Source organism: Opisthocomus hoazin, chromosome 4 (assembly GCF_030867145.1).
Source record: "Opisthocomus hoazin isolate bOpiHoa1 chromosome 4, bOpiHoa1.hap1, whole genome shotgun sequence".
NCBI lineage: Eukaryota > Metazoa > Chordata > Aves > Opisthocomiformes > Opisthocomidae > Opisthocomus > Opisthocomus hoazin.
The window spans coordinates 65,197,480-65,455,983 of record NC_134417.1 but is presented as its reverse complement, the minus strand read 5'-3'; the positions used below and the strand labels follow the sequence as shown (position 1 = coordinate 65,455,983).

The 258,504-nt window shown below is 39.8% G+C and overlaps 1 protein-coding gene across 4 annotated transcripts; it reads left to right on the top strand.

Annotated features, from left to right (window-relative positions):
- Positions 1-64,792: 64,792 nt before the first annotated feature.
- Positions 64,793-215,845, top strand: NXPH1 (neurexophilin 1). 4 transcript variants are annotated; one of them, XM_075419268.1, is made up of 3 exons: positions 64,793-65,030; positions 66,609-66,770; positions 211,932-215,845. In XM_075419268.1, the coding sequence occupies exons 2-3, from the start codon at positions 66,717-66,719 to the stop codon at positions 212,691-212,693; spliced, it is 816 nt and encodes a 271-aa protein (XP_075275383.1). In that variant the 5' UTR covers positions 64,793-65,030; positions 66,609-66,716; the 3' UTR covers positions 212,694-215,845. The 4 variants fall into 4 exon arrangements, with proteins under 4 accessions (XP_075275383.1, XP_075275380.1, XP_075275382.1 ...); XM_075419265.1 differs by lacking the exon at positions 64,793-65,030 and adding an exon at positions 65,436-65,710; XM_075419267.1 differs by lacking the exon at positions 64,793-65,030 and adding an exon at positions 65,721-65,938.
- The last annotated feature ends 42,659 nt before the right edge of the window (positions 215,846-258,504 follow it).

The window sequence follows — 258,504 nt, the reverse complement described above, 5'->3', positions numbered from 1 at the left end:
TGCTGGAAGTCACCCATCTAGGGGTGAAAATGCAAAGTGTTTACAGCAACAGGGACTCTAAGGTGACAGCTGTGTAAAAACGTGGGATCCTAATGAGTAGGTAGGTAGCTAAACATATGCCCCCAGGCCCCTAAAGAAGTCAAAAGGGATAATTTAATTAACGGCTGTATAACCTGAGGAATTTCAGGGGAGAGCTGGGAGGTTGTATGGTTCCCCCAGTTGACACTGGTGTGACCACTAACAGCAGGTCATACCTGAGCGTGGTGTACATAGTGCAGACAGTGTGCTGACAAATTAGAATGGGTTTATGGCAAGAAATACAGGATTGCTTTCCAGACCTGCAGAACCCTAATATGGTAGTCTTTGTGTTTAAACACAGGAACAGCAGATATTTTCATGGAAGACAGATCTCTTAACTGAGTCCTCAATCTTGCAGAAAAAGGTATAACACGTTTTAGCAGCTGGAAGTTTGGCGCACAGGAAACGTGATTTTAGATATTTATCTTTAGATGTTATACTGTAGACACTGTTAAGTTGTGCAGTTCACCTAGAGCTCTTTTTTAGAGCAAATAGAAAAAGGCGTGTTGTACAGTGTGGTTTATCTGATTTATTTTAGTTTTTGATAAGATTAATCACTCCCTGGACATGAGTTCCCTTAACTATGAAAGAGTAACAGACCCAGGTGTAAGTACTTTGCATCACAGGTATTACTGTTTTTGAGTTAAAAAATGTTGATGGAGTTACTTCTTATCTCTCCAAAGGGAAGCGATATTTAAGTGACAGAGGTCTCCCTGTAGTGGATGAAGATCTGAGATCCCTTGAGCGAGGTCTGACACTGGTATTTGGTAGTTTTCCTTCATAAGCAAAGCTGAAGAACTCATTGTGTCTTTTAATGAGATTTATGCGTGCAGATATTCTAGAGGAAGGTGAAAAAAGAAAATCTCACAGCATGTGATGGAAGTACTTTAACCATTGCAGGAAAAGAACCAAGACACAAAGGGAGACTTTATTTGGTAAAGTTAAAAATACTCTTTCTTAGTTGCACCAGGGTAAGACTGGAGGGCAAATAGTCCTGAATAAATCTTGATTCTGAAAAACATATATTTGTAGTAATTGAATTATTTTTCTGCCAACAGTTATGTATGTGTGTGAATATACCTAGAATCAGGGCTAGCTCGTTTCTGGTTTACATGAGGCCAGCGTTCTTCAGGTTACAGACAACTGCTACAACTGTCTAGTTTAATGCCTTAAAGTGTTAGCTGGGATTAGTATATAACCTCAAAAAATAAGTTTTAAGTCTTTATTCTTTATTCTTTACTATGGTGCAGGCATTTCTTAGTCTTTCATCCTGTTTCATATAGTTTATCACCAGACATGAATATTATAAATATAAGCAGGTGCCATCTGGTTGTTCTAGCACCTCTTATCTCCTACGGAGATATTTTTAGTGCAGCAGAAATACAGAAATGTAACTACAGAAAAGAGTAATTGCAAGTGATGCATGAAATAAGACATACTTACTACTTTTCACAAGCTTAGTTGTTTGACAAAGCTATCTGCATGCATGAAACACCCTGAAACATGGTGTTACATTCATGCTGTTACTAACATTTTTTCACCCCCAGGGCAAAGTACTCTGGTTGCTTATATCAGCTAAGTAGTTGATCCACTGACCTTAAGAAAGTCCATTTTTGCCATTTTATAGAACTCCACGTCCTCTTGCAAACTGCAATTCTTTGGATGACATCATCAAAATTGCTGTAAGATTCAAGTAAAGATAAAGTACAGCCCTCTGAGGTGTAACTATTAACCACACCACAGCTGGAAATGTCACATTTTACGGGCAGAGAACTGACTTTCCCAGCCCTCAATCACAAAAACCTAGAGCATTTAAGAGAGTGAGCTAGCAAGAAATATTAGCCCTCTGCTTGTAAGATCTTTTCTGCATCTGAGCCTTGTGTTACACTTTGTCCCAGCTGCATTTAATTTATAAAAGGACAAATAAAGACTGGAATCACATGTTGACTCTGTGAGACACCTTCCAGTCATGTTTACCGTATCACATTGCTACTACAGCATACTATGGGACATGCTTCTCTTGTTGCTTAGTTTGGTACATTCTCCTGCATTCTGTGCCAGCTGTAGAATATAATCTTAACAAATGTGTGGAGCCTTTGTTTTTTTTACCCCCAAACCTAGGTTATTATATTTCTTGAAGTAATAAGACAGAAATTCAAAGAAGAAAATGGAAAACCATCAGGATGGAGAGAGAGTAAACTAGAAATACAAATATTTTGGAAGCCCAGTGGTAATTTGCTGTTTGTCAGTTGAAGCAATAGGAATGATAATTTTCCCTTTTGTAAATTATTTCCTTAAGATTTCTGAAGATTTGCATATGCTGTATTTCTGTCCCCCGTTTAGATGTATCTGTGAATTAGTTGCTTTGGAAATTTGCGTGATAAAAGATATCTCAGAAATGACATTGCAGGTTTCTCATCTTCCCTGGAGGGTAACGTTATCATTATTAATTGATGGTTGAACTTTCACAAGTTAAGATTTTTTTAGTCTTCCTATAACACTTTACTCACCCTCTGTTTCTTGTGCACGTAAGAAAGTATAAACATTTCATGCTGGATTTTATCAACCTGGTCACTGCCTGTTTGAGTTTCTGCTCAAAATTTGGAAATCGGGGGGAGGGAAATGATGCTTCCCCTTAAACTTCATCCAGTCCATTATATGAATATTTTCAGTCTTTTGTCTCCTCTCTGACCCATCTGCTGGTCTTTTATTTCCCCATGGCTCCCAGTGTCTGGAACACCATTACAGTTTATAAATGGCTTTTGTAATGGGTTTTCAAATTTCTTAGCAAAATTATCTCTTTTAATGGTGTTTAATTCTTTAGTTTATGTTGTGCTGTTTTGTATTTATTTCTATAGTTAGGTAATTAAGCTCTATAAGGCATTTAGTTTGTATTGTTTTTGTGACAGACCTGTAGATGAAAAGCCAATAGAAAGTAGTGCATATTCTTTTGGGCATTAACATTATGAACCAAAGGAGCCAATCCATACAGAATGGAAGAGACTCTAGAGAGTGTTATATTCCTACAAGGATATCAGTGAGGGGCTAATGTAGACCAATTCTAGTCATCAGCTGAGGAAATTATGTTAATGTATGGACTGCTTGGCCAGTTGTGTCTGTGGTAAGCGTGATTCCAGCTTAGTGAACTGCTGAACACCCTTAGTTTATTACCAGCTTCAGAGATTTCTTTAATTAATAATTTGTTTCTGCTTTCATAAACTGGAAAATACGTACTAGGATAGTGAAACTGCTGAAGTGACAGCCAGGTTTAGAATTAGAGGGCTCCAGGTTGGAGTGGTGCCAGCATCTCTGAACATCAAGTAGGGCTAAAACTTTGCCAGGAGTCAGCCTGTAATAGTGGCTTTCATGATGTTTAATCAGCATTACTTTGCTATACTTCTGCAGACTTAAAATGAAACAGTTGTGAGCCAAGGGCTTGCCTGGATTTTTCTGGATGCAGGATTGTTTTCACTCTAGATATTGTCCAAAGTCCTAAAGTTGCTGTCCAATGTTGCTGTCCAAGTGGAGGTTAATGTACTCTTATTGGCATTTCATGATAAGTGAGCTGTGGAATACTTCTCTTTCCTCTTGTCTGGTTGACACTGAACATTGTTGTTAATGTTCTTTCTTCCACTATCCTACACTATTTGTCTCCCTTATTGTCATTATCAAACTCCTTGGATACTTTTGCAAACAGCACGTGACATACTCTTTCCTGTCAAATACTTTTCATTTGAATGGCAGGGATGGAGCATGTGGAGGGACCATCTATTTTTCATACCTGACAGCTGGAATCAAATGAGCTGTGTTAGTTAATCTGTTGTTTAGATGGAGCTGGTGTTTGTGGAAATTCACCAGAAATTAACGATGCGTTCAAGAACCAGGTTTATCCTTAATAAAGACAAGTAGACATTAGGAAGCTGAGAAGTGACATGGTGGTAATTTGCATTGATTTCCACCTGAGAACAATAAAAAAAGTATTTTTCAGGATTTACTTGGAAATTTTAATTTAAACACACACACAACTTGCAGTCATCAGTTGTATTCTGAAATGCAGATGGGCTTGAATTGAGGTTATCGTCATGTACTGTGGATTTGGGTAAGCAGTCCAGCCCCTGCAGTATGCTATGAATTTATTTTATTATAGTCTGCAACAGTGTTATTGAACAATCCCAGCACAAACCAATACCTAGTAGTTTTGGCCACAATACATACATGCTGCAAATAGTAATTTCTTTCCCAAAGAGGTTTACAGTCTGAAAGAAAATGCAAAATGGGAGACAGACAACAAGGATCATTGTTTCCACTTTGTAAATGAGAAATTGAGACACAAACAGATACAATGATTTGTCAAAAATAGCCTATGGCAGAGGTAGTCAAGGGTTCTTGCATTGATTTACCACTGCCTTTAACCATCCCATCTTCCTTCCAACGTTTTCAGAGGCCAGAAATTCATAGTATGTGCTTGCCTTTTCCACAAGGCTGGGGATGAGAAGGGAGCAGGGTACTAACAGAAACTATGTTTAATAAATAAAACTTCTTGGGAGGATGTTGTATCAACAAATTAGTTCTTCAGTGAACAGATTTGCATGGTAGTAATATGAACCGAATGGCACATTTTCTGTTAAGTACAATTCTTTAGAAGACAATTTTATAGTAAATACAGGATGAAGCTCCCAGATGTTACTGTGTTCTCTTTGACGTATTCATGAGAGTTGTTCCATCTAAAAAAAAAAATCTTGAAACAATTATATTATTAAAATATTCTTGCCCATTAAGAATATGAGTCACCTCATTTTTAAAGCTCTCCTGGAGACGATTCATATGTTAGGAGAATATAAGTCTATTAAAAAAATGCCTAACAGCTGTTATGCTGTGAACTGTAGATACTGCTTATTCTCAGAAGTGTGAGAATAATTCTACTATGTCAAAAAATAAATCTTGTAGCACATTATTGTAAGAAACTACAGAGATTGATTTACTTTCAACCACTCATGTATCGTATGAACACTTCTATATTATAATGTATACATACTGAATTTTCTGAAGGTATGATCCTTAATAGATATTTCTTACCAAGTAATACTATAGCTTGGTATCTCAGATTCCTACTGAGCACCCTCAACAATCCAAACTACAGATAATTGAAACGATTTTATTGTTTTGCAAAACATGTTAGTGTTCAATTTTGTGAAGTATTCTGATATTTGCTTGAAAAGAAACTAAAATGAAGTCATTGCGCTTCATAAACCTTTGTCATATGTGTCAAAGAATTCTTAGTGATAAAATGGAAGTAAAACCAAGCATCATGACTTAAATAATCTCTGAGATTTTTACAAGTTGAATCAGTGCTGTCTGATCTCTTTGCCCTCCAAGGCAATCTGATCTTGTTCTCCCAAGATAACCACATTGAGACCAAAGATATTTTTCAGTTCCTTATGACAGAAGGACTTCATGTTATTTTTACAGGCTGACAGAAAAAATGTGGCACTGCTTGAAAGAGAGGAAAAGAACATTGGTGAAGTTTCATCTTCTAATATCCTGAGATCTCCTGTCTGAGGGAAATATCTTTACCAATCATTTTCTTTTTTTTTTCTTTTAGTTGCCCCAACAGCAGTTGTGGAGGCTGTTATTCTGAAAATACTGCTTAGTCCAGCTTTAGTACATCTTTGCATTTTAAAAATAAACCACTTAATTTTCTAAAGTGTAAGGCAGATTTTTTTTTAAGTGATGAGAGATACCAATTATTATTGAAAATTCTATTTTCCAATGCTTTTCATATTATGCTTTTGAAAAGCACTTCAGCTAAGGAATATTATTGAGCTGAACTGAGAAAAAATGTTGAAGTGGTCTTTTAAATAGAGAAAGTATTTGTTCTTTAAAATACTGCTGCCTCTCTCGTTCAACAATGATTGTTTTCCCCTCCTCTTTTGGGAACAGCATGGATCATTTGTCCCAGGAGACAAGCTGTACTCTCACAGAAATTCGATATTTTCTGTTTGTACTATTTCTTTTTTCTGTGTCACATGTACGTATATTCCACATAAAGATGAATAGGTTTCCTGCATGTTGCTAATGAGGTTATCTTCAGTCTGATTCTATGAGAAGTGTTTTGATGTCCTCAGAACATTAAACAAAGGTGAAAATGTTGTGGGTGATTAAACCATTTTGCTCACTAAGTTGTTGTGCTGTGGCTCAGCTCATTCCTGATGAAGAGAGATCAACATTTACTTGGAATATACATTAAAAAAAAATCCTGAGATTGGGCTTCTCTCCTAATGCAGGGTTTGAAAGAGGCTCTTAAACTCCACAGACACTGTTAGTAAAAAGGCTTAAAATATCCATATAATTTTGGAGAAATCGTATTATTTTGTTTATTGAGAAAGTGCACTAGGTTAGATTGATTGTTTGTCTTTTTGAGTTATCAAAAATTGGGTCATCTTAATACTTTTAGAGGTAAGGCCTGCTAAAATTTGCTGTTTTCTCATGATCAGCTCAGTGATATGTACTACAATAGTTTACTGTGCTGAGCTGCTGCAGTGAAAGATCTGTCAACTTTTCCATTGTCACATCCTTTTTGGAGAGGATCCTAATTCATTCATTTCAATTCCCATCAGGATAAAACTTGGCTTATAATTAATATTATTGGTAGTTTTATATTCGTTGCATTTGGAAATGCAAAATATGTCATATTCTGACAGCTCTATTTCTAATCTGTTGACTCTACAGCAAAAGAATTCATTAGGCTAAATTCTGGAAAATAAAATTTTCAGGGCTAGACTGTTCCTTTCAGCACAGCCTTGATCCATGAATGATGTACAATCTGTGCAGCTCGAAGACGTCATGCCTTTGAGACACTCTCTTCTGGTATGTTACGGTCTTGCTTCCCTCCGTTCTACACCAACAGCTCATTTTAACTTCCCCTGTAAGAGGTGGCTCCTGTGCAATGTAAGGAAGAGAGAGCTCTATTTGGTCTCCTTCTCAATGAATCTGAGTGAAAAATGTGGTATTTACGATTTCTGCATACTAGAATACAAAATCTCTGTAGCCTGCTCATTGGTACAAAGGCAAACCTTTTACACACCTAGCTGCTCTGTCGGAGGAACAGCATTATCTTTCCTGTTTGAAAATGCAATTAAAAATTTTTCAGTTAGCTATATATTTTTTGTATTTGATGTTATAATAGGGATCAGCAAGGAACAACACAGTGCAAAATTTCACTGAATGGATTAATTATTGCCTTTGCATAGCAGAAGTGTACAGCTTCCCCCCGGGCCCCAATAGGGAGGGGAGTCTGTCCTCTCTGGTGGTTGCCTTGGGGTTGCTCTGAACTGGATCTGCTTGTACTGTGCTCCTCACTAAAGGCTGAAGCATGTTCTTTAGAAGGTGGCATTGATCTGCTCCATTTTTCTAATTATTATGCTGTAAAACACTAACGTGTTTAGTCTTGCCAGCTCAGTTGGTTCTGCAGGCCATTTGCAAGAAGAGACAGACCTTGGCCAGATGAAATTATTAACTCTGCTGTTTCCAAGGTAGTTTTAATCTTCCATCTTTGGGAAATCAGTGGTCAGTCAGCTTACAATTCTGGAGTGAGTCCAGAGGAGGGCCACAAAAATAATCAGGGGGCTGGAACACCTCTTGTATGAGAAAAGGCTGAGAGAGTTGGTATTGTTCAGGCTGGAGAAGAAAAGGCTGTGGGGAGACCTCATAGCAGCCTTCCAGTACTTAAACGGGGCCTACAAGAAAGCTGGAGAGGGACTTTTTACAAGGGCATATGACAAGGAGTAATGGCTTTACACTAAAAGAGGGTAGGTTTAGTTTGGATACAAGGAAGAAATTCCTTACTATGAGGGTGGTGAGGCACTGAAACAGGTTGCCCAGAGAAGCTGTGGATGCCCCCTCCCTGGAAGTGTTGAAGGCCAGGTTGGATGGGGCTTTGAGCAACCTAGTCTAGTGGAAGGTGTCCCCTGCCCATGGCAGGGGGGATGGAACTAGATGATCTTTAAGGTCCCTTCCGACCCAAACCATTCTATGATTCTGTGATAAGTAAAAATTGAGAGTTTGAACCCCTTAAATATTGTTTTCAGGAACTACAGGTCCAATTCAAAGTCTTGGTGTCTTGCAAGGTCCTATAGTCCTTCTGTTTATGTAATTACAGAATCTCAGGCCCAGTGAGCTCAGTTCAGTCCCTTAGCAATGTTTTCTTCACAAGTTCCTTAAAACCGAAATGAATGCAATCTAAATCATCTAAACCAAACATTAACACTGCTACTCAGGCAAAACCAAGATACATTTGTGATGCCTATAGCCTCATTTCGCAGGTTAACATTTCTCTTTTGAACTAGGAAAAACAAGGCAGAACCAAATACTGAATTTGAGTAATGTTGAAGACATTGAGCTATTTAGCCATAACAAACATGCACTAAAAGATATGGCCAATGAAAAAAAAAAATCCATTAAAACCCTCCTCCCTTCCTATTGATTTTATACCTACCTTTAGAAAGCTTTGTTTGAGAGCTACAGAAGAATGTGTATGATCATAAGTATCTTCATTGGTATTTGTTGGCAAGATGTGCTTGCAGGTCTCTCAAGTACCTGTGCCTTGTGGCAGAATTGTGGGGAGGGAGGTATGGCCCATGGCAGAGAAAGGCAGGGTTAGGACCACTTAGGAATGCTCAATGTACGCAAGTTCATTGGACAGGATAGGATGCTGCCTGAAGTCTTGGAGAGAATCATAGAATCATAGAATCATAGAAAGTTTTGGGTTGGAAGGGACCCTTAGAGGTCATCTAGTCCAACCCCCCTGCAGCAATCAGGGACACCGCTAACTAGATCAGGTTGCTCAGAGCCCTGTCCAACCTGGTCTTGAATGTTTCCAGGGATGGGGCCTCCACTACCTCTCTGGGAAACCTGTTCCAGTGTTTCACCACCCTCATTGTAAAGAATTTCTTCCTTATATCCAGACTAAGAGAGCGATACCTATCACTGTGGAGAGGCTGTGATGACTAGGGGAGATTTCTGATGACTGGAAACAGGCAAACATCACAGCTGTGTTTAAGAAGGGCCGTAGTGGGGATCAGGGAGATGCAACCTGCTCAGCCTGGCCTCAGTTTCTAGAAAGATTGTGGAGCAAATCCTTCTGCAGGCAGTTCCAAGCTACTTGAAGGAAAATAATGTACTAAGGAACAACCAGCATGGATTTGCCAGGGATAAATCATCCCTGAGCAATTTGATAGCTTTTTGTGGTGAAAGAACAGGCCCTGTTAGTAACTGGGAGAGAACAATGGATGTTATATACCTTTACTTTAGTAAGCTTTGGTCAAAGTCTACCATAACATCCTTACAGCCAAACTAGCGAGACGGATAAACAGGCTTAATCACTAGGCTCAAAGAGACACTGGTTTAAAGTGGTTTAAACTTCATGTAGCCTCCAGTGTACCTCTTCTGAGGTTGATTCTGGGGTAACATTCTTTGATGTCTTCATTAATAGCCTGGATGATGGGGTGGAACACCCTCAGCAAGTTCATGGCTGCTACTACCAAATTGGAGGAAACAGCTGATCCACTTGCGGGCAAAGCTGCAAGGGGCATCCTGAAAGATGGAGAATGGGGCTGGTTTGCTGCTTAACACGCAAGTGTCTTAACTAGAATATGCGTATACATAGACTGACCTCAGGACAGATATTATACAGGAAATGTCTATTATCTATTCTGCAGTATGATTTAATTATGATTAAGTGCTTTAAGTGTAGGAACATTATTCCTGTTAAATAGAATTATTAATCAGTGATATGGTTCAAATCTCTGAATACCACTATGCCCTGCCTGGCATATAAGATATGAAGCAGAACACCTACCACATAATGAGTCCTAAAATGGCTGTGCTGCACCCAGGTATAATCAGCTTTGATAGACAGGTTTGCAAAGAGCAGTAATGTAGATGTCTTGCCACCAACTTCAGTCAAGCCAGGATTTTACTTGCAATGGTACAATCATGTCAACTGGGTACAGCATTTGGAGAAAATAGCACAAACTTACCTTATATCATGTTGCTCAAAAGCACAGAACAAACTTTGTAATAAAAAATACATATATTTCAGTGTTCAAGGAATCTGTAAACACTGCTAATTTCTCCCGCTCTCATCACATCAAAGCCAAATTCTTCAATTACGTTGCTGTAAATGTGAAATGAATGGGCTTAAATTTTGGGTATATGTTTCTAACTGAAGGCAGAATTTGAGCCATGAAACTAGAGTAATCAAACAACAAAACAGTCAAAAGACATTCAGTGATCCTTAATGTGTCAAGCAACTGTGGCTATTATGTGGAGAATCACAGAGGGCAGTAGGTCTTTCTTTTATAAAGCTTATACTCAAGTTCAGTAGGAATGGGTTGAAAGAAGTCCTGATACTTGGCATAGATAGAAGGCAAGATTAGGTGCTCTGTTGTGGCCTTACAGCCGGCATATCCCTGTAACGTAAATTTTAATTTGTTCCAAATTAACTTCTGTGACTGAGGAAGGAAACTCCATGAGGCCCTTGTTGCCGAGAAGAAATAATACTGTTTCATGGTGAGGAAATAATTGCTTTGCATGACTAGTTCTCTCCACCTCTACTGGAAAAAAATGGCTTATTTAATTACAACATATGAAAGTGCTTCTTTCCATTTCAGCATACAAATGTGGACTTACTATTCTGGCCTTGTTTAAACTTGTCTTGTATACTTTTCCAGAAAGATATCATTCTCTAACCCTATCACTAGAAAATGGTAGTATATCAATGTGAAATAATTATTCAATTTTCTGCATATTGGCTCTTTTAACAAAAGTAGGCTGTGAGTATTTTGCATGAACATAGACTTACATTCTAATAAACCTTTATCTATAATGACAAGCATCTCATCTTTGGTGTTTTCAACTAAGATTTAATCAATTATAGCGATTTTTTCCTGTGGTTGGTATTCATTAGTGGAGCTCATAATTTCTAAACTCCAGTCTGCTGAAAATAATGAAATTAGATCGATATAGTTGTGTTTAATGGCTTGTGCTATGCAGCTCATCTGAAAGAGCTCTAAACGTACATTTTCATAAGGTCTGCATTACTCTACTCATTGACCAGAGTGTAGTGATGAGCTAATACTGTTATTTTTAGTTCCTATGGGTTTTATCCAAGGCATTTTGGAGATAAAGAGCTAGAGGGAATGACTGCACTGAATGGGGAAGCAGGATGCATTATGAATGACTTTTCAGTTCTGTTTTTCAGGAACGAAAGTTAGTCAGACCTGAGTAGTGTTGTAATTGCAGTTTCCTCATTTTAACGACTCTAGTTCATAGCCTTGGGAATATGCCCATTTTCACGTTTTCATAGGCTGCGTCCATCGGCCAAAGGAGTAAAGAAATTGCACTGCCAGGGGAGACCTGTATGCTGTCCTGTGTCTAACCACGGCCAGCACTAGAGGAAGGTGCAAAAAGCTGTACAGGAGCTCGTTGCAAGTCACATAGAGATAGCAGCCTGATCCCCAATTCCTCAATTTAAGACAGTAACCATTAAGTTTTCTTACTTCTACCTGTTTGTTACTTGCATTGACCATTATAACCCTGATATCTCTAGTATCTTGACATGTTTAGGATTACTAGAAGGTGGAATTGAAATGCCTTTACTGTAACTCTTGGTCACATCCTTGCTAAGAAAAGCAGTATCAGTATTTTCAGTCTCCCTTTGTAAAACTCCTTCTCTCCTGTATTTCTTTTGTTCTTCTCTGAATGCACTATAATTCTGCAGTGGTCTTCTTGAGACACTGTGCGTGATCGGATGCACACCCAACACAGAGAGAGGGCTATTTCTGTGGCTTATCTAACAGCCTTCTGATATGTTTGGTGATTTTCTCTAGCCCTGTCCTCACACCACCTGCCAGTTTGTTTTTGTGAGAAGACGTGCACATAAAATGGAAAAATGCCTTTTTTCCCCGTGCTGTAGAAGTCACTTTTACCTTTGTTACCTTTATTAAGATTGTGATGTAAGAGTACCCATTCATCTACTTTAGTCAGAATTCCTTAAACTTCTGCATCACCTTCTCTATACTTCATTAATTGTAATTGTGTTTCCAAAATGTAAAAACCATATAATTTTTAAAACGACGGCGGAGTTGTAGAGGAATACCAAGTTTTAGTACAGTGCTTTGGATTCTCATATGCAAGGTACCACACAGAGAAGATGGAAAATGATGATGTCATAAAAATAATTAGCTGTGTTCCATTTCTGGTTGGGGTTGGAATTTTTTAATTCAGAGGGGATTGTGACTGGTCCAAGGGAAACCTGGTCTCCTAACATTCTTTGCTCTTGCTAGCCTGCTCTTCATAAAGACATTTGAAATTTACATGAAGAACCTGGCTGAGTGCCTCCTAATGAACCTTGTTGGCTCAGGTCCAAACTGTTTTAAATAATGAGAAAAGTAAGTATGGGGCCCTGCAGGGTATTTTCAAAGGCACAAAGGACAGTTAGGTAACCAGCTCCCAGGACAAATCTAAGGCTCTCTGCAATTTCAGCCATTAAAAAAGCCTGGTACCTGCATAACTTTATGCAAGCTGAAAAACGTGGTCCATGGATACCGGCATATTTCTGCAAACTAAATCTTGAAAAACATCTAATTTAAAAAAAAAAAAGAGTGAAGAAAGAGCTGGAACAGTAAATTGTGTCAAGATGTAAGATTCATAATTACAGCACAGGAAATGGCAGCAGATTATGAAAGATCTTTGGCCTGAAGTGATGTAGCAAATATCTCCAAGCAGCTGGTTAAAGAGGCCTATTAGCAAATGCCTTGTGTTATCTTGTGTCAAGCATTTTCAGCTGATGAAAACAAGAGAGTGTAAAACATGGACTTTGATTTTTCTCTTGACAAAGAGTGGGAAGTGCTAGTAATTGTCAGTTTGTATTTGTTAAGCTGGTACTCCATAGCATCAGCCCAGCAAAACCTGTTTCTTTGGGTACATCTAGAAAGCAGAGTGGAGCTGACTAGAAATGCCCGGTCTTGTACTGGCCTGTGCTTGTGTGCAAACTCTATATAGTGCACCAAGCTGAGAAATATTTGGTGATGTCTGACTGTGCTGTCATCCTGTAAGCATGTCCTTGGTTCCAAGCTGTTAAAAGAAGACAAGTTAACACAGAGGCAACGTTTTGATAGCATCTTGATACTGCTTTGGTTCACTTGCTACTTAGCTATGCTGCTGCCTCTGTGTTCACAGTCTTCAGACTGCATGGTGTAAATATGCCCAAAGAGTAGTTAGAATTTATAGTTAGCCTCTTCTTCGTTAGTATGGTTGCCAACACGATAAAAAATTATTTTATCTTCACAGGAATTGCTTATTTGATTCAACTTTCTTCTATTCTGGTCTTATATCGTGTACAAATCCAAATCAAATTACATGTATTCATAATAACCTGCATAATAAGAAACCCACATGAGTTTTAATGTCATTGAAATCAACGTCTTTCTTTTCTGAGGCCTATAATTTTAGACGTGGTGATACTGATTTGACATTAAAATATGATAATTATTTAACTCCTTTATTGCATTCTAACATACAAACAGCCATGCCCTGCATGAAATCTCCATATGACTAGATTTTGAAATTATTTATTTAAAATTAAACATATTTTTACCTGATTCTTTCATTACATAAAGGGAACTGAAAAGGAAACTTGGACAAAAATTGTCCGATTTCAGGAAATGTTTCATGTAACATTGTAAAAAAACCCCAAAAACAAACAATAGAGCACAAAATAGATGGCCTTGCTTATATGACCAAAACTGTAAAGCTATTTTCAGTGAGGTGACATTTGCCATGGTATCTATGGCTTATTAATAAAGTTGTTATAATTGTTAGCAGAATACCTGCATTGCTGGAGCACTCAGACATCATGACAATACACGGTCTCTTCTGTGTAAACGCGGTGTAAATAAAATGGAAGGCAATCTCTGTCTCTAAATAAGCTAACAGGCAAGACAGAAAAAGGATAGCATAAAAAATCCAGAGTTATAGTGAGAGGAAGTGACTTATCTGTGGTCCCATCATACATAAGTGAGAAGGCTGAAAATAGGCAAGTCTCTCAAGCCTCGGCCAGCTAAGTCTCAGTCCAGTGGCTTGTTTGTTAGTATAATCCGTCTCTCACATACTTCTTGAACTGCAATATCCACCGATCAAAATTTAACAGATCAGTTTTAAAGGCTATTTTTAGTACTTGTGGTTGCACAGAAAGTCTTGTGTTGGGTGTGTATTACTACAATTACTTCTGTTTTATTCAAAATGAGGAAGCCATTGAATTTCCCTCTTTTTAATGATAAATAAAGCAGCTGAAACTAGTGTTAGGCTGGACACAGCCCAAGTACATTTTTAGCTGGGCAGCCAAAGGGACTTTCCTCAAAATTGACCACAAATTCAGGGATTGATGCATCAATTTGGTACAGTTGTCTGCCTAAGGATAAATAGGAATGGAAAATAAAAATAACTAGAGAACAAGGGAAACTGTGAATGTGGTCCTGAGTGGAAGTCCTATGAGAGAAAGGGAAGCTTATTTTGAGCAGACGATGAGATAAAAATCCAGACTTGAAAATTTATAAGTGGGAAACCCTTCTAATATATATTCATACTGGCTTCTGAGAAATTTGTGTATTTTTTGGTATGATTTTGTTAAAAAAAATTATCAGACTGTGGAAATAATCTGAGTCATGTATTACATGTCTTATTCAAATGGAAAGAAGATGGCTTGGGTATTGACTAACATTTGAAGGTTTTTGTAGCTGAAGCAGATTAAAGGGTTTTAAATTGTGGGACTCAATGGACACTTTCATAGGAGGATAGGCCAAGAAATGATTTGGGGATCTTGGAAAAAATGACTACAAGTCCCTACGTCAAATTACGCCATGACTTAAAGCAGAGAAGAGAATGAAGTCATGAGTCTTCCATAGACACATTTTTCCTCTGTTTAGTCTGTACTGGGGAGCTGGGGGAGTGGGTTTAAAATATTGTCAGAAAATAACATCAGAAATAAACAGGGCTGGGTGCTGCACTCCCATCAGAGTGACTGACAGCATCCCTGGGAATTCAGAATGCTGTGGAAATCTCAGCATAGCAGGAGATAAGGAGCCTTTCAGAAACTAAATTGCACCAGGACTGGGCTTTTTTCACCCTTAGCATATAAAGTGTGTTTTTAAAGTTTGTATTTATGAAGCTGCATCTTAGAAGTTATATTCCATGCATTTTTAATAAAGGAAACACTGTATTTTGTTTGCATGTTGTGGCACAGCAGTGATCACTGGCATTGCAAAACACTGCCTGTGTGATGCGGATATGCTGAATGAAAGCCTACATATCATTTCCCTGGTTAGAATTTGGTTTGAGGAAAATGTGTTTCTCAAGTGAATGCCTTGAAAACAGGCATACATATAAACATGAAGGAAGCATAAAGGTATTATGGCCACCATTTCCCTTTTGGAGAAAAATGTCACATGTAAAATGTGAGTGCCCACTCAGAGGAATTGCTATGTACCTTTTGCCTACAAATACTGACAAGCTAATTGAATTTCTCAAGTTGTTGCAGTCTCCTCATTCACCTAGTTATAATCCATCTGATGCAGCAGTTGCTATGGTAACGGCTATTTCAACGTTTTAACCTATATAAATATTACTGGATGTAGACTTCTTTGATAACACAGTTAACTTGTGTAACTGTTACCCCTCAGAAGAAAATCACTGTCAATATTAATAATCAGATCAAACAAATTTGCAAGAATTTGCTTGCGAGCGAGGGAGAGCTGGTTATATAAAGCAAGGCTGACACCTGCCGGCTCTTTCTCTCAGACACAAACGTGTTTTCTGCATGCGGGACACGTCCAGCTTTATTTAAAATAGTCTTTTTATTTCTCTCTTCATCAGGAGAGTTTTGGTGTTCTAGCATGATCCCCTGTTTCTTATTTTATCCTTTTTTTCCACGGGTTGTGAACATAGTGCGTGTTACAAAACATATGTGTATCCTTAGTAAAAACATGCTCAGAATTGGGGCTTCCAATTCCAACTTCGCAGATTGCTCATTCATAAAGTTTGACGTTTAGGATGTCAGTGGCGCAAATTGGCTAGTTAGGCATGCTGATGGACTCTTTTAGGGTGAATAAGGCTTTTTGTATTCCTTTTAAATACTCCGTATTCCTTTTAAAATAGCCTTTGCGATTTTTTTGAGGCAGAGAACGAATGAATATGTAACAAATAATCTCTTCCAGGCAGAGCTTATTTCTTATTAAGCATCATGCATATGGCCAGTGCTTAAAAATACCATAAATAAATCCAGCAATAGGACATGCATAAATCCTGTATGGTGCCTATTCTCCCGACACTAGCAAAGGCGCAGGAAAATCGTGGGGGAACTGCAGGTGCACTGCAGCACTGATAATTCCTGAAAGTGTTGTGCCTGTCAGCTCTCAAGGGCAGATGGGAAGTCTCAGTGTCGTGGAAAGGATTTCTCCAATGACAAGTAGTTTGTACATCTCCTTTGTGGGGGTACAGCATAAATTCCCTCTGTTTAGCTGGATAGCTAATGTGAGAGAAAGAGAGCAGAGCTTTAACTGCCCTCCCTTCTGCTCCACTTTCCTTTGAAAAGTGTTCTGCTGCTGGCATTATTAACTCTGAAACTCCCTGTACAGCTGTGGTCTGCAAGGACTGGCTCTCCTATGCAACCATGGAAGAGGCACAAAGGTTTCCTTGTGACCACTCGTTCTTTTTGTGTCCCCACAAAAGGCCAGTCACAATGTAGTATGCTGTTAATAGCTGAAGCACAAGATGTGGTAATGTAAATGAAGCCTGAGCAGATGAAGCTAAGGCTTGGGGGAAACTTGGGCCTAAATGACTGTGCTTTATCTTTCTTATTGAGTCACTGCCACATGACTCGTTTGGCTTAATCTCTTCATAGCATTTTATGCAGAGGCACTCCATTCAGATGTTTAAACACACATCCATTATATGCCATGTATGCTCAGATGTCCTTGCATGTGAATATGACTTTGTTATTCCTCTGTCCTCGAGTATGTATTTCACCTGCGTATGTGAATACCAAGGTATTTTGGCAAAGTGCTTCATCGTGGGGCCGTAGCTTCCACTCCTTGAGCTAACATTATGCTCTTCTCATTAGCATCTATGAAACTGCACTTTTTGGTTTAATGGTGGGTTATTAAGAATCTGAAAAATATCAATGCGGAAGCGAAGAAACTGAGCATCGCTGAAGCTGTGCATGCGGTAGAGATGCAAAGAGCTCTGACTTTTCAAAGAGAGGAGAATAGAGAGGGGGACGCTGAGAAGTGTGTGCATGCCATGAATATCCCTTTTGTTTGTTAGCTCTGCAGTGGTGTCAAAGAATCTCCTATCTGTGACAGGCAGACCTGACAGACAGCATTGTTTTTGCTGTTTTTATTCCTGCCTCATCTTCCGTATGAAGTTCATAGATCGTAGTGTCAGGATAAAGTAGGACTAAGTAAGTGGTCTCATGGGTCCCACTCTTCTAGGGCTCAGGAGTCCAGGAAGTGAGTACTAAATGTCATTCACATTTTGCTGGCAGGGACTCTGAAAGGAAAGTGAAAGGTGAGATATTTTTGTTAGGATGGAGGCAAGCCACTGTGAAAATTTGAACCTATTTCTAGATACAAGATAACGTGGCCCTCCTTAGAATTCCTGATTTGTGTACTTTTCTGTGACAGCTTGCCCAGGTGAGGGAACAGTAGTGGTACAGGCTGATGCTGTAGAGGCTGTGAAAAAAAGAAGGTAAGAAGAAAGTCAGTCTTGTTGGTTCTGTGCAAAAATCCTGGTAAGTTCATCATCTGCCATTGCAGAACTGTACTCTTTTAGGAAACCTGACAGCCTCACCATGTTGGTTATTATTTTCTGGCAAAGAATTTCTGTTCCTTACTTGATACATGCAGTGCCTGGATGTCTGTGACTCCTGAAGTGGAGAGCTACTGCAAATAAGCATCTGGGCTGATGAGAACTACAGTAGATTATTATAGTTACAGGAGTGAGGCATGATCTTACCTTACTGAAATTGGAGATCACATTGCAAGGAAACATACACATAAGGAATAAACCTGATAGGAAGCATTTTCATCACCAACCAAAGAAAAGAATGTCCCAGTTCTCAATTTCTAATGTAAATTGATTTCCTAAATCCCTCAGATGCCCTTGAAAACCCCACCCCACAAGCTGTACCCCCCCGCTCCTCCCCAAGAAGAACGTCTCTTGAGAGTAATTTCCTGAGAAAGCTTGTATATAACTAAGCACAAAGGTGGAAGATTGCTGAAGACACACAGAAACGTGTGGGTGTTCTCTATATCCAAGTTTCGTCTGCCCTTCTACCACTCAGGGACCCTTGAGAATTGGGCTAGAGCAAGCAGAAATACTAACTTTGAAGAAATTCATCCAGCACTGTGTTCTTTGTTAACATTTCATAATTAATAGTTCTGAATTACTTCATCCCAGAGCAGCTCATAGTTGCATTTTCCTGTTTGCACCTCCATGTCAGCATATCCTCTGTTCCTTCAAAGAAGCATATATTTTGAAGCAAGCGTTCCAGATGCTGATACTTTTCAGTTACAGTAAAGTAGCCATCAAGTTATTGTCTAGAAGGGTTCCTGAACTCACAGCGTCAGAGTGGCTGAGGTTGGGAGGCATCTTTGGAGACTGTCTCTCCAAGACACTGCTCAAAGCAGGGTCAGCTGGAGCAGGTTACTCAGGCCATGTCCAGTCAGGTTTTGAATATCTCGAAGCATGAGGACTTCACGACCTGTTCCAGTGTTTGGCAGCCTTCACTATAAAAAAAGGTTTTCCTTGTGATAAAAATAAAATTTCTTGTATTTCAGTTTGTGCCCCGTTGCCTCTTGTTCTGCCACTGGGCACCAGTGAGAAGAATCTGACTCTGTCTTCTTTCCTTACCCCCATCAGGTATTTACGCATGTTGATATAGGATCCCAGTGAGCCAGCTCTTCTCCAGGCTGAGCAGCCCCAGCTCTTACAGTGTAAAGCAGGCAGACTCAGGACATCTGAAATCAGTTCTGGAACTGACAACTTTGAGCAAATCAGAATGAAATTCTGTGTCCTGTCTCTAGAGTAGAAGTGCAGAAGTTATGACCCAGAAGGAAGGTAGGTTAAAGTAACTTCAGGATACTTTTGTGTTCCTTTAACCTTGGATTGCCCTGCGGTCTGGTGAAAGCTCTGGCATAATCTGTTCAGCTCAAACTGTTGTTCCTTTGCAGTGTCCTTTGGGGATGTGAAATAGGATTGCATGAAATAGAAATGTCATGGCTGAAATAACCATAATGATGTTCTTGTCCCCGCTCCAAACTGTAGCATGCTCCTTACATAAGACCTTGAGAAAGGATGATAGGAACAAGGCTTATTGCGTCCTTTCATAGTGTCTCTCCTAAAGAAACCTTATTGGGTGTGAGGGAATTTCAGGGCCCCTTTAGGCCTCTACATTGCTTTTGCATGGAGAAGAGTGAAGATGACGCTTTTTGGTTTAATCCCTCCAAGTCTCAGGTAGAAGATGCCTGAGGCGCGCCCCTAAATTGTAAGCTTTTTGGACGGGGTTTAGATTTTGGGTTGGGTTTGACTTTATTCCATGTGTTTGGCCTAGCAGAGAGAAGCCCATTTTTTTTCTGGGGATTGCTGCCAGTGCTGGAGAGTAAATAATTAGGGAAAATAATTCAAAATCACAACACCTGACTTTGTATGAGGTCATTTTACTTTGTGGGAGTGGAAAGAGGAGGGGGCCAGCAAATGATTCATTTTCTCTATGGTGACTTCTGGTTGTGAGGACAGCTTCAAGAAGTGTCACCGCAGTGGCAATATAAGTCCAGACTTCTGGAAGCTTTCCCTTAAGAGCTCTCTGCTCAGAGGCTGCTGTGGCAGGCTGGTAACCCTTTCCTCTCTACGCTCGTCGTGCCAAGCTGGAGTTGCACCTCATCATCCTGGTAATTTAGATACAAGTTGTCTTGGCAGCTGCTGCGGTAAAGGAGTGGTAAGAGAGTTAGTTACACAGTCTTTTAGCTGCTTCTCATTGGGATACCTTTTGGTCTTTTTGTCAAATGGCTATTCCTTATGTCGGTTTACTTTAAACAGAACAGCACAATACCAGAGGCCTTTAAAACTTTTGTAAAGTGGTATACTTGAGCACCTGGAGTTTTCTTGTATGAGAACTAATTAAAGATCAGTATAAAGGTAGTGAGCAAATCGGGATTTGTCCTTGACCAGTGACATGTCTGTTCCCCTGTACATTTCAACAATAATACAGCTACCATATTAAATGTTGCACTTTCACACAGTTATTCAATATTTGTCAATAGCCCCATTGTTATTCAAATCATATGTCCTACTCATGTATTCATGCAGCAGTTAAAATTGCGATTGCTGGATTATAGCAGCCTTTATCATCATAACTGAATTTTTTACCTTGATATAACTCAAAAACTTTAATGCTCCATTAATGTACGGTACATTGGATATAAGACAGATGATGAGATTTGAATGAGCTCGTATCTCTTGGTCTTTTCATCTCTATGCATATGCATGGGATAGAACTATGGTCTGGAGGGCAACAGAAGTTGGAAAGATAATAGAGAGTAAAAGAGTATTTGGAACTATTGATTTAAATATTGGGCAGGGAAAATACTAATGAATTAAAGTATTCTTGAAATTCAACGGTGTCAAAAAGACAACACTGACAGCAGAAGAGAAATAATTGGCAACATGACAATTGTGGTGTTGAGATTGTGGTCTCACAACAAATAATTTCATTCATTTCCAGTTTAATCAGAAGAAATAATTTTCTTAAGTGACACTGGAGACAAGTCTCGGTTCTCCATCTATAAAGGAATTCTCTGTCTTCCCTGAGGATGGAGGAAAAATTCAAAGGGTAAGTTAGTATCTATGTGACCTAAGACCACTTTTGATTTTTTTTTTAAGCCTAAGAAATCCTGGACAGAGCAGGAGAATCTGTAAAGACTGGTAAAAATACTTCAGCTCTGCAAATCAGAGATGACAAGTGCTGTCTCATCTCTCCATGATGATGATGACCTACGCTAAAAATGATCAAACTGCAATTATATTACCTGTCTGAAAAATTGTCAGAATTCTCATGCAGGAAAACAAGATTATTTTGCATCTTTCCTTGGCAAGATTTTTCACTAGCCTGTAACAACTTGGAAGGCCAACTTTACTCGTATTCTTTCTCCTTTCTCAGATTTCACATTTTGGCTTTTGTACCTTTAACTCTTGGGATGAAATCAAGTCACCCTCCTGCACTTTGACTAAGTCCTCATCTCCAGTGGACAGTGACTAGACTGAGTTTAGCAACTAGATCACTTCTACTCCAAGTTGGCAGTAAGAATACAGCAGTTAGAGAAAAAGGTTTTAAAACATGTTGCTTAGTCTCCCTGAAATAATATTTCATTTTCCTCAAGGCAGACAGACCTAGCTTCTTCAACCCCCACCAGCCAATATCTGCTTAAACATGCCTAAATATTTCTAGCTGCCTTTTCCTGGCAAAGAGATAGCAACTTTTTATGCATTCAGCATTGCTTTATCTCCTGGGTTCACGGAGGACAATATGTGGGCTCACTGGCGGCTGAGACAGTCCTAGTGAACCTCCTGTCATCCAAGTGTTTAAGAAGAGGTGCCTTGTCCTCTCATTGACTGTTCACCTTACTTGTTGTCCAAACACCATATTGTTTCAACCTCCCATAATTACAGTGGAAGTGTCTTATGTTTAATGCTCTTATTAAATGCATATGAATCAGGGCAGTATTAACAGTTTATCACAGTGCATTGTCAATTTTGTCAATACAAGTCACTGGGGTAAACCAGATTTTTCTAAAAGATCAGGCTTTTCCACCCCTGAAATATACTGATTTTTTTTCAAGACATGCCATAGGAGTCTGTTTTAAAATTCAAGGAGTGAAGATGACTCCCCACTGGATTTGTCCTCTCCCAGTGAGCTGGTGTGTAGTACACAGCTGGCAGACCTATGAGCTATTGCTTCAGTGCTCTCGTTCTGATTTTTTTAGGCCTTACTCTGTCATATTAGGACAGTCTTGGTTTCCAGTTTATTCTTGTGGGGTTCTGTACTGAGCTCATGACCAAAGCACCAGAGTGACATGCAGCAGAGCACAGAGCAGCATGAGGAACAGCTGGCATATGTTTGTTCTCTCACCCTCTCCTCAGGGGGACGACTGTGTGCAGCCAAATGTTTTCCTTTGGAATTATTTTTAATACTGTGCTAATAAGGGAGAAGCGAGGGTAAAAGCAATGTGCCTGGTGTTCAGAGTATGAGCAGGGAGACTGGGTATGTCGTTATTTTCTTGCTTACCCCAAGCATTGAACAAGCCTCCAGGAAATACCTGTCTACTTCACAGACAGGCTTTACTCTTTGTGGAGGATACGTTATGGATATTATCTCTTTTCTGCTCTAGGGAGAAAAAGCTGTTGTTTGTTTGGGCTTTTTTAGTAGAATAATCTGAAGGAAAGCTCAAAAAAAATGGATTTCTCTGTCTCCAGATCCATAGATGGCTATTTTTCCAAGGAACGTGGGTGCTTCTAAATACAAAGAAATAGCACTGCTATTTCAGCGAAGCCACTGACAATTAGGCTTATCTATAGTACAATCTCTGTGTCTGGAACAAGATGAAAATTGGACAGAAAGCAGCAGTGAGGATTGTTCTTTTGGAAATGAACTTTGGAGCCATTACATATTGTCCATGGCATCCTGTTTGGAGCACTAGAAATGAACCAGAATGAGATTACTGTCATTTTATTCTCAGATACTTCTTTCTGTCAAAGGATATTTTCTAAGCTAAACCTTGTCTTTAATCAGGCAAAATTTGATTCCATTGTCCTTATATTGTATCACTATGGCAACACAGCATGAAATGGCGTTTTGGGCTGGCTATTGCCAACTGCTTCCCTTTTCATGTCCCGTGACCAGCCTCTGTTACGGACTCTGCAGTCCCCTGAGGGCAGGGTCAGTGCCTTCTGTTGCCTCTAGCAATGCTAGCTTAGCTCTGTGAAGGAGTTTGTGATGAGTCAGAATAATATCCTGGGCATTTTGACATGTTTATACTTCCACAGGTACTGTGGCGCATCAAAGGACCTGTTAGTCTACAGTAACAGTATGCAACACAGAGCAAATGATCTCCAGGAGCTCTGTCACTCCTCACACCGTGAAGACTCCTGGCTCACAGGGACCGAGGCATTACACTAGCTGGCTCGAGTGTGAGGAACAATCCCTCTGCAGCAGCTGAGGCTTCACAGTTCAGCACTTACCCACAGTTTTAGGCAAGACAGTGCAGTCTGAGAGAAGCTGCGCCGCTGCAGACGTGCTGCTGTCACTGCCAGTGATGGGCAGGTCATGCCTCCCTGAGCGGTAGCTGTGCCACCGTGTTGACTTACTCCTCAAGGCTTCAGTTTTCCCCATGTCCCCTCTCACCAGAGGAGGCTTGTGTGCAATTCTGCACAGAGCAGAGCCAGCACAGCCTAGCCTAATTTTGCTTACTCCTAAATGAATATGCTAGTAAACTAATGTTTCTATTCTAGAAGGGTAATAATGATTCTTTCTGGAGTGAAACTTTATCTGCGACAGAATAATTACAGTGAATTAGGTGGGGGTACCATTCCAAGGCAGCAGTTCCCAGGGACTTGCCTTGAAGAATGTACCTCTCTGCAAATGCGAGAAAGACAATTTCTGACAATCTGCTATCGATTACAGAAAATTGTTGAGTTCTAGTTTCACCCTCAAACATTTGTCTCTCTGCTGCCTTGTTTTGGAAGATGGAGCTTCACAGAAACCAAACAGTAGTTCTTACTGATATCGACTGTTTTACCTAAGAGCTCTTTTACCTTCTTCCTTTCTGCCTGCCTCCCTCCCTTCCCTTTCCTTGCTGCTGCTGGCAAGGTAATTAGGCTGCTCCCTCAAGAAAAATTCATCCGAGGCCATAATAGCCATATCAGATGGAAGCTAGGATAAAACTCTCCACAGTATAGCCTTATAAGTGCCTCTCAGCTTGTCGTAATGTTTCCCTGCCTGCTTTCTTTTTATTTCTCACTTTGTAGGCAGAATTCGCTCATCCTGTGTTCTATGCAAGTATTAAGTAAGTTAATTAAAAGAAATTATGATGTGTGTTTCCTGAAATATGGTCTTTTATTTCCTTTTTTCCCTCTTATTTATACGTTTTTGATGCTGAATCTCAAGCTTTGTCGAAAAAACCCACAGTGTATATTTCTATATCTTTCCTTTTGTAAATCCTTAACCTTCTGTTAGACTAGTATATTAAAATTCTTCAGACACAGAGTAGCAATGTTCATAATCTCCAGTTCATTATCTTAATTAGATCTGTCTTATATTATCCCACAGTTTATTCTCATTACTTTAAAGGTGATCAGCCTTAGAAGGGAATGTGAGCAGAATTTAGTGAATTCTATTGTGGCAGCATTTCTCTGATCTGGCTTTAGATCTTTCAGGTGCAGTAATGATAATGCTGCTGGTGCAGTTAATTAAAAATTACATTTGAATTGTATGAATATTCATTTTGGGGAATGAACACAGGATTAACTCAGGGGGGTAAAATGTCTGCAATGGCCCAAGGATGTGAAGTGAACCTGGATCCCCATTAAACACAAATGAATCATTAAAAATGTTGGAAATTCGAAATCCTCCCACCCTGCAAACTATTAGCAATGTATTGCCTGGGTCGAGCCTGTCTCCTAAGGTGGCAATAGACGTTAATGTTCATCCTTCAGTAACAAATTATATGACATATACTTGACGTACAGCTCTGCCCAGGAGCTAATACCTAGTGCTAAATCTTCATTAAATAATTAAGAAGGGCTACTGGCTTTTTAAAATTCTCAGGTTAAAGTCTGTATCTGTAAGATCCAGGTTACTTTTAATAGCTTTCTGTGGAAGATCAAAAATGCTTTCCCAGAAAGTGATTGTAACGTCCAGGATGCTGTTGGGGAGGATACAGACAAGAACTGCTGAGACCTTTGATAATGAAGCTCTCTATACCCAAATCATCTCTCTGGCAAAACCCAGGACTTTAATATTCTGGACAAGAATGTTAAAAATTTATCTTTTCTTTGTCTTGTGAATAGCACCACTGAAGATATCAAAGTGGTGTCTGGGTTTTTTTCCCAAATTTATTTGTTGTCATTTTTTTTTCTGAACAAAGGAAACATCAAATAATGAACAGCGTTTTTAAAAGCTTATCTGGTACTGCAGAATGCTTAAAAAAAATGAGACTACAAGCTAGAGATAAAGCCTCTTTGGCATAGGAACGTTATGTGAAGTTTAATGGGCATTTGCCAGAGAATATTTTGCCGGCTGTTAGCTAGTTGCCAAGGGGATTCACACGATGCACGTTCTAGAATAAAATGCTCTGTGAATAAACTGGGGTCAGTTAAGGTAACTTGCACGGTGCTTTTAGTTGGAGAACCAGAGTTCGGGCTTGCTGTGAGTTTAGAGATAAGGGCACTGGTGTGTGTCCTCTCCTTCCGCGCCCTGCATGTAAGTCCTTCTTATGCAAGGCACTTCTAGTTTTATGTCTGCACTAGACATCTATCTGCCTGGGAAAGCCCAAATCTACTCATTACTTATCCCACGCAACACAGAATTTGGCCTTCTTTGTGCAAGAGAGAAACAGATATGTTGTGTCTTTGCAGTCCAAGCTGTATAACTAAAGAAAGGAAAAGGGGGTTTTCAGAGTGAGAATCCCTTCCTCCTGTCTTTCTAAGTGAGGATAGAGAAAAGTAGAAGGATGCTGCTGAATACCGTGTTTTCTTGCTTATGCTGAAGAGGACATATGGTCAGTCTTTCTCTAGGGAGGATGTAGCAGGGACATGGATAGTCTTTGAGTCAGATTCTTTTTATGCTGGGGATCTTCCAGCTAAGCTGCTCCTCTTTGACCCAGTGGGGTAGGAGATGGGAGTTCTGTCCTTGGCCTTGCAGTTGTTTCTATTCAAGAGGGGATCTTTTCGTTACTCTCATGTAGGTCCTTTGGAATTGAGCTATAATTTTAAAATAGTATCATAAGAGTAAATAAAGGAAAGATTAAAAATTAACAAAAAGCTATGCTCAATATTCAATCTGATTTTTATTAGCAATTTTTTTTTTATATCAAGCTCAAGCAATTGGTGAATAACTTGGAGTCATTGTGTCTGGATACAACATACATAAAAGCCAAAAAATCTCTTTGTTTGACTTATGGGCAACATTTAATGTTCCTAATCGTTGGTGTCTAGTGTCATTGAAGATGCTGTAGGGCGTGTGTGCCTGGTAGGTCTGATATGGGGACCACAGGGGATTTATCCCCTCTAGAGCTGCAACAAGTTGATTCACTCTGGGTTGTCTTCGACATCTTAGTCCTTAGTCCTTATACAGAGAAACTGTCTGGGTGTCAGGACACTCAACCCTTTCTGAAATCAGATTCCTTAACATCTAAATGCTAGCACAGAGTCACTTAAGGAAATCTCTACCATAGCACATTAGTGCAAATGTATGCCACATGCAAACTCCACTGAACAGAGTAACATGAGGGCTTAATTTGGCCTTCTAATTAGACGTGAGAAGGAGATTGTGGCCAGACAGCAGCTGTGGGAGGAAAGAATGAACAAACTCAGACTTTTTGTTCATCTGGTCATGCTTTTCATCCTTGTTTAACTATCTGGCAATTATTGCGCTTATGCTTGTGTTGTTCTTTAAAATTTATCCTGTAAGTGAATGTAGACAGTGAGGAACTGCTGTTTCTTTCCTCCCTCATGGTTTCACCCCACTGTGAAGGCCAGGCTTAAGGTAATAGTGTACCTGGCCTTGCATTAGTGCCAACTGTTTTCCTTGGGCTTTCTTTGGGGGAGTAGTCACATTAATTTAATCAAGGAATGTCATAGTGCTCAGTTCTGAGAAGGAGCATGTGCTTTCCTTTTGTACCTTGCTTCTGTTTTCTATATTTTTGTGGAGTCCATGTCTCTACAGCCTGATAGTTAATCCCACTGATAGTGTAATTTAATAAGAGGAAAGAATGATATGGCTGCATCCTGCCCATTATGCCCTTAGGAAGGAGATTTTTATTTGCTGTCAGATGTCACTGATGGAGCATTTGGCTTCCTTTCATCGAGTGACAATTGCAGTTTTAAGAGTACAGTACAGAGTGCCACTTTAAAGCCAAACATCTCAATTCACAAGTGAGGGAAGGATAAAGTTGTGCAGCTGGAGGATGCTATTTCTTTGAGGCAGCTGTCATTGAAAAGGCATATGAATGCTCTAGATGTCAGGTGTCATAAATGTTCCATCCAGGGTTTGTCACATGCCTGGTAATATCATGTGAAGTGCTGGAAAGAAGTTTCTGTACACATTAAAATTCTTCTCTAGACAGCTTGCCCTGGAATTTGCTATACTGAAGTTTTAGGAAATTGAGAAATTAAAGTAAGGGAGATCTGCAGCAAACTCTCCATGTTTTACCAGAGTCACAGAGCTTTTGTATGTCACTCAGATCAAAATGCCTGACTTTGGTAGGAAAAAAGTCCATGACAAGTCCTCTGCCCCTACTTCTACTCACCAAATCTTTGGGGGTACCTACAAGGTGATGCCTGCACCTTCTAAGGACAGATGCATGTATGCAGTGATGGCCATGAATTCAAATGGGGAAAAAACAGTATCCCAATGTAAAAGACAAGACTTTACAGTAGGCAAATGTTACATTGCATGCCCTCTGTATACTCTACTAGCAGTTCTCAAAGTTTTCCTTATACACTTCTTTCCCTTTTCTTCTCCTTCTTCACTGGGAGCAGACTTCATCACTGGGATAGAAGAAAAGATGAACAACTGAAGCCAGGAAGAGCATCCAGGTCTTTTCACTTGATTCCCACTCCTGCCTTCTCCTACCAGGTCCTTGCTTGGAGGACTGCAATGGTTGAGAGAGCTGATGTGTGGAGGCAGCTGGGAGCCCTGGCTATGAGACCCAAGTCTCAGATGTGTAGTTGGCTTATTAGGTACCCCAGATTGCATGTGGAGTAGTTCCCAAGTTTGCACCTGGTTTGGTCTCCAGAAAGTAGATGGGTGCTGAGTTACACTCATTTTGCCCCCTCTTTTTCTAGAATGTATTCAGTGTGATCTGTGCTTGACAGCCACTGCACTATCAACGTATAGGAGCACTACAAGTCAGTGAAGAAAAACATGAACGTAGGAATTGTTTAGGTCTGATGCCTGGTGACAGCAAGGGCCAGGAAAGGGTGAGGTATGAATCTTGTTTAGTGATCTGTTTGGCCTTGGACTCTGGTGTTAACATACAGGTTCTTCAAAAAGTCCTGTTTCTTTTCAGTTGGCACTGGTTGGCTTTCTCTGCATATCAGTTCTGTCAACTGTTGAAATCAGAGTGTCTTTTCCTATTCCAGCTGGCAGTTGCCAAAGCTATCTGAAACAGAACTGGATATAAAGAACACTTGCATTTGTTGTTATGTCAAGTGAACATGTAACACTAGAAACATAAACATGTTTATTGATGCAGGGGCCAGCAGGCACTGAGTGCTGGAATTCTGCTCAGAGGAAGCAAGCCATATGGGAGGAGGAAATAAATCCTCAGCTGTCAAGTGTCACATCATTATAGGTGAGTCTAAAGAATAAGAAGTAGCATCTTCTTCCAGTCCATTAGTGCCTCTGCACAAGGAATCCTTTGATAACACATGCCTGTGGTTCACTTAATTGATTTTTAGACAAAGATTAAGAAAAAGTTACATATATTCTGCCTCCCCGCATCAAGTTTATGTCAGATTTCATGAGGCAGGGAGTATCGGGCCCCTCTACACTGGTGTTCCTTTGGTGCTTCTGACCATAGGAGATTGTTAAAGAGTTTAGATCAAGGCCAGCAAGGAGAGTGAGCTATGGAGGTACCACCAACATCCTACTCATTTTGCATTGCAGATGGTAAGTCCGTGAATATTGTGGATGACTGGAGAAATCATCCGTATGGAAGTCTCCTAAGGAAAACTCCTAATTTCACTTAGTGTCTCAACGGCATACAACAGATTCATGGTGCTGGTGTAGTTGCCTTGGTTTAGGTCAGAGAGGAATTCAGGACTGTAGCTTTTTATATGATAATGATCTTTGTGCTCTAGACAATACAGAAAGACCAATTTGAGTTTTCATCAGAAACACTCAAGCTCTTCGGTTTACCTGAGGTGATACTCATTGTTGGTTCAGAATTAGACTGATGAAAATGGAGGTTGACTGGACAAAACCCCTTTTGAATTCTATGGCTTCAAAATCCAGCTTAACTGAATTTTACAGAAATTTATCAAAATAAATTGGAAAAAAATTACTAGTAACCACATAAATCTTTGCTGTTTCATGTAGTTATGAAGCAATCACAACAATATGCTTCTAAAAAGTTTTGCTTATTGCGTTGGGCATCTTAGATGTTTTGAAGTATTTGTTTATGTACCGTTAAAACAATTGTTGATTTTTCTACCCTTACCCCCATTGACTGTAGTTCATTATTTAGAGGAACAGTATACGGAGTATTTAAAGTGTTTTGGAATCATACAGGAAGAAATTAGTTAACGTGACTTGATCTTTAAGGTCCCTCCAACCCAAATCATTCTATGATTCTATGTTTCTGTGATTTCTAGAGACAGCTGCCTTTACATTGATGTGTTTCCATTAATAGTGGTTGGGGTTTTTCTACAGCTGATCATCATTTTTCAAGATGTTCAACTGTGGAGGTAAAGATTTCAGAACTAGGCTTTGGTTGACGTTGAATCAACTTTGGAATATCTGAGGTGAAAAATGCCTTCTTTATTTTTAAATTAGAGTGTAGTGGAATAACTAAGAACAATTAATTTATTGTACATAAAGAATCTTAATGTTGTGCATGGTACATTTTATGTGATAGCCATTGAAACAGGTAGATCTGTGATAGTTATGGCCTTATTCCCTGAGCAGTTTGTTCTAAGTGTCAGTTCTTCTTTACTGAAATAATAAATTAACCTGGAAAGTATTTTTCTAGCAGAATATATTGGGTTTTGTAGAATTTGAGAAACAGTATCTGCTGACATAGAAAATTATTTTCTTAGTGGTCCAAGAAGAGGTTGCACATAGAGACTTGTTTTGGATATTTCCAAAGGCTGTTCTACACCTTAGAATTAGAAATGTTGATGCTGTTGTAATGAATGATAGATACTGCATTTAGATTTGAGCATAAGATTGGTTTCCCAATTTGTGTGATAGGTAAATAAATATTCTGACCGCTTGACCGTATATCTGGTCTTGAAATTTTTGCGATACCTTTGTATTGTATGTTGAGCAAAATGTGTCTTTGAAGATGAAAGCATAGTTTGATTTTCATACAAGAGTGACAGTGACAGGAAGAAAGTGGTACAGAAATGTCAGTCTCTATAATGAGAACAGGCTACATTTCTATTATTTTCTGTGCTTAAGTTTCATTACAGTAATTTTCCCAATGAATACATTGCATAGTATGCTATTTCCTCTTCTCATTACCATCTTTGTCATGGAGAGGAGGTTAGGGAATCTTAATGATTCAGTTATTTAAACCTTTTTGATAGTCTCTGTATTTTGAATGACCTCTCTGTTTCACCTCTTCCCTAAGGTTATTGAACTTGGGAATAGAGTTGCTTTCAGATCAAATTACTCCACAAGGAAAAGAACAAGGTAGTTCAGCTTGCTATTATCACAATTACAGAGACTGTAGCAACGACAAGGGAAAAAAAAAAAAAAGAAAAAGCACAGTCAGAATCTTCACTAGCTTTCCACGACAAAGCAGAGCAAACAATAGTAATTACTGTATGTGAGTCTGATGCAAAGCTCACTGGAAATCACAGATCCCCACATACCAGTGCTAAGAGATTGCTCAGGCTTCAGACAATGCCAGATCAGGTAGTCCTGGATTTGGGGTCAAAAATCACAGTCCAAAACACTGATAATCACTGACACTGTGATCTCTTCAAGTTTTGCCACCTTGAAAAATGTAGAAATGTGGTTGGTCATGGGCATTTCAAATATTTCTCCTATTTTTTGAGACTTCTGTGTATTCAAATGAGAGGAGAAGAACCAATCTCTCTACATCAGGGTTCAAGGTGCTGGCTAGTGATAGGGACTGAAATGGCTGCAGACTGCTTGGGATCCATAGTCCCCGGGGGAAAATTGGTATGTAAAATGTACTTAGTAAAAAACAAACATTTGTGTCAAGATGCAAAGTATGTTTCCACACAGTGTGCCTGAATGGATTCTACCAGCCAAATAACTCTCACCATTTAAAGGCAGAACTGAGTAGTCGGTGATACTTCATAGACATCTGAGATACTCAACCCAGAACATTAAATGATAAAAGCCAAGATTAAGGATTCAGTACTTTCCAGTATCATGAAGACCCTGAATGTGTTCACTGACCATTCTAAATGGTAAATACATTTCACAGGCATATGCCCTGTGCTTTCTATAAAGCTTGTTTTCCTACAGTGGGCAGGGAGATTGCATGAGAGACTCACGGAAAGTGCATAAAGGACAAATACAGGCAAAGGATTTATCTGAAAAGAATTTTTAGAGTGCGGGGGTGCTGTATTTACTCACATTCTCCAGTCTTCATCTGAATAAATAAAGTGGTGTCATGGGACAAGCTGCAATACTGATAATGAATTTTATACTCATTCACCCTGAGAAGTTTCAACAGATACAGTTTGCCTATCAAATGGATTTAAAATTGTATTGTCACTGCCTTGCTTTCTGCACTGATTACTTTTGTATTGCAGCTCCATGCCTCAATAGACACTTTGATTGCCCGTATCTGCCACATTGTTCGCATGAGTCTCCCTATAATCTGTAATATGAAACCCTTCGTTTTAATACTAAAACTCGACATGTGCTTCTACAATGATTATTAACTAAGGGATATGGCAGCCAAAATGATACTTTGCTTTCTATTCTCTGTTTTTTTCTGTGTATGTTGCATGGTAGTCAACAATCCACTTAGTTCAACAGCTCAGCTTACTGAAGGAAACATTTTGGAAAGGATGTTGTGGGTACGGCTGCAGACTTTTCCACAGATTTGATTACCATGCTGCACACAGCTATAATAATAAACCTTGGCTACCCTTGGCTTAGCTATTATTTCAGTTTCATAAGATCTGAATCCTAACTTCCAGCACAACGTATGACTGCAATTTAACAAGTCTTTTAAGCATGTAGTCCATCTTAAACACATTACCTTAAGAATGAATGATAAATGTTTTGAAGGACTGAGGTTTTTAAGACTTAGTCTAATACAATGTAGTTTAATTTTTATCAGAAGTGAATCCCTACAATTCTGAATGTTTATTCTTCTTTTTATTATACTATGTGATGTTATTTCAAACAGGTTTATCTCAGTTTCCTAAGAAAGGAGGCTAACGAAATCCTTGCTGGATTAATATGTGTGTGGATATACGTGTGATTTACTGTTCACTTCTGTGATCTCCTTATAACCATTAAATTTCTTGGCCTAATCCAGCCAGTCTGGGAGAAAAACAGTAATCTCAAAGATAAATTTCCAACACTTTACGAAATGTGTAGCAAGGTCGAGACAGAAAGAAATGTCTTCCTCTGGCCCAAGGAAAGGCTGTGGTGTGCACATAGTCCCGATACCAGAAAAGATACCAGAGAACCCAATTGTAGGACCCAAATCCTAGGAAATAATCTGCAATGTTGGGTTTTTTTGTTGTTTAATTGATTTCCAGGGATGCCTACAGTTTCTTTCAGAAGGTGTTGGGGTAGTGATGGCAGGAGTTTTCCACTTAGAGCCTCCTAATAAAAACAAGACTATCTGAAGTTATTTCAGTCCAGTATGAAGAAATATGCCAGTGGACTGTGTCTATGATATTCTGATTTCTTGAAATAAATACTTTACTGGGATGAGAAGTGATAGGGACAAGGAATAAAAATAGGCAAAGGTAAAATTGGACTAGGAGATTGAATTCACAGAATGAAGTTTGATTTTTTTTTCTTGCTGTGTGGGTTTATTACTTAGTTCTTTTAATCTTAGAATTTCATAATACTTTATAAAGGTTAATTATACCTCATACCTTATGCCCCAATTCTGACTTCCATCCTGTTTTCCACTCTGTCAACACGAAAACTAAACTAAAGAGAGATTAAGCAGATGACTGAAGGCTCTGCTGCAGGTGTCTAGTGATATCTCCAGAGTGCTCTGAAGAAGCCTGCTTGGGTACCAGAAGCACCAGAGTCATTCTAATAAAATGGACTTTCTAAGATTAAATTACCCTCAGCAAGTGACTTGAAACTGTAGTATATATTTTAGATATATCCTCGGTCAGGATAAGGATAACAACCTGTATTCCACTATTTATACCTTAGGTGACACCCTGGAATTTTGCTATTTCTTTAAAAGAAGACCAAGTTTAACTTTTAATCTGTTAGAATACACTGTTTTATTGTGCTAGCCCCTGGATATAGTCTTTTAAATATGTACAGTATAAGAAACCTAACACAACCCTAACTCTTTCTTTACAGAAAGGTGTTATGTAAAGAAAGAATCCTATACACTGAAATGGAAACATAAAACAACACTCATACATTTCATATTTTAACTCTTTTTGGGGTGTGCTAGAAACACAATAACCTAATACAATTTTTAAAACTAATTAGAGCGTAGTGTTTATTTGTAGGCAGAAGAAGAACTATTCACTTCTCTTTGATGTTGCTGTGTCTTCTGATTTCAAGAAGCTTCTGAGCATCTACTGAAACACCAGAGAATTAAGTTTTGATATCAGGCAAACATATTCGTGTCCAGTTAAGCAAAATTGTGCACGCTGTTCCTCTTCATGGGTTCCTTTAAAGTGGGAGCTTTAAAAATTCCTAACAAGAAGGCTAGAAAACAAGGGCATCAAAGAATCATTTAGAAGAAAGATTTTCTCTTCCGCATTCATGTAATGAAGTGACATTTATAATTTTTAATCCTTTATTTCCCTCTCCTAAGTAAATTTAGTCATCTGTTTAACTCACACTCAGGATTTGCATTTGAGCTTGATGGCAATAATAATCAAGTGAGATAAATTAAATTAATATCCTTGCAGATACAATTAGTTTAATAACTTTGCCGTTTCCATTCCCTTTTTATCTGCATTATCACAATTGGGTAATGTACTGCAGTAAACCAGTGCCTCAATGAACTTCTCCCTGTGCCCAGCACGGAGAGAGTAGGATTTCTTATTTTATTGCTCAGATTGTCGTATCTTGCCTTATATAGCACCTTTTATTGCAAAAGGAAGACAGACATTTTGGTATAAAGAGGAATGACATTTCTCAGAGTTGATATGCGTGTACTTCTGGGGTGGAACAGAGACCTTTTTCACAGCAACCAGCAACATCATATAACCATTAAAGCAGAATGCCCAGAGAAACTGGATTGAGATGTAATAGTTTTGCTGAGATCTTGGGGCTTCCAGGACACACAGGACATACACAAATGCAGGTGCATGAATACTCATGTATATTTTCATGTATATTCGGGGTGGTTTGATACTTAGTACTTATACACCCGCACTGAGAGCTGCTCTGCATTTGCAGCCTGAGTATTTGGGCTTGAAGTGGATGGAATATGGATGGTCTGCACAGGACAAATATGCTTTTTAACCAAAGGCCACTGAGCAGAACTGTGAAGCTCCTGATGCAACCATTGCCAACAAACTGCAGCTTCCATCCATTCTGCATGCTGGAGTTACTGGATTTGAGCAAGGACGAGTCCCACACTCTTCAAGATGATCTTCTGTATTAGGTGTCATGGAGAGCTTTTCTGTGATAGTTTTGATATTTCTCAGTGAGAACCAAACACCAAGTATATGCATATGTATATACAGAAACATTCCCTTATTTTGGGTTTCTTTGTGGTTTTTTTTCCCTGCATAACTGATTTCTGTCTTTCCCATCCAGTGTCTGCAGGATGTGAGGACCCAACTAGGATGTCCTTCTCAGCAGAAAGGACAGCTGTCTGTGGGAGTTGTGCAGCAGTAATTGTGTTGGGTCAGCAATCTATTAACACTGACAGTTTAAGCCACTGTGTCCATAATTGCCCTCTGTATGTTTACAGAAAAGATTAATATATGTACATACAAATCTTTCAAGCCCATGTGTGGGCTGGTTAATAGTTTACCAAGTGTTATCCGCTACCTTAGTCCTCCCACTTGTCCTTGCTCCTGCTGGTGAGTGTGCCTGGAGCAATTTTTAGTGGAAGGGTTATTCATTACATGAATAGCTAGTGCTTCAGTCCTCGGGGCCATTGCAGGTGTAGTAGAAGGGAACAAGCTGTGTGAGGGAGAGAAGTTCAGTCCCTCACTGGATCCCAGATTTCTACATGACCTTGGTCAAATCTTTTATGGCTAGAATTTCAGATATAGCCAGGCTCACATCTGAAACTGGACTGACTCTGGGAGTGGAGTTGACAGATCTGAGTTAGGTGCCTAATGTGTGAGGAATTTAAGCCCCTCAGACAGGGATTCCTTTTGCTTATGCCTCCATGTGAACTCATTAGTTCAGATAGTTAAATCTCTTTCTTATTTGAAGGTACAAAGAAAGGACAGGAAGAGCAATAGTGCTCATCTTTTATATAGTGATTGAGAGGTGAAAGCCTTCCATCACGGAGTAGAAGACCTGGTCAAACAGATTTTGTAGGTGTTTATAACTTGTTGTCTTCATAAAGTGTAGCAAAGACACCAAATAAGTGGGAAAGTAAAATTCATATAGAAGGCTGAAGATACTGTGGTTTTCTTGTGACTAATTTCAATAGTTTTTCCTATGAGCACGATGTCACAATTCATTACTTTTAGTGTAAATAGGCTCTTTTTTTATTCATCAGAAAGGGGAGGGGGGGATACAAAACTTACATACAAAGGCGTTACTTTTTATACTAATATGGTTCTAGGAGCATTTGAATGTTGCTGTGCTCACGTACACTCTGCTGAAATAGTTTCGGTTTCATCAAGGCCCAGAAGAAGAGGTCTCCTGAGGTAGCTCTGACAGGCTATTTAACTCTGCAGAGCTCTGTGACAGCTGAAGCTAAGCACATTCAGCCTTTGCAAAAGAACTTAAGCATACCAGTAATGAAAGAAACAGAAAACAAAGAAGATTTGTAGATCTAAAAAAAAAATTTAAAAAAATCCACCCTTTAGGATGCTTTTAAAGGGTGATTAATATCATGGTTAAGGTTTCTCAGGACTTCTGGGTCTTTCTCTGCCAGACTCTCTTTCCTGTTTTAGAGAGTGTTTTGGTACTTTTGTTAGAGTATTGCTTGTAAAATTCAGTTTTGAATATCTTCTCCTCCTCCTGTCCTTCCTCTGTGTTATTTCCATTCTCCATCCCTTCTTTACCTTGCAGCTTGAAATTATTAAGAGTTAATGGCTCAGGAAGTGGCTTCCATTATTTTGCTGAAGGATAAGCCATACAAGGCCCTGAGGACTCATTTCTGTCTCTTAGGCAGGGTCTCATTTTGCGTAAATTTTTTCCATGTTGAAAATAACAGTCATAAGCAGAGTTCATAAATTAATGAGAATTCGTGATTCTACTGAAAAATATTCTCCAGGCCACCACACAAGACAAAAATTAGAATATGAAAAGTTTTCAAAACTCTCTGTAAATTGGTGATTGACCCTAGAATAAACACCAGAAATCTCTATTCCTGGCTCCCTTCAAGATCAAATACCACACCTATTTGCTAAAATAAGTTCTATGACTACATCTTGACTTTGCATACATTTCTCAAAACTTTAAGAAATACAAAATATTTAAGCTTCAGAGAAAAAAAAACAGCAAACAGAATTACATGGGATATTGAGTTTCTCTTGTCCTAGCAGTGTGTGTCTTAGGCTGTTCCGAAAAGGTAATAATTTAATATGTATCAGTTGCTTCAAAATGTGGTGATGACTCAAGGTAATACAGGTTCACAAAATGAAGAATGGCTTGGTTCATAGCTCAAATTTTTCCTGAGGAGGTTTAAAACCATGCACTGCTTTCGTTTGACCCCATGTGAACCTATTGATCTATATATAGTCTTCTTTGAGCCTCAGTGGCTTGAGAACATCAAGTGAGTCAATATGAAATTTATTTTAATTTAGATGACACTCTTTAGGGACTTAGCTAAATGCAAGTCATATGTATTTGATGTGGCCTAAGAGGAAGGCTATTTGGACACTTCTTGTGGATCAGCTAGTGCAAGGTAAAGACTTACATGTTGTAACTTGACTGTAGATCTGAGCTTTTTGATTTGGAAGCAATCACAGACCTCCCTGAAATTACTGGGCATGACAATCGCTGTTTCTTAAGGTAAATGAGAACAGTTAAGTGATAGTAGGCATTAAGTGGCAACTGACACAATGGGTTTGCCACTATGAATACTGACAGCAGATCCCAGCAGCCCCAGATTTCTGGAAAGCAGTCTCTGAGCCTAAGGATCTAATGAATAGAACAGAGAATCAGCACTCATGAGAAAAACAAGCTGAAAGGACCAGAAAAACAGGAGACAGAGAAATATGTGTGGCATGACTGAAGGAAAGCCAAACAAAAAAAACTAAGCAGCTTTTGGGGAAGAATGATTGCTAAAAAGACAGATTTAGGATGCTGAAAGAAAAAAAGAAAGACATTCTGTTGCTTGTTCCTGCTGTATCAGGGATTTATACTTATTCCTGGTAAAGAAAATGGGTTGTACGAGAGCAATCACAGATTCTCTCATCAATTTATCCTCCTAACAAAACAATTGAGAAAATCCCAAATATCTGGTTAACTACTTGGATAAGAAAAATAAGGATATAAAAGAGAGAACAGTATTTCCAGCTGTGAATTTGCTAGATAGGAAGTGAAATGTGTTGTTCAGCTGAGTTTTGCATAGGAAATACATTTATGTTGAATTTCTAATGCAAATTGCCCATACTTTATATGGGCAGAATGAATCCTTGCTGGCTTGATCTTCAGCTTTTCAAATCAATAGAAAGACTCTAATGTATTTTCAACAGACTTTGGAGCAGGCCCTTCCTCCCATGCACTCAAAATGACTTACAGTTAATTTATGGCAAGAATCCACTTCAGAAACCCTGAAAACTACAAATATGCAGTTTCATGGGGAAGCTAGCATCAGTCGCCTAAAAATAGGCTCAATTTCAATATACTGATCCAGATGCCTGCCTGTGAAGAATTTATTCCCTGTGCATATGCCGTCTAGCTTTTAGTGGTTGGAACAAAAGAGGCAGAAGACTATGTTTAAGTAAGAGATGACAAGTGCCTCTCTTTATCAAGTGTTCTTTGCACCAAAATGGAAATACTCAAGGAGTTCATTTTAATGACATGTTATTTCTTCCCCCCCCAGTCACTTGTCAGACTGATAGCAGAATTGTTATAGAGAAATGGATCATCCACTTACACTCATACAGATGTGTCTGTAAAGAACCTTTTTCTATGGTCTGTTCTAACGCAGTGGGTTTGTTTGTTTTGTTTTTTTTTCTCCTGGCTGTACCTGTACCTTAGGATTTAGGAGTATTTTGCAGGTCCTGGCTCTGGAGGCACACATCAGAAGTGTCCCAGCTCCTTGTTGAGCTAAAACTTAGGAGAAATATCTCCCTCCCTTTGTGCCTCAGTGTCCATGCAAAAAAAAATACTTGCATGCAGTGGCTAGAAGGGGGAACACACTTTACCCCAAGAGGTCTGCCAAACTGCACAATCAGGGGATGAGGAGGGAACATGTTTTGCAGAGTTTGCATCCTCATAACACTAAAATGGGGAATGGAGTGTATATGCTAAAACCCCCAGCATTCCTGGTGCATGTAGAGAGGGGAGGACCTGAAAGAGTCGGTGAGCAGTGTGGACTAACAGAAAAAGATGGGCTAACAAATCCAAAAAGGCACAGAATATTTGGGAGTTCAAAAGCAGGATAAGAAAATATGATTAGGAGAGGAGGTGATGTATTGCTCTGAGGAGGCACATGTAGAGTAGAGAAAGAACAATAGGCAGCTCTGGGTAGAAAACTACCTGGAGCAGTTTGTGAATAAAAGAGGAGAAAAATGGTGAGAATGAAGGATTAGTATTCTGTGTTAGGAGCTGATAACTTGCTGTTGTGCGTCCGACTCCTTGCGATGTGAAATAGAGGACTTCAGGGAGTCCTGACTGGGGTTGAGAGGGGTCATGGGAGTCTCATGTTCCAACAATGCTTTTCTTTGCTGTATCAGTTAAAGCACATCATATCAAATCCATTCTATGAACAACCTGATGGGACAGCAGGAAAATTGGTGGAGATATTTATTAAAAGGTCCCTGCCAGATTTAACTGTTCCATATTTAGCATTGTAAGAAAATTGCAATCAACCCCATCGTGCTCTGCAAAGATCCCAGCTCAGGGACGGGCAGGCAAAGGGACAAAAGTCTTGGTGCACAACTAACAAGCTGTGTCAAGTCACACAGTTAATCCTAAAGTAGTGACAAGAAAGAGCAATGCTCGGAATCCTAATGCTGCGAAAGCAAAAGGCATAACTCTGGAGAGAGTCACCTGCACCGTGACTGTAAGAGAGACCAATGAATTTCATTGTGAAATTCCTGCCACTAGGACTTGGCACCACGGGTTCTTGACCAAATTCCTTCGTATCAGTCATCTAGGAGGCAACTCTGCCCCGCAAGGAGGACATCCAGTGTGAGGATGAGAGACCTGTGAAGATACCATACACTCACTTGAGTACCTGACAATGCAGCCAGCAAGGAAACTGTGCTCTGGAAGCTGATGCAGAGACCGTTTTATCCCTTGCAAACAATAAGCAGAGACTTCTCTCCTCCTTTTGTTTTGTTAATATAAACCCAAGATTTCTTAAAAGTATCAACTCAACAAAAACAAAGCTGAAATACACCCAGTCATTTGTATACCGCTGCAAAAACTGCCAGCATCCTCCTGCTATCGACAGGCATTTCATTGTGTCAGTGGAGAACAGAGCCAGCACCTGGTGCGAATGCACCTGCTAGCAAGGGCTGCCTAGGATGATTTCCTTCCTTTTCTCTCTCTCTGTCTCTGTTTTTGAAACACTCCCCACCATCTCCACCAACTGTTGATGAAGAATTTTCACTCTTTACATCCTCATCGCTCCAGACTGTGAGAGAGGTGCACAACGAGATTGCTCGCAGCCCACAGACTGGGTGCTCCCTGGTGTTTGCAAACACCTGCAAAGGATAGAAAATATTACACCGAGCTGAGGTTTTAGTGGGATTACATCAGGGTGGCAGCTTGGTCTGTGAAAGGAATAGAGACATGTAAAGACAAAATGAAAAGTTGAGGAAATAACTGTGCATTTATACAAAGTGAGGCTTATTCCGAGTATCTTTTCTTTCATCAGAGTAGAATTTTAACAGTGCTGTTTTAAGTCAGCAAGAACATAACTCCTAGAAAAAGAAATACATTGGAAAAGGAGTTTTCTACCCATTATTTTTACATCCCATTTCATCCCTAAATCTGTTGCTTCTAGGCAGTGAATCCTGGCGTATGCTACCCCACAAATGCGTGCTTTGATGTTGATAGTTCAGCTCTGGACTCCTCTTTTCTTCCAGACCAGATGTTCTACTTCTCCCTGGTAATGGTTAACATGGCGGTACCTCATTATACACCTCTCTCTGGAAATTATGCCAATGCTACCTCAGCATCAGCCAAGAGCCACGCTGAATCAATGAGACAGCTGCCGCCCTCCCTGGGGATGGAGCGCTTTACCTTTTGGATTCAGGCAGTCGCTGTAAGCCAAGATCCAGCATGCCATGAATGATTTTTCATAGACAGGTGAGAACAAAAGAGCTTTGAAAAACCTAATTCAATAGAATCTGGAGACATGGGGCTCTATTGATTAAAAAACCCCACACATACACAGTCCAATTGCATTTTCATCTTAATTGATTTTTGTATGAAATGGAGGAGTGAATTCTGTCAAACAAAAGAGTCCATAGAAATCTTTTCTTTACATACCATTAAGTAGATTTTTGCGTGCACAACAGCTGTGCTGTGTTTACAAAAATCAAATAATTCCCTTATAAAGCTCGCAAACTGTAAATTGATCTCTTTGATCTTGTCCACAACATATGCTAATCCTCAAATATCCAGGAAAGAAGAGGATGAGAAAATGCAAATAAAATAAACACCTGGTTAATATAAAACATTGGTAAATTAGGGTTTGAGGCCAACCTGTTGTTAGTATATTTACTTTTGGGGGAAAAACAAAAAGAAAGTTAAGACTTTAAAAGGAGAGTTTAAACAGGAATATTTTTTTTTGTTCTGTGAAGTCTCATTAAACTGCAAGTTGGAAAATTCTCCTCAAAATGAAAGAGAATGGACTGCACTGAATTTTTTCCCTGCAGTGTGTATACCTACTTTCACAGGATGTACTTGACAAAACCCATTAAGAATAAAGCAGTCAGTTTCTACAAATGCTGTATGACTAAAAAAGACTGGAGGATTCTCTGTGTAATCCCTAACCTTACTTATGAGACTGCCTGGCTGATTTACATCCTCTACTTCAGACATCTGAAGGAGCACTCTGTACATTGTACTACTTTCCCTTACCTCTGACGCTGGATTTAGTTTAGGACCGTAAGCTTAGGGACTGGTCTTTGTTACCGCTTGAAAGTCTCTCAGTCATATTGGATGCCGCCACAAACAAGGATTAATAATAGCCATTGTCCTTCTAAGGCAGATGATCCTCCAGTGTAATAACTAGAGATGTTTCTGATGTCTCCCTCTGCCAGGGCTGTGTGGAATAACATCTAACCATGCCCTGCCTTTGCTAAGTTTGTTGAGGTCAAAGTTAACACTCAGCTTTAAGCACATTCCCTTGTTTCACCTCAAGGGGTTAATTTTTCTCAGATGGCAAGTCTCCAGGTCTGCAAAGCTCAAAGAAGTAAGAATGAAAATGCAAGGTACCAATGAAAACCAGACATCTGCCATCATTTTCATCAGGAATTGCACTTGCTGTGTGACTGCTGACAGAGATCTCTCTGTGGGTTTATTTTTTTTCCCCTTTGGTATTCAAAGCGAGCACTAGTTTTGCTGAATAGAAAGAAATACAGCTGAGTCACATGTCTTCAAAGTGGCTGCAGGAAAAGACCTGAAAATGCATTAATAAGACAGCCATCCTTCACAATAGTTTTTATGCATCCCGTAGAGATCCTGCCTGGTAGAAAGAACTATTTCCTTTAAAGAAAAGCACTGTGGTTGGTTTTTCTTTTCTGTCTGAATTGTCTTTCAACTGCTTTTATTTTGCTTAATCAAATCCAACTTCCTCCTCTCAAAAAATGAAAGAAACTGAAATCTCAAAAAATGGTGGTCTTTATTAATTGCATTCAAAATTTGTCAGTTCCTTGTAAACACGCAGGTCATCTGTGTACCCATGGTGCTTTTTATCTCAATCCTCTTAAAAAAAAAAAAAAAAAGGCTTAAACTTCAAACTGTTCCTGTGAGGCAGGTAAATCTTTTCATAAAAGGATTATTTCAACCTTTACTGAGATACAGGCACCTCCGAGGTGAAACACTGTGGTTGTTTAACTGCCTGTAGCCATGCAACACAAGAAGTGAGGGGACAGGAAATGAAAACCATCCTATCCAATTTAATTTTAAGGAGAAAATAGATAGGCAGAATGTAAGGTTCACAGCTGGGATTTCACCAGAGTAGAGGAAATAATACACCTTAGAGTAAATTGGCACAGTATCTTTAGTGACTGCAAGTAGCAGACTCTTGGTTTTACACCTTATCTGTAAGACAGAACCCTCTGCAGGTCATTGCTCCTCACGTCATCCTGCAATATCAACATGAGAATTAGCGTTAGAGGGGAAAATGAAAACTACTGAATTACCATTTTCTCTTCCCGAGGAATCTAGATATTCCGTAGAGGTTTGCTGTGCAAATACCACCTAGGCACCACTGATAAGTTATGACAGTATCACAATGCAAGGTGGCAGGATGCAGCAGATGTTTGAAAGTGCCATTGCAGAAAAACCCCAGAGGAAGGGTTATCCACCAAAAATGTTTATGCCTTTTCCCTAGAGTCTTACAACCCACATCTGCCTGTTTATCTGTAGTTCTGTAGTGACTAGAAACATTTAGATGTCTTAGGATCATGTGGATAATTCTCCCTATCTAGGAAAGGACTTTTGCCCTCAAGGTACAGCCGAAGATGGAGAAATGAGAAGTGACACTTTACAGCCCTGAAGAGGCCCAAAGGTGTAAGCAAAAGAAAAGTGGCAATGATGGGGACAAGAATATATAGTTTGGTCATGTTTTGTTGAAGTGGAAGAAACTGGAAGGAAGACGAGGACAAAGAGTAACACTTGCTGCATTCGGGCTGCACTTGTCTTTTTTGAGAGTTACCATGAAGGTGTGGCTGCAGAGCAATTACTTGGTGCGGCTGAAGAGAGAAATAGCTGCGGCTGTGAGCAGAGCCTGTCTGACGAGGAGGACCCAGCTGGTGGCAACCACGTGGGATGGGCAGGTGAGCAGAAACAACCAGAGAAACCCTGTCCCTATTGCAGCCAGAGGTGTTTGGTTTCGAGAAGACTGGGATTTCACTCAGGATGTATTTGTGTGAGGAGGCAGGATATTTTCTTCTCATTTGTGTCCTTGTATCCTTTTCTTCCACTGGATGTGCATGTGGCTTCTTTAGCTTTGGGTGGTATAGCCCTTCAATAAATCATTAAGGCATTTTGAACACATAAAAAGACAGTGGAAACCTATTTATGGAGACTCTGCTTTGTACCTTTTCTTTATGAATAAGTTTGAAAGGAAATCATGTGTCTTTTTCCGTAAACAATTGTCAGGAGCCACAACAGCTACGTTCAGAGCTTGAACAACCACTTTTTCTGCACACCTCTCCCATAAATCGTGCATTTATTTCTGACTCCCCGGGGTAAACCCAGGCAATCTGCTGTGCTGTTTACAGGTGGCCTTCATGCCTCCCACATCACATTGCAGCTATTTCCAAGCCTCCCCAGGACGTGAACTTCTCAGGTTAGGAGTCTGCTGGGCTGCAGGGGACTGTGGCGAGAAGGTGTGTGTTGTATCACACGTGCGGCTTCTATGCTTTCCCAGCGAGAGGAAATGATTTTAAACAGCGTAGTCTGCCTTGCTTTGTATGGACATAAAGCTGTAAAATGTTCTGCAGTTTAAAGAGGACAACAGCACTGATAACTGTGGAGATTTCAAATAGATATTGATTTCTGAGTTACATAGAGAAGAGCCAGTGTTATTTATTTCCTGATCAAAAGAAGTGGGAACTGAAATACCCATTGGGTGATGAAAACAAAGACTGCTGAGGATGCAGACACAAAGACGTTGACCAAGTCGGTCTCTGCACTGCAGAGGCACACTCGGCTGGCAGCCCCGGCAGCAGCACCTGCTTCAGCACTGTCAGCTTCCCTAACCCAGGGCCAGTCCTGCAGCAAGAGCAAGGCGGCAGGACTAGCTCTGACCCCACGTCAGCGAAGCAAGCAGAGCTGGGAGAAGCAATGGCCAACTTATCTTCCAGTGGTCAGCAGTGAAGGTCTTCACCTTGCCTGTGAAATGAGAAGCAGGTGGAGATGTGCCAGGAGAAAGGGAAGAAAGGGAATGGTTCTGCTAACCTTTGCACAGCAAGGAACAGAGATGCGGCCTTGAAGCACAGAGGATACTGTGTTTAAAATGGTGGAGAGTCCAAGATGTACAGTTTTCACAGGACTGCCAAAAGATGAAAGCTAAAGAAGTGGGAAATGACGTGTGTTATTTGTAATTCGATTTCAGTATTATGTACTGGAAATTAGTCATGATAGAGTAGCCATGGAAAGGTCTCCAGCAACTGGCAGTGTAAAAAAATTAACTTAGCTGTCTTTCCTTTTATTTCATAAACACCAAGGTCTATGACACCATTCGCTAAGGGACAGAATACTTGTGAGTCCATGGTCTAATGCTCAGAGGGGATACTTGAAATCCAGCAGCTGAGACTGTGCGAAAGGAGTCAGTTTGCATGAGAAACCTAAAATTATTTCAACGGAGTTTTACAGAATAGACCAAGCTGGTGTCTCTTAGACAGATTAGCCAAGTGATGCCTGGACCCAGTGAGAATCAAATCTTCTCTCAATTTCTTTGATGTATAGTCCCATCTCCTTCTCTGCTTTCCTACTATGTGAGCTTCTTTATCTTCTACTCTGTCTGGTACTTTGTTTGCCTTCTCTTTAGAGAGAGAGAAAAAGGAAAATGGTCTGAAGACTCATTACTTTATCCCCAGGGCAACGTTGGAATGAAGACAAGGGACATCATCGTTGAAAGACAGTAAAATGATGGGATGTAATGAGAAATACACTCAGGGAATGCCAGCTAGTGCTCACAGCCCTCTCAAGATAGTTGTAGCACTGAGCATCTTGCATTTGTCACAACCAATCATCCTGAAATCATTATGGTACTTAACAAATGGAGAGTTTATGGCAATGCATATTTTATTATATGCTCAATGAAGAATGCAGAAAGAAGTACTGCAAAGGCGAAAGAAATTTCTGGTTAAGATCAATAAAAAATTTAGAAAGTTAAAATAGGCCTGTGGATAACCTGAGATGTCATATCATATGAGTGTCACTCACTTGAGATAACTAAGACTCCCTTCTAAAACAGGTCTTGTGAAGGAGATTGACCAAATACTAGTTTATTTAGGAGTTTTATAGGTCACTTGTTGCTACTTAGTTGTTGCCAAGGAATCACACACCTACTGAGGGAAGCCAAACAAGTGCTGTCATCAGAAGCTGTAATATGGAAGGATGCTGTGCTGTGGTACCCTGGACCCAAGTGAAAAGACTCAGCCAAGGCACACGCAGTGTGTTCAGGACAGAACATCTTACATCTATGTGAAGAGAACCAAGGCATATTTTAGATCATTTCTGAATTGAAAACACTGTGAGAAGCTAGGTAAGGGATGAAATGAGAAGCCCAGAGGATTCAATCCTGTGCAGGACAGAGAGGGTCTCACCACCCTTTCAGCACAGCACAGAAGTAGCTAGCTGACACAATTAATACATTTTCTATAAGGTGCAAATACTAGTGACATTTCTGTGTTTTCTTCCTATTATTATTCAGAGCCACACTACCCAGCAGCTGCAGCTTCCAGAGAGTCCAGCTGAGGCTCAGCACTATGAACTAATCTCACTGTACCTTCAGGCAATGTTTTAGCTCGTATCTCTCATTCATTTAGCTTAGCTAAGAGAAAAGGCTGTCTTCGGAGTCTGGCTCCTCTGTTTTATGTGGGCAGGAACATGCAGGCAAACTTAGACTCATGAAGAGCTACATGGCTAAGTGACAGGATATACATACACTGAAGCCCCTGCTGTTCTAGCCGCCCATCCGCGGGATGAAAAAGGAGAAGGGGTGGTTTTGGTCAGACTTTGCAGCTCTGTGGTATAAGTAGAGCGAGGCAAGAGAAGAGGGTAATCTGCAGGCTCCCCCGTGTATCCTCTCCCCCAGCCAACATTTCGCTTGCTGGCAGTTCCTCTCCCGTGTCCCTTCCCCACTCATCTGCTCACACGGCTGCTTGCCTGAGCTTACCTATCAATGCCTCACATTTTTGCCACTGAGCTATCTAGGAGACAATACTGCCATTTGCACAACTTTACTTGTTCCAAAGATATTTACAGTGGTTTTCTCTTACTACTTACTACTCTTTTTTACTCTTTTACTTTCTTACATTTACGCTCTCACAGCCTACTACTCTTGCTCTTCTCTGAGTAGAACTGAAGTGAAATTCAGGCGGACACCTCAGTAGCAGCCCCTGTAACAAGATTTTGGACTACATCTGAACCCATGCAGTCACCTGCCAGCTCCCTGAGACTTTCTTCAGTAGCCTGGTGTGCCTTCTTTCCATGGTTTCAGAGAATGACTGACTCCAAGCCAAAATCTCTCCTTACTACCAGCGTCACTGGAGACATACTGCACACCCAGCCACATCTTTTGCTAAGCCACAAACACCCTCTCACAGGCTGGGCTACCAGTAGTGGTGGGTTGAATAACTTGTTTTCTTGGGAACATTGAACAAACAAGTGCCCCTTGATTTCTTGCAGCTCTTGATTTCTTGCAGCTCTTGCCTGATGGCTGCTTTTGCAGTGTGCTCTAAGGAACAGGTAACATTTTTATAAGGGCATACAGTGGCAGACTTTTTCCTGCCACTCACTAGTTCTTTAAGCAGTTTGGCAGCAATTCCAGAAATGCTTACTCTTTTCATTCACTCTTTTTTTCCCTGTTTCTCCTTGAGTAATATCACTTTCATACAGTCTTTCACTAGCAGCTCATCCAGCATCAGCTGATACACAGTAGTACAGTATTTCCATTTTCAAGAACCTGTTGCTGTACATAATAGGAATCCTTTCATCACACGGCATTCTCTTTCATCTTTGCCAGTTGCTGATTCCAGTCCAGTGCCCTTTTCACGTCCCTTCACAATGAGCCTGTTTACAATCACAAACCATTTCTTGCTTTCATCTCACTTGCCTCATCCATTTCCAACCTCTTCCCTTGCGAGGACAGTGTCACATCACATCCCATTGCTGCATTGTTACCTCTTTATGTGGAACAAGTCTTGTAGCTCTTTTTTCTTTTCCTTTCACACCTACACAGTGATACCTACAGTAGGATCACTGTGAAATTCAAGAATTTTGGCAATTCTCCTCCCAGTGGAAGAAAGCACAGTCAGGACAAGTGAAGCTCAGCCAACATCAGGCTACTGCTGCAGATTGTTGTTACAGCATTTGATCCAGTGAGATTCTTTCAAATCCTGTTGCAAAGGTCTCTCAAACATGCAAGGTCAATTTTATGTAAGTGCTAAATACAGTTGTGAATTCTTAATTTTCCATTCAGTCATAAGCTGTATGTCACACATTCTTGTGTAACAAAAAAGGAGATTTCTGATTGAAGAGCAGCTCAGCATGTTGTTCCTGTAATTAACTCAGGAGAAATCTCAAACCTTAGTTCAGAAATGCTTGAATGCATTCGACATTGACAGCTGGGTGTCCAGTGGGAGTTTTGGATAAGAAACAGGTATAAATGAAATCATTTTTCTTCAGGCGTTTGCTAATGAGGACAATGGATGAGTGAAGCAGGCAGCATATAACTCAGCCAAATGATACACAGGTCTTTTATTTAGAAGTTTGCTTATTGGCAGCAGTAAAATTTGGAGGGATCATTGCCAGCAGAGCTATACAGTGAATATTAATCTATTAGTCTGTTGATGCTATTACTCCTCTTCTAGAAGAAGCCAAATGCTACATAAATTTGAGTTGCTGCTCCACCACACTGATTTTTGCCATATTCAGACTTTTTGTCATGACATCTGTTTATTTTGATGCCTACTAGGGCATCTCAGTCTAAGAGAGTGATGAAGGAACCAAGACAACCAAGAAGTTGGGGACTTCATACTGGTTTGCTGCACAGTCAAAAGTGGCATCTAGAGTAGGTGTATGACTACACTACTCATCCACTTAAATCTTTGTGTTAAACACTGAAATGGAATTTTTTTTTGCCTGGAATTAAAAAGGCAAAGGTATCCGTGAAGTCTTTGTGTGTGATATTATTCATTTATTTGTAGCTGGGTGGCTGAGGTGGGCTTCTCAGCGGAATAGATCGCTATCCCAGGGAGCTTATAAAAAAGCTGCTTGTTTACATCAAGCAGCATGTGAGGAAATAACTGCTGCTCCCTGACAGTAAATGTTCCTGGTTCATTCCGTATACACATGTGGTGATATTATGTAGATGCCTGTATCTTAGGAAGAGCTTTACATTATCCCTTAGCTGGTGACTGCTTAACATTCATGTTGGAGAAAAAACAAAAGCCTTTAAAGTTTGACCTTAAGTGATTCAAGATTGGTATCTCAGGCCTTTTATTTTTCCTTACAAAACAGCTTCTGATTTTGACCATTAAGTAATCTGGACTTTAAGGTTAGGATGTTAGTGTTTGGATGATTTATCTAGAAGCAAAATCAGGCAAGGGCTTGCCTAGATATCATCATTTGAAATCCACAATTAATGATTCCAGCAAGTTAGAGGACACAAGAAATGGATTTCATTCTCTCTAAATTCAGTTGTCTGAAAAGTAGGATCTAAGCTATGTTGCCTCCCCTTCTTCAGCCAATGGAGAAAGATGGCGTCTCCAAAACGCAATACACTCTCACTGAAGTAGGTGCCTAACTGGTGACAAGAAGTTAAATCAAATGTCAAAGTGCTCTAAAGCTTCATGTCTAAATTAGGCAAGATGAATTGCCCTCTGGAGTTTCCTGCCCTGGTCCTTTGACTGTGAAGCCTAGACAGCTAGGTAAGTCTACAATCCAAATTTTTGATGGTTACACTTAAGTGTGATGAATCCCAATCAGAAATAATATGAAAATACTGCCCAGACTAGACCCATTTTGTAAGTTTGGCTATCTGTACTGATAACACCGTGTAACAGTGAGGGATCAAGTGCACATTTCCTCTGAGAGTAAATGCTCCTGGTTCATGCTCAAGGTGTGCAGTGAAGGATGTGAAGCATTTTGCTTTGTATCACAAGCTCAGCAAAACCTCTGGAAATTTCATCCATAGCAGCGTCTGTTGGCGTAACGATGGACCAGGTTAATTGCTTTCAACAATTACGAACCACAGTTTAACCTTAAGGCTAGAGCTAGTCAGAGCCTTATGTTGAATAAACTAGAGTTTGTTTTTCTATTGAGATAAGAGTAGATTCAAGCCCTGACAGTTTCCAAATTGCAATTCCCTTGCATAACTGAACTTCTCTTCTTTAGTTATTGTGAGAATGAGTTGTTTAATATTTGTAAATCTCTGTATGTACTGAATATTATAACGTATGAACACAGTTGAGAGCGAAGCACTGTGCATTGTATAATTCTGCATTTAAGGTCTGTTAAAGTACTGTCATATTACAGACATAAATATGCTGAAATCTCTGTCAGTTGTGGCTGCAGCTACATCCTGAAGGCTATATTTTTCACCAAATTACTTCTGCAGAGGATTCCATGTTTTCCATGAATAGGCAAATAAATAAAACCCAGATGGCACTATAGTTAATCCAAAGTGTCAAAACAATTTTGCTCATAGCATATTTGCCCAGTCAGCAGGGTTCTAGCAGGATGCCCAGCCAATCCTCAAAACCAAAGTGCTACTATCAGCCTGTTGCTAATTTTAAAACATATTATATTACTTTCCCAGCTCTCCGCAAATGGACTTATACAGTTTTGGTTCTGGGGAGCTGAGCTGTGTGTCAGCTGTGTGCGTTACTGAAGACTAATCACTGCACACAAAATTACAACACACAATTAAACTTTGAACACAGTAGTAAAATGGTTAGGTTGGTTTGTTGTTTTTTTTTTTTTTTTTTGAAAGCTGTTTTATTTTCATAGTGCTCTCCTCTGCCCACATATTACTTCTTTTCTTCTTTGCAACAGTAGCTTTCAGGATGAGGTCTGAATTCTGCTGTAGTGGATCTTCTCTTATACACTTTGCATTAGCAATTTCCTGCTTCACTGCTCCTCCACTATGAGACAAGCTTTAAGATTTAGTGATCGTACAGCGGAGTTGAATAACAGCACTTCCATTTCCTTTTGCAAAAAATGGCATCTCTCATGCCTTCTGAGAGCCTTAGTCACACAGATGCACCTACACAAAAATTGCAACAGAGAAAGGAAAAAGTGTCATCAGACTTTTTAACAGTGGCTTTTAGGCATCTGTATTTTTAGGAATATAAGAATAAACAGATTGATGCATTTGTGTTCAAAGGGGATTTTTACAGCCACAGTAATTCAGCGAAAATCACTGGGGTTTTTTTGGTCTCCTCTGTTGGGCAGGCATTGCCTGCTTTTTGCCATTCTGTTTTATTGGGGGAGGGATGTAGGAGAGTGGTGGTCCCCTTCGTCTCTCCTGTTGTCCTCCAGTATTTGATTGCAGTTGTGTCTTTTTGCCTTTTACTTAGGTTTTAACCATGGGAAAGCTTTATATGGCTCCTGGAGACTGGTCGTTCCACACATCCTTTCTGAGCCATGCAGCTGCTGTTGGAGGCCTGTCCTCCTGAAGACTGGACTTGGTGGTTCCAATGGTTTGTTCTAGTTATGTTTTGTGCACCTGTGCTACTATAATATCATAGAATCATACAATCATAGAATGGTAAGGGTTGGAAGGGACCTTAAAGATCATCTGGTTCCAACCCCCCTGCCACATCTTCCACTAGACCAGGTTTCTCAGAGCTCCATCCAACCTGGCCTTGAACACTTCCAGGGAAGGTGGCAGCCACAGCTTCTCTGGGCAACCTGTTCCAGTGTTTCACTACCCTCATGGTGAAGAATTTCTTCCTAATATCTAACCTAAATCTGCCCTCTTTTAGTTTAAAGCCATTCCCCCTTGTCCTATCACTACACACCCTTGTGAAAAGTCTCTCTCCATCCTTCCTGTAGGCCCCCTTCAGGTACTGGAAGGCTGCTATAAGGTCACCCTGGAGCCTTCTCTTCTCCAGGCTAAACAGCCCCAACTCTCTTAGCCTGTCCCTGTAGGAGAGGCACTCCATGGCAGAACAGGTAAAAGATCTATTTGACCAAAAAATCTGCCTCTGACAGAGAAGTACTGAAGGAAAGTGTGTAAGAACAATGTTTCCTGGCTTCATGTAACCTGCAATTTAAACACTGACTGACCTAGAAAGGTGCAGCTGGACTATTGACACTATTTAATAGCATCTGATGGTTCTATCTTCTGTAAAGTTGTCTCCTTTTCAGTCCTCTCAGATGTGCAATCTCCACATCCTTTTGTCATGAACTTCAGAATTCACTTACATCTTGACCTTCACTTGCCTTTAAAAATACTACCTTTTCAGTTCACTGGGTGAGCATTTCTTCTTATATTGAGAGGAGCGCAAAATCATCGCCTGCTTACCTTTCCACCTCGTTTTGTTCATTTGCCATTGGTTTTACTAGTGGAAGAGTCTGGTTTGTAGAGGCTTTCCTTGTGAGGAAACTGTAACACAGTGGTGATTGCTCTTATCTTTCTCTGCAGCCTTTCTGCTTCTGTTAAGGCCATTTGTAGATAGAGTGATCAGACCTGTGCACAGTCAATGGTGGGGACATAGTAACCATTTGTGAGTGATCTACTCACATTTATTGACTTGTTTGCTCTTTACTTTTTAAAAAATGCTTAAAATCTACTTGTCAGTATAATTTCCACTGACTGTTAAGCTGATAGCTTTGCAGAACTTTCCACACATCTCTTTCCTGAGTGGAAATAGCTAGCTTAGAGCAAATTTTTAAGGAAGAGTCTACCTTTTGATTTAATGACATTGAACATCACTTTACATTTTGTTACCATTTTACAATGGTAAAGGCACCTTGTAAATGAGATCCCTTTGCAACTCTTCACTGCCATCTTCATTTTTTCCTATCCTGAATTATTCTGTATCATTGTGATGTGAAAAGCTTGGCACATCACTATGATGATCCTTCCAGACCATTTGCAAATATGTTGAGCACCCAAAATGCCTGCTCAGATCCCTATGAGCCCTATGGCTAAATCCCTCCATTGTGTAAATTTTTAATTCATAGCAGGACCTTCACCTTCCTCCAGGCAAGCTTAGTGTTTTAAAGCCCTTACAGAGAAAGTTTGACAAAACTTTTTGAGAAATTCGCATATGCCTACTGCAGTGCAGTATCCTTGTTTTCATATTAATAGACTCTTCAAATAAATGTAATAGATTTATGAAGCATGACTTCCCTCCACAAAATTCATACTGGCCCTTCTCCAACGTATCATTGTTTATTTCTTAATCTGTAGATTCTGCTCTTCGTATAATTTCTATCAGTTTGCCTGTGATGGAAAACAGGTTTCCTAGGTTCATGTCAACAACTATTTAAAATAATTGGCATCACACTTAACATCTCTTGTGCTGGGACCAATGTATGTTTTAACTTATGAAATGGAGTTGGCTTTTTAGCAGTTTCGTATATGAATTTCTTGAAGACTCCTGAGTGAATGTTATTTAGCCATGGAACCTGATTTGTTGCAACTTATTTTATAATTTGTTCTGAAATCTTTTCTTCTAACATTTCGGTTTGAGACAAATCATCACATTCTTCCCCCATATAAAGCACTCTGGCACCTGAGCCTCCCTCAGATCCTCCACCATGAACAGCAGTGGAAAAATTCATTAAACATTTTCAACCTTATCTTCCATGAGCACTCCTTTTACATCTTGATCATATATCTGCCTGACTAACTAGCTGGCAGGCTTCCTGTTTCTGAGGTGTTTAAAAAGAGTTTTTTATGAAACATTTTTATGCCTTCAGCAAATTGCTCCTAAAAATATTTTGGGCTTCCTTGTGGTTTTCTTTAAACTTGCCAGTTTTTATGATGTTCTCTTTTCCTTGCTTGGATGAAACTTCCTTTTTTGTTCTTTTTGCTTTTAAAATCTTTCTTCACCCAGTTGTTTGCTATAACTGACTTGTGATTTTGTTCATTTTAAAGTTTTCTGATAGTTATTACTGGCTTAATAAGAGCCTCTAACATGACAACTTAAAACAATTCCCACACCATACAAAAATTTTTACCCTTATGCCTGTTACATTTACATTCCTTTTCCCTAATATTCTCTTTTTAGGTAGTTTCCTTTTTGAAGTCAAACACGGTTCGTGCTATTTTTTTCAACTCTTTTGCTCCTATGGGCACAGTCACCGTGCATGTAATATAATGATATATTACGTCCCTTTTGCAAACTACTTTGAAGCAGGCCACTGCTTGGAGCAGAGTCAATAACGACTTTTTCTCATGGAGCCTCTTCAAGCTGTTATGCTATGCTATAGTAAGCGGGCAATGCCTACGTTGTTTCCTAAGGCAGTTCTGAGGATAGGACACAGCAGGCACCTCTGACACCCTTCTGCAAAGGACCCAAGGGACCTTTGAGCACCTCTAGGAAGTTTCATCTAACACTTAGTAGCTCCTCACCTGGCTTTATCACACACATTATATGATCCCGTCCTGCCACTGTATTGAAAGTGTCCTGCTTGATTTATCCACCAGTGTCTTGTAGCAGAAAGAGGGAATGTCTGAAATGAACGGAAATGCAGGAGCAGAAGTCTTTCCCCAGGATATTTGGTCCAATGAGGAGAGAGTTGTCATCAAAAGCCACACATTTATTCCTTACAAATCCTTTTTTATTTCCCTAGCTATGGGCCATGAGCAAAGAACAGACCCTCCCAGTTAGTCCCTAAGAGCATTGTGCTTTCAGACCTTGTGTTTATCAAGAACACCCCAATGCCTTGAATGCTCCAGATCCCAGCTCATCTCAGGATACTTTGAAACTGGGTACTTTTAGCAGATTGCTCTGAGCTGTCAGTTCTGGAGCTGGGCCTTGCGTCAAGGACAGGCGTGTCTGCTGCCTGGGAAAGGACTGGGAAATTACAGGTACTTTGGATGTTTGAATCACCTTGGCATGTCAGCGTGGAGGTGAGGCAGGTCTGCCTCCAGGCATTGTCATGCATATAGTTCTTTCTTAATGAGAATTTATGAGTCCCCTGAGGGACAGAGGGGAGAGAGCATCCCTTCAAATAACATGGCAGTCAGATACCCATGCAGTGAGAGACAGGTACCTTGCCAGAGCTGTGGACTTGGTGAAGAGGAATGCCATTTGTTTGGATAGAAAAAGAGAGAGCTATAACATTACAGAGGATTGGAAAGAGTATGTGCTTTTTCACAAGCATTGACTTTCCTTGAGTTTTATTTTGTAAGTTCCCCATAACTGTGTAGGTGGATCAATGACTTGGATCTAGTTTGCTTTTGTTTTTCTTCTTATATAGATTTCAGCTATTCCAGAGAAGTCCAGAAATTAACCTTTTTGCCTTTGCTGTTTTGTCAGCCGTACTTTTAAGTGTATCTTTTCCTCTGACGCTAAGCATGGTAGTGGGGGGTATTTCAGAGTACAGTTTAGCCCCCTGCCTATAAGATTACATTTTGTCTCTTTGACTTCTCCCTTTGACATTGATACTGTCATGGTCCACAGCTACCATATCCTCTTTGATGTTGTGTAAGAAACTGTCTCGGAACCTGCACAGGTCCAGCACTGTTACGAGTACAATACAAATCACTGGCCAGTTTTCCATGGCATCAGAAGTGGGATTATCTGTCTGACAGACAGTTGAATCTTTCTGTAGTGTATCTTCTTTGCAATGTTAGTTAGATTCCTTGTCCTGTGACTGATAACGTTGATGCATAAGAATATATAGACATCCTATGATTCAGGGAAACCATTTACTGGAGACGTTCGTGCCTCTTCACATGGATGCTGCCCTGCTGTAAGACTATTTAGCAGCACAGGTGCGGTTAGCCCGCAGCTGAGGTTGTGCTGTGATGTCTCCGTGAGTGTTGGTAGTGCTCTTCTGTTCTTCCCAGGTTCACAGAATCACAGAATCACAGAATGGTGGGGGTTGGAAGGGACCTCTGTGGGTCATCTAGTCCAACCCCCCTGCCAAAGCAGGGTCACCTACAGCAGGCTGCACAGGACCTTGTCCAGGCGGGTCTTGAATATCTCCAGAGAAGGAGACTCCACAACCTCCCTGGGCAGCCTGTTCCAGTGCTCCGTCACCCTCAGAGGGAAGAAATTCTTCCTCATGTTCAGACGGAACTTCCTATGCTTCAATTTATGCCCATTGCCCCTTGTCCTGTTGCTGGGCACCACTGATAAGAATTTGGCCCCATCCTCCTGACACCCACCCTTGAGATATTTATAAGTATTTATTAGGTCCTCTCACAGCCTTCTCTTCTTCGAGCTGAACAAGCCCAGCAAGGGCTTGAAGTTCCTTCAATCTGTCACATTTACCAGGGCCAGGAGCTTGGTTGCTGTGAGCGCACCCCATCTGCTCAGAGGGCAGATAATTGTACAGATGATACCTGTGCATTAAGTGAATCAAGTAGCTTCCGCTCTCCTTCTGGTCTCATTAGATAGTTTGCTCCAAGCTTCTACAAAGGACATAGTTAATTAAGGGTAATTAATCTACCATTGCAGTGCCCAGCGCTCAAATGGAAAACAAACAGCTACCTTTTTATCATTCTCTCAGACCAGCTTTATACTGGATCCAGTTAAACATTGTTAAATCTGTGGATTTAATTCAAACTAGGAGTTTAAAGTGCCATGTTCAAGGATTTACTAAATTTTAGTCAACAAGGGCTTAAACTGAACCAGTTCTAAAACTATAATTTTGTTTTATCTAAGTACACTCTACCATGCTGGCAATGTTTTAAATGTAGCTGAAATTAAAACCTAATTGAACTGAGCAATCCCCACCCTGCCTTAAATTTAAATGTAATGCCCCCTTAAGGCTAGCTGATCTCTAGAATCCAAATTTACTCAATGTGTTTTGCTGCAGTGTTTGAAACCAGGCATCTCGGAAAAGCAGATTTTATTTTAAACAGTCTGTTGTTATTGCCTAGTATATACCATATGCTATATATCTGAACCTGGAGATGCCCAAACTTGAAAAAAATAGTGCATACAAGTTCTGATGTGTATGTAGATGCCTATTTAGTTAGTATGTACTTCGCTTAGAAGAGTATCGTCATTCATCTGGAGAGTGTCCTCCAGGTCTGTAAAGACAGAATGAGATCTGCAAGCCTCAATTTACCTGGGGAGCTGGAGTGATCACGGCCACCTTGCTAGATTTAAACACCATTGCTGTTTAAATCAGACCTCTGTCAGCATCTGATAGTCTCCTTAAATCTATGTGTGGGTATAAAACCATGAACACATCTCATGTCCTCAAGAGGAATATGAATCTTCTGAAAATGTGCTTCTTACAATTATGTTTTATGATCCTATTACCTTATGAGTGGTACACTACATAAGCTCAGCACCTTTGAAAATGGCATAATATATACTATCGACAGATGACATGAAACAACAGATTTGTCAGCACAGGTCTGTAAGGAGTATGGGCTGAAAAATAAAAGATGGATCTGTCAGTAAGGTAAATGGTTGATTCTCCTGAACAGGAATCCAAGTTTAAGGCCTGCTATATAATGCTTGACTGGCACTGCATGATCATCTGAGACATAATTATCCAGGAATGATTTTGATCTTATTAGTCAATTCCATTTTAGCAATCTGGAGATTATTTTCATACAATTTTCATTCGTGAGTTTCATGGATTTTTCAGACTTGGGGTGAACAAGCCACTTGATTCCCCTTGGTTTAATTTTTGATGTCCTCCAAATGTCTTTGCTATCACTGCAAGTCTTGTGTAGCTGTGACTGGCGGTTTCACCGTGGGATGTGGGGTGAGCCAGCCTGAGGAACTGGACTGTCCTATCCATGAATCATAGTTTACAGTACCAGTCTGAGCAGGAGCCGGTCATCAGCTATTGCTGGTATCTCTGCCATTGCCACTGACATCCCTTCGCCTTGCACACTTTTTCTTTTCAAAAATATGCCTTCCCTGTTCAAAAAGGTTGTGTCCTCTGGGATATTTGTGAATGAAATGGATCAGTTTTATTTCTAGAGGATGTATATCTCTTTACTTCCAGATTTAAGAAGTCCACTTATCTGATCGTGGAAAGCGCCTACCACCGTGGTACTGTGTACACATACACAAGGTGTTGTAGCAATGTGGAAGGGTTCTGCTCAGGAACCATGATCCCATTACTGTGAGTGTGATGTGGTAACACAGCCTCAGACTGCAGCAAGGGAAATCCTGGTAGGTTTAGGGAAAAAATCTCCACACTGAGAGTGGTCAAGCGCTGGAATAGGTGCCCGCTTGTGGCGATGCCTGTGTATGGTGCTGTGCTCTGTTACACTGTAAAGTAGGAGCAGTGGATTAAACCAAAAAGTATATCCTACACCTAAAGTACACGGCGTAGGTGCGGAGCAACGCTACTTTGACATGGCCTGTTGCAAAGCCTGCCTGGGAGTCCTGCGTGCTGCTTTGGAGCACATCCTCTGGGTAACACCCAAATATTGGCATCAGGGGTGATGAAGGTGACTCCGTACCAGCAAACGCTGGCATGTTGTTGTGGCAGAGGCAGGAGGTTGTTCAATACATAAGACAAAAATCTCTCTTCCCGCTCTCGGTTTCTTGGCTTTATGGACTGCTGCATGCGTAATCGGCTGCGTGTGCTTGGCGAATGGGAAGTTTCATGTTGGATGTATTTTGCAGTCTTATGCTAAGCCACAAGGTGGCACTGGAAGATTGTAATAATCCAGTGTAATTAAGCACACCTTCCCCCCCCACATCTTTGACAGAGAAAGCATGAATTTTTACAGTAAATGATGTAAACCATGGGAATTGGTTACTTCTCTTTCTTCTGATTTTTGGCTTCACTTGCCAGCAATTTTAAGTAAAGATTTCTCAAGAGTAAAATGGAAATGCATCTGTGCGCAGTATAGCTGTTGCAATGGCACAGCAAAGTAAAGTCGGTGAATTGACATCCCTCTGTTTTTAAACCTGTATTTATTAATACTGGTGATCCTGACAGCTGTCTCTCTTTTTGTAGCCAAGTATTCATACCTCAGGAGCAACTGCATGCGAAAGCAGGAATTTCATTTCCTCTGTAATTTCTTTGATATGTTGCCTGAAGCTTTCTCTTCCCTTGTAAAGTAAAGATGAAAACGTATTTCAGGTTTTCATCAAAGGTGAAAGTTCTTCCAAGATTTGTCCATTTCTAAAAAATATTTCACTATATTCTGGTCCAAAATATCTCACTTTGTTTTAATACCAAATCTATGCTTAGGTAAGGAAAAGCAGTAAATTATTGTATTGCTATTACAGGTGAAATTTGACACATTTTTACACGGTTTTACAATGTATATAGCTCTTTCCTATATTCTCACATTTCTTTTTCAGCCTCTAAATACTGAAAATACGGAAGCTGGTTCATAGTTGAGTAAAGTAACAAGATGCTGTCCATTTGAGTGGGCTGATGTCAGACTGAAGATTGTCTTTTACACTTGTGACTAAGAGAATCCCCTCTAGATAATAAAAAAATCAACCTTGTTGGGGACTTTTTAGCCCTAATCACTGTAGTTGCAATGTAAAATCATGATAATTTGAAATATATTTTAAAGATATTCCTTGCTGACCTTAACACCTGGCCATGCAAAATCATTTACTACAAAAGGGATTTAGACAAAACCTGTCTTTAAAGATTCTTGTCATTGCAAGAGGTATTCAGATAAGACTTCTCACAAAGGCTCAACTCCACCTCATTTTGAAGGAAGTCTCAAAACTTTCACTTATCTGAAGAGGAACAGACTGGCTGCCCATATTTACAGGTCTAAACCGTGAAAGGCAGAGTTGTTTCTGAGTTATGTCATTATGCAAGATAAAATATCCCCCTCACTCAGGTTCTGTGACTCACTGACCTCCCAGCAAAATCAGTGTGGTAGGTAGTTTACGAACCTGCCATGAAGAAAAAGCAAGCTGAAAGGGTACAGAGCTCCACGTATCGCATTGAAAACTGACCCAGGAGCCCGTTTCTTCTTAGCTACAGCCATTGGCAACAATATTTTGGCATGAAGAGGTCAGTGTCTGAGCTCAGCTCTCAGGCTGTTCTAACCGAGATCAACTGCTTCTTTAGAAGAGAGTAAGCTTCTGTTTGGACACCAGCGCTTCCAGTCATCCACCACCTGTACTTCCTTCCTGATGTCAGCAGAGCTCTGAGGCTCCTTACTGCAGTGTGTAAGAGCTGTAGCCTCAGCCTGGCTCCCCATGAGCATGTGAGTGTGTCGCAGAAGACCCAGCACCACTGTCCATCGGCCTTGCTCCAGCGTGTGTGGCACGAAACCCAAGGGATGGAGGGGGGTGTGGAAGGAGCTGGACTGCTCTGGCAGCAGGGAGAGGCCATCCGGTGGTGCAGCCTGCTGTCTGGCCCTGCCCGGCTTCTGCTGCGGCTGCTCCATAGAGCAGCAAGGAAATTCTGTCTGCAGGACTGTCGGCTTTTGCTGTTGAGCTTACGCAACCAATACAGTATGAAAAAGAAAAAATGGCAGAGGGAAACACACTAGGAGATACCCTTTCAGCGACAGTGGTGCTGTGTCAGGGAGTTTATTCCTGCTTACAGTGCAGTGAATGGAGAACAGTTGACTACGCTGCTTCAGAAGGTGCAGCTACATGGTGTTGTTTTGGCACATGTGATGTAGACCCAGGATGTCCTACTCTGCCAGGCTTTCAGGAAGAAGTTTTGCCGTTCTGTGTCGTTCTCCGTGGAGTGGTCTTCTGCCCTCAATACTCACAGTTTGTCCAGCTTTCTGGCCCAAGCCTTGAAGAAAAACGTGCTCCAAGGAGCCCAAGAGCAGCTGCTTCAACAGTGCCCTGGGCTGCGACATCCCTCCTTTCTCTTCCAGGACTTCCCAGGTTTCTTCCTTGCCATCACACAGAAAATGAAGACAACTGGCCCTGCAGATTCTCTCCCATATCAACTTCTACTTCAAGACAATTGAACTCTCTCTATTTAAGCTCTCTTGTACAAAGGCCTTCCCAGATGACATTATATACTTCGTGTTATTTTGCCATTAAAAACCATACACATATACACAGAGATTTTAATGAAACTTTTGTTATCAGGTTTTATTATCTCAACAAGTGTTGCTGTCAGCTAATAATCCCTAGAGTGACCATCATGAAGTATTCCAATAATTGGATTTTAATTAAGAAATTCACTTAGTCCTACACTATTTCTCAAATCTAATTATGTCTTCAGGAAACTCACCCAAGTCATGGTATTTTCTGGACAATGTACAGGCTCAGTATAGACTCCTTCCATTACTTTATTTATTTTTTTTTTCTTTTCTTACAGGTATTAGTAAAACTCTTCTATTTCCTGTATTGCCACTCTAGAAAATCTTAAAGATCTAATGGATGAAATAAATGTGGAATGAAAATACAAATTTCTATTATAAATATTATGTCAGAAAAGAAGCTGCCTGTGCAAAGGAGGTTAGAATGTTTTTTTACTTGTCATATTCATGATTTGAGATTTCTCTTCCCCTTGGATTTAAAGGCATTATTAATGAGGAAATCCTGTAGATAAACTTGGCTGTGAATTTTATTCACACAGAAAATAATTTCTGTCTCAAATAATCTCAAGTATTTTGGGAAAAATCCTGAGCGTATGTGTGCACATGGAGTGTCACCTGGATTAAGTCTAGTGAAGCCTGTAGGCTTGCTCATATTGATATTGCAGAAGCACTGAGCAAGCCAGACGCTGCTGTTTGTACATTACCTTTCAGTCTTCTTTGATGCTGAATGTCACATCTCACTCCAACATTGTGTAGTCCTCCTGACATAGCGACAGGAGACATAATTAAGAACACCGTGAATTCAAGGCATTTCTCTTGAAGTGGTTGGAGTATTCATGTATTTTTCCATATGAAATACAGAGTAACATCACTTTGTGGTATGTCTTTGACTGTAAGTAGGCAGAAATCAATGTAATAAAAATAAAAGTCTCACGGAGATATTTTTATATTTAGAAATATGAATGGTAAGTACAGTCATATTCTGACCTTGAAAGAATGGAAATAAAATGTGACGGGGGACTCTGTTTGTAGTATTTATACTAACCATAAAAATACTCTGTTCAAACATGAAGATTTCCTTGAAACAAAAGAAATCCATTTAAAATGTGAAGAGGGGAAGGGATAAGAAGAGAAGGTCTGATGATTTAATGGTTGGAAATACGAAGAACATCTCAGTAAGATTATTTACATGAGTGATATGAGGCATCTGGCCTGTACACTGTATAGTACAAATATAGAAAAGCTGTGGAGGCCATAATCTGTCACTGTAGTGCGTATGCAACTCCAGTTGAATTCAATAGTACTTCAACATGCATATAGATGAGATGATATTTGCTTATAGCGCAGGCTGATTTTTTATTTCAAGAGAGCCATTGTCAACATTTTAATATATCCTTTCAAGAGATGGGACAAAACTTCAATTGACTGTAACAGAGTCAAAATTCCCAAACGAGGCATTGGCTCTAACCCCGAAACACTGAGAAAAAAATTTATTAAGAGCAGACTGAAATAAGGTGGTTAAACTGGATTGTTTTTTCACCTTCTTAGACTTGATTCCACCCTTAATACTCTGGCCTACATTTGCTTTATTTGCTTTACTTGCTTTTTTGCCAAGCAGTATTTCCAAAATAAGACACATAGTCTGTAGAAATAGTATAATTACGATCTATTTACTGTTTTTATTTTGTATATAACTGTCCATGTTTAGGCAGGTTAGCTACATTGCGCAGTAAGTTTAGCACAGTCATTTGATATTTATCATTACTGCATTGTATGTGCTTCTAGTGCCTCGAGCAATTAAGCCATGTACCCATCTTCTGTTGGAACCTGTAGCAGTAATTAACCACTTGCGGTTGTCTTGGATTTTCTGCTTGTGACCCTTTCAGCTCTGCAAGCCAGGAAGCTATCTTCGCAGTAACAGGGAGGATGTCTAAAGGTTAGAATGTATTTCAAAGCTTTAGAAATAGTCCAATTCCATTTTAAAGTCTATTTAAAAGTCCGTTAGTAAAGCCAGAATTTGTGATTCTTTAAAACCTCTCTAGCTGACACTACCTTACTGGAGACCTTATTGCTAAGATTACAAACAGCATCCGAACGGTTGAAATTAACATTCACTTTAAAAAAAAATTTAATATTCCACTTAAGCTGCTGTACCAACATTACAGAATCAGATAAAAGTCAAAAGACTGTGTCCAAAAATCCTAAATGTCAGATTTTCATAAGCATTGCATTCCCTTTGAAAAAGTATCACATGTTCACAGCTGGAATACTTTGGAGCCTGCTTTTTCTTTTTTTTAATGAAAAAGATCAGTCCAGGCTTCTATATGCTCCTTGCTCCTTTCTTCTGGAGTGACAATGGCAGGAAGGAGCAGTCCAAATGGCATTTCTGAAGGAAAGCTCGGTTCCGCTGTAGTTATAGAGTTTGTCCCAGTGGCCTTTGGCTGAGGAGGTCAGCTGAAGAGCAAAGAAGCCCTCAGTGAAGCCAATGGGACTTTGGATGAGTCCCAACCTGACAGAAAACAGGTTCATCCATCCTTAAGAACTGTGCCTTGAGAGCCTGCTGACAACTCAAGTAGATACCACACAGACTGAGCTGTTCGTAGAAGACTTTGCAAAATTTACAGTAGGACGAAGTTTTAGTGGGCTGAAGTAAAGAGACAGGCCATGCTTGCGATTCCAACGGAGGCGGGAGTTCCTCCACAGTGCTCCCCTAAATGAGATATAAGGATCTGGATGAGAAAGACTGGGAAGACCTTCTTCTACTTGACCAGCGGAAGGAATAATTCTTGTCCAAGGACTACTTCCTTGTTTTCTCCAATGTGAAGGCATTAATGATCAGACCTTGGAGAAGCGGAATCAAGTTACACAGACCACAGAGTTGGATTATTCCTGCTTGAGGAGGGGATCATTCCTTCTTGAAGAAATTTTATCTTCCTCAGGAACAAGACCCACTGAAATCTGCCAGACTTTGAGTTTGCTTGTCCTTCTCCGTATTAACCTGGCAATCTCATATCTAAGGTAAGAATAACCAAGTTGGGTCTAAATATGTAATAGCAGTTTATGGTAAAGATCAGCAGTACGCCCTACCCAGCTTATGGCAAGTTTGTCCTATGCGGAGAGAGCAACATCCATCCATCCATCCATCCATCCATCCATCCATCCATCCATCCATCCATCCATCCATCCATCCATCCATCCGTCCATCCGTCCGTCCGTCCGTCCGTCTGTCTGTCTGTCTACCTACCTACCTACCTACCTACCTACCTACCTACCTACCTACCTATCTCTAGATTGATTACTAAGCGTTGACAAAACTCCTCACTTTTGGGGAAGTAATAGCGGAAGAGACAGGAAGGAGGATGTTGAAAGGGGAAAGTCAGCTGTGATTTTTTGTCTGTTGCCATTTGAAGGAAGCAGTCCCTAGGCAGCTCTTGCCCGTGCTGTAATGCAGAGGCTGTCTGGAGGGGCAGGATGGCAGTGTGATTCCTCGCAGGCTGCACGCTTCCGTGCAAAGCTGTGACGTGAGCATCCCACATGTCAGGTAGAGGGATGGTGCTGGAGACATATGGAGGTGTCTGTCTTCCAGGTGTTTGGAGCAGAAATGGCCGTGGGGGAGGCTCTGGTGCAGCTCTTTCAAAAAGTACTCATTACCTTCCCCCTCCTTTCCCTTCTCCCCTTTTATTACGATGTTCCAAACTCAGACTGACCCCCAAGTTAAAATGGTATTTTATAGCTCGGTACTGAAGCCTCAGATTGCAGACGTTAATTACCAGGATGTGCTCTGAGGGAAGCAAGGATTTGGCCGGACAACTGAAGTCCTCTTTTTGTCTCTGGTTTCCCGCACCGTACAGCATGCTGGCTTGCTTCTTGGTTCCCCTTCGGGAGGTGATAAATCTCAGCTTTGGTGTCCAGGATGGGCATCTGGTGAGGCTACCCTGTGCTGCTGGTACCCTCCTCTTCACCCTGTCCCAATGTCAGACTGGCAATGACACGGTTTGAGGGATGAAGAAGAGAGAACAGTAGGACTCCTCGTAAAGAACAAGGAGACCAAGGTCGAGCATACCTTTGCCTTTGCGCAGCAGCTGGCGGGATTAGCCACAGCGCTGGGCAGGGATGAGCCTTCCAGCCTCCCTCCGAGGGGCTGCCCAGCGGCGGGCTCCTGCCTGCGGGGGAGACGCAGCCCTGTAGTCCCAGGGCTCGGCTCCGGCAGCCGCCACCCGGCTCTGCTCCGAGGTCCCGACACCTGGCTCCGCGGGCCCGGCAGCGCTGTCGCGACACGGGACACCCCCGAGGGAGGCGGAAGAACCGAAATGAAAGGAAAGAAGGAGGAAAGAGGTGCTCTCCCGGGCTCCTTCGGGACGCTGGGCGGACACCCGGCCGAGAGGGGGAAGAGGACGTGCCCCGGGCGGCGGCGCGGGCCGCGGGGCGGGCAGTGCGGGCAGCGCGGGCAGCGCGGGCAGGACACGCAGTCCGGGCAGCGCGGGCAGAGGCAGGCGGCAGCCCGGGCAGGGGGGGCAGGGCGGGCAGCGCGGGTCGCGCAGGCAGCGCGTGCAGGGAAAGCGGCACAGTCGGAGCAGGCGACAAAGCGGGCAGGGCGGGCAGGGCAACGCAGCTCGCGCCGCCCGGGGAGGGCTCTGATTCATCACCCCTTTCAGAGGAGAGGACGGGACGCCGCTAAACTCCCCTTTCTCCCTCCTCCCTTCCCCCCTCGCCCAGCAAGCCCCCCCCTCTCCTCCTCCCCCCCCCCCCCCTCCTCCGCTGCTCTTTCTCCCTCCCCGAGCAGTGAGGCTCGGACAGCGCTCGGCTCCGGCGCTTTGATTTTAAGATGATCGGCCAAGGTCTTTGCAGATAGATTTTATCTGAAGTTAAATAGCGGGCGCTCGCCGCTCCCTCGCCAATAAGTCATTTTTAATAGAGAGAAATCGCCCTGGACGCCCCGGAGCGCCGGTGCCGCCGCTCCCGCCCGCACCCCCCGGCCGAAGGCGAGCGGGCAGCCCCGGCAGCTCCCTCCTCCCGTAAGTGTCCTGCTCGGCGGCCGTGTGCGGAGAAGGGGAGGCGAGGGGGAGGGGGGAGAGCCCGCCGGCCGCCTCGCCGCCCTGGCAGCGCCTGATACTCGGCGGCGGCGGGACACCCCGGCGCGGAGCGCGGCCAGGAGATGCGCAGGGACGGTGGGCTGCGCCGCGGCGCTCGGACCCTCTAGGCTCACCCATGGAGCCCCGGCCGCCGTCGGATCCCCCCACGCCGTACGTATCTCCGCCGCGGCGGCGGGGCTGTCCGCGGGGCGCGGGGGCGGAGGGGGGCCGGGGATGGGGGTCCGCGCCCGTCGGGGTGGCCCCGAGGCGCGGTCCCGGCCCGGGGCGAGGCGCGGAGCGGCGCAGGGAGGCGGGCGCCGGCGGGGCTAGCAGAGCCTGCTCGGGGGTCCCGGAGGCGAAGCTGTTCGTTTCGGCTCTGAGCGCCCGGGAGCCGCGGGAGCCCCGGTCCAGGCGCCTCTCTCCCCCTTCTCCCTGCTCCGCTCTCCAGCGCGCTGCCGGGGCTCCGCGGGCAGCCCGGGCCGGGGGGGCGTGTGCAGGCAGGGCTGGCAGGGCAGGCAGGGCACGGCTGGCGGTGGCACCCCCGGGCCGTCCCAGCCCGCACCGCGGGGCTCCCCCGCCCCGCAAAAGGACCGAGAGCCGGGGAGCGCTGCCTACAGGCGCTCCGCAGCCAGCCCGGACCGTGCGATCACTTTGCTATGACGCCGGATTAACTAGATTTTAATCGGTTTTTTTGTTTCCCCCACCCCCGTCCACACACCCCACCTCCTCCTTCTCTCCCGCCCCCCCCACTCCCCCTTTCCCTACACACCTCTCTTCCCCCCTTGTCTCAAGCCTAACCTTGTCTTGTGGTCATGGGGTCTATAATTTCATTTTTGTCTAGGCTGGTGAGAGCTCTGCTTGTTCTGTAAAGTGGATGTCAGGTGGATCTATGTTCTGGAAGGAACAAAGAGGCAGCGAAGGCAGCGCGGGGGAAGTTTGAGCGGCGAGGATGCAGGCTGTGTACTGGTACGCGGTCCTTCTGCTGCAGCCCACCCTCTACCTGGTGAGTGCCCCCGGCCCCTCGCACGGGGAGCTGGGCGAGGGGGAGGGTACTGGCCCGGCGGAGAACGAACAAACTCACGGCAACTACCGGCGCCCCGCAGACAGCCTGCCCGATCCTGCCGGGGTCGGGCCGGGGCCGGGAGCCGCGGGGGTCGGCCGGGAGGGCTCGGCGGGGCGCGGGGCGGGAGGGGCAGACCCGTAACTTCCCCTTCGCCGGGCGGGAGCGGGGTCGCGGGATCCCGGGCCGGGTCCCCCGGTGCCGCCTCCCCGGCCGGGTCCCCCGGCTCCCGCTCTCGCCCAGCGGAGTTGCTTCGGCTGGAGGCGACTTCTTGCCCCCTGCTCCCTCCCGACGGCGGGGGGGAAGGGGACCCCGGCCCGCGTGCCACGGCGGGCGGCGCGGCGCGGGCGTGCAGGCGCTCGGTGGCGAGCACGGCTGGCGTTCTCCGCCTGAACTGTCGCGGACTTTCGTAGCAGATCTGCTTTGAGATTTACCGGGGCGACACGGGTAAGCAGCGGCGCTACCTGCTTTGACACGCACTTTATTCCCTCTGCGGTCACAAGGAGCAAAAACAAGGCGGGCTGCTGCTCCTTTGCAGCCCGCACCCTCGCTCGCCTGCGACGCGTTAGGCAGGCGGACGCTCGGCGGGAGCTCGACCCCGTGGCGGCGGGGGAAGGAAAAGCCCCTTCTGCAGGAGGGCGGCCCAGGGAAGCACCCCGGCGCCCGGGCCGGGGGAGGCTCCGGCTGCGGCTGCGGTTCGGGCTGCGGCTGCGGTTCGGGATCCGGCTCCGCTGCCGCCGGGCGCTGCGTGCGCGGCCGCTCCCTGCGCTGGCGCTGGCGTGCCGCCTGGGGGCGCTGCGGGGCAGCGCGGCGCGGCGGAGAGCGGAGCAGCCAATCCCGAGCGGATCCGGGCCGGGGGCGGGGGCAGGCCGGGCCGCGCGCTGCTCCCGCGCCCGCGCAGCGCCCAGCGGGGACGCGCAGCGCCCGGAGTCGGGGTCGCGCCCGCCCCGTCCCGTCCCGTCCCGTCCCGTCCCGTCCCGTCCCGTCCCCCGCCGCGGGTCCTGCCTGGAGGCCCCTGCCCTCACCGGGCCGTGCCACGTCTGCCGCGGGCGTCTGTCCTCCCCGCGAGTTTTATAGCTGGAGGGGGGGGGGGGGGGGGGGGGAAGCGGGGAGAACAGCGCGTGGCAAATAATCTATCAAAAAGCCGGAGCGAGATCGATACGTCGTGTTAAATTTTAAATGTGTTTGCTGGCAGTTAAACTGCTCTCGACTCATTACAACAACAGTGCTGGATTTATTCTAATGCGCTGCAGTCTGAACAACAAGCGCATTAATTCTCCTTTAATTGTAAACTGGGAGCATTTGAAAACCATTCAGTGTGCAAATTATGCTGATTCAATTACCGTTTAGTTACAGACTTCATTACCTGAATGCTTTCCCTTTCTTTTTTTTTTTTTTTTCTTTCTTTCCGAGGGCTTGGCATTACAGAGTAAAGGAGACGATTTTCCCGTTTCCCTCGAAACAATGCGAAATGTGCAACAGAAAATAAAAACGGGAGCAAAGGGCAAGCGAGGGGGAGGGGACGCGCTCTTCGGCCGGGCTGTGTCTTCTGCCAAAACACTCGGGGGGGCATGATCCAAAGGATTTCCCCGTCTAACCCCATTCTTCTTTCTGAGTCGACACCTCCAGGTTTACGCCGATCTCTCCCTGCTCTCTGTACACGGGGAGTGACGCTGAAAGTTTGCGTTAGGCCGTCGCGGGATGATAAACAGTTTATTAGCAGCGAGGCGTGAAGTTTTGATTAAAGCCGCAACGCCGTGCCACGAACCAGCGTTGTGCCCCTCCGCCTGTGCGCCGTCGCCATGGGTGGACCAGAGCAGCTTCAATTAGGAATTAAATTTTCAGTACTCAGCCTGTTGGGAAGGGCAAATGAAACGGCAGCACAACCAGCTTCCTATCGACTTTGTTAGAAAGTCCTTTCTGAGAGGGGTCAGTAGTATAGGGGAGCGGGAGAGTCGCCGGTGTCCCCTCCGCCCGAACAAGAGGGGTTCAGCGACAGAGAGCGGCCGCAGCCAGGCTGGGCTGCCGCGAAGTTACTCGTTTACAGACACTCGCTGCCTCGGAATTTCTCCTCACCCGGCAAAACACTGCTTTTTTTTTTTTTTTTTTTTTCCCCTCACTTCCCCCCCCCCCCCGCTGTTAAACCTCTTCCTAATGAAATCTTGGAGGGGAAAAAAAAAAAAAAAAGAGTGCTTCTGCTTTTCTCCTCCTGTTTAATAGAGCCACGTGCCATCCAGCCTTATTGCCTGAAATTTATAGAGGTCACGGCCGACCAGAACGAGCAGGAATTTTGTTGGGGTAGGGATGGTTCGCTGTGTTATGTTTATTGATAAGAACATTAGTTAGCCTCGGAGAGAGATGCTTTTTCTCCTTGTTTCAAGCTGCGCAGTGTGTTGAAAATGTTACATTTGATCTGCAGTGGAAGTGCATTTCCTTTGGCCTAAACGGATAACTTAGTACTTATTTGGTAGAATTAGGACTTAACCTTTAAAAGCTTGCAGTTATTTTGTTTCTTCAGATTTAGAGAGCTGCAGAAAGTGTTGAAACAGCTACACTCGGTCTTATTTACCACAAGACTCCGCCGCTGTTCTTTCGAAAGCATCTGAGTCCTGTTCTAACGGATAATGTTTTCTTAACTAACAGTGCTGTGCCGAGTTCCAAATCGTCATTAAAGAGGCACCTAAGTATTAAGAGAGAAAAAGCCACCCGGAGACGGTAGACTCTCTAAGGACACCAGGGTTTTACACCACTTCCTTACGGGAAACCTTCTCGCTTATTTCCTGCCCAGTTGCCGGTGAATTTCCAGTCCGACACCGCAGGACAAGAAAATGCCGGGCGCTTTCTTTCCATTTCTCTCTTTTTTTTCCCGGGTGAAGGCAGCGTCCTCCAAGAAGCGACCGCAAAACGCGCGGGCGGGCGGCCGGCAGAGGCGGCGAGGATCCTCACCGGTTGTTCCTCGGCGGGACGGGTCAAGCACGGCCCCGGAGGAGGAGGCAGCCCGTTCCCGTGCCGGCTGCGGAGGGGTCCCGCGGGACCGGGGGGCTGCGGCCGGTACCTCCCGGCGGCGGCGGGCGCCTGTCCCGGCCCCGGCAAACCGGGGGCCCCGGGCGGCCCAGCGCCTGGCAGGCTGCGGGGTTTTAACGGGCTCTGCCTCCGCGTGCTCTGAGGGGAACCCCCCCGCACGGCACAGCCGAGGAGCGGTAACACGCACCCGTTCGGCTGGGACCGCCCCGGCTTGGAGAGGCTTCGGCTGGCTCACCGCTTAGGCGCTCCTTACCCGGAGTAGCGGCGACGGAACTGGAACGAGTCGGCGTTTTGCGTTGGGGATCCCTCAGCCACCCCCTCTTCCCCCCCCCCCCCCCCCCGCCCCGGCTTGTCGCCTTTTCCCAGGAAAGCGTTTCTCCACCGCTGGGTTTGTGAGTCGGGATCCTCACCAGAGCGTTTTAACTCCGCGCAGAGTCTGAGCAGCGCCAGGGCGAATGAAGGGGGTGATTTTTCACACACACCCCCCCCCCCCCCCCCGAGGGATGCGAGCAGGTTGTTTCGCGGGGGGAGCTTCTCTGCGGGGCTCCCGGGGCACCCCGTTTTACCGGGCGGCGGCCCTGGCCGAGGGGCTTGGGAACAGGTTGCGAACCCCCACCCCGTGCCGGGCCGGGGTTTTACGGTCCGTTCCACGCCGTTGCTGTAGTTTGGAGGCCTTCCGACAGCCGAGCGGAGCTTTCCTGCGAAAATGTCGTGAATAATAGAGGTTTACAATTGTCCTCGGCGGTGGCACAGTTGGTACGGTGTTTTCCGAGGGGGTGAACAGGGGGTTAGTGGCTCCAGAGATTGTGTACATTTAATTTCTCTCTGTGTCGCACTGTTTGCGGTCATTTCACTGCAGCTAATGACAGCTATGAGGAACAGGAAGAGATATCATGTGCCGGCGGAGATAAGTTGACTTTTTTTTTTTTTAAATTATGCTTTGTTTTTAAAGATAGTTGCTGATTGTGTCCTGCTTTGTCGTGGGAGGAAAAAAAAACAACCCTCTATAGGCAGTGAAGATAAAAGAAAACAAAAAACAAAAGAGAGAAGGCATTGTCCTGTCATAATCACCACCCACAGTGTTTTCTCAGAGGCACTTGATGCTGAAAGCATTCGGGTATTGCTTTTTCCCCCCCCATATAAGCGGTTTCTTGCAATTTTCAATTTGACGTCGAAGGCGGGGAGGGGGGGAGAGCGCTTGGCGAGCAGGGAGAGAAGTGGCTTTTTGTGCAAGAGAGTTACGTAGCCTTGAGACGATCCCGCTCCCACTTTCTAAAGGAGTTTGAGAGACGCTTTCGCGGTGGTGTAGGGGGAATAATTACCTTTCGGGAGGTAAGGCACGGGAACAGCAACCGGACTCGGATCTCGTGTAAGGGAAACAAACTCACCTGCGCTCTAGGTTGGGTTGTTTTTTTTTTTTTTTTTTTAATTGTTTTTTTTTTTTTTTTCTTTTGTTTGAGCGGAGGATGGTGCAATCTTTTCGGGGCTTCCTTCCTTTCTAACCATCAGGGACCTGTGCTGGGAGTTTGAGAAGGGGTTTCCCCGCACTGAAATTTCTTTTTCCTAGTGCTTAGGACACACTATTTTCATTTCTTAAATCGCTGGAGAAAGCAGTCTGGAACCGATTTCACCTTTTAGGAAGGCACCTGAATATAATCCAGTGTCCCTGCCTCTCTTTGCCTAGCCAAATCTTCCAAGTCGATACCTAGAGGTATCCGTTTTAAGCTCTTTAATATTTCCCTGCATCTCTAAACCGCCATTTTAATTAACAAAAAGCCAATTTCCCAGTCGTCTTGGAAAGTGCGGTGAAGCAGGTTAAGAAACCAATTGCTCGGACTAGCCAGCACTTGGAGAAAATGAATGTATGAGCCATCCTTCCCTCCCTAGGATTGGCTTTTGTTCTCCCGACTGGGCTTGGGCGAAGTATGCTGTGATTTATCTGGTAGTTTAACTCCCAACTCACTCTTCTTGTAAGTCAGCATTAAACCACCTCCTGGGTGCTCTGTAAATACAGCTTTAGCATTTTTTTTCATGCAGCAGATTGACATGTTGACGATTCTGCTTTAAGGAACGTGACAATAAAGTGGAAAACCAAAGGCTGGCAAGCACTTCATCAAGGATAAAAAGGTTCTGGTGTAAGGATGTCACTCAATTTATTGTGAAAGTCGAATGAATTACGTTTAATGAAAGTGCTCCCCAGATGAATATTACCAGCAATTTCCTGAGTTGGCTCTGTCAGATTGATATGAGGAAATGCCAACCCATATCAAAAAAGATCTCCAATCTCAATTACTATGCAAGCTTTCGAAGAGCTCCTTTTTATTGATATGATATATATTGGCGGATTGTCAATGCTGTGGAAACTGCTTTCTGTTCATCAGGATAGCATGTTTTCTAGTTTGTTATTTAACCCTACGTTTTTCTGGCCGTTGTTTAAACTTCTGCGAGTGCCCCTCTTTTGGAGGGGAAACAGCCTCTCATCCTCTTTTCCCTTTCCATGACCTAGAGAGACCAAGGTTGTGTGTCTGGCAGAGAGCAGGGACGATGCTCACTGCAGAAAGTTTGTTCAGCCTGGATGGACAAAGCCGAAGGTCAAGAGAAATAACTCGGCTGAGACAATGGCGTTGGATCCCCTCATTTTCAGTGTATTTTTAGGTCATAATCCAGACCACGGCAATATTTGTTACCTAGCAATCCCAATGTTTCCGCCCTTTCTTCCTCAATCCTCTAGGGCTTCTTTGGGCAAATTAGAAATTCACTAAGCCCGAGAAGAGAGAGAAAAGCTCTTATGTCGCCTCATCTACATAAGAATTGACTTTGCGAGAGAGGCTTTTCTGTTCTATTTAAACTACTATGACACCGGTCGCTGCTTAGGAATACAGCTTCTTTTCCCAGAATCCATCTTGCTGGGCTGCTTTGTGATTAAAGGAGGGATTCTTCTACCACTTCTCCCTTCTGTTTCATTTTTGAAATCGAAGAGGAGAGAGAAAGATACGGTATTGAAGCACAACTGCGAGGTGCTCGGAACTCTGCAGCAGGACGGGGACACGGGCACCTTCAAGCGTGGAGCTGCAGTCCTTGCATGCAGCATTAAAGCAGAAGCAGAAGGAGCTTGTCCTTATCTCATGCCGGGTTAGTTTGGGTTCCGATTTTCCTGTTCGTTACTGGATCCGCGTCTAAAACTTTCTTCAGTGCACGATTAGTATAATTTTTTTTTTTTAAGTGTGTTTTTCCCCCTCTGCCGAAGATGCTTCGAGCCGCGGGAGGCCAGCGCAAGCTCTACCGGGAGAGCGGACAAGGATTTGCAGACGGACCGGGACCAGGCCGGCCCCGAGGCTCCCCGCTCCGCCGCCGCCGCCCCGCGCCCCGCCGCCGGCCCCCCCCGACAGCACCTTGGAGAGCTCCCGGGTCGGGCGGGCGGTGGCGCCAGCACCGCGGACAGCGCCCGGCCCCGCCCCGCGGGATGCGCCGCCGGCCGGCCCTCGGGAGCGACTCTGGCACAGGCGCCCTGCCCCAGGCTGCTCAGACCTCACCCGAAACCCGCTGTGGGCTTGGGGTTCGTCTGCCTGCGCTAGTTTTCCTGAAGGAAGGAGCAGATGGGAGAACAAGCAGATCGACGTAATTACCATTGCTGCTGACTGGCTTGCTTTGAATGGCGGAGCAGCCGCTTTGTTTTCTGGGGAAAAGCTGACCAGAAGGGCAATATACGAGTGTGTAGGAGAACATGGATGGGATTTTGGATTTGATCGTCTAAGGTCACTGGCAGGATGACTCTGGGGATCAGGAAGGTTGTTCTGGGATGCTCGGGTTTGTCTCATTCCATGCCAGGACCACAGCGTCCTCTCCTTTAGGAGTGAGATCAGAGACGTCCAAGAGCATCAGAGTCAAAATGGGCTGTGGGACACGGCTGACACTGAGGTGTGAGAACAGGGAGTGACTAATTAATAATGACACTTCCCATCCTGTGTGTCGTGGCAGAAGTGGCTCTCGGATAGCTGATGCCATTTTTGTGGCAGTGGCACTGTAAGACACCTGTGAGGGGCAGTCAGATCTCACTCGCTACGCTTGTTTGTGTCCTGGCAGCCAGTGCTCGGGGTATCTCCCAGCTCCGTCCCTGTTTTCAAGAGGAGATAATCTCAGGAAGTGTCTCCACTCCTCTAAATCCCCACTTGCTATCGACAGAGTTATCCTCTAGAAGTCTACTGCCTGAAAAGCACTTGTCAATGAAACACTGACTTTTGACAAGGCAGATGTAAGTGGATGACTGATGGATAGTCCTTCAATAAAGGAATGTGATGGGAATTGACTGGGCTGAGAGGAAAAACAACCACAATCCCCACCAACCCTCCAGACAAAGAGATAAGCCATTTATTCCTGATCCATATTCTCCCATGAATATCAGTAACAGTTGTGATGCTTTTGCTAGACGTGAACATTTTCCAGACTCTTTTGATTACACCATGTCCCCATGCGTGGTATCTGAAAACTGTATTGTCTGCTTCAGAGACACTGCTTTTATGTTCCAAATGCCACCCTCATTAATGTCAGTGTCTTGCAGTCCAACTAGTGACAAATGTCTCAGGGACGTTCATCTGCCTTGCACGCTGCATCCATCTCTCCAGGTGCTCTGTCTTTTCCTCTCCAAGGAGTGGTTTAGTAATGTTTTCTTCCTTGCCCCCTGAGTTTGCTGTGAAATGATTTCTCCACTAGCTGGTCTCTGTCCTGTCCGTTTATATGTTATTTTTGCCAGCGCCCTCTGGGGTATCACGTCTCCTGTTAATCTGTTTCATCACTTCAATGACAGGTTGACCAATGCATGGAGAGATAATCTGCTCTTTCCACATCCGCAGATTGTTGAAGGAGGAGAAATTAGGCTGTTTTGCTTTCTGGGACCCTAACAAATGATAATGATACTAGTGCCTTATTTTCCTAAAATTTCATTTTCTAATCCAGGCTTGATGCAAAAGCAAAAGCTAAAGAATGAAGAGCCTGATTGTTTCTTTTTGTGCGTAGCCCAGTTGTTTCCAATTGTCTGTGCTTGTTCTGTTTTTTTGTTGAACTTTTGAAAAACTAATAAGGAAAATATGCCTATGTTATTTCTTTGTAGATTTCCTTGAACATTGGTGATAGCTGGACAGGATGCCTAGGCTCAGCAGACTTCTTTTAGCAGCAGAGCTGACAGCCAAAATAATACCAGGAAAGAAGTGATCTAGTAGACTCAGTTCTTGGAACCACTCGTAATTAAATTTTTTTTTTTAATATGTATAAAAGTTATATTAAATTTGTATTATTTATTTAGAAAGAAAATGAAAGAGTCACTTAAAATCTAACTAATACAACATCCTCAGTTGAAAAAAAAGAAGACGCTACGTACCTTCTTAGTTAGAACATCAGATGCTTTGATCCAGAAATCCCTAAACTCAGTGATGATTTCTACCAATTCTAGTAGTTTTGGATCTGGCCCTATGAGTAATGTGCTTCTCCCTGATACTGCGTACCTATGTCAGAAATAACATAAATGACACTAATAGTGATTAGTGACTAGCATGTCTTATGCTTCTGCCCATCTCACCCTCTCACATGTCAGCCCTGCATTATATGGCAGTGAATTTTCACCTGGCATAGTATTTCCTGCATTTGTCTTACAGGTGCATGTAAGCACTAGATAAAAACAAAAAGAAAAAAGAAGACACATTCTAGCCATATATTGAGAGTAGTGTTAAAAAACAAAGGCTCCTATAAGGCTTGATCCTGCAGTGTTATACAAGATAGGATTCCTGTGTAAACCAATGGTTTACTCATGCAAGGAGGACAGATTCTGTCTCCTGCTGAAGACGAAGTAGACCATTTGTATCACTGAGGATTGTGTGTCATTATTCAGATGCCACTTCAATTTGAAAGTGTAATTGGCAGCTCTTAAAAAAACTTAACTAGTGGCGTTTCTGTTATGGATAGTTCAGACCATCTGTACCATAATATTTATCTGCACACTCATTTTTATAAGCCGTTCTTGATTGAACTTTAGAAAAACAATTCTTCTGCTAGGACATTTTGTCAAGAAATGTTGTCATAGCCCTTCAGGTATATAAAACTGTTTGTATAAAATTAATGGACTGTTTTTTATATTTACAATCTCATCCAAAGCTTTTGAGGTCTCGCAAAAGAAGTTAAGGACTTAAAATAGGAATAATATTAAAGCTGTGTCCTCATGGGTGTTGCACAGTCAATAGCAATATTGTAAAATATTGGTCTGTTTAAAATCAGAATCTTAGTCTGTAATTTGACTCTAATTTAGAGTAATTTCTGTTGTTACTTTCTGCAGCTACTCTGTATCGCATACAGAGGTTTTTCTTAATGTTTATGTGGGGAACGCTTTACACTTGAGAAGATTTTGTAAGCAATATTGCTAGGTAAAACACAGCAATAATACTGTACCTTTATGGAGGACAATTGCTGAGTGAATAGATCTTTAAAGAGCAAGGAAATAAGAAGGAGTATAAATAGAGAGACGTGACACAGAAGATGTGCATAATAAATAGTACATCAAAACCTCCACCGTTAAAAAAGACGGGCTCCGTCCTACTGCCTTCAGGTGTAATGGATATTACCTTAACAATGCCTACAATTTTATATTCCCACTTATTTCCTCTCCCTGCTTCCAAAACAATCCCATTTGCTTGAATGGCTTGCTTGTAGTACATGACAGAGTAGTACATGTTGCAAACAGAGATGCAAGAGTATGACCATTTAGAAACATTGCTCTATAATACTTGAATTATAAAACATTGGGATTTTTAGCAGTTACTTGCACAAAGGATATCCTGAACTTCAGTGGAGCCACTTCTGTGAGTAGTCACTTGGAGTCAGTAAGGAACATCATTGTCTGGCCTTGATAAAGGGGCTCTGTGTGAATCGTCTGCTGTATCTTCAGCTTCTTTCTACTGGACTAAAAGATGGTACCGCTTGCTGTGTATCTCCTCACTCTATGGGCAGCTCTGCTGGCTCTGCTAGCACTAGTCATTGGAATAAAACACTACCCCACAAAACTATAAATATATCAGAATGTAGCTTGTGTTTGCATCTTAAGTGCACAGAATGTTTGCTAGCTAGAGGAGAGTGTGAGTCTTCAAAAAGTTACTGGGTAGATTAGCAGACTGTAATATTATGGTTTAGTCTTTCAGTGTAATGCAATCCAAATGAATATGGAAATGTGTGACTAAGTACCTTAGAGGAGGTGCAAGTACTGCTTTTATTCTTCACAATTTATAGAATATTCTCAAAATGTGGGCTTGTAGCAGACGCTTTAGAGTAGATCCCAATTGTAGCTACTTTTTAGCAGCAAAATACAAGCTTAACAAGTCAGGAGACTTGCTGTACACATATGCTTCAGCGCTTTACTGAACTAGGACCATCAGAAAGTGAATCCAGTATGGTTTTTGCATTTCAGTTTTTAGGATATAAAATTTTCTTCTTCTGTGCCAGAAAACATCACACATCTGTATCTTTATAAAAGTTAAGTAGTAATATTTTTGCCAAGAACTTGCTGAATTTACCTCTGTGCTACTTAGGATCTAGTCCAGCATTGTGCTTACAACCAAGCATTACACTACCTGCCATTCCTTACCCTAAACTTGTTTTATTTGTTATTATTGGATAATAATTAATCAAATAATAAAAAATATCCATTAATTATTGGATAATATTTTTGCTTAATCCTGAGTCTTTGGAATCATGATCTGTGACTTATTCTGAATGCTGATTGAGCTTCTGAAGAAATAGTCTGCAAAATATCTTTATCTTTGAAATGAAACCAAAGTTAAGCTTTTCAAATAGATCATTGATTTGTCCTTTTTTTTTTTTTTTGTAAGTATCAGGCATCACTACTTACTGTTTTCTAGAATTACAAAGAGATTCAAATGGTGGCGTATCTGAGAAATCCGTGTGTAGCCTGTACGCAGTATTATATCTGTGGCCTAGGTTTGAAGTCTAACTGCTACTGATGTACATTTTTTTGCAGACTACTGCAGATTTTTTTTTCCTTTCAGAAAAAAATATGTAGTTGAATGACGACCAAGTAAGGCAAAAAATGTACCTTTATTTGTTCTTCAGCAAGAAACTTTTACGTTGATTCAAGACCATTCAGACTCATGAGAACTTTATCATTGATTTCTCTGGGTATAAAATGGTGTCCTTAGCTTGGTAAATATTTCTGTTTTTGTAAGGTAGTTGGGAATGATATTTCACTACATTTTAGCTTGATTTACTTTGTGTGAATTGGCTGTTCATAGCTAGTACAGGAAGGAAGAAGTAAGCATTTCTAATAAATGTGGAAGAATATGTCTATGTGGCTATGTGGTACTCATAGCCTTCGGTCCGAGCAACTTAGTGTCATGTGAAGTTAAAAAGAGCTGCGTGGGCTCTATACACTTGTGTTTCTAGCATTATTTCTGTCATTGTGGTATGTTTTAGTAAATTTACCAAGAAGAATGTTGTCCTGTCTTTGGTCTGCCATGAAATGCCTCCTTTAAATCCAAATCCTTTTGTTCTCTGGCAGAATGGCTCAATGGCTACTGTAGTCCTTCATCTAGAGTAATGACCACATGATTTGTCCCTAAACTTTTATGTTTTGTTTTATCCAAGTGACACAGTGTTAGTGATCTAAGTCCGGCAAAAAAAAAAAAAAAGAATTTGTGCTGCCAGCTGTTACAGGTGGATGATTTGCTTTAGCTCAACAGGTGGAGCTGTGACTTCGCTAACCTGTTGATTCAGGCTAAAATTCAGCTAGCTGGGCAGGTTCCTGACTCAATTATGTTCACGTATTTCACGTTCCCTAAGTTTGCACCTACATTTCCATTGCTCTTGAAAAGTTTTTGACCTCCTGACCTGTGCAACACTTCAGATAACTGAAGGCATGTGTACTCACGTATTTGTCAGGAAATGTTGTTTCACTGGTGGCAATGTGATGGTTCTAGGGGCCCACTATGGAAGTTTTTTCTATATCTCAACAGTGCATATTAACAGAGAAATTAGACAGAGTCTAAAATGGTATTTCCACTTAGTCCCCTTTGACTATGGTCCACTTGCACAATTGATTTAAGATTAGTCCCTGAATGCTAGGAATTTTCTAGGCCCTGCCTTTTTGCTTACCTCAAAGACTGTAGAAATGTTTGGAATCATGATCTCTTTGTCATGTTTAAAAAAGGCTACTTACAGTGGATGTATGTTAATAACTTTTGTAAGAATAGTGAACTCATTGCTTGTACACCCATAATTCTCATTTCATAGACTACTTGCATCTCCTGTGGGCTGTGGTCCATATTGCCCTTTTATCCTTGCTTTAGCTGCAGCTGATCATGTGGTGGTTGGAGTAATGGATGAAGGATCATTCTGTGTTGGGAAAATATATCACAGAAAAACAGGGGAGTGGCTTGAAATGAGTTGGGGTAATAGGACAGGGATCTCCTATAAAAGTTCTTGCTCCTCAGAAACTTTCAGTTCCCCTGTATTCTCATCCTTTTAAATTAATTTTTCAACATACATCTGTATAAACTTGATTTGTCTGATGAATGTTTAGAGGACCATTGTTTCCACATGGATTTGTGCATCCCTTGGTAAGTCATCGATTCAAACACAATACTAGATGTTCACTAATCACATCAGAAGTGTTCCTGATACTACACTTAAAGTGGCAAAGTCAATAAGGGGAGCAAAGACAATACCAACTGAGGATTTCAAGTACCACCATCTCCAGTAAAGAAACAATCATTGTGATTAGACAGAGCAAAGAGCTCCCAAACAAACTCCAGACTAAAATATGCTGAAAGCATTCACTGAATGCTTATTAATAAAAAAAGCAGAAGTCAAAGTGGGAGCAGCTATTTCATGAACAGACCTGTAGGGTAAATGAATCAAATAAATTGTTTGCTATTAATAATGTGACCAGCTAGAGTCAAATTCCAATAAATATGCCCACTGGGGATGGAAAATCTACCCAACTGAAATTACACTGATAAATTTATCCTAGTATCCAATGCCTTCTGAGTATGCATTTAGGAAACAAATGCTGTCACAGAGATAGCCTGACAGAAAATGGACTCAACTATTTTTTTAAATTGAGACAGTTCTCTTTGACAGTGGAAGTAATTTTCAAGTTACTTAGGGATGTTTAGTGTGTCACTGCTTAGGTAGAGAATTCTTAGCAGAAATGCCAGCATAAAAGAGACCTCCAATAGTTCTGAAAAGAAACTTGAGGTTCTGCTCTTTTGTTTGTTTTCATGATAAGTAAACACGATAGGGGAGCTACCTTTTTTAAAAATCACATGGTTTGACCTGCTTAGTACCTAAGTAATGTTTGCTATGGTCACCTCTACTTTTGCTAGAGGGCTTGTTGGGAACGGTAGGGAATGCATGTTATTAGCCCTCATGCCTGAAGAAACAGGAGGTTCATCTTCAATGAAATCCTGTTGGTTCTCAAATATGAATGAGTCACTGAAGCTGCACAGAAATAAGTACAGTAATCAAAAGGCAATCCCAACACAAATTCCTTCTTAGAAAAAAGAAAAAAACTCAAAGAAAACAGAATCTGAATAAAGATTCATCGTGTCCCAATTGCTTAGCTATCACAGTCTTTTCTCCTTTGACGTCTATTTTTACGAGAGTCTGTCTCCTCTATGCCTGGACCTCTATTTCGTAGTTGCCTACTTAGGAACCATTTACACAGTGTCTGGCATTATTAGCGACTAAGCCAGTGTCACCCACAAACCTGAGACTGTGACTTCATTCACAGGCTTGGTTCAAGGCTGAACTCTTCACTTAGGGTTTTTTTGCTCATACAGTATTCCTGCCGTTGAGCACAGTAAAGAAACATTGCAAATCTATGATGAAATGACCATGCAGAAAGTTTTTCTTACATGCAGTACTCTTTATTCTTCATCTTCGTTGGCCTGTATCACAGCTTCTAGTTTTAACGGGTTAACTACTTCATATTCAACTGCTTCACAATTACTTCACATCAACCATGCACTCAAGTTCTGGCTTTATTTACTGTGATGATTTCAGTTCATGACAGTCTGAATATCATCTTTAGACATTTTTCAGTGCTCGTGTCCTCACTGTGCAGTACCTTTTGCATGGCTGATATAAATCAGACCATAGCAATCCTGTTTTGATCATCCTGGGCTCAGCTGTCAGCTTCAGTCACACATTCAAGCATCATATTAGTCAGTTGTAAGAACTAGCAACACGCAGCTAAGCTCTGCTCCCAGATAAATGACTGCACCTCACATTCAGGTAACACAACAGAATTAGTATCAGCTGTGATGGTTAGACTTCTGTGTTCTTTTTGAACTGAAATGCCACCACTGCAGCCTGAAATACCATAACTTCTCTGGTAATCATGCTCTTGACTCACAGAAGCATATGAAAGTGAAAAATAGGGTGGTGCTGGCCATTAGGAAATAGTTCCAGCTGGGTCTGTAACATCCTAGACTTACAAAAGATATGTCAGGGTCATAGGACTTGGAGTTCCTGTTTACCATTTCCTTTGTATTTTTCTCATCAGCCCAGTGGCTTAAGCCATTGTATGGATTTAAGAGATTCAGTTTCTTCCTCTGTTTAAGGAAGTGTGAACCCAAAAAACCTCACAATTCTGAGTAATTGCTTTAACCACTCCCCGGTGGAACAATCTGGGGGATTTTCTTGATTTTGTTTGTTCATTTTATTCTGCTTGGTTTAATACACTCAGGTACTCCTTCACCTACGAAACAAGATCTCCTTGTAGGTAAGTTCTGAGACATTTGTGATATTAAGTCGTTCTCTCTTGCTCTTTGGCCCTATGTGTATGAGTTCATTCATAGTGAAGCACTTTAGATTTTGAGAGCCCTATGTCAGAGAAAAGCTTCAGTCTGGTGTGAAAGAAATTTTTGAACCAGAAAATTGAAATTACATTTCTTTCCAACTCTACCCATTGGATGTATTAGCAACAGTAAAATAAGGTGCCTAATTCTAGGAGCAGTTTATGCCTCAGAAATGCCAGAAAGTGTTTAAGTTAATTGCGTGTCTTCTTTTGGTTGCTTAGTTTGGACTGTTTAGTACCTTCTGTGAATTATGCTTTCAGAAAGCACCTCCCACCAGGAATCTGTGGGTATCTAATTCCAGGTTACGAGCTCTTTCAGGTTGCTGGGACAGGGAGAATGAGCACTTTGTTGTAGTGATTATAGGTATCTTCAGGACCTAGCCTGGAGGACCTTCCAAAACTGCTAATACTAAGCATATACAGTCTTGTTTTTTTCTGTTTTCAGTCTGCTGGACCTGCTTTATCTTTACAGCTACATCCAAGTCCAATTCTTGTCCTTGTATTAAAAAAAAGCCTTGTCATTCTGCCATAGTACAGTTAATTAATTACTTTCAGAAAGCTGTTTCTGTGCCCAAGATCCTGAAGGCTTTTATTTTTTCCTAAGAGCAATACTCGTGGTTAGCCATAGGTATATATTGTTAACTTGAAACAAGTTACCAGTTTGCAAGCCACTACCCTCACTCTCCATCCATTATTTTTAAGCTTGCAATTGGCTTTGTTTAATGATTTATATCTATGACTCCCTATAAAAATCTATCGATGAACTGCTGCATGCTCGCTTTATGTCTGGACGCCTCTTCATCCTCAGTGTGCCAGCAAGCACTGTCAGTAAAAGAATAGGAGGACTTGGCTCCAGCATCTTATTTTATTGGTCTAGGACAATAGGAACAAGGATTGCAGGGATGTTTTAGCTTGGTGCATCTAGCTCTCTGGGCTGAAGAAAGCACTCTCTTTCGCAGAGCTGAAACATGTATAGGTAATTCTACACAAATAGCTCTGAGGGTTGAGGCGTCTAAAGAATATTAGTGATTTTTAGCTGTAAAAGCTGAGGTGCTTCTGGGAAGAAGTAGTTAAGACTTGAAATTAAAAACACCCAAGAAACTAGACTGGCTTTGAATGAGCATTTCAGGAATTGTAAAAATTATATACCTGACAAAAAGGGCATGCCCTACCACAATTCAAAGGTTTTTCTTTCTCCAAAAAAGCAACATTAAGACTTCTCCAAGAAGAACTGTTTTTTTCAAAGCAAGGTATATTTTCCTGTAATCTTGTTCTCTAAACCATTTTGTGTTAAACTTTTCACAAAGACTAAACAAATATTGAGGTAGATACCTTGCAGGGAAAATTTTACTCCAAGTGGTAAAAGTTCAGCAAACTTATAAGCAACTGAGAAAAGGTCTTATTATGGGAAGTTTCAGGCAACCTTAATCATAGCCATTGCTATCAGAATCATCTATAATTTACAGACACATGTACCCTCCTAGGTGCTCTGTGTGACAGTGCTTTCCAACATGGTGTTATCCTATAAATACCTCTTGCTGTTTTTTAACGTTTTATTTTGGAGAAGCTCAAAATGTTAAATAGAATGGTTAGAAGAATGCAGTTATTGTTATTATTTATAATTTCTTTATAGTACTGCCTACTGTATAGTGGTTACAGACCACTTTTAGTAATAATTTTTTCATCATAAGGTGCTTAGAAAGGACAGAGGAGTGCTGGAATGTAGTGGATAGATGATTTTTTTTTTAATATAAGAGTGGCAGATAGCTACATTTGGTATGCATAAACCGAAAAGTGCTGTTCTTGAAACACTGCCGTGCAGATTGCATCAAATTATAAATAGCTTTAATTGTTTTCTAAATATACTGTTCTAGAAGTATAGACATTATAGTGCTGTTGGTCCCGAAGAGTGCAGTATATTTCTTTTCAAATAAGGCTTTTTCACCCTGCCATCTCTTTATGGGTAGACCTTTTAAACCTGTACAGCTGAAACATGTAGCTTGTTATAACAGCTCAAACATAATTAGTGATCAGTTTGTGCAGAAACAGCTGAGGGACAAAAGAAACAGTCTCTTATTATTTCTTATTTGTCTACCTTAACATAATGAGTCTTTTCAGCTCGTAAATGAAAATAGATTACCAGTGCCACCAGATCTGGGTAAATGTACTAGTAGCACGATTAAGAAAGTCTTGCTTCATTTCAGGCTACATGTGACCTTGGGAAAGCTCAGTTATGCCTTGGGACAAAAAAATTTAATGTTTCGTTTTGCAGCAGTACCATCTTTCACCTTTATGTGGATTTAAAAATGTAAATAATATTGCTTTCTGTCAATGGTATATGTGAAGGTCACAGCCGTATTCACCATGAGAATTCAAACTGCCATTTGACCCATCACTGGTTCAGTAGGTAACGATGTGTTCTATTCTCTTCCAGTAATCTAATTTGTAAGCGTTTTATAGCCCAATATTTTATGCCTAGTTGCTAAAAAGTAAGAAATAAACCTTTAAACACTTCATTGCAGATTTATTTACAGAATAACTGTGTATTAAATACAGAAGTTTTTTTGAACACCAGGACATCTTGTATTAGAGTCGTACCTCCAAAAATGGCAAGACTGAGTACTATAAAAAATGGAGTGAATGACTAGCAAAAGAGTTCAAGGGTTCTCATGAGCACATAGAAGTTAAAAGGAAAACTAATCTCACACAGTTCTCTCGCAGATCATCTTTGTGGCAGCTTTGGCATAAGTTGTATCCTTCTAAAACCGAACACAGGCAAAAGCCACTGTGCCTGCTGTGGGTGGGGATGGATAAAAACAGTTTGAATGTAGATGATATGGTATAAAAGGGATTCTTCTAGTTTTGGCAATGCAAGACCTGGGAATACTGTGAGGTTTGTTTGCCACAATGCAGGCTACCCAGGTGCCTGCAGATTTCTCTCTGGATATTTGGAACATTTGCTGGCCAGAGCTTTAGCTGGTATTAAGTCTGGATGGTTCACTTGATCTGGCCATATGTGACGATACATACCTTCTGCTGTTACTTCCTTTCTTGGCTAGCAGACCAATTGTTCTGAAAGTGTGTAAGCTGTCATGCTTTGAGACAGAAGCAAACCCTTAAACGTGAAAAGATAGCATGAGACTTTCCTACATGCAACTGATTCTGCATTTGCTCAGTACGAAGAATAGATACCTCTTTCACTGGAATGTGAACAGTATCTTATTCTTAAATATTTCGCTGCTGCATTTTTTAGAGCTTCCTTAGAAACACCTGATATTTGCCGTAGGTAGAATCAGGACGCTAGATTAGGTGAACTGATTTGGCCATTACTTTCTGTGTCAGGTGGGACACACCGAACAAGTTACCATGGGATTATCTCCACCAATTTGAGAGTAAGCCACTGTTAAACTCTACAAATGCGTTCTGGCAACAGAATTGTAAAGGAAACTACTTCCCAAACTTCCCCTGGATATCCATGGGTCTCTAACAAGATCTGACATGTAGTATTCAATGAAGACACTGGGGACTAAACTTTTACAATAATATTCTGAAGTCTCCTGTGAAGGCTTTCATATAGGTTTTTGCATTAGGAACAGAAGGAGTTATCACTCTGGCTGGTAGTGGGGAACTCGGCATGTATCATAAAGTAGAAGAGATGTCTGTAAGGAGTTAATGTAGAGAACATACTTGTGGCTCTTTCTTAAAGCAAAACTGCATAGCCAGATGCAGATAACTATGTGCTTGGTTATCTGTCATTTGAGCTAGGGGAACGTATTTGAGCAAAGAAGTCCTGTCTCTTAAATGGACTATTAGTATGGGTGTAGCTGTGCAAAAATGTAAATGGTTATAGCCTGGAAATTGCTCACACACAGGCAAAGGAATGCACTGTATTTGACCATATGGATATATTCTTGCCAAGTTCTGTCCTGAACCTCAGTGTAAACGAAGAAGATGAATATTGTATCTGAGACACAGGAGTAAAAGATCCATCTTCCTGAAATTGTCTCATTCTTCCTCTTGTCAAATATTTTTCTTGATCTTTGCTTATAAAGGCATTTCTAGGCTCAATGAGGGATATGAGGGCAGTGTTTATCTGTAGTGTAGTCAGACAGTTAAGTCTCAGCTTGAATGAAAGTATGTGAAAGCAAGCCCATGAGTCTAAAGGAAATGGTTCTTGTGTTTGTTAATAGAGAGGGAATAGTTTTCAGAATGGATTTGTTTAAAAGGAGCCTCCTGATAAGCTCAATGAGATCTAAGAATGCGTGCTGACAAGATTACTACGAGGTCTGGAGAAGTAAAGCTTGTTTTGATTTTTTTTTTTTAATTTAACATTTTTATGTCAGCCCTTTGAGGAAAGCTACAAGCAGAAGAGACCCCTAAGGGTTATAAACTGTACTCTTATCATGTTATAAAAAGCTGTAAATGTAGGAAGAAAAGTATGGTAGTTGCCTGTGCTAGACATAGTCTGATCTAAAGCCCATCAATCTAAAACTGGACATTTTTCCCACAGCCTCCAGACAAATTTAACAAAGTCTTCCATGCAAAGATTTTTGGAGCTTTGTAAAAAGTAAGAAAACACTCTAACAAACAAATGAGAAGTGTAGGGGACTAAATGGTACTACTCATTTTGGTCACCTCTAGTTTTAGAAGTTCAGGTCCAAACAACCACATCACTTGTCTGACTGACTAACCATAAGGGCACTGGTGGCGAAGTTGGAGGTGGATAGCAGTTCTCTGCAAGGCACACTCGAACCACAAGCACTCAACATAATAAGTAATGTTGGCTGCTGAGCAGGACATCATACTACAGCTACAGTGTCTCTGCATGAGGCAGTTGTCCTACCTACCATAAAGAAGGACATTCCTATATAACTAAGAATATTTCACCAGTTCAGAACAATTAATGATATGATAGCTCAACACATAATTTTTAACTGAAGTTGTAGACCTCATGAAAAAACAAAACAGTGAGGCAGAAATAGCAGAAAAATATATTGATTTGTCAGTAACTGATTTTTTTTTTTTAAAAAGAAAAACAAACACCCCATGAATCCTGCTCTCATTATGCCATCTCAGATTGATGTTTTGGGATATTATGTGTTTTTTGCAATTATCTGATTTGTAATAAAAGCCCCAGAGCAGAGAAATATGACTCAGAAAAGGATTTAAAAGCACCAAACAAACCTGAACTCCTTGTGATGCCTTAGAAAGCTAGTCATAGCTCATCATCATTGATAGAGGCCTAGCAGAAGAATGGTGAACAATCCCCCTTCTTGGTATTAGCTGATCTGTGCTGTAATCTTTAGATGCTGTAAGGTTTTTCTGTGTCTGACCTAGCTTGAATAGCTGGGCTGAGCTCTCTGCAAGTCTTTGCACATTATTTATGTGCTTTATGTATTTTTTTTTAAGAGAATAGCAGATAAACCAAAGGCTCTTTGTACATGTGTCCATTGTATCATTGCACATAAATCCAGGCTGAATTTTAAAGTTCATTTTAAAGTTTAAATTGTTCACTACTATGATGAAGAGGAATTGCTTGATGTCACTTTTTTCTGATACAGAAATTCCTGTTCGTGCCAGTCAAGCAAAACGCCAAAGTATGTGCTGAACTCTGAATATGCAACACAAGTTGCAGTGAGACTCTGCATGTGTTTAAACATTTGCTTTCATCCTCTGCTGGGCTGCGGCGTGTATTCTGCAGGAGCATCTCTGAGTACTGTAAAAATGGACTTAAGGCTAAAGTCTTGTACTACCAGTGAATTATTAAAATTAATTAAAATCTTCTATCTAAAAGATTACATTGTAATATATTTATTAGTATAATACCACCTCATTTTTTCTCTACTGCAAATTAAAAGCTAAATACCTGAGCAGTGCCAAAGTTCACACGACAAACCACTGCCTGAATTGTGTACACCTCTTGAGGCAATAACCTGAGGATTTAAACTAGAAAATAAAACTAACAAAGATAACTGTTTATTATTTTATATTGTTTTTTACGTCTTTGTTACACGTCAGTAAGCTAGTTATCTGATTGAGGGATAATGACGATTTTGTACGGTACCGAAGTTGAGGACCTTTGTCTTTTAGCAAGGCTCGCAGAAGGTTTAGGTACTATCCAAAGCAGGGTTTAAGTAGGATAAATGAATGGTAAGGGGTTGACTTTCTAGCTAGTCTTCAGTTATAGCGGATACTGAGAAATAGTTCAGCCCTCAGGTGGTTGGAAGTAAGTACTTTTCTGGTATCAGTAAAACCAGTTGTAATACAGTTTTAATGCTAAGCCTATTTTTTTAAGCTATTGAAATAACAGAGAAAATGGTGGAATGACCTTGTGTTACATGTTGGTGAAAGTAAGAGGTCCATTTCACTTGTTTTTTGGTCAGAATTCTATTTGGCTCTTGTTTTTCTAGTGTAAACTCTGGTGCGTATTACAAAGTAACTCTGCTCAGTGCTGGAGAAAGCTGATTGTCCACTACTTGGTAGGAGATTATGAGGTTACGCCACCCAGAGTCTCATCTGAGACTATCTGCTGCAGCTATAGCCTACCTCATCCCCACAGTTGAACAAGATGTGTCTGGGGTTCTTGGTTTAGAAAGCATGTCTTTCTGCCTTACGTACTTTTGCTGATGATGCTGGCCAAATGATGGGAAAAAAGTAGCCAAGATTTGCCTGCCAGCTCTGTTGCAAACCCTTGATGTCAGACAGTTACAGTGGCTTTTGGGGGTCAGCACAACATGCGTAAGTATGCAAGGCATTGTTTTGGCTTCCCGCAGTTACTGCACAGATTTGTGGTTGCTTCAGCTTTGTTGTGCCTCTGCTTACCTCACGTGTCAACCAGTGGAACCAGTCCTGACATTATTTATGCACGTATCAGTGTCGCCCACTGCCATCTGCACCCACACTTAAGCAAAAATCACTCAGGAGCTTGGCTGCACCTCCCTGCTGTGAAGCCTTCCCAGCTCCCTCCACATGGCTCCTGTTCTCCCTTCCTAGGGCTCTGACGAATACATATACAGGGTGGTTTAATTTGGTACAGTAGAGGACACTTGTGTAGGCAGTGAACACATTCCACATGTGTGTATTTGTACAAATTCCCCTATTAGTCTTTGCTTTAGCATAAATACTTATGCAGAAGACAAAATGTGAGTGACACCTGGAAAGATACATGACCTTGGTCTAGTAGTAATGGCTTCCCTTGTTACACAGAAAGCTGTCATAAATCTACTTCTGTGATTATCCTGGTCTTAGTTACTTTTGCACACTCTGAATCAGCATCGTGGGCTATGGCTATGCATCCGGCAGCTGAAGGGACTAAAAAAATCAAGATTCTAATTTGTGAAAGATTGAGGTATGCACATGTTTGGTTTGGCCTTGCTCCTCCCCTTTTCGGGGTTCTGTTCTCCCACTCTCTACCCCTGCTTCATCTTCTTGGATAACCATCTTTTGCTAGTCTATGTGGCCCTTGCCCGTGCTTTTAGATGCTTTAGATTTATCTTCTCTTCCATTGTTGCGTGGAGGAGGAAGGACCCTGTCCACAACTTGAGCCATCCAGGTGAATCCTACCAAGTCAGGCAATTGCTGTCCTGGGAACAAGCATGAGAGAAAAGGACTGCCTGTGAAGGTGGCTCCAGCGTAGGGTCAGACTTAAAACGGCTCAGGTGTTCAGTGTTGGAAGAACGTGGTAGGTGAGTGCAGAGGCTGGTGAAGAAGGCGGTATAGCTTAAAGAATATGTTTTCATGTGCTGTTTTTTACTGGGGATTTTCTTATTAGAAAGTGGGCTGCCTTGTAGTTTTTTTTTTTAATCCATATTACTGTGCATGATTTCTTGGTCAGATGGTAAACAGCTATGATTCAAAGGTCTGTCAGGAGGTACAGAGAGTAGCCTTCTGTGAGTAAAGATCCGTGTTTCTTTGGGTCAAAATTAAGTGTGAAGAGCACATATGGTCACACACAAGAATACATATATGTATGTGTGTAAGTGACAATTACCTTGGCCTGCTTTTGTGAAAGTGCATACCAGAACATTCTGAGCACGGCCTGTCTTTGACAGAGCCTTCAGGTTAGGACTCAGACAGCTGAGGTGTGGCTCCTCATGAAACTCCATGTTTCAAAATATTACAGGGTGGGCTAAGGACAGAGTCCTTTGTGACAAGTACCATACTTACCTTCCAGATGAACCAAGAACACAGAAAAGCACTCAGGGTGCAGCTCCTCAAGCAGGGCTGTCAGAATTAATTCTCTGAACAGAGCAAAGTGTGGAGTGAGGTGAATGAAGGTCTCATCTTGGACAACAATGAAGATTTTTGGAAGAATGAAAATGGTGTGACTTGTTGACATGTGACTGATCTGCTGCCTGTATGACTTGCGAAAAGAACGTTGTTCTTGGTAGTATCTGTTCTCCTACTGCCTCCCTACCTCTTTGTGTACCCAAGAAAGTTGCATCCAATCTGTTCTTGCATGATCTGTCCTGTATGCTGTTTTTTCAAATCTTGGTGACCTCTGATGACTTGGGATCTTCTCAGAGGGGAAAGATTGCTCCATTCCAGCATGAGTTATACCCAGGAAAATAGTGTAAGCAGGTCATAATGCCTGCTGGAGTGCTCTGGCCTGGGTACTTGCGAAAACAGGTGCTTTTCTGCTACCCAGGCCTCTTGGGCTGCTGGCTACAATGTGCACATATGCCTGAAGCTGATAGCCAAGTCCAGCGCTGGTCTCCTTTTCCTTGGGCTATAAATTAATCGAGTCGTGAGATACAGGCAGGGCCAGTTAAGTTGTGTGGTTGGTCCCATGGTACAGTTGTCAAAGGCATGGAGAACTCTAGACAGGGACTCATGGGACGACAGCTGAAGGCCTGAGGGCATGTCAGGACGTGCGTCGTGTGAGTTAGTACAGGGTGGACAGGGATGTGGATGGCTGCCTACAGGTTTACAGTATGGGTTGCCTTTGGTGGGAGAAACCTGAGTGATGTAAATGGCATCACAATGTTCAGTTCCAAGGCCATGGGCTACAGATTTTAGTGGATTTTGTACTGCACGATAGCCAGAGCGTCACTATGGAATATGAGGGTAGTTACATAAAGGCAATTCATTTGCAGGTGGCCTCACAGGCTGGAGGACCTTAATGCCTGTTGGAGATCACATCTCATTATACTCCTTTTAACAGGAACCACATCAATACACTAACCCTTATCTGTGAAATGTTTCTGTGTTTTTTGCTTAGGATATAGCCTTTGGTCATGGAAGTCCAATTCATTAGGTAACAAATAACAACAACAACAACAACAAATCTCTATTTTTTAGTAATCATCATTTCATAATACCTACACTTTAAGCAGAACATGTTATTTTACATTTCTTCATTGTGGAAGGCTGAAAGGCCCCTTCTCACTCTTTTGAAAATCAAAGGGAGATTGCCACTAGGCAGTAAGCATGATAGATGCATAATTTGCAGTTACTTCCATTTTCTATCTGATCTGTTTTTCTCTGTGCTATTCAAAAAGTAAATGAATGGGGATATCAGAACTACAAAGGAGTTAACACAGCAGTCTGGGGTAAAGCTTTATCTGCCTACCAGGCTACCATGGCTCACAATAAATTGTAGCTTCTCTTCTTATGCAAACAATTTTAACAATTTGGAAGCCCTTTGTAGACCAAGCTGTACAGGGATGCAGGTATTGCCAGGCAGAAATCTTAATTTCAATCATATGCAAGGCCTACAGTGTTAACATTCATAAGGAGTTTATGAACAGGAATCAAGAGGAAATTACCTACTTCTTATCAATAGTTGCTGTTTCCTCTGTCTGCCAAGAGGGTTGGGGGAGAATATTTGGTATCTTTATTATTAAAATGTCAAGTTATTTCTTTCGGAGACTTTTGGAGTGCATGTGTTGTGTTACAGCACAAAGAGTGCATGTCTTCTGTGCACAGGGAACACAAAGTCTATTATATTTTTAATACTACTGTTATGTGGTGTGTGGAACAGAAATAACTAACATTCTTGGCTTTCTGCATATGGAAGGATTGCTCAGCTGTCCCTAGTCCTGTGGAGGAGGATCAGGGAGTGAAGTACAAGGCTTGCAGAGGAAATATTTGTAGGAACCCTATGATTGCCTAGCCATAGACACTGGCTACTCTACAATGGAAAAAGGAGAGGGTGGGCCCTGGACTTCCCTTGTCCCCAGCAGTGATTACTGAGACATGTCGGTATCTAGGCCTGATTTGCCTTTCCATAGTCATTTTAGGAGTATGCAACATGCGTAGAGTAACTCATGACTTTCACCAGTGGAAAGCAAAGGAGGTTTTGGCCCCTTATGCCTACTTCAGATCACGTCTGTTCAGGATTTTTGCATCACTTCTTGTCAAGGCTGATGAATTCAGGACAGAAATGAGCACATTCATGATTATCATGAAATGGATGTAGCTGTTGTTTCTCTGTACCTTAAATTACCTGAGGTGAGACAATGGGTAGTTTTTTGCAGAAAGAGTATGTTGTGGCTGGAGGAGATCTCTGAGCCACAAATGGTTAGAGGCTGGAAGGATATTGTGGTGAAATGTCATTATAGACTTGCCTTGCTCTTACACTCTTCCCTTTAGTACCTTTTGTTTGCCCTTGTTGAAAGAAGACCTTTGGTCTCACCTATCTGCTTGTTCTTGTGTGCTTATGTGAGTAGTAGTGAATTTGCTTCATGTAATGATAGTCTGTTCTGACTGGTGGGGGAAAGAAAATGTTTTTCTGTGCCACATACTGAGACAGCTACAGAGTCTGAGTCTTCTGATATCTGCATCCGTCCCTTGAAGCAGTAACAAGTATCTGAGCTGCTGCAAGTGAAGTATAATCAACTCTTTGCAGACAATTATCTTTTCTGCAGCTAAAATATGCTCATGCAGGTGGATAATCTAATGCAATTTGACTATATTTTCCAACTTAAAGGGAGCAGGTGTCTTATCTAAGAGACATCTGCCTCTACTCCTGAGATTAAATATTCTGGTTCAGCTGACAGAAAATAAAATTGGCAAGCTCTAAAAAATTAACATTTTTCTATGACAAACTTGAGCTTGAGATTGGCCACCTGAAAAATTAGAAGCTCATTGGGACTTAATTTTCATTTACCTTGTTATTTTGCTGTTCAGTCAGCTTCCTTTCCTTAAAAAGATTTTAAAAATGGGTATAGCTGAATATTCACTCACTGTCAAATTAAAATTACCTACTCTAATTTCATGCTGCTTCTAGTTCTGATATGTTGTTCATCTAGCAGATCTGCATGGTATTTACAATGACCGTGGGTTTCGAAAATCACTGTGGGAATTCTGAAATACACAAAGATATTTCATAAGATAGTATCTGTATTTCATAGCTTGAATGGAAGCTTCAATTGACTTTCTTTATAAAGAAGTTCTAGTGTGTAAATACTCATGACTCTCTCCCTGTTTTCATGTTCAGAAGATGACATATCATAGAGCAAATTCAATAAAATAGAAGATATACCTATCTAAAAAAAAATTCAAGTTCATTTTTTCATACAGTGCATTAGACATTTCTTTGAAATGTGTCTTTAATTGCATTAAAATAGATGGATCTGATTTTCTACTCTTTAACACCAATGCAGACTTATCCCTTTGTTGACCAAAACAATGATTAGAAAAACACCGGTATATTGCACTTACTTTGTGTGACCATAAAGGACTATCTGAAGCCCAGAATGATAAATCAAGGTCAGTGCTTATCTTGCAAATAGAAGACTACGGAGCAGCTGGTCACCATGATTGAGCCTAAAATGAGATTCCTCAGTCTGTGTTTAAACTGTTCGTGTTGTAAGAGGTGGTGAGAATCCAGTATTTCCCATTTTCTACAGTAGATACTTATGGGTCTTTAGTGCTTTTGAAATGAAAATCATTTATCTAAGTACCTTTTAAAATCTAGGACTCTCTAGGGATGTGTAACTTTGTACTCTATTTTGGTATTTTAGTACTCCTTGCAAATAAAACATAGCCCTAGAGTCTTTTTTTTTTTTTTAAATTTACTTTAAAAAAGAAACAAAAAGCTTAGTTTTCACAATATGGAATTCAAGTAGTTTCTGTATGCTGTTCTTTTTGAACACATCAGGAACACAAAGAATAGAAACTTCTGATTTCAGGGACGATCTTGTGTATGCTTCTATATGCAGCATGTATTTGCATCTCTGCATCTGGGAAAGATGTTGAAAATAATAAAAACAAGGAACATAACTGCTGTAAAAGTGAACAGAATAAAATCTTTGGACATCATTGTTTTTGCAGTATTCGCAATTTACGAATATAAGTAGCAGTTGCAGTTATTTGATCCATTTTTGCTTGCTTCACTTCTGCTTAGTAAAGGGAACTTTAAAAACATGAACAGTGTATCTGTAAAATGCTGAAGACTTTATATTGGGACATGTTGAGTGATCACAGTATTAATGTGTACAAGAATATAGAGGTGAACTCAGAACTATACTAATGTGTGTGGGGGAAACTGATGCAGTAAATTTACTTCAGGTTGAATAATTTCTGCATTGTCAGTGTTGGGTACCTCAATAAATGTTGCTCACCTTTCCTTGTCCCAGGTGGAGAAACTGAACTGGAAAAACTTCCCCCCCCTCCCCCCCCTTCTCCCACAGTATGTAAATGAAAAGGTATGAGATGTAGAATATAGATTTTTATTATGTGTGCAAATTATATTTTCACAAATTAACGTAAAAACACTTCATGAAAATTATTGAAGAAGTGGCAAACCGATTTATACTCCATTAATTTAACTCTATTGGGGTGAATCACAGATCCTGAGTAGTAAAACACAGAATTAACTAGATTGTTCAATAGTGTAACTATGTCTTTATCACCAGTAACAACAAATCAGTCCTGGTGTTTTCACAAGGTTTTGGAAACAAACCTAGCTATTTCTTTCACAATGAGGAGGAGACCAGTTCTTATCGCAGCAGTGGGAAGGGACAGGGAGAAGAAGGTGTAGTTTCAGGTGATCAGTAGGTTTGAGAGTGGGATTGTTCATAGTGAGGAAGAGCTCTGGAAGGGAAGAGCAAGAGATTTTTACTTGAATGTGTAGCGTACCACTGTACACTCTAGACACCTACTGTGAAAGTGGCCGACTGTTTTGAAGAGTATATTATGGTGGGCATTGCATCAGAGACCATTCACATATCTTTGTGCTGAACTGATTGCTCAGTGAGTTGATAGAAGGATATGTCAAGGAAGAGCAGAAAAGATATACATCAAAGGACAAAACTAGTTGCTGAACAAGGGCAGATGGTCTGAAGTGTTCATGGAAATATGTCATGATTTTCTGCTCGTATAGGCTGCATCAAATCTGTGGAACCTAAGAATTACTCCCCAGCTTCTGGATTTGTGTACATGACTCTGGCCATTTCCTGATTTGTTTCGCACCAGTTTTATTCTTCCTCTCCCTCCCCATTCCTATGCTCTCACTTTCCTAGAAGAAAGGCAACATGAGCTTTAAGGGAACTTTAATCTGCTTTGGGTAGATCTCCAGCTGACTAATTGTGAACAGAGACTATAAGCTGCTTCCTGGAATGCATTCATTGCAGTCTTTGTATAGTCTTTGCATGGAAGCCCTTGTTTTTCAGCTGTGTCACTGGGATGAACAATATAATTTAAGAGGAAAGGTAGGTTGTTTTAAAGAACTTCTAATCTCCCGTAGTTTTGGAGGTTGCTCGTTACCTTGACTTCCTTGACCATCTCTACAAGGTTCTTAAAAGCTGTTGTTTAGTTTAGGGGTGACCTTTTATCCTGGTCTTTATCCCAGTAATTTTCTTTACTCAGGTGATGAGAATATGCTAGATGCTTTCCTTTGTGTTTCTGGAAGTTCCCCATTATGACTAGTTGCCGGAGGAGAAGACTGTGTTGTCTTTAGGCGTGCTTTGCACTGATGGTGTGGCAAATGCTGTTCAAGTACAACTAAGGATCAGGGCCATATGCTAACTGTCAGACATGATTATTTTTCAGAACTATACCCACAGAAGTGAGTCCTTTAATCATATCCCAAAGGCAAGAGCAAGAGGGTCTCTCTGGTCATATTAATGTCATGCTGGTTTTAATTTATTTCTCAACTAAATTTTTTCCTTACTCTGGTGAAAATCCTCATAAATAAATCATGGAGCATGAAACAACTCAGTAAACACTTGCTATTGAAAGTATTTGCCTTTTAATTTTAGAATGCTTTAAAACTTATTTTAGATGACTCTCTGCTGGTATTATATCAAGTGTTCAGTGTTCAACAGCTGTGGCATTTCTGCTGGTTGCTGGTCTCTGCTGAAGAGATGCCTGAAACAACATTTTCCTGGAGAACTACTTTCCATAAAGAAGGCTGCTTACTCATAAATACCTTCTTCTAGGTTGTGGTGTGACTTGTCAGTAGATCAGAGAGGAAGAACTTGTACTTTAGCTGCCTGCAGTGCTATTCACACAAAGATAGATGGAGTCTACTTTTGGGTATTATACTATAAGCCCCTCCATGACTGAGAAGTTTCTTCTTCAGAAGATTCTCTTGTGACAGATACAGAAGGAAAATACTTCTATCAGGCAAAACATGATGCTATATTTAACATTAACACATGTCCTGTGATTGCCTCAAGGTCAATGTCACTAGCAATTTTGGATTAAAATTATGAAGTTGATTAATGTATATGCAGTCAGCGTGCTCTCTTCATGTCAAATCTAGAAATATGGGAGAACTCTCCATCTACTAACATAAAGTCCAAGAGATAACTCTTTGGAAGAGAAAACAAATGTACAATCTGAAGGTATAGCAGCGGCACAGCCGGCATGTGATTGAAGAGAAGGACATGGGGCTTGCTTTCTTTCTTCCAGTTGGAGAGAAAGTGGATGTAGTTTTTATCTGTAATCTTTTCTACGAGATTCCCCGGCAGAAGGTTCTCCACAAATTGCCGCAGGTTTTCTCGAACGACGGCATTGTGGAAGAAAGTGATTTTCCCCTTGATGAGCCCTAGCAGGGACGGTGTGCTGTGGCCACCCAGGTGATGGGTGAGGCGTCTTTCGTACCCAGCGTGAACGACGCCGATTCCCACTCCCAGCGCCTCCAATTCCTGAACGACGTCCTTCCACACGGGCTCGATGTGGATGCAGCTGAAACACCAGTCCGAGGTGATTTTAATGAGGTAAGTTTTCTTGAAGCTGTCTGGCACGATTTCTTTGACATAGTGGGAAAAGTGGAGCAAATACTTCCCGTTGGAGGCGTCTTGCCTCTCCGAATGGAAGGGGAAGTGGAAGAAGGACTCGTCAAAACAGAAGCCTTCGTGGAAGTGGTGGAACTGGCGATGCTGGTGCTGAGAGTAGCCCTGGCTTTCCCCAGCATCTCCGTAGTGATCAAAGTTTGCCCTCTTTTCCTTGTTGGAGAGAATCTCATAGGCCTTGCTGATCTGGATGAATTTGTCTTCGGCTCCCAGGTCCTTGTTTTTGTCGGGGTGCCATTCCCGGGTGAGCCGCTTGTAGGCCTTCTTGATGTCGGCCTGACTGGAGCTCAGGCCTACCCCCAGGACATGGTACGGGTTGAAGTCCGCCGCGGCCTGAGCTCCCAGTGCCGCCAGCAGCAGCGCGGCGGCCCAGGCCAGGCCCACCTGCCCCAGCTCCATGGCTCCGGACAGGCACTGGGGACCGGCGGCGGATGGGCTGCCCTCCCCTGCAAGAGTAAATAACAAACCCATATAGCTGCTGAGCAAAATAAACTCTTGGTGTCTGTATTTTGAAATGGCTGTCAGCGAGTTAGAGCAAGTTCAAAATCTATATGCAGGTGAAGTAGTGTAGTGACTGTCTACCTAGCTTTGGATAAATAGAGCTGAATGTAATGTTTTCCACGTAGTTCAGATGGGCGTGTCACCAAGAGGGCTTCTGGAAGATGGGGAGACTGTAGGGTGGAATGATGGGTGTCACAGCAATGTCAGCTGGATCACAGGTGTTGGGTATTTTGTTTCGTGTGATGGCTAAGAAAGGATTAAAATGATCACATCATCAGAAGCAGTTCTTCCGTGTAAATATGGCCCACAAATACAGAGGGAGATTGAAACTTTAGTATTGCAAATATCTGTATGTACCTGCACATGTGGAAGTGCTACCGAAATCAACAGCATAGCATGTTGAAGGTGTATGCTCATGAATTTCTGTGAAATAAACCAACTGTGATGAGCCTCTTATCTATAAGAAATCGGTAAGACAGCAATGTGTTACTGTTATAGCTTTGTATTTCTCTTCTTTTTTTTTTTTCTTTTGTTTCACCCATTTTCATTTGGAAATTGACTCTTTTTTTCCAAGGACTTTCACCATTGTTTTATATTCTGCTAGGCTAATTTATTGTATTTCTTTCTTCCCTAATCTCATTTTTTTCCTCTAAAATTCTTTCCCAAGGCTTTTCTCCTCATTTTTTCTTTTTTACTACCATTTATCTCTTCAAGGTTTATTTTCACTCTTTTTCCTGGTGTTCCTGTTTCACATCTATGTATTTGTCTTGGTGTTTTGCTACTGTTTAACCCTTTCCAGTCTATTTCTTTTACTCCCACTTTCTCAGTCTTATACCATTCTATTGTCTATGGTTTTTGTCCCAGGTTTCATTACAGAGATATGGGAAATTGCAGGAAAGCAACATATAGCAACCACTGAACAGAATCAAACAATTTTTTTTTGTGAGAGTCCATATATTTCAACTGTACAAGTAATAGATTTCTTATATTGCAGTGATGAGAAAAGCAATACAGATAGACATGCTTTGGAATTTTTATTCTGTTTAACAAAATAATGTTTTCATAATTTATAGCTGAGAGTCCATAGAAAGTGTAGTATATGTTTACCAAAGCATCTAATAAATAGGATTAGCTTGAGCCAGTGGTTTAGGTTTACAAATTGCGTCAACATAAAGAAGAGTGAGATATTTTTCAGGCTGAAGGAAGAATTGCTGATGAAAACCCTTTAATGAGGTTAGAAATATACATTCTTCTGATTTGCTTTACGCTTGCGCATTTTTTTTGCAAGGCTGCTTAGGTGCGAACTACATCATTAGTCTTTAAGAAGTGGTCAGTTACTGGGAACTGCAAATTAGCTCTACCTGTCAGTGTCTCGAAAGGGAAATCTTTGTTCATCTGCAATATGGGAAACGAGGGGAACTGAATGTCATGGGAATCTCTAAATCAGCTGTGACAACAAGCAAATATGCCTTCAAAGAAGACTAAGCCAATAGCCTTTCCTGCCAGAGTGAGGAGCTTAAAAGGAAAAATGAACAAGTTCAGAAATAGCACTGCAGGACAGGACTTTAATATGATTACCAGGCCAAAGAAAAGTAATTTGTAGGAAACAGATGATATAGAAAAACTAGGAAATCAGCCTCCTTCATAAACTTAAGCCAAACCACAGGTTGTATTCCTAAACTTGTTTTGTCTGCCCTTTCACTAGCCGCTCTTCCAAACATTCTTCAAGGATTTGTCACCCTTGTCTTCCCCACATTGTTGCAGAGTGACCCATGCAATACAGTGTGTCTACCTCATGTTTGGTATCATATGGAGGCAGAGACAGAAGGCGCTAGGAAAATCTTGGGTCTTCTCTCATTTTGGCAACCTAAAATATTCTAACAAAAGAATGTACCTATGTGGGGTAGGAAGTGTTAGGGTTTTGTCTTCTAGAGTTTTGGCTAAACCAGCTAGATTAACCCAAATAGTTGGAGGTGTCTGTTTCAGTTTGGGAAGAATTTCCTGAGGTGCCACCGATCTTCTAGGCTAACGCTTCCTCAGCTGCAATGAAACCGGAGACGCTTGGCTCACATGCAGAGACCTACAAGCAGCCATCTAAATTTAGTTCAATATCATCCTCATTCTGAACGATTCTTGTGAACATTTATGTTAGTAAATTTAGCCATTGCTGGTATAGGAGGAATGCTTTTCTTGTTTTGTTACTTGTCAGTGATTTCCTCTAGGCTTTAAGGCAAGGTGAACAACTGGGGAGGTTTGTCTTGGGTGTGACCTCACACCAGAGCAAGTAATGCAATATTTCACGTCCACCTTGCTGTTGCAACAGGTAAAATCAGATAAGGCCAGTTTTCTAGCTGAAGTATACTGATGTAATTAGGTTGACTGAGCAATACCACTTCACACTCGCTGAGGAACTGGCACAGTAAAATATCGAGATTTTCAGGAAGTTTCATTATTGTGATTCCAAAATTTTCAAGAAATGGGACCTGGAGGATGTTCAGCCCTTAGCCTGGAATAAATTTTGTCTTGGGAATCCTGAATTTCCTTGCTGGAAGGGTGCTGGAGTAATAGCAGTTCGTTTCCCCATTGAAACAAAGGCAATTTTTCATGACTGTGTCTAAGGACATGCTGTTACTTTGAAAATCTTCTTTTATTAGTCAAATATTCAGCAAACATTGACGTTCCATACTTGGAAATTATGCAGAGGAGTGTAATGAGTTTGTCTTGTATGACTTATATGTAAGGAGTTTGTCTTACATGCAACAGGATGTGGCTTTTGTAGGGCTGTGGAGAAAGTCATGGATGACTTTAAAAAATAACAAAACCCTACTGTTTGACACAATATGGTACACTAGAAGAACAATAGATTTGCACTCCCCCCAAAAATGGGAATGTTTCATTTCTGTGCTGGATTTGGTTGGGATGGAGTTAATTTTCTTCATAGCAGCTTGTGTGGTGCTGTGTTTTTAGATTTTTGATGAAAACAGTGTTGGTAGCACACCAATGTTTTAGCTAATGCTGAACAGTGCTGGTACAGTCTCAAGGCCATCTGTTTCTCACTCTGCACCTCAGCAAGCAGGCTGGAGGTGGGAAAAAGTTTGGGGGGAGACACAGTTGCGAGAGTGGGCCCTAACTGACGAAAGATATTCCATACTGTGTAAGAGATAGTCCATACCATTAAAAGTAATGTTCAGCAATAAAACTGGAGGGTAGTTTTTAGTTTTTCCAAAGTAGTTGTTGCTCAGAGACCTGCTAGACATCGTTCTGCTGGTAGGAAGTGGCAAGTGATTGCCTTTGCATCACTTATTTATTTTTTTTTCTTCTGCTCTGTTTTTTTTTTTTTTTTTTTTTTTTTTTACTTTTTTAAAATTTTCTTCAGTTAACAAACTGTCATTATTGTGACCCGCAAGGTTTTTCTTCTGTTTGCCCTTCTGATGATTTGCCCTTCTGATGCTGTCTTCCATCCTCTGGAGGAAGAGTGACTGACTGACTGGGTGGGGGCTTAGCTAGCAGACGGAGTCAACCCACCACAGCTTCTCATCTGATCATGAATGCTGATCAGTATTGAATGGGGTGCAAGCACTACAGTCTTTTTTAAAGTTCTGTCTTTTAGCTTGGGTATGTTTCAGCAGATCACTTTCTCAACCATAAGTAATGCTGAAGAGTGGGACTAGGAGCCTCAGATGCTGGAAAAAACAAGATCTATCAACTGTAAGATTTTCATTTGCCTAAGAGAGGTGTTCAGCAGAGCCCCATTGTAGAATGGTCCAGGAGATGATCCACAGCATAAGCGGCAGAGGGGAGACACAGATGAGAAGTATGCATGCTGTGCTCTATGAATAAGATTTCTGTCAAGAGTAAGAAAAAGCAGCAGCTTGTCATCTGGACTTCTTGCTTTTTTATGAAAACGCACCTCTCAATGCAACTGGGATTTAGGGCAAAACTCAAGGGAAAGATATTGAGTAAACTCGGTGTTTCCAGAGAGAAAAAGACAGAACATGTACTCCTACTAGTGTTTACTTTTTACTTACAGCTTTTCATCAATACATCTAAATGGGCTTTAAAAATACAAATTGTTGTCCCTGCCTCACACAGAAGCTGAAGTGCAAGGAGGCAAAAATGGTGTACACAGACCATCCTGCAGGCTGGAGAAACACTGAAGCTGTATGCAGCAAACTCTAAAAATTTAGAGTGTAGCTAATGGTATCTTTTATGAAAAAACACATTTCTGCCTTTCCCTTTAGTATTTTGATCACTGGAATTTGCAGAGATCACTGTTATTATGGTAATGACAGTAGTCACTAATTTGCAGTTGTTTCTAGAAGCTGGTTTTGCACCTCAGTAGGATTGACAAGAGAAGGTACTTGAAGAGATGAATTTTTTTTACTGACAGCTTACAGAGTGAGACTAGGCATGGATTCAACAGGTGCACATAAGTATCTGAAAAAAACCCCAACAAGATAAGACTTAAAAGGTTAGTGTACTTGAGAGTAGTCATTTTTCCTTAGGACAGAGAGGCTGGAAGGCATGTTTTTGTATGGGAAAGTTGGGAAGTTGCCTCTCTATAGTAGCTTGTCATTATGCATTTCTGAAGTGTTGGGTGTCTTTTAGCTCACAGTTTTATAGCACCACACTTACAAGGATCCCATGGCTGCTAACCTACTGTAGGAATGCATGGGCTAGACACCATCTTAGGAACCTTATATTTCCTAAGAGTGAAATTGGCACCACTTTTTTTTTTGTCCTGTGACACCAATAATTTCTGTTGAATAGATATGGAAAACAAGGCTAGAAAGCTAAATGTCATGGCCAAGGTCAAACAGAAAAGAATGGTAGAGCTGGGATTTAAACACATTTCTCTCCCAGGTGTCTTAACCACAGATCTAATCTGCCATTCTTTGTCTTAAAGGTAATTTATTTTGTAAGTCAAATTCTCGGTATATTACTCCTAAGATGTAGCAGGGTAATAAAAATAATTAAGCAGATGTTCGAATCACCAAATGAGTGTCATTTTTTGTTTGAAGGCTATCCTAACATGAACTTGGATTTTAGTCTGTAGTGAAAATGTCTGATATAATGTTGGGTTTTAACATATTACCAGAGAGAAGAATATTTAGCTACCTTCAATGTATTTGATTAATTGAAGGGCTCAGCAGTCAGCGTACATCTCATTAGCCAATTCACGTAGGCATGCTGTGACTGTTTGGGATCACATATCCACAATTCTAATTGACGGTAAAAGTCCAATTAAAAAGTAAATGTATTTTCATACATTGTAGCAGTAGTGTTGTCATGTTGCTTGGGTTTTTCCTTTTCTTTTATTCCCAATTACTCATTTTAATGATGTGCTCCTGAATGTGAGAAACTAATGTTCTTATTTTGAGCTCTGCTTAGAGAAATTCTCAGGCAGCCTTTCCCATACTCTTCTTCTCAGCTGCTGCAAAGTTGCGTACTTTGACTATATGTGCAGAGGTTATTGTGCCAGATGGTGTGGTTGTTTGTGGGATGTGAAGAACCACAGAGAGACCCCTGAAATATATCCCTTATGTCATAAAATATCACTTTAACTGGCTTTTCAGAGATGAGACTTATAGGTAAATTAGGGTGCAGAGAGCCAAATTGTATCTAACACTGAATATCAAAAAGGTCAGCTGGTACATTTCCAAAGGCATTCAATTTATCTCCAGTATTAGACTACTTTTTAACAAAATGGTCTTTACTGACATCAGTTTCTTGCTTTAGTCTATTGTTTAAAAGACAGAATGTTAATTTATCTATAAAAATAATAGATTAAGTCTCTAAATGCTGTATTTTATTACTCATTATTCATGAAGTAAAGATTACAAAATGTGTTTGCTAGGACTTCAAAGTAGGTAGAATTATACAGTTCTACTGAAGTAGTGCAAAACTACTGCAAATGACAGGTTTAGTCGGAATTATATCGGGGCCAAAGCAAAGAATTAGGGAGCTGTGACCAGTTTACTAACTCCTTCCCCTCTCCCTTCCAAGAAAATAAATAAAAAAATTCTTTTCTAATGGCTTAGCTCCTTAAACAGCCCTTGGGTTATATGGAGAAGATGTCAGTGCTGGAACAAAGGAGAGGGTAGTCTTTCAAAAGTAATCATCAGTTCTGTTGACTGAACTCTATGATGAACCTGACAGGCTCCCGCCATTTCCTTCCCACCAGTAAGGGGATGCAGAGGGGGGTACAACATACTCCCATGACCAGTGAAACATGGCTAGCTGGTGTAGGTTGGGGTAATTTTGGTTTCTGCATGTCCGTTTCTGCTTACTCCAAGGGTTGTGTCTGAGCTTGCTCAAGCACCTGCAGGTGAGTTCTTGGTCATCCTGAAAGGCCTTTGTGAGGTACACATGAGATCCCTTTTCTCTATGGTTGTCCGTGTTGCACCACATAGCAGCTGAGCTCCAGGATACCAGTGAATGCAGTTTTGTGTAGGAACCCTGCTTGCTCCAACTGACCAAGAACAATGCCTGTGAATACGCATATTCTACATTTTTTTTTTTTTAATATAATTCCCTTTTCCCAAAGGCTCTTGGAACAGCACATAGCCATGCCTGCTTATTGGGCTCTCAGAATATCCACAACACTTGAGTATCAGGAAGGTGGGTAATGAATCTGAGTCAGCTAAATCACAGCCCTATGTGGCATATACATTCTTTAGATTTCAGTGAATAGCAGCTAACATCTGATGTAAACAGCAATTCACTGAAACTATTGTAGATCTTTATTTAATCTACCTGCTCAGTGTGTGAACTTGCAGCCTTTGTGTTATACGAAGGAAAAAAAAATAGTAACAGTAAAGATTTGTCAGTGACTGTAGATTTACGAGTGTAAGCTTTTTCCAATCTGTTCTGGAAATTAAAGCTTTTTTTCCCATGGCAATTTGTAAGTGTGTGTAATTCAAGATCCTCACGTTTAGTTGTTGGCAACATGGTTGCTACTTCAATATTTTTGATGTTTCATGGTCAGCTTCTTTCATCTTCAGCATACTTCAATTACTGACAAAAATGTCATATAAGTGCTTTGAGTAGTAAAGTTCCATTTGTAAATCCCCACTCAATAAGGAGATGAACACAGGTACTGTGACCAGAGTTTAATGAGGAACAGTAGACTCATCCATTCACATTGATTCAGACTTTTGAAGTTCATCGTTCAGTGTCTAAAACAAGCATTTTACTAACTAACCTGCTGTATAGATTAAACTAAAAGGTTATTTTGATTAACTTTTTGTCATTTGTCATTCTGTCAGGTGAACTAAGAAAATATCATTTAAATTCTACAGATGTTTGTCTTTATTAACATCTCAAAACTTACCAGAGGGTTACTTTATTTTTCTATGCCACATAATAATACCTTGCTGCTTTGAGGTGCACTGACTAGTCAGTCTTTTGTGTCTACTCAGTATTCATTTAAGTATTATTTATTCATTGTTATTAGTAATCAGATCTGGGTAAGGGAGATAAAACAAATGTAAAAATATTTCTCTGTCTGAATTATTTCTTGCTTTAGAGGCAGAGGAAAAGTAAAACAGGTCATCAAGAAATTAAATACATAAAGATCAGAGGTGAGATAATGAGCTCATTTGCATTGCATTCAGGATTTGTTTTGAACTTCAAAACATGAGATCATACACCAGTCAACATTTAAACAGTGCCAGCTATATGAAAGACTAAATCAAAATGGATGCTTTTTTTTCATCCTCTAACACTTATTCTCTTGCTGGATATTTTCAATCTTTCATTTGGTGGTCTCAGAATGTGAAGTTCTGTCTTCTATTCTTTATTCATCTAACCAGAAGCAACCCCCAAAGTCTACTGTAAATAGGAGCTAGTGGAGATTAGAAGAATAGAAGAGATATTAGACAGGAAACAGAATCACAGGTGTTGGATTGTTCAAGAAGCTGCTTTAAAAATGTTTTTCCATTGGTGCAGTTCAGGGCTTGACTTTGGGCAAATGAGACTTGTGCTACATCACAGAAAAACAGAGCTGAGGTACCTGACCCCAAATACAATTTTTGTGTCCACTAGAAGATATTTTATGTGCCTTTCACACTACTGTTGATATCTAGTCATTTTACAGACATAGTATACTATTCAGACTTCTGCGAGGGCTGAAGGAAAAAAACTTTTTTTTTTTTTTTCCCTAGATTGTGGCTTTACAGTCTGCTACAGAATGGTGGAAAATACACAGGAGAGCCGTACTTGCCCTACTCCAAGAAAAGACCTAAGGACACTCTGAGCCTGGGGTTAAGATGGTGGAGTGTGTGTTGGCATGTATGTTAGCGTGTTGCCAGTAAGATTTCCATCTTTGTCCTTTTATTCCTTCCCATTCAATTTCTTTGTAGAGGATAAGATGCTTTACAGTGCTTTACTGAGCACATTATTCCTCGTACCTTGTGGTAAGGCTGGAGATGGATTGTACATCTCTTAATTCCTCTTTCTCAACTGCTTGAATGAAGCTTTCTTCCTCTTCTCATAACAGAGAAATTCATATTCTGAGCAGGGCCAGGCAAGGACCTATGGCTGTGTCGGGACTTCCCTCTCCTCTGTTTCTCTGAACAGTCGACCAAGGCTGTGACAATTTTAGCCTGATGTGATAAATGATAGTTCAGCCGGCTCATGACTGCAGTGGAGGAGGAAAGTTAAAGATATAAAAAGATAATCTTTCAGAGATGCACTAATTTGTTCAAATAAATAAAAGCAGGAAAGGGCACCGTATTTTGCCTTGATTTTTGCAATGGCTGAAACTAACCCATGCCACAGCTACCTTATTACTGTAAAGTCATTTGATTTTCCATTATCTAGGTCATCGGTTCAAATTCCTTCCAAGATGTCACTTGGCCCAGTCTTCTGTAAATTAGACATGGTTGACTTCGGGTACTGTCAGATACTCAGCGACCATAAATGGAGGTGCAAAATTACATCTTTACTTTGCCAGTATAAAAATGGAGACAGAGACAAAATGGTAGAGTCATCTGAGTAAGAAGCAGCTCAGGTGACTTTTTGCAGAAAGCCTAATGGAGTCTCCAGACAGCCCCACTGATAAAACTGCTATTCCTGTTTGCAATCTGTTTTCCACTGAATATAATCAGCCAAACAAACACAAAATAATCTTGTTTGGTGCAGACTGCTGTGTTGGCACCTGAACAGCACCCAATGTGCCAGCTACTGCTTTGTTTTGTTTTGTTTGTTTTCTTCTTGCTGTATTAATGGATTTTACATCACTTTTGTTATCCACTGAAAATATGATAAAGACCATTCAGGATATGTGGATGCCAAGGTGGTTTTGTAGAGAAATTTGGATGCATAACATCTATTTTTGGAATAGGTGATCTTTGTATGTTTTCACTTGATTACACCTGTACAAAACGTGTGGCCTGCTTACTGCTTTGAGTAGGGATCCACTAAGGATCCACTACAGATTTTGTAAGGGTGCCGGTACACTATACACCATTTCAGTTTACAGTAGGCACTCTGCCGAATTGCTGCTGCTACCCTAAAGAATCATTCTATGCCTCTCTTTACCCTCTGTTCCTTTTCCCAATAAAGCCTGATTTCAACCGTGCTAAAATTTTTAGAGATAAAGTGAAAGAAGGAAGGAAGTTTGATTTTTTAATTGCATCAGTATTTTAGATAATTTCTTTTTCACTTTGCTTTCACCTTCTCAATGGGCTGTCTCAGGTATATCAGTATCGTCCATTCCTGGACAGTAAAAATAGTGTGAGATAATAAAATATTATGTTATTTTGACCCATAAGAGACTAATCAGAAAAAAAATACTCATAAATCTGAAAGCCAAGATATTTGGGGTTTTATTAAATTTAGTTGGACAGGCTTGGTTAACAGATCATTTACTTTCCCAGGTGAAATTAGTGCTGTAGTTTTTTGGGACTTGGAATAATTTTGAATAGTGGTGGAGAGAAATATCAGAGAAAAATCTCAGATAGCTAAGCACTAATTATGACCTTTTGTGCTTCAAGTGACTATTACTTATCAAATAATTCTCATAACCATGTATAATAAGCACAGATCTTCACATACCTTTTAACATTTACAATGTCTGTGTGGGTTTTAGAAATCGTAGCATAGTAATTTAGGTGGGAAAATTTGATTTATTTTGATTTTGTGTATTGCCTAGAGACCTTCCCTCAACTAATGATCAATTTCATATTTCTGATAAAATCTTCATGCAAGATTTATGGGCTTTAAAGCATTTTAGACTGGAAGAGTTTATAAAATACTTTGGAAAAATCCTTGTTTAAAAATGTTTGGATAACAGCTGTCCATGAAAACAATGACAGTGTTAAAACAACAGCATAACATTCAGACTATTTTTGTCTGCTAGCCTAAGCCATATGTCTTAACCATAGCTAGCTACCCCAACCCCTCCTTCTTTACCTTTTTTTTTTTTTTTTAGTAAAATACATTTCAGGAATAAAATAAACAAGTGGTTTATGTCATGTTGTTAAACATCATCAGCAATATAAATGTGTACAAAGGACAAAAATATAGACAATGGTGTGTCAACAGAGGCAAACAAACAGGCATTTGAGTGCATACTCATACATGGCTTTTTGATATATCAGGATATGGAGCTTTTAAAATCATCATTACCAGTGTTTACCACTTGCTTGCTTTCCAGTCTGCATGGCTTATTGCATATTGCAATTTGAAAAGATTAGCTTACTAGGGTAATGAACAATAAAAAAAATTGTAATTCATCTTAATAAGCTTGAATGGTAACCCACATGCCTTGGACATTTCTAGCCAGGCATAATTTATCCACATCTTTGGCTGTGAAACAGTGTGGATCTTCTTAACCGAGTCCCTGACAGATGGTTTAAGCTTTTTCAGGACTACATTTCCAATCATTTTGCCCATATTGCAAAATTGGCCTTGAAAAAGGGTAAAGAGTTGTTATGCTGCATTAACATCTCTTCTGAATTGCTTGCTGTGAAGGACATGGAAAAAGAAGGAAATCGGAAGGGGAATGTTTTAAAAATCCACTTTTGAAAGTTACAAATGTTAAACATGATGATGATCTTAATTATATCACTCACCTCAATTTGAATGTGAGTGTGGTCACATTATCTGTGATAATAAAACCACAACTTTTGGCTACGTTGTTTCATAAATGATGCAGATGGCATTTGTGGTACAAGAAGTGTTAAAAGTGCTGCAATTACAAAGACTTCCTATAGTTTTAAACCCTGCTGATGGATAACATAATTGACTGCTATTAGATGAACAGGGATTTCTGTGGTACATTTCAAGGTTTTTGCTACTCTGAATGGAAAGGCTCAAATGTCTGCATTCATTTCCGTGTGAAACATGGATTGATCACATGTACTATGCCAAATTTTCATTTTCTTTTGCAGCTTCTGCTGACTGGCTTCTTCATATAGTGTTGTTCTTTTCTTCTTGACACCTTTTAGTTTATGAGAAGAATCAATGAAAGCTGAAGCCTTCCACAGTCATCTATAAAATGCAATTACTGTATACAACACACAGTAAAACTCCTGTGGTGTATATGTTGAGACATAATTTATGCCACTTACCTCCAGAGAGGTATTGATCCTCTGAATATCTTACAAAAGGGCTGTTGAATGCAAGCTCAAGGAAATATGTGGTTATTGGGTCTGATCTATAATTTGATTAATAATGACCCACTTCTTGAACTCTGCTCCTTACTGCACTGTTTTCTGTGACTGAACCTTTTATCTTTGAACATTGTCCCTGCTGATCTCCTTGAGAGGCCCACCCTGCCATGCTGTCCCTTAGGCTTACTGTGGTCTCTGTGATCCCCACCAAAGGAGCCACAGGAGAAGGCTGAAATGACCTGACAGAGTTGGTTATTATTTTTTAAATGGCTGGCAATCTTTGCTAATCCTGAAAGTGATGGTTTCCCAGCACCAGCCTGCACCCATTCTGTGACGGGACCCAGTTCATGGTTTCCTGCTGTGTATAGCAAGGGAAAACAATTTGGAATAAATAATGCAGCACGGATTCTCCAAGACATATGGTAAAAACTACATCACTTAGTTTAGTTCATGGTTTTAAGAGCTGAAATCTAGCCTATTAAACACTGGTAAAATCCCTCAAGAATGATATAAACCAGAAAGTGGGCGGATTTTTTGCAAAACCTTTCAGCATTCTGGCGGTGGGGTAATACCTGCACAGCGAAATCGTGAGAATAAACCCCTTCTGCAAGAATAAACCTTTGTTAGTCAATGTCTCAGCATTGTCTCTGGTAAATTCCTCAAATAAAGAAATGTTGAGTGGTGTCTCTGACCTGACAGTTTCCATTTCAAAGTTCACGTTCCCTGAGATGCTGCAAGAATGTTGGCAATTTGCTGTACTATGTGAAAAAAACATTGTGTATTCATAGAATGAAAGTTCAGGAGAGTTTAATTTGCTTTGAGCAGAGACTTGGGTAGCAGAGTAAGCTTCTCTATTATATGATTACAGTAAATAGCTCAACCTTGTTCTGACATAAATGGCCTGTTTTGGGATTTGACAGAAGTTAATTGCCTATTGTGATTGCACTGTAGTTGATGAATGCCATAGTGGGGTATGACAAAATAATATTTATTGAAAATGAGAAAAAGGGCCTGTTAAAGGAAAAATAGCAATATAATTTAGGTCCAAATTAGGCCTAAACCAATTCAAAGTAGAAATATGCATAATAAGGAACACGTTCCATCTATTTGTTGGTGGGGTTTTCAACCAAGCATAAACTTATTTCATCAGTTCTGGAAATCTGGAAGTGATGCTTGAGTAGAAACTGAATAAAAAGTGAAGTTTAAAATAGCCTCATTACTTGTACAGAAAAAAACCCAACAACCCAGGCTAAGAAAATAAAACCAAAAACTGAATTTGATTTTAAAATGCCTTTTGTTTTACTAATCATATTATTGTGGAAACATAGTCTCAATGAAGTCAGTGCTGGTCTATTATTGCATTCCTCAGAGCAAGGATTACAGCTGTGATTTCTGCAGCCAGCACTGTTACCTGCTTGGGCAAAGTCTCATCATGGCTTCCTGTCTCAGTTTCCCCATCCATGAGATGTTTTATATCTTTGTTTGAAGATAAAAGATAAAATTGCTTGGAAAAAAAAAATCTGTTGAGACTAAGAAGCTTGACTGTGCATTTAATAAGAGATGAAACAATTGCTACTGCTGGAAGCAAATCAACTAGTCTAATCTCTTTACTGATTCAATATTTTTTTCCTTCAGTGTATTTTGTAAAGTTTTGTACATTCAAGTAAGAAAAATGGCTTTTTAATATTGAGACGATGTGAATAACTGAACACAGTTCCTGGTACAGAGCAGTAGTCCAGTCCAGCTATTGAATGGTAGTCCAATCCATGCACGGCTTTCTGGAAAGCTCTTGCACTATGAGTGAGCTTGATTTTTCATTTGAAAAACAGAGAGGAAGGGTAGTGAAGTCACCATTTTTAGAACTCAGCTGCTGCGTTTGGGAATGAAGAACAAGAATTTATTTTATAAGCTAGAGAAACCATATTCTGGAAATTGCTGAGGGAGAGGAAGCTTGGTTGAATCAAATGATCACAGACTGACCAACATACATCAAGATGATTTAGCCATGAAAAAGCTCAAATGTCCCTGAGGCAAGTCAGGTGAGGTACTTCTACTGAGAAGTGAAATGATACTACTGGTACTTAATCTGGAAAACTATGTGCAATTCTAGTCATTCATATTCAAGGAAGAAATAAATGACTCTGGGAAAGGCCAGGTTCTTTTTGGAGAGGAGACTAAAAGATGGCTTGTTAAACCTAGCAGATAGGGGTTATGTCTGCTCTGTATAAGTACAGCTGGAGTAAATACAAAGGAAGAAGTAGACAGTTTCTTCAGCTAAAAATCAACATTGCTGTACAAATGAATGCCTAGCAATTGCCCATAAGTAAACTCTGGCTAGAAGTCATCTACCAAAGAAGTGGAGTCTGGAGCATCTGGCCAGTTTTTTTTTGCAGAGCTGAGTGAAGACCTTAATTAATATTAAGGTGTATTTTGGTCAATCTCTGAAAGACATGGTGGATGTGATGCCTGTAGTAGCTTATCAGGGTCCTTATTTTTTAACTATACCTTTTAACTCATATGAGCTAAATCCATCCATTTGAATTGATGTAATGTTCCTAGCTTCAATTTGACAGCATATCCATGTAAGCATAGCAGCACTTTATCTAAAATGTAAATGATGCTTTGCAGAGAGAGCAAGAGACTTTAAAAAAAAATCTTAATTACAACCAGGTCTAGTGGATGCATCTGGTCTTACTTTGCTTAGTGAAGGCTTAAGAAAGTGTCAGGGAGCTATCTGTGATCTTTCTAACACTAGAAATTCAGCTAGAATAGCCTAAAGCTAAAATCTCTCAACAGGACATTAGATGAACCAGAGCTTGACAAAATGCAGCCATGTTCCTTTGCAATCTTTTCACTTGCTGTGCACACTGTCCAGGCCATGTGGGAGAGGGCACTGTGGAGGCTATGCAACACTATCCTGTGTGGAGATCTCCTATTAATGGAAGAATTGTTAGGCAGCTGGTTACCTATGCCACTTTTTCTTCTGGAACAAGACCAAATTAACTGTATGGGCTCAAATATATTCTAGTTTAGTAAGTTGTTTTTTTTTTTTTTTTTTGAAGACTATATTACACAGTAAAGGTTCAACACCCTTCATTTACTTGACAAGTTGGCTCTATAAGTTCTCATTTGTCTGTATCTGACTTCAGTGGTTATCAACTGCCACGAATGTTACCACAATACCAAGGCATAGTTTGGTCTAGCTTGGGTGTCCCAGAAGAGATCAGACAACCCAAATGATGTTTTATCCACAATTTGATGAACAGCTTATAAGACTGTGCCTGGTCGCTGGCGCACTGTCTTGTCTGTCACTGAGATTTGATGTGTTTGATCTCCAGCATCAGGACACAGGGAGAATGAACCTTTACATTATCTGACCAGTGTGTGGCCAACAAGGGGTCTTGAGCGGATAATTACAGTTCCTGGATGGCTGGGAAGTCAAATCTGATGGGAAGTAATGCTTTACCTACAGCATAGCCAAGCTTCACAGAGGCAGGGTTAGATAAATGGCTGCATTGGTCTGTCATTGTCCCTCTACTTTCCCATTCTCTGTTTCATGACTATGTTGAATTCTGGCAAAGGATTTGGATTGTGGACCTGGGAACTGGCACAGGAGACAGGGAAGCAGTCTCTGCCAGCCCGGTATCTGTCACGATCACTCCCCCTGTGCAGAGGAAATCTGTAGACAAAGGGGAATTCTTGGGGGCTTTGCATGCACTTTGCAGCTTGAAAGTACCTCAAAGCAGGTAAACCCTGTATTTAGATGTTAGTGTTACATACAGATGAAACAATATGCAGAGTCTTTACAGCCTGTTTCACTGGTTGAAACTTTTATCATATTTCCCCATGCATGTTTTGGGAGTTAGATTTTGGCTGTTAGCTAAGGCTAGTTAATTTGGAATCTTTGTCTCAAACAGCACTTAGCTTTGTGACCTTGGAAGCACCTGGCACCTCCTTTGAGAATTTATTTTTTAGATTTCATAGGCTGTATACATGATGTGGAATTTAGTCTTTTACAAGATTTCTTGGTCTTTCAATATCTTTACCTACAAAGTCCTTATTCATATTAATTTATGTCCTTTCAGTTTCCATCTCCCATTTCACGTGCCAAATCTGGAATTAGAGAGTTTTCCAGTGGTTCATAACAACGGAAGGTTGTGTTTTTGGTCTGCGTTCAAGTAAGGGTATTTTAGGCTAGTATGATACTTTGATTCTTTCAGGCTTAGGGTACTGACATTGTCTGTTAGTTGCTATGCATCTGCTGATAGGTGATAACTTGCTAGAATCTTAATTTTATTATTTTCAGTTGTGTGACTGTGTACCAGAAATCTTCTGCAGAAACTAGATCAGAAAACAAGGCAGGTATAAAAACTCTGCCTTGTTTCTGAAGCAAAGGCTCAGCAGCACATGTACAAGTGCTCTGTACATCTCCCAGCCACGCTGTGGCAGAGAACAGTTCCCACATGTATTTAGAAGAGTGTTCGGCCTGTGCTTGCCTTGAGAACAAGATGCAGCCCATTGGGTTTGTTTGCAAATGTAGCAGCTACTATGAAGCATATTTTCTCTTATCAAGGTTGACTTAAAGCAAAGTAGCCACCTGGATGTGAAGGGAGTCCAGCAGTAGACTGGCCCTACACCAGCCTGGGGGCTGTTGTGTGGCTGGGAACAAAGCCAGGGCAGAGGCTAGAGAACGGGCCGGTCACAGATGCGGATGCCAGTGCTCAAGAAGTATAATCTGGAACTTGACAGCTGCCAAACTAACCCTCAGAGTGGCCAAGCTAGTTGGCTTTTTTCAGAGGAGATGACAGAAAGTGGCTAAAGGGACCAGTAATGGCAATTCTCCAGCTGCAGGACTAAAACAAAGCCAAGCAAGTATTGTGATCGTGCTATTTTTTTGGAAGAAGAGGCACTGTCAGCAGAATCCTAATTCAGATATTCCCAGCTGTTGCATCCGTGCATTCTGGAGGGCCTGAGATTGTAAGAAGAAAATACAAGCTTTCCCCCACCTTTTCCTATCTCCATCCCAGTCCAACAGCAAAATAAAAAATAGATACTTCCCCTTCCCCAAATCTTGTAATCCATGAAGCAGGATGGTCTTCAAATTACCAGCCCGGCCTCAACTATTGGGCAGCTGGCAACTGGCCAGGTGGGTCACCCCCTTTAACGGAGTCCACTTGCTATTACTCAGCATAAGGTAGAAGATATTCAGAAGCAAACTGTGACAGCTTGGCACCTCCCTGAGGTTTGTATTAAACACTGCCAAATCTCACTAACCTCCCTGTGGTCTGCTGCTGTGCCTGGCTCCTGCAGCTGACCTGGCAGCCTTCCAACTTGCAGCTGCAGACCAACCTCACTCACCCGTGCCGTGGGAGGTCGGGGGCAGAGGTCTCTGTCCTCAGCCTGAGCACCTCTGGTAGCATGCTCAGGTAATAAATCTCCAAAATTGTTGTGTTGCTGTCCCAAGGGGAAGGTTGACTCTGCCACCAAAACAAGCCAACCTTTCTCAAGTTTGGTCAAATCTCTCTAAAACTCTTTGACATGGTTAAGGGTGGGACCTCATGCTAGGAATGAGGGCAGAAAGAGATAGAGAGACAGACAGTTTGAAGTTAAAGCGACGATAGTTTGGAAGTTAGAAAAAAAGATCTGGGGAGCAGACTAGGAGAAAGATTTCATTTTTGAGAAACAAATCTAGTGTGAAAGAAGATTGATTTCTGGAGGAAAGGCAATATGAAAACTGTTACTAGAATTGACTTTTATACAATACTCAGCTAGTACCTCTGAGGAGATTCTACTTTATACGCCCAGGATGGACCATGTGGTAAATTATAGAATCACATGAGAGCTGAACAGATCGTATTCCTATGACCATCTTCATCTGTCGAACATCCTTTGTCAGGCAGTTCATCTTACAATTAAGCCATCATATTAACCTGTTAAAATTAGTGTGGAAGGGAAATGCCTCCCGCTTCTCTTCCTAAATACAGAATTTACTCCCTAATAACCTCAACCAAGTACCCAGGATGGACAAGATATGACCATACTTTTCTGTATGCACAAATGTCACTCCAGAGTACTTTATTTCAAATCTTGGTTTACAAAGAGAACAGTCTGAAATCTGAGTTTTGTAATTGGTTGATCATCCACTCACAGCCCGGGAGACAATGAAATATGGCTTGTTTTTTAGACCTTAGCAAGCTGGGTGACTCACTGCCTAAACATATCTGCTTCTCCCCATTGAGTACAAAGGGAGCCTGCTATGACAAGTTCACTTACAGGTGTTTACTTTGTAGACAGCTGTAGGTAGATCAGGTGAGTCACACTCAACGGAGTCTTTATGGCTTGGTGGGAGCCTGGAGATGAGACCCCAAATTACTAGCACAATCCTTTTTTTCGGGCTTGCCTACAGCTCGGTAGGTGGGAGGCTCAACTACTTAGAGACATTGGTCTCATTGCTTGAAAAAATGGAGTGTAAATTTTCCCTGTTCGTGTGTTTTACTTAGAGGGGAGCTTCACCCTGGGATTCTTTGTTATAAAACACACAAGAGAAGCATAAGATGTTATTATTACAACTCTTATCACAGAATCTGATAAAACATATCTGGAATCTATTCTTTAAAAATGCAATGACATGGATTTTACAGTCTTTCCAGGCAATCTGTTCTGATGCTTTACTCTCCTCATGTTAGAAAGTTTTTCTAATGCCTAAAGTTTCCACATTCCATTATTTCTTGTTCTAATCCCCGTGGACATGGAGAGCAATTGATTCCGATTCCTCAGCAGGATACTGTTGAAGTCTCTTATGACATTTCCTCTTAAGTGTTTCATACTCCAGACTTAACAACTCTGATTGTGTTCAATCTTTACTTGCAGATCACTTTTTCCAGCCCTCTAATCCACCTTGTTGCTCTCCCTGGACTGCTGCAAGAAGTTCACATCTCTTGGAGCAGTACTTAAAGGTGCATACAGTATGTTAGTGGCTCGCTATTTCTGGAGTATCTACAGAGATGATACTGCCTATACAGACTGTGCAATAGCTTTTGCAGGGAGGTGAGATTGTTTATTTCTGTTCGGCTTGTGATCCCCCATAGACCACAAACTGTTTCCTACTGACTCTTTTTTCCACCTTCTGTTTGTACAGTTGATTACTTCTACATAAATGTACCAGTTTCACTTGTCCTTACTGAATTGCATCCTATTGTTTTCAGACCACTTCTTCAAATTGTAAGGTTCATTTTTAATAGTGAAAAATGAAGTCTTGGAGCCTGTCTGTGCATAGTTCAGTACATTAACACAGCAGGCAGGGAAGAATCACAGACTTTTTTCCACTTGTATTCCTACAGGATGGCAAGGCACGATGACTGCATCTTTACTGGTGTGAGTCTGTGCTTTGGGATAAGAAGAAGTAATCGTCTTTTGTTACAGTAGAGTCTGAAGGCAAGTCAAGTTTATCTTGCTGTTAGAAAGTGTTCTTTAACGCCTGACATAAAGTTCCTCATTCCATTACTTCTTGTCTTGGAAAAGGAGAGTCAGAAAAACTTACTCGCATTCCTCAGCAGGACGACCCTTGTTTTAAGCGCTGGATTCATATGAATCAGTAAATGATTCCTGCCCTTTCTGTTTAAAACCTTTACAGAGGAAGTCAGGAATGGAGGCAAGGGCTTAACAGATAATAGGAAGGTAGCAAATGATATGTTCATTTTTTGGCACTTTGTAGGAAAGGTGGTGATGAAAGAAATAAAATGCAAAAGTGTAGGACAAGGGTACACTGAAGTTAGGCAAAATGAAGGGGACTGAGCATGCTAAAGGCAGCAGACAGGGAATGAAGATGAAGGGAGGAGACTCTGAGAGGAGTTTGTAGAAAAGAGTCAAAGACAAGAAAAGAAAGTCCAACCTAATCTGTATAACATTGTTTGTCTATAAGGAGATTCCAGTTTTATCTCTGTCAAGCAACACATGTCTAGCCATATTTGCTTTCGAGTTTGTCTTTAAGACCATAAAGCAGGAGAGGAGCATGGAGAGGAATGGAAAGGAGAGGTGCTAGCTAGACATGTTTTGTCAACAGTCTGTGTGGAGCTGAGGGTGCGTGTCTCATGAACATAGTTCAGGAAAGTGCTTCGAGAGCAGGTGGCACCTTTGAAGCTCTGTTCCACACAGAGTGAAGTGTCACTGTATTATGGCAGGCTCTTCACAAAAGAAATGCATCCTGTAGATTGGAAGAGGATGATGACACAACTGTATTTTTTCCTGCTCCGGGGACACTGCCTTCAGGAGCACTTGCTCTGGTGTTCTTCCACGCTGCCTTTAAAGCGTGCTCCTTCCATGCACCTTTAAAACTCTCTGGATCAGTAGCTAGAAAATTGCGGTTTACTTTCTGTTGCTGACTAGCTCACTGTGAATTAAAATGGGGTGTTCAGAAGGGTGAAATCAGAACCATTTATAATCCAATTTCTTTCTTTGTTTTTTTCATTTCTACTTTGTCCCTCCTCTCTTCCCCGATGTGATTGGGGCACATTAGCTTCACTGTCTCAGTTCATTAGGTCATTTCTCAAAATCGAAAATCACAGTTTTGTGTTTATTGGTGTCTCTTTACTTGTAGGAAATCATTTGCAATGAAACTACTTCTAAGTTTCCCACTGTGCAGAAGATTCTAGAGCTGCTTGCTTATACTTCATCAGAAGTATGATGGAAATAATAGTTCTGAGTTAGTGAATGATGTTGCCCAAGGACTCTAGCTTCAGTAATTAAAAATGCCAGTACCTCACAGTGTTGAAAACCCTCAGTCCTCTTGGGCTGCAGAAGGTACTCAGTTCTTTGCAATATCAGGACCTAATTGTAAAGCGATGGAGTCAACTTTTCAGAACACGCGCAAGGGCAAGTTTATTTCTGCTGCAGTATCAAAAAACAGTGTGAGAACAGATTGAACAGCATCTATGGGCTACCCAAGGGTAGTTTCTTTTAACTAGTCTGTACTGATGATGCTCTCTGTGGCCTATGATGTTTATAACAGCTAAGATCTGGTCTGTTTCCATTTACATCTGTCAGGAAATAAAAAGAATCAGAAACTGAAAATTTAAAAAGATGACCTGTAAAGAAAACAACTTGCAGTTTGCCTGAGAGCTGCTTTTATTGAATCTTTATATGGCCTTTACAGAGGAAGAAAGAATTCAGGATTGTCTCTACAGGAGAAACAGTCCAGTGATTTATATGTTAGAAGATTACTTATAAAGGGGAAATCTGTTCATCTTGCCTTTCGCAGCCCTTTTACCCCAGCTTCACTTCAATCTCTTCTTTCTTCTTCAGTCTCCTTCATCCCTTTTCATATCAATGGTATCTCTTCCCTCATTTTTCCAAATCACAATTTAAAAAGTCATCTTAACCTGTGGGAATAGTAAGCCAATTTAGTCTATTTTTAATTATGTCTTTGAGTCCAGACCAAATTTTCTTGCCCATTTCACTGCTTGTTCAAAGATGTTCCCAAACAGTCACTGTGAATACGCATGAGAGGCTGTGAGATGCGATCTTTAGTAGCAAGCATTCAGCTAGGGCTTGTAACTAGAGAAACTGAAGGCTGCTCTGAAATTTCAATGTGAAAAATGCTTTTGCACTATACTTGCTTTTTGTTCTAAAGTCAGCCCTTGACTGACTACAGCGTAAGTAGGAGCTGTGTTTGATTGCTAGATCTGACTTTGAAAGTAAACATGTTCATTAGGACTTCTGTAATGGACCTGGAAACCTTTTAATCCAAAATTTTGTTACTGGAACAATTAGTTGCCTGTGCTCTAGTCTGAGGGAAACTACCACAAGGGAAAATGATATGAAAAATGGATGTAAATGGAGGACTGTGCCACTACCACTTAAAATTCAGTTCCTTGTCTGTGATGTTTTCAAGGAATACAAAATCATTTAAATATGCCAAAAAAAAATGAAAATGTGCAATCCGTATCAGTCGTAATAAAGTGGGACTTCCTAAAAGAAGGAATTTTGAAAGATAATTTGCACATTTTGTTTGCTCATTCATTGTAATTTGTTTTCTGTGGAAAATTTCAATAGTCTCAGCAGTTCAGACTAGCTGAATTTCACCACTCTGTAAGTGGTGAAACTGTTAGCTCTGTAATGTCAGGAGATGGAGTTAGCAGTGGGAAATTCAGTTATTAGTCTGAATAAGTCACTTACTGGGTAGGTGATGGTTGGGAAGGTATGTGCAACAGGCATCAAGATGAGTTATTTCCTGAGGTGTCAGTAAAGATCTGGCAAGATCTGGGAGACCCTTTTGGCCAGAGTCTGAACTCTTACCTATGGATTTGTAAGTGGGAAGGGAAATGAATCTTTAGAAATTAAAATTAAATTACCAGCAAAAAGGTGCACCTCTAAGCGAGAGTTTCATGAAATGTATCCCAGTTTACTAACACAGGCAACACGGGTGAAGTATTCAAAATCTCAGAACTGTAGTGCGAGAACTTATGTAAAGACAAGGGATTTAAATCTACTCAGAACCATAGAAAATTTTGAAGAACAAAAAGGCCCTACAGAAAGTGATGCTTCATTGTTGCCTAACAGAGCTAAAGTGCTGCTGCAGAGAACTGACAGTGTTTAGGGAGATTACATAAAGCAGGAGCAGGAGAAGGCTGACAGGTGCTAAAGAGAATTCAGGTCAGACAAAGACATCTGCCAAAGACATCAGTCATACGAGATAAGGAAAATTACAATTGAACTAGGGGAGGAACAGGTGCTGCTCGCAAAGGAATATCCTGGAAAGTTAATGGCATGTCAGAGCACAAAGTTAAATAAAAGAAAGAGTCAAAAAAATTAAATAAAACCTGTGTATCTGTGTGCAGCTGAGAAGGCGAGGTAGGTCAACTTTATTGCTTGGCCATGTGGTAAGGAGACTCCTGAAACATGGAGGAATGAGAGGTAAAAATAAAATGTTTAAAGATCTGGCCTTGACTATTCATAATGAGTAGATTAAGTCATCAAATCAATGAGTAGTGCTATACCTGAATTATTCTATATTCTCCAGTGAGGTACACTTCCTTAATATATGGAAATACTTACAGAAATGCAGGCTTTATCTCACAGATGATTACATTTATTACATTACCAGAATCCTGACCAAGCTATTTTGTACGAAAAAATCCAAAAGATATTGGGAAGATATCAACTGGTTAAAGACCACAAAAAATGGGGTGACTTTGGGTATCTGACTCTACACTCCAAAAAATAAAACATACTCTTTTTATAACATATGAGACTTAGTCCAACTGGAAGCAGCTGAGATGCCAGATATGACATTGATATAATTAAGCCTGATTTATTAAATGACCATGGATTTGGAAGTACAGTGTTGGGAGGCTACTTTTGATTGCTCACTATAAATCTCCACGATAATCGACAAAGAGAAATAATATAATGTGGAAGAAATAGAAAGCTGTAGTACCATCACTTTATTAACTCTATATGCTAGCTGAAGTCATATACTTATAAACGAGAAGAGACCAGTAGGTACATTGCAAAAATGGATAGAAGCATGAAGCAACTTTAATCTGAGGAAGGACATGAAGTAATAAACTTCAGAAAAGAAAAAAGACACAATGAAGGTATACAAGAGAGTGAATATTAATAAGAAGCTAAATCTGAAGCTTCTATTTACTTTCTAAAGATTTCATCAAAAAAGGACTTTGGTTTGAAATTAAAAGCCTCTGCAATTAAAACTGATAAAAGGAAATACATTTAAAGATAATACTTAATTAACCCGTGGCATTTATATAGATAATGCAAACATCCACAGTGCATTAAAAAAGAAACAACAAACAAAAAAATAATCAGCGACTTAAGCCCTCAGATGTCAGCATGTTTGCCAACCTGGGGAAAAAATCTCCTCTATGAGCATGTTATTTTAAAAATTGCCACTCAAGAATTTTGCTTTTTGCTTTCTCTCATGCACTGCATGCTGTCTAGGTTACTGGAGTATCTGTGTGTCACTGGTTTCAGAAAAAAAGATGAAAAGTTAGACACAAAAATATCCCCTGCAAAAGTGGTTTGACTTGCTAGATGCTCTCTGATTCCAAATCTCACAGATAGAATGTTTTTAAAGCCTTTCTAAATTCATATGGGAGACACAGCATATACTTTTTTAGCATTTTCTTGACTTAAAAATAGAAAATGATTTGCTGTCCCAAAGGAAGGGACAGTAACAATAGTTACTAGATAGTTCTTCTTTGTTGTCATCATTCTTCTACATGGGCAAGGGAGGGAATGAAAAGAGAAAAGCCTATACATGTTTTGTGGTTTCTTTGGGAAATGTGCCAACATGAAAAAGAAAGGAAGTGATGGGCCTGAACTGTTTACGCTGAATCTGAGCACTGTCTCAGTTTTTGAGGTTGTGTCTCCTCTTAAGGATGGCTTGCAAGGCTGGCAAGGTTGAAGCATAGCAATAAGAGGCAGGAAGGTGATGTGATTAGTACCTTATCTGTCTGTCCTTGAATTCCCCACTCCTGTGACCTTGTCTGCATTCACATAGGCTGGCTGGGGAACTGTGTGTTGAGGGAAAGGCAGGAGAGATTACAGCAGAAGTCCATAATGAAGTTGACTCATTTCAAGCACAATACCGGAATGCTCTAACTGCTCTGTTTGTGTGCCCCATGATGAATTCCCTGGTAATGTCTTCTCAGATTACCTGCTGGCTATGGGTTATTTGCATAGCTCTTAATGACATTTACAGTTAAGAATGCATTTTTAATGAAGTTTTTTTTAAGACCATGTTAATTTTCCCCATCCAAAGCCAGATTGCCATTTTCATAGACAAAAATATATATTTTAACAACTATTCTTTCAGATTTGATTCACACCCTAAAAACTTATTCCAGAGATCAACGCATAACGCACTTTAAAATCACATCAGTGTAGGTGGTCATTTGGCTATGTGAGGATACTCGGAGCACCAGGGAACTACAACAGTCCCTGCCCACCTCAGGTATAGTGGAGTGGCAGGCACTGGGGGCTGCTACCTGGATGTGAACAATCTGCAGATGGGGAAGCCACAGTTATTCCTCAGAGAGAATCAGTTTATAAAAAATAACTGACAGGAGATGTGTGTGGGGAGGGAGGAGAGGGAGGAAGTATTTTGCATCCTCTGAGAGCTGTCATGCCTGGGATGGAGGAGGGATTAGAAAGGGAGCTGTGACTCTTAGGCAACACTATAGTGGAGATATAGCAGCTAAGATTTTGCCATCCACTGGGAGTGAGAGGAAATTCTCAGTTAGCCCTTAGGAGATAATTTTTCTTATGAATGCATTTTTTCAGTGCATTCTCTGAATACTTTCAATACCAATAATTACATCTCCCTACTTTAAGAAGCTGATAATTTACTTTCACACAGGATACTCTAAGAGGAACAACAAAACACTGGGATGTGGAAGATCAGAGCAGTAAGGCTGGGGAGATTATTCAGAGATGGCACGGACATAACTCAGAGAAGACTTTTTTTGCATTTACATCCATTTTATGACTGCTCTACACTGCTAAGGTAGCATAAAGAGGCCTCATGCAAATGAGTCAAACCTAGATGAGTAAATGATTAAATAGATTTTAGCTGACACATATTCATGTAGCAATCATGGCAGAGTAGTTTTAAAAACTGGCTGAAATCAGTCTCAATACTGGCATTGATGGCCTGGTTTAATACTGGTATCGGCAGCCTGGTTGTCAAAGGAATTTCCTTTGAACATGTTTGAGACTACCACAGCAACTCACAACCGCTCATCCTCTAAGATGGCTGATGGCTGCTCCAAAAATGTTAGCCTCATGAGGCTTCTGTTACCTTGGACATTCTGTGGGAGAAAGCAGAGAAGCCTGCTGAGTGTGGAAATGGGACATATTTCCAAAACATCTGTTGGTATTATATATGCCGAGTAATTGCATTTCAAAATTGTCATGTTTTTCAACATAGGACATCTGTGCTGGTAGGCAGTATCTGTGAAGTGCAAACAAAAGTGGAATTAAATGTACAATAAATATGCTCAGACAAATAATACTTCTCAGTAGAGAAGCAAACATGCAGAGCAACTCCTTTATAAGCTATTCCCTTTTCTCAGGGAATGCACTTTCTCCATTCAACAGTCTGGCAACAGACCAATGTATAGGTTACATGCTCCAGGCGATTCTAGGACTGTGAAAGCTTTCTAGCTATGTACAACAAGTTTGTTATCCAAGCCCTAGCTGCTACACTCATTGGTACTTGATCTATACTGAGCAAGTTGAATTCATAATGTCAAAGTTCCCCGCACACAGAGTGAGGTAGGTTTGGTACTTATCCTGGGTGTCACAAAAGTTCATGTGCTAGTTAAGTTACTCGGCAGGTTATGCCAAAAAAAGAGGGGTGTCACAAGGAGCACTCCTCTACCAAGCCGGGAATCAGAGCCTGGAATGGCTGTGTGCACTTAGGTGTCTCTGTGACACAAGGTGTTGACCTCTCATCTGCAGGATGTTACCTGATAAACTGTACAGTATTCCTATGCTGTCACAGAGTCATGAGAGCTCTCGCGTTATCTCTGTGGATTTTGCTTACCAAGCAGTGCCTTCAACACCAACTTTTTGGCTGAAAGCATGCTGTGCCTTTTCTGTTGAAGCTGGCCTCCTGCTTTTGAGGCAAGTGCTTCAAACACTCAGCTGCTATGTAAGAAATGAGGACTCTCCGCTGAGGTCTCAGGCATCAGTGCATCTTTCTAAATTGTTAATGAGAGGTGACTTATCTAGGCAACCAGCTCAGTAAAGAGAAAGATGCCTCTGAGTTTCCTCAGTAATACATCTATAATTACCAGAGAGGCTTTTCCCTGAAACCTAAGTGGGTTGGGTAGGGTTTTTGTCAATTGCTTTCCTGATTTTAGTAACCTAAATTTTATCTATGTTTTATTTGGTGTTTAAAGGAAGTCTTCCCATGTTCCATCAAAGCCCTGTGCTCCACCTATCACATAGTGCCTCAGGGAAAAGACATGACAAGTGAGTGTGAATAGATAGGTCTCAGAGGCCTAGGCAAAAACTGAGATTTTTTTGTGCCAATATTGGAGCTCTGGCTCTGACCCACTTCTCTGCAGGAAGAGGAGGAACAGTGAATGGGGGAGACAGGCCAGGACATGAGGGAGATTGAGCTACAGAGAGGGTGTTGAGCTACAGAGGACTAGGTTTACTGGTTTTGCTGTCACAAGCAATTGCTGAGGTAGTGGAGCCTCTTCCACCAAAGAGGAGTACTGCCCGATGTATTACCACCTGCCCTGCAGCAGCAGCATGCAGCTTGGCTTTTCAGGGCTCTTGCTGTCAACAAAGCAGATAGAGAGGTAATGGCTGTTTTTGTTATTCGTGCCAGTCTGTTGACCTAAACAAATGCCTACTTGGCTTTTACCTAAAACAAGCCTGCCTTTGCCATAGTAACACATTTACTGAGCTGAAAATGACTACGTGTCCAAAATGTGATTATTTTGGTGGCATGTGCTCACTCTTTACATGCCTTGGAATTAGGACCAGTCTGAAAAAAATGCTGAAGCACTTACTAAATGACATTTGAACAAAGCCTTTATTTTACCATGTGTGTGTAGTAATTCTGTTAAACTCTTACATGGAAAAAAATGGATACCATCCATTTCTTTGAAAATCTTCACAACTCCTTTTTTGAAACCTGTGAAACACAGGATTTCAATTTTTCACTTTGAAACAATAATTTTTGCTTAGAAGTTTGTCTTCACTTATCAAAAGTATTTAAAGTCCCATTGACGTGTGGTTTTAAACACTGATTCATGAAGTCAATTGGAAAAAAAGTTCTGCTTGGGAAAAGATTTTAATTTTTTCGGTTCCCTATATTAATTCAAGACAGCAAGAAATTTGAAATCTTGCAATATTTCCCAGGCTGACAAATGTAGCTTACTTTTTGCCTGACTTTATAGTGCAAAATTAAGCAGAAACCATTACGTTTTGGTCCAGTAATTTAAATATTTCAGCCACTTATTATGAAACCACCATTTAGTAAAGTGTATAGGCTACTGTACTGGAGGAAGCTGTTTGGAAAATACAGTCCAAATATTTTTCACCTTCTTTCTTGATCAACATTGGATATCTAAACATGGTCAAAGAAGAAACCAAGCGAGAAGAGCAAGAAGTCAGCCTTTAGGCCTGATCTTAACAACTTGATTGATGCCTCCTAGAGAATAAACCTCATTATGTATTGAAAGTGAAGTTGATATTTTGGAACTGATTCCATTGCCTAGCACTACAAAGAGCAGGAAACATCTTTTACATTGCTTGCACTTCAGCAGTGATTTTTTTAGTAATTTCTTTCCTGTAGTTTAAAGGAGTTGCATTTGAGTGGACATGGTTTTAGCTAAGCGGGATAGGTTTTCTTGCTGTTTCTTGCTGAATTTCTTTGGTTTTCATCTGCAGGTGAGTATCCAGTGACTTGGGACTATCTGTTTTCTGTCTCTTTTATGTCCTGAGTTTTGGGTGCCATTTGCCCATTTTTGTTCCAATTCAACAAGATTTAACAGCAATAGAGATGGCCAGGTTAGGAACTTTTTTCTTACTTCAGTGAATGTGTTGTCTTTTTCTGTTTCACCCGCTCTGACATTATTGTAATAACTAGCAGGTACCATTTACATATGGTTTTTTTTTCTCTTCAGTGCTTTGCAATACCACTATAATATTGAGAATAATTGGTGAGAACTTACTGGTAGTTGAACAAGACACATGTTTAAAATTCTTTGTCTTTGCAATCTTGTGCTTTTAAAACTTAATTTTATGTCACAGCGATCATCCAATTCTGATGGAAATATCAGTGAATTTCATAATAGTCTTTATCGGGTCTCCTACAGTAACTTTGAAAATTGATACCCCTGTGTATTGAGAGATAGAGTTCACAAGGTCACATTTTTGTCCAGTGCCTTTGAAATCCTCTCTTCTCCTTCTGTGCCTTCCCTCAGCTTTTCACTAAATCGGAGAGACGACACCTCAGTCTCTGAGGCAATTAAAGCTGCTTTTGGACCCGCATGTTTGAGCCCTGATCCAAATGAACACTAAATACAAAGCTCATACCTACAGCTGAGGCCAATGGAAAAGGCATTCATTGGCCTGTGTTACCTGAAAGGCTCTGTCTGTTAGATAAGCTGTGAAGACTGAACATCACAGATATGTTTTCCTTCCTTTAAAACAGGGCCTTCTTACAGATTCATTTACCATCTATGGAACTTACCCCAATCATGGGCATCCAGGGTTCAGGCCTTTGCTTACTGTCCTTCTTCAGACATGCATTCTTCACCCCTTCATAAAAGGTCTGTTCCTGAAGTTTTGTCTTCAGTGTCTCCTCTGTTGCAGACTGGGATACTGTTTCTATATGTTCTGTCCTGAGGTGCCCAGTTTGCTTTTGCATTGTGCATGGAGTCTGTGTTCCTTTGGACTGTGGTAAGACAGCCAAAAAAGTAGACAGATGCTTAGACACATGGTGGCTATTTGCTTTTGTAGACCTGAAAATTTAACAGAATATTAGCAGAAGTACGTGAAACAAGTTCTCCACTTGTGGTTTGGTGTACAGTCCCTGGGTATAGAGGCTTTCTTTCCTCCATGAAACAGCTTTTGTTTTCTTTGTTTTCTGATGTTTTTTTTTTTTTCCTAACTGTTGTCACTAGCTTATTGCTCTGTTGTAAATATAATTGCCCTCTGGAAGCAGTGGAAAACAGCTGAAAAAATTTAACAGGCACTTATAACAGGGAGTGTTTTACTACTTCGTAAGAGAGGGAGGCATGGTGATTTAGATACGGTATGAACAGCTGAGATAAGTGATGTTTCTCATCTGAAGTACCTGCACAGATACAAGCGTTTTGTTAACTTGTGCTATAAAGAAACCTTGCCACCAGTAGTCAGGGAAAGTTTGGAAAAAGTTGTATTTACCTTGGATAGAGAGTATAAATGTCATAGAGTATGCTTTAAGGTTGCTGTTGCCACTGCATAAAAACATTTACATTCAAGATCTGTTCTATTACCTGCAGTTAGGATCATCCTTGAAATACATTTGTTAGCATAACTCTGTGGTGTGCTGTGCTGTATGTCAGGTTTATTGATGATGAAGAAAATGCCCTTGATATAGCATTTGTTCCAATTTGTTTAGGTATCAAATCAGTTTGGAACCTTATGTTCCAGATTTCACACAAATATATCTGCAGATATTACTGAAATGATCCTGAACTTATAGTTCCCAGGAGTTGTTTGTGATGCAGCCTATTCTACAAACAATATTTGGCTATGAAGCATAATTTATTGGGTGCAGCAAAGACTTCCATGCATCTTTCACTGTGTTATGCTATTCATTGGTAGTGTGAAACGCATTATTGATTGCTGCAAGGTATTCTGGTAAAGTACTGTGCAAGGATTGAAGTTTACAGATTTATTATAGTATCATGCAGTACATTTATTCTTGGTATAATGTCTACTAATCATGTATTACTTAGAAGACAAACATTAGTTTATGACTGTGAAACAAGATATTACTTTAGAAGAATGGGTATAAATCTTTCTGTGGAAGATACCAGCTATTGGTATAAAAGGGATTTCTTTTCATGCATTCTGGAGAAATGAATGTTTATCAAGGATTATTAAGGTTGAAAAATCAACCCATCAGACTGGTAGGAAATACCAGATTGTGTATATACTTCTAAAGACCTTCAATCTTTGTAATATGTTTCAATAAACTGTGGTAGAATACACTGATACATTGTAAACGGTCTTCAGTTTGGAATTCCTTTACTGAGATGACAAAATAAGACATGTTCAGAGAAAAACAAGAATTCAAATTTTAAAATGGACTCGCCACGTATTAAAATGCTGTTCAGATTGTACATATCCTGCAGAGACCTTCAGAGTCATCTCAGTGCTTACAAACACTGTCCATGGGTCTAGAGACCATGCCAAAATTAATGATACTCAATTTTAAAACTTTCATTGCTAACAATTTTTTCACACTTTCACCTTATTCTTCAACAGAGAAAAAGTGAACTATGCAGTGTAGGAAGAGGAAACTTGCTTTCTTAGATCTGTTGGAAATCTACCGGAAGGAACAAGGCAATTTTGAGGACTGCTGTTGAGGAATTAAATGTCAGCACTCTAGTCCAAAACTTTATTACACAAAGACTCTTGGCAAATTGAGTATCTTTACATGTGTGTACTTTCACCTGTAGTACTACACTAGGAATTACTAATTTATTTTCCTGTAATGGATGAATCAAATTTGGTCAGAGTAAAAGAAAAGATTTTTGAAATGTGAAAAATATTAATAAGAATTTTCAGACATAGAAGTAACTGAAAAAAATAATGGATATCAAGACACCCTCTGTGCATGAGAATATGTGTGTCTGCCTATCTTTACTGCCAACCAGAATAATGAAGCAAATTAACTTCAAGTGCTGGGGATCTTATAATGTGCTTTATAGAAATAATGATTTATGGATAAAATAGTAAACAAATTTCATATATACAATGAGGCACTTTCCTGTTGTGACATTTCATGGTAAGTTTGAAACTGACTTTTGCAATCATATGCTTGTGAAGACCACAGCACTCTCATGCAAATATATACGCTTTATGTAACTAAAATAGTAAAATTTGCCATCTAGTATTTTAAGGGTTTAGCATAAAGTGTTTTGAAGTTTCAGCATATTATTACTGGAAACTATTTTTGGCTTCACAAGTTTTTCTTTAAAGCTTGCTAAAATGAAATCCTCTTTTCCTCATGACTAAAAATAAGTATAGGTAAACTCTGATTTCCTGAAAGTCATGACAGATGACTGAAATCCTCATAAAAACAGGGTTAGTTATAAGAAATTTCAGACTTGATAGTTTTTGGGTACAAGGATTTCTATGAATTTTGAATACCAAAGACATTCAGGGCTTAGCTGTATTTCCTTCTTCTACATGAATAGTAGTGTTTATAAGGTGGAATTATTGTGCTTTGTCCAGAAGGCTTTGCTCTGACAATAACTGTTATAAAGAAGACCCAGGCATTTCCATCCCCTCAGCAGGCATATAGTGCCCGAATAACAGCAAAATGTATGTGACTTTCCTGCATGTAGTGGTTAGGGAATAGTCAACAGAAAGCTCACGCAGAGATGAAAGTGAGGGTCGTGTGTACTTAGAGTGGTACTCTTAAGGTCTCTCTTTATCGTTGCAGAGGGAATAAGGGCTTTAGGGACTGGGAGAAAATGTGGTGAATGCAGATCTACCTGTTAACCTCCTGACAGTGAGTGAGTATATATGGAGCAGTTGGTACACTGGATTTAATCATAAGCCTCCAAAAGAGTGTAGCAGGCATGTTGAAAGCAGGCTGAAATTTTTGGAAGAATTCACGGTCTAACAGAGGTGGTTAGAAATGATTATAAAAAGAACATCATCTGACATGTTTGCCTGGCTTCTTCAATGAATTACTGAATCAATTGATAAAGATGTGGACATACATGCTGTTTAACTGAATTTCTGATAAGCATATGGTGGTGTATCAGAAATAAGCTGATCTGTAATATCACAATGTCAATGTATAGCTTTCATGCTGGAGTCGAAATGAAACAGCTTACATCAGAGAAATCAAGATGAGAAAGTATAAGAGGCAAGAGATTTTGGCAAATCTGATTAAGGTTATGGTAGAGTCTACATTATTGTAAAGGTCATAAAGTGTACATATATAGACACACTTTGAGAAAAATCTGATTTAAAAGAAGTTTTCATATCTGGATAATCAATATATGCAGGGTGCCAGTTATTAATGGAGTATATATAAAGGTGATCAGGAAAAATCTGAAGTGAATACACTTTGTTGCACATATCCATGTGGAACATGGATGCCTTTGATTACATGTCAAATACTTGGTTATGGAGAAAACCTGTGGTCTTAATGAAATCAGTGAGCTCCAAGAGTGAGCCTCAAACACAAAACCACCTGCCTGTACTGGCCAACTGTGACTGGGAAAGAATGTTTAAAACTTTCCTAAGTTTATGAACAACTACTGTATGGGCAAAAATTCTCCTTGATTACTCAGCAGCGATGCTAACTGGAGCCCAGAGTGCAGATGAGATTTCTAGGAGGTGAAATTTTGGGTTATATGTTTCTCTGCATTTGAACAGAAGAAGCAGAAATTGAAGATGACTGGAAGGTAGTAAAACATTGGTCAAAAAGAATTAGGACAGCACATGTAAGCTTTGTAAAAAGAAGATACAAGGAGCTTAAACGATGGTAGGGAAGAAGGAAGCAGCAATTGATGAAGAATGTTTTCAAATCAGATATGAAAATTACCTGCTAGGGAATAAAAACTAGCCTGGAATATCAGATATGAACAGTGTACTAGTCTGGAATGTTGATCCCGAGGCTGATACTGTTTTTCAGTCCAGATCAAATAGGTAAGTTAAAATGGGGTTAACACAGTGGAGACTTAGAGGTTTCTTGAACATTCAGCATTCTTTGGTTAAGTAAAGAAACTGGGGAAAAAAAGATGATTGGGTAAGACATAATTTGAAAACTTTCTCATGTTATTACATTTCAAGGGATTCAGCTATTGCTGCTTGAGAAATTCTGAAAGTTCTAGGAATCCCATAAAGCACATTATGGTATCACATCTCAAATGATTTTTTGGGAGTTAATAAATCAAGAGGAATTATGAGCTTCTTCTCAGTAGTAACACCTTTTATGCTGCTGCAGAATATGTTGCCAGAAAAAAAGAGTGGATTGCTTATCCTTGTTTTTGACACCTATACCTGTTTTGTGCTAGCTATTTGTGTTATTTAGAGTTCCTTGAAGTCTTGGAGAAGGAATAGCAAGGGATTACGTACATGTCCCATCACAGAATCTAAAGCTGTTGGTATATTAAGCATAGCCAGAAATAAACACTAATCCCCAGAGAAGCTGAAAATTAATATTTATTCTTACCTAAGTGTGTGTTTTTACAGTTAGCATCTGTGTATAGAAGATGAAGAAACGTTTTACAGCAGAAATTTTTGAGCATTGGATTCTCTCTGTGCAGCAGAAAGAATACCTGTTCTTTATGTCCAAAAAGTATCACGAGCCCTGTAGGTGTAAATATGTCTAGTGCTCATGATGAGAGAAAGGGATACTAAACTGATGTATGAAATGCCTGAGATACTTGGAAATAAATTAAATTTAGTTCCCAGAGCCAATAACTTGTGCAGTAATGCAAAATGTAAAAGAAATACTTTTCACTAAATATTGGTACTGTGAAGATTGCTTGTGAAGTGCTTTTTAGAAATGTAATGCAAAATAGGGAGGCACATCAACAGCTCTTTCTGAAAGGCTCATTCCTGCTGAGGTATAAGCCGAAGAAGCAGAACAGAAATATTTCATTGCAGATACTTGGTTAGGTGCACATGGACTGTGCAGATAATGCCTTAAATGGCAGAGCATGATAATGTACAGGAAGGAGGAGGAGAAGTGGAAGTACCTTTTTGATGTTCAAGTCTTAATCTGGAATTGAGTTTGATTTGACACTTGGAGTGGCGAGACTAAGCCTATGATTTGCGGAATTGTAAAATCTATACAATTACTGGACTGTAACCGAAAAAGAAGCCAAACAGGTGGTTCTCCTCTCAGCTGTAAATCAAAATAGTTTAATTTACATTTTGTACTCCTTCTCATTTAAATGGTTTTAATTTAATGATGTCCTAAATAGAAGGAAAAGTAATTCACCTCCCAGTTGACACTTGGCTGAGGACCCTAGAGTGGGTTCAGATCTAGGCACTCAAAACTAGTCACCCTGCAACGCACTGTGATGTGGACACATTTAAAATTCTAGAACTGGCCAATTCCTAACTCAACTTCATTTAGTAACTGAATAACATTTGTAAATGTATAACAATAAAGGATAACGCTGAATTTTTTAAATTGAAGTTGCTGATGCTGAGGTTGTAGCTTATGGTTATAACGTTATTATATTCAGCAGCCAAACTTTGTTCTGTGTGTGATTTAAATGGAGAAGTTTGAAACTGTGTCTTAGTCAATGCCTTAAACTATGGTCTCCTGATTATTTTGTACGTATGGTAACATTTGCTGCCATGCCCCAGAACATTAAAGCTCCAAGATGTATGCTGAAGTGTGCATTAATACTGTGTTATCTAGAGTAATAAAAAAAAAAAAAAAAAATTGGATAGTTATAACCTTGCATGTATTAAAAACCAGAGTGTTACATTTGCAATGAAGTTTCTACCGATGCCAAGATACAGTATTTTAATTCTATCAGGCTTAAGGAATGTGCGAAGTACATCCTCTTATCTCTCACTGCTAGGAGAAATGGCACTGTTCTAAGATCTCAGAAGGTGATTGCAAGATATCAAGTACGCAAATTAAAGGGTGGGAGACAGGCCAAGCTGAAAAGTCATCAGAGGTCCCTGCTGTCAGTATGCAACTTCCAGATAAAGTTGAGAAAAATGAAATGCAGTGTTTTCTGTGGATATAAATCCAAATTTCATCTGATGGCAAGTTTCTTTTATCAGGTGGCTTTTGCAGCTTTCAGACCTTGGTTCAAGGAGAACTGAAATAGCCTGTAAATTATGCTGTAGCTATTATGGCTATTTATTCATATGGTAAAAAGGCAACATTATTCTGTCAGTAGATCACAGGATTCTAGCAGGGATAGAGAAGACCTTGAGAAAGTGAATATATTTTCAGGAAGAATATTTCTCTCTCTCTCTCTGCAAGAATCAATAGGGCAATAAATGGCCTATTTAAAAAAGTACAAAGATTCTATAATATTGATTGTTTTCATAATTAAAACAAAGCAAATTCTAAATATCAACAATTTTATTTCAAATGGCTTCATTAACATGCAGCAGAGAACATATGCCTACATTGTTGATAGCATTACTCTTGTTTAATCCATGGCAGCTATGCAAACTGGCAGCACTTAACATGATTATGTCAAGATCTCACACAAGTTAGCTCACAGCCAAGGGCTGACATGTAGAGTGAATACGTCAGAGCTAATTATGTTGATGTCAAAAAGTTACCTTTCTTTGTACATGATAAATGTTTCACACAGATTAAAGCATGTTCCTGTACTGTGAATTTTACCTGAAAGATTGCACCAAAAAGTCAGAAATCTTTGATGCAATTTAATTACAATATTGTTGACTATGCAAGCCTTGTAATCTGATACTCTGATCAAAGTGTGGGATTCGAAAAAAAAGTATGTATTATGGCTGTTAATCATCATTGCTGCTAAATGATTATGCCTGGAAGGACCAGTACAGTCTGCGTGTTAACCTTTGAAATAAATGCTTCAACTACATCCATTGTACTTCGGTTTTAATAGTTCACAAATTAAGGGTATTAGCATATTCTTTTTTGTGAGATTTTGTGTGGTCCATGGCATGCGCATATAAAGAGGAAAAGAGCTCCCAGAGATCCTCTTATAGACTCCAGGTTCAAAATTCTATATTTAGTTGTAAAAAAATGTCTGGGGCTTCCAGCTCTCCATTCTGATTTCATAATGTTCCCTTACTGCTAATGGAAGACATAGTGCTGATTTTGCAGTACTTCAACTCCTCTTTCTTCTTCTCCTGTGCTACTTAATAGTTTTAAAATGAGCATAGTTACTTGGTACTGCAAGTGTATGGCTTAGCTCCTGGGAAAAGCATGGATACAAGTGCACCAGAGGATAAACTCCTGGCTTCATATGTCTAGTTTGCTTCAACCTTCCTCAAAATTGTATAGCTTTTTGGTTTACCTTCCCAGAGGGACCGTCTCTGGACAAGATAATCCATAACCTTCCATCCTCCTCTATTATCAGGATGGTTGCTAGCTTATGCATATTATAATAGTAAGAAGAACTGATATGAAAATGCATCGAAAGCCCCACAAGTACCCTTCAACTTTCCCTTGATCATATTTTTGTTGTGAGGTGAAAATGCAGTTTCTGTAGTTTCATATAGTGCAAAATTGCTGATTTACCCCCTTTTTCTTGCTGTCTCCTCCTAGTACAGGCATAGTACTAATTTGTTCTAGGAAAAAATCTGTTAGAGGTTGGTGATATGCATGCTGCCCATGTCTTGTGCTTGTATTTTGTGTGTACATGCTGGAAAGGGATGTGCGTACCTGTCGACTGGCGTGCACACCTTGAATGCATGCAGGATAGCTGGTATTCTGGAAATAGAAACTGCTCTTTATCGAGTGTAAGATTATCAAAACAGATTCATGAACTATTTTTTTTTTTCCACCACTGAGAAAACAACTTTTTATCTTGTTTTGAGGGATAAATGTTTTGTGGCACAGCTGAATTCTTTAATCCCTCTTTCCTTTCCTCTTCCTCCAAGTACATTTCTTCAGTAATGACAGTTCACAGAAAAACTCTCCAGAGGGATATAAAATCTTGGCATCTGTGTTTCTTTTTGGAAGCAAGTATTCTGAAGAGCTATCCTTATTGCCTAATGAGCCAAAACCCCAAACCCTGGATTTCATTATGGTTATGATTCCTTAACCCACTAAAGTCTCTCGTCAAAACGTGGTCTCATTAAGTGAAAGAGCCACTGTGCACCACTCCATTAAAATGTGCTAAGCTAACTTGTTGTCTGACATGAGATGAAATGAAGTAGAATTATTTCAGATCTGTTCCTAGTGGACTGTAGCATACATTATAAGCTGGGAAAATATGTAAGACAATTTGGTAGTCTCAATTCTGGAGGCCCAAATCTGAATGCATATGTAAAGTCATGAGTCCAGGGAGGCATGGTCTTCTTTTGGGTGAGGAAGCTGGAAGGTCTGTGTTGCAGTCCAGATTCAGTCAGTGGTGCCTCCTGTTGCTTTGAAAAAAAATCGCTGCAGCTTGCTTCATGCCTGGTGTTTGCACACGTGTCCAGGAGGTGAAGGAGGAAGGAACCTTTCTTGACATACATATCTAACTTTACAGACCCTAGGCATGAGTGCAGGCTCTTAATTTCTTCCACGTGAAGGGACTATTCCTTGCTAATGACAATTTGGAGATCTGCAGAATGATTCTTGTGCTTTTGCAAATAGAAAGATCAGGTGAGCTGCAACATGCTTTGAGATAGTAAATAATGTGATTGTCCCAAAGAAGCTGTGATAAAAGCTGAAGATTATGAAGGGGAAGAAAATACTTTTAGTAAGAGTGACTGAGGTGCTTTGGGAATCTGTTATCAAGGGATATCAAGGGTTATCAAGATCAGATTTACAAGGCAAGGCTTTAGGAGTATGCAATTAAGTACCTAATTTCAATGCAGAATTTCTGTAACTAGGGCATGTAAACTTAACTCATAAGTGGGTGTTCAGCTAGCTATCTATGTATAAGCTATATGAATATATATTTGTAGTACCTGCATATGCAAATAAAGCTTATTTTTCTAGGCCCCTATTTCGTGCAAAGCAAATACAGCTGTGGATATCTATAATGTGAGAAAACTTGAAATATTCCTCTATGATTTATTTGAACAATTCTCTGAAAATAGATCTTGTAAATTACTGGATGGATTTCTGGATGCACTATGATAATGATCGAAAGAGCATAATAGGATGAGATATTTATACTCAACTGCTTTCACACCTCATCTGTGAAGGTGATATCTGAGTATCATGCACAATTAATAATTTCAATTGAAGTCCTCTGTAGTTATGAATCAGTAAGTTGGTTGTGTTGTCCTGTGTTATGTTGTGCATACTATCGGCGTGGTGGGTAAGATCATGAGAGCGCATGAGAAAAATGAGAATTAGCGTGGTGTGTGGTATTAAACTATCTCCTTTGGACTGCTGCTTGTCAGAAGTCAGGAAAACAGGCTGAACTTCTCTTTCAAGAGTGATCATGTTGACCCAGGCATCCTATGGATCACTGAATATTTGAATAATTCTTGAGTATTTTGGCACATTTAATTCCTCAAATGCCACTTTGAACACGATGCACAAGGTTGGTACAGCTGCATAGTGAGTTTGCTTTTTTTGCTCACTCCAAGAATTAATTTGACTCTTCCTGTGACTGAGAACAGTACTCCTGTTTGGCTTAAACTCAAAGATTTGCAGAAAAGAGAGCAAACTAGAGAAAGAGTAATGATTTGTAGAAGTCTACAGGAGGTCTGAGTCCCAAATCCAAATGTGACATTGCTTACAATTACATAAATAGTGTTCCCATGCATTTATCCCAGCTATAACCAATAGCTAATAACAGATTCTAGAGACCCAATGTGATTTACACACAGAGGTTTCTATACAGGACTTTGTGTGAATAAAAATTACTATTATTTCTTTTTGTACCCAAAGAAAGGAATCAATCGAATTCTTGTGGAGAATATAATTTTCTTCTGTTTAGTTTTAAATAGCATTAGCACAGCAATCAGATTTTGAGGTGAAAGATAAATGCTTCTGGACCTGGGTCTGAAAATGTACAAAACATTAGACAATAAAGAGAACAACTCCCTTGCCTTTGTATTTCCAGGGACATTAGCATTTTGCTGTATAGGCGAATAGCTTCTCAAACTGTTTTGTCTCTAAGTGACCTATTCCATTATTTTTAAACTGTGTTAAATGACCTCTGAATGTTTACAAAAAAAAAAAGGATAAAAGATTTAAACCTAAGGATTTTATCATTATTTTAAAGATACCTTGATATCACAGTATAATAACACTACTAATTGATGATTTCTTCTGATGGTGCTGTACCTTCCACAGTTGAAATTTCAGAGACTGTTGTAAATGTGTAACAGAATGGAGTAAACAGTCTACCTCTGTCAGAAAAAAAGGATAAGTGACAGTGTTAATCCTTAAACTACATTTGAAAACACACAGGGAGACCAGCGTCCTGTAATTATAAAAGGCAGCAGTAACGATGCGACAAAGACAACCCCATGTGGTCATCTCCTGTGCTTAGAAAAAAGGGAACCAAATCAATAAAGGCAACAATCCAGTTCTCAGCGGTGGAGGAAACGTCTGCCTGTGTGTAGGTCGGCAGGGGAGGGGATGTTTAGGGCAGGTGGGGAGAGCACTGAGGGGTGCCTGCAGGGACACCGGTGGAGAGATGGGTAGCGAAGGGAGAGGATGGGTAACAAAGGGAGAGAGGAAGGGAAACGGGGCTGGCTGCAGCAGCCTGGCAAGCTGCACCGCTGTAGCTTTCAGGCTCTGAATGCTGGGTTGTAGACTTTATTCATCTCGTTTTGTGGACAGAAGAAAGATTTCCTTTTTAATCAGGGCAAGCTGCAGAAGCCAAGATGAGATCATGGCTTCTGGTTCACGATTTTTATTTTCTAATAGAAGGTTATCTTGTTTCTTTCTCATCCTAGGTCAGAGCACGTATAGGGCACCTCACATGTCAAGTGGCTTTAATTATCCTTCTAAAAAAGAGTAATTAGAAATAAAGCAGGTAAAGTTAAACCTTTGGGCTGCTATTCAGGTTTTACCAGTCTTTCCTTGGGTAAATTCCTCTGTCTGCAACGAGAATTTGCCTGAGAAAAAAAAATGAATAAGAGCCCTTGGTTATAGTTTTAATTACAGAACAGAGCTACAGGAGAAATCGATGTCACATTCATTTAAATTTGCCATTTTGGAGCATACTATTGGTCTTGCTAAACCAGTGCCCTGCCTTTGTTAGCAGTGCAGATCTGAGACGATTTTGCTGATTTTTTCACTGTTTCCTTACAGGTGGATTGCTACAGTTCCAAGTAACTGCAAGACGTGGCAGCGGCTGCTGCTGTTATTGATAAATGGTGCAGCCAGTTCGACTAGGACACACTGAGGTGCCTTTGAGGCAGTGAAATAAGAGGATTTAAAGGCGAAGCCCTAGATAGGGTGATGTATGAAGTACTCACTCTGCCTAGTTGTGAATGGTTGTGTTAGGTTGATAGCTGTGCTATAAAGCATTCACAGTAATGTGTTACTGAAGACAACACTGCATACTTTGAAATGTCTGGGTAAACACTGTATAACTGGCCCCCTCCTCAAGCAGAGCTTAGGGCAATATCTCACCTGCTTCCCTCCCATCTGGAGGAAAGGATTAGCTTTTTTCTGTTTCTCAGAGGACAGCTTGCTCCCAGTGATGTACCTGCTTCAGTTTGGTCTCTCCTCCTTCCCTCTGGCTCTTTGCTTACTGGGGAGACCTGGGTTTGCTGCCCTTCCTCTCCTCCTACAAGTAGGATTAAATACGAGGAAGGATCTTTCTTGTCTTTGTTGCCCTGCATACACAGAGCTGTATCGTATTGTCTCAGCAGGATCCTTCCTCCAACTTTCAGACTTTGTTACGGGCTCTCGCTGCACTTTTCCTTTTCTGTCACTTGCAAGTAGATGTTTTTTCCTCTGTTTTATGGTTTTGGGTCTGAGGCGAAAAAAAATCAATAAAACATTCAAATAAAAACATAGTGAAAAGGAAAGAAGCAACCACACACAGAGCCCAAGGATGTGAGTTCTTTTGGTTGTAATATACTTGAAAGACCTTTATATTTCTGTGTAAAGGGAATGATTGCTTTTGAAGGTATATTCAAGGATATTCACAAAAAACGCTTTGTGAGTATCAGTGGATGAAACCTTACATTTGTAGTAGTCAATGACAGAAAAAAACTTGACACAGAAACAACTTTTCAGCTTACACAAGTTACGGAAATGCAGTGTAGTATGAAAACATACTGTCACTATCTAATTCAGAAGATAAGCAGGGAGGAAGCAACTATCCATGCTGAAAAGGCAAACATTAGGATTAATGATTGTAAAAGAAGATTGTGCCATTTTGCTAGAATACCCAACAGGCTAGTTTGTTTGCAGTCGGCAAAGCAAAATCTTTTGCTGACATTGTCACATTGTTTTTAGCTGGTATTTTGAAGTATGCATCTATGATAAACATGTAGGGGAAATAACCTGTATTGAGATGACAGGAGATATGATTAGATCATGAGAAACTCAGATCCCTCAGCGGACAGAGGATATTCAGAACGGACTAAGATGCAACTAGACAGGTTGTGAAGAGATTAAGGTTTGCATGACACAAAGCTGTGAGCTGGTCACACAGCATGATATAGGCTTGTAAAGCAAGATTTCCTCCCTCCTTCCGGGAACCTTCAAATCATTCACCCTGAAAGGAGATGATTGCTGAGAATTTAAGCAGGGTGCCTCGCATGCCTACGAGTTCGTGGCTGACAAGTGGCAGAGCAGAGCACTGATGTTACAACACATGGTGGTAGAGTGAGACCCGGTGGGCTGGAGAGAAGGATGTTACGATGGGCTACCTAAAAGCCATAAACACTCAGAATATTCCATTCTGCTGGTAAAAATCGATCTGGCTCGTACACTGATTTACAGAGAGTTTGCCTTGGAGGCGTGACAAAATCTGCTCGATCCTCCCACTTTGCACATAGAACATAGATGTGCTGCTGAGCTGCTGGGACTGTAGCCTTCACCATGACCCATGACGCAAGGTACCGAAGTATTTTTGGTCAATATTTCTCTACCATCCTGAATTTAAGCGTCACCTAGTATTTCCCTGCTTTGTTTCTTTCAATGCTGCTGTATGTGCTGTTTACATAAGAGATTAAAAATAATCTTTGATACTCTTTCTTTTCAGACAAAAAAGGAGTTCTACAGTCTGTACAACTATGTTATGTACCCCATCTTTACTTGACTGAAATTTCAAATTATGTAAAATTTGTGGAGAAACAGTTTGATAGAGGCTTGGGATTTTTATTTACTGGTTTCTGAGGTGGTAAAGGTGTTTTTGACAAAATTAAGTCCTGAATTTCCATCACTATTTAAATCTTATTACTCAAATCCAAAATGTCTGCAAGAGAAAAGATACTGCATTTAGTTGAATTAAACCTCCTTCAGATACTGAGAACCATCATATTATTAGGTGATATAATCATAGCAATCTGTTCTCTCTGAATTTATTAGGTCAAATTCATTTTAAATTTAGGGTCCTTTGTTATATTTTGGTTGTCATGACTCTTCACTGCCATCTCCAGATGTCTCAATAATTGGAAATAGAGTAGGGATTTCACAGCATTCCTACAGGGGACACAGATGAAAGGATCAAGGCTGAAGGGATAACACATGAAAAGAAGCAGAATGAATTATTATTGCCAAGTCCAACAAGCCTTCAGAGCAGGGTGTCAGAATGGATTGACTTCAATAAAAAAATCACCCTAGTAACAGCTGAGTTAAATGTATGAGTAAGGACCTCAGGAACTGGACTATTGTTTGATATTTCCACAGTCACTTTGCATGTCAGTCAGTATTAGTGACAGTCTGGGAAGCTGACACTGTCTGAAATGGTTTGGTTGTTAAGTATTGGCAATGGACTGATTAGCCTTGTTTAGAAGGAGCATTTGGGGTCTAGATTATTGTCTTTATCCTTGGCTTGTTGACTGTTACGTTCTACTATTTCTCACACTTGTTGCAATCCATTTTGAAGTCTGCTTTGAATTTGAATACTTTGTGGTAGAGTCGCCTTCCCTAGCAGCTCTTCAGAATACCCCATTCTCATTCATAACTTGTCTAATAATGAATGGAAAACATCAGTAGTACTGGATGTGGCCTGTGAATATGTTTTCGTAGGTCTAACAGTGTGTTTGGCCTTCTACTGTAACAGAGTCTGAAATTATTGAAAATTCACTCTTGAATATTAGGAGTTTCCTAACCCAAGTTAAGTCCTTATGAGCTGCACACCAGGAGCAGGCAAGTCAGTAGGTGGCATGGAAATTTTTGCTTTTTATTAGTGTGATTATGTAACTATAGTGTCTCTATTCTAGTGCAGTTGTGTTCTGATACGTGACAATGCAAAAATATTACTTTCATAAACATGCTCCCACTCTGCATTAAGCTATTGATTTATTTATAAGAATGACATTAAAAGAAGGATAACTTTCCTAATAGCAAAAGGGAGGGCTTGAAATAGGACAAGCGATGTAGCACTCCCTGTCACTGGGCTTTTCCTAAGCTTGAATCACGTTTGCCCGATTCATGCTTGAATCAGGTTTATTAGCAGCTCACCAAACTTCTGAACCTTGGCTGCGTACGATTTCAGTCCCTTTCTCTCCCCAGCACGGCAGCAACCTTTTCTTCCACCAGAGGCCACACAGGACCTCGGCTTTCCAACCTACTCTGGGTCAAGGGGTGGACCGAGGATGATGAGAGGAAACTGTGTCGCCCCACTACCAGCCTTTGCAGCAGCATTTGTTGACCTCTTCTGCCTTGCACATGGCTGTTCTGTGGAGTCAACATCCACCCTTGCCTTTATCATTAGATGTAAATAATTGAATAATCATACTGGTTTGTAGGAGCTCTTATACCATCTGTTTGGAAAAGAGCTGTGTCTGGGGAGAAGGGATGTGACCGAAGACCAGCTAATGGCTGGATACTACAACAGGTGCTTCAGTCTGGGAGTGGTGAGAAGTGCTGCAGTAAGACCAGACCTTTCACTTCTGGCTGCCAGATCAAAGAACTGCAAAAGAAATTTAGCTGCGCTTTTGTTGTCATATCACAATTTTTCATGGAGCTCACCATGATGGAGCACTTCAGATGCTGTCATGACACAGAGCAGTGTGAGTAAACCCCAAAGCAGTGCATTAGCTGTGGAAACAAGAGAGCTCTGCTGCCAAAGATCATTGCTGTTGAATTCTGAAGAAGCAACAGGCAATATAGCACCCAGCCACCTAGTAATTTAACTCTGATTCATAGTACATCTGTCAGCAGCTGATTCCTATTACTGGCAGAAATCAAGAAAAAATAAAAACAGTGCCCATCATCAAAATACACAGTAGGCATTGTAAATCTAGCCATCAGCACCATTCCATCCCTTGTAGCAGACTTAGTTACATGGGACAAAAGGTACAGTTGGATAATTAGGCAGACCATAAAATAAATTGTTGTGTGTGCCTTCCTGTTCTTGTTTTTGTGCCAGGTGGGACAGTTCACAGATTTGAAATGTGTTCAGAAGTTACTTATAATCTGTTTCCCTTCCTTTTCTGGATGTTGTCACATTCTTTTTTTAATTGATGCCATTTGAACTATAGACAGATATTAATTAGGCAATGATACAAAATCTAAAGGAATTAGGTGCCCATATACAAACCTGTGCGACAGAGAATGCCTCTCTTCTAGGTGGGCTTAATATATCACAACTCCTGTTTTACTTCTGCGTTGAAGAATATTTTCTGAATAATTGATAGATGGAGAAAGAAGAGAAGGACAACTGGAGTACTGGACAGTATGCCCAAGGAGATATTTTTCTGCAGAAATTTTAGGGAAAGAAGCGTAAATCATACCTGCTATGATTCAGATTATATAGGCACTGAGACATGCAAGTGGCCAACTTTAACACATAGCAGTGAGGTACACGTGTAAATAGTAGTGTATTTTGTATAGGAACTTAGTTTCAAAAATAAGTCTGAATTCTTTTTTAAGAATCAAGCAGTTTGACAGGCTCCCTTGTAAGCAATTTGACAGGGTCCCTCACATCCTTTCTTTTACAGTACTGCCATATTTTTCTGCTGGTATTGCAACACTGCTACTGAATTTCTCAGCTCTTTAACACAGTTTAAAAAAAGAGCTTTCAAAAAATACCAGAAGAAACAGAGAAGCATGGATCCTCTGGTTTTCGCCATCCTCTGTCTGTATTTTTATATCTGTCTTTTCCATTAACGCCTTTTAATCTTTTTTCTAGAGGAGTTGATGGGACTTAAACATTCTACATAAGCCCTGGCTCAGCTAGAAGGATTGTAGTGAAATAGGGACGCCTATTGGGAGCCTCATGTCCTAGTCACGTTTTGTATGCTGCACCCATACAGGTCAGAGCAGAAAAGCTGTTACCTTTTCAAACTGTGTTTTAAATGTTCCCGTACTATTTCAGACATTGTCAGATACCACTTTGATTTAGCTCACATAGAAGTTAGAGTCTCAGTAAGGCTGCAGCTTTGGATATAATTGATGGAGACAAATTTTCAACAGATTTCAATAACTTCTTGGTAGTTTGTGGCTTTACCAGCTTTTTCTGCTTGTCTAGCATGTTGACAAAACCAGTCTGGATTTTGGTGTGAGAAAAACATCCTTTCTTTGCCTTTGAAATCTCAGACAACATTTGAGGTCGGTGTCCTTGAGTAAAGCAGTATGAGAACTAAGATAAAACTTCATGAGAAAATGGGTTGGAATATGCTTTTCTAATTCTCCTGGCATTTCACAATACCCCAGAATGAGTGGGGATGGATCTAGGTTTCTTAGGCAAACTTTATGGAGATGCTTTAGCAAACAAAGGATGCTAAGGGACCCAGCTTTCAGTATATTATCTTCCTCCCTTCCCTGATAAATCTGCCAATGATATGAAAATCACACACCTACATTTAAGATGTTATTCCAGTGTTACCTATTTTCTCACAGCAGATGAACTCTTCTTTCATGTTTGCAACCTGACAAATGTAGCTTAGACATTTTATAATGGAATAAAAAGTGACTGTGTTTTCATTGATATTTATAGTGCAGGTTTGGGGGCAGCAAAGAGGGTAGAAAATACTCAGTGAAAAAGATGTATGCCTTTAATAGTCATTACTTTTTGTAGTACAGGCTGTGTTTAGTAAATGGTGTATGTGAAGACGTGACTTTCATTTTTTAAAATCCAAAACTTGGATAATTTGCTACAGTTGTAGGCAGTGACTGAGACAAATGCTGTCTAGAGCAGCACTAAGTGAACTGGCAGATCTACAGAATGGAGTTGTTTGGAGACACTGCTGCAAGGCGAGTTTTACATATACATATCACGGAAAATAACAATTCAGACCCTGTGATTGCTGGTTAAGTACGATGCGACAACAAAATGGACAAGAAAAGAAAGAAAGAAAGAAAAAGAATGTGATTGCCTGAAAGCGTCGTTCCTGGCTAACAGCTTGGAGTCACTGAGGAAAGGAGAGCAAAAGAGCGTCCTACCCCAAGGGCCCTGCAAGTCAGGGCTGGAGGGAAAGACAAGGCAGACCCCAGGTACCACACGAGCCCTGCTCTGTACTTGAGCAAGCAGACCTGGAGAAAGCATAAGGGTGACAAGGCATCCCCCAGTGAGCATCGCAGGAGGCTGGGTGGCTGGGCTCTTCAGTGCGTCCCCTGGGCTGGGCCACCCTCTGTGAGAAACTTGGCTGAAATGGTTGAAATGAGGTCAATCTCTCATTTTCCGCATGCTCCAGTTTTACCTGGGAATTTACTTTGTTATTTGAGCCCCATCTCCAACAGAGCGGGAGGATACACTCTCAGTGCTTCAACATGGGAGGTAAGAGAGGGGCTGAACAACTCTCCTCTCTGTAACTCTCTGGGCACTTTTCTTAACCCCACAATGCCTGCTTGGTTTCACCAACCCATTTGCCACAGATCTGTTAGTGGGGAGAGACAGCTCTCTCTTGATCTGCAAAAACATTCACTGCTGCTCTGATAAACAGATTGCATTTCAAATGAACTTGAAACATGAGAACATGACAGTTTGGGAAATGTAAAATTGAAATATGAATGGTTATATGCTACTGTTTGTGTGGGGGAGGGAAACGTGATAACTGAGCAGTTTAAATAGCAGGGTTCCCCTTCGTTTCTTTTCTTCCTGGTACTTGTGGTAAATTACGGGCTTAGTACTCAGGCTCCAGTGCATATTTTACCACCTTGTTTCATAAGTCTGAATACAGCATTTAGTGGGAGGACAGCCTGTAATTATGTTGTAAGTTATCAAACAAACTGCAGATGTATAAATGTGAGGGTAGGCTTAACTACTTTGTTTTGAAAAGGAACTTTAATATTAAACAAATGTGCACTTATTGGAAATGGCAGTGTTGAAAGCCTGCATTGTGAGTCTGACTTAATAAACCTAATCTTTCCCTAAAGCTCTGTATGTTATGGAGAAGTAATAAGCTATCTTGACTAACTTAAATATTTCCTTTCATCCTAGAAAAAGGACCCCACTCTTAAAAGTAATTAATCATCTGATTTAAAGCATCCCAAGTACATGACCAGATTTTTTATATTACCTGTACAGATACTATTGGTTGCAATAACAAGGCATGTGCATGCGCAGTAGCTGGTTACAACATGTAAATTAAATGTTTGTGCACATTTAGAGAAAGGTAAAGTAATATTTTCTTGCATCTATTTTTAGAAATCCTCCCTGCAAGAATCAAGCTTTGACAAACGGAGCTAGATATGAACCAACCTTCACCAAAAATTGAAACTGAACCTAGGGCAAATATTTTATATTTCCCATGAGCTGTGCTTTGTATTTCTTCGCTTTTTACTGCCTGCTCTTTTCCTTGTTTCACCTAGGACAGAGCAGAAATGGGGAGATACCACACAAAATGCACTATTTTAAAAATAATGCTAATCCATCTTAGAGGATGAAGTGCTCTGAACCTCATTTTTAGTCCACTTTTGTAGAGACAGTAGGTTTGGATCATTCATACACATTCCAGTTGAGCATGTGGATAATAGGCACTTCTGTGAGCCAATATGAACTACTCTCAAACCTTTTCAAAGTTTGCCTGCTTTTTGCTGCTGAATATGAAGGGGATGCTGGTATAGGCACTGTACAGGAAATGTGCTACGAGGACAAAGGTGTGACAGTTGTGTCACAAAGTAGTTTAAGTGGGTGAGAATGAGCAGTTGGACAAAGTTGATCTCTTCTAATTACCCGAATAATGATAATAAGAAGTCCAGACATTTAAAACTTAATTGGTATGGAGAAATATGCAGTTATTGTCAGCAGGGAAGACCAGGAATCAGCATGAATTATCCTGAGTTGGTGATTTGGCTTTGAAACCCAGACCATTACTGTTTCAGTGGATTTGTTTATTGTTGGCTATGCATATTTAAGGAGCAAGGAAGCAGAAGATAGTTGTGAAGAGAAGTTGTGAAGAAGCGGCGTAATCTTCACAGTCCTGAGGAACAGAAGAAAGAGAGAGGAACAGGGAAATGGAAGTCTTGTAATTCACATGGATCTCAGTGGGGAGACTGTCTAGAGACCAGAGGTGGTGGCAGATGGACACAGGGAGTCCATTCACCACTTGTACTTGAGGTATTTGCTTTCTGCTACAGTCTGAACTTTCATCTGAATATGTCAACTCACCTGCTGTGGAACCAGCATCCAGACCTTGCATGGTCCATATGGCTATGGATATTTTTTGCTGGATCAGGCACTTTATACACTGTCTAATACACAAGGCATGCAAATTGTCATTACAGCCATCTGCAATTTTTTGCATAGGTTAGTGACATTAAAGGAACTTTCTTTTTTTGGTTAAGCCATCTTACAGCAAATAATGTGACTACAATTTCTTGATGGACATTTTCAATGCTGTTGAAGTGCTACAACAAACCAGGATAAAGTACTCTCATATTTTCTCCTTTTGCTATTAGATAATAGAGATTACAAAGATGCCAGTTGAGTAGAGCACTAGTGCATGACTGTATTCATTGTTTACAGGAGCAAAGAGTTAAGGACTTGCCACAACAACAAGCTATAGGGAGGAACAGTTGCATTGCTCAACACTGCAGCTGAAAAGTAGCTCTATAAACTGGCCCTGTCTCAAGAGACCAAACCACCACTCTCAGGAGATCAGGTGACTACTTTTTTCATGCTGAATTCAGCAAAAATGTATATTAATAGACATACCTGATTGCTTTACTGATTAGAGCAAGTTTCACCTTCATTGCCTGCAGCTATGGGGGAACACATCAGATTGCCAGTAACACCAGGTGAAGGTCTCAAACCTTCTCAAAAGCCTTCAGAAATTCTCTTTTCCAATGTGTGATATCCTCTGATATCTCAGAGGACATACTTAAAGGCATGGTATAATGGAGAGGAAAGAGCACCTGGCTCTGTGCTCTGTGAGTGTTGCAGAGTGTGCAGCAAGGCAAGACGTAGCAGGATTCTCAGCATGTAAGATCTGATTCTGAGGTAACCTGTGAGTCAGATGCGCATTATGAGTCTTTTAGGTCTCAGGCTGAACTGGAGAGGCTGAAAGTTTGGGACAGAATAACCATTACTTTCATGTTAATAAATCCAGCTGATGGGCTTTTGAGATAATAAAAGAACAAGACAGCAGAAATATTTTCATTTGTAAAACTATGTCATGTTAGTTTTGTACTAAATTATGCTTATTCAGTTAGGTTCTGTGCAAGTTAGCAGTAAAGCTCCAACAGATATCTATGGCCTTTGTATTGAGTCCTGGGACCTGGTCCTGATCCTACATGCTTTGGTGATCAAAAGTCATAAAAGTCATCTGATCAACAGGCACAGCTGGTGTGTATGTTCTTAACCCACCTCAACTGCAAGATAATGAGATTTGCACTAAAACTCAACAGAAAGTCTAAGCTAAGTGTCATTATGATGGATTTGAGGTAGTCTTAGAGTGTGCATGTTGAGTGTTGATTCAGGTAATAGTTTTTAACTTTATAAATCTTGTAGCTTTTAGGTCTTAGGTCTGAGCCCTTTGCTGGGGTAAGTTTTTACAATTGACTCAAAGATAGATATCGCACTTGTCTGGAGTCCTGTGTAAGAGTGGGTAGGTAAAGTCTGCTGCTTGTGAAAATGTGATTGAAAGCTAGAACTTATATCTACATGTGTTACTGCTAAAAAGATCTGTTGTGCATTAATGTTTGTATTTGACAGAAAGTAGAGACCTCAGCCCTCGAAACCTTTGTGTTAAGTGCTGTTCATGAACACGGCATGAGACAAATTTTGTTTCGAGTTACCTTGTGATCAAAACACCTGATTTAGTAGGAAAACTCATCATTATTTTTAAAGAGAGGGCATAAAATCAGATATAGTACAAATTTTCTTGATAGAGAACATTTTAATAACTTTCCTCTTTAACACATGGAAAGTACAAATATCCCTTGAAATAGCTTTCCTCTTATTTTTGTGGCAGCTGTGCAATAATCTAGAAGAAGTTAAAGTATCACTGTATCCTTTGCTTCACTAATAGCATGCATTTATTGTGCTTTTATGTTTTTATTTATGAAGATTTTGTGAAATGAGGATCAGGACTAGAGAAAGTAGGAATTAGTTTTTTGTCCGGAATACAAATTGGGAACCAGACTGTATTGCAAACATTAGTCCATCAGTGACACTCTAATTGGATCAGGATGTCTCTGAATGCATGGGACTGGCGACAGCTGCTCCGTTAACATATATTTCTGTCTGTGTAGATACGGAGACACAAAAAAGGTCATTTACAATTCATGAATCCCTCAGTGGAGACAATGAAATTGCATTGATATCTTTAACCTCTTTCCCAGTAATCCTGGTGATATTTCCCATAAGGCCAACTTTCAGTATGAAACTTCTAGTAGTAAAAGTCATCCATATATGCCAACAATCTCTATAAGCAATAGGCCAATAAAATGCAGATGCAATCACAGCCACCAACAGAGACAAGCTCTAGTACTGCTTGTGTAATGAAGAAGAAAACTTGATGAACAATCAAATGTGTTCCTCAGAACACATATTCTTTCCTGAGAGGAAGGGAAAAAGAGAAAAGGCTAGCTGAATGAAGCATTTTGTACAGCATTAAGAGGCATTAGTTATTATTACTCTATGCCACAATATCTGTAAGTAGCAGGGAAGAGAGAAGTAAGTGTGAAAGTTCAATGCGGTCTGTTCTTAGTAGCATCCATCCTACTATTGCTCTGGAAGAGGCAGAGATGGTCAATCTTGCAGAAGTAATAATTGGAGAATCTGACTCTCTAGGCCAGGAGAGTCTAATTACACTCAGAGGTCTGCAGGGCATGGTAACCTGTGTATTGGAAACTGCTAGTGATGCACCAAATAAGCATTTTTTTAAGTCAAAGGTATATGGGGAAAGGAAAAACATGTCAGTTACTGTGATGACTCGGCAGCTGCCCAAAACCCAGTAGCTAGAAAAGTGTGGATCAGCATTTGAGAGAAGTTTGTGAAATTAAGTTTTACTGGTTCTCCAGAAAAATTAATCTTGCCAAAATAGTTTTCTTGTTTACTTCTCTTGAGAAACTCAGTACTTCATCTGTATCAGATACAAAAATAATTGAACCTACAATCTTCCACAGCTGAATGGCAGTGGCTTTGAGAATCATAATGTCCCTAAGATACAGTCCTGCTCCTGTTATAGCCAGTAGCTAGAAACAGATTTCTAGTGAGAATGCTTTTCTTCTCAAACACACAATATCCTTCCACAGAGAGAGATTATGTACTCTACAGATCTCATTTTGTATTAATTCCACATAAAATTTAATTGGAATTGATAAGAAATTTTGTCATGGTTCTACCTCTCTGAAGTCACTGAAAGCTTGGCTATCCTTTTAGTTCCTTCAGGTGCCAGAGACCTTCATATTTTAGTTTGAAGCAATTATATCTTCTGTATGTACAAAATCTGAGATTCTTACAGCTTTATGAAAATCCACGGGAAGGAACCCAAAATTCCACTGAGTTTTTGCAATTGTGCAATATGAATTGATAAATTACAAAGTTCTTCTGATTCAAAGGAATTTAGGTAAAGTTCTGGGCAAGAAACTGGCAGAGGTGGTGAATGTTTGAATTACCCAACCTTCTGCTTTCTGTCTACGGTCTATGTTCTTTCTTCTCCTAGACTGCATTAAGTTCTAAAGTTTGTAAACAGTTCATAATTAGTAATCGTTTGAACTCAGAGTGAACATCTTTTTCTGTTTATAAAATGTTTGATAGAATGCTGTTCCATGTTTATCTTTCCTTCATATCCTAGAATAATCAATTAAAAATGTAATCTTTACATTCTGAAAAATCCTCTGTAAGAGGTTGATATTGGTTGTGAGCCTGTTACATCTGAGTGATTAGGCAATTATGATTGATTTAGAAATTGGCATTCTGCACACATTTTTACCTTTACAAATTTGGTTCATGGTGACTCACAGAAGACAAGCACAAAAAACTAAAAGGAAAATTATTTAAAGCATTGAAAGAAAAAGAGTAATTTCATGTATGTCTGCATCCATCCTAACGGTTCTGAGAACCCACTTTCAACTTTTCAAAAATCTGAAGAGGGTCTTTGGAACACCAGGGATAATTGTGTGACATGTACACAGATTGTGTGTGTCTCGTTTTTTGAATTTTCTGTGGGTATAGGAAGGCCACAGCACCTGATACGTGATCAAATATTAATGCCCTGTCTGTTTCTAATTTTCTCCATCAATTTCTAGATGATTTGTATGACTTTGACAGAGCTTAGCTTTCTGATTCCCTTGGCTCTTTTTAAAATTCGACCTTGTACATATCATTTTACATATCAACTTGTGCTGTGGGTCCAGTTCTGTAGAGTGCTTTCAAACAATACAAAGCCCATATGATCCCCAGCACCATTCCTAAGTCATCAGCACCTTGTTGTATTAGACACTTGTGGTCTGACAGGCAAGTTTTGTTTCAAAAGAAGAGAAAAGTGCCTCATAAAAACAAACACATTTGATCTTTTCAACTATTTTTAGTTTGTGTCAATCTTCTGTGGCCCTGGGCAACATAGGCAAAATGCCAACCTTAGCAATCTTTTCAGACACTCTAATATGCCAAGTTCTGGCAGCAGCATGTTTTTATCAGGATTGTTTTCCAGCCTCAGTAAACTGCTTCACATGCTGGTGTGCCTGTTATGGATATGACATCCGTGGAGACCACAATGATTGCAATCAAAAAGTAGCAGAGAAAATAGAAAGAGCTGGTGTCAGTTCTGATTCTCGCTATCCCCTTCATCATGACAATAAATTAATACACCTCAGCTTCAGCTCTGGTAAGCCTTTTCCATAAGAACAAGGTATTAGAATCCCGGTGCTTAACATTCACAGTGAAATATTCTGGTATTACAAATGTAGTGGAAGTGTAGTATGAAATGCAAAAAATTGTGTCTGTGTAGTGTCATGATAAGAATGTACATGCACAGAGGAGTCAAGGAATTCAAAATGATAATTCTCACAGGAATTTTAACTTAGTCCCCTTTTACATTGCAGAGAATTTTCTAACACTTCCCTTGACAGCTATTTTCAGGCCTACGTGCAGTGTGGATGTTACATTTGCCACGGGAATCATAACTTTCAGTTGCTTCGTGTTTTGGTGAGTGTGAATTTCTTAACCTAATGTCACAAAAATGTCATTTTAAAGGGCGCTTTCTTTTTTTTGAGAGTGCTTTCCTTTCTTTAAAAATGTAAACATGTAAAAAGCAAAAATAGTAAATTCTGATGTGCAGTATGATATTTTAAAGAAAATGGCATGGTGTTGGAATTTTTTTAGTGACTAGCTGACTGTGTAATCAGTAACCTATCCAAATCTGTGTTTGCATAATGGTAAGGTTTAGTCAGAAGTGCTGAAAAGACAAGGAAATTGTTTTGATTATGTTACACACATTTCAGCTCTTCCCAGGATGCCAGGATGCATTTTCTATGTGTTTAACAGCTAATGCAATACCCAGACACTTCTTGTTGACTTCACAGAACTGGATCAGTACCCAAAGCCTCGACTTTCTAGTACCTTATGCATACTTGTAGTCCTTTTGCATTGGAGCATTAAATCAGGATTGTTATAAATATCATGTTCCACATAGGCCCATAGATGTGGCCATGACTTATGCTCTAGAACTGTTTTTATGTGTTAATGCATTTGTTTCTTATCTGCTACTTCCAAACTCAGTCAAGTATGAAATCTTCCCCTTTGACTACACATATACAGCATTTGAAGCTTGCCAAATAACTCTTTTTGGACTGAGCAGTATGCAAAAAATGACAAGGACATTTTCTTTAAAGTACAAAAGGCAGTTTTTCGTGAAAAACAGCCACATTATACTTTATTCATCACGAAAGGTGGCAAACTGTGGACAGCACAAAAATAAAAAAATCAGCTCGGATGATATTTTTACTTCAGAAAAACAAAAAAGAAGCACTCAAAATAGGATTTGGCACAAAATTGCCTCTGTGCTTATATTTGCTCTTCAGTTTGCTATAAAAATATGACCTTTTCAATGTTTTCTCCTTGGGAGGAGGCCCTCGTCTGCTGTTTCCTTTCCAAAGGAGATTAGCACATTAGCAGTAATGCATCCTTCCCCTAAAAGAAGCCAGTGACAGAACCAAACGTGATTTCTTCCTTCAGTAATCAATATGGTGGTACCATGCTATCAGCTGGACTTGGAGAGAAACAAGTCTATTGTTTGCTTCCCAAGACAGCAGTCTCAGTGAAGAAACTAAGAGATAAGTGGACTACAGAGCCTACACTAATTCACTGCAAGGCATAAAAGTTATCTAATTTCTCAAGTGAGGTCTGGCCAACAAATTTTTTGGGAACTGTTTCTCTGGGGCTCAGTAGACAAGAAATAAGGTTCTCTACTCTTAGTTCCAAGTATCAGTTGTTATTGGACACTCTTGTTTGTCAGGAGACTTCAACAGCATGAGATGAATGGACCATCCAGTGATATTCTGCTTTAATGAGCTGTCTTCTCCTTCCCTGAAGGAGGACATCTTGATCCTGTACAATCATGCAGAGTGAAAGAACATTGCATGTCGAGCAACAGAACACAGGGCAAAACATGCAGGTTTCCAATCCCCTCCCCAGAATGAAGCCAAAAAGAGATAGTGAAATATTAATGCCCTGTGATATACCTCTACTAAAGTTGTCGAATGTCACAGGTAGGCAAGGTAGGTTGTTGCTCTCATATGCTGTGCTGAGGGAGGGATAGAAAATAGCCTTTGTTATTCTTTGCTGGTAATCTTTTGTACATACTCAGATATTGCTGACTGATAGCTGACCTAATTTATGGTAACACAACACTTACAGCAATGTAGTTGAAACTGGTATACTCATTGTATACTCACTATCTACCCTGCAAAATTAATATTTGAGTAAATTATTAAAAACAACTGAAAATATCTATGCAAACGTGTTTTCTCTTGGGTCTGTGGTTAAAACTGGAATCATTTCTCAAATTTGCTTTTAAGATGCAGGTATGACTCTTGTAGTCATAATCCTTTGTCAGATATATCAACTTCAAATATTCTGTCTGACCTTAAAGACAGAATTAGGGCTTGATTAATGCTGTGTATGGTTTTCTTTCCACATTTACAGAATTAGGAATGTAAGAATGTAAGCATATCTTGAAATAGAGTTTTCATAAGAAAATCTCACAGCAAATAAAAACAGACCGTAAAGGAAATAGATGCTTTGACTGTCAGAAACTTCTCATTTATAAAATACCTTTGAAGTCAACTAACAGTTAACAGAAATAAAAACAAGTTTCAGTTATCCTGATGTGAAGCATAAGAAAGCAGGCTTTATGGAGAAATTCTCCATGGTACTTGAGTGGCCACGTGGGAGAGCCTTCCCCTTACAGACCAATACATTTTAGCACAGCTCCTGCACAGCTGCCATTTTCTCTCTGAAGATGCTCTTCCTGCAGTACTGCTCCATGGTTGTTTAGAGCAGATGATCTTTACTACTGAGCCTGGCCATAGCTGACCTAACATCTATCCCTGTTAATCTACCTGGACATCTACACATATCTTCGAGCCTGACCTCTCCAGTTCCTGCTTTTTGCAAATTGCACTGTTGCCTCATAGCTCTGCAACAGAAAGACAGTCTGATATGTAGTTTTCATAATTAAATATATTACACTTCTGGAAGTAAAGCATATTTAGTTGCTAACATGCTGTAAATGTGGTGAGATGAAAATGGTGTAAGCTGAGAAACAGCTTTGCCTAGAAATTCCTCAGCTTGTGGTAATGTCATACTTCAGTGGAAAAATTAAGATTAACTCTTGATGTGGCATTTGGGATAGGCTAAGGACATTAAACCTTTGTATCCCTACCGACACTTCCTACCACAGCTCAGCTGCTCTTGGGACCCATACTAATTTTCTTCTACTACTGAAATAGCTCTGTTTGGGATCTTTGAGATATGGTGCAGCACAGGTTGCTGCAGAGGGCAGATATTAGTGTGAACCATAAGGTATCCAGCCTTTGTTGTAGTATGTCAAACCTGAAGGTATACCTGGCTCTGTAGGATTTGCCCACACAGACAGTGACCAGATGCCTAGAAACATCTAAAACAAGCTTACAGTAGTGCCTCCCCAGAACACATCTTCACTCTCCAGCAATTTGGAGCTCAAGGGCTGCCTCTGCCAGAGGATACAGAATAGTAGTTGTATGATACAGGGACAGAGCTAGGACAAGTGAGGTGACCGAATCTTTCTGACGGATGATGGAAATGATGACCAATTGACAAAAAGGTCTGACTCCAAAGCAAATAATTTCTTCTGCAATGAGATTTAACATAATGAAAATCCTGAATTTCCCATTGAGAGCATTGTTATATATACTAAAGATGAATAGACTAACGACAGAGTCTATACTGGCCTTCCTTAAGGTGTTTACAAAAATGAAGCAATCAGTTAATGAAAAAAAAAGGCACAATCATTTTATATTTAACCAGTGGGTAAATTCAGTAGAGGCAACGCTCCGAAATTAATTGCTTATATTTCTTTTCATTGATTGTCTTTTTACCATATCAAGCTGACTCCCCTTTTGTGTTCCATGTTGACGATAGCACTACAGTTAGACTGTCATTCTGCCAACACAATGCACAGTTAGGAGAAATCTGGAATATCAAAATATCAGCTGCTGGCTGGGCTAGACAAAACAACTCTGGTAAGTCCCAACAGTTGCATACTGCTTTGTAGACAAAAATCAACACCTTCACTCTCTAATATTCCATTTAAATATTAATTAATGTCCATCTTTACCAAAATTATCATTTGAGATAATATTGGCAAGTGTTACAATGCATGCCTATAAAGTTTCTGGGAAATGAGATTTTGAAAATCTTGGCACTTAAAAGGGTCTTTGCTTAGCTCACATGCCCATGAAAAAGGAGCTGAACAAGTAAGAAGCAGGGCAATATTTGTGAATAGAGAAAGCACACAATGTTCTCTAGTTAATTTCAGTATTCTACCTTTTACTTGCTAGGATAATTAAAGGAAGGGAAACATTTTTGAGTTCTTCTGCAAGGAGAAGGAGAGTTAGTTTTGGAAGATGCTGTTTGCATAAATGAGAAAATCCCAACACTGATGCACTGAAAGCTTTACTGAGACTGACTTGGTGGTGTTCAGCGGGGGTGTACAGGAATTAACTGATTTTGGATATTTTGTTCCTGACTTAGTTCCAGCAGTCTTTTCCATAGTCAAGACTTGGATTTTGACATCTTCAATGAAATATGCAAAGATCTTACTGCTTGCCACACCTGTAATCCTCATGTGCCTTCAAGTCCTGAAATTTTACCTGGAAAACCTGAGTCTGTATCTGTGCAAAGAGGCTGAATGGCTTATGGTGAACCAAGGTACTTGTCCTCCCATTGCAGAGGTGATTTATGGCCCACATGAACCTAATAGCTTCCCCTGCCAGAAAGAGCAATAGTCTCTAGCTTACAGAATGCTCTCGATTACTCTGAGTGTTGTTAGTGCAAGCTGCCTAAGTTTTCCTGTGAGGTGACACTGACTGCTGAAATAGCAACAAACCTTTACAAGAAAACTGTTAGTATCTTGCGCCAGAACTATTCAGAGATAGAACATCATTGATATTCCACAGCCTGCAAGAGCACTCAACTTCCACCTCTTTCTGAGTCCTCATCCTTGGAAAGAAGAGCTGTTCTTGTCTGATGGAAGAACTCTTATTTAGAATCATATAATCATAGAATTGTTTAGGTTGGAAAAAACCTTTAAGATTATCGAGTCCAACCATTAACCTAGCACTGCCAAGTCCACCACTAAACCATGTCCTTAAACACCACATCTGCACATCTTTTAAATAACTCCAGGGATGGTGACTCAACCACTTCCTTGGACAGCCTGTTCCGATGCTTCACAACCCTTTCAGTGAAGAAATTTTTCCCAATGTCCAATCAAAACCTCCCCTGGCACAACTTGAGGGTATTTCCTCTTATCCTATTGCTTGTTACTTGGAAGAAGAGACCAACACCCACCTTGCTACAACCTCCCTTCAGTAGCAGAGAGCGATAAGATCGCCTCTAAGCCTCCTTTTCTCCAGGCTAAACAATTCCATTTCACTTAGCCGGTCCCCATAAGACTTGTACTCTAGACCACTTACCAGCTTTGTTGCCCTTCTTTGGGCACACTGAAGCACCTCAATGTGTTTCTTGTAGAGAGAGGCCCGAAACTGAACACAGCACTCAGCGCGCGGCCTCACCAGTACCGAGTACAGGGGCACGATCACTGCCCTACTCCTGCTGGCCACACTATTCCTGATACAAGCCAGGATACTGTTGGTCTTTTTGGCCACCTGAGCACACTGCTGACTTATGTTCAGCTGGCTGTTGACCAACACACACAGGTCCTTTTCCACCAGGCCACTTGTCAGCCACTCTTCCCCAAGCCTGTAGTGTTGCATGGGGTTGTTATGACCCAGATGCAGGACCCAGCACTCAGCCTTGTTGAACCTCATACAACTGGCCTGTGGCCATCAATCCAGCATATCCACATGCCTCTGTAGAGTCTTCCTACCCTTAAGCATATCAACAATCCTGCCCAACTTCGTGTTGTCTGCAAACTTACTGAGGGTGCACTTGATGCCCTTATCCAGCTCGTTGATAAAGATATTAAACACAACTGGCGCGAATACCCACTTTGAGGCTTTCTGAAGTTGTGACACCCTTTTGGGCTCCCCTGCACCTGTGTGATCTGGGAGTTTGGCAGCAGATCAGTTCCTCAAGGTTCGGGAATGATAATCAATTCCAATCATTGGCTGATGTTGTAAATATGCACTTGGTCCTGGAGGATCTGAGCTTCTGCCAGAAATTACAAGTATTTAGTAGTGTCCTGGCTAGTGTAAACACTTGCAGCTACTAATTAACAGTAGCTTTTCACTTCCGTGCTCTGGGGAGAACTGAACTGCTGCTAAATAACAGTGCTTCTTCTAAGGCAGTAATGTTATGTTCAGCTTATGCTAGTCCATGACCAGCATGAAGAAAAGGATGGTCCTGCCCTTCCCTCCAGCCTTGCCTGCTTGTTGTGGTGGCACTAGTGATCATGTGATTGTGTGGTGGCTTACACTGAAAACTAACCCTCCAAAAAACAGAAATTTTCCTTTGGGTCAGGAAACTGAAGTGACTTATTACACAGCTCCATTTAGTGTTAGAGCTGATGAAAAAGAGAAAATCACAGTCTGAGGCCATGGGAAGGGGGATCATTGCTTTTGACAGAAGAGCAGTCTTGGATTGGCTTAAACCATCATTAGATGACCCCTTCAGACCTTGTGATCCCCTCCTAATAATTTCTTGTCTCGCAAGGGAGACACAACTCACAGTTTTAGAGCACAGTCGGGGAAGAGAAAGGAGCAGATGTGACATGACGAAAAGGAAAAACACGAGAGTGCTTCAGCAGGCATGGGAGGTTTAATGTCTCTTTGAGAATCACTTGTAGAATTAGTGTGAACCTTAGACTACTTTAACTTCTGCAAACTTACTTCCAGCAAACTTTGAAATGAAGTTTGTGTATAAGTGATGCATGTTCCTCACTATTCCCAGCTACTTCCAGTGGTGCCATTGCTCTTGTGCTTTAATACATTCCTCTTCAACCACAAAGTGACTTGTAGTAAGTAATTACCACAAGATTTGTTGCTGGTAAAACATAATTCCTTTTACAGTGTATTTGTGGCAAGACTGTGTGCTGAGGGCAGTTTGGCAGAGCAGACTGGACTGTTCTAACAGCAGGAGATTTTTTTCTGGAGTAGTATATTTATATAATCATGGAATTCTGGCTTGGTGATTTTTCAGTTGTTACTGGAAAGAGTTAAAGTGTCTTATCTCTTACATTCCTCTACAATGGCTGACTTTGTATAGAACATCTGTCATTTTCTCAGTCTTTATGGCCATTCATATTGAAGGCAATGATGAATTGCTGTTTCAATGTCTTCATTAGATTGTGCAGATATTTTCTTTCAGCATCTACCTATTTATCCTCAAAGGACTATCTGGATGGTTTAATTGATCTAATATAGCACAATGGCATGTGCCAATCTACTAGCCAGCCCTTTCTTAATATCTCACTCTTGTTCTTTTAATTTGGCTTTAGAGAATGCTACATCAGAATGGATGAGTAATAACTACCATACCTCCTGATTGTATAGATATATTGATTGATTCACTGTGTCAATGAGGTCCTCAAGATCTTTCACAGAGTTAAGAAAACATTGTGCTTCTCTATTTTTTTAAATAACTCTGCATTTACCAAGTAGTTCAGGATAATTTTTACGACCATTGCAGCAAACATATCTGGTTTCATGTCACCTCTCATGGCAATTGAATTTATGCTAATACGGCTTTCAGACTTTTACCTGTCACATGGTCCTACAGTAAGGCATATTTGCTGGATGCAGCTTATTTTATAGCTTTTTATCTGAATTTTAACAGATGGAGATCACAGTAATTCTATTGATAGAAGCTTCAATTCTGTTTCAAGAAGTACTAGTAAAGTCAGTATTAAATCTTGTTCATGTTTGCAAAACTGATTTTGGTGTGAAATGAAGAAAAATATATTTCAGTATCAGATCAGCATGAGGGGCTAGATGTCAGTCAGGCTCAGTTAACAGGAGCTATTTTGTGGTCTTCAGAAAGTCTGTATCTGTAGCAGTGGATTAATTTTATAGCTAGTAGCCAGCTGAGAGTTGAAACAAACACTAAGTTGCATTTTGCATATATGTTTATGCAGTACTCCTGAAAACATGGAGTATGCGCCTCTTCAGAGTAGCAGGATAAATAGCTTTTTTTTTTCCTTCATGTATTCCCCAGACAGACTTCCCTCTAGTTGGCATCTGTTATCTTCTTTGTAGCTTCTATCACATTTTCCCTTCACCTAACATGCTCTTTGTACTTGGAACTGCGGTTGATATAGCCTAGTGTCCGTCCACATGAGATAAAGGCTTTTGTCTTCAGGTTATTCCCAGATGGATAGGGGAAATAGTGAACCGTAAATCAGCTTCAAAGTCTAATGAAACTATTAGACTTTTTGTCTAATCCAGTACTTTACATTTTGACTCCACAGATGACTAAATAGTCTGGATTTGTAATTTTCTCTAATTTCATCCAATTTTGTATCCTTAGAAATCACAGCAGATTTCCCACTGCACATTTATGTGGCCATTTCTTCAATCTTTGTACTCCCGTGCTCTGGTGGAGATCTAAGATAAGGCTCTCAATCCAGCTGTTCTTCTATCAGTGAAGATGGCCTGTAGCATTATTTCACTTGGCAGCATTTTGAATTGTCCACGGCTTTGCATTTGAATATGAAGAAGTTGTGTGCAGAATGTTAGAATTCACTTTCACCCTATCCTATAAAAGGAACTACAAAAAACCTGAGCAAGACAACCTTGACAAACATTACACTAAAGCGCTCTTAGTTTAACAGAGTGACCTCTAATTCTTCATCCTCAATTTTGATTCAAGAAATAACTGTAGCTGGAATTTTTCATCTGCAAATAATTGCAGCTACATTTTACAGCACTTAGCCTGATTACGGTTCCCACAGAGCTATGGTGAGGTGTGACTTGTATGTAGCTCTTCTTCCATTACAAGGTCTGTGTTTATCCTGTGTTTTTTCTGATCCAGCTGATTCTGAAGAATTACACTGCTCGGGCATATTTTGATGAAATAGTATGTCTTAAAAAACACACTAATTTATTGAAGCCAAAATTTTTCACAGTAATGTAAACATTTCAGTAAGCCTAACTGAAATGATTTCTTTCCTCTAGGATTGAACTTCTGATTAAAACCAGTAAGATAGTTGGAGAGAGAGCTGAAATCCAAAATTGCTACTATCTCATACTGCATTAATGTGGGGAGAGTGTGAAAAGCAACTGAAAATGAGTCTTCACCATATTGGTGGCTGATGTCTTTACTCCTTAAGATATCAGCTCTTCTAGATGTTCTGCTCTCACTTTCTTTTATAACCTCCCCAACAGAGGAATCACCTCTCATATTTTAGAAAATAATGTGTTCCAAAAATGGTGGAACTGAAAGAAGCAAGCTACTCCCTCCCATCTTCTACACTTTTCATCTATTTTAAAAACAAAAAACTTGGACAATGATAATGGGGAACATACCAATGACATGTGCAGACATATTGGCAAGCTGAGAAGGAACTGGGAGGAAAATCAAAAGAAAATCCTGGCCATGGTTCCACACATGTTTTATGCATGTTTCCTCTGCTGCCCGGTTTATGTAATTTGAGAACTCAAGGTTATAAAGATGACATGAGAATCATCTGGAGTCTTGAATTAAGCAAACTGAATTAGATTTACAGAAGCTGATTTCTGTTGCTCTAAACCTCTTTTCTCTCTGAGCAGTCAATATGCTGCTAGATCAGCAGTCTCCAAAAACAGCGACAGCAGTTACAGTTCATAGTACCTCCACTCCACAGCTGTAAACTGTAGCACTTGTACCAAGCTTTGGTTTGCTTCTGAAAAACACTATGTGTTTAAATTTTAGAGGGTTTTGCTGGATTACCATAGTCTTTTGCTTTTTTTGAAGTTCAAGTAATAATAAGTTCTTGATTAGGTTGTGACTTCTAAGCTACTACAGTTTTATTTTAATATATCACTAACAACTCTAATTAGTTGAGTACAGAACTGGAGGCAGTATGTCAGGAAACATCAAACCGTCCTTTGTGTCCTGCGGTCAGCCTGGAGGTTGTGGAATTGTTTCTGTTTGTCTTAATATTTTTTGTGGTTGTAGGTGGTACTTTTTTTTGCTATACATGTTCACGGCTCATATAACTTATCAGAAGTGAGAACGGAGATCTTTTGCTACTAAAAATTATGTAAGAACCTCCTTCACTCTTGGTTGTTTTCCCTTCAGTCAAATTTACTACTGTGACAGCCCTTACTTAAGATGGCTTCCTTGGCTGGAGACAACAGATTGAGACATTATCCTCCATTCAGCTTGTTTTTATGGATTGGAGAAAGAAACCACAGTATCACAACTTTTACAAAATAATAACCTCTGAAAATAAATGTAATGCAGACGATACCTTCCAGACATGAAATTGTGCAGGAAATGATTAGTATGAATGTTCCCAAAGATCTTTTCATCCTCATATAACAGTCTTTATCTCTTGCCTTCCCTTCCTAGTCAATCCAATCCAAGCAACAAATACTCACAAGGTCTTTAGTGGTTGGTTTGTTATATCTGATAGTGTTCTTTTCCGCTGACTGGATTACCTGTTGGAATTATTCAGTGCAGTGCTTTTTCTTGACTTTTTTTTTCAAAATGATGGTCACATACTGGCTTTGCAGTAGTTACCATTAAAACCTAGTATTTGCCAGCAAGTATCTTGTGAACTTTACAAAATCATCTTAATCATCTGTGACGTGGCAAGTGATAATGCATAAATAAGGATTTTGTTCAGAATGATCTCTTGCATGGCAGGTGAAGTGGGAATGTACATATTTCTATGGATGATACAACCTGCTCCACGAATCTTGTGACTGAGGAGATCTCTAAGCTCAGGGAATTTCTCATACCAGAATATTTTTATCTCTTTTTATGTTCAAAGGGGCTTAAGCCTTCAGAAAACAAGAGATATTTTTATGATTTGAGGTCTGGGAAGCAATTTTTGGCATTCAGATGCTGGGACGCCTCTGACACTTTGTTATATAGGAGGGCAAATATTGGTATTTTATAAGGATAGCTCTATGAATACTCTGTTTAATTGTCCTGCAGGGTATTATGCTAGTACCCTACACTACCTTGCACGTAAGACTCTTTACAGATGTTGATTACAAAGCAAAAAATTCTGTTAGGATTTGGGTTTGAGGCTGCTAGACCTTAACATATGGTTAACACAGTGGCACTAGCTGAATATCAACTACAGTCTCCAGCTCTACACTCCGTGGTGTTTGGGTGTCAGTGCTTGAACTACAATTATTCTGTCTGACCTGTTTTCTTCGTGGTTACTTGCGCTATAACACTGTTTCGTGGAATATGTGGGATATGTGGAAACAAAAGTGCTGTATAAATGTATAGAAGTGTAGTATGGTGACACTGCTTATGTGTTAATTTTGGCACAACAGCATGCCAGTTGGGGGAAGGCAAAGGCTAATATTCAATAGATGGCAAAGTCCTAAACTCTATATAATAATGGCTGCAGTTATTTTCATTACTGTCATTTGGTGACACATATGAGAGCTGGAAAAGATTTGAACTGGGTAATCACAGCAAATATACTCCAAAGGACCAGATGCACTTCAAACTATCAAAATGGTGATGGATGTTCAGGCTGAGTGCCACTTCTGTCCATATTCCAGGTATATTTACTGCTGAGGACGAGAAGCCACATTGCTTGCTGTCATACACAGGGCTGGCATTTTTCCCTTCTGTAGTAACCAGGACCAAAACATAACAATTGACACCTGTTCTACACAGGGAAATTGTTCTATATTGCTGATATCTCTCTATACTGTTATCACATATATAGTGACATATATTAGTTTCAAGATTGTTCAACATGAAGATTAAAACATTAAAAACCAGAAATGACTTGTTATGGAAGCCGAAAGCATTTTAAAAATAGATCATAAGCTTCTCTGAATGGTCCTGATAAAAATCATACCAGTTTATGGAAAAAACCCATCAGATGATTATACCTCAAAGTTTTACAAGGTTAGAGGTATTTTTGTCCCTCTAGCTAAAGAAGCCTGTGAACTGTTTGTTATTATCCTTATAGGGGACTTCCATTTTGTAATTTGAAGGGTTTTTTTCATGGTTTAGTTTTCTGTGATTTTTCTTTCTCAAATCTGAAGGATAAATTTATGATAATCTGTGCTCTGGCAAAAAAAGACATTGGCATTTAGAAAATTAATTAGATCATATTTGACTATTCATATTACTACTTTGCATCTGTGTAAAAATATTTCTTGTTTATTGCCTGGAGATTTAGGAGTGACCTACTATGACCCAATTAAAAAAAAAGCCCGACAAAGCAGGCCTTTTTCTGAGCTATGCATTACAACATCTACCATGATGACACACTCACAGGCTTAGACTCAATTTATGTTAACAGGGGGAAGCAGTGATCCCTTCATGTTTATTTTATTTTTCTAAAAAAAGAAAAAGAAAATAAAATCACATCTCTTTTTTTAGCAATTCTGTACAAGCTTGCAAACACTACAACAAAGCTGGAATATTTCACATCTGCCATCAGTGGTCTAACACTTAATATTAAGACAGCTTCTGCTGTGTCATGTTTTAAACCGTTTCTTCCCTCTGCTGGGCTAACAACATAATGGAGATCAGGAAAACAGTTCTGAACACGGCATTGCTAAAATCTCTGCAAAAAATTCTAGGTTAAGCCTGCTTTCTGACCTTACTTTCTGTAATTGATGCAAAGCAGATTGAGAGAACCTGCAGAAAAAATCTTGTTAAATCAGATTTCTGTTTTGTCAGCTGATGTTGAGCTACTTATATGCGGTCCTTGGTGCAAATCCTGATGTATTCATGGCTTCTAGAAAGTGGAGCATTAAAAAAGCTATAAACAAGGGGGGAAATCCATAAATCAACCTGAATGGGAAATTGAAATTATAACAAGACTTTCACAAATCTTTTAATAAAACAGGAGAGGTTGGTGGTATGTTTCCCCCTCTCCCTCCCCCTTTTTAACTCTGCAGCCTTGAAAGATATATAGAGCACACACATCTGGAAAGAATTTTCTTATTTTTGCAAGCTGTGTGTGCATACTTGCTCTGCAATATCAAGGCCACTGGTATCTGTAGGAAATCACTCTCCAGTGTTTTCAGTGCATCTTAGATCAGGTTCCTTTAATTTTAAGCCCTCTGCAGAATTAAGCTGGATATCATCTGAGACCAACCTTTCAAACTGATTTAGAGCCAATCAGGAAAGATGATATCACAACCAAAGGTATAGGATTAGGACTCAGGAATTCAGGATTTGTCTCTGTGATGTCCCATGTACACTGGGGAAAGTTATTTTGCTGTAGATCATAATTGTAAGTAGCCGCATCAGTCCAGGAATAGCTCAGAGCATTGGAAGGAGAGACCAGCTTCTCACAGCCCCGTCCAACATCCTGCCTGCTCCAGGGCTGGAGAGGGGAATTTTTTGCTCAAGGGAAGATTAGAATATCTGTCACAAAGCAGAGGTACAAAGACCCAGCTAGCCCAGGTCTGAAAGGGTATTAGTTAGTGGGGTTTACCTGCTTACTTAAAGCAGTTCACTTGAGGTTATGAAGAAGGTTCCTTCTTCCTTTAAAACACCATGGAATGCTACATTCCAGGTTTTAATCTTAATAAATCTGGATGCAGTTCTGCCTCCTTTACTCAGTCTGGGTAGTCCTAGTGATAATGCTCTGTGCTTCTGCACTTGATGACAGAATCTAAACTGTAAGTCTGTACTGAACATAAGTCAGAGTCGTCTTTGTGTGTCTCCTCCAGCCGTGCAACAGGATAAATGACGCTCCCTTAACTTTGAAATGTTCTGAAGACAAACAAATGATTGCAAACTGCTTGACTACTAGGGCACTGGAGTCTGTGTTAAATAAACAGCCAGCCAGCCAGCCAGCCAGCCTGACACAGAGTAGCACAATCACAACATCACCAGCCAACCATTCAAACAAGCCCTCCTCCCAACTTATCTGAATATATCTGAACCTCAGAACTGTTGTGGGCAAAGGTTATGTACAGATTTCATCTGAACTCTTTTTTCCCAGACTTAATGAGTACCTTTGAGCATTGCAGTCAAGAAAACATTCCATCTGGTGATGGCTTTTGTACAAATGAGAAAAAAGGACATTTTAAGCAAACTTCCTGCTCAAATGATAGGGTTTATCTTTTTTGTTTTAATTTGTTTCATACTCTGCTAGTCTTGCATCACTATAGAAGCACAGTTTTATATTGCACAGGTCCGACACAAATTTAAAGTTGTAATTAGGCCATTAAGAATAGATCTACTGCTATCAGTTATTATCTCTGTTAAACAATGATTTTGTGCTAGGAAAGATCCATAGGCATTCTGAATCTATAGAAACTTTAATAGTACTATTGTCATGGAAAACCTGATGACCTTTGATTCTAGTTTTTAATAGATTGACATAATTGAAGATTGACTTACTGTAATAGCAGGCACAAAATTAAAAGCACAAGTAATTGTCATGTTGATACTGGAAACCCATGGCTGAAAGTGCAAACCTGTGTCCACGCTTTTAATTTGTATTGTTGAATAGGATAAAAATCAGATTTATTGGCAGAGGGAGTGTGTGGGAACTACACTAAACTGATCCAGAGGAATCAGCTTAGATTCTCAAAGGTAATTAGAAGCTCCATGTCCTGTTTTGATGCTTGCAGACTCACTGCAATCAACAGGAGTTCAGGAGATTGGAGCACTGTTGTGGAACTGGTTTAATTTGATGCTATTTGGTTCTGAGCTTACTTCAAAAACTGATCAGCTGAAAAAAAGCTAACACTAAGGCTAATCACAGAATCACAGAATGGTAGGGGTTGGAAGGGACCTCTGTGGGTCATCTAGTCGAAGCCCCCTGCCGAAGCAGGGTCACCTAGAGCAGGCTGCACAGGACCTTGTCCAGGCGGGTCTTGAATATCTCCAGAGGAGACTCCACAACCTCCCTGGGAAACCTGTTCCAGTGCTCCGTCACCCTTAGAGTGAAGAAATTCTTCCTCATGTTCAGATGGAACTTCCCTCGCAGCCTTCTCTTCTTCAGACTGAATAAGCCCAGGTCCCTCAGCCTTTCCTCACAGGACAGATGCTCCAGTCCCCTAACCATCCTCATAGCCTTCCGCTGGACACTCTCCAGTAGCTCCTCATCTTTCTTGAACGGGAGAGCCCAGAACTGGACAAAGTACTCCAGATGAGGCCTCACTAGGGCAGAGTAGAGGGGAAGGAGAACCTCCCTCGACCTGCTGGCCACACTCCTCTTGATGCACCCCAGAATGCCATTGGCCTTCTTGGCAACCAAGGCACACTGCTGGCTCATGGTCGACTTGTGGTCCACCAGGACACCCAGGTCTCTTTCCTCAGAGCTGCTCTCCAGCAGATCCGCCCCAAGCCTGTACTGGTGCATGAGGTTGTTCCTCCCCAGGTGCAGGACCCTGCACTTGCCCTTGTTGAATTTCATCAGGTTCCTCTCTGCCCAACTCTCTAGCCTATCCAGGTCTCGCTGAATGGCAGCACAGCCTTCTGGTGTATCCACCACACCTCCCATTTCGGTGTCATTAGCAAACTTGCTGAGGGTACACTCTAACTCTTCATCCAGGTGATTGATGAAGAAGTTAAACAAGACTGGGTGCAGTACTGACCCCTGGCGGACACCACTAGTTACAGGCCTCCACTAGATAGTGCCGCTGATGACAACGCTCTGAGTTCTGCCACGCAGCCAGTTCTCAGTCCACCTCACCGACCACTCATCCAGCCCACACTTCCTCAGCTTCCCTAGGAGGATGTTATGGGAGACTGTGTCGAAAACCTTGCTGAAGTCTAGGTAGACAACATCCACGGCTCTCCCCTCATCTACCCAGCCAGTCATGCCATTGTAGAAAGCTATTAGACTGGTCAAGCATCTTTTCCCCTTGGTGAATCCAAGTTGACCACTCCTGATAGCCTTCTTTTCCTCCACTTGCTTGATGATGACCTCTAGAATGAGTTGCTCCATCACCTTTCCCGGGATGGAGGTGAGACTGACCGGCCTGTAGTTCCCTGGATTCTCCTTTTTGCCCTTTTTGAAGATTGGAGTGACATTGGCCTTTCTCCAGTCCTTGGGCACCTCTCCTGTCCTCCAGGACCTCTCAAAGATGATGGAGAGTGGCTCAGCAACAACATCCGCCACCTCCCTCAGCAGTCGTGGGTGCGTTCATCGGGGCCCGTGGATTTGTGGGTGTCCAGATTACTTAAGTGATCCCTCATGCAGTCCTCCTCGACCAAGGGAAAGTCATCCTCTCTGTAGGCTTCCTCTCTTACCTCCGGGGCCTGGGATTCCTGAGGGCCTGCGTTGGCACTGAAGACTGAAGCAAAGAAGGCATTCAGTAGCTCTGCCTTCTCTGCATCCTCCATCACTAGGACACCCACCTCATTCAGCAGCGGCCCCACGTTGTCCCTAGCCTTCCTTTTGCTGCTGATGTAGTTGAAGAAGCCCTTGTTGTTTCTGACATCCCTTGCCAGCTTCAATTCCAGGAGGGCCTTGGCCCTCCTTGTTGCATCTCTGCATGCTTTGACCACATTCCTGTATTCCTCCCAAGTGGCCTGTCCCTCTTTCCACATTCCGTGGACCTTTCTCTTCCACCTGATCTCCGCTAGAAGCTCCTTGTTCATCCATGCTGGTCTCTTGCCTCCTTTTCTAGATTTCTTGCTCACGCGGATGCACCACTCCTGAGCATGGAGGAAGTGATGTTTAAACAGCAATCAGCACTCTTGGACTCCCCTGCCTTGTAGAGTCTGGCCCACAGGATTCCTGCAGGTAGCTCCTTGAAGAGGCCAAAGTTAGTTCTCTTGAAGTCCAAGGTTTTGATCCTACTTATGGCCCTGCTTCTTCCACGCAGGATCCTGAACTCCACAATTTCATGGTCGCTGCAGCCAAGTCTACCTCCAGCCTTCACATCCTCCACCAGTCCCTCCTTGTTTGTTAATACAAGGTCCAGCAGCGCGCCTTTGCTTGTTGGTTCCTCCACCACTTGCATCAGAAAGTTATCATCGATGCTCTGCAGGAGCCTCCTGGATTGCACATGCCTAGCTGTGTGGTCTTCCCAGCTGATGTCAGGGCGGTTGAAGTCCCCCATGAGAACCAGGGCCTGTGACTGTGAGTCTGCTTGCAGCTGCCTGTAGAAGGCCTCATCAACCTCCTCCTCCTGGTCAGGTTGCCTGTAGTACCACCCACAATAATATCACCCATATAAGCCTGTCCCTTAATTCTAACCCATAAGCTCTCAACTCCTTCTTCATCTGCCCCCAGGCAAAGCTCAATGCATTCCAGTTGCTCCCTCTCAAACAGAGCAACTCCACTACCTCTAATTGTTGTCCTGTCTTTCCTAAAGAGTCTGTAGCCATCCATGACAGCATGCCAGTCATGCAAGTTGTCCCACCATGTTTCTGTGATGGTGACCAAGTCGTAGCCGTTCTGCTGTATAATGGCTTCCAGCTCCTCCTGTTTATTGCCCATGCTACGTGCATTGGTGTAGACACACTTGAGCTGGGCTGTCAGTCTCACCCCCAACCTGGGCATGCCACGCCTGGGCTCATACCTAGTGAGCTGGACGATGTCCCCTTCCCCCTTCGAACCTAGTTTAAAGCCCTCTTGATGAGGCCCGCCAGCTCATGGCCAAGAATCCTTTTTCCTCTTTGAGATATCTGGACTTCGTCTGTCGCCAGCAGGCCCGATGCTGTGTAAACCTCCCCACGATCAAAGAAACCAAAATTCGTCTGATGGCACTAGTCCCTGAGCCACCTGTTAATCAGGTGAGTTTTCCTGCCCATTTCAGTGCTGTTCCCTGCCACTGATGGGATTGAGGAAAACACCACCTGTGGCCCTGATTCCTCAACCAGTCACCTCAGTGCCCTGAAGTCCCTTTTGATGGCCTTGGGACTTCTCTCTGCGATCTGTTCCCCGCCAACCTGCATTACCAAGAGAGGGTGATAATCAGAAGGCCACACCAGACCAGGGAGTTTCTTAGCAACATCCCTAACTCAGGCCCCAGGGAGGCAGCAGACTTCCCTGTGGGATGGGTCTGGTCGGCAGATCGGGCTATCCATTCCCCTCAGAAGGGAATCGCCTATGACAATTACCCTCCTTTTTTTCTTAGTAGAAGCAGTTGTAACACATGAGGCTGACTGACTCGTCCTAGGCAACCCCCCAGATGGACCTTCACCCACATCCTCATTTGCCTGGCCCTCAGATTCCAGAGCCCCATATCTGTTGCGTAAGGGCAACTGGGCAGGTGAGGGTTGTGCGTAAGAACATCATCTCCCTAAGGCAAGATGAAAGTGTAGAAGTCTAAGCTGTCAGACATCTCAGGAACCCACGGAATTGTTACATGAGCAGTACTATGGCCCTACTATTTTGTGATGGTGTTGCTTGAACTTGCTCACCAAGAACGATCCTGTCGGACCTTTTGCAGAGCCCGTAGCTCTGGACACTGAAGGAACTCCACTGACCTGTCTCTCCAGTCTCCATGTCCATTTTATTTCTCTTTCTATTTCCATTTTTCTCCCTTTTATCTTATATCTAATAGGGACCTCAGTGGTGACAAAAAGTTATGACGGAACCAGATGTGTCTTCCAGTGGGTGGATGGGGTTTCAACACATTTATGGGTTTCATCTCCATATGAACTTGGGAAGTGAATGAGGTCCCCAGGTCTGGGTGTATGTAACCTGCCTCTGGATGTACCATGAGTTGCTGTGATGGAGCTACTGATTCTATATTGTTTTAGTTTTAGAACTACCCAGATGCTTCTAATGAGGTAGAGGGCCACATTGAAGCTGTGTAGAGTAAGAAACAGCACCTGCCACGCAGAACTTGAAGTCTAGACAGTATAAGGCCCGAAGGGGAAAGCCAGTTGTACAATCAAATAGTGAAGGTTATACACCTCAGAGTAGCCAAGCTGGAATTAGTTTCCTAATCCCTGATATTCAGTCCATTGTTACACACTGCCTTGCACACCAGGAGTACTCTTGTATGGGATGAATGGATGTAGTTTTAGGGACTATCAGTTGCTTGATAGTCCAGGAACTGAAACAATCAGTAAAAACCTTATCACTTGACCTGTGGTTATTGACCATGTGCTTACTCTCCCACAGTATATGCCAAGTAATGTGGGTTTTTTTAGTCCTCTGTCATCAGATTAGTATCCAGTTATGGTCCCTGAGTCTAATGATATCTGTGGAATAGGGTAAATTAAAAACTACTTCAATTATTTTATCAATATCTTTCTCTTTTCAGCATTCTCTGTAGGATGATCTGGTTTACCACCTGGGACTATTATAAAGCTGTTTATAAAAGATTGATAACATTAAAAAAATCTAACTAGAATTGCCGTCAGCCTTTACACTAAGGTCTTTTCCTTAAATCTTTACCTTACATTCATTTTTAATTATGAAAATCTGGCAAGATTTTCATTCCAGCTACAGCAGATATGCTAGCAGCTTAATAGCAGAATAATATCTATTTCAAATTGTTGCATATCATAGAATGGGATTTGAAAGCTCCACAAAATAAATAAATAATGAAAGAACTTATTTATAGCATTTCCTTTTCAGTCACATTGGACGGCATTATGCTTGTAGAGCTGAAACTGAAGACTGGTTTCTGTGTTTCTGTATTGATGCATGCCATGTTTGACATCTGTAGACAAAAGACAAAACTTTTCTCCGTGTTTGCTTAGGCCATAATTACTACCAGGAGAGAGAATTTCTACTTTTTAGCCATCTGTGTGTGAGGAGTACTGCTGAAATTCATGGGAAGTTTTTCACTGATAACTAGAACAAGCCTTTCCTAGCTAGCTGAAGTAAACAGTCTCTAGGTAGGCAGACCTCCTATGTAGAGTGCCAGACTTCTGGCTCTTTCTTGAGAGTGGACTGTGAGGTGTCATTTATATCTGGGAAATAAGTGCCTGAATATCTGAATTTAGGCTCTCAAGCTGATCCATTTGAAATAAATGGTTATTCCTAAAAATGTGCATTTGCCTACCAAAAGTATAGTAAGCTATATGTACATTGCTAAAAAACAGCTAGAAATGGATTACATAGAATTACTGGGGTGTAATTGAAAGTTAAGAAATGGAAAAATGTTACTATTAGTAGATCATTGTCAAATTAGGTGGTTAGATAGTCGTATCCTGCATAATTCAGCTCTTTCATTAGTGATTTATGAGTGGAATATAGATTCTATATGTACCCAATGTCCTTAGAAATAGAAAATATCTTGCTGCATATTTATATTGTGCAGAACCTGAACCTGCTCAATACTTGTTTAATTCACACTCTTTAGAGAGTTTAGAGTTGTCCCATAAAGAAGCAAACAGTTTGCATAAAGTGATAGGAAAGAAATAAGAACAAATTATTTATCTGAATAGATAGATTTTAAATCTATTTTTTGAAAAGCTCTTTTATCATCAGCAGAGTGATGGATAGTTTCTTTAAGGGAAAATGGCAGTAATTAGTTATAATACCTGAGAGAACTCAATAAATAATTGCTAAATTAAGAATATTTATTATTTGTATTCTAGGAATGTCTAGAAGACTCCCGTAAGATCAGAATCCCATTGTTCTAGGGACTGTGTGAGAACAGCTGCTATCCTAAACAGTATACAGTCCAATATAGAAGGCAGGGAAGACAGGAAGGGAAAAAGAATTGCAAAGAAATAAAATTATTTGACCGAAGGCATAAGGTTAGCAGCAGAACCAGGACTGTGATCATGTAGGTCTCTTCAAAGCCACCCTGGAGCTTTACCTGCTGGAGCACGAAGCTCCCCACCTCATTCTGTCCCCTTTGACTTCCAACCAACAACCAACCTCTGATAATCACCATCAAGGCCTTACTCACCTCCTCATCTTGCTGATACCTTGAGCCAAGTCTTTTATAAAACATCTCTGTTTTCTGAGTATGGTGTAAAGACAATCTTAATTTCCTTTCAGATGGTTCCTCTGTCCACACTCACAGCTCATCCATTATACTTAGATATGACAGCAAGTTTTCTTTAGATTTTTTGAAATGTCTCCCTTCTTTTGCTCATTTTTTATATCTTCCCTCTTCCGCCATGTTTGCCACTGTCTGGCACCCTATTCTTCTGCAGACTGTAGTCATTACCCATCTGCCCTGCTGTTCTTGATCCTGTAGAAGTGCATCATGAATTGTGACTCAGGTGAGTTTGTTCTTCGCTGATGTTTTCCAGATAGTACACTGCAAATCTTCCATTAGAAGAGTAAACTGTATTGTATGTCCTTTTCTGTTGCCGATCATCTTCACTTTCTGAGAGGAAAAGGACACGGAATAGCCAGCAAGTTAATATACCCAAGAAGGAAGCAAATTCATGTGGACATCCATATCCTGGATATTGTCCTCCGCATTCTGTTTCTTAGATATGTCCCAAGTTTAAAAGGAATTTCACAAATGATGACTCCAGGCACATGAACTAATCAAATGGTTTGGGGCAAAAGGAAGTGGGTGCAGAAAGCCTACATGGGGAGATCAAGTGAGCCTACCCTGGCAAGAGCAGTGCTCTGCAAGGAGTCCTTTCATCTTGTGCCGGTGTCACTTAGGGGGCAGAAAAACAGGGTGGTGGGACACGAGTTCTGGGGACACTGGCCCTGTCATAACATGAATCCCTTGCATTTCCTCCACCATTTCCTTGTAGTTTATACATTTATGTGAAATTTATCTTTACTTCAATTATTGGTGTGACAATTGGCCTTCCCTTCTGCACAGGCTGCAGTTCTAAATCCCAAAACCCTTTGGTTCATGTACTGCCTTTGTTCAGCAAAGGTGTCCCAAGACCCAAAGTAGGATACGGTAGCAGGGAATTCTTTCTGGGAGTACCCATTGACCAAGATCTTCCCTCATCTAAATAGCAATTGAAACACCTTCTTGCCCTGTTTCATAAAAGAGTGTTCTTTCCCTTCATCTTTCCTTTAAGTATAGGTCTATGCGGGTTGGTTACTTAAAGCTGTGCACTAGTGGAGTTATGCAGCCAATAGCTCAATGTTAGCCTCTTCTGTGCTTCTTCAGTGAGAGTTAAAAAGTTTTGAGGATTTTGTTTTTGTTACAGTGGTGCACTGGCTCTGTACAAAAACAAATAGTAGTACAGATATTCCTAGAGGCTGAAATAATTAAAAATAGTTTGTGTGACGAATGTTCCCTACAGCTGGCCTGTTGGGGAATCTGTCTAGGAAAAGCATTCAGCTTAAATTTCTACAGTTTACTCAAGTTTAATCTTGCCACTGTTGTTCACCTTTAGCTGTAATATGTTCCAAGCTAGAGTATAATCTTGATATCACTTAAAGAAAAGTTTTTGTGAGTTCATAATATAGATGCATTGGCAGATATATGTTCAGATTTTTGCTAACAGGTCAGCCTATTTTTTTTTTTTTTTTTGGCCTTTAGTGTATGATACTGTTTCTATCAGGTAAACTGTGTAGTTGCAAGTTGAAGTGTACACTGCTGTCTGGTGCAACAAACTGATAGGCATCTATTTACAATTGATTTATGATTGAGGCAGCATCCAGGAAATTATAAAGTTAATTTCTCCAGCTGAAATAATGACATAAGTGGGCACTGAATGGAATTCCAAGATACATTTCTCCTTTTGAGAGATCAAATTCTGAAGAAAAATAAAAGTTTCTGTTTTGGCAAAAAACCCCAGCAACTTCAGAACTGTTGATTTGTTATGTATTAACTCTAAAGACCCACAGTGTCATCTGTTCCTGACCCAAAATAACTTGTAACTGGTCCTGAGAGGACCAGGTCTGTGACTGAATCCTTAGACCAGTGCAGGGGTACTGCAAGTCTCCATAAGAATGGAAATATATTCTGTCTTAGTTAATTGCAAGATCAAGACCCAAATTAGGATAAACAGCATTTGAACAGGCAAGAATCACAAGAACCCACCTGGGATGTCTTATAAGCTCATGGTTATTTGTGATGATTTTCAGAATGTCTGTGTTTCAGCCGAAACTCACAGCCCAGGTAGCTTTAGTCAGATGAAGTGTATCAGCAGGACAGTGTGGGATAAATGGAGCTTTTGCAGGTAGTCACCCTTAAACAGATTCATGTATCTAAATTTAGTTGCACAGAGTAATTTTTGTTGCCTTAGGTTGCCTGATATCTTGGATATCTTAGGGAGTCTAAAATGACACTAGGTGGCTGTGTTTAAAGACATAATGTATGTTTGACACTTTTGCAGTGTTTCAGATACATTTGGCAACCCTTAGTTATCTCCATGTTCCTGGTTACACTGTTCCTGAGTGAGAGTGCCTTTGTATAGGCAAACTGCACATTTCCAAACTCTTTGAGAGAAAGGTATTTCAGGAAAAGAGCAACAACCAGACATACAAGATATCCCACCTTCTGTCTTTTGTTTAGTGACCATTTCTTTCCATCAAGTCTTAAACAAATGACTTTGAACTAAAAAGACATAGGCTTTTATGAGCTTAAATATATGGTTAAGTACAGTGGGATTATCAGATGTGTAGGTGCTCATTTTCTTTTGCTTTCTGAATACACATCTTCACAGTTTAGTGCACAGATATTTTTGAAAATTAAAAAAATTCTGGAAAGTTAGCATCTACATTTTTAGATGCCTCAATAGCTTGACAAACTTGGCCCTTCATTCCCAGCTGTAAAACACAGGTAAGAACACTTTGTATGCCTCAGGGGTGTTGTGAAATGAAATCCACTGAAGATTTAGGGTTCTTTACAATGTGCAGCAAGAACTTTGATGTTGGAATGGTAGAGTATAGTTGCAGTCAGTACTATGTAGTTATCTATATGACCTCATCACATGGTTATATTTGGTGTGCAACAAATTTAAAATCTATATCAAGTTTAGAAGTAGAAAAGAGCTGTGCCCTGGTAGACTATCGCATAGTAAAGTATTTGAGAAGGCATTGAAGTATTTGAAGGATTTGAAAAGACATTACAAATGAATAAGAATTGGACCTTCAGCATTGTGTAGTTTATCATTCTTGGGATTCGTGCAAGCATTTCCCTTGTGTGATAGCTTTGAAACCCCAAGCTGAATCTCACTGTCCAAACCCCTACCACTTCAGAGTGAAAACCCAGCTGAAATCTATAAGGGGGTATGGAACTTAATCATTACTGAGTTTTCCATTATTTTAGTGAAAGTCTAGTAGGACTTTGTAAGATTGTAAACAGTGCTTAGAGGGGAATATGGAAATTATCTGGGTTTTTATTTTTGTACTCCAGTGTCCTCTATGGCAGCCCTACATTACAGCTTGTGCTCAGGGAAGTCCAGGCTCTGCTCCCTTGACATACTAAACCAGCCCAAGAACTCCAGGATATCTAAATGCTGCAGTGGTCTGCAAAGCTGGCCAGGCTCATTGAGAACAGTGTGGTGTGTCATTCTTTTGTCAGTCAGAGGAGTCTAGGATAAAGTTTGGAACTGGGAGGGCAGTTTCATTTGAAGTTCAGCTGACACTTTGATGACAAGCTAAATCAAACAAAGTTTGGAGCCTTTCCAAAGCAGGTGAGCCTCTCTCAATTTCTCAGTCTCCCTAAATGCAGAGCCCATTATGTATAGCTATTAAACCAATGATGTTATCTCTTCTCAGGCATATTTGTTTGACCTCAGGTGCAATATTGCTTCAGAAACAATGTTGTTTGTGCATTATACTTATTTCATTCGGTTTGCATGTGCGTAGGTGTGTGTACACTGTTATGCAAGTACATTCATGAGATCTCTTTCTGTCTCTCTGGGGAAGTCGTAGCTCGAGGTGATCTGATCTTACGATGTGCAGATATGAGTGAAAAAATAGGCATAAAGAAAGAATACAGAAGACAATTCAGAGGCACCCAGAATATAAACGTGAAGTATATAGGAGGATCTCAGAAAGTAAACTCTGACAAACAAGTGGTTACTCTTCATAATTCAACTACAATTGTCCTTAGGCACAACTAGAGTTACTACGCAAGAACAAATATTTGACAATATAGTGAAGTTACATAGTTACGACATAGGAAAAATAGAAGGTGGTGGCATAAAGCTATGTGTAAGAATTCTACATGTATTATAGTATTAGTGTGGTTTTTTTCAAATTCAAATGCTTGGTGTTGCCAGATACTGTAAAAACCAGGTAGGCTTTCCTAAAATTCAGATTAGATTAATAGCACAGTGATGGTGTTATTTGTTTTACTGATCGGACAGTACCTCTGCATAATTTACATTATGTTTGTTTATAGATTTGGATCACACCTTTGAATTTCTAGGCTTAGGGTAGAGGGAAAATTTTACTCTTTAAATCAAGACAAAACAAAAAAAATCTTGGGATGAACATAGGGATTTTGTTTAAAGCATCAAGCTCCTTCTGTCTTAGCATCATCACTATACTCTGGCAAGCACCCCGTAAGTCACAGTCCTTTTTTTTGCTTATTCAAGAATGGCTCATTTAAACAGAGTTTCCTGTTTCACCTGAGTTGATTCTCTCAAGAAATACATTTAATCTTTGTTCATAAACGGCACTGTTCATTTGCAGGTACAGTTGATTTTTGTCTGTATAATACAATTGATGTTTTCAGATGTGCATTTAAAATCATATTTCTGAAAATGTATAATTTTAAAAGAAGATATTTAACTGAGCAGTTCCGATTTGAATGCTGAAGGATTCAAAAAATCTTGGTGGTACAAAATTGGGTTCTGATTGGGTTTTTTTCCTCTCGGCCCAGCAAAGACCAAATTTATTGAACTTTATGGCATCCTGTAAGTTGATCTATACATTCAATATTTGTTTTAAGAAAGGACTAGAAGGAGCTGAGTTTTATTTGTTATATCAAAATACATCTCAGTTCTTTCCTTAGCTATAATATGCAGTTGTAATTTTCAGAACACAGTAGCCAGACATTAAAGTAGGCAGAAATAGTAAATAAATGAAAGAACCATCACAGATATCTTTCAGTTATGACACCGTATGCAGGAAATACTTGTAAAGATCGTTATATAGTCCTAGATAAATGACACTATCCTCAGCTAATTTTTCTGGATTAAAAATCTATTGATGATCTGTGAAAGGAGATCAGGGTCAAACTTTGCCTCTTGAAGAAAATCTCATAATAATGAAATACTACATGATAGCCCTGATTTCAACATGTGATTCTTTTCCAGGGTCGATGACCTATTTACTCTTCTTTTGGCTCAGAGATGCCAATTTGCAGCTTTCTTCCTCTTAGAATTGTTTATTAAAAAGGAACAGGAAAAAACAATTGTCTGTAGTGAGATATGCTGATCTCCAATAAGACTGTCAGGTGACTCTTCTGATGATTTTGACATAACAATATAACTCGTCAAATCAAAACTAGTAACAAAAGAACTCAATCTAACTGGATCTAACAAATGCCTAGAGCGGTAATTACTAGATAAAGAAGAGGGGCATGAAATGGTCATTGAAAGCAATAGAGAAGGCAAAAATGATTCAGGTAGGTACCTTTAATTAAATCAAAACAGAATAAAGACAAAGTACAGTTGCATCATGCATATGAATATTAAAATCAGCCATCAGCAAAATTTTAATGTAATGAAGTAGAGTATCAAGTCAAGTCTGACAATAATTCAGAAACATACCTCAAACGAGGTATGACTCCAAGGGCAGGCCATAAGTAGCAACCATAACAAACGAAGTTCTAACTCAATGAATAAACACAACACACTACTGAGTTTATACTCAGCCTGACTCCCTATTAAAATTATGATCACGAAACTATCAATTTCATTGAAGGCCAACTGTTATAAAACTGGAATATCACTGTGATGAATCAAGCTCAGATTCTTATTTCTCCTCTTTCATCACCTTGACATTAAAGATTCTTAGCATCGCTTGCCAGATTTTTCTGCCTCCTCCTTGGGCAGCATTTTACATGGCTATGCATAAGAATGGTTTTCCAAGAGATTTGTGACTGGAATGTCTTCCCAGAATTCTGACTGTATGCTTTGCTACTGAATTTGCTTGAGGCTTGATTTTTTTTTTCTACCTTACTTTCTTCATAAACTTCCTACAGGTTCCCAGACCTTTTCCACTTGTAGTTTTTCCTTTCATAAGCCCATATTGCTGGCAAATTTCATAGGAATTTCCCATGCCATAGTCTACTTTTCAATCATGTAACGCACAATTGTACTGCCCTAATAATTTTATTAGGCAGCTCTTTCACTGCAGTACAAAGACATGTTGGAAAATGCTATCGCACAATTATTAAAATCTTTTAAATATATGTATGCTGATCATACTACAATTTTTCTTTGCCAGTGAAGCATTGAAAATGTCTAATACATACAGATGAGATTTATGAAATATTATATATGCCTGGAAACACTTGCATTCCCCTATTGTTTGTTGCCTGTAAGGGCAGAATTTATATAAAAGTCTTAAAGCTATAATTCTATGAATCGTAATAAGTAGAAAAAGCAGATTGTCTCTTTACATTTTGTCTTCCTTTTTGAAATTAGAAATATGCCTGCTTTCTTCAGTTCCTTTGGCATTTTTGCAGACCTCCATATCAAACAAATTATTGGATGAAGTCTCTCAGATTAGAGCTTCTTGTTTTTAACATTTCAGCAGCAACACTGTCGACACCTGGTCCTTGTTATTCCTAAGAGTTCTGATTGCCTCTTGAATCTCTTCAAAATTTGGCTCAGCTGCCTGGAAAGTGGCCATTTGTTGTTAGCCTTTTCATTCTCTTTATGGAGCTTGTCTAAGTACTCCTACCATATTTCTGTAGTTGCATTCGTTGTAATAAAAAGATTTCCATTTTTATATTTTATCAGACTTTCTCATTATTGATACTCTTTCCTTCATGCATTGATACCCTTGTAAAATTCTTGCACAGTCTGAGCCTCTCTAAACTCGATCATCAGAAGCAAATTCTCTACATATATATAATTCTCTGAATGGGCCCAGTCTTCCCTGAGGAACAAATGTACAACTTGCCAATGCTCTCCATCACACCATAGTAAGCACCTCCTCTAAAGGAACCACTAAAAGTCCTCAACCTTGTATATGAATTTCCCATAACATATTTCACCTAGCACACCAAATGCCCTTATGGAAATTGGGGAGGGTGTCGGTAAAATTGAACTACAAATCTACACTTGAATGAACTCCTACAGAAAATCAATAATGGATATAAATACCCACTTTCCAGTGGGGAATACTTCTCAGAAAATGATCCTTCCCTCTGTGACCTTTCAGGTCTGATGCTTGAAGGAAAGATATGAAATAACTTCAAAAGAAAACTTTGGGAAGCAAAAATTCTAATTCCATTGCATATTAAAAAGCTAGTGTTATAGCTACAGATTTCATGGAACAAAAATGGTTACCCTTTTTACACCAACTTCCCCACATTTCTCAGATAATAATCAGATAACACCTACCTCTGCCTCTCATCTTATCACCTAAAGTCTTACTGAAATTCTCCTTTTTCTCAGTATCGATTAACTTTTCTTTCTTGTATTTTGTAACTGGTTTTTAATATACCTAATTGTTTTCAATCTGTATTTAACTTTGCAATTTGTTGCTGTTATTTCTTATCTGAAGGATGGGTCACGTAACAAAAATTTGGTCTTTTTTTTTTTTGACTTCTGGAGGTCATTTACCCCAACCTCTTACTCAAAGCACGGCTAACTTTTGAAATTAATCAGGTTGACCAGGGCTGTGTTCAGTCCAGTGTTGTAGATAAAGATGTTACAGTCTCTCAAGCACCTGTCGCTGTGCTTGACTACTCTCATGGTGAGGAATTTCTTTCTCATGTTCAACAGGAATTTCTCTATGATCGTTGCTTCTTGTCTTTTCACAAAATCTCCTAGAAAAACCTGTCTCCATCCCCTCTATAACTCCCTTTTATGTAGCATTAATCTGTCAGTTAGGTCCTTCCTTAGACTTTTCTCCAGACTGAAACCATTTTCCTCAGTCTTATATGTCATAAGGTTTACCACCTGAGCCATCTTCATGGCACTCCATAGCCTTTCCTCTAGTTTACTGACATGTCTCCTGTACCATGGAGTCCAAGAAAGGACATACTATTTTACACGCAGTTAACTGTGTCCTGAAGTCTCGACGGCTACTCATGATTTTAGTAAATTTATTCCGATTCATTCTTTCCTTGAAGTTTTGTATTGTCTTTGTAGACTTGCAACTTTTCTTTACGCCTTTACATATTCCACAGTATCACACTGATTACACTGGCACAGTGTCCACGTTGTGTATAAGTTTGAAGCTACTCATTTACAGTGTTTGGTATGTGGGTATATTTCTGGAAGCTGTGCTTTTCTACTGCCCTTTATTTTTCTGATGTCTTTTCTTTTGGTATCAACACATCTGCAATTTAATATAGTAGACTCCAGAATTTTCTCTGAATTAATACTTCGTTTTTGTGTGCATAATTTTGATTATCTAAAGATGTCTTATATATGTACTCATGTATTTTGTCTTTTCTCTACTATGCCAATTTTTTCCTTACACTTCTCCTACAAGACATATAAGTCACAGTTACCTCCCTGTAGGTTTCTGATGCCAAGAGACAAAGATTTCTGTCTTGACTTGGAAAGTATATGATCAGTCTAGCTGATAGTAACCCCACCTGTGCTGTTCATGGATGTTTGTGAGTAGTCGTAGCAGAAAACACAGTACTCTGTAAACGCTCTTTGCAAGGTCTGTTCAAATTAATCTAATTTCACTATCATGAAACACTTATATTCTTTCAATTTTTTTTAATTCTTCATTTTCTGTACTAAAACTATAGAAAGTGTAACACATCCTACAGCTATTGAAAATATTCAGAGCATTCATCATCTAGTAGTCTTTATTTTTCTTCAGTGAGAATAGATATATTGGTGAAGTCACTACTGAGCTGTCTTCTTTTAAGTTTAATTGCATGTTTGTCCACTAGTGGCTTCAAAGGTATTTCTATTGGTAATGTATTTAACTATTCCCATTTCATGTCTTGTAGTTTTTCTTCCGTTGTGAATGTAGATTCTTCTGTATTTCTCTGTGTCTTACCTCCAAGAAGGCTGTAAATTGTGCACATCTCTGCTTTGGTTGTGCTATAACAACTTGCGGAACTCTTGCCCTATGTAAGATCAGATGTTCCATGTTTTTAATTCCTAGTCTTTCCCAAAGTTGATGGCTTTTATTCATACTATTATCTGCATTTTTTCTGAAGTTTTTTGGGTTGTCTCCTTAAAATTGTGCTCTGCTGTAGATCAAAGAAACCATTATTAAATTTCTGTTTCCCATGTACATTCTTTTAAGCTGTCGATCAAATCATTTCTAATCTTCTGTAAAAGTGTTGAGCTTTTGGAGTATTTAGCTATGAACTGATCTGCTAAGCATGCTCAAGGCGCTTCTGTAAACTGAGTACGGTTTATCAACTTTTCTTTTGAAAAGCAGACAACAGATTGGGACGGTATGTTCTGGCAGTGCTTGGACCATTGCCAAATATACAAGGTAGTATTACTACAGTTTTCATTGAAATTTCCTTTTCCTTGAAACTTCCTAAAGATGCCATGGTGATAGCATCTTTCAGCTGATTCTGTCTCCTCTCTATCCTGTTGTTCCAGGCACTGTAGTATGTGGTGTGATGTAAGATTCTGACAATTCTTTGTTCATAAAATTTATATTTTCACTTGGGCTTTAGAAAATCTCTTCAGTTGCTTTTGCACAATTTATTAAACTGTCCCTGTGGATTTGTACTGTCCAGTCACTTAGTTATTTGCTACCTATTACTTCTTTCAAAATCTGAGTAATCAAAAGCCTTTATCAGTGATGATTTATGTTACCTTTCGGATCAGTGACAGATGTTTGTAAACGTTATGGGGCCACAAAACCTGCAAACTGCATTTCAAGTTTAGCATAAATATCTTGTCTTGGGCAATTTCTCTAAGTGGTTACATTTCTTTCTTCTCCTCTTCATCCTGTATCTCTATTGCGGCAAAGCTCAGAATAAAACCCTGAAAGGTAATAAGAATTTTTTTCAAGTTAAGGCTACATCAGGAATTTTGACATTTTATACCTATTATACTTTCCTCAACTAAATGAGAACTGGTAATGCATATATTTTGTGTACTGGAACAGGTCACGTCCCTTTCTGTCACAGTCCACCTTGTTTTGTGATTGTGCACCCTTGGATACGTAATGGAGATATGGTCACTTGTTCATAAAGAAACATAGCTTAAATGAACTGTAAAGCTTTGTGCTTTATTGGACAGCACTTTTTGAACTTTTTTCACCTGAGTGAATTACTCAAAAGATCTTCGTAAATGGTGCATAGCTTTAAATTGGGTAGACTTTAAATAGACTGTAGATCAGGTAATTGATTCTCCTCTTTAACTTCATTTGTTACATGATGATATTACTGCTTTTCCTTTTTTGATGATTTTTTTTGTATTCATGATATTATACAAAATAATCTAAAACAAGGTCTAATATCTTAGTCTATTGTTACTTTACATTTCTTCATCTCACTTAAATTACCCTTCCTCTGATCTTGCAAGGTCATTTCTTCTTCAGTCAGAACACAATTTCATGTGAAGATGTCTGCCTGAATTTGGAAAGAGATTGAATTTATATTGATATGATACACATTGAAAGTGATATTTGGAAAACGATCAAAAACCACTGATAAGAAAAAGTTAACGACGAAGTTCTGGAAGATTATGGTTTAGTGTTGTTTTTTGTTTTGTGTTGTTTTTTTTTTCCTCTTCTTTTTCTTTCTTTTCCCCAAGAGCATTTGAGTTTCTCCTTAAAGTGAATCAACATGTTGAGATGGAACTGTTCGCTGTGGGTAGATTTCTGAAATCACATGGACTAAGTCAAAATGTTTGCTAGCAATATTTGTGTGAAAACAAAGTCCTTACACTGTGAATTTTCAAAGCTGAGCTTCTGCTGTGTTTGTAACACATGAACTTTTTTCTATTCATTGCATGTAATGAAAGTGCATTCTCTTATAACATGTATACATCAGATTTGCATAGCTGCTAGTTAGGCACTAGCAGCTGCTGACTATAGGATACAGAGCTTCCTCATAGGCTGCATTATTCTTTATTATTTTTCCAATAGGTTTCTGACATGAAAGTTGTAAAGAGTTAAATTACTCTTGATATAATAATTAACAATTAAATGGAGACTGGTTGATCAGGCTTGGCATAATGTTGTCAACATGAAATCAAAGGAGGGACAGTACATTTGCATTTGCTGTCTTTGTGGAGTGAGATTATGCTAACAGCACGGAGCTGCCTCACTCCCCTCGGAGCACAAAGAAACTCCACAATTGCAATTCTGAAATGTTTCTTAAAGAGGTGAACATTACACCTGCTCCATGTTTTTTCCAAAGTGCTAGAATAGCCTCTGGCTCTGCCTAGTGTTTGAGCTGCAGTTCCAGGCTTACTTCTGATGGATGTGCTATGGGATTGGTGAACTACTAAATCTCTACGACTGCTTAAATTCTCATAATTAAACCATTTTCCCATAACTCAGATTGATTAAAAGGGTAGGACACAGAGTTTAGTCTTTCATGAACATAACTGATATAATTTGTCAGCTTGCATTATTAGTGTTCTTTGTTTACAAAATGGAAACACAGAGGAGAAATTTAGTATCAAGTTTTCCCAAAGTCCTGTCTCACTTGAGCAACACAAAATCCATGACTTCATGTGTTTTTTTTTTCTACACAGAACATATAGATGTCAAAACTGACTGCTTACATGCAAAAATGAGTAATTGCTGTATGATTTCCTGATATCTGTGGATACTTTGATAGCAGTATAATTTTATACATTTTTCTTCACAGGTGTATCTCTTGTTAGAAAGGTGCTAATGTTCTTTTCCAGATGGTAGACAATTATCATCTGAAGATGTTAATGAATAGTACTTCTGTCTAAAGTAATTTCTGCATCTCTATGTAGTATCCATAGTGATAACCTGTCAGACCAGAGAAATAACTACCGTCCTTGCGAACAGGGGTCATTCCTTGAGCAATGCAAGAGTGTTTGATTAATCTGATAAAAAGGACAGAAAGGGACAAAGTGTAAAAGGAAAAATAGAGTGGATAGGGACGTATTATATATGTAGAGAATGTAAAAGCCAAACTGGGATCATCAGCCCTTGCTGTCACTTTGAAATCCACGAAGAGGAGGTTAATTCATAGGAAGGGTTCCTTTTAGTGCAAGTGCAGAGCTGCTTTGTGTGTGTATTATGGAGGATTACAAATAAACTTAAGATCTGAGCATGGAAATAATGCTGAGCTGAGAGGCTGTGAAATGTGTGGTGAGAAAAAACATTTGCTTTTCATGCTATTCTCCACCATCAATGGAAAAAAAATTCTTTCCCTACCTGAAGGAAAACACTTCCCTTTCCATGGGAAGTGCCAGAGCAAAAGTGTGTGCCTTCAAAAGCAGCAGAATTTGGACTGTGCCCAGCGAGCAGTGGCAGTCAGGGAAGGAAGAAAGAAAACCACTCATCCACAGGAAAGACCTCATCCTTTGCTTGAAGTATACCCTATTTCTTTTGTCCTAAGGGGCAGGAACAGGATAGAGAGAAAATGGGGTTGAACTTCGCTGTCCTCTATGGAAAAAAAATATGCTAAAACATAAGCATTTCCCTCTTACCCATAGTTCTCCTTTTCAAATATTTTTTTCTGAATAGAGGATAAATTGGTCCTTCACTTGTGTGTTCCCTTCTGAAAAGGGAGAGAGGACGTAGAGATTATATTATGGTGCTTTCTATAATTACTTGCTAGAAACTAACGCAAAAGGGAACTGTGAACATGTTTTCAGGAGTTAGCAAAGTATAATGAGAAGGAAAAACCTTTTCTTCTGATTATTGTTTATGTTATCAGCACCAAAGAGCTCTAAGTCATAAACCAGGACCACATGGGGAGGCTATGATTCAAATGTAAGATAACAGACAACACATGGATCCAGACAGCTAAAGGAGCACAGGGAAACAATGAGGCAATGTTGGTCAGTATGAAAGCGTCTCACTGCATTATTAGCTTAAACATTTTCTCATGTTTTTTTTGTAGGCATCACAGCAAGAGAGTTTTAATGAGGGATTTGAAGGAAGATAATGAGGTTGTGTGGCAGATGCTTGGAAAAAAATCACAGAGGAGCTTGTTTAAAAATATTTGACAAATGGGTGATGGAAGCCAACATTATGGTCTAACTGGAGACTGAGCTCACTGGAGATGATAGATAGGGTAAAACTGAGAAGGAATTTGAAGACAAAGGGAAATAGCTTATATCTGGTTCTTCAGAAAATCATAAACAGGCATTGGTGAAAGAGGCGGACACCTTTGTTCCATTGGATTCTGTGTGAGGGGGTCAGAGTTCACCAGAGGAACAGATGTTATGATGGTGGAAATTTGAGGTGGATTATGACAGACTGGACAAGACCTTTGGCTTTGTGGGTGAATATGGATGGGTATTCACTAAAGATGCTATGCAGAACCATATACAAAATTTATACTGAAATGTATCACGTAAGACATTGACTTGTTTACAAAGGAGATTACGTCATCTCAATTTCTGGAAGCATGTGAAACAAGGTTTTATAGGTAAAAGGGAAGCACTGGCTGGTGCTGAGAGGAAGTTTTGTCAGCGGTGAAGTCTGTCCCTCTTTTTTAATGTGGAAAACTAAGAATCTTTTATCTGAATGTAGACAATGAAGGAAGTTAAAAAATGAGACACGTACATACAAATGCATGAGCTTGCATACAAAAGTACAGTGTGAGCAGTTGTAGTGACGGAAACTCACTTCTGTCCATTTTTGTTGGACAGATGCTTAAGCCATCCTGTTAATTTTTTTCACAAGCTTTAGCTGGTTACTTTAAATTTTAAATAATCCTCACCATTAAAAGTTATGTTGCAAGACCAACTATATCAAAATGCCTGCAATAAAAGGTCAAGTTCTCTGAAAATCAGGGGTTTAATACAGATGACCAAGGCAATTATTACACCGCACAGTTGAGACCAGGTAGTTAATGGAAGATTTGGGAAAAAGTAGTGCACACAATAGATTTCTTTTTTAGCTTTTATAGAAGGCGGCAAATCTGTGTTATTTTTGGGAAGTCAGCCTATAAAAAGAGTCAACATGGGAGAAGACATGCTGAGCTGTTTTGTGAAGTAATTTTAAAATACTTTGCATGAGAAGCCCATAAAGGTAGCAGGAGTAAGAAACTCACATAATTAATAGACAGAACCTCTAGACATTAAATTAAAAGTTTGCCTTAACATTCACAAGAGAGTGGGTGACAGGTGCTGGAAATGGATGTACATTTCCTAGGAGAGGAAGAAGAAATACTAAGGGAAATCAAAGCCATACCCCAACAGATGATCAGGATAGTAGAATGTCTAAAGACTAGCAAAGCTCCAGGGGCAGAAGACGTCTGTCCCGGAGATGAGAAACACAAGAATCTGAACAGGTATAGGCAAAATCGTGTTATAATATGGAGAGGGTGTTGGTGGACTCATGAGAGGTGACTAGAAACTGGGAGACAGGAACTTACTGATATTTAAGCATCACTTCTGCTCTTCAGAGCTGTTGATTTCTTACAGTATGTTCTGAGGGTTCAGTGACACCAGGAAGGCTCTGCACCCACCAGACCCACAGTACAGTTAGTGCCGATTTGGGTTTAATATTGGTCAATGTCAAATGTGGCAACCACTGAAAAGTTCAGTTTATATGGATAAGGGAAGATGATTAGCTTCAGGAGACGAAAAAGTCCTGCAGTTAACAGGTAACGGCAAACACAAAAGAAGGCAAATGACTTCAGCCTTTTTTTAAGGATCAGCACAATGATAATTTTCACTTACTAGAGCAACACAAAGAAGGAGAAGCATAGGTGAGTAAAATCATGAGAAGTAATGATTTGCAGCTGTGAAGAATTTGGCATTATAACACAAGTAAGCAAAATAATTCACACTTGCCTGGGGTAGCTCAGGAAGAAGGTTCTGTGAACTGGTTTGTAGATACCAGGTAGAAGAATGTAAGAGAATTGTAGGAGGAACAAGAGAAAAAATATAAAAATGACTAATTCCCCACAGTCGCATGCAAATCAACATTAATCAGGAGGACGATCTAGATGAAAGACTGGTAGGCATATAACTAATTTTTCTGTGATTTGTAATATCAGCAAATAAAGCAAGCAACATCAAGGATACATAAATGCAGGTACTGAATATGCGTTATTTTAGCATTCTAAAAAAATCACAAAATCTGTGATGCAAAAATCTCCTTTGTCTTTATTATTTTAATTCTTATATTAATGTCTTGATACATAGAGATTGTCCATATAAAAATACACGGGCTCATAATTCTGCAAAGGAAAACATACAGATTGGTGTTTGTTTTAGCCACAGTGTATATTTCTAAAATGAAAATAAATATCTGTGTTTGCCACCACTCAGTACAACAATGAGTCAAAAAACATGGTGATGAACAAAATGCCTTTAGTTCCATACTTAATTTGTCATTTACTTGCTCTATTTAAATATAAAAATGGTTATTATAGTCTAGCAACTGTGGTATGGCTATGGGTACATCCCCTGAGTTTTTCTTGTTTAGTGGAAATGTCAAGATTGTAATTTTTCTCTCTGTTTTTCTAGTACAAAACCTCTCTATAAGACCCACAGTTCTTAACAGTGCTGATTAATGACTTAAGACCAAAGTCTATCAAAGTTAGTGGAAAGGCTTCGTTGCCTTCTTTGATTAATCCATCTGTCCTCTGGCACTTCAGACTTGTGGCTTTTCCATTCAGTAAGAAAAGATCTCAGTTGTTTCCTCTTTACAGAAAAAAGGAGATTTGCTTTTAATCAGACTTCACCAGTGAGGAATTTGTTTCTCAGAAGACACAAACTTAGTTTTCAGAAACAAAGAACATTTTGAGGAGTCGGGGGGGGGGGGAGAGGAAAGACCTTGCTAGATGAGTCAGAGAATTTGTGAGAGCGCAAGCTGAAAGATCTTGCTTCATCTTCTGTTTCATGGTTTTGGAATTTGAATGACTAAGCTGCGAGGCTACAGACTTTCCCAGGGAGGACTGATCAGTGTTACAAAACCTGAAAGCTACAGAGTCAGTGGGAACCACTGGAGGCATTACTTCATATTGTTTCTTGGTGATGAATAACAGGATGGAAAAGCTGTGGTGGGTTGGTGGTAAGAGTGCTCTCCCCATTCATGAAGCAACACATTCTTCCTAGAGTAAAACCTGGTAAAAGTCTGCTGCCTTGTCTTCGCTTAATGATTCTGGCGTAAACATTTCTGTTTCTGCTACTAAATAGCAGCAGATTCGTAGACTAAGCAGGCACTTTTTGCCATCCCACTGTCATTACAAACACTAACTGATCACTGATGCCAGATCTTCACCCTTTAAATTTTCCAAGTCAAACCTGCTTAGTTGCTGACAAAAGAAATTTCCCCATTCAGTACTGTGGAGTCAATAAAAATGTAGCTGTGGCAGAGTAAGGTGCATTCACTTTTCCCTGATGTACCATAATCATCAAATAATAAGCTAAGATACAATTCCAGAAATAACATTGCACATAATTGTTGATGTCTGAAGCAGAAAGAACACAGTTAATTTTACAGATGTGAATTTGAGCTTTCATGTCCATCAGACAGGAAAATCTGTTTTTTAGTGAAGACTGAGAACATTTTAAATGGAAGCCACTGGTGGAAATACATATGGAATGTGACAAAGTGCTGCTGTGGTCAGTTTTCTGTCCAGGTGAACCTGCTTATTTCTTCTTGTCAGTTTTATTGGGACTCTGTATTCATTTCCTAGATGCTCTTCTTTGTACATTCCTCTGACCATAAATTTTCTCATTGTTTCTTGTTTTTGCAGACATATTCTATTTCTTACTGTGCAAGAAATTTCACCTCTTTAATGTCTTAATATAAAGGCTACCATCCAAAAGACAAAACTGTTTAACACTTTCATTGTGATATTACATTTCTAATTCTTTCTTTAGTCAGTGTTACTGTATGGGTCTCTCCTCACAGATACAACTATTCAGAACAACATTTAAACACTAAATTTAGTCTTTGATTTTAAGACATCTTCAGGAACTGTACCTTAGGCTGCATCCCTGTTGGCCAGCTAGTGTTATTTTAGGATGTAGAAAGCTTATTGAGCTTATTGCAGTGGAAGTTAAGGTGTGATCTTGGATATTTTGGAATTAAAAATTATGCTCTTGCATTTTCCCTGTGATAACTTTTGGTTTTGTTTATGCACAAGTGACCTTGACTTTCCTTGAATTGTTACTACATGCTAAGGACAGGCATGTGGGCTCTTACTACGGAGCAGCTGACATACAGTATCCAAATCCTTTGTGAATACTTGTTTAAATGCCAGTGTGATCGCAGTAGATACAAAGCTGGGACTGTACCTCGCATATGGGCACATTTCATTGCAACTTAGATATTTGTACCAAGATGTGCCACAGTATCTTCAGCTGGAACTTCGCTCTTAGCCAATGGCAGGACTGAGCGCCGGCTAACTGGCTTTGATACCTTGATACCAGCTTCCTTCACATTTTTCAGAAAAGGCTGTTCTTGGAGATGAAAGAGAATTTTTAAATGCTGTTGTCCAGCACCAGTAGATTTCAGGATGCAGTAGGCTGAGAATTTCTTGACAAAGCTCATCTTGATCAAGATTGCGGGTATTCACAGATACTGGCTTGGTGAGTTTGAGTTCAAAATCCTCTTAGGCACATTTGTTTAGTTCAGAAGGAGCTTCTTCAAATGAAAGAGGAAATCTTCTGGGTGCAGGGGCAGGTGATGGTAGTATGCCCAACTCCATTTATACAGTTGCTTATTTTTTGTTCCTCCAGTACAAATCTACTTAAACGTTGGCCATAAACCTTGGCTGCATTTTAATATTGGCTGTGTACTTGTGATCTTTCTCCACTGATGCTTAAAAAGGGCATTGACTCTTCCTTTTATTTGATTTCTGTCTGCAGTTATAAAATTAATCTCCCAGACTCATGCGGCAATGAGCTGTGTCAGTGGAAGAGAGATAAGTTTCATTTTTTTCGCCTTAAAACTTCTTCCAAAGTTACAAGAAGTTTAGCACATTTACTTTCTCTTTTCAATTTTAACAAAGCCCTTGTCTTTTTTTCTGCATTTCTATTTTATCCATGTCATTTTGGTTCTTTTGTTTTATACTTCACATTTTTTCCACACTCTTTTTTTCTTCCCTTCAAGCCTAGTTTATAGTCTCTGACAGGATTCTTTCTATGCTATCTGCCAAAACATCTGTTCCTTTTCTGAATAAAAAGCTTGCTTCTCCAGAAAGTGTCACACGGGTCCACACCAACTATAAACCTTCATTTCTCTCTGCAACTTTGCTAATGATGGGCTAGCGCTGGGAAGATTTGTATTCTTGTCTGTCTTGTCTCATTTTTCATTACGCCCAATTCAGGTAGTTTACTGGGAGGAAAAAAGGACACTATTTGGATTTCAATGTACACATTTCCTTTCACAATATGCTATTAGTTATTTGTACTTTCTATTCTTAATCTTGCAATTATGTCCTGAATTTCTGATCAAAGCAGATATCTATTATCTTAAAATTGATTTCACTTAAGCAAATTCTGTTGCCTGTTCTTTTCTGCTAGCAACACATTTGCATTAATATCCTTACCAAAAATGCAATGTAATTGTCCTTGATTCTTCTTGGATTGATTTTTGGTGATGCTACAATTTTGCAGTCAAAGTGGCATTCAGAGCAATTTTGGGTCCTCTTGAGGAAGTTGTGTAACTTTCAGTACTTTGATTTTGCCATTTACAGTTTTTAATGATTATAGTAATTCCTATGTAGTAGATAGACCACGCTATTGTGAAGTTCTTTGACGTGTTTAAGGAAAAGTGCTGTATTTGAACAGGGTACTATTTATATATTGTGTTCCCACAGCATAAAAAAATTCACATCAATAAATATTTTCCATGCTACATTTTGCAAATGGTCAATACTAGCAATGAAATTTTTAAATATTTCCCCCAGATAAGGAAAGAAATGTTTATCGCTTTCTATGTTGCAAAGTAAAGGGAAAAAGTGGCTTTCCTATGTATTTGTCTGTGGCATAATTTGCTGCTGGCATGTCACTGAGATCACTGTCTTTTGACTATATTAATAACTAAGAAGAAGAGGGTTTGCTGGTGAATGGTTTCAAGTTCCTACAAACATCTGAGCCTTAGTGTGGTAAATAAAATGCGAGAACAATGGATAGAAACTTCCCCCTGGAGTAACTGTAGCTATTTCACCATTTCAGTCGCCTGAAGTCATAATTAATTTTCACAGAAATGAATGAGGATTTATTTATTTATTTATTTATTTATTTTTAATCTGCCAGAAGGTCCTTCATCTTCTTCCCAGGAAAACTGTGCATTTCTATTGTAAGATTTGTAGAAGTTACTTACGAGTTTCCAGTGTCAATCTGCTACAGGGATGGGGAAACACATTCTGATCCACTGTTCCCTTTCTCTGCACAAAGAGAGTTTCTCCAGATGGCAGAGATTTGATAAATGCTGGGAAGCAGTGTAAAGAGGATTGCTAAAGAAATTGAATTCAACCCTTCTCCGCGGCTCGATCCCCCCTAGAACAGGTGGCCTGACATACTGGCCACAAGTTCCTATTGACTAAGTCCATCCAATACCTCAGTCCCCTTGTGCAGAGGATTTGTTTGTGGAAGCTGGCAAGCTGCCTTCCTGGAGGAGCTGCAACAACAGAAGGAGGGCTGGGAATGGTTCAAAAGTCCTGAGTCTTTTCATGGCTCTTTCTACATTTGCTGGTTCTTTAAAGTGCTTAAGAGAGATCGGTGTGTGATTTGTTATAAGAAAATCTGAAAATTCCTAGCCAAGGAGATATTTCCAACACAACACAAAACACACTTTCTCAGTCAGCTTTCTATGTGGATGCATGAGTGTCTCTTGCTGAGATCTCAGGGCAAGACTTGTGAGAGAGCTTTTTCCTTTCTTGGCGTAGATTGCCCAAAATATTAATTTAAAAATAATTTTTGTTACTTATGCACGCCTGCCCCGGTATGACCAAGACAGCAGGAAAGGGAACATGTTCTCAGTCCTGACAAACATTAATTGCTCATTTCAGTAAGCTGATATTGACTGGGCTATTCAGTAACTGTGTGGTGCAGATTAGGATGTCAGTCATGCCAATGTAGTTCTGGAGAAACTCCACTAAAGTGCAATCGACTCGTACTGTAAATTGTTATTATTAGTACACTAGAAAACCAGTGATCTCTTTTTGTTGCTTGAAGTGCAACCTGAGCAGCTGGTAGCCCATCAAACTGGGAAGCACCTTTCAATGTGTCCCTTTGTGTGAACTACCTAGTGCCTGCCAAAGTCATCGTGCAACTGGATTCATGAAGCGTTGGCCTGAACTCAATTCACGCAGGAAATGACTCACTCCAGTGACCATGTACAAATACTGTGGTTTGTATTTATTTTGGAAGCTTTATATTTTTCAGTGGATAAAAACGAAGGAAATGAGGACTCAGCCAATACTGTGCAACAGATACAGTGCAGACCTCTGAGCTAGAACTGTGCAAGCTATCTCCTGAACCAGGAAACACGGAGCTGCATCAGCTCAGCACAAAGCCCAGGTTAATAAGCTGTGCTAATAGGTGGGTCTAATGAACTTCTGTGTAGCATCATGTCCACACAGTTTGTCTGCTTTGAGGGACCTTGCTACTATTTCTATCAATCAGTACAGTCTCAGTGTAGGAGGATCTACATTCCAGTTTGCAATGATGATGTAAATACAACAGAAAAGTAAATGTAACCCTTATAAAGAAGTCTTCAACAGGCAGGTTTAAAGCAGAAATATGGTTTTCTGCTTAGTTACAAATATGATCTGAAATCTTGTAAAAAAGCAATATATATTGACATACACGTGTAAGAAGCATGAACCTATGTGGCAAACTGCAACTGTACTAGGCACTGGCATTTACAGGAAAATTAATATCAGTTTAATGACACTTTAATCTGGCTGACAACATGCATGTAGAGCCCGATATTCTTCCAGTTTTAAGCTTTGTAATAAAACCTGAGTGCGTGGTAGATCACCTTGCCTCTGTGTTTCTGCTGTCTCAGTTGGTAAATGTTAGTCTGAAATATAATTGAACGTAAATTTGAAAATAACCAAGGAAAAAGATTAGATTTGGAGATAAGGAACTTAGAATAAGCTAATCATATTCAGAAAAAAAATTTCAAAGAAAATGCTTTTCATGCTGTAGCTTGAAATTTGAGGAGGGGAAAACCTTTTGTTAATCTCTTTGCTGTATGATCCTTTTTTACAATGAAATTCAACACAAAATGAATCTCAGCTGGTTTGGAATTATATTACCATTTGGGGGAAGATTTTGAAACAAGCCAAAACTAACGGATTTTCACCAAGCCCCTTAAGAATTCTAATTGCCAGGAGCTGGGCATTTCTTAGGAGCAAACTGACAGTGCAGTAGCATGAATGCAAGATCTTCTTGGCTGGAGATACTTTTTGGTTCATATAGAATCACCTAGAGCTAGGCAGATAATGTTTCTAGTTAGACTGTTTTGTCTATACTTCATCTGAAAACTATGGCCAAAGCTCTAATTAACATTGTCAAGTCTGAGCATATTCTTGATGATATTTTGGTTAAAACCAATGTTGAACAGAGGGGGTCAAGCTGCATGCCTCAGGGGCTATATAGTGTACTTCAGAGTCCCTCAGTAAGGATTAAGTTGCTAGTTCAAATCCAGGAAAGGTCAAGAGTGATTAACACTTTTTTGTTCCATTGGTTAGTGGGAGACAGATGTAAAATTAAGTGATGATCAAAATCCAGTTCCTAGTAGATATTTTACATCATAAACACCAAACTCTTATTGATCCCTTGCTGGCAATCTCATTAGAATGGCAGTAATTGAAAAGGCACAGAGACTGCCGTGCACTCCTTGCTGCTATTCTCCATAACAAAAAGTACTGTCATTTTTGGACTGAAGGACAAGTTGGAAAATTGCAGTCTCTCTGCCTGAGCTTTTTGTGTTTTGTTGATATATTCGGAAATATTTCATCCTGAGTGATATCAAATCATATTTTGGATCACAAATTTAGCTGAAGATTATTTTAAGTGCTCTGAATGCAGAAGAACCTGCAAATTAAAGCTAACAGTTTTTCTGTAATTGTAAATATATGTGGTCAGTCCTCAGCTGGATTAACCTGACATGGATCTGCTGAAAAATCAGTTAAGTGTTAAGCAATGCAGTTGGCAAAGGAACTGATTCTGCATTACTTAAAGTACATGAACATGCTTGAAAATGCATGAGTAGTTTTAGAGAAAGTATATCATAGCTGAATTATTTGCATTATACATACAACCCCTGCCCTTCTGCTACTTTGTGGGCATCAAACAAGTTAGAGTTAGGGTTAAGTGAGAAGTTGAATGTTAGGGACTTAGAATGAGGAGTTAGGGTTTTGAGTTGGGGCTTAGCTTTCAATCATTTGGTTAGGGTTACTACCACGATACAGCAAAACAGTAAATTCCAAAGCTTGGTGTTCTCATACTATCCTGCAATTCATGAGTGATAGAATGTTTTTCCTGTAAAAGTGGTGTCTTTTAGACCAAATCTGTGTATATGTTCTTATCCATGGAAAAACTGTTCTGAAATTATCAGAAAATTTATTCTATTAATTCATCCAGAAAATTACTGGATTCAACTAGATGAAAATGCTTCCATATTTTAGCAACAAAATCCATAAGATGAATGCACAATAAAATTTCAGTGGATGAATAAAATACTTAAAGAATCTTGCAACATGCGCCAACTGGACTTTTCATGTTGCCCTATGGTCCCTTGTCTGAGTTATCTGCACAGAAACTAAGAAAGAAAACAAAAGCTAATAGCATAAAGAAGGTGGATAAGATGTTTTTAGTTTGAAATAAGTTTATAAAAATTCTATAATTGAATTATAAGTAAATTTAAAACAAAGAAAAATATTCTGGTTATTCACTAGGTAGCTTATGGACTACCCAGAGCTGATGCTGACTGGCAGCTGAAGGATAAAGGGGGAACTGAGGGGTTCACATTTTGGAAGATGTTATATTTGCATGATTACTTTCACAATCATTTTTATCAGAGAAACAAGACAAACATTTCTCACTACTGAAGGCAGGTGTCCTGGCTCCTGGAGAAAACTGGGACCTCTTAATGCTCTGTGAGTGGGTTTCAGGCTTCTTGATGCCAGCTAGTGGAATTTTGTATCTCAGCCAGTTATTGAAATCAACCTTTCTTGGGACATCCTGGACATGACATTGAAAAGAAAAGTCCAGAGATTTGTACTAACTCTTAGCTCTGCAATTGAGTTAGGATGTCACCAATATTTCTTCTTTTAGCTTTGCCTTTGCCAAATCTGTTTCAGTGAGAAGGCTCTCCAGGGCAATGCCTATATACATTTAGTTTCTAGTATACTCTGACACTGACCACAGGGTGGTCCGTGAGCACTGCAGTAATAGTAATAATATATAAGTCTATCTGTGGGTTTTGAAAGGATGTCTGTTCTGCAAAGGCATTTCAAAGAAACACAAACAAGTGTCATTTACCCCCTGAAAAATGGAACTGCTAAGCATTTATATTTAAATTAAATGCTTTTATGAGTTCATTGAAAGTTACTTAGCAAGTATATTATAGTGAAGGCATGTTACCTATTGCCTTAGAATGAGGATTTTATTGCTTTTTCATAGTTATCTTTTGTATCTACATTTGGCAGGTAACAAATGAAATTTGCTTGCTAAGGTTAAGTTGTTTTGTGCTACTGCTCAGCCACACAGATATAGAGGAAGAGAAAAAAGTTATTTGCTTTTTTTGAGCAGACATAGGAATATATTAATATATGGTGACATTGACATTGACCTGTCTTTGAAGAAATATTTAATCTCTGAAAGGCAGAGAACTTAATTCCGGTCTGAATCATTCCACCGAAATCCTGTTCATGCAGGAGGCTGTGCGAATAGAACTGCAGACGGAATTGGTCCATATAATTCAGTGCGGTCAAGGCGGTGATGCTAGGAACAGTTTGAGGCCAAAGAAGAATGGACTCCAAGTATGAATCAAAAAAGACGAAGGCTCTCTGGAACTTGGTATGAAAGGTTCCTGTTTTTTAGTCCATTTTCAGTACCACTGCATTTCCTGACTCATGCAGATTTGGGACCAATAATACCTGATTCTCCCTGAACTCTGAACTTGTTATACTTTAAGAATAGCATGCTACTGAGTAGAAGCTAAAGCCTGAACTTGTAAGGATTCCAGACTAATTTTTTGGACTCCAGCATTTTCTTTAAATTTTAAAAAAACTACTGAAAATCACACTTCGCAGGTTTCCCTTTAAGTCCATTTTGATAGTCCAGTTGAATTTTTTTACATACTCAGGAAGTTCTTGTGATACAAGGTCAGAATAATAAATTTTAAGTTTTTATTTTTTATGTAGGAAAAGTAATATAATGTCATTACTACTTTATTACTCTGCAGTCGTTCTGTTACTATGCAACTTAAAATATTTCAGCTGTCAGCATTTGAAGAAAGTTCATAGGTATAGGGCACTCCGTTATCATAGAGTCATAGGTTGGAAAAGACCTCTAAGATCATTAAGTCCAACCATTCACCCAACACCACCATGCCTGCTAAACCATATACCAAAGTGCCACATCTGCACATTTTTTGAACACCTCCAGGGATTGTGACTCAACCACCTCCCTGGGCAGCCTATTCCAATGTCTGACCACTCTTTCAGTACAGAAATCTTTCTTAATATCTAGTCTAAACCTCCCCAGATGCAGCTTGAGGTCATTGCCTCTTGTCCTATCGCTAATTAGTCGGGAGAAGAGACCAATGCTTGCCTCACTACAACCTCCTTTCAGATAGTTGTAGAGAGCAAGAAGGTCCCCCCTCAGCCTCCTCTTCTCCAGACTAAACTGCCCCAGCTCCCTCAGCCTCTCCTCATAAGACTTGTTCTCTAGACCACTCACCAGCCTTGTTGCCCTACTCTGGACACGCTCCAGCAACTCAATGTCTTTCTTGTAGTGAGGGGCCCAAAACTGAACACAGCACTCGAGGTGCAGCCTTACCAGTGCCGAGTACAGGGGCACGATCACCTCCCTACTCCTGCTGGCCACACTATTCCTGATACAAACCAGGATGCCGCTGGCCTTCTTGGCCACCTGAGCACACTGCTGGCTCATGTTCAGCCAGCTGTCAACCAAAACCCCAAGATCCTTTTTGGCCAGGCATCTTTCCAGCCACTCTTCCTCAAGCCTGTAGCATTGCATGGGGTTGTGACCAAAGTGCAGGACCTGGCATTTGGCCTTATTGAACCTCATACAGTTGTGCTCGGCGCATCTATCCACCCTGTCCAGATCCCTCTGCAGAGCCTTCCTACCCTCAAGCAGATCGACACTCCCAACCAACTTGGTATCATCTGCAAACTTACTGAGGGAGCACTCAATCCCCTCATCTAGATCATTGATAAAGATGTTAAACAAGACCAGACCTAAAACTGATCCCTGAGGAACACCACTAGTGACTGGACACCAGCTGAATTTAACTCCATTCACCACCACTCTCTGGGCTCAGTCATTCAGCCAGTTCTTTATCCAGCGAAGAGTACACCCATCCAAACCATGAGCAGCTAGTTTCTCCAGGAGGATGCTGTGGGGAACAGTGTCAAAGGATTTACTGAAGTCCAGGTAGACAACATCCACAGCCTTTCCTTCATCCACTAGGCAGGTCACCTGGCCATAGAAGGAGATCAGGTTGGTCAAGCAGGACCTGCCTTTCATGTACCCATGCTGGCTGGGCCGGATCCCTTTAATTTGCCTTTAAAGACTACATTTCTTCTAGTCACCCTGCCTAAAAATGCAGTTATGTATCAAGACACTGCAGCTAGTTCTGAGGTGAGCTGAAGAGATGGTAAACTGAGAATTCACTGGATTTGTACTAGTAACCAGCACTCTAGGGCTTCAGTATTTCTATTTATAAGCTGAGTTAATATTTCCTGCTAATTGGAAGTGTTTGGACCTTTTCTGAAATCTGGAGAAGTCTCTGAAAGGTCTGTGAAAATAGTACTCAAGTTTTGATTAAAAAAAGAAAAATATTTCTGTAATTTGAAGGTGCTCAGCAGAAGTCAGCAGGCATAAAATAATCCTGAAGATGTCAGCTTACTAGACCTTGAACTATCTTGTGTTCAACTTGCTTCATTTCATCTTAATATGAATTTAAAGCAATGTATCAGAACTACTGTATATTACAGGAGAGGACTCATGGTCCTCTACAGACAAGCTTGCAGCACTGCTCATTACCCTAGAAATCGGTGTGCTGAAGCAATGTTCACATATTTTCTTCCTAAGTTTTTCATTTCAGTGTGAAAATCTCAGCAACGAATAACCTCCTTCAACCTATGTGTCAATGCCCAAAGGACTCTTAACTCATCTCAGTTTAAATTAATGACCTTAGTGATAGTATTAGCAATTGGACCATGGCTCTCATGAGCCAGATATTTGCACATGGAATTTGATTAATCCTTCTGGCTATTAATTTTCTCTTTTAATTAGGTGCGATACTATTGCAGGAGGAAAATACAAGACTACTATCAAGTACAGACAATGTTGATTTTCTATTGGGTATTGTGTTCTGTTGTGTTTGGCTGTGCTAGCTTCCCTCACAATGTCTGTTTGGATCAGCTCAGAGAGGTACCATACACCTAAAAACTGGTCTGTGCAAGTTCAGGGATAGTCACTGCAAAGAAATACCACACTGAATGAATACTACTGGTTCATGAGAGGTAGAGAAATTGGTGTATGCTATCCCCTTCTAGTACTCTGTATCTGTATTTCTCTTAATAGCATAATAGGTCCCTTGTGATACCTATTATAGAGTAACAGAAAGACCAGCTATGTAAGCAAAAGTTTTTTGAGGCTACTTTGTCTCCCTGCATCCCGACTGAACAAAAGTACACTGACAGTAGAGTCCTGATCAGATTAGATCAAGAATAAATTTTGCCTGGATCTTCTAGATACGTAACATACGGTGTCTCCTAGTTTCCAATAGACAATCTGTATTTCATTGACATCTCTCCACTTTGGGAGCATTGCAACATGTTTGCATATATCCTAGCCAGGAAAGCAACATGCAGCACTTGGCTTGTCCAGCAGAGCCAGTGCCATGTGCTGCTGACCCCTGTAAGAACTAGCAGACCTCAACAAAACCACCAAGAAAATATCAACAAAAATTAATTATTTACCCTTGCAATAGAATAGCTGTTTAATCTTCCTCTTCCTTACCAGAACAAAATTAAAGAAACACACATCTTTCTTTCCTCAGAGATGGATTTTAATAGATTTTAATATCCATTGACCGAATGAATGAATGACTAGTGCCTAGTAAACAAACACAGTTAGAAAGGGAATATATTGCTGCTTCTGGCTGAAATTCAAAGAGAAGAAAACCACCCTTTTGTGATCACAAAAGAGTTCTGAGAAGTCAGTACGCATCTCTGGCAAGGGCATAAGGTGAAGATGAAGGCATAAAAGTTAGCAGGGATATGCCAAACTCCTACTGAACCTTGGAATGGCTTCCTCTGTGCTTTCAAAAAGCCATTCCTGAAGTATTCAGCTGTTTGTAAGAAATGAATAACTCATAGTGAACAAAGGGCAATTTTAATGAAAGAAATCCATACCTTTGCAACAGAATTTCATATACTGTGCAAGATGTTTTTTGTATTTCATAAGGATCTCATCCAGATATATAATTTTTTTCTGTGGAAATGTACATTCTGCCAATATCAGTAGAAGTTAAATCTCCTCAAAAGACATCTTTGTTCAAATTCAGGTTTTCTAGAATGCATGCATGAATATCTATGTGGAAAGTGACTTAGTTGTAGCAACATTCTAATGCTTTTCTTTAGAAAAATATGGTATCAGACACAGAAGCAGCAACTACGAGTAAAATGTAGGAGTATTTTAATTGTATTAAAATTTTACATTAACAGTGGATGATTGGAAACTCTATGTAGAAAATGAGTGATATGAATAGAACATGTTAATGGTGCATAGTGGTTTTGTCCATTATATAGTACTGGGATATCACACATTATTCTTTTCCACCTTTTCAGACGATATGTGTACCTGTATGAAAAAGGAGATTGTCCAAAGTGTGTTATATGTAAGGCAAATTACAGTGCAAATTTTGATTAAAATGTTACTCTATGGCCTTTCATATAAAGTCTAATTTTATCTAATATTTCTTTCTACATGTATGCAGAAAATGGCAAGCCAATGTTAATAAAAAAGGCTTACAGGAATGTGGAATGAGAACAATAGATCCCCGACAAATTTTATTTACCTAGCTAGACTTTCATTTCAAAGTTAGCAGCACTCTGTGATACTGGCATAATACAGGGGTCTTAAAACTCTGTTAGACATTTTTAAACCACTTTAATTTATTCCATGGAAGTTTAATCCCCTGCTGAAGGGAGAAGGGGTGAATTTTCAAAAGTCATAATCCACTGAAGTAAAAAATCTTTAATGACAACACAGGAGGCAGGCTTCAAGAGTTTAGTTTAAATTCTTTCAAAAAATGTAAAACGTAGGGCAAGAGTTAATAGGATATTTCATACAATTATGTTTCAATCCTTTTCCAAATCTGTATAAATTCACTTGCACCTCCACCATTAGAAATATTTGGGCTAAATTCCTGCACTTCTAAAGCAAAAAGCAGAAAGCTGTGAAATTGTAATGTGAAGATTTTCACAGCGTATTGTAACTCAATCGGTCCTTCAGTTCACAGATTATTATATGGAATAGTATAATGTTTTCTAAATTGAAAGAGAAATGATGTTTTACAAATCAAACACCTTCCATTCTGCCTTAACTAGGTAAAAAATGAAAACAAGTTACATAACACCACACTGCTCTTTCTGCTCCTCTAGGATTTTTACTGTTGACTCTAGTGGTGGATCAGGATTTGGCCCATAAATTGGGTCAAGAGAGTCTGTACATTTTCTATGTGTTCCAAACACACAGTTTCACGCTGCCCCTTAACTACCACCTTTGAAGCTGCCTAGTTCTGGAAGTACCTGGAGCTCAAATACCTCCTTTTTTTTGACCTGGAAACTACTTTAGTGCCAGCCGTAAACTTTACAGCTTTGCCTGACCTGGGCATCCAGGCACCAAGCTTGTGCCTGAACCCCACAGGAAAAATGCTGCTGCCTTGCTAGATTTTGTTGTGGCCTACTGGACAAGAATTTAGATAGCATCAAATGAAGCTAGGAGGTGACCTGTTCAGAGCAAAAAGGAGGAGAATCTTCCTCAGACAGTCAAGTTAAGAGGTGAAACTACTGGCTGAAGGGTGTTTCAGATGCTGGAAGTTTCAGAGAGAAACAGGAAAGTTCTTGTAAGTGATATTTGTTGAAAGTTATTAAATTTGTAGCCACAAATCCAGCTAAGGAGTCCTTAATCTGCAAAGGCTTGAAGATGGGAAAGATTTTCTAGTAGAAATAGTATACTTATTCCCAGATTTTGGATTCTTTGACAAAAATCCACTTTTCTAGCCGTTGTTGGACCATGGTACAGGACTAGATGGAATTTTGGTTTGACTTACTAATGTTCTCAAGCTCTTAAATTAAACAGGAACTGGCTCGATGAATGCACTCAAAGAGTTTCAGTCAATGGCTTAATGTCCAGGTGGAGACCAGTGACGAGTGGTGTGCCTCAGGGGTAGGTACTGGGGCCGGTGCTGTTTAATATCTTTGTTGGCAACATGGACAGTGGGACTGAGTGCACCCTCAGCAAGTTTGCTGACGACACCAAGCTGTGTGTTGTGGTTGATACGCTGGAGGGAAGGGATGCCATTCAGAGTGACCTGGACAGGCTGGAGAGGTGGGCCTGCAAGAACCGCATGAAATTCAACAAAGCCAAGTGCAAGGTCATGCACGTGGGTCAGGGCAATCCCAAACACAAGTACAGACTGGGTGGAGAGTGGCTGGAGAACAGCCCTGAGGAGAAGGACTTGGGGGTACTGGTGGATGAGAAGCTCAACATGAGCCGGTAATGTGCGCTTGCAGCCCAGAAAGCCAACTGTATCCTGGGCTGTACAAAGAGAAGCGTGGCCAGCAGGCCGAGTGAGGTGATTCTGCCCCTTTACTCCGCTCTCATGAGACCCCACCTGGAGTACTGTGTCCAGCTCTGGAGCCCCCAACATAAGAAGGACATGGATGTGTTGAAAAGGGTCCAGAGGAGGGCCATGAAGATGATCAGAGGGCTGCAGTACCTTTCCTACGAGGACAGGCTGAAAGAGTTGGGGCTGTCCAGCCTGGAGAAGAGAAGGCTCTGGAGAGACCTTATAGCAGCCTCCCAGTACCTGAAGGGGGCCTACTGGAAGGATGGAGAGGGACTTTTCACAAGGGTGTGTAGTGATGGGACAAGGGGGGGCGACTGTAAACTAAAAGAGGGCAGATTTACATTAGCTATTAGGAAGAAATTCTTCACCATGAGGGTGGTGAAACACTGGAGCAGGTTGCCCAGAGAAGCTGTGGCTGCCCCCTCCCTGGAAGTGTTCAAGGCCAGGTTGGATGGAGCTCTGAGCAACCTGGTCTAGTGGAAGATGTCCCTGCTCATGGCAGGGCAGTTGAAACTAGATGATCATTAAGGTCCCTTCCAACCCTTACTATTCTATGATTTCATGATTCTATGATTCCTTTTTCTCTAGGAGCTGCATCTTTGAAGGAAAAACAATGAGATTCCTTCTTTGAAAGACAAGTGTGACAGCAGTGCCTGTCTTCACCCCTGCTTTCCAGAAAAAGGGTGTAACATTTCCTAGGGCTGTTTATTCATTGCTTCCTCCTGTGGATCTGTGGTTTTTGTTCCTGGTTCAAAGTTCCCAGTCTTCTCCAGGCAGTTAGAGGAGCCTGGATGTTTAATTCTGAGTCTGATTTCCACTCTGGAAGTTTGTTAAAGAAAAAAGAGTTTTAGGTTCTTACAAATAGCTGTACTTCCACGGCTGAGAGGGCAGCACTGGCAGAGTGAAGCAGAGAAAAAAGGAGAAAGACAAAACTATCAGTTAGGGCACTGCTACCAGAAGAAATGTCTCCACAATTACAATCTAAGTCTGATTGATTTCAAATGCTTATCTATCTTTAGATGACTAAACACCTTTTAAAAGCCTGCTTGCTAAACATTTTTTGTAGTCACTAGTGAACAAAAACACTCTCAAGATGACTAGTTTTTCAGATTCTAAATATCTGTGAAAATTATTAGTATGATTAAATCAAACACAAAAGATAACGAAGACACACTGTTTCTGAAAGGAAACCTCCAGATGGGAAATGTCCTATATCTAAAAGGAGGAGCAATACTAGCAAGTCTGCACACCTTGCTGTATGAGTAACACAGCACCAGTTTGAGCGTGCCTACAGATGTACAGGGAGCAGTGGACTTGAACATGACTAGAGCATTTCAGAAAACATTTAGATAATCATTGTCCTGCTTCCAGCCTGCAGCCTTTATGTTCTCTCCATGGTGTTCTCACCAGGGCAAACTATGCACCACAGGTCATATTTTTCTAGCTTACCCTTAGGCGTGCAGAGCACTTCTTCAGTCCTTGAAGATTCATCAATAGCTCATGGAAATAGAGGAGGTAGTTAATGCTGTTTCTCTCACTCTCTTGATTCTGAAATAAGCCTAGATGAATAGTTTGGACTTCAGACCTGAATTCCAGGTGAATGACGTGATCAGTGAGGTGATTCCCATCCTAGATCATGGACTGGGCTGGCACAGAACATGTTCTAACTCTTTCCTAACATGTGGTGGCAGGCTGCCACTTTATTGCATCAGTCTGTTAGCATTCACAGGACTTGTGGCAGTGTCACAGCTTAGCCCATGGTCAATGTGAATGCAACGGAGAGGAAATGAGACTCTAAAGCAAAATTTAACATAATGATTCTTCAGTATTCTCACTGGAAACCAACCACTGAAGGTCACCTTTGCTTTTCCTGAAAATTATGTGCGACTTGCTAGTTTTCAGGCTTATTTATAACAAGCAACTTACACTGTGTAGAAGAGCACTGTAAAACTGTAACTTGTGCTATGTATTTTTCTTTTGCAGAACAGCCCACAGAAATATCTTAAAATTTTATGATCAGCAACTGTTAAGAATTATAATGTCTCTGAACAAAGCAGTTTCTCTACTGTTTTATTAGTGCCCTCAGTTTTCCCTGTTTACAAATTTTCGAAGAACTCTTTGATTCTTAGACCTTGAACAGATATTGATTAATATAGGCACTCTAATTTTAATATAGGCACTCTAATTTCAGTGACATTAAATTTCACTGAATTTATATTTGTCGTCAGTTGAATTTATATCAGCTTCTGGTCTTGCATAACCTCCGTTGTGTGAATGATGGAAAAAGCTCAAATAGCCAAATTTTCTTTCTAATAAGGGCCATTTGGAATAAGCAAGATAGCTTATAGACTAAAACAAGAATAATACAGAATTTAAAGCTAAGCTGAACAGAGTTGATAGTATTAAGATGAGTTTTATAAATCCTAAGGTAGATCTGCACAAAAATTGTAGTAACAGTGTATATTAAGTTCAGTTTCTTAACTTAAAGACAGTAAAAAAAAAAATATCTTCCCTCTGGCTTCTGCGTGACAAAAAATTATTATTTTTTTTTATGCTTAAGTGAATGATCCCAAGTAGTTACTTTACAAAATACTGTTGAAAACTTCAGATACTTTTTCTCCTATGGTCAGCGGTGGAAAGAGGTCACCATAAAAATTCTGCAGTGCTCTGTGCAAGGACCTCTGCTGTTCAAGGTGTTTGTAAATGACATGGGAAAGGTGTGTGAGAAAGTTTGATGAATACAAAATATTTCAGAGTAGAAAAGATAAAAGACAACAGTGAGGAATGGTAGAAAGATTTTATAAGAATTAGTAAATAGTCAGTAAATTAAGGAATGAAATTCTATGGTAGTAAACATACTGTGAAACACATGGGGAAAAATAAATCCCAGCTTCATATATAAATAGGATTGAGATTTTAGGGTTATGACAGTTCCATGCAAGCGCCAGTCCAGTGATCATTACTGATCAAAACCAAATAAAATACTATTAATGAGTAGAGAAAAAAAGAGTGAACTAATAATAGAAAGCCATTTGCCAAAGACCATGGCTCTGCTATGTCTTGAACACTGTGTGCCATTCTGGTCTCCTCATCTTAAAGACAGAACTGGGAGTAGAACCAAGAAGGCTTCAGAAAAGGCCAGAAAGGAAATTCAAATGTACAGCTATAGAATGACTTCTGCACAAGGGATTATTCGTGTGACCCAGGAGGATGGTACTTAAGGCTGGAAAAGTGATCAATGTTTGTTTACTACCATGAATAGCTATAGCTGAGGCATGTACTGGTGGGCTAGAAGGAGGTTTTTTATGTAGCTAGAAATCATAAAATTTTTCACTCACTGGTATTTGTAGAAAAAATATGAAAAGTGTAGCAGCAAAGAGAAGTAATGAGGACAATGGGAAATCTGGATAGAGACTGAATTTTCCATTTGGAGAACAGAGGTTTCTCCAAAGAAGGTGGCAGGAATCAGGTTCAAAACAAACAGTAAGAGGGAGTAGAGCTGTGGAACTCATTGCTGAAGGATGTCATGCAGGTTAAAAGTTTACGTAAGATCAGAGTGGACAAATGCACAGAAGAGCAGTGTACTGAGAGTTACTGAAATGGAAAACACAAACAGAAACAGTATCTAGCAGAGGAAACTAGAGATATTTGACAGATGGGAAGAAATTAGGGGAGTATCGTATGCTTGCCATGTTCTTGCTCTTCTCTAGGCATCTCTTGCAGCTGCTATCGGAGACAGAATGTTTTTCTAAATGACTCTTTGGTTTGATCCTACATAGCTACTTTTGTGTTCTCTTTTGACACAGTAGATCAGGATTTACTGTTCCCTTCATCAGATTCATCCGAGTTTGCAGTTTTTGATCGACCAATCCACATCCTTATTCTTTTCATGTCATGTAACAAAAAGGCTTGTAACTTAAAAGCAGAGGTCTGCTTCTGTGAAATATTGTGTGTGGTTTTCTGTGTTTGTCCTCCCTTTCTGAAGTACCAGTTTGTAACAGATACAAATTCTTCACTGTGTTTTACTCCCCACTGTTACTATCATATCTTCATTAATTTTCGTTCTCAGTTTCTTTGTTTATGGTCAAGTTTCTGTAGAATTTTGGCTATGACATGTCTGGAAATTATTCACTGAATAAAATATTTCCATGCTACTAGTAACTTTGTACAGTGTGGAGACAGGTACAGGAAGAAAAATTCATCAAAGTAGAACAGCAAATTAGGTCTAGATTTTCCTTTACCCATTGCATAAACAGGTTTAATACGGGGAACCTGGATCCAGCTAAAACTTTCTGAGTGCTGTCCTGCCTTGATAATGGTCTAGTTTCTAGTTATGTCTATAAGTAGTCTCCTACCAATGCTGTATCTGAGTTATCTGACCGAGGAAATAAAATTCTGAGTTCTTTTACACAAAGCATATGCAAACACAGTGCTGCCAAATTCTTACGGTGCTGTGCCGGCAAAAATGATCTTGGTTTTGATTAGTTATTTACCTGAAGAGAGACATTTGCTACCTTGAGTATTAGATTGTTTGTTTACATTTTCATTTGCCCTCAAGTAGTCATACATTCAGAGGAATAAATACATAACTTCTAAACCAATACTGTAATTATAGATAATGAACTGTAATAGAGCTAGAATGAAGGGGAAAGAGTGAGAAATCAAGAGACATTCTGTACCTCTTTGAATGACTATTTTTTTAAATCTCAAATTGATCAGTCTTAAATTAATGTTAATACACCTATGGCTGATTTTACACGGAGAAGAGGGCCTAAATAACCACTTGAGGCCTTCATGGCCTTATGCCTTTTCAACTCTGTTTTCTCTGCTCTAAATGTTCAGGTTTGACCTGGCAAAGCATTCAGAGCTCAGTGTCTTGAATGAGAACTCCAGTATTTCTGAGACAAATAAATTGTCTGTCCTTTAGGAAGTCCTAAAGGAACTACACATATTCATTAAAATACGTTTAATGATGTTAAACACCATAATAAAAAGTTCTTCACCCTCAAAAAGGAGGATACAGAATGAGAGGAGTATTCTATTTTAATGGAGTAAAAAATGAATTGCAGATGAATTCCTGCTTCTTTTTTATGATGCTTTGGGATATTGTGCCCAATGAAACCACTGTCTTTGCTCCTTCCTAGAAGCAGCAGAAGACATGGAATAACAATTTGTCATTATTTGTTGGAAAAGAGTTACCAGGCAGTCAGTTCCCTTTTGATATCAGTAAACTTTACCAGGTAGTGGAAATTCACACTTCCCATTAAATGTACAAGACCGGAACTGAAGGTCAGTCTGCCGTGCTTACTGAGTGCTTTCCCACTTTGTAGTATTGGATAAGCATTTCTAAATCTTTTTGGTCCTTACTGTTGTTCTATACAGACAATGCTGACATCATTCAAAACTGATTCCAGCTATGCAATTGTGGAGGAAATCCGTCTCCTCAGCCCTTTTGCAGCATTGATACATTGCGCTGTAATGGTGTTGTGGATTAATCCCGGTGGGCAGCCAAGCACCACACAGCTGCTTGCTCACTTACTCCCCTTCTCTAGTGGGACGGGGGAAGAGGAAAGGAAGAATAAAAGCAGGAAAACTTTGGAGCCAAGACAAAACAAAAATTTAATCGGTGAAGAATAAGTGGAAGCAGAGAGAAGAAAACAAAACAAAACAAGTGATGCAAAGGCAACACTCATCACTTCCCGTGGGTAGAGTGATGCCCAGCAAGTTCCTGAGCAAAAGATGGCTAACCTGCCCTAAAGCCCCCTCTTTTCCTTTTAATTGATGAGCATGATGTTATATTGCATGGAATACATATTTGTCTAGCTCAGGACATCTGCTGTCAGAGTTTAACCTGGCAGCTGGCAACTAAGCACTAAACAGCTACTCGCTCACCCTTTCCCTTCCCCTTGCCACCAGGATGGGGAAAAGGACAAAAGAGGAAATGTGTGGGTTGAGGTAAAGACAGTTGAAGGAGACAACAAATGAAAAATGCTATTAGGAAATGTGTGGGTTGAGGTAAAGACAGTTGAAGGAGACAACAAATGAAAAACGCTATTAGTAGTACTACTGCTGGTGATAACAGTAATAATAATGAATATGCAAACCAAACTATATACAATACAACGTTCTCAGCACCCGATGACCAATTCACAGTGAGTTCCCAAGCAGCAATCATGGAACCTGGAAATCATGAATTTTGCTACATTCCCAAAAATGTTCAAACTCTCAGACAAGGGAGGATTCAAACTCATGGAAATGAGTGAGAAAGAGAGCTTCCCTGCCCCAACCCCCACTCATAAACTGAGCACGACATCCGTGATGTGGAATATTTCCATTGGCCAGCTTGGATTAGCTGCCTGGCTGTGCTCCCTCCCAGCTCCTGCACACCTGCTCGTTAGTTCAATACTGGAAAACTGGAAAAAGTCCTTAATTTCACAGCGACAGCTGAAAACATCAGTATTATCAACATTCTTCTCATACTAAATCCAAAATACAGCAGCTGCTGGAGGGAAAATTAACTATATCGCAGCCAAAACCAGGACATCTGATCAGTTGTGCGCTCTCCCAATCTATCGCGCCCCTCCCCCCTCCCAATCTGTTTGCTTGGAGGACCAAAAGGGAAATAGAGAAGGCCTTGATGCTGTGTAAACACTGTTCAGCAAGAGTTAGAACATTAGTGTGTTATCAGTGTTTTAGTCAAAAATTGAATCCACAGCACCATCTGAGCTGCTATGAGAAAAATTAACTCTATCCTAGCCAGGCCTACTACAAGTGGGCCAAACTTCTCAGTGTTTCATCTAGGAGTGGCACTTGGTTGTGGAGAAGAAGGCAACTCTGAAATTTCGTGAACTAATTGACAAGGTAGGGCATGCAAATTTCTGAATTATATGCAAATATACTCAAGTAAAAGGATGAAAAAACCACCACAGAATCTAGGGTGTTCAGTGTTTTAGTTCTCCATTACCCATTTTAAACAGGCTCTTTTTTCACGCACTGCTAAAATAGGTCTATGTTTCAGTAAGTTAGTTTTCACACTGCTAAGTGCAAAATCTCATGGATTTGCATATTTCCTGTATTATTGCAGCCTTGTAGTTGGAAAGAAGAGAAAAGGAAGAAAATCATGGATTAGTTAATGTGAAAATAACTGCTGCATTTGCAGAAATTCTATTACACAGCAATGCTCTGTATTATTGGGTGTGCAAGTCTCAGAGGATACATATAGCTACTTTCAATAGCACATAGTATACTAACAGTAGATGAAAAAGCATTTGGCTGGAAAATGTTAGTGAATAGCAATGAATTCTAGAGCTATTTCATTAACCCTTGTGGGCTGTTTTGTCTAGTGCTTACAAAGACACTTGGCTAGGGAGGCCTTTAATCATGAGTGCAGTCAGTTATTCACACCGAAAATCACAAACAGAGGTCTCGGGGCTAACTACATGACCACAAGTCTTTCAGGTATTACAAAATCGATGACAGTAACAATCAATTGTATTTGTTAGATCAGGTATGAAGCAGTACAACGTGCATGGAATCTGAATCATCCATTTCCATGAAATATACTAGCTTTCAAAAAAACACATGTATTGGATCAGTCACCAACTATTTCAGAAGATACCTGCTTCCTTTCCTCAGTATTCAGTTTTATACATCTGAAAAAGAGAGACCTTCCCTTTAAAAAGTTTTTATAGCATTACATTTTGTTACATGGACCTTGTAGTGTAATCCTATGAAATGTAAATAATTGCATGCAGAAGGGAAAACAAAGGAAAAACAAGCTGTGAGCAAAGAAAAATATAGTAGTAAGCAATCTGTATCCTACCTACAGATTGCAGGTACACTCGCTCTGCTAGCTAACTGCTTATATTCGTAGCAGGTTGACAGATTCATGCTAGACAGGCACATTTTTCCTTTTAACCACATTTCTCTTCTTATTTTGCACTCCTTCCCCATATGCCACAGAAAAATTCTATTTGGAGTCACTTTCTCTCTCCCTGTGACATCTTCATTGCTGCTTCATTAACTAGTGCACCATCAGTGCATTTTATTACAGCTTCTCTCCCGGCTCACTGTGTTGATGTTAAGATGGAGCTACAAACTGTCAAAATGCTAGTCTATGTTCTAATCCTTGCTTCAATTCAAAAAAGGAGAAACTAATCTCTTTGGCACAATCCTAAAAAAACCCCATATTATATCTATTATGCTTACTGGCCCACCAACCTGAAATGCACTGGGGAGTTATAGTGTGGGATGTGACAGCTTTATTTACCTTCTTCTTTACTGTGAAAGGCTTGGGGCATACCTCTTAGGTAATCAGTGTATTAAGACAATTTAGACTGATTTTATGTATGTGTCTTCAACTGACCTTGAAAACGTACTGAAGTTAATGAAAGCATGCTTCAATTTCGTGATTGTTAGGAAATGAAAAGGCCATGCTGTGATAGATGTCCTCTGTGACATATACCTCCAGTTGTACCAGTAGGGAGGGGCCACTATTTAAATACTAGCTGGTTTGCAGTGCATTTCTTAGGTTGCGAATACATGCAGTACATTTTTAAGTGAAGAGAAAGTTATAACTGCAAGTACTATAGGAGCATGTAAATCAGTGTGAGACGATAGAGGAATAAACCAGGTATATTCAGAATCTCCTATACAGCTTTGAAAAAGGAAATAAGAAGCTTGATGGCCTTTTCAGAGCAGTCCAAATATTACAAAATGTGGGATTGTGTCTGGTGCAAATTTTTAGGGGGAATGAGATGAAGGGTGGTGTTCTTCACATCCACCCGCTGCCCCAAGCCAATTCCAGCCCTCCCTGCTACGCTCTGTCAGAGCTCTCTTCTAGTGCTGTATGTTAGACAGCGGTGAGGCTGCATCTGTTCTCTGTTTTCCACACAATTAAGGCAAAGAGAAAAAATATAAATAAGACAAATTGCTCTGACACTGAATTCTGTGAAAAACTGTCTGAAGTTTATGATTTTGTAGGAACTTAGTACAAGATTTTATCTTTTATTTTTAATGTGATTTTGCTGTATTTTTTTATTACTACTTTTCTAATACTAATCATATGTGGCCCTGTTTTTCTTGTAAATACACAAATGGCTTTCTGTCTTGCACAGATCATTTGTTGTTTTGGGGAGGAAGATGTGAAAAGAGAACTGAAGTGAGGAAGAAGAAATGCATGTCGTACTAGATACAGGCAAGGCAAATCAGTAACTAATCTTTAAGGGACTGTAAGCAATGACTGTGACCCCTCTTGCTTTAATTGAGTTACAGCACACAGTATGTACAGCTGCCAACAAAAAACTCATTAAAATTTTCGTTATTCTATTATTTATATTGTAGTTGTGACTGAAGATCCCAGGCAAGAACACAGACCAATGGGCACTCATAAAAGGACTAGTGAAATTCTCATACTATTATTAGATTTATAATGACATGGACTCTAAACATGGTCAGGTTGACACCACCAAGACAGGACCCTGACAGTGGACTCCAGAGCAGCAAAAATAAATGAATGTGACTGTGATAGTGGAAGGCACAGTAACTTTGCAGAGAGAACATTCAAGCAAGAGTACCTCACTCTGAGATGAGAAACGTCTGGTGAAAGCCACATACAGACTGAAGGATGACAGGGTTTTGTACCTTAGTTTTCGCAGTACTTCATTACATAATTATTACTTACAGGCGCCATAACAGAAGTAGCTTTCAGGAAGAAGAATGAAGTGAATGGCTGGGATTAAATCTGAAGGCCGGTGTAAAAGACTGGAAAAGGAGAATTAAGTAACAGCTACTTGGAGAGAAGAGGAAAACAGACATTTCTGTTTTGTTAGACTCAGTACAGAGACATAATTTTATTTTACAGATAAATATTCTCTATGATTTTGAAACCTGATCATTTTGGTCTCAGGTGGGAATGATGGGTTTTGTATTACACATCTCAATATATCCTTTCTTTCTTCTTCCCTTCTTTCTTTTTCAGGTTACCTGTGCAAATTTAACAAATGGAGGAAAAACAGAACTTCTAAAATCAGGAAACTCCAAATCCACACTAAAGCACATATGGACAGAAAGTAGCAAAGACTTGTCCATCAGTCGACTGCTGTCACAGACTTTTCGTGGAAAGGAAAATGATACAGATTTGGACCTGCGATATGATGCCCCAGAAACTTATTCTGAGCAAGATCTCTGGGACTGGCTGAGGAACTCCACAGATCTGCAAGAGCCTCGGCCCAGAGCAAAGAGACGGCCCATCGTCAAGACTGGGAAATTTAAGAAAATGTTTGGCTGGGGCGATTTTCATTCCAACATCAAGACTGTGAAGCTAAATCTGTTAATAACAGGGAAAATCGTTGACCATGGCAATGGGACGTTTAGTGTTTACTTCAGGCATAACTCCACTGGTCAAGGGAATGTATCTGTGAGCCTAGTGCCCCCTACAAAAATAGTGGAGTTTGACTTGGCACAACAGACGGTGATTGATGCCAAAGATTCCAAGTCCTTTAACTGTCGAATCGAGTACGAAAAGGTTGACAAGGCTACCAAGAACACACTCTGCAACTATGACCCTTCAAAAACCTGTTACCAGGAGCAGACCCAGAGCCATGTGTCATGGCTTTGCTCCAAGCCCTTTAAAGTAATCTGTATTTACATTTCCTTTTATAGTACAGATTATAAACTAGTACAGAAGGTGTGTCCTGATTACAACTACCACAGTGATACACCCTACTTCCCATCAGGGTGAGGACCAACATCTGTCTGAGACTGAAGCCTGGGGAATAAAAGAGGTCGTATGACAGGGCTGTAACCTCAAGGAGGAAGGCCACACCTATTGCCTGGAATGTGTCTACCTGCTGCTGATGATGTCAAATGGCTGCAAATATGTTAGTGGAAAACAAACTAATGTAATTTTTGCCCAGTCAGCTCCGTGTATCAATCTAGTTGTAAATCACTATGGATTTGAAATAAAACCATACACATACACAGAGACACACTCTTTTCAGCTCACATCTATTGAGATTCCTGTTAAGAGAGCTTTCATTGTCTGATATCTAAGGTTTCAGGATAACCTATCATCAAGCAAAATGGATTAACTAGACAGAGAATGGTTTCTAACGCAGACTGTTATGGAAATCTCTTTGAAAGTCCTTTGAGTACACGCCAATCAATAATCCCCACTCATGCATTCTACTGCTTGGAGTAGCTGTACTGGTAAATAATACCGTAGGAGTAAATACTTGTTAAAATGGGAAAAATGTGTGTGTAGAGCTCAGTAATCCTTATTATGTGAACACAGGAAAGCATTGTGACTTTTTTCCAGCATACAGTAGGCACATTCGAGGTGGTGTTAGGTGGCTCTTTTTCCGTGGAACGAGCCTGTTACTAGTAAAGATGGGCAAACATTTGGAATTTACATGTGAGCAGACATTCTGGTTTCATGTTTCTCTGACTCTTTAAGCTCTGATTCTTTAAACCTGGTTGAGTGTAGGCCAGCATAGCTACTTAAAAACTCTCCAGCAGATCTCTAAGAAGGAAAATACCTGGCGGAGAACATGTAAGTTAAAAGTGGCTGTCATCTTTATTACAAAATATTGTAACAAATTCAATATCCTAGTCTTCATTTGTATGAATGGTTTGTATTGTACATAATTTAACCAGTGTTATTTGAGCTGCTTATTACTATTAACTTGTAATTGTCTCTCTGCTTGTTATTGGTTAAAAACAATCAAAGAAATGAGGAATCCATTCTATCAATGTAGCTGTAAACTCCATTAAAAGACAGAACTATGTACAAAGCATTTATTCAGCTAAAGTATTGTTGAAAGCTATACATATACGACATTACAGTCTGTCTGTATTTAGATATTTTATTTCCAGAGAAAAAAATGAACTGTACATAAAAATAAAAAATCTTAAAGTTGAGTTTCATTATGTACTGTGTAGATAGTAGTTTAAATGGTCTGACAAGTGGAAAACACTCCAAGTCTGACATGGTTTTCCATCTTATCTCTTTACATATGTACATTTATCTACATATATTTACAAATCTCTGTGTGTGCATGTTTGTGTGTGTACATGTACGTGTATGAGTATGTGTGCAAATACATACGGACATATATGTAGAATATATAAAAAATTATTGGGCCCTATTCCTAGCAAGCAGATCTCGTTACTGAAGGGTCTTGCTAACTTGAGTGGAAGCCCCCACTCAGATAAGAAACTACAGGAGCAGGGCTTTCTTTAAAATGATTCATTGTCGTTTAGAAGTGGGGAAACATGGAGCCACTCTCTGCGTACACAGGCTTGCCTTTGCCTTAATTCTAGCCTCCTCTGAGGCAGTGGTCTCTCTTTATGAAACGAAGAGATCCCTTTTTATGGTACGAAGGAATTTTCTTCCTACAAACAAAAAGCTCATAGCTTTTATATATTTTTTTTCTGTATAGTGGCATACTTTACCCCAGCATCCAGATAACCAGCAACTATAACAAGTCCATGCATAAAAGAAGGCTGCCCAAAGAACTCAGTATTTCAGCTCTTATCTTTCAGCATTGTCGTTCCTGGCAATGCTGCCTTCCCCCTTCCATCCTCACTGCCAGGTTCTGTGCTCTTGTGTCAAAGCTGTGAATGCAGATATGGGTCAGCTTCCAAACATGCACAGCATCACTTCTCCAGAGTCCCAATAAACACTCCACTAATGTTTCAAGAAGTGAGAAGTTTGAAACAGTTTCCAGTTGTGGACCTCTCTTGGTGAAATGTGCAGAGCCTAGATGAGAATGAAACAAAACAAACGGGTAACATTACCGACAAATAAATATTTTCCCGTTCGTGTACGAGTAGAAGAGGAGACTTCTGCATTATATTGCTTTGGCTCCTTTGAACAGATATGCTTGTGGGAATTTCTTCATTATATGTGACATTTTCCAGGACCACCTTCTGACCCTGGACCCTGTGTAGATTTGGAGAAAGAAATGGCCCAAGCCATACAGTCCAGACTCTGATCTCATTCAGGAATATGCTGAGATATTATTTTTTTTTTCTTTGACAGGAATTGTGATTATACTGGTAGTGTTTCCTCATTTGTGCTCCATAGAAAGTAACTGTTCTGAATATAAACCATAAAGTAGTTTGTGCTATGACTAAGACTAAAATCTTGGCTCAGTTAAAGTCAATGGGAATTTTGCTGTTGAGTTCAACACAGATTTCCACTTAATAATATGTAGAATTCCAGTGTTAAATATGATTATCAGTCTTAGCAATCTGTATTACAATGGAGCATTACATGCTTTGTGTTGCCATTTATATTTCTGAAAAATGGATGTGAAATATTATCACTGGTACAGTCTTATTATTTTCTTTATTTTTTAAAACTTCCCATAAATATATGAATTATATACATTCTGGTCATGTATGTAGTTCTTTATTATTTTTTCAAGTGCCATCCATACAAAAAGAAATTATTCATCATACAATTGTTTTGATATTTTTAATTGCCGAAGTTGGTACTTTATCTGCCTCCGTCACAATGTCATATTTGTTATTCTTCGTAAGCATTGTTGAGTTTGAACTCGGAAGAGTTCTTTTGGATGTCTGATTGTGAAACAGTGATCTAGTATAAAAAATATATGTCATTTGCTAGTTAATTGCATTTAATTCAGTCTCTTTGGGAGATATTTTGTGTTTGTCAATTATGTTTAAGAATGTTTTTGGTTTTGCTGTTTGAAACAGGAATGTAATGAACACGAATGTGTTAATTTGGTTAAACAGTGTATGCATGGGTATCTGGGTCTTGCACATGAACAATGCCTTAAATAGGCCAGGTGAATTTTGCCTCACTATAACTTGCTAATTCTAGACGTAATAAAAATGTGTATCTCTAAAGCTATATTTTTAGGATTAAAGAAGGTTGAGTTATTTATTTTTAAGAAAAGAAAAGACTGGTTTTGCTCACTTTTTTAAAAAAAAAACCAACATTTGAAACATGATTTCTGTCTTATTTTCACTACATAAAGAAGACACAAACAAGGATATTTTAATGAAACCAATTATTCCTGTGGCAAAAAATCATGGATCATGCACTTGAGTAAAGATCAGTATATTAAACTTGCCTTGGATGGGTCAGTTATAAAACTTATGTGTCAGCTTCTGTGCTTTTTAAAGAAGGAATCCAGGATATAGGAAACAAGTGGTTTTACATTGCAAAAGTCACTGAATAAAATTCTAAGCAGTGATGGAAAGCTGGAGGACTTTCACTTGTTAGTTTTATCAAAATACTTCAGCATGGGACAAAAAATATACTTTCTTCCCTCCTTATGAAATCATTCATAAAGTTTTATCCCTTTCTCCCCTGTTCTCAGGTTTGCATGGATGGTAAGGAAACTAACAAATTAATCTTTACAAAGCCCTTGTCTTTTAAAGTTTCCCTCACTTAAAAAGCATGACATCAGAAAGTGTTGAAATTTGCTGTACTAATTTACAATGAACTAAGAAATATTCAAACTCCATTTATTGGAGAGCAGAATTGAAGTCTCGTAGTGTTCTGATGCATGTTAGCCTAGAGATTTAAGTAACACTACTCTAGGAATTTAGTCAGAGGGCAATTTTACTGTAATTAAATCACCACATCCTCATGCATTTTGAGTCCTATGCTGTAACTTGGAATCCTGTAGGAATATCATAAACTCTTTTGCAAATGATGTGCTAGAGAATTATGGAGGAAAACAGGGATTACAAAATATCTGCTACTTTTACAGAAAAAACAACCTAAAGCTTAGGCATCTGAAATAAAGAATTATATTTCACCAGAAGACACTGAACTGCAGTCTTAGCATCCTATGAGTCCTCCATATCCTTCCATCACAGAGGTGATCAAACTGCACTTGACTGCATCTAGAAATGGCAAAGAATCTTGTCTCTAGTGATCTGTACTTGATTCTGTGTTTAACATTGCCAGAGAGCCCATACAGCTGCATCAAGGATCTGTTGTACTAGGAGTTGTATCATACAGAAAAGTGTATACGTTACCTATTCAGTTTTGATGCCAAGAACTCCCAATTTTCAAAACAGTGTACTGCAGAGTTCTTGTAAATCAAGTGTGTATGAATTTGAAGCATATTTTAATGAAATTATTTGTTTTTAAAAAAATATGCACAGTTCTCAGAAAAGTACTATTTTTCAATACTCATATATACCTCAATGACGTACAAGCATTCCTGACCCTTTGCAAAACTTCTGATTCCACTGTATCAGTCTGGAATCCATGAGAAGCAAAGTAACTGAATCATTTTGCACATATATTTAGAAATGGAAACCTTGACAGTCATTTATATTGAAGTCCTTTGATGAGTTACCCAGTTACCACTCTATTATATGAGTATGAATACTATTTCCAAAAACATTTTGACAGTGGAAGCACAGACTATTGCCTAATAAAAGGTATTTTTCTTTTTCTTTTTTTTTTTTTTTCTTATGGACAGGCAACATTTTACTGAAATTATGCTGAAGACCACAGATTAATTAATCTTCTAGGTAAATTTGAGAATGCTGGTATCTATGGATAACATTAACCCTTTTTGCTGTTCGTGAAAGGAGAACTCATTAAAATTAAACTGTCATTTGTAAAGATACAGTAAATTGCAGAACTGTGTGAATATTGTCTTTCCTTGGGTAGTACCTGCCTGACAATATGGTCTAATATATGTAGCATGATCCCTCCAAAAGTGTTGATACATTCTATGGATATAAAGAAAATCTTTTCCTTGTTTTCTACATTCCCTGCTAATTAGTTAAAGTACTGTCATTACCAAAACTATCAAGAATATTGTTTTGTTTTGTAAAGCAGTTTATTTTCTCTCTGGAACATATCTTTACAATATTTTTATTCTGTTTAAAGGGTACAGCTGGTGGATCTCTGCTTCAGCTTGGACTGATGTCCTGTGCATAGTATACATGATTTTAAATCCCTTATCTTAGTTTACCTATGGGATAAAGAAATAAATGTAGTTTTTTGTAGGTATTTTAGATCAGGAGCAAATGAATGACTCAAACTTTAAGAGAGCTTTAGTCTCTGGTCAAGATAGATAGAATTTGAGAAGATGGACCATGTGTGAGGTTTATGCCTAGTTCAAAGTGTACTTCAGCCATGTAGCAGGCAGAGAGATTGCTGGCAGGGAAGGCTTTAGTGGTCTGTGAAATGAACTTCTGCCTGTTATTAACAGGATATTAGAGGGACCAAAAAAATTTTTATAAAGTTGAAACAGTTCATACACTTCAATGATGATGTGGAAATTAGCCATTTTTAAAAAGTAAATCAGATACTTTGTCCAGTATTTTACGGAAGCACTGCTGAGATCCTTGGAAAAGCCCAGTGTAGTTACAGAACTGTTCATTGTAGAAAATAAGTAAAGCCAATGTTGGCAGAGGCATAAATAACATGAAACCTTCAATTCCTCTTCTAGGTCACAGTAAACCAAAAGTGGGATGCAAAAGCCTACTTAGAATCGGGTAACCTGAGGAAAAATGAGGTTACTTATGGAGTGTGAATAAAAAGGTCATATTCTTACAGTATCCAGTAGCAATAGTTGTGGTGAAATTATTATGCCATATTTATGAAACATCTTTGAATTTCTTAGGTAGAAGTATTTTGACTAGTCATAGAGCAGGGAGGTCTTGAGAATAAAGCTAGAATTTTTTGCAAGGAAGTTTCAATAATTGCAACATATTCTCTCCAGTGACAAATACTCTGGACGCCATCCTACTGGAGACTGCTAATGGAGAATGGAACAGAAATAACAGAGCTGGACTGGCAGGGTCTGTGGTGATCTTGCATTCATGACAGTTTTATTTGATTGGAGTTTTTTGTTTTTGTTTATAGGAAAAGCATTTACCTAACAATCATTCAGTTTAACCTTCCAACTGTGAAGTTTGCTTATAAACTGTATGAAAGGGACTGATATGCAGGTGTATGACATTAAGCACACTGGTCTTTATTTTACTAATGACCTGTAGGTCAACCCCAGTTAAGAACGTGGCAAACTGTAGCAACACAACTTGTGTGTCAATGAGACTTTAACAAGGACATTCCCAAATGGATCTTCCCTGACTAAGGAGCAATTAATAAAAACTTTTAGCTCATGAACTTCCATATGTTAGCTTACAGTCCTTCAGAAAATAGGCATAATAATCTCTGTTGTATATCTGGTGCAGCTTTGGACTGTGTTTTTGTCAAGGGTTTACCAGTATTTTCTGGTACTAACTCCATCGGTATTATGGGTTGATAATATCTCCTCTGCATATCAGAGACTTACTGGTTGACCACCATTTCTTTCATCAAAACTGTTCCAGTAAGAAACATTTTATTATGTAATCTCTCCCTCTAACAATGAAGTCTTATCTTAAACTTTTTCTAACATTGTTCTACAAGTGTCAAGTAAATTTCTACTTTTTTTCCCTGCAGAGTATAGTGTTATTGATTTTAGATACGTGAAAGAATTTTTTTCCTCCTATTGAGGTTAAAAGCATACCTTTCATTCATTCATGGGAATCTTACAAATATTCTCCAGCTAGATAATTTTGCTAGTTATATAAATATTATATATACAGCTGCCTTTCATTAACCACTCCAGAAGAACTGTATTGGTCTTTTCAGAACAAGTCCCCTTTCCTCACTCTCTATTACAGTTAAACACTTCAAATGAATGCAATATTGTAGATGGAATCCCAATGATAAAGGGTCTTATCACCTTTCTCTAAATAAATGCCTCCACGTTCAAAGTTCCAATGGTCTCTTTCAGGTCTCAAACTGCAAAAAAGTTCTAATGAGCTCTCCACTGCAATTTTTAATAGAAATGGCAAACCTCAATTATACTGCTTTCCAGTGCTCTTTCTCATTCACCATTTGAGTTTTGAAGTAACAGTCTTCAAATATCTTAGTAGCCACTTTCCTACACCAGTATTTTCTGCAGCTCTACCTCTTTAGGCCTATTTTTAACAGGTTACTAAACTTACAGGTGTAAGAATCATCTGTGAACTTCATCAGCAAATTACTTAGACTTGCTTCGAGATTGCTGCTGTGATGTCATATGTAAGAAATGATTTATTCTTTACTGACTAATTTCTGGTGTGCTTTCTTTCCCATTTGATGTGTTTTTTCTTACTCTACTTTTTTGTGCAAAGCCATCTTGCCAGGTTCAGATCACTTGGGAGTAGTGCTCCACACTAATGTGTTTCATAGATAGGAGTGGATGAGATATATAACTACACATTTTATTGAAAATGAGCTAATGAGATGATTGTGTTAACGAATTTAGAAAAAGTAAGTAAAAAAGGGCAGTGGTACTTATAGTTAATACTCAGGTAAAAATTAAGTTTGCCATAAAAAAATAAGTACTTTATTCATAGGGCTGGGAACTGATGTAGAGAAAGTTGTTTTCTGTAAGTGTCTAAATATCACTAAAAGGCAAAGTGATTTGCTTGGAGGTAGAACAAATCAGTAATAGCATTTCACAAAATTTCTAGTAAATACATACTATTTCCATTTAGTTTCCTGCTATTTCTTGTATATTTCTAGGTAGCAGGCTAATATTCTGTTCTTTCCACCTTCTCTTATTCTCCCACAGATACTGACATTATGTTTAAAAAGGCTGTACATTGTGTTCCTTTTGTTACTCTGCTATGGCTTAGAACATCTGATGGCTTGTTGCCAGGAGAAGGCAACTAACTTTCTGTTATCCCCTTTCATGTTTTGAATTTGCAAATTTCCAGAACTTTCAGTTTAACCAGTTGGCATATGTTAAATTTACTCTCCAGTCTTTCCCTAGCAGGTACTGCTTTTTTATCTCCCAGTTTTAGATCTTTTCCATCTGCTGTCTTTGTTGAAGAGCTATGCGGTCAACTCAGACTTCTTTTTTTAGGTAAACTGGATCCTAATAGAAGATGTGTTGAATCCATTATAACATGCAAGCTGTAAATTCAGTACAGAACTTGTTCAGCAATACAGATTGTATATGGATAACCAGGAGGCACAGAGAACATCAATATTTGCTTAAATAATAAAATGGAAATGAATAAGAAAATAACACATATCAATATAAGCATAATTTTACATATATTTGTAAATATAATGTTTATTTATTAATCTTTTCAATGATAAGTATGATATCTAATCTCTTCTTACATGCAGAGAGTACAAGGAAGGTAAGTTAGATGAGACACTGAAAACTGGGCAGTAAATGATCAGACATAAAATTAAAGTCACAAAATTAAAGTCCCGGTAACTTGCTCTCAGGCTTCAATCAATAGACGTTGCTGCCCTGCAGCCAATTGCAAAGAATATATTTGAGCCAAGCACAGGCCACTAGAAGGTCTACATTTTAACGCGACTGTTAGATCTGAAGAGATAAACGAAAGGGCATTGCAAAACTGTCTAATTCTGAGCTCCTGCCCAGAACGTTTCAAGAATGCTTAGACCACACTTAAAGATGTTTGTCTAAACTATGAATTGTTTTTAGGACTCTTCAGTGTGCTTGATTCCTTATTCTCCCAAGTAATCTGGCCCAAAACTCAGCCACTATTTCTCAAGCCATATATTCTTGTGCCTTTTCCCCAGGGGAAGCTGCGCTTGAAGTGTCTCACTTTCTTTCTTGCTCTCACTCCTGTTAGAAATGAAAGTAATAAACCAATTTCCCCTCAATCTCATTGTGAACTGCTCTTGTACCCCTCAGGATGGTATACCCCAGTGCTTCCAAACTGCTAGTATCGAAAATCACCATTGCAAATGAAATGATTATTTCCTTCCAAATCCCCTTGGACTGAAAAAAATGAACAGGAAATTTTTTTACAGCATTCTTTTACATGTTAGAAGGCTGTTACCAGACCCAGCCACCAGTCATAGTTTTTCTAGACTAAGCAGTCTCAGTTCTTACAGCGTATTTGACTGCATTCCTATGACTCCTCTAAAACTTTCTTACCCTTTCAAATGTGGAACCCCACAGAAAGTAGACTATTCTGGCTGATGTCTTGCCAACAGTGAGCAAACCAGAATGTGAGTAATTGTCTACTGTTTCTTTCTATATGCTAGTAACAGTGTTGTATGTAATACCAATATCATACCAATATTTTTCATTGTTTATTACTGACTATGCTGGTTATGCTGACTACTGCTTGCTTATGCAGTAATGTTGCCCAGCCTGTAATTTCACATTTTCTATTTGTGCATTTGATTTTTTCTGCCTAAGATAGTATTTAAACTGGTAAATTGCAGTAAGATAGGGTACAAGTTTATAGCACACTAGCTTCTCTATGCCGCCTTCCACTGTGGATACTTGTAGCCTGCACTAATGCTGGCTCTGTGCAACTTGTGGAGTAGACGACATCACACAGAGCTACACTTACTGCTTAGAAAAAGTGTCAGCGTGAAAAGTTAGTACGCAGCAGCAAGCGTACTGTAAATTCATGCTTTAGTTTGCTGTACTAACCTGCGTGTGTAGACAAGACCCAAGACTAGTACACTGCACTTGTCTCTTTTGCATTTCCTGTTATTGATTTCAGACCATTCCCCCCATTTATCAAGATGATTTTGGTATTCAGTAATGTATCCCTCTCCTCTCCTTTTCTCTTTCAAAGTTACAACATCAGCTTTTCATATTCTTTAATGATACTGTAAATCATTGCAAGATGGCACAGGTGAGGTCTTAACATTGCCAGAATAACCAGGTCGGTACTTCTACTGTTACAGTTTTTAGACTACAATCACACAAGTTTAAAGAAATGATTATTTGGGGACTAAACAGGAGACTCACCAGATTATTCACCAGAAGAGATAGCTTCCACGTGTTGAGGGAATGAGATGCTTTTATCATTTACCTGCTTTTGGGAGGAAAGAAGGTCGTAAACTTTAAAACTTAAGTAGATTTTTGTGTGTAAAGTCAAGGTGGAAAAGTGTTTCTCTTGGAACTAGCCACAATTAATAAAGGCCTAATACCTTCTCATATTAATGAATGAAATAATTCTTCAGAGAAGGATATCTGTAGTCTCTTAGGGATTTACGCTGACAGTTCCTAATGGATTAGAAGTAGCCATTACCTCTGGCCTGTTAGTTTGTGTGTGTTGCAAATATGGTCTTAGCCTGAATCAGATGTTCCAGTTTGGGAAAATTGCATTTGTATAACTCTAAGGCAAGCTGCTACATTTTAATGGGCACCACATGACTAAGAGAAGCTATGCAAGGTTGCATTATATGTTAAAACTACTATCTCACCAAAACAAATATTTTAACTTTATAAATATTATTCCATTTTAACCATCATTAATTTTGTTAATTTAGCTTTAAACCAAATTTGATCCTCTTTATAAAATTTTACCTACAATTATTCACAAGACAAAACCCACCGATGGCTACTCTTTACAGTTTTTTACTATTACCTGTCAGCTGTCTGTTTACCTCTGGTTCTAAAGTAGCTATCATAACGTGGAGTAGCTTCATGTGAACACTAAGGTTCAAGTCTTATTGGTTGCTTGCAAGCAGAGACAGACTTTGCCAGTGGTCTGATCTGAAAGAATGTAAGGAGGAAGACACATAGGTGTATTAAAATACTCTCCTGTGCTAATAAACTTCTGTGACAGGTTTAAATGCGAGAACATCACAGAGGTGATACCGTTGGACAGCTTTTGGGCTGGAAGGAGGTAAGTCCGCAGGTTAAGTGAAGTCATTTCAAGCCTGGCTGTAAAAGGATACATGAACAAATTTGTGGAGCCTGGACTGGAACCAAGGAAGTGATTTCATTTAACACTGGTCTTGTTTCTGCAGATTGCTGGCAGAAGAATTTCTCCAAATACTCAGTCTTATCTTTTTCTCTGAATCAAATCTCGTGACAGCTGCATTGTAAGCTGAATCAACCCTCAGTCCTTTCTTTCCTTCAAAGAACTGAACAAAGATCTACCTTTTAAAATATACAGGGTTCATTCTCACTATTCCTATGAGAACCACCTGGTTACAACACTTGCCTAGAAAGTGGAGTATGTGAATTTAGTTCTCTGAATTCTCTAACACTACGATTCCTCTTCTCTTCTGTTCTGTGTGCTCTGAAAAGACCTACCAGATCGAACACTTCCAAGGATTTGAGAAGAGAAATACCTCAGGCTTATGCATATGTTAGGTATTCAAATGTTCATTGTCATCAGTACTTAAGCAGAGTAGGAACTTTCAAGAGTCCTGGAGTTTTGTTGTTCAAAACTTTGAGAAGTGTAGATTTTACCTCCTCTCCTGATAATAGACAACAGCTGAACAAGGGTGATTTTGGTTTGAAGTCTCTTGGGGAAGGGGGTCTGGCCATTCGAGGTCACTGGTTAGTCATTGGCTAAGCAAGAATTTTGTGAAATTTTGGGTTCAGTGTCATAAAGACAAGCCTGATGGACTTCAAGGTGTATGTGTCCATCTGTGAACCTAACCTCTACAGCTTATTTAAACAGAGGAAAGGCCATTTAGGTTGTGATGGAGGGCAGAGTCTCTCTCTGCTTATTCACTGATAGGTCAATATACTCAGAGTTTATTTGCGGTGTTGTTCACTGTTAGGACTAAAATAACAATTATTCTCAGCTGCCTCACAGCCTGACCAGCATAAATTGGCTCATTTCCTGCAGAAATGCTGTCAGAGGTGGGTTCTTCCACTCTTCAATTATTTATATTTCTGTTGTTATTAGTGCTGTCAACCACCATCCTAAGTATGAGACAGTGTGGAACCTTGCCTCTGTAAGGACTATGCTGCTGCGAGGAGAAAATGACTGCTGAGCAGCTGTTCCACGTAGCACCGCACCAGCTCTTGCATCCATACAGTCTATTCTCACTCATGCTGCTTCCCTCTATTCAAAGAAGGAATACAGATATGCCTCCTTTACCTACCCATGACCATTTCTGCATGCCCGGTGTGAAGATTCTCACACTTTCTTCTGTACCCTTCACCACTACTCTAGGAAATTATGTAAGGGCCTTTGTTGCACATGTTCCACTTGAAGAGAAGCCATTCTACTGAGAGATGACAAGATTTCTTCATTTACAATTACAGATCATTGTTCTGAAGTTTCTGAAAAGAGCTGTTGAAGAGCATCATTATTGCCAATCTTTTCTTTGCAAGTTTGAACTATCATATGCCCTTAGTGTATTGAAAAGATCATGTACAGACAATCTGAATCACAAAGAGCAGTTTTGAAGGTCTGTGGACTGAAAATAAATTGCTGGTTATAGAAGATTTGACTGTAAACTCTGTCTGTCTGCCAGTCATTTGAAGTAACCTAACTGGACATCATCTGCAAATGGGTGCAGCGTGTTTGATTTAAGAGCTGATATTTTCTTTTGTGTGTATTTTCAACCATGGAATGAGTTATCATGCTCTAGCATTTCACTGTTCAGACAAGTCACATTGCATCATTTTCACAAAGATCATAGTTGCAAGGTCAAATTTACACTCTGAGGGATTCACGCCTTGAAAGTATTCACACTGGGTCAGTTTTTTGTCTGTATTTCCCGTCGTTCTTTGCTTAAATAAAAACGTTGACATGATTCAAAGTACTCAGTTTTGGAGCAGTCTCAAACGCATACTTGATTGTTCATGTGACACCTAGCTTCAAGCCCACTGAAATCTGTGACAAGATTCACACTGGAGTCACTGGATTTTCTGTCAGGATTTTAGAGACTACCACAACCCAAAGATATCACTGGCTACATAAAGTTGTAACTGTCTCACAGACTAATATTACTGAATGCTCTCAATGAGATGGACAAGATAGTTGAATCAGTCTTTCCGTTCTCTGTTTTTGAGAGGCAAGACCTAGTCAGTGGATATTTTACTTCGTAGCTTGTCTTCCTCATCTTCAAAATTAAACACCCAGGGAACATAAAGAGTGTGGTCTTGATACTGCAACAGAAACAGTCCTACAGAAGGTTCTGTGTCCCTTCAGACCATTGCGAAAAGAGGAATGGAACTATTGCTTTTTGACATTTTTCATACGGGTATTTATTTATTGCTTACTATTTACTACTTACTACTTACATAATGGGATCTGTGATCTCAGTCACTGTGCAGCCACAAACATGGACAGGCCCTGCCTTAAAAACTAGCTAAACTCAGATGGCAGCCTGAAGGTGTGTATTATGGATGATAAAAAGGAAGGTTAGGAAGAGGAGGAAAAGGAGACATGGAAATACTGCCTAGTATCTCAAAACTATCTAAATGCTGCTGCACCCTGTTGCTAGGACAAAATGTGTATCTCATAAGTATGATCTGAATTGGCCTCATCAAACACCTGATACCTTTTAGGCTAGTAAAATGAAAGCCTCAAGGACAAGCATATGGGTATACAGTAAAGGAAAACTCAAGAGAAGAGCAATAGAATAACTTTGAAAAAGAGTAGATAGACCCTCAGTTCTATGTCTCTTTTGTTTTACACATCTGTTTTCTGTACCCCTTCACCCGATGGGTCTTCCCGTCCCAAGATGAAAACACATCTGGGTGTGTCACTTTTTTTTTTTCTTTTTTTACCCTGTGTAACCTAGTTACTAAATGGCCTGATCTCATCCTAACTGGAAGCTGAACTTGGTTTTGTTGCAGTAAGGCACCCTGCAGAACACTACTGCCCATATTCCAGATGCAGCCTGATTGTCTCTGCCACAGTATATGGCAGGCTTCTGAAATCCTTTTCTGAGATGCTTAACCATATCTTTGCACCTAGCTACATGTGGCTTCTTGCCACCAGAGACCCCTAAAGGCCACCTCAAGGTTAGATATTTGCTCTGTTGATCAAAACAGTACCTCAGGAATTGTCTAAATGGTCAGAGGTTGCCTCTTGCCTCTTGTATGTGACCCTTCCCAGTGCTCTGAGCTGGTCAGACTGCCTCATATCAATAAATCCATCTGAGAAGCAAGGATTGTTAGCATCGACACAGTCACATACAGACCTGTCTAAATGACTCTAGAGTCTTAGCAACTTTGACGACTCTGGCTTAGAGCATGTGTGGAGCTGGTGCATAACAGTCATTGCCTGCCCATGGAGGCTGGCCTTAAATCTTAAAAAATTGACCCTAAGGATTTATGAAATTGAAGAACAGAATTTGCAACATTATCTTCTGGAGCACCTTCTGTCAACGTCCAGCAATGTGTCATTACCCAGGTGACTTTTTAAATGGGCTCATTGCCTTAATTCTATGGAGTTACATTTAGCCTGTCGGTAGTAAAAAAATGCTCTACTACATGAAAGGACTTACGGATTTTATTTTTTTCCTTTCAGATCAGATGTCTGCTACCAGACCTGCTCTCTTTATTGACAGACAGAAGCTGCATGAATTGATAAGAAACTTCTGTATATATGAGCTGATGGATATTTTGTTTCTCTGACTACTAGAGTTATACTTGGGTAATTTGGCACATATCATGTAGAAAACACAGTAAACTGCTCACTCATGATTTTGCTAGGACTGTTTCTTTTTTTTTCTTTCCCAGAGCAATGTAATTTTCTTTTCTGAATTCATTCTACCTGCACTAAACTTGCTGTCTATTATCCATTGCAGTCTTTGTGATTATCTGAATTTTAAGCACAGTATGTGGCAGAAACCATTACAAAACCTGAAAACATTTCCATCATTTATGTATATCCAGACAATTTCAAGTGATTTTCTTCCAATGCAAGTTTTCTCTTTCATAGCCCTAAAGAATGTTTCATATGCTTTTGACAACATACTAACTTTAATGTGTAGTAGAAGAGCTGTTGTGAGTGAGCAAACTGTCAGCTTAGTAGAAACGTGCAGCACAGCCCACATATGGATCCATATTTTTGATACACAGAGTCTAAATACTCCATTTCCATTGAAAATCATCTTTAGAAAACATATTTCAGCTCATTTCACACTGTGTTAATTGTGTAACACCCTGTAACCATTACCTCTTACCAGCCACCGTTGCTCATCTAATGGGAAATGATGACTTTAACAAGAAATTATTAGATCTGTTTGATCTGAGCATGCACATGTGGACAATGGGGGCTGCTGGCTGGAACATGCACCATTTTCTCCCCCTGTGAGTACATAATTGAATTACAAGTCTCATTTTATGAAGAAAAAAAGTGTCAGTAAGCCTTATGTTTTGTAGATAGCTCTGCCGAGTGGCAAATTTTATTTAAAGTTACTAAATAAATATGAGGCATTTAGTGTTACGTCAAGGCTAGTTTAAAATATATCAGATTTTGTAAATGGAAAGCAGACAGGCAACACAGTCTTTATTGTAGGTTAGAAAAATTTTGGGCTGTTTTTTTTGTTAAATACAGCTACATCTTTAAAATTTGATACAGGGGGTCAGCATCTCAGAGCTTTACTACAAGGAGGAGGAACACATGCAACTATCAGAAGGTAATATTTGACACTGTCTAATGAGAAGACTATTTTTTCAGCAATGTTGCTTTAAATATTTTTGGATCTGTTGCTTGAGGAAGTGAGAAACTTACAGTCTTGCTGTGAGACAGATGTCTCATGGGAACATAAGCCCTGAATGTACTATATTTAGCTGCACCTTTGCCATCTACTCTTTACCTATGGATTAGTCATTTTTTTTGTTCTAGAAATTGAGAAAGAGAAGTGAAACCCCACTCTAAAGTGATGTGGGAACCTGAAGTTGAGTTTTCATAAGCCACTAAGAGACATAGGAGAGATATCTACCCTGCACAGCTATGAGAAGGAAAGACAGCTCTCTCCTAATTGAAGGTTATCCCCTTCAGCAGCTATGCAAGTCTCAATAGGGTTCTTAGTCCAAGCAACCATCCTGTTCTGGGAGGGTAAACATACTTATTGGAGTGGACCTGAACTGATGTGACTAGTCCATCTCAGGACCTGAGATAGTACCTCTGTGAAACATCCCATCACAAGCTATAGTTGTAGCCCTAAGTCTCCTTGACAGTCATTTGCTAGGGCTTTCAAAATAATTCAGACTCCCAAAACAACAGATTGGTGCTTAGATTCATCGTATTGGCACTGCTGCTGTTTTCACAGCTATAACTACAGCCTAACCTCCCAGGTGTCCAATTCAGTTATGTGTAGTCTCACAACTGGCGGCTTTAAAGCAACCAAAGCACTGCTGCAACTTTCACTACTGCTTAGCTGCTCAGAGCACTAGCTCCAGCCTTGAGACCTTGAAGATGGACTATTACAGAAGCTGGGAACATCTAGTTTGTGAATGATATATAACTCACATAAAGTGCCTAATGCTTTCTAGCCTGTAAACTCTGTAGCAGCAGGGCCAAATTAAAGTCCCTAACAGCTGGAACATCTGCATAAGCAACAGCCAAGCGGCATCAGCTGTGTCTGAAAGAGGTACCATAAATGGGAAGAGAGATTGAGAAGCCTAATTTCATGTGAGTTCCTCAGTGGGACAAGTTATCTGTCTTCATGCTATCTAATCCATCTCCTTAGTCCCTCCGCTTCTCACTCCCACTCTTCCCATGACCTCTGTGTGGTGGATCCTGGAAGCCTAGATAGCAGCTCAGTCAAATCTGCCTAGGACCACTGTGAGCGTGTTTGATCTGCTAAGAGACCCCTAGATCTTTCTAAAAATGGGGCCCAAAGACTTGTATAAAATATTGTGCTGCCACAGATGAACATGTCCTTAGGTGGTCCTGTGATAAGTGTTAGGCTGCCTGTGGCCTGCAGTGGACACTAGACTTTCAGGTCAGTGCCGCTCATGGAACTGGTGCTCAGTAAATGCAGATTTTGTGGCATCAGGAAGTCCCAAGAAGCCAAGTTACACCTGCGGTATGGGATGTAGCTGAACTAGAGCATTGCAGGCCCACCAGAGGATGGTACTACTGAACTGTGGGCCCAGTTCTTTGTGACTTCTGATTTGTCATTCCTCCCACTCCTCTGGTTCACAAGGACCATATTTGCCAAAAGTGGTCTTGAAAGCCCTTATATACTTCAGATATTTTCCAGAATGAATGTGAGATACCTGGGTCACAGAATCACTGAATGACTGAAGTTGAAGGGACCTCGGGAAATCATCTCGTCCAACCTTGTTCAAGCAGACTCACCTAGAACAGATTGTCCAGGACCGGGTCCAGATGGCTTTTGAGTATTTCCAAGGATGCAGAGTACGCAGCCTCTCTGGGAAACCCATGCTCCATCACCCTCACTGTATAAGTGTTTCTTGATGTTCAGATGGAACCTTCCGTGTTTCAGTTTGTGCCCATTGCCTCTTATTCAGTGGGCACCACCTAAAAGAGCCTGGGTCTGTCTTCTCTGCAGTCTCAGTTCAGATATTTATGCACTTTGATGAGATTTACCTTAAGCCTTCTTCAGGCTCAATAGTCTCAGCTCTACCCATGTGAGGGATGCTTCAGTAACTTAATGATCTCTGTGGCCATTCAGTGGACTATCTTCAGCATGTCCATATGTCTCGTATGGGGGAACCTAGAACTGGACCCAGTACTCCAGGTGCAACCTCACCAGTGCTGAACAGAGGGGAAGGATCATATCCATTGACCTGCTGGCAACACTTCTCCTAATGAAGCCCAGGACACTTAGCCTTCTTTGTTGCAAGGTCAAAGCCGCTTACATTCTTTCAAAAACGTAACTAAAGGTACACAAAATGCTATGTTTTTTTGCTCCTTATCTAATCTTCCAAACCCAAATAATTAAATGTTGTTGTGCATAATTTTGTTTTTTAACTTTATACTAGCTGAACTAGGTCTGCCTTTAGTGAAGAAAAAGCAGAAAACAAAAGTTGTGTTGAACCTCAGACAGTATCACATTCTGCTGCACCTTTGCATGTCAGGACGGTTCCATTGACTTCAGTGGGACCAGCCTTGCATGGATAAGGCCTCCAGAATACAAGAAATTACTCCACCCTCTCTCAGCCCTCTTTATCTAGACCTATGTGTAAATAATGACTAGCAATGAGTTTTGAAGATTGATAAATGAATATCTGAATCCTGTTTAAACCCCAATATGTTAATGTTTCCATCAGAATTTGACTCATTTCAGTAGACCTAAAATGCCTATATCTGTTGACTAGCAAAAACTTTGGATTCTCAGTGCCCCAAGATATGTATGTAAAATGAAAGCTTGACAGAAATATAATCTATCATCTCAACAGTTAATTTACAACAGTCTCAAAGTTAGATATCTAAAATTAGACATTCTGATATGAGATCTGATTTTCAGTAAGTCAAGGAGCTTACACCCACCTTGTAACCAGTGTTGGAGGTTACTGATATTAACCATTCATGAAACGCTGTACAAAAAAAAAGTACCTGACAATCCCATATTCAGTGAAGGCAGGATTTAGTGGAGTCAAGCTATATAATTGTTCTCTTTCAAGTCTGCTATGTTATCTTTTGAATATAAAAACAATATAAAGTCATTCTGAATCCAGTAAGATACTGTATTTTCCTCTGAAATTGGTATTATTTCTATTCATCTCATTCTCTGCACTGGCTTTGAAATTCACTGCCTTTTGGAATATGCTATCAGAAATGTCATAGCACTTCTGGGCATCTTAACGGAAATATTTTTTGTAGGTTTGATTTTTCTTGATTACACTGTTATTTATTTAGCTTATATGATGGAACACTGATAAATTGGACTTTGCTCATATCCCATATCACATTGGTTTGAATTACAATGCTCAAACCTCCCAGTAAGTGAAAGCAAAACTGGAGAGATTACATATTTGATAAGATTACAATGCCCTCTTGTAAGTAATATTTAAATTGACTCTCTGAATGTAATCAAGAATTTGTCCGGTTATCTTTAATTGATCTCCCTAGAAAGATAGGACAAACTGCAAATGAAATTGCAGTACATTACAAATCAAAGCAATAATCCAAAAGCAGAGAGTAAAACAAAATGGCAATTTGTGCCTATCTTGGACCTTAAAAGTTATAACTTGTCTCTAACTGACAGGAGAGGTCATGTCCTGCTTATGGAAACAGTGAGTAAAGTGAGACATCTGGGACAAGACAAAATGCTGTATTCAATGTCAAGATGTTGAAAAATGTTTTCCTTTTTTGTGGGGGTGGTCAGGCTTAACAAACCTATGAAGAAAATCTGGAACAAAAGCAATATTTCCATACAGGTTTTCTTAGGCATTACCAATCATGGTGGATTCAAGATATTTAAATTTCATTGCTGCCTTTATTTGAGATTGTTCCAGTACTTTTAGCCTCCTGCTGCATTTTCTGCAAGGCAGCAGGCTAGAGCCCCAGGCGCCAGCTATTTAAAGAGTCTGAAATCTGTTAGACCAGTGTCTTATTACTAGGTGTTTGGAAAGTCCCTTAGGGTCCCTTCTTTTACATTGTGTGGGCACAGTCCTGCAGTTTTTGCGGTCTGCATGTGGTTTAAGATACACGGTCCGTTGTTGACCCCAGCATGTGCTGGTGGCCTTGCACAGATTTGGCCAACTCTTGGCATTCTCAGTTCATTATTTCTTACAGAGTCAACAGGACTTCTGGTCACTGGAGCATAGCAGTTCTAGGAAGACTGTCACATGCTGCATCTCAGCATGTCCTTTTAATTTCTTCAGCCTGCTGTTTTCCAGTTATTATTTCTTCATCTGTACCCATATATACCTATAGAAATTATTCACACACTCACACAGAAGAAGTGATACTTTTTACTTTACTAAAACTTGGCTACTTGGATAAGGGCATACGGGAAGATGGTGAAGAGGTTTTTCTCTGCATCCTGCCAAGAAGTGTTAACCAGGTTTATGAAATAACTTCCAACTGTACTGACACTTTCTGCAGATGTTGTTTATGCTAAATGTCTCCAGTGAAGTCACTGAGAGGTTGAAATATGTATTTATAAGTAGTTCTAGCTATATGTTTATGTTGATATTCCTGTGACTGTATCTTAGCAAGTCACTATTTTGTAGGTTATGAAATGGTTGCTTCAATTATTTTATGTCTTTGTCATATGTAGTGTTCTGTTGTACATATAGGTATATAAGAGCATAAGGAAATATGTGTAAATACATGGTGAAATTCTCTTTGATTAGTAGTACATTTACAATAATTAAATATCCTGCCTTATTGTGAAGAAGTCAAAATTCTTAAATACTTGGAGCTCTATGCTTAATACCATTATTCATGATCTGTGCTACTTGAGCACTTAAACTCCTACAGCCCTGGTCCCCTACTATAGTAGGTATTGTGTAAATCATTAAATCAGCTAAAGAAGAGCTTTCTTCTTTTGCCCATATACTGTCAGTGAGGTTTTTCCATGAGTAAAAAGAGGAATGTGTGTTCAATAGATCTACATACAATTACAAGTGCAACTCAACCACACAAATCGCTCAGTACCATATTCCATACTTTTGTTAGATGTAGGATTACAGGTTCATTGGAAAAGTCAGGATGGCAGGAGCCTTCTGCTCATGGTTAACTATGACCTCAGCCCAGGACACTCAGGGCTTTATCCAGTTGGTGCTTTAAAATCTCCAAGGACAGAGACTGCCTAAACTGTGTGAGCAAACTGTTCCATTGCTTAGCTGCGCTCGTGGTACAAATTTTTTTCCTTAAATCTAGGCTGAACCTCTGTTATTTCAACATATATCCATGACATCCTTCCACCGTGGACATCTGTAAAGAGCCCTCCTCGATGCCCTCCTTGTGCATTTTGGCAGTTTCTTTCCCTCTGAAGCCCTCTCTTCTCCAGGCTGAGCAAGCACAGTTCCTTCTGTGAGAGTAAGCTAAATTTTCATGAACAGTCATGACATTCTTGTAGAGAAACCGGGAGAAAAAAATATATTTTATATTATTTGAGCAAAAAGTCAGTTTTTGTTGAGCCTGTGCATGCCTGGTTGCTATGGGGTTCATACTGACATTGGATGCACTGTGCTGAAAGGTCAAATACTGCTAAAAACTCTATTAGTTGGGGTTTTTTTTTTTGCGTTAAAAAGAGTTGAGGGAGAAGTTTAGAATGGTGAGAGTGGAGAGTTCATTGGTCTGTTGCTTGTTATGGTTACGAAAACCATGAAATTAGAGACAGTATCATAGCCAACAGCTATGATTACCATACAGAAACAACAAAGAGATCATTATAATATTGTTCTGACTCATAGGAAAGAGATGAAATCCATACCTTCATGGCTGACAGTCATTACAGGTCTGTAAAGTCCTACAGTCTCCATTATGGAAAAAATCTTCTTAGATGCAAGAAAAAGCATTTGCAACAGTTCCTCTGAGAGACTCCTCCAGGAGAAATTTGAGACAAATTGCAAACTACGTGAGCTGGTCAGATTCCTTTACAAATCTTTTGAGATTCTAATCTAAAGCGATTATTTAGCAAATGTAGTCATTTCTTTCTGATTCACTAACAGACAAGCTAGCACTGATTATCAAAATCAATTCATAGTTCTTTCAAATATTATATGAAACAAATTAATTGATGTCCAAAATAATTTTCACTCTGTACCAAATATACAGAGAAAAGAACCTCTGCCTTGAAGAGGTCAGGATCAAATCGAAGATGGGTCACAATGAATGCAATAAACAACGAGGCAAGGAGAAGAAAAAATTGAAAGAATAGGGATGAAAAATTTTAATAGTTCCATGTCTTGACACACACACACACAGATCTTGGTACTTACTAATCATGTAGAAGTTTTGCCTTGTTTTGTGTGCTTGGCAAGAAGGTTCATTTTGTGTCAGTATGTAAACAAGCTGATGCAGGTAAAAGTGCTCCATGTCAGTCCAGAGGTTTTGGATTCCAGCTGCGAGAAAGGTGTTTCCTTCTGTGCACTGGGTAGTTACAGCTGTTTTTCCATTTGCTATGTTGATAAAGCATCTGACTAAATGAAGCCCTGCAAACGCTGTCTGTGTTAACATCTGGTACAAATTACAGAATTTACTTAATGCTGTGAAAATACTTGCATTTTTCTCTCTTTCCAGCTTCATTATTCTGCTTACATCGGACAACTTTGTTTTGAATTTTATCAGTATCACACTGTACAAACCCACAGCTCAATCTTGTGTTTGTCTCTGTTCTCTTATTTAAAATTTGGTATGGTTTATTCTTTAAGACCTATACAATGAGTGAGGCTTTTCCATTCAGAGCGTTAAGTTAGTTTTGTATCTTTAGTCTGTCAATACATTTAGAAAGAACATTCAACTTTACTTGAAAATCTAGAATTTCAATGCACTGTTTGTAGAATGACCACTTGTCCAAGAAACTTTCAAAGCAAGCGATGACCTTTTTGTTTTGCATGTTAACCTCACCCTTTATCAGAAATCTGAAAGTGTACATTCAATTAAAGAAGATGAAAAGACCTACAATGGACACTCTGAATTCCTAATGGCTGTCATTACTCCACAGTTCAACCTCAAAATTAACATAAAAGTCATATTAAAACATGCTTTCCAAAATCTCTAGAGGACAAAAAATATGAAAAGGAGGGAGACAATAACGTTCAATGTTTCTGACGAATTGCTGGGGTCAAATCAGGCTAAAGGTAGAGCCTTCAACAGGAACATTAGGAAACTTTAACTTCCCAGCTATAGATTGGACAATAAGTGCTGGTAAATGTATTAGGACCTGTATATTTTTTCATGTGATATTTACAGATTTATTAACCTAGTAATCCTAAAAAACCAAAGGGACATGTTATTTCCTTTCGACAAGTAGTAAAGATCTTTTAGGAGAGTCAGTCAAAGAAGGTGATTCAGTAATAAGACAAACAAAACCAGGTTTATGATTTACGATGTTGAAGTCTGGAAGCAATCTGAACAGAAAAAACTCAGAGGACCCTTAGTATCTGCAGGTCAAAGATGCAAAGGCTGTCTTGTACAAATGGCTTAAATAAGGAAAAAAAAATCCCTACAGGAAAAGGCTGAATTCGGGTGTGTATGACTGAATATCATCTCCAGAAGTGAAGTAAATGCATATTGTACAGTAGAAACATTTCAGCTGCATAAAAATTGACTGGAGAATTACAAATATTTTACTACATGTAGGACCACGGTTATGAAACAAACTACTGACTTGCTGATACGATCTCAGTAGTACGTTGTATAAAAGATTTTGGGAATATTTTAAAGAAATAATAAATTAAAGACATGAAGGAAATCAGAAAAAGGGATAATATATTGAAATGATCTTTGATGATAACTAAGTTTTTGAATGCAGAGGCAACTGAATTCATTTGAGAAATCTTGACTTCTATAAATTGAACTTTGACCAGTTAAGGATACTTGTTAGTGAAGTCACCAAAGACAGAAAACCTCATGAAAGAATAAGAATCTCTAGTTCAAGGAATACTTTTTAAGTTAATGGTGTTCACAAGTTGTGCTGGAAAAGGTACAGAGAAGGCATTAGGGTGAGCAAATGAATCCGAAGTCTACCTTACTCCAGATTGTCAGAGGTTAGCTTGTCTGGTGTGGAAGACAAAGCCTGAGAGGTACATAAATACCTTCTATATTTATTTGGGATGGACTAAAAAGCAGAAAAGGATTAAAATGTTTTAAACAAAAAGAAAATTTAGGCAAAAAACCCCTAACCTAACCCAAGTAAACTCTTCTTGGAATGGGTCATTGTAACAAGTGGCAGGCAAGCCTAACAGGTTTCTATACCTGTGCTAGCCTGTTGAGTACACAGTGTAGACACATCACAGAAGAGATCAGGACAGAGATTATATTTCACTGCATCTGTAAGGCATTTGAATGGTAATCAGCTATGCAAGAGAAACAGGAATCACAAAGGGTTAGTGCAACATTTGGGACTGATTTCAGGTTTGTCTTGAATACATGACTATATGTGAGGATGCAATGGTACTCCAGAAGGAGCTTTCTCTGTGTCTTCCCTGAAAAGATCTGCCAGACATCAGGTCATGCTGCTTAGTCTTTGGGGTACATTTGGATGGATAAAGAGGCTCTTCTGTTTAATTGTGTTAGTTCACTTGATTTTAGTTAATGTCATTGCAGAGCCAGGCTAACACATCTGAAGTCATGTTAATTGACCATGTTGTCATCTCCCTACCCCTGATGTTTTCTCCTGAGGCTAACTGAGCCTGAAACGCAGTAACCTATTTTGTCAAAAGCTTCTTAATTGCGTTAAAGTCTCCTGAGCAAACGCCATGGAGAGTTGCACTTATAGCCTGAACAGAGGGCTGTATATACATGAGTACAACATGGTCTAGGTCATGAACAGAAATCTCAGGTATTCCTTTAGCACAGATTTTAGATAATAACAGTGATTATTTGTAAAATAATTGATAGGATCTGGGAAAAGTCCTGGTAAACGCATAACAATAATTTCTAGATGGGGAATTATTTAAGACATATAAAGCACACTAAACTTTCTATCACATGATGCAATCAAGATACATCTAAATAGTCATATTTAAGAAGTTATATTTTTTCATGCTTCTTGATATTTGAGACTATTTTGATTTGATATTCCGCCACCCCCCCCTTGAATGCTGCCTATATTTGCCTACAGTGCTATTATTCTAGTCAAACAGATTTGTATCTAAGTAAGGTGGGATTTTCTGGAAACAAACTTCCTGTCATCTCTAGGCCAAAAGCATTTGTATTACCTATAGCTAGGTCTGTCACGCCAGCTGAAAATAGTAAGGATACCAAAAAACTTGATCTCACCAAAACTGAGAGGCTCCGTGAAATACATTTACATAACTGGAATTGATGGAAAATTTTCATCTTCTGAGAAACGGAGAACAAAGATCTAGAGTGGACTGGAAACAAGGACAGATTACAGATAAAAGAATGAGATCATTAGGTCAAGTCCTTCAATCAGTTCGTCTATTTTTCACACCCAGGCTAACTCACTGACAAAAATACATTATTACTCTTCAATCACACCTCAAGTCTGCAAGCCTCTTGATGTCTAGAAACTTTGAATAGTTTTGCATGATTTATGCATTCACATTTCGACTTAAGAACTTTAGTCTGCTCAGCAGCCATTAGCTTACAGAAGAAGTAGATGCTAGGGTTAAAGACAGACCAACATCTTTCTATTTTTCACATAGATTTTTATTTTAATTTCTGAAGTCTAATCTCTTTGTAAAAGAGGTAATATTAAAAATGCTATGTGAAAAAATTATGTAGACAGAACCAAATCTGCATAACTAAATTGAATTAATTAGGAAAAGCCTTTATACCCTACACTAGGATTTAATATGACTTTGAGGATATGTAATCTCTGAGAGATAACAGTTTTGAAAACAGGAGAATTATTTTCTAGTTTGAATGTGTAAAAATGTTATAAATAACTCCTGCCACCCCCACAACATGACAGTCAACTAAATGGTGATGTATCTGCACATGCATGGAGTAGAATGAGACAAAGGTCCCTCTGCAGATCCATTGTCCACTCCTTTTAGTCATATTGTTTGGCAAACAGAACATGAATCATTTGTGTCTGGCAGCTCTTCTGCAGAAAAGATCACAGCAATAATATAAGATGTTGAAATGCTAAAAAGTCATCCCCCAGGAGGGTTTTGCCAATTAGGAGTGGACAGAGCAGCCTGTGTTACGAGAGGTAACTCAGTATGGTTCAGGATCAAGAATGGGAAAGAAAGGTGGGAGGAGGAACACACAAAAAAAGCAAAAATATATAAGAGAATTAGAGACCAAAAAAACCTAAACAGGTTTCAACGTTGGTCTAGCTGGCTGTATGAACTGAAGTGTGGAAGCTGATTCTAAAGATCTTGATCTTTGGGTGGCTGCACTTTGTGCAGCTGTGTGGTGTGGGGATTGGGCTGATGTAAGTGAAAAGCTATGAGTAAAGGTATTGAAGAGAGGAGCCCATAACAGGAGTATGGTGTTAAGCCTCTGTCAAATGCTATTTCAAAGTCTAGTAGGCTTGTATCCAAATGCTTCAGAGTCTTATGTGGGTTATCTGTAAAATATTGTGAGATAGGGAAATAACATTATTAAGCCTTCAGGGAAGACCAGCACAGAAAAAAAAAAGCTAATTGGTATGTCTAAGAACATAAACACTGTCAGTGGTAAAGCAAGGAATTGACTCTTAAGTCTCCCGCTTTCTTTTCCAGACATGGATCATTCTTTTCTTCTGGATTTTCTGTCTTGTATCTTGTGACAGTGATGTACATCTTTCACAAATCTGCATTTATGTCTGCTTTAGAGTGGAAGCTGATAATGTGATCCAGACAATAAAATTATTGTTATTGAATTTTAGACAGAATTTTAATAAATACTTTTTATTTTGTGAAGACATTTCAGCACCATAACAAAAAAATTCTCATGGATGAAACCAAATAAGGATTCTGATAAGAAGTATGTAATTAAACCTCTGAGTATACAGTCAATATGCTCTAAGATTCAGACACTGACCAAAAGTGTAGCAATTTGGAATTAACTTCTGCACTTAAATGTAGTTAGAAGAATTTCCCTGAAGGTGTTAGACAGACCATGGCAACACTGACAACAAGTGAGCTGCATCCTGTTATGTGTCAGAATAAGGGCAAGACCGGTATAAAAGTTAGGCCCTTCTGAAGATGCTAGGCACATAGATCATGCTGCTTTCCTACTGAGTCTTAAGAGTAAAACATCTGTCCTGTACTGGTAGTCATGGAAAACCATAGCTACCCAAAGCTTTTCTGTCTTCAAAATATAATTAAAATCAATGTCAGAACAGTGGCTGAGTCCCCAGCCTCGAATACACAAGCTCCTGGCAGCTCTGCTCACCCAGTAGGAGTTTATCACGGCACTGACATCTACAAAGAATTCTTAACTAGTTGCAAATTTGATTAACCTTTTAAATGTTTGCTTTCAAAAACTGGAGCGTTAAGGTCATACCTTCTTTTAACACCCTGTGTTTCTTCCATATTGTTCCAAAAAGATAAAATTATTTCTTCAAGGACTTAATTGTGCTTAAGTACAAAGTATATGTTGCTTACAACTGCCGGAAATACCCTGGATTGCCATGTTTAATAAGAGATACTATCCTCTCAGTGATAAAAAAAAGCCGTGAAACAGCATTCCATTTGTATGAAAAAATGGTTTGGAATATTTTTGTGAGACTGTAGTAAGTCTGCTTCCCCTTATTATATTTGCTATGTATTAGTATTTAAAAATTCATTGTTTTCCCCATGAAAATGTTGCTAAATCTAAAAGCTAGGGACAAATATCAACAGGAATATTCCCATTTATATCTGAGGAGTATTAGTCTTTTCTGTTTTTCACTTGTAAGTTCCCTGCTTAAACTCCTCTGTTGTCCATTCAAGGAGCATGAACTTCACCAGGAATCCTGGATGAAATTGTGTAGCAGAAAATATGACATAGTTCAGACATTACAGTGGGTGAGAGTGCTACATGTAAAAGCATTTTCTGAAACAGTCTGAATAAAAAGAATGCTCTGTGAGACCAGGATATGTTTATATGCAGTTCACAAAATTCTGTCTAGGCTACAGCCATGGCTGTGGATTATGTTACCTAAGCCTATTGCCATTCTTGCTGTAAGCTGCCCTCCTTATCTTGTAGTAAAAGCTGCAGTCCTTCTGCGGTGCTTAGACAGTGCGTCAAGCAGGCATGGAATTATTTGGGAATGTCAGACATCAGCTTTTGCTTCAGTGCTTTAACACAGGGAGCTTACATGTCGTCAACACAGAACTAAAGTTTCCTTCTTCCTGTACACACAAGCACAACATGCACAGATTCTTGTGTGATACAAGATCATCCTGTTATGTGGTATGACACTAAGTTGTATGTCTGCCAAGTGAGGTGACAAAAAACATGTTTTCCCCTCGTATAACCAAAGTGGGAATACAGTTACATCCAACGAATGTGGAAAGGAAGGTCTTAGCCAGTGCACTGACTCTGTGTCTCTGTGCTTCTGTTGGTCACAGAGATTTGAACCCTACGATCCAGCACTAACTTCCTTAAGCAAAGCTGGCACAGCTTTGTGCATTATTCATGTAGCCCAGAGACTTCTTCACATGGATCGTCTATAGACAGGAAGCCTGATGAAGATAGAGCAGATGAAGCACTGAGCTTGGCATGCCCATTTCTTGTTTTCTTCGTTTGAAACAAATCTGCCCCATCATTTTTTAATATTTAAAATTAAAAGGAAAATAGGCATTTAAGACACATATTCGATCAAAGTAGTAATCTGTGAACTAAAAATTCTCCTGGCAGTATTGTTCTGATGAATTCCAGTTGCTCCCAGGAGGCTACCAGAGGATCAACTTGTAATACTGTGGACTTCCAGTTCTCCAAATATGCCTTGCAACAACTCACTGCTGTGGTATCCAAAGAAAATAGAAAGTTTTTATTTCTCATATCACAGACAAACAGAGGGGCATTTTCAAGCATGATCGGTATTACATTTCTTTGCATTGCATAACTTAACAGACAGAACATCACAAAAATTTTATGTATTTAGACCTGGTTCTGTTGTTTGAAAATGGGGATTGTTGCAATCATGCAGAAATGGATTTTAAGGAAAAACTCCTTGCTTTTTTATTTCAAAGGAAGTACAGTAGCATATTTATAGAAAAATGCTCAAATGAGCTACATTGATGGCAAAAAAGAAAATTTGTATGAAGTTTAGATGTCTAAAAACTGGATGTTGAAGTCAGAATTAAATACTTGAGATTCTCTTCATAGCAAACATAAACAAAAATAATTACAATTAGTCTGATCCATTTAGATCCATTTTAGGGAGATAAATGATTGTCTAGAGGTATGTTTTTTATCATCATTGGCTATAGTAGGATCTTGGGATGACTAGCTCAGCCTCTAAAACTAAGTTTTGTGTTTCTTAGTAGGGTGAGATAGATCCTCACTGTTGATGAGTCCTCTAGCTGATACCCAGGAAAAGAAGCAGCTTCATAGCCCTCTCCATGTTTACTTGCTCTTGCTAAATAATAGAATTGAACTCATGTGAAGATGATTTGGCTCAGTTGCATAATGTTGAAGCATTATATTTAATCTTACTCATTGGAAAAGAACTAAAAATATCCATTTGTTGTAATATTTTTGTGGATTTTTAGTTGGTTGTTTGGGTTTTTTTGGTTTTGGCAATACTAAAATATCACTTTGAAAATAAAGTTATAACAGGATAAATTTTTCATATGGAGTTGATCTAATTAACTTTGAATGTCAGGAACTTATTCTTTTAAGGTGGAAAATCTGATGTCCAACTGTTCTTTACCAGAAAATAGTAAATGCTCTTACTGTGCAGCATGGTGGCAGCTATGAAGATCTACTTTGTTTTTTAAAACCCCAGTTTTCAATCTTTCTGAGGGGATAAATGCAGAAGGAGAGTAATCTTTGGTCTCTTACAGGACTGTCACTAAAATAGGAGAAATATGTTTGGCACGTGTCTTTTCTTATCTATTACTGCTACTCAAACTTATCAAGAAATACCTCTCTGCTTTCAATTAAGCAGCAAAAAGAATGAAAAAGTGTGTACCCATCTTAAACAGTCATCGTTCAGTCATAAATTATCGTGCTTTACCAGTAGAATACGGTTATTTCTAATTAAATGTTTTCAGGCTACTGAATCTATAGCTGCACTTTGCTTTTCAAACAAAACTTAAAATGCAACAAACCTTGTCATGTTGAGGGAACTCACAAGCTGGTTGGCCAGATCCTGCTATTTGGTCTTTTCTTTATTGTTCTTCCAGTGCCAGTTATGGTCAATCCATTGTGTTTAAATTGTTGGCCGTCACTGTCTCCCTCTTTTTCAAATGACAGCACACAGCAGGAGAGAATTTCAAAATGTCTGGCAAACTCATTGCTCCTCATAACTACTGCTGTGCTCAGCTAACTGGAGTTGTGGCAGCATAAGCCTTAAATGGCTGACAGCTTACTGAACATCATATTCATTAGCTTTAATTTTCTTCTTTTTTCACACCTTTTTTTTCTTTTTCTATTAAAAACTGCTCTCAGAACAAACTTTCAGTCACTTGAATGAACAGCAAATCAAAGAGTAAGGTATTTCAAAAGGAAGATTAAGGTCACAGAATTTTCTTACATAAAAATTTCTCTGCATAACATATTACATACTGTAGAAATGTATTCTTAGACTGCCAATTTATTTCTTCCCAAATGCTACACAACACACAAGATTAACAAAACTGCCTATGTATCAGATTTTGGGATAATAGTGAGGAAGAAACACAGCCCCTTCCTACTGGGATTGCTTTATGAGGTGCTACACAGCTGACACACCTCCTACAGATAAATCCCAAGATCCAGGATGTATCAGAATTCCTGTCCTGCCCATGCACCATATCTCATTGGATTAGTGAGTTGCTCATTCTGTTGTTTATTTTTTTTTCCCAGAGAGGGCGGACTGTACCAAGAAGACATTGGGAGTGCATTGTATATGCTTTCTATGGAATGTTTTCTATAGAGTGCAAATGCAGAGACTTTTTGATTATCAGAAGCTGCACCCTGACTCCCTGCCCCAGGCTGTGAACATGGGGTGTAGACAATCTCAGTCATCATTAGAAACTGCCACTGTGATCACGGAAATAGAAAGTGGGTTGGTGGGACTGAGAGGAAATTTCTGTCACAACCAGCTTTCAAAGACACTTGTCAGCAAGCTCTGTGAAAACCCTTTCCTCTGTTAGCAACAGGGAGATCCGGATGGATCAGTGCTGATGACCATGTCTTTATTAATCCGTCCTTCCTAAAAGAGATTTCCTATTGCCTGCATCATGCCTCAGACTTTTAATACTTGGTGGCTTTATGCACAATTCTATATGGCTGAATTTTCTTCTCTCCACACTGCATAGCGTCTCCCACTACAGAAGGAATACTGAGGGCACTGGATATCTCTAGTTATCTCTAGTCCCCCACTAGGGGAGCAGGATTTAGTAGAACAGGTGAAAGCACCATGTTAGGCTAAAGAGAGCGAAAGACTGTTGCTTGTTTAAGTGCCTTTTACTGGCTTTGCTGACTTGGTAGATTAGCTTAGCTTGAAGAATGCTCTCAGCAAGGGGGTTAAGGAGACATCATAGCTGGAAATGACAGGTTATAAATCTATTTAACACTTTGGTCAAACGACAAGCAAATCATAAGCTCACACCAAAGAATATCATTCATCTAGTATCTTTACTAGTTAATCTCACACACAAATATAGTCTTCTGCATTCAACAAAATGAAAGTGACTCAACAGACCAAACAAGAAAAACGCCACTACTTATAGTAATTCAAGGGGGTCATTCAGAGTAAGCATTATTACTGGGTACTAAATCCAAGTCAGTTACCAGGCTTTTTCTTTCTTACTTTTGTCTTTGATGATAAAACCTCATTTCACAATATAATAAACTTCTTAGTTTAAGCAATTGTTATAAGAATGTCAAAGGGTTTGAATTTTAGACAACACCGATCATTGGGATATGTTTTACAGAAACTCATTACATTTAACTTAGTCGTGTTCTTTCTCTGATGGAAAATTTAATTGTTTCTCAACTATTTAAGATAAGGCTCTTTTGAAATTTGTAATTAAAAATACCATATGTCTAAATGTAAATCATTGTATAATACCTTCCTGATTCCATTGCTGTGTGAATACTAAAAAAAAATTACCTACAATATAACAAGGCCATCTGATGCTATAACTGCATAACAAAGTAAAAAGTCATATAAATGTAAAAAAACCAAAAACCAAAAACAGAACCCCAAACAACACTATCATTTGGGGAATCAATTAGGGATCTGGTAATGCTCAAGCAACTTCCTTACCAAACTACAAAAAAGCAAAATCCATCTTTCAAAGATAAAAGATAAATCAGAAAAAAAAGTACCTTCTCAATTGTGTGTTTAAAAGTAAAAAGACCCCTTAGGAATAATTAAGTTTAAAAAAAACCCCACTACTTGGAAAACAGAGAAATAAGGGTGCTTGAATTTATTTGAAACAGAAATTCAACGCCTAACGGGCCCTAGGGAAAACAACAGGAAATGACAGAAAATAGACTAAATAAAAGCGCAAGATGTCTAACTTTAAAAAGATTGTCAGGACTTCCTGCCAAATAAGCAAAGGCAAAATGATTGTGATGCTGAAACAAAACTAGAACCCTATTACATAACCTGTTCGTGAGCTTAAATTGCTAACAAGGCAACTTAAAAAAATGTTCAATGAGTGAAAGTATGCAGCATTTAATTCTGAATCTGGGGAAGACTGAAAGAGGTTTTCTTTCCTTCTTCCCTGAAGCTATGGAGAGAAAAGAATATAAAGCTCCCTGCACTGAATACAGAACACAGTCTGGTTCCACCTTTAGCTTCACAATCCTCATCACAATTACTTATTGCTACTAAGTCTGACTCACAAAAAAACAAAAAAGAGTTTATAAGAAAGCATTGTTAGATACCATGAAAAGCTGGGATAACAATAAGACTGTACTTATTCAGTTTTGATGACATACTTTGGCTGGAAATACAGCCAAGTCTCCAGCATGAATTGGTAAAAATTATTTTGAAAGACAAGTTCAGGGAATTAGGTTGAAATGCACTTGAAATATTTTCCATTTAAAGTTTTTCACATTAAATACAGTAAGTGAAGTAATCTTTGTTTGTTGTCATTCTAACTATATTATGTTTTCATTTTCTACACTTTCTTTAGCATAGAGTAGTCAAACTGAAAATGTAGAAGTGTTACTATTCATCCTCCAGCTGGTGTAAATGAAACGGTTTGTATAGCTATTTTGATGCTCTGAGAAATGATGCTGTGATGCACTATATCAGCAAGTAGATTCTGACCATTGGTCATAATCAAGCCTGGTCATTGTCTTTAACATGCTGTCCTCAACACCCAATAAGTGGTCTCTTTGTGAGTGAGAAAACAGCAGTTTTTAAAGGGACATTAGAAAAATGAAATATAATTTCTTGTTTCTTTAGACTTTAGTTTCTTTTTACAGAAAAGAACATGGTACTCAGCAAACTGGAAACCTCCTGATCACATGCAGTGTCCTTGTCAGATTCTACTTTATCTGTTCCAGGTGCCCACCGGAAACTAAATCCTTGGAGTTTCAAAAGGATGGGTGCTTTTTCTGAAGTGTCTTTCAAGGCAACTAGATTAGATTATTAGCTACCGAGAGAAAAGGTTTTGTGTTCTTTAAACTCAGAGTTTTAAATCCAGAATCCTGTATCAGGAGCTTGGGTTATATGTGAAGACCTTCAGACACCTTTAGATGAGATCTAGGGCAGTGAGCCTTCTTAGGTGCAAAGAACTGGTTGGGAGGAATACAGAGTTCAGGGTACCTCTGTAACTTTTCGGGGAGGTTACAGATCAGGGGTGCTGGGAACTAGAGTCCTACTGGTTTGATATACATACCCTGGAGCCCTCTCCTAAAAATAGGTGCTTATATCTTACCTTTTTTCGCACTTACTGTTATAACTTCTTCCCCTTCCTTCTTCTCTCCCCCAGCCATTTTAGGGAGCTCCAGTTTTAAATATGCTGATGTACGTAGAGAATGGAGTTGGATATGTAAATTGCCATGTGTCCTGCTTAGGTATTAACATCTCCTTATGAACCTGGAATCTTCCAAATTCCCTTAATAAACAAGAGTTGAAATCCAGAAAAAACTTGTCCTAAATTTCCGTGAAACACAGATTTCACCCAAGTGTGTCCATGCCTGAGTCCTGTGGTTCTGGAGTACGTTCATAGAATCTAGAATGTTTTAGAGCTGAAAAAAACCCCTTCTTTTTAAAATTTGATGAAAACCATCACCACTAACTTTAATTTTCAGATTTCTTTGCAGAAGAAATGTCTGTTTAACATTTTTCTCTGTCTATACAAATGACGAATTTTACCACTCCTATTTAAAACCAGAGGCCCGAAATTGCTCCTGCCTCATACCTTTTTTCCCCTGGAGTAATTTATTGATGTTAGATGGTTCACAATCGTGACAGTAATGTGTTGGTGACTGAAGCCTCAAATGTTAAAATGAAGCTACACAGATTATTACATTTTGAAGGACTAGAAGATAGATTTAGTACTGAAAACATGTTTTTTTGAATTATGTTACAAATTAAGAACATCACACCACATCTTCTGAAGATCAAATGCTATGTCATGTCCTTAACTGATGTAGATCTTTATATCTTCAAGATATATCAGTAGTACTATTCTGCTACACACCAGCTGAGAATCCAGCTGCTCTTTCCTCATGATCACATAAGATTTTCTTATCTGTCCAAAACACTTGTCTAATTCCTATTGAAAAACAAAAGTGCGGTACATTAGAGTTGAACTGAGACTGGATCATATTTCAGGCACCTGGAGCTGCCTTTTCTTGCTACTACAAATTCTCTTTACTCATTGACACTACAAACAGTGTGGATCTGTCACACTTTTTTACCTTACTGCCACTCAGTTTTGATTGTAAAAGGTGATATTGTAGCAGCACAGATGCCACAGAGTATGCTAATCCATAAACACCCATTTTGTGATTTCTTTTCCATAAATCTATTTTATGGGACCACACATACGAATTTTGTAATTCAAGATGCTAGCAGCTGTTGGTTCTGGGATTGATTTGATGTTTAAATGACAATTTCATTTCCTCAAAACTGTGACGTACTCAGTCACAGTTTACTGCAACTTAAGCAAACCAAGATCTCAGTCCTTTTTACATTAATGTTTTGTCACTGCTTTCCATGGGGTTAGACTTCTGATTCAGTCATTCTTTTTCAAAGGAAATCTGACTCCTTTGTTTGAAACAGACATGTAGAGTCTTGGAATTTGGTAGCCAGGGAATTTGAGAACTGGTGTATTCTTACTTGGTAATTGAGAGCCTTAAGTTCCAAATTTTGTACAGTAGAATAGAAACAGAAGTCTTCAGCAGTGGAGACTGACTTCTGTGATATACATGCCAACTATATCCCAACTTTTTGTTCACATCTTTAATACTTTGAAAAAGGCCCATTTGTAGGTGAGTGCTATAGGATAGACCTTATATTAGCAATTACTTCCTTGTCTAATTCTTAAAAAAGGTAGAAAATTACTTAAAAATTAGTGACCTTAAATTTGCCCCTGCAATTGCATTCTCTATGACATTTTAGTCTAGTGCTATATTTATATCCTCTTTTTGATTTTAAGTTTTTTTGCTATATAGTATTTTAAGTTTAATCAAAAGTCAACTTAGAAAGGCCATTCTGCCTAAGGGATATTTTTCCATTAAGTATTTGACATATTGGTGGCCTTGAGGGATTATTGGTTTTTGATGAAATATTAACAGCTGGAAATTTGCATTTTAATACAGTTCTCCTCAACTACTCAAGCAATTTTATTTTTAAGACCTGTGACAGGCTTCAAAGCCTTAGTTCTAAAGCAATCTTGCCAAGTAGTAGCTAACATAATTTTACTACAAATGATTAAGTTTCCTAATATGTTTTCCTTTTCAAAATCTTGTTTGAGGTGCCTGTGAAATCAATACCAAAACTTTGTGATTTGTACTAGAACTAGCATTGCTAATTTGGCTAAACTAGAGGGAACTGGAAAATTCTCAAACCTGAAGAAAAAACAAAGTGAAAACTAAACCCAAACATCACAGTTGTACCATAAATATGTTCTCTAAATCTAAGGAGGATGAGAACTTCAGCAAATTGGTATCCTTTATGGGTTTGTTAAAATTATGACTATACAAAAAGTTTATCATGAACATTTGTGCTGTTTACTGATATCTGAGGCTTTTAGGTGAATCAAATGCAGGAAGAGGCATTTACAGTAAAACTAGAGCAGACTGCACACTGTGGAACTGCTGATGTCATCTCTACGCACACGGTGTCTGTCTCAGCTGCCATTCAAGTGAAAATGCCCATTGACTTCATGCACTTTGTGTCAACCCAACAAAGAACTTATGAGCCAGTGACAGTTTTGAAAATGGGTTAGACTGAGTTAATCTTTCCTGGTATGTTAGCAATGGTGGCTGAAATTAAACAGACCCAGTTTGATCAAATAATTATACGTTACAGTACAATAAATTAGTTTTGAGAATGAAATTACAGGGCAAAATTTGGATGATATAGGACCATAGCTAGATCTTTAAATTTTAGAATATAGTTAAACCACAACCGGCTGCAGTTGCAGAATGGAGAAAAAAGACACTAGCTTGCCAGAGTTTTCAGTACTTCATTAAGTCTAGTGTAACTATTCTCTCCAATGACTTTATTTCAGAGGAAAAGATGATGTAATTTCTCTTTCAGAAAAAAAATACATATAAACCTGATCAAAAGTCCACCCTAACTGTCGAGAGATTTTTCATTGACCTTAGCAGATCTCAGATCAGGTCTGAAATTTGTTCTTAGAGCACAACGTATTTTCAGCAGAGAAAGAAAGCTTTCTGCTTACTTCATTGATTTTCATAGTAAGAAAGGCTTTTATTCATAACAGTGTGCATAACACAGTCATGGTCTCCTTGCAACTGAGAGTCACATTGCAATTGAGAGTCTATCAACTGATTGTTCTGTTACGTTCAGTAGTTCACATATGAACATGGAAGAGCTTCACTTTATATCACCATGGAAATTCTACTGGATGTTTTGGAAAAAAAAACCCAAAACAAGCTACATTTCCAAAACAGAGATTCGTGAGTCAGTTATCTTTCGAGTTTAGTTCCACAATAATGAGAGCATTCGTTTTTAATGAATGCATTTTTTGTGTATTTGCCTGTTGGCTTCTGCATTTTACCTTTCCATCCCTGGTATGAAATACGTAACATTTTTACTCTCCACAACTTATTTAAGTGATGTCTCTTTCACCTGCAACCCCTCTTTCGCATTCTTTCTCAAAACTGCTAAATCATTTCTGGACCCAAATGGCCCATAGTAACTCTGAATTCAACCCCCATATCTGCCTATAGCCTCAAACCAGTATCCAGTCCCTTATTCTGCCCTAAACCTTCGCTTTGGTTTTACGTTGTCTCTTCCACACTAAAGGCTTGCCTGGCCTTCCACAAGGGAGTGCAGGTTTACAGATTAATGCTGCATTGAGTGTATCTTATCAGTCTGCTGTTTGCCATCTTCTAATTTGCATATAGACTGAACGTCTGCAGTGAGGTGAAGAAAAAGTAAGGAAGTAATCCTTAGAAAGGTTAAGATTATTTTAATCGTGTTCATCTCATACAGTGATATTCCCCAGTAGAAGGAAAGGGACATTTACTTTACAACTGTTCTCAGATCATGGCTGGAATTGGATGTCTCAGAGGGATGGGCAAGGAATACTGTAGAAATAATTTGGATTAACCTACTCATCAAGTCTTTTCTTTCAGATGTCCTTAAAAAATTGTTTTATGTCTAAGCAAAAAGGCTTCTCTTTCTTTTACATGTATGTTTCTGTGTCGTTAATTTTTTCAAACTCTGACAGCTCAAACTGTGATGAAACTGGTTTATTCTTAGATTTCAATACACACTTTGGATTCCATAGGCTAATTCAGAAGTGTTCAAAGACAGGAATTAGAAGAAGTGTTTCTTTGCCTCAGTTTTAAGTGAATTTTCTCCTCTTACTTGCATTTTAATTTCAAATCCAATCGTAGTATCATTATTCAGAGTAAGGTCAGGAAAAAAATGCCTTTTAATTATACTGTCAAAAATTGTTCAGAAAACTGTGTGGAGATGAGAAATTTTAGGATATTTGGCAAACTCTCACCAATTTAGAGAAAAATGTAATCTAGTTTAAATAGTTAGAGTTTAATCCATTTGATATAATGACCTATAAAATACTGTTTAAAAAGAAATGAGATTGTCTACACTACCCTGGGCTCAGTAAAAAAGTCCTCACTGATGTAACGTGAGTTTGTAGGTAGGGACTGCAATTGTACTTTTAAAGTTATGTACATATCCCTTTGGCATATTTCCTAAAAATGAAGAAGTTTCAGTGTACCAGTAACTGAATACATCCCAAACCCCAAAACCAACTTTTTAAACTGGTAATTATGTGACAAAATATGTATTTTGTCAGATTTGATAAGACCAGTGTGTTGATTCAAACACCTCAGGTAAATAAGATACACACATAGGAATATCATTACAGCCAGCAGCTGTAACTTTATTAACATAATGATAACTGGGGACATGCAAAACATCTATTTCAAGCAATATCACTACCTAGCAGGGCTGCTCCAGAGCGCTTTTACATAGGGTATATCAATCAAGTTAATAATAAAATGGCAAACTTCATTTACATTCCTGAGCACCTGACAGCCAAACCCTTTCCCATTTTCTCCTTGTATTAGAGATCAAGACGAAGGGTGTCTCAGTCTATGTTTAAAGCTTTCCCATATACTGGGGCAGATCGGACACTAACTTACAAAACACTTGAGATTGCCTGAAAACTTTTCTCTTGAATCACTCTGGACTTTGTACCATAAAGTTCCTATATTTCAAATTGGCAAAAACTGCAGAAAAGACATATTCTAAAACATTTAAATTGCATAAAAATAATTTCTAGATAAAATAGAGGACAAACAAGACACGGTACAACACTGTCACAAAACTCAGGAATCAAGAAATACTGGCTATAACCTAGAAATGCAGAAAGAACTAGAGACCAGACAGATTTGCTTAGTAAAATCTAAAAGTTAATGGTAACATTGACCCCATGTAATGGTTTTGTTTGCAGATGTAGAAAAACTGGAGTCATGACTGATTTTACTTTATGTAATAAGCTGTAGTTGAAGCATCTTTTATCACTAACTTTAGGCTTTTTTGTGTTAAAGATATTCTTAGTAGGGAAGACTTCTACAATGTACTATGACAAATTTTATTTGTCCTAAACTGCCAGGAATTTAGTAAAAAAGCTTATAAAATTATACTAAAAACTGAGAGGATTTTGGTAAAAAATGTTGAGGCATTGGATGACGTCTTTTCACACGAATGTACTATTTTTTTTCTTTTAGTCAGAAAAGATTTCTCTTATTCAGCATTTAATATCTGTTAAAACTAGAAAAAAGCAATCCTGTAATTGCCAACAGATAGCCAGGCACTGGCAGTATGAAAAACCAGGCCTCAGGTCTTTGATTCATTTGGAAAGAAGGACTTGAACTTGCAACTCTCATATCACAGAGGGGAGACACTTAGATACTGCTTTTTCTGAGGAGACGCTCTCCACTTTTTCCATAAAAACCCTTCAAAAGTCTCAGTTTTGGCTTTATACAGAGTGACCACAGGTGAAGATAGTAATTTCCTACCCAGTTCTTCAGTGCTCATGCCTTGGAGTGATGTTTGCCAGCACTTTTCTGTAAAAACAAGATAATATTTACAAAATTCTTTCATAGCAAGTCTAAATTCCCAGAGTCCATTGACGTATTCTTGGTTTTAAGACCCAATACCACAGGACCAAGAGGTTAAGCAAGTCCTGAAAATATGGATGAGGAATTGCTTATCCATACACAGGTAGCTGAAGTGGTTTTCTCTAGCAGAGTTTAAGTAATTCTGTCACGATTCTCTGTACTTCTGTCCTCTTTGCCCATGGACACTGTAGCCATGTTCTCATCTACATTTTTTGTATTGGGACTGATGCTCATATGATCCTGCTGAAGAATTTAAACATGGTCCGTTAAGAAAATACAACTGGAAGTGGAAAAAATTGAGTTGTTTAGATGTAACTGTTTGTCGCCTTTCTTTATATAAAAAGATTTTGGAGGAAATCCTTGTATTGGAGTTGAGTGGCGAGGTTTTGTAGTGCTACAGGGGTGGCTTCTGTGGGAAGCTGCTAGAAGCTTCCCCTATGTCTGACAGAGCCAGTGCCAGCTGGCTCCAAGATGGACCCGCTGCTGGCCAAGTCTGAGCCCGTCACTGATGGTGGTAACACCTCTGTAATAACATATTGAAGAATGGGTAAAAAAGTTGCTGCGCTGCAGCCAGATGAAAGAATGACTAAATGTGAGAGAAACAACTCTGCAGACACCAAGGTCAGTGAAAAAACAGGGGGAGGAGGTGCTCCAGGCAACGGAGCTGAGATTCCCCTGCAGCCCATGGCAAAAACCATGGTGAGGCATGCTGTCCCTCTGCAGCCCATGGAGGTCCACGATTGTGGAGTCCTGGCTGGACGAGAGGGGACATAGCTTGGTGCGTTGAGCAACCCAGGTTCCGATCTGGAGGTGAGCCTTGGGAGCTTCTGACACGGAACCCTGTTGGGAAGGTAGAGCGATGAGCTCGGGACACTGGAGCAGGGGGACCGTCACGTCACCGTTTCCTGCCACACTGTCACTTCCTTCCTGCCACGCTGTTGTTTCCTGCCACAGCACTGTTTTCACATCGAGAAGCAGCTCTGCACCAATCACAACGAGTTGCAGTAGTTTTACCTATATATGGATTGGGGGTTTGACTAATCAGATGCTGTAATTGCTTTGTTATATAAACCTTGTTTTTGCTGACTAATAAAGGAGAACTATCATACTCATATTGGGGTGACTTCGTTACAATGTTTCCGTAACACATGCCAACACACGATGGAGCAGATATCCACCTGCAGTGCATGGAGGACCCCACACTAGAGCAGGTGGATGCCTGAAGAAGGCTGTGGCCCTGTGGAAATCCACACTGGAGCACGCTCCTGACAGAACCTGTGGACCCGTTGAGAGAGGAGCCCATGCTGCAGCAGATTTGTCGTCGGGACTAGTGACCCCATGGGGGTCCCAAGCTGGACCAGTTCTGTTCCTGAAGGACTAAACCCAGTGGAACAGACCCATGCTGGAGCAGATCATGATGAACTGCAGCCCAAGGGAAGGACTTGCAGGAGGAGGAAGAAGCGGCAGAGAAAACATGTGATGAACTGACTGCAACCCCCATTCCCCATCCCCCTGTTCTGTCTGGGGGGAGGAGGCAGAAAAAATCAGGAGTGAAGTTGAGACCAGGAAGAAGGGAGGGGTGGGGGAAGGTGTTTTTAAGATTTGGTTTTATTTCTCATTACCCTACTCTGATTTGATTGGTAATGAATTAAACTAGTTTCCCCAAGTCGAGTCTGTTTTGCCTGTGACAGTAATTGCTGAGTGATTTCCCTGTCCTTATCTCAAACCTTTCCTTAGATTTTCTCTCCCCTGTCCAGCTGAGGAGAGGAAATCATAGAGCGGCTTTGGTGGTCACCTGGTGTCCAGCCAGGATCAACCCACCACAATCTTACACTGGAATCATTCAACCAACCTACACAGTAACATTATGGATTTTCTCCAAGGTTTGCTGAACAAGTTTAAGACCATTTTGCCTTTTAAAATAAGATTCAGTTTTCTACGCTCTCTCTTTTGTCTTCTGTTGTGTTTAGTCTTGTTCTTTTGTCTTGTTCTGCATTTAGTATAATTTACTGGACTTGTTCTATCACTGAAATGAATCATTTTGTTCAGATAAGCTTTTGGATTTGTCCAGTCTTTTATGCCTTGTCGTGAATTTGAGGACAATATAGGCTCATGAGTATGAGGTCAAAAGTGCATTTTTCCATAAATGATAAATTCTTTGATCATTTATATAAGGCATTTTCTTACTTCAAGTTTTTTATCACAGTTTTTAGAGTGCCATTCTAGACACTCAACACCTTAGAGATCATAGTCTACATCCATCAAAAACACCACTGTCTTCAGTCTCCTCACTGTCTCAGTGTACAAAATGCAGTTCCATTTTCATTGGAGGCAAGTACCTGAGTCTCTACAATTAATACGATGAAAGTAAACTGTAATTAATAATACAGATAGTAATCCTGCTAAGGAACCTGACTAATCTTAACTCCTGGGCACATACGAAACTCTAGAGATATTAAACTTTCATTTCTCTATTTTTGAGTTTGTTTTTCCAATGCTTTCCTAGTTTGAGAACACCAGACTTACTGAAAGCCATATCTGTAATTAATGCAAGATTTTTATTTTAAATTCTGCTAATTTACAGTTCCTTTGCAACTTGTGTAAATTGATTCTATGTGTACACGATACCACAATTCTGTAAATAATTTTAATTTAGTAAACTGAAGGCTGTAAAGTTTCTCAGAAATTTTAGTAGAGGTCTATGGTATCAGTAAGTCAGTTCTGACAACCACAAGTGAGAGTGATTGAGCAAGTGAATGTCTCTGATGCTCCACTGTATGACCAAATGAACAACATAAAATTAGCTAGAGTTCTTGTTCCAGACAGTTTACTAGCATTATTCTCTGTGAAAGGAATTCAATTCAAAAAACAAAAATTTACTCCATTCTGACCTTCAACGTTTGACAGTGCAGAATTTAAAAATACTCAAAGAAGTTAGAAGGACAAATTCTGAAAACTTAGTACTCATTGTTCTAGATAGTTCAGTTGCTTACAAAATGTCATCAGTGCCCTTGGTGAGAAGGGAGAAGGAATGAACATTCCACCTCTTCTACTGTGTCTGTAAGCAATGATTAGACATTAGCAATCATTATATGTGGTTAGAAGCTGGTTACTTTACAGAGTGTGCTTATAAGGAAATCATATATATTGTGTATGTTAGCTTATGGAAAAATAATGAAGTATGTTACTTTTCATTATGAACACCTTACTACTCTGTATTAAAAATACGAGTCATTACAGGAAAAAAAACAGGTGGAAAAAGAGGTATGTTCAGTAGGCATTTGTAAAACTGCAAATAGAAGAAGATGCATAATTTACTGCAGCCTCAGGGTAGCTATAAATTATATTCGGACTAATCGCTATTTGTTCTGTTATTGTAGTGAAGAATTCTCCTAGCAACTACTGTGCCTTACTGTATCTGTTAGTTAATATACAGAACATGCTTTCTTAAAAGAGTGTATACAAATGGATGACAAAGATCCTTATCTTTTCTGGCAAAGCCCACAAGGTAAAATAGTTAATTTTAGGTTGAAAAAAAAGAGAAATCTTATAGTTTCTCTAGACTATTTGGATGAAACAGTAGAAAAGTAAGATATAATGCATGTCAAGAAAAGAAATCAAAGGGCAAGAAAAGTGCTAAAACAGCAATAAGGAGAAAACATAAACCAGCATATTACTAGGTGAGAATTAAAATATAAAAAAATGGTATGAAAAAAGTGATAATAAAGCTTGAAAAAACCTATTTGAATCATTATACAGAAAAATAAGAAAAGAAACCAGTACCAGCTAGTGGTACTGTATGCCTTGGAGAAATAAACAGGTACAATGAAGAAATGATGGTGTATATTTGTTATAGATCGTCTGACTTGGAATGGAAAATTCCTGCATCAACTCTTCAAGTATTAAAAATCAGAAGCTACTACATTCATGAGGGACTTAACAATAACCATTTTGAAACCCATTAGGTAATGAAGACAGTAAAACATGAAAGTAGTTCCTAGAATACAGAGAAGACAGCTTTATGATCCAGAAAGTAGAAAATCAATCCAGAGGAGAAACTGTCCTGGATCTACTTCTTCAATAGGGAGGAACTAATTGAGAACGTGAGTATAATACAGAGCTACTTGCATTACTCACCATATGTATCTGATTGTAAGAAAGTAAATCCTGTTGAATAAAGAAACTGAAGAAATATGGCACAGCAGCGAAACAATATGAGACAGACTAGAATATGTCTGTGCCAAATTATATACCCTGACTTGCAGTCCTAGGGAAAACAGAGTGTACAGTCTCCAGGAACAGGCAGAAAGTTGTGCTGTGCAGCAACGATGCTTGACACATCACTGAAGAACCAATACTAGTAGTCACCAATTATCTACTGAGTTGTTTCTGTCCTGCAGTTTGCAGCATTGTGCTGCTATGGTAAAGCCAGCTGGCAACAGGTTAAGTGGAAGAAGACTAGTCCCAACAGAATGGAGCATGATGCAAGGTAATTAATCTGGTTTTGTAATTTAGGCTAACTTGTTTTAAAATAATATAAGATATATAAATCTATACTACACAGAATGCAACTTGGAAATGCTTTCTGCTGTTGCTTGACCCTCAGGAGGATGAAGGTGGGAACAGAACAACACAGAAGAGTCTGGAGCACTCGGGCTCTTTTGGGGTAGTGCCTTCTCCAGGTAGGTCTCTAGCACTGTTTCCAGTCTTCATGGGTTATTTGAGTGGGTACTCTCTATCCTATCCTGTCTGTTTTCATCTACAACAAACAAAGCAGAGTCAGACAGGACAATGAACTACTAGGGCCAGTTTACAACCTTGCAGTACCACTAAGCAACATAATAACCATGATCTTTAATAGAATGAAAATTCTCCAAATTAAGAAGTAAACTAATCCGTGTAATCACAGAATCACAGAATCACAGAATAGTAGGGGTTGGAAGGGACCTCTGTGGGTCATCTAGTCCAACCCCCCTGCCGAAGTAGGATCACCTACAGTAGGCTGCACAGGACCTTGTCCAGGCGGTTCTTGAATATCTCCAGAGAAGGAGACTCCACAACCTCCCTGGGCAGCCTGTTCCAGTGCTCCGTCACCCTCAGAGGGAAGAAGTTCCTCCTCATGTTCAGACGGAACTTCCTGTGCCTCAGTTTGTGCCCATTGCCCCTTGTCCTGTCACTGGGCAACACTGAAAAGAGCTTGGCCCCATCCTCCTGACACCCACCCTTCAGATATTTGTAGGCATTTATAAGGTCCCCTCGCAGCCTTCTCTTCTTCAGGCTGAATAAGCCCAGTTCCCTCAACCTCTCCTCGTAGGGGAGATGCTCCAGTCCCCTCACCATCCTCGTAGCCCTCCGCTGGGCTCTCTCCAGTAGCTCTTCACCTTTCTTGAACTGGGGAGCCCAGAACTGGACACAGTACTCCAGATGAGGCCTTACCAAGGCAGTGTAGAGGGGAAGGAGAACCTCCCTCGTCCTGCTGGCCACACTCTTCTTGATGCACCCCAGGATGCCATTGGCTTTCTTGGCAGCCAGGGCACACTGCTGGCTCATGGTTAACCTGTCGTCCACCAGGACACCCAGGTCCCTCTCCACAGAGCTGCTCTCCAGCAGGTCCACCCCAAGCCTGTACTGGTGCATGAGGTTGTTCCTCCTCAGGTGCAGGACCCTGTATTTGCCTTTGTTGAACCTCATCAGGTTCCTCTCTGCCCAGCTTTCCAGCCTATCCAGGTCACGCTGAATGGCAGCACAGCCTTCCGGTGTATCTACCACACCTCCCAGTTTGGTGTCATCAGCAAACTTGCTGAGGGTACATTCTAACTCTTCATCCAGGTCATTGATGAAGAAGTTAAACAAGACTGGGCCCAGTACTGACCCCTGGGGGACACCACTTGTTACCAGCCTCCAACTAGACTCAGCGCCGCTGATGACAACCCTCTGAGTTCTGCCATTCAGCCAGTTCTCAGTAATGTAGTTGTGGAGGATGAGAGGCCAGCTATTCAAAGAGTCAAGAAGTAGTTTGGTTGTCTCTTCATTCAGCTGGTGTAACTGTTCTGCTCTCACCAGTAGCACAGATGGTTCTCATCTGTTGCTGATCTATGGAGGTAATCAGTGCAGGCAGAACAGAGACAGTGAATTGAATGACTGATTCTTCATAGGAAAATTCAGTTTGGAAGAGACTTCAGGACATCTCTAGTTCAACCTCCAGCTTGAAGTGGAGTCACCTATGAGGTCAGACCTGGTTGCTCAGGGTCAGGTCAGGTCTTGAAAACCTCCACTTGAAAAACCTACTCCACTACCAGACTAACCTT

What these genes read in the sequence shown, in the direction of transcription:
- NXPH1 (XM_075419268.1), top strand. Translation starts at nt 66,717, where the DNA reads ATGCAGGCTGTGTACTGGTACGCGGTCCTTCTGCTGCAGCCCACCCTC. An exon ending in TGCAGCCCACCCTCTACCTG is followed by an intron (nt 66,771 to 211,931) that starts GTGAGTGCCCCC and finishes TTTCTTTTTCAG; the next exon opens with GTTACCTGTGCAAATTTAAC.